At 47.9% G+C, this 285856-nt stretch overlaps 4 protein-coding genes, 1 long non-coding RNA gene, 1 other non-coding gene and 2 pseudogenes across 13 annotated transcripts; 5 read left to right on the top strand and 3 right to left on the bottom strand.

The window, feature by feature from the left end:
* Positions 1 to 4110: 4110 nt before the first annotated feature.
* On the top strand, positions 4111 to 61291 carry MOK (MOK protein kinase). 2 transcript variants are annotated; one of them, XM_068540388.1, is made up of 12 exons: positions 4111 to 4319; positions 28535 to 28649; positions 38766 to 38855; positions 40261 to 40331; positions 44217 to 44295; positions 44425 to 44473; positions 46440 to 46618; positions 48109 to 48210; positions 48988 to 49161; positions 49736 to 49859; positions 51309 to 51509; positions 51591 to 52106. In XM_068540388.1, the coding sequence occupies exons 1-12, from the start codon at positions 4310 to 4312 to the stop codon at positions 51669 to 51671; spliced, it is 1275 nt and encodes a 424-aa protein (XP_068396489.1). In that variant the 5' UTR covers positions 4111 to 4309; the 3' UTR covers positions 51672 to 52106. The 2 variants fall into 2 exon arrangements, 1 of the variants encoding a protein (XP_068396489.1); XR_011073547.1 differs by lacking the exons at positions 4111 to 4319; positions 28535 to 28649; positions 38766 to 38855; ... (3 more) ...; positions 46440 to 46618; positions 48109 to 48210 and adding exons at positions 52190 to 52344; positions 53769 to 53909; positions 54058 to 55404; positions 55504 to 61291 and having other exon boundaries at positions 48998 to 49161; positions 51591 to 51815.
* TRNAW-CCA (transfer RNA tryptophan (anticodon CCA)) lies at positions 18637 to 18709 on the bottom strand. Its single transcript has one exon. It is a non-coding gene; the product is annotated as a tRNA-Trp (tRNA).
* Positions 61292 to 63419: 2128 nt separating the features above from the next.
* Positions 63420 to 118183, bottom strand: WDR20 (WD repeat domain 20). 7 transcript variants are annotated; one of them, XM_068540369.1, is made up of 4 exons: positions 117920 to 118183; positions 79258 to 79440; positions 65962 to 67221; positions 63420 to 63485 (listed from the first exon to the last, which is right to left on the bottom strand). In XM_068540369.1, the coding sequence occupies exons 1-4, from the start codon at positions 118166 to 118168 to the stop codon at positions 63420 to 63422; spliced, it is 1758 nt and encodes a 585-aa protein (XP_068396470.1). In that variant the 5' UTR covers positions 118169 to 118183. The 7 variants fall into 7 exon arrangements, with proteins under 7 accessions (XP_068396470.1, XP_068396417.1, XP_068396427.1 ...); XM_068540316.1 differs by lacking the exon at positions 63420 to 63485 and adding an exon at positions 76528 to 76620 and having other exon boundaries at positions 65301 to 67221; XM_068540352.1 differs by lacking the exon at positions 63420 to 63485 and adding an exon at positions 76528 to 76620 and having other exon boundaries at positions 66813 to 66962.
* A 240-nt stretch (positions 118184 to 118423) lies between these two features.
* On the top strand, positions 118424 to 155167 carry LOC137767460 (uncharacterized). The gene is made up of 3 exons (XR_011074530.1): positions 118424 to 118843; positions 154389 to 154792; positions 155103 to 155167. It is a non-coding gene; the product is annotated as an uncharacterized lncRNA (long non-coding RNA).
* Positions 155168 to 162219: 7052 nt separating this feature from the next.
* HSP90AA1 (heat shock protein 90 alpha family class A member 1) lies at positions 162220 to 167790 on the top strand. Its single transcript, XM_068540399.1, has 11 exons — positions 162220 to 162373; positions 162833 to 162994; positions 163087 to 163453; positions 163776 to 163909; positions 164207 to 164527; positions 164748 to 164913; positions 165088 to 165278; positions 165388 to 165535; positions 165760 to 166028; positions 166344 to 166677; positions 166985 to 167790. Exons 2-11 carry the CDS (start codon positions 162833 to 162835, stop codon positions 167092 to 167094), a joined length of 2202 nt encoding a protein of 733 aa, XP_068396500.1. The 5' UTR covers positions 162220 to 162373; the 3' UTR covers positions 167095 to 167790.
* Positions 167791 to 178410: 10620 nt separating this feature from the next.
* LOC137767489 (uncharacterized) lies at positions 178411 to 191247 on the top strand (annotated as a pseudogene).
* Positions 191248 to 193368: 2121 nt separating this feature from the next.
* Positions 193369 to 260375, bottom strand: DYNC1H1 (dynein cytoplasmic 1 heavy chain 1). Its single transcript, XM_068540412.1, has 78 exons — positions 259983 to 260375; positions 252383 to 252470; positions 250233 to 250406; positions 249740 to 249995; positions 249014 to 249200; positions 247251 to 247522; positions 246932 to 247159; positions 242500 to 243576; positions 241601 to 241780; positions 240082 to 240231; positions 238274 to 238420; positions 235622 to 235762; positions 235095 to 235271; positions 234851 to 234961; positions 234648 to 234767; positions 233996 to 234235; positions 232202 to 232357; positions 231955 to 232068; positions 230581 to 230691; positions 230293 to 230502; positions 229978 to 230124; positions 229459 to 229625; positions 229183 to 229356; positions 228312 to 228477; positions 228041 to 228229; positions 227753 to 227947; positions 226779 to 227061; positions 226155 to 226255; positions 225406 to 225565; positions 224117 to 224360; positions 223757 to 223940; positions 223264 to 223476; positions 222269 to 222507; positions 221927 to 222083; positions 220061 to 220288; positions 219336 to 219566; positions 219047 to 219187; positions 218630 to 218863; positions 218337 to 218543; positions 218125 to 218246; positions 217514 to 217679; positions 216243 to 216406; positions 213648 to 213777; positions 212090 to 212223; positions 211526 to 211640; positions 211269 to 211430; positions 210974 to 211188; positions 210685 to 210889; positions 209186 to 209359; positions 208955 to 209074; positions 208554 to 208674; positions 207160 to 207355; positions 206562 to 206679; positions 206264 to 206479; positions 205314 to 205526; positions 205055 to 205182; positions 202780 to 202933; positions 201987 to 202133; positions 201741 to 201891; positions 201333 to 201586; positions 201122 to 201256; positions 200913 to 201007; positions 200564 to 200738; positions 200303 to 200378; positions 199445 to 199605; positions 199204 to 199315; positions 199041 to 199101; positions 198822 to 198945; positions 198581 to 198694; positions 197963 to 198133; positions 197632 to 197849; positions 197440 to 197543; positions 195818 to 196029; positions 195234 to 195387; positions 194547 to 194689; positions 194232 to 194400; positions 193896 to 194023; positions 193369 to 193727 (listed from the first exon to the last, which is right to left on the bottom strand). The coding sequence occupies exons 1-78, from the start codon at positions 260233 to 260235 to the stop codon at positions 193599 to 193601; spliced, it is 13938 nt and encodes a 4645-aa protein (XP_068396513.1). The 5' UTR covers positions 260236 to 260375; the 3' UTR covers positions 193369 to 193598.
* Positions 260376 to 270715: 10340 nt separating this feature from the next.
* On the top strand, positions 270716 to 270814 carry LOC137749821 (U6 spliceosomal RNA; annotated as a pseudogene).
* The last annotated feature ends 15042 nt before the right edge of the window (positions 270815 to 285856 follow it).

A 285856-nucleotide genomic window follows, 5' to 3' on the forward strand; every position in this document is an offset into this window, starting at 1 on the left:
GAACTTTTTTTTTCTTTTGGCTCCACCCCACAGCATGCAGAACTTCCCCTCCCAGGGATAGAACCTGCGCCCCAGCAGTGGAAGGGCGGAGTCTTAACCACTATACCACCAGGCAAGTCTGCATTTTAAGGACTTTTCTATTCTCCTTCTAGGAAAACTTTTCTTGCGTTAAAAAAAAAAAATCTATTGTTCCATGTGCCTTTTTGTAAGAAAAGTGCATAGACGTCTCTCTAGCCTGACATTGGACCTCTTTTGCGTCCACACTAGACCACAATCTCATTCATAGTATTTGGTTAACCACCATTCTTCGTGTTAATTTGAATGTCTAATGTTCTTCTTGCTCTTATTTCATATTCCTGCTCATGCTTAGTTTCCTCTGAGATACATTTATTATTACATTATTATTATTATTATTTTGGCTGTGCGGCATGGCTTGGGGGATCTCAGTTCCCCGACCAGGGATTGAACCCAGGCCTTATCAGTGAAAGCCCAGAATCCTAACCAGTAGGCCACGAGGGAACCCCCTATTATTTTCTAAAATGAACCTAATTTCTAATATCTGTAGGTAGATTTGCATTTTACCCACCTTACTAAGGTTAACATGTTTGAAATTTCTGTCCTTCCTAATTTTTCTTTCTAACTTCTGCCCATTTCCTGGTTTGAACGTTAATTAAGATGCTCAGCAGAAACAGATTGTCTGCTAAACATAGCCTAACGGCTGAATCTCTTGACATTGGAAATTAGGGAAAAGCTAATGCTAGGATACAGGATGGACTGTCTGAGGAACAGTTTTAGAATGAGTCAAAAGTGCAAGTGGCTATAATTAGGTAGTGTTCCGGCAGAGTTTTAAAAGCAGAGCTCCTAGGATGCAGGCTGGCTCCATTCACAAGCATCTTTTGAGCACGTAATATATGCCTGGCTGCTGGCACTGGGTGCGCTGGGCGGGCAAGGGACTCAGGGCGGGGCCCTCCCTGGAGGGGCTCACAGCCTGTTATTTCTCATCTGCCAATTCTTCTTTTGTCATTTAGGGCATGAGTGGTCTAAGGAAGCAGGTTAACCAGGCCACACAGCTGAAACCCGAGAAGGCTGACCCCTCTGTCTATAAACTATAGGGAGAGACCTTCCTCAGCAATTGCTTTTCGAAGTAGCATTTCCTAGTCTATTTAGAATTAAAGAAAGAATAAGGCTGGGAATTCCTTGGTGGTCCAGGGATTAGGACTCAGCGCTTTCACTGCCATGACCCAGGTTCAATCCCTGGTCAAGGAACTAAGATCCCGCAAGCCACTCAGTGCGGCAAAAAAAAAAAAAAGTGCAGCAGCAGCATTACCTGGGATTCTGTCAGAGACACGAAATTTCAAACCCCATCCCAGAATGACAGACTCAGAAACTTTGGGGGTGTGGCCCTGCAGAATCCAGAGTCACCTGAAGGCAGGTGATTTTGGTGCAGGCTAAAGATCGAAAACCACTGCTCTGGGCAAAATCTCACACCAATTCCCTTTTTGTCTTCCTGCTAAGGTCCCTGTTTGTATCCTTTGATCTTCCATTCCGGAGGCCCTTCCACGTTCCCTCTCCCAGGGCCTCCAGGTACGAAGTGCAGGTTGTGGACCAGGGTGCAGGCTGCGTGGCACTTGAGGGCTGAAGTTTACTAGCCCCTGCTCACCTGGGGAGGCACACCAATGCTGCGTCTACCTACAGGGGGCGCCTTGCTCTAACACCTCCTCAGGATCAGGACCCACCTGGTCTCCTTTAGGATTTCACTACTACTTGTCCACGGTGAAGGTGAACAGAAAATGCACATCGGAATCGATGAGGCAGGGGCTCACCTGCTAACTGCATTCGCCTGTTTAACAGGTATTCAATGAATATCCAGAAACTCACTCTGCCTCCAGAAGAGATGAAAGACAGGTGGGTGGGCTGCCCAAGGAGCTTAGAACCTACCTGGGTGGCAGAAAGGAACATGAAAGAGACAGTGAGAGAAAGATAAATGTGACTTAAAGACAAGTCCCCACATAAGGGGAAAGACCACAAGGAAAGAAGAGAGAAGTCAAATTCCAGTGATCTGGAGAGATTAGATGTGGCTTTTCAGAGCTAACAAAGACAGTACCATCAACAATAATAATACCAGCAATAACCACCCTTTGTTTTTTTCAATTGGTAAAATTCACATAACATACCATTCTAACTATTTGATATGTACAATTCAGCGGCTTTTAGTAGACTTACAAAGTTGTGCAACCATCACCAGTATCTAATTCCAGAACATTGTCAACACCACAAAAAGAACCCCCGTACCTGTTAGCATTCACACGCTTTCCCCCAGCCCCTGGCAGCCATTAATCTACTTTCTGTCTCTATGGATTTGTCTAGTCTGGGAATATCCTGTAAATGAAATCATACAATAGGGTGGCCTTTAGTGTCTGGCTTCTTTCACTTAGCATCATGTTTTTGAGACTGATTAATGGGTTTAGGGTTTCCTTTTGGGGTGATGAAAATGTTTTGGAGCTAGATAAAGGTGATGGTTTCACAACATTGTGGACATACTAAATGTCACACTTTAAAATGGTTGATTCTACATTATGTGAATTTTGACTCACATTTTTAAAGAGAAGTAAAAAAAAAAAAATCAAGGTAGATATGCTTTGACTCAGCAGCTCCACTTTAGGAATTTCTCCTATGGGTACACATAAACATATAGGAAATGATATATATTCAGGGCTGCTCACTGCAGCAGTGTTTGAAAGATCAGGCTATTAGAAACAGCCTAGGGCTTCTCTGGTGGCGCAGTGGTTAAGAATCCGCCTGCCAATGCAGGGAACACGGGTTTGAGCCCTGATCAGGGAGGATCCCACATGCTGTGGAGCAACTAAGCCAGCGAGCCACAACTACTGAGCCTGAACGCCACATCTACTGAAGCCAGCACGCCTAGAGCCCATGCTCCGCAACCAGAGAAACCACCGGAATGAGAAGCCCGTGCACCACAAGGAAGAGTAGCCCCCATTCTCCGCAACTAGAGAAAGCCCGCGCGCAGCAACAAAGACCCAACACAGCCAAAGATAAATAAAATTAAAATAAATAAATTTTTTATTTTTTTAAAATAAATTTATTTATTTATTTTTGACTGTGTTGGTTCTCCGTTTCTGTGCGAGGGCTTTCTCCAGTTGTGGCGAGCGGGAGCCACTCTTCATCGCGGTGCACGGGCCTCTCACTGTCACGGCCTCTCGTTGCGGAACACGGCTCTACTACGCGCAGGCTCAGTAGTTGAGGCGCAGGGGTTTAGTTGCTCCGCGGCATGTGGGATCTTCCCGGACCAGGGCTCTAACCTGTGTTCCCTGCATTGGCAGGCAGACTCTCAACCACTGCGCCACCAGGGAAGCCCTAAATAAATTTTTTTAACAAAGAAGTAATCTAGATGACCATCAGTAGAGGACAAGTTAAATAAGGGATGGTACAACCATGAACTAGTATAGCCATTAAATATAATAATAAAGCTCTTTGGGTACTGGTAGGGGAAAATCTCCGAGTTAAAGAGTCAAGTAAAAAATACAAAACACAGAGCAGAGTCTATACTATGCTACCGTTGGTGCAAGAAAAAGGGAATAAAAGAATAAAAGATCTCATATAACATGAGATCTTTGGGGAGATCTACCCTATGGGGAGAGGAACTGCGGACAGAGGGGTGGGAGGGAGGATTTCCACTTTGTTGGCTCTGTTTTTGTTATTTTTGAATCTTGAATCATGTTAATATATTATCTATTTTATATTAATATATTAATATTAATATATTAAAGTTAGTGGATGTTCAATTGTAAGATGACAACAATACCTGCAAAGAACAGGTATCAACTGACAATTATTTAGTGTGTCCCAGCCCAGTTAAAGCTCAAGGCTGTTGTCCAGGCATTAGGTCCCAAATCGCTAAATTCTCAGGACCGCTGGGGAGAGCGATCCCAGGGAAGGCCGCCTACACAATAATTTAGGCAGGGAACTGCCTGAGGCTGCCGGAGATTGCTTAGCAACTAGAGCGAGGAGGCGGGCCACAGTGCGCACGCGTACACGTAGGGCTGGCGGGCGCGCACAGGGCGTTTTGCGCAGGCGCGGGCTACGGCCTCGAGGCGTTCAGGGCCAGACGGTTGTTAGGGTGACAGGAATACAACATGGCGGCCGGATCCTAACGCTCTCCATCTAGGGACCAGCGTGGAGGTCCTAGTTCGGGACCCTGCCTCAAAGGAGTGGAAGCCAGGGGCCACTCTTTCTGTCCCTTTCTTCTCCTTCCACTATCGGCAAGGGGTTGTCGCCGGCTTCCGCATCCATGATGAAGAGTTGAGTGGGGCTGGGGAGGGGCGGGACGAGAGGGAGAGTGGCGGCGGGACGGGGGCCGGCTTCCGCAGCCGCTCAGAGGGCGGTGGGAGGCACCGAGGGTGGGGACCCCCAACCTCCCTGGGCTGTTCGAAACCCGGGCCTGCTGGGGTAGCCCGAGGGCTTCGGGGCTGCTCTGGGGGCCGTGAGGGGTCCCACAGCGCCGACCCGAGTCCAGATGAGGCTTATTTTGATGCGAGGTTATGTTAGAGTTTGGGGAGTTGACTGAAAAAAAATTTTTTTTTAATTTTTTAAAAGGCTGGATTGAACCTGAGATTCTTTTCTTGAACATTCGGCAGTAATGTAGTGAGCGGTTACTGTGTGGCTTCCTGCCTTTTATTGACATTGGTTTAGTGGACAATTGAGAGGAAAGCTGGGCTGTGTATTTTCTTTTATTATTATTTTTGGGTCAAGCAGTAGTGTTTTTATCAGAACTTCCTTATAGAAATTTTGAAACAACTTTTTAGTGAAAGAGTGTACTGGGAAGTTGTGAAATGAGGTAGGGGTAAGACATTTACCTGTGCTTCGATTTGTGGATTATGGACAATCCAAGTGTAACAACTAGAATGGTCTTCTTCTTCTTTTTTTTTTTTTTTACATTACTTTACAGATATAATTGTCATTTATGCTTGTGAGCCAGAAGTGCCGAAAAATTCCGACCTCTCTTGCTTAAAGAGAGGATTAGATTAAATTAATTATGAGATTAAATTATGTTAGGTGTAGTTCTAATGTTTAATTTGCATTGTATTCTAATTGTCAGTTGGTAGTTGGTATATGGCATATACCAACGTAAAGTGTGGACTTATATACACATATTTTACGTATAGTGTGGACTTATATACACATACGGTATTCCTTTTTTCCTTCCCAACTATTTATTTTGAAAAATTTCGAATCTACAGAAAAGTTGCAAGAAGAGTACCATGAATATTCATACACCCTTCACCTAGGTGCACCATTTTGCCTTATGTTTGTGTGCCGTCTCACTTGTGCTCTGGCATTTTCTCTCTCTCTCTCAATTATGTATTTATTTATTTTCACTGAACCTTTTGAGAGTAGTTGTAGACATCATTACATTTCACCACTAAGAATTCAGCAGGTATCTCCTAAGAAGAAGAACACTCTCCTACATAATCACAGTACAAATAAAATGTTGATACAATGCTGTTATGTAATATGCAGTCTATAGCTCACATTTTCCCAGTTATCCCAATAATATCCATTACAGGTGTTTTTATTTTTTCCAGGAGCCCAGTCAAAAATCACAAATTGCATTTTGTTGCCATATCTTTTTGGTGTCCTTTAGCTGGCACAGTGTCTTGCCTTTTGTGTCTTTGATGACAACATTTTTCCAGAATCCAGGCCATGTGTTTTGCAGAATGGCCCACAATTTGGATTTGTCTGATAGTTTCCTCATGATTAGCTTTATTTTTTTTTCTTTTTTCCTTTAACATCTTTATTGGAGTATAATTGCTTCACAGTGGTGTGTTAGTTTCTGCTTTATAACAAAGTGAATCAGCTATACATATACACGTATCCCATATCTCCTCCCTCTTGCGTCTCCCTCCCACCCTCCTTATCCCACCCTTCTAGGTGGTCACAAAGCACCGAGCTGATCTCCCTGTGCTATGCGGCTGCTTCCCACTAACTATCTATTTTACATTTGGTAGTGTATATATGTCCATGCCACTCTCTCACTTCGTCCCAGCTTACCCTTCCCCCTCCCCGTGTCCTCAAGTCCATTCTCTGGTAGGTCTGCATCTTTATTCCTGTCCTGCCCCTAGTGCCCCTAGGTTCTTCAGAACCATTTTTTTTTTTTTTTTTTTTTTAGATTCCATATGTATGTGTTAGCATACGGTATTTGTTTTTCTCTTTCTGACTTACTTCACTCTGTATAACAGACTCTAGGTCCATCCACCTCACTACAAATAACTCAATTTCGTTTCCTTTTATGGCTGAGTAATATTCCATTGTATATATGTGCCACATCTTCTTTATCCATTCATCTGTCGATGGACACTTACGTTGTTTCCATATCCTGGCTATTGTAAATAGTGCTGCAATGAACATTGTGGTACATGACTCTTTTTGAATTATGGTTTTCTCAGGGTATATGCCCAGTAGTGGGATTGCTGGGTCATATGGTAGTTCTATTTTTAGTTTTTTAAAGAACCTCCATACTGTTCTCCATAGTGGCTGTATCAATTTACATTCCCACCAACAGTGCAGGAGGGTTCCCTTTTCTCCACACCCTCTCCAGCATTTATTGTTTGTAGATTTTTTGATGATGGCCATTCTGACTGGTGTGAGGTGATACCTCATTGTAGTTTTGATTTGCATTTCTCTAATGATTAGTGATGTTGAGCATCTTTTCATGTGTTTGTTGGCAATCTGTATATCTTCTTTGGAGAAATGTCTATTTAAGTCTTCTGCCCATTTTTGGATTGGGTTGTTTGTTTGTTTGTTTTTATAAATTTATTTATTTATTTTTGGCTATGTTGGGTCTTTGTTTCTGTGCGAGGGCTTTCTCTAGTTGTGGCAAGCGGGGGCCATTCTTCATCGCAGTGCACGGGCCTCTCACTATCGCGGCCTCTCTTGTTGCCGAACACAGGCTCCAGACGTGCAGGCTCAGTAGTTGTGGCTCACGGGCCCAGTTGCTCCGCGGCATGTGGGATCTTCCTAGACTAGGGCTCGAACCCATGTCCCCTGCATTGGCAGGCAGATTCTCAACCACTGCGCCACCAGGGAAGCCCCTGTTTGTTTGTTTTTTGTTGTTTGTTTTTTTGATATTGACCTGCATGAGCTGCTTGATTTTGGAGATTAATCCTTTGTCAGTTGCTTCATCTGCAAATATTTTCTCCCATTCTGAGGTTGTCTTTTTGTCTTGTTTATGGTTTCCTTTGCTGTGCAAAAGCTTTTAAGTTTCATTAGGTCCCATTTGTTTGTTTTTATTTCCATTTCTCTAGGAGGTGGGTCAAAAAGGATCGTGCTGTGATTTATGTCATAGAGTGTGCTGCCTATGTTTTCCTCTAAGACTTTTATAGTGTCTGACCCTACATTTAGGTCTTTAATCCATTTTGAGTTTATTTTTGTGTATGGTGTTAGGAAGTGTTCTAATTTCATTCATTTACATGTAGCTGTCCAGTTTTCCCAGCACCACTTATTGAAGAGGCAGTCTTTCCTCCATTGTGTACTCTTGCCTCCTTTATCAAAGATAAGGTGACCATATGTGTGTGGGTTTATCTCTGGGCTTTCTTTCCTGTTCCACTGATCTATATTTCTGTTTTTGTGCCAGTACCATACTGTCTTGATTACTGTAGCTTTGTAGTGTAGTCTGAAGTCCAGGAACCTGAATCCTCCAGCTCCGTCTTTCTTTCTCAATATTGCTTTGGCTATTCGGGGTCTTTTGTGTTTCCATACAAATTGTGAAATTTTTTGTTCTAGTTCTGTGAAAAATGCCATTGGTAGTTTGATAGGGATTGTGTAGATTGCTTTGGGTAGTATAGTCATTTTCACCATGTTGATTCTTCCAATCCAAGAACATGGTATATCTCTCCATCTGTTTGTATCATCTTTAATTTCTTTCGTCAGTGTCTTACAGTTTTCTGCATACAGGTCTTTTATCTCCTTAGGTAGGTTTATTTCTCGGTATTTTATTCTTTTTGTTGCAGTGGTAAATGGGAGTGTTTCCTTAATTTCTCTTTCAGATTTTTCATCGTTAGTGTATAGGAATGCAAGAGATTTCTGTGCATTAATTTTGTATCCTGCTTCTCTAACAGATTCATTGATTAGCTCTAGTAGTTTTCTGGTAGCATCTTTAAGATTCTCTATGTATAGTATCATACCATTTGCAAACAGTGACAGTTTTACTTCTTTTCTGATTTGGATTCCTTTTATTCCTTTTTCTTCTCTGATTGCTGTGGCTAAAACTTCAAAAACTATGTTGAGTAATAGTGGTGAGAGTGAGCAACCTTGTCTTGTTCCTGATCTTAGAGGAAATGGTTTCAGTTTTTCACCATTGAGAACGATGTTGGTTGTGGGTTTGTCATATATGGCCTTTATTCTGTTGAAGTAGTTTCCCTATATGCCTACTTTCTGGAGAGTTTTTTTTTTTTAATACATTTATTTAGTTATTTATTTTTGGCTGCATTGAGTCTTCGTTGCTGTGCACGGGCTTTCTCTAGTTGTGGCAGGTGGGGGTGACTCTTCATTGCGGTGCACGGGCGTCTCACTGCAGTGGCTTCTCTTGTTGTGGAGCACAGGATCTAGGTGCACAGGCTTCAGTAGTTGTGGCACACAGGCTCAGTAGTTTAGCTCACGGGCTCTAGAGTGCAGGCTCAATAGTTGTGGCACACGGGCTTAGTTGCTCCGCGGCATTTGGGATCTTCCCGGACCAGGGCTCGAACCTGTGTCCCGTGTGTTGGCAGGCAGATTCTTAACCACTGTGCCACCAGGGAAGTCCCTGGAGAGTTTTTTTTTTTATCATAAATGGGTGTTGAATTTTGTCAAAAGCTTTCTCTGCATCTATTGAGATGATGATATGGTTTTTATCCTTCATTTTGTTAATATGGTGTATCACATTGATTGATTTGCGTATATTGAAGAATCCTTGCATTCCTGGGATAAACCCCACTTGATCATGGTGTATGATCCTTGTAATGTGCTGTTGGATTCTGTTTGCTAGTATTTTGTTGAGGATTTTTGCATCTGTGTTCATCAGAGATATTGGCCTGTAGTTTTCTTTTTTTGTGACATCTTTGTCTGGTTTTGGTATCAGGGTGATGGTGGGTATCAGGTTTGGTATCAGAATGAGTTTGGGAGTGTTCCTCCCTCTGCTATATTTTGGAAGAGTTTGAGAAGGATAGGTGTTAGCTCTTCTCTAAATGTTTGATAGAATTCGCCTGTGAAGCCATCTGGTCTTGGGCTTTTGTTTGTTGGAAGATTTTTTTTTTTTTTTAAAGTGAAAGCAAGCTCTTTTTTTTTAAAAAATTTATTTATTTATTTATGGTCATGTTGGGTCTTCGTTTCTGTGTGAGGGCCTTCTTCCAGCTGTGGCAAGCGGGGGCCACTCCCCATCGCGGTGCACGGGCCTCTGACTATCACAGCCTTTCCCGCTGCAGAGCACAGGCTCCAGACGCGCAGGCTCAGTAATTGTGGCTCACGGGCCCAGTTGCTCCGCGGCATGTGGGATCTTCGCAGACCAGGGCTTGAACCCGTGTCCCCTGCATTGGCAGGCAGATTCTCAACCACTGCGCCACCAGGGAAGCCCCTGTTGGAAGATTTTTAATCACATTTTCAATTTCAGTGCTTGTGATTGGTCTGTTTATATTTTCTATTTCTTCCTGGTTCAGTCTCAGAAGGTTGTACTTTTCTAAGAATTTGTCCATTTCTTCCAGGTTGTCCATTTTATTGGCATATAGTTGCTTGTAGTAATCTCTCATGATCCTTTGTATTTCTTCAGTGTCAGTTGTTACTTCTCCTTTTTCATTTCTAATTCTGTTGATTTGAGTCTTCTCCTTTTTTTTTCTTGATGAGTCTGGCTAATGGTTTATCAATTTTGTTTATCTTCTCAAAGAACCAGCTTTTTGTTTTATTGATCTTTGCTATTTTTCCTTCATTTCTTTTTCATTTATTTCTGATCTGATCTTTATGATTATGATTTCTTTCCTTTTGCTAACCTTGGGTATTTTTGGTCTTCTTTCTCTAATTGCTTTAGGTGTTCTAGGTGCTTTAGGTGTTGTTTATTTGAGATTTTTCTTGTTTCTTGAGGTAGGATTGTATTGCTATAAACTTCCCTCTTAGAACTGCTTTTGCTGCATCCCATAGGTTTTGGGTTGTTGCGGTTTCATTGTCATTTGTTTCTAGGTATTTTTTGATTTCCTCTTTGATTTCTTCAGTGACCTCTTGATTATTTAGTAACATACTGTTTAGCCTCCATGTGTTTGTATTTTTTACAGTTTTTTTCCTGTAAGTGATATCTAGTGTCATAGCGTTGTGGTCAGAAAAGATGCTTGATATGATTTCAATTTTCTTAAATTTACTAAGGCTTGCTTTGTGACCCAAAATATGGTCTATCCTGGAGAATGTTCCATGAGCACTTGAGAAGAAAGTGTACTCTGTTGTTTTTGGATGGATGTCCTATAAGTATCAATTAAGTCCATCTTGTTTAATGTATCATTTAAAGCTTGTGTTTCCTTATTTATTTTCATTTTGGATGATCTGTCCATTGGTGAAAGTGAGGTGTTAAAGTCCCCCACTATTATTTTGTTACTGTCAATTTCCTCTTTTATAGCTGTTAGCAGTTGCCTTATGTATTGAGGTGCTCCTATGTTGGGTGCATATATATTTATAATTGTTATATCTTCTTCTTGGATTGATCCCTTGATCATTATGTAGTATTCTTCTTTGTTTCTTGTAATAGTCTTTGTTTTAAAGTCTATTTTGTCTGATACGAGGCTTGCTACTCCAACTTTCTTTTGGTTTCCCTTTGCATGGAATATCTTTTTCCATCCCCTCACTTTCAGTCTGTATGTGTCCTAGGTCTGAAGTGAGTCTCTTGTAGACAGCATATGTACGGGTCTTGTTTTTGTATCCATTCAGCCAGTCTATGTCTTTTGGTTGGAGCATTTACATTTAAGGTAATTATCAATATGTATGTTCCTATTACCATTTTCTTAATTGTTTTGGGTTTGTTATTGTAGGTATTTTCCTTCTCTTGTGTTTCCTGCCTAGAGAAGTTCCTTTTGCATTTGTTGTAAACTGGTTTGGTGGTGCTAAATTCTCTTAACTTTTGCTTATCTGTAAAGGTTTTAATTTCTCCATCGAATCTGAATAAGATCCTTGCTGGGTAGAGTAATCTTGGTTGTAGGTTTTTCCCTTTCATCACTTTAAATATGTCCTGCCACTCCCTTCTGGCTTGCAGAGTTTCTGCTGAAAACTCAGCTGTTAACCTTATGGGGATTCCCTTGTATGTTATTTTTTGGTTTTCCCTTGCTGCTTTTAATATTTTTTCTTTGCATTTAATTTTTGATAGTTTTATTAATATGTGTCTCGGTGTGTTTTTCTTTGGGCTTATCCTGTATGGTACTCTCTGTGCATCCTGGACTTGATTGACTATTTCCTTTCCCATGTTAGGGAAGTTTTTGACTATAATCTCTTCAAATGTTTTCTCAGCCCCTTTCTTTTTCTGTTCTTCTTCTGGGACCCCTATAATTCGAATGTTGGTGTGTTTAATGTTGTCCCGGAGGTCTCTGAGATTGTCCTCAATTCTTTTCATTCTTTTTTCTTTATTCTGCTCTCTGGCAGTTATTTCCACCATTTTATCTTCCAACTCACTTATCCATTCTTCTGCCTCAGTTATTCTGCTATTCATTCCTTCTAGAGTATTTTTAATTTCAGTAATTGTGTTGTTCATCACTGTTTGTTTGCTCTTTAGTTCTTCTGGATCCTTGTTAAATCTTGTATTTTCTTCATTCTGTTTCTGAGATTTTGGATCATCTTTACTGTCAGTACTCTTAATTCTTTTTCAGGTAGGTTGCCTATTTCATTTTCATTTATTTGGTCTTGTAGGTTTTTACCTTTCTCCTTCATTTGTAACATATTTTTTTGTCATTTCATTTTTTTTTTCTTCTCTTTTTGTTGGGTGGTGCTCTCTTCCTGTCTTACTGGTTGTTTGCCCTGAGACGTCCAGCACTGGAGTTTGCAGGCAGTTGGTTAGAGCCAGGTCTTGGTGCTGAGATGAGGACCTCTGGGAGGCCTCACTCTGATTAATAGTCCCTGGGGTCTGAGGTTCTCTGTTAGTCCAGTGGTTTGGACTTGGAGGTCCCACCACAGGAGCTCAGGCCTGACCTCCGGCCTGGGAACCAAGATCTCACAAGCATATTAATAAGGCAGACATTTGAAGGTAGCAGCGACGGTCCTCGTGCCCTAGGAAGCAAACAGCTAGTGGTTATGACTCGTGCTAGGCTCGGAGGACAAGGTTTGCACGACAGCCATGGGCACTTCCGGTTTTATAAACCTCATGATTAGCTTTAGCTTAAATATTTTCCTCAGGAATACGTCAGAGATGAAGTCGTGTCCCTGTCACTGTGTCCCATCTAGAGTGTCTGATGTCAGCATGTCTTAGTTTTGTTGAAGCTACGTTTGACCATTTGATCGTTCCATTTATTCACCTTTGCCTCTTAGACCCTTCGTGCTTCTCTTCCTGGAGTCAACCACTCTTACCAGTTTCCTGTGCGTCTATATGTATGTATGTATGCGTAAATTATTGTGTATCTATCCTCTTTTAAAAATACTAACGTTAGCATTTATATATATACACACACGTATATATATGCATTGATATATATGTTAACATTTGCATTTTATGATTTATATCCTTAAAACTCCTGGGGTTTTAAAAGTATATATTAGGTATTATTTGATATGTTCTTTTAGATGGCCATTTTGGTAGTTTTAATTACTTGGTTTAGTGGTGCATCTTTATTCTCCCTTCCTTCTACCTTAAAATCCAGTCTGAGAACTGGTGTAACCTATTGTCCTTCAGTTTTAAGTCCTGATCATTAATTAAATGCTTAACAAATAGTTAACAGTGGAGAGAATATTCCAGAACAGGAAGTCACAGACACAGAGTCATGGAATTAGAATGAACAGGAAGAGTGTGTAATGGTGAAATTGGACTTGTAGCTTGAGGTCATTGAGTGGGGCTGGGAATGCTAGATTATCATGCTGGTCTTTATTTTATGGTTTTCTAGATGTATTTTCTTTTTTTTTATTTTAATTTTATTTATTTTTTTAGCTGTGTTGGGTCTTTGTTGCTGCGTGCGGGTTTTTCTCTAGTTGCGGAGAGCGGGGGCTACTCTTCGTTGTGTTGCGCGGGCTTCTCATTGCAGTGGCTTCTCTTGTTGTGGAGTGTGGGCTCTAGGCGCACGGGCTTCAGTAGTTGTGGCACATGGGCTCAGTAGTTGGGGCTCGCGGGCTCTAGAGCGCAGGCTCAGTAGTTGTGCTGCACGGGCTTAGTTGCCCCATGGCATGTGGGATCTTCCCAGACCAGGGCTCAAACCCGTGTCCCCTGCATTGGCAGGCGGATTCTTAACCACTGCGCCACCAGGGAAGCCCCTAGATGTATTTTCTTATTTGTTTTCCAGGCAATGCCCAAGGGCTTGGGGATATATTGATCATTCTGTGGATTATTCCTGATCACCTCCTTTTTGCTTTGCATCATTTGCAGTAGTAGGGAGCAAGGAGTAACACATCTTAGTTGCTAAGGGTGTGGGCTTTGGAGCCAGGCAGACAAGGTATCCTCTGGCAGGTTACCGACCTTTCTTTTCTTATGCTGGTTTTCTTCATCATTCTGGTTTTCTATTGCTGTATAACAAATTACCCCAACTTAGTGGCTTACAATAACAATCATTATTCTCTCCCATGGTTCTGTGAGTTGCCTGGACCCAACTAGGCAGGTTTCACTTGGAGTCTCTCATGTGGTTGCAGTTAGATGGTGGCTGAAGCTGGAGTCATCTCAAAAGTTTCCTCACACATGTGTCTGGTGGTTGATGCTGGCTATCAGCTGGGACCTCAGCATGGGCTGTCAGCCAGAACATAGCACTCAGAACCTCCATGTGTCTTGGGCCTCCTCAAATTATGGCAGCTGGGTTCTGAGAAGGAGCATCCCGAGAGTTTGGTGGAAGCAGCATTACATTCTCTGATCTAGCCTCAGAAATGGCATAATGTTACTTCTGCATCCCTCAGATTTGAGAAGAGAGAACATAGATCCCATCTCTTGATGGAGGAGTGACAAAGACACATAGTAAGATGAGCATGTGGGATGGGATATCTAGAGGCTGCCATCTTTGGAAAATAAAACCTTCCACACTCATCTTTAAACAGGCATAATAATACCTATTTTATAGGATTGTTTCAAAGTTAAATGAGATAATCTACATAAAACTTACAGCGTAGTGTCTGGTACATGGTAAAATGTGAATGAGTTATCATTTGCTATCCCAGTGGATGGAAGGCAAGGATGTAAAAGGGGAAAGAATGGCAAACATCAGTCAGATCCTTACTTTGAAAAAATTTACCCTTACCTAATCTAATGGGAGTATCAATTTTTTTTCCTGTCTGTACTTTTTAATGGATTATTCAAAACGTATCTATAAAAAGAGAAAAAACTACATGTTCTGAAGGCAGTAACAGTTTGCTATTATATCACAGAGAGAGTTTTAAAAATTATCTGTTGTAATTGCAGTGAGGTTTCAGCTTTCTGTCCCTCGTAATGTAACTGAGCAGGACCCTATGGAGCCTTCCCGGGACAGATCCCTCCCCCATGTCCCTCCCCCATGTACTCTGTAAACTCCTGAGTTTACAGGTGCTAGAACCACCACCAAATGGGAGAAATTAACTACTTGGTGACCATAAACAAATAGCTCCCAGACCTACTGGTACTTAAGGATTGATAATGTTAACCCCTGTGACGTCACCCTGTTACCTCACCATCAACCAATCAGAGAATTGTGCATGAGCTGATCACATACCCTGGGACGCCTCTCCCTCACTGGGCCTTTAAAAATGCTTTGCTGAGGGACTTCCCTGGTGGTCCAGTTGTTGTGACTCCATGCTCCCAATGCAGGGGGTTCGGGTTTGATCCCTGAAGGGAACTAGATCCCACATGCTGCAACTAAGAGCCTGCATGCCACAACTAAAAATACCACACATGGCAAGAAAGATCCCGCATGCTGCAACTAAGACCCGGTGCAGACAAATCAAAATAAATAAATAAAAATTTAAAAAAAAATTTTTTTTAAATGCTTTGCTGAAACCCATTGGAGAGTTTGGGTATTTTAAGCACTAGCTCTCCTGGACTCCTTATCTAGCGCCCTACAATAAATGCTGTGCTTTCCTTCACCACAACCTGGTGTCAGTAGACTGGCTTTACTGCGAAGTGGCGAGGGGACCCAAGTCTGGTTTGGTAACAATTTATGTCAGTATTTTTATAGAATCAGAGTTGCAAAGTACTTCACATAATGTTGTTCCATGCTCTCCTTCCTAGTGTGCATATCACCTTCTGTTTTATAAATAGATGCATCAACTAGCAACTTTTCCCCTTTAAATAAAACAAAATTCAGTAAAAATAATTGTAGCTTTGTGATAAATTCAAGCAGTGAAAGGTTTTAAATTAGTCTCAGGACCCTTCCCTAGTGGGCAGAGTCCGTCCTGGTTAACATTTTCTTAGATGTACGTCCATAAATTTTCTGTGCATATTGTGTGTGGGTGTGTGTGTGTATATGTATGTATTTGTTCTAAAATTATATGTGATTATATTAAATATGTTGTACTGTAGTCTGTTAGGATGATGCTTCAATGAAGATGTTTGAACGTAGATCTTTGAGTAATTCTTCATGTTTATCAGTGGCATACATTGTTTGAGTTAAAGGGTACAGTTTAAATTTTAAAGTCTAAGTGTTTTTTTTTTAAAGTATGATTGACCTACAACACTATGCTAGTTCCAGATGCACAGCATAGTGATTCAGTGTTTCTGCACATTACAAAATGATCACCATTTTTATGAGTTTATGAATACTTTTACGTCCTTTTGTGTTTTCACTATGTTTGGTAATTCAGGTCACAATTTTCCACACTACAGCAAGTCATTAATTGGGTACAGCCTTCTTTATTGAAGGTTCCTGATCTTGTTTTAGTGATTTGTTTTGAATTACTTAATCTCTCACGGAGAGTGGGAATTACAAGCTGAATCCTCTTCCTTTTAAGCTCTAGTTGAGGGTTATACTCACTAATTAGCCTCCCTCAATTCTTTTCACCCCTCCACTAGTGAAGCCCCATCATTCTGATGCTTATCACCTGCCTTGATTAAAATCTTTAGAAGCAGTGTTTGAATACAAATATTTGGATTTGGGTGTGGCGGGTTTAGAATTTCACAAAAAATGAATTTGAACTCCATTTTCACGCTTTAAATAAGGCTTAAATTCCACTTAAACAAGCCTTGGTTTGGTAAAAATGCATAGAATCTTAATTAATATGAATGGACTTATTTATCCTCCTTGTTCTATCTACCCTTTTTTAAAAAATATTAATTTTATTAAGTCTTCACCCTTGAGTTTGTCTTTTATTATTACTTTTTTAATATTTATTTGTTTGGCCACGCTGGGTCTTAGTTGCGGCATGCGGGATCTAGTTCCCTGACCAGGGATTGAACCTGGGCCCCTTGCATTGGGAGCATGGAGTCTTAACTGCTGGACCACCAGGGAAGTCCCTATCTACCCTTTTCATATAGCTATGTTATTTAAACTTTTCTTTGTCCTTGAGTCTGGGTGATATTTTGGTCGGTTTTTTTTTTAGTGATTGTTTACTCTCTCTATTCCCATTAATGTGGGGCAGGATTTTTTTTACTAGCATAGCTCTATATCCTTCATAGCTTTGTGTTGTGCTTTGTGTTCATCTTAATGTTTCTTATCTAACAGTAAAGGCCTGTGAAAATATGCCACATCCTGTTGGAGAGAATAGGAAGATACTTTTCCTAAGTAAGTGTTTTCTCATAGGGGTGTTTCTCTTTTTCTCTCCCCTGCCTTTCATCCTTGTTACACCCAGACCCTTTGTCTATTGGAAGAGCCATGGAGGAAACAAGTAATTCTTTATCCCTGCGGCCATCTCCAGGGCCATGGGTTCCATTTATTGCTGGCTGGTCATGATGGTCTGGAGCCAGCTTGGATTGCTGGCGCACACTTGGAGTTTGTACTTAAACTACTTTTTTTTTTTCTTTTTTTAATTTTTATTTATTTATTTATTTTTGGCTGGGTTGGATCTTCGTTGCTGCCCGCGGGCTTTCTCTAGTTGTGGCGAGCGGGGGCTACTCTTTGTTGCGGTGCGCGGGCTTCTCATTGCAGTGGCTTCTCTCGTTGCGGAGCATGGGCTCTAGGCGTGCGGGCTTCAGTAGTTGTGGCTCGTGGGCTCAGTAGTTGTGGCTCGCAGGCTCTAGAGTGCAGGCTCAGTAGTTGTGGCGCACATGCTGAGTTGCCCCGTGGCATGTGGGATCTTCCCGGACCAGGGCTTGAACCCGTGTCCCCTGCATTGGCAGGCGGATTCTTAACCACTGCGCCACCAGGGAAGCCCTAAACTACTTTAAAATGCAGAGTTGGGAATTCCCTGGTGGTCCAGTGGTCAGGACTTGGCACTTTCACTGCTGTGGCCTGGGTTCAATCCCTGTTCGGTGACTAAGATCCTGCAAGATGTGGGGCTTGGCCTAAATAAATAAATAAAGTGCAGAGCTGACTTTTTTTTTAAAGCAAGTCTGCATGTGTATGTATTCGTATGATCACTACCATCCTTTTTTCACTTAGTATTAAATTATGGCTGAACAGTTTCTTATATTGTTAAATGTTATTTGAAAGCGTCATTTTAAAAAAAAATTTATTTTATTGAAGTATAGTTGATTTACAATGTTGTGTTAATTTCTACTGTACAGCAAAGTGATTCAGTTATACATGTATATTGTTCTTCATATTCTTTTCCATTATGGTTTATCACAGGATATTGAATATAGTTCCCGGTGCTATACAGTAGGACCTTGTTGTTTATCCATTCTATATTTAATAGTTTGCATCTGCTAATCCCAAATTCCTCATCCATCTCTCCCCCACCCCCTCCCCTTGGTAACCCCAAGTCTGTTTCCTATGTCTGTGAGTCTGTTTTTTTTTTTTCATAGATAATTTCATTGTGTCATATTTTAGATTCCACATATAAGTGAAATCATATAGTATTTGTATTTCCCTTTCTGACTTACTTCACTCAGTATGACCATCTCTAGGTCCATCCATGTTGCTGCAAATGACATTGTTTCATTCTTTTTTATGGCTGAGTAGTATTCCATTGTTTATAGGTACCACGTCTTCTTTATCCATTCATCTGTCGATGGACATTTAGGTTGTTTCCATGTCTTGGCTATTGTGAATAGTGCTGCTATGAACATAGGGGTGCATGTATCTTTTCGAGTTAGCGTTTTCCCCAGATATATGCATGGGAGTGGGATTGCTGGATCATATGGTAACTCTATTTTTAGTCTTTTGAGGAACTTCCATACTGTTTTCCATAGTGGCTGCACCAATTTACATTCCCACCAGCAGTGTAGGAGGGTTCCCTTTTCTCCACACCCTGTCCATCATTTATTATTATTATTATTATTTTAAATATTTATTTATTTAGTTTATTTATTTGGCTGCTCCGAGTCTTAGTTGCGGCATGCGGGATCTTTTAGTTGCGGCAGGCAGCATCCCTGACCAGGGATCGAACCTGGGCCCCCTGCATTGGGAGCATGGAGTCTTAACCACTGGACCACCAGGGAATTCTCATTTACCAATTTTTAAGTGTATTGTGGAATAAGGCTCTAACTTGAATTTTTTAATGTGAAATCTCCCAGATTAATCAGCTTTATTGAGGTATAATTTGCACACAATAAAATTCACCTATTTTAAGAGTATAGTTTGATGAGTTTTGGCAAATATAGACAGTAGTGTCTCCACAGTCAAGATACAGAACCTTTGGGAATTCCCTGGCGGTCCAGCGGTTAAGGCTGTGTGCTTTCACTGCCGAGGGCCCAGGTTCAAATCCTGATCAGGGACCTGAGATCTAGCAAGCTGCATCATGTGGCCAAAAAAAAAAAAACCAGAATAAACAAAAACAAGATATAGAACCTTTCTGTCACCCCCAGAAGTTGTCTTGTGCTCCTTTGCAGTCAGTCCCCTCTCCCTACTCCTGACTCCAGAGATCACTATTCCACTCTCAACTGGAGCTGTGCTTTCACTGCTCCTCACACCGAAGAACGTGTCCCTATATCACTGGCAGTGGGGTTCCCAGATTCTGCTTTTGTCATGGACCTTGTCAGCTGAGCCAGTTACTTTGGAAAGGATCTGGTACCATGGTCACTGCTCTTCTGAGTACATGTGTGTGACTTTATCTGTGTCTCCTGGGCAGTGTTCTGCTCAGGGAAGACAGCAGTGGCAGCGTGCTTGGGAAATGCTTCTGGGGTCAGACTCCCTGTGTTTAAAGCCTGCTGCTTATGGATGTAACCTTGGGCAGGGTACCTAACCTCTCATTGCCTTAGTTCCGCATTTGTAAGATGGGTTAATGGGATACCTACTGCATGGGACTTTTGAGATGATTAAGTGAAAAATGGTGCCTGGCACCTAGTGTTCAGATCTTGGTGTTTAATAAATATCTTTTTCTGGTAGAAGGAGCCAGGGCTCCTTGGTGAAGTGGTTTATCCTAAGACTGAAGCAGGAAATGCATAAGATTTTGTAGTGCCAGAAAGTAAGAACGTACTGAAAAAGAAACAAACCCCTTATTGATGGGAACATGTCAAAGGGACAAAGGAGCCAACTGAAAGAGCTCCCTAAGGCCAAAGCTGGAACAATTTGAAGCAACAAGATAAAGTAGTATTAGATTATCCCGAAGTGTAAAATAAATATCCATGGATCCATACTAATATTAATGAAAACATATTCTAAAAGACAGTTTGGGGACTTCCCTGGTGGCGCAGTGGTTAAGAATCCGCCTGCCGGTGCAGGGGACACTGGTTCGAGCCCTGGTCCGGGAAGATCCCACATGCCGCGGAGCAACTAAGCCCGTGTGCCACAACTACTGAGCCTGCGCTCTAGAGCCCATGAGACACAACAACTGAAGCCCGTGCACCTAGAGCCCGTGCTCCGCAGCAAGAGAAGCCACCGCAATGAGAAGCCACGCACTGCAACGAAAGAGTAGCCCCCGCTCGCCGCAACTAGAGAAAAGCCCGCGTGCAGCAACGAAGACCCAACGCAGCCAAAAATAAATAAATAAATTTATGAAAGACAGTTTGATTGGAGGGCTAGGAAGTTAATTTAAATAGCACCCTTCCAGTCATTTTATTCTTCTTAGCCTTCTAATCTCACTGTTGCATTTACGCGGATGGTCTGACCTGGGAAAGGAGGTAGCCTAAGGGACAAGAGTTCTCTCTCACTGTGATCAGAAATACCCAATATTTAAAGACAGATGAATAAAAAAGTGTTGGTTGCCAATTAGTCAATAGTAATAATTTTGTGATTCAGTTGTCAGCAAAGTTCCCCCTGCAGTATATGTCCGGGGTATTATAGGAATATTAGATTATGGGGCATGTGACCTGACATTTCCTCTTTGATTCATTTGTTGAGTATGTACAGGGCACGAAAGAGAATAGATAGTAGACTTTGCCTTTAAGAGGCTTATGGCCCTATGGAGAGAAGGTGCAAAGTGGACCACGGGCAGGTCTGTGGCAGAGGACAGGGTACGTACAGAAGGTGGAAAAACATCTGCTCTAACACCTTCCTACCGGGTTGGTCCTGGGGGATTAGAATCTACAGCATCATGTACTCAATTTTGGACACCGTGTACTCACTAATTTGGCCCTTAATATTATCTAAACACGAGTGTGGCTCTCTCCCCCTGCCTCTCTTTTTAAGTAAAGGACCTAAAACTCGGGGCACAGAAACACACTCTAAGTCCTCAATGTGAGGGATTGTGTCTTACTGATCTTTGTCTTCAGTGCATGGCACAGTGCATAGCTGATGCTAATAAATCTTTATTGACACCCACAGTGATGTAGTCATAACACCAGGGATGTTTAATTCATTTAGGCTGAAGTACAGCATAAATTGCGTTGGGGGGGGGCGGGTCCCAAGACGACCCCTTGGTTCCATGACTTGCTCGGAGGACTCACAGGACTCAGGATATGCTCGTACTCGTGGCTGCGACGCACTCCAGTGAGAGGGTGCAGGGCGAGATGAGCAGAGAAAGGGACGTGGGGCAAAGTCTGGAGGAAACGAGACGCAAGCTCGCAAGCTCCCTCTCCCAGTGGAGTCACACAGGGCAGACGCGCTTAGTTCTTCCAACAGCAAACTGTGACAACACGTGTGGAATGTTTTCTATAAGGGAAGCTCATTAGAGCCCCAGTGCCCAGGATTTTTACTGGGCGCTGATAACGCAGGCACACTCTGCCCAGAACATAGCAAATCCCAGCTCCCAGGAGGAAAGCAGATTCAGCGTCAACCCCATTGCTCGCTCCAACAGTGTGGGCACCGTGAGTCACTCTTATTGTGCAGGGGCTGGTGGAAACCCTCCCCAAGGGCCGACCTTGCAAGCAGACCTTTCTAAGGAGAGCGGTCTTAGGCCTGCCATGTGAACTCTTTTCTGCACAGTAATAGACTGTGTCTCCTTTCAGAGAAATTTCTGGGCATTCCAGTCTAGTCCATCCAAGAGAAGGGAAAGGGTTGGTGTTGTTTTAGCAAGTAGCAGCTATTCCCTGGCTATTGCTTGACGAGTGAGAGTGGGGTTAGGCAGGTCAGGGTGGGTCTTTTTGAGGGCAGGAGGATGTATGACTCAGTAAAAGGGTCCGGCTGGTTGAATTTTCCCACAGAATTTCAAGTTTGAAGGCTCCTTGAGAAATTGGTCAAAGTTGTTTTATAAAGTTCCTAACTGGACAGATTAGTGGTAAGCCACAGGGCCTGTATTTTGGTCAGTTTGTTTTGAAGAAGCTTTTTGGGAGATTCACCCAAGAATCTTACATGTCTTGTTTCCAGGACTTACTGCGCAGGTTACCTGTTTTAGAGAGGCTCTGGGATTCAGTTTAAGCTGTGGTTGTCAAGCAAGTTACAGCTTCTGGGTTTTATCAGAAGGGATCTGACACTTCAGTCCTGAAGACTCCACCAGGGCTGAGCCCTGCCTTGCTCTAGCCAACTTCTCTTAGAGGGCGAGTGGGAAGGACTGTAAAACTGGCAGAAAAGCTTTGAAATCCTGCCTTGCTGGGAACTAGATCAGTTAATTTTTTATTCAGGGAAGACGTGGTTAAGAGGGATTCTGCTAGCTTAGTTTAAAGGTCTTCAGTTTGGGGTGTAGAGCAGCCCTGGGGTTGCTAACTTTGGCTTGCTTTTTTTCTTCCAATTTTTAAATATTGGAGTATAACATACATCCAGAAAACTGCACATGTAAATGGCCTTTTGTGCTTGGCTTCTTTTACTTAGCGTAACGTTTTCAGGGTTCATCCATGTTGCAGCACGTGTCTGTGGCTGAATAACAGTCCATTGTATGGATAGACCATATTTTGTTTATCCATTCATTAGCTGATGGACATTTGTGTTGTTTCCACCTTTGGCTATTATGAATAATGCTTCCATGAACATATGTGTACAGGTTATTGTTTGGACATATGTTTTCATTTTTCTTGAGTATATATCTAGGAGTGGAATTCTGAGTCATGTGGGACTCCGTTTAATATCTTGAGCTGCTAAACTGTTTTCCACAGTGGCTGCACCATTTTGCATTTCCACCAGCAATGTATGAGAGTTCTCACTTATCCACATCCTCAGCAATACTTGTTGTTATCTATCTTTTTGAGTCTAGCCATTCTAGTGGGTGTGAAGTGGTGTCTTATGTTTTTGTTATTTTTAATTTTCTTGTCAATTACTTATATTTCATAAATTGCCACTTTCTTTATGGTGATATTATATAAAAATAAATATACTTAGCTTTTAATCTCAAACGCCATTTTCCTTAAAGGAATCACAAAGAAAATCTCTCTCACCCCTTAAAAATGTTTTTAATTACTTTAAAAAATTAATACATATACAAAGTGTAACACAAAAAGCAGCACAGATGGATATATAGTGAAAAGAGAGTCTCTCTTCCGTTCCTGCCCTCCCACCCATCTAGACCCTCCCCCGCAAGGTAACCACTGTGGCACTTTCTTGTGTTCCTTCTGTGTATAGGTTAGCATAAATGTGTGAGTGTTGTGTGTATTCGTTTTTTATTGCTGCTGTAACAAATTGTCACAAACTCAGTGGCTTAAAACCACACAACGTAAACGAATCTCCCTGGACTAAGATCGAGTTGCTGGCAGGGTGGCATCCCTCCTGGAGGCTCCGGGGGACAATCTGTCTCCTGGTCTTGTCCAGCTTCCAGAGGCCACCTGTGCTCCTTGGCTTGTAGCCTCTCCTCCGTCTGCAAAGCGTCACATCTTCCCGTCTGTCTCTGATTCTGTTTCCTCTGCCTCCTTCTGCCACTGGTGAGCTCCCTGTGGCGGACGCACTGCGCCCACCCAGTAAATCCGAGATCACGCCCTTGTTTTAAGGCCGGCTCCTCAGCAGTCGTAGCCGTTAACTCCCTCCTGCTGTGCAGCCTGACATTCGCAGGCTCCAGGGATTAGAAGTGGACATTGTTGGGGGCCGTTATCCTGCCTGACACAGTGTGGAAACTTTTGTGAAGGCAATGTTAACACGGTTTACACACCGTTCTTTCGTGTGTCTTTTTCATTTTTTAAAAAAAATTATGTCTTTATTTATTTAAATATTTATTTATTTATTTATGGCTGCATTGGGTCTTCGTTGCTGCGCGCGGTCTTTCTCTAGTTGCGGCGAGCAGAGGCTACTCTTCGTTGCGGTGCGCGGGCTTCTCATTGCGGTGGTTTCTCTTGTTGCGAAGCACAGGCTCTAGGCGCGCGGGCTTCAGTAGTTGTGGCTCGTGGGCTCCAGAGCGCAGGCTCAGTAGCTGTGGCACACGGGCTTAGTTGCTCCGCAGCATGTGGGATCTTCCCGGACCAGGGATCGAACCCGTGTCCCCCCGCATTAGTGGGCGGATTCTTAACCCCTGTGCCACCAGGGAACTCCCTGTCTTTTTCATTTAATACTATATCTTGAAAGGATATTCCCTGTCAGAAGCTAAAGGGCTGCCTTACCCCTCTTTATCTGCCATATAATAGTCCTTTGTATGGCTTTTTCATAATTTATTTAACCATTTTTCGGGTGTTTCTTGAGGTGCTAGACTTTTTAATTTTGCGTAATCAAATAAATCAGCCTCTTCTGAGTGACTTCTTACCTTGTTATGCTTAGAAAATCTTTTTCCTTTAGTGAAAAAAATGAATGTTTTCCTTAGATTAAAAAAGATATGAGTTACATTCTATGTTAAATTTCTGGGGCTGCTGCAACAATTTGTCACAAATTTGGTGGCTTAATACAACAGAAATTTCTTCTCTCCAGTTCTGGAGGCAGAAGCCTGAAATCAAGGTGTGGGCAGGGCCGCGCTCCCTCCGAGGCCGCCAGGGCAGGACCCCTCCTCCTCCTCCCGCCTCTGGTGGCTCCGGGCGTCCCTTGGCTTGTGGCCGCGTCCCTCCAGTCTCTGCCCCTGTGTTCACACGGGCTCCTCTTCTATGTCTGTTATGTGTGTGTGTCTCTTATTCTGTTGTCGTAAGAATCACATAACATGAGATCTACCCTCTTAATAAATTTTTAAGTGTATAGTATTGTTAACTGTGTGCACATTGTTGTACTACAAATCTCTAGAACTTTTTTATCTTGCATGACTGAAACTCGGTACCCATTCAGCAACACCTCCCCATTTCCCCCTCCCACCAGCCTCTGGAACCACCATTCTACTTTCTCTGTGTGTCTCTTATAAGGACACTTGTCACTGGACTTAGGGCCCACCCAGGTAGGCCAGGACGTTCTCATTTCAAGCTCCTTAACTTAATCACACCTGCAAAGACCTTATTTCCAAATAAGGTCACATTCACAGGTTCCGGGGCTTAGGACGAGGACATGTCTTTTTGGGGACCACCATTCAACTCACTTCACATTCAGTGCTTTTATCTTCCTCCCTAGAAATCATCTTTGGAAAATAAATTTTTGTGAAAAGCTTTAAGAATTATTTTCTTCAAGCCTTCTCTTCAGGAGTTGTTGAGCATCTACCATATGCACAGCAGTTACAGGTTCTCCTTTCTTCCTGTGACAGTTACTACAGTCTGGTAGTGGTATACGGTATTTTGAATGGTAATAACATGGTTAGATGCTGTTTTGGGGGAAAAGTAGTTTTTCCAATTTCTACAAATATGTGATTACAAATAGGATTTTCTTATTTTGCATGGCCTGAAGCTAGTATATATGAAAATGTACACTGAAATTGTTATTTTTTAGTAAGATTAAAAAGCGGCATTAGGAACTTCCCTGGTGGCTCAGTGGTTAAGAATCCGCCTGCCAATGCAGGGGACACGGGTTCGAGCCCTGGTCCGGGAAGATCCCACATGCCACCGAGCAACTAAGCCCGTGCGCCACAACTACTGAGCCTGCGCTCTAGAGCCCGTGAGCCACAACTACTAAGCCTGCATGCTACACCTACTGAAGCCTGCGCACCTAGAGCCCATGCTCCGCAACAAGAGAAGCCACCGCAATGAGAAGCCCGTGCACTGCAACAAAGAGTAGCCCCCGCTCGCTGCAACTAGAGAAAGCCCGCGCGCAGCAACGAAGACCCAACACAGCCAAAAAAGAAAAAAGAAAAAAAGCATCATTAAAATCAATATTACCTATATATGAATTTTTATAAGTAAGAGTAATACCATACCAAGTACTCTGTATCAGCAAAACTGGTTAATGTACGTATTAAACTGTAATGAACCATTGGGAAAACAATTTGCCTCAGGCCCTGAGCTTCCCTGCATGTTCTTGCTGAGTGTGCCAGATGGCAAGGCTTATTCATCTTGTTTACTGCTTGTTGAAAAGTGCTGGGCCATTGGCCCTAGATTCCTCTCCTGTAAAGCAATCCACTGCATGTGCCGGTGCCACCTGGGCCCATCCTGTCACCCCTGTGGGTCTTCGGGGCAAGGGGAACCAATGCTAATATGCTGATGCTCATATGACTTGCTGTACCATGAGAAATGAAGTCCTTTGTCTCTGATCCAAGAGGCTGTGTCTTCTGCCAGCATCCATGAAACAGTGGCAGGCTAAGATAGTAACTTACAAGTGGGATAAAATCTCAGACAAATATAAACATGTGAAATCTTGCAAATACAAATTCTGAAAAGTCTATTCTATTTGTTTTTTTTTTTAAGCACATTTACATTTTTTTAATTTATTTTTAATTTATTTATTTTTGGCTGTGTTGGGTCTTCGTTTCTGTGCGAGGGCTTTCTCTAGTTGTGGCAAGCGGGGGCCACTCTTCATCGCGGTGCGTGGGCCTCGCATTATCGCGGCCTCTCTTGGTGCGGAGCACAGGCTCCAGACGCGCAGGCTCAGTAGTTGTGGCTCACGGGCCTAGCTGCTCCACGGCATGTGGGATCTTCCCAGACCAGGGCTCAAACCCGTGTCCCCTGCATTAGCAGGCAGATTCTCAACCACTGCGCCACCAGGGAAGCCCTCTATTTGTTTTATAAATTATGATATTTATTTATATATTAGTATGTTAAGATAATGCTTACTAGGTGCTGTAATGGTTAAACCCCCAATTCTCATGGCCTTTATACCAGAAAGGTATTTTTCTTGTTCGTGTAAATGTCCTACGTGGGTATTCCTGGTTGAGGGTCTTTCCGGGTGGCTTTTCCACCATCTTTATGTCATGGCTCCCAAGGTCTCCTGGAGGTCATTTCTGTTCTGGCTAGTCACAGGGGGGCATGGGCAGGGAGGATCCTAGAGGAGGTTTTGCCCTTTTGTTTTAACTTTTCATCATGGAAATTTTTAAGCATGCCAGAAGTAGAGAAATTAGTAGAGTGAATGCTCTTGTGTATCTGTGACCTAGTTTCAACAGTGATCAACATTTTGTCATTTTTACCCCCATCACTTTTTTTTCCTGGAGTCTTTATTTTTTTATTGTTGTTTTTTAAATAAAATAGTACTTTCCTTATGGGATATACCTGACTTAGAAGTGAAATACCTGCAACCTTATCCCTCAGAGCAGCCACAAACTGTGGCGCGTGTGTGTGTGTATGTGTATTGTCTTTAGGGACATTATTTTTAAGGATCTGTGTATCTGTGTCATTCTTTCAAATATATTCAATACATCCCATTGTATAGATAAACCACATTTAATTTATACCGTTTTCTGTTTGGGGGCGTTAGTTTTTCCCTATTAAGTAATGTTATGCTGTCATTCTCACCTCACATGTACTTGAGCAAGTATGCTTTGCAGGATAAGTTGTAGAACTGGAATTGCTGGGTCAAAGGATATACACATCTAAAATATTTAATAGATATTGTCAAATTGCCCTCCAACATGACTATACCAGTTTATACTTCCGGCAGAAGTGAATGGGAATGTATAGGCTTTTAAAGCAAATCTAAACATAGTATCATTTCATCCGGAAACAGTTTAGTACTTCTTGCTAACAGATAAGGACTTTTAAAATCTTTAAACATATCATTTCTAAAAAACATTATTCTAAAAAAAGTTGTGCCTTTTTTCTGTTGGTTTGTTCAAATCAGAATTCACACAAGGTGTTAAAATTGTGCTCTGTCTAGAAGAGGTGTTGAAGGGGAGGCCCTCCTTTGGAGCAGGGACAGTTTTAAAAGCCTGCTCTGTGTTGATGTCGGTTTGGGACCCAAAGGTGATGGGCTCCTTTTGGTCCAAGTTTGTTTAATAGGTTTCTGATCTGTTTGCTTCTGGTCAGTTCCACACTCAAGGTTCTTTTCTAAACATGCTTCTCAAGCCTGTCGTATTTCTTTGGGGCCTTGCTGTTTTGCTTCTCTGTCTCAATGTGCGGGAGCGTCTCTCCTCTCTGAGGCAAGCGCCTGGGTTGGGTGGGGAGTGGCTGCCTTCCCGTGACCTTGGTGCAAGGCTGACTAGCTTGTTTGTCTGTCAAGTCTCACAGCTGCTTTCTGTCAAGATTCTTTTGGTTTTATCCTCCTATTATTTGTGCTGTGGAAGCTTTTCCAACCCAAAGAGACTTTTGCTTTCTGGGCTTCTCTCATTGCTTCCATTTCTGCTTGGAAAGTAGCTGTTCTCTCCTGAGCTCACTTTTGTCCTGAGAGCTCTTGCCCAGGCAGTCAGTAGTGTTCAACGCACTGTCATCCTGACTCTTCCCGCCACTTTCCCTGGGCCGACAGGCTCAGTGGATGCTTGGTCTGCGAGCATCTCGTAGGCGAGCTGAGCCTTTCCTCGCTGGTCAGGATTCAGGTCATGTGGTTCCCCGCTGCACGAGGGGGAGCAGAGACTGCGTGTTGCCAACATACAACGCAGTTTCTCTTGAAATGAGGGGAACACTGAACCTTAGAAAACATAGGCGAAGTATCCTCAATATATTGCCGTTGGATTATTTTACAGATAAAGACGTCTGCTATCTGGAAGTGAGTACAAAACAGATGCATAAGTAAACTTTTATTTTTATAATTGTTTTCATTTATAGACTATAAAGCAATTGGCAAAATAGGAGAGGGAACGTTTTCTGAAGTCATGAAGATGCAGAACCTGAGAGATGGAAACTATTATGCATGTAAACAAATGAAACAGCACTTTGAAAGGTAAGCAACGTGAGACCTATTTGAGACTAAATACAGACACAGGTTTTTGTTTTCATTTTTTTTTGAATTTTTGAATTTTATTTCATTTATTTTTTTATACAGCACGTTCTTATTAGTTATCCATTTTATACATATTAGTGTATACGTGTCAATCCCAATCTCCCAGTTCATCCCACCACCACCACCACCCCCCGCCACTTTCCCCCCTTGGTGTCCATACGTTTGTTCTCTACATCTGCAGACACAGGTTTAAATCGATGAGAGCAACTTAATGGGAAAATTGTATTCATGTGATAACATGTCATAACAGAGTTCTTTGGGCAGTGAGGATTATAGGCTAATTTTATGTTATCGTAGTGGAGTTTATTCATGTCCAAGTTTACTACAATATCAATGATTGATGGTCACAAAGAATTTAAGTGGTAGAAGTATGCCTCACTTTAAACAGTCTATATGTTCCTAAGAGTTGTGTGTATGTTGGATTTTTATAATTGAAACCTTAGATTTAAGATATTGGAGGTCTGGGGACTTCCCTGGTAGCCCAGTGGTTAGGACTCTGCGCTTCCAATGCAGGGGGCGTGGGTTCGATCCGTGGTCGGGGAACTAGGATCCCACATGCCATGTGGTCAAAAAAAAAAAAAAAGTAAAAAGTTTAAAAAAAAAGATATTAGAGGTCCTTGTGATTTAATTAGTTGTAAATCAGTTACTATTGAATATATTGAAAAATGAGTTTCAGATAGGATTAGAGAAATATATTCCCTGGGAGTGATCAGTTGCAGTTTGTGGAGAGGGAACTCTGTCGGGTTCAGGGGTAGATGTACTTGCAGACAGCAGGACTTGCCAGGTGTTATTTTATTTTATTTTTTTTTTAAATTTTTTTCTGCCTTTATTTTTTTTATTTATTTTTTTATTTTTAAATTTATTTATTTATGGCTGTGTTGGGTCTTCATTTCTGTGCGAGGGCTTTCTCTAGTTGTGGCAAGTGGGGGCCACTCTTCATCGCGGTGCGCGGGCCTTTCACTGTCGTGGCCTCTCTTGTTGCGGAGCACAGGCTCCAGACGCACAGGCTCAGTAGTTGTGGCTCACGGGCCTAGTTGCTCCGCGGCATGTGGGATCTTCCCAGACCAGGGCTCAAACCCGTGTCTCCTGCATTAGCAGGCAGATTCTCAACCACTGCGCCACCAGAGAAGCCCTGCCAGGTGTTATTTCAGTGAAGAGATAAATACAAAAGTGGACTGGACAAACAGCCTGCAGACTTTAGGCGCTCCTGGGGTTGTTGCTGTGTCAGAACAATGCACAGTCGAGTTCGCTCTGTTGAGCCAGCCGTCAAGGAGAGGTCATACTAGGTCACCGATGTGCCTTCAGGAAGGTAGAGGGATCTGTAACATTTTAGAAATATTCCCATGAAAGAAGAGTAGAATGCTTTGAGGGCAGTCCCCTGGGGAGGCGGAAACACTCCGTTTATCTGGAAAAGTACCTTCGGGTAACCTCAGTCCCTGGGGAGAATGTGGAGTTACCCTGAGGGCCGTGGTTTCCTAGCAGTGAAGCGTGTCCTGGATCCATCAGGCCCCCGATGCTGGAAGTGCCTCGTTCCCCCGAGCCTTGGCTTCCTGTCGTGAGGCGCTGGAGGACTGACCAAGGCAGCGAGGAGACAGGAGCTGGCGACGCGGGGCGCGTGATAGACACTCACTAGATGGTGGCCTGCATTATAGGACGTGTGATTGTCACATTTCAGAAACAATTCATTGTCTTAACTTTAAAAGTGGTTGATTAGAACACATATTTTTCTTTTAAAATCCCATAATAAGTAAAGATATTTTAAAATAAAATACCACTGATGGAGGGGGGGAGTTATTGTCAGCCATTGTCACATATTTCCTTTACTTAAAAGGAAATGCACTTTGAGCTGGTGGTGTTTTGTGGCCCTTTGATGTCCAGAATCAGTGACAGAGTCTCCAGCTTAGTTCTGATAGGTGTCTGCTAGCCTGTGTAATCTGAACCCACGGGGAGTTGGATTTTGGGTTTTCTCTTGTGAGTTCTCATTTGCTCTTGATACATATGTCCAAAACTACAGGCGATTATAATCCAGTGCTATCATTATTTATTTGATAATTGTTCTGGCTAAAATTGAGCCCGCTCTGGCCGTGGGGAGCACTTTCAAGTTGGCTCCTATGTTCCTTTGAAATCACCCATCATTTTCTTTTTTTTTTTTTTTTTAACACTTCTTTACTTTTTGATACTACAAGATTCTCTAAGCTCATCTTGTATTTTCCCTGCCCCTAGAATCTTCCATTTATCAAAGGAGTTTTGGTCCCTTTTATTGGAGAAAGGTATTTAGAAAATAAGACCTTGGCATCAGGTGTGCTCATTACTCCTGGGATGTCAGCACGTCTGGGTCCTCTGAACAGACGGAGCTAGTGTGTATGTATACTAACCCATGTGTGCATGTCTCTCTCTCCCTCTTCATTCAAATAACCAAGTGTGCGTACTGATGTAAATAAATGGCCGAATGAATAAACAAATTGGGATGAGGGGAAAATTCTTCCTTATAGAAGAATTCTAATTCATAAATACAGAGGAATGAGGGAATGGAAAATCGTCATTAGAATACATAGTAATAATTTCTGCAGGCAAGATAAACTGATGAATGCTAAAATTAGTAAGGTGAAACTTTAAAGAGAACAGAATTTCTGGGACATCCCTGGTGGTCCAGTGGCTAAGACTCCGAGCTTCCACTGCAGGGGCCACGGGTTCGATCCCTGGTCAGGGAGCTGAGATCCTGCATGCCCTGTGGTGTGGCCAAAAAGAGTTTAAATAAATAAATGGAACAGAATTTCTGCACAGCCTCAAGTGATCGCCTCCCAAATATTTATTAATTACTGTGGTGGTTTTAACTTATATCCACAAATTGTTTGATATTCCTTCCTCCAGGAGGTGGGGCTTATTTTCCTTCCGTTTGACTGTGGGCTGGACTTGCTGACTTGCTGATAAAGAATAGAAAATAGAAAGGGAAAGATAGTAACTTTACAATGAGAAACCTGGTAGATACCAGCTTAACTAAATGATTAAGATTAACATCATCAGTAATAAGACATACTGATATCATGTACCTTCTGATAAAGTGGCATGGGAAGAGCATGTCACCTCCATGGTATTCTTTCCCAAAGATCTATAATCTCAGTTGAATTATGAGAATACATCAGAAGAGACCAAATTGAGGGGCATTCTACAAAATACATGCCCAGTACTCCTCAAAACTGTGAAGATAAGGAAAAACAAAGACAGACTGTGGAGCTGTCACAGAGTGGAGGTGACTGAGGGGACATGACATCTTAATTGCAGTGTGGTCTCCTGGATCCTGGAAGAGAAAAAGACATTAGTGGAAGAACCGGGAAATCCAAATAAAGTGTCTAGTGTAGTTAATAGATTTGTACCAATGTTAATTTTTAGTTTTGATAAATGTTATGTAAGATGTTAACATTAGGGGAAGCCAGGTGAAGGGGACTTCCTTTACTATCGTTGCAACTCTTCTGTTAGTCTAAAATAATTTCAGAATTAAAAGTAAAAAACAAATCAAAACAGGACTTCCCTGGTGGCACAGTGGTTAGGAATCCGCCTGCTAATTCAGGGGACACGGGTATGAGCCCTGGTCTGGGAAGATCCCACATGCCGTGGAGCAACTAAGCCCGTGCACCACAACTACTGAGCCTGCGCGCCTGGAGCCCGTGCTCTGCAACAAGAGAAGCCACCACAGTGACAAGCCCGCGCACCGCAACGAAGAGTAGCCCCTGCTCGCCACAACTAGAGAAAGCCCGTGCACAGCAACGAAGACCCAACGCAGCCAAAAATAAACAAACAAACAAACAAACAAACTTATATTAAAAAAAATCAAAACAAATAGAAGATGACCATAGAGGATCTGGAATGAGTCATACTGCACATAGCTTCTAACATGAATAGGGTATTGCTATTATTTCTGATTTACAGGAAGAAATGACTTTATAGTTTCTGGAAGAAAGTTCTAGAAGAAAGACAACTGCTTTTGGTGTCATTTCTAGGAATATTATTGCTAATAATTTATTGGATGGTCCAGTGTCACTGATCCTTGATCCACAAGTTTTATGCTGTTCTTTGGTTTTATTTTTGTTTTTCAACTGTGAAAATAATATCTCTAGCTTTTAGAGTTCCGGAATATCTATCATCATTATAAAACAGTTTAATCTTATTCACTTGAAGAATAATTTTAGGTTCCTTTAAAAATCCATTTCTGCTCTGCTTATCGTTGCCTAACGGAACCCTCACAGTCACCTCGCCCAGTTGTGTGGGTGATGTGAGAAACGAGAGTCAGTAACAGAGGAAAAGCACGCTGAGTCACACAGGCAGGAGGAGCTTGGTTTTGGGGCCTCTGACCCCACCTCCTCCCAGAAATTGATGGCTTTTGCAGTAATCTTTGCTCATAGGAAGTCCGGGTAAGGTATAATACACCAGTTCATTAGTACTGTGTCAGGAGGGGTGCTTTCGGCTCCCGAGGATCGTTTTCCTCAGTGGCTCAAAGTCTCAGTTTGGAGATAACGAAGTTAGTTACTTGTGTAAGGCCCGCAACATGACCAAGTTGTTTGTTTTTTAAATAAATTTCTTTTTTTCTTTATTTTTTGGCTGCGTTGGGTCTTCATTGCTATGTGCAGGCTTTCTCTAGTTGCGGTGAGCGGGGGCTACTCTTCGTTGGCGGTGTGTGGGCTTCTCATTGCGGTGGCTTCTCTTGTTGCGGAGCATGGGCTCTAGGCGCATGGGCTTCAGTAGTTGTGGCATGTGGGCTCAGTAGCTGTGGCTTGCGGGCTCTAGAGCACAGGCTTAGCAGTTGTGGCACACGGGCTTAGTTGCTCCGTGGCAGGTGGGGTCTTCCTGGACCAGGGACCGAACCTGTGTCCCCTGCATTGGCAGGCGGATTCTTAACCACTGCGCCACCAAGGAAGCCCCTGTGATTTTTATTTAATCTATACCTCCACCCAGTCTCCTTCCCCACTTGGTTATTATTATACAATTCTTTGTTTTTTAATATTTATTTATGTATTTGGTTGCACCGGGTCTTTGTTGCGGCACACGGGATCCTCATTGCAACATGCAGACTCTTAGTTGCTGCATGCATGCGGGATCTAGTTCCCTGACCAGGATCGAACCCAGGCCACTTGCATTGGGAGCGCGGGGTCTTACCCACTGTACCACCAGGGAAGTCCCTAGAAATTCATATTAAATGGAATCTCACAGTCTGTGCTCTTGTGTCCAGCTCCTTTAGCACAGCATAAAGTCCTTGAGGTTCATCCATACTGTCATACCAGTAGTTCATACCTTTTTGCTCCTGAGTAGTATTCTTTCCAATCTATGACTACAAAACAACTTGTTTATCTGGTCTCCTGTTGAGGAACTTTTGGGTTGTTGCTGGTTTTGGACGGCTCTGAATAAAACTGCTATAAAACTTTATACAAGACTTCTTGTGGTTATATGTTTTCATTTTTTTAAAATTAATTAATTAATTTTATTTATTTTTGGCTGCATTGGGTCTTTGTTGCTGCGCATGGGCTTTCTCTAGTTGTGGCAAGCGGGGGCTGCTCTTCATTGTGGTGCGCGGGCTTCTCATTGCGGTGGCTTCTCTCGTTGCGGAGCACGGGCTGTAGGCGCGTGGCTTCAGTAGTTGTGGCGCACAGGCTCTAGAGCGCAGGCTCAGTAGTTGTGGCGCACGGACTTAGTTGCTCCACGGCATGTGGGATCTTCCCGGACCAGGGCTCGAACCCGTGTCCCCTGCATTGACAGGTGGATTCCTAACCACTGCACCACCAGGGAAGCCCGAGTGTTTCTTTCTTAAATGTTTAAAATAATTCACCGGGCCTAGAAGTTTTCTTTGTGGGAAGCTTTCACTCCCATCCCCCTACAGTGTTTGTTACAGTAAGCTGGAAATAAAATGAAGTAGTGGAATGGGTGATAACATGGTACATTGCACCATGGAACAGTCAACAATCAAATAGAACACCACCAAATAATTTGGATTTTTGTAAGGTTTTTTAAAGCTTTATTGAGATATAATTTGCATATCATAAAATCCACCCATTGTGAATTTTAGGAAATTTGTGCAGTTGTGCAACTATCACCATAATACCATTTTCGAACACTTCTGTCACCTGTGCAGAGACTTTCAGTAACAAATTCAGCTTCTTTGATAAACATAGGGCTATTTTGATTTTCAATTTTATTTCATGTCAGATTTGGTAATTATGTTTTTCAAGGAATTTGTCCATTTAACCTAAATTGTCCTATTTATTGACATACAGTTCATAATACTCCCTTCTCTTTTCAATATCTATCTGTTGTGATATCCCCTCTTTCATTCCTGATATCAGTTGGTTGTATTGTGTTTTTTGTCTTTTTTTCCTCCATTGGTCTTGCTGGGAGTTTATCAGTTTTACTAATCTTTTCAAAGAACCAACTTTGGGCTTTGTCAATTTTCTCTATTGTTTGTTTTGTATTTCATTGATTTCTGCTCTTAATTATTGCTTTTCTTTTTTTTTAAATTAACTTATTTAATTTTGGCTGTGTTGGGTCTTCGTTGCTGCGCGTGGGCTTTCTCTAGTTGCGGCGAGCGGGGGCTGCTCTTCATTGTGGTGCCCGGGCTTCTCGTTGTGGTGGCTTCTCTTGTTGCGGAGCACGGGCTCTAGGCGCGTGGGCTTCAGTAGTTGTGGCACACAGGCTTTAGTAGTTGTGGCACGCAGGCTCAGTAGTTGTGGTTCACGAGCTCTAGAGCGCAGGCTCAGTAGTTGTGGCGCATGGGCTTAGTTGCTCTGCAGCATGTGGGATCTTCCTGGACCAGGGCTCCAACCCGTGTCCCCTGCGTTGGCAGGCAAATTCCCAACCACTGCGCTGCCAGGGAAGCCCTATTATTGCTTTTCTTGAACTTACTTTGGATTTAATTTGCTCTTCTTATTCTGCCTTCTTAAGGCAAAAATTTAGACCATTGATTTTAACCATTTCTTTCTTTCTAACATAAGCGTTTAAAGCCATAAGTATTCTTCTAAGCGTTGTTTTACCTGCCTCCTATACATTTTGAAAAGTGCTTTCTTTATTACTTGCTTGGAAATGTTTTCTAATTTCCCTTGTGATTTCTTCTTTACCAATGGGTTATTTACAAGTGTGTTATGTAATTTGCAAATATTTAGGAATTTTCTAGATTGCTTACTGTTCGTGATTTCTAATTTAATTCCACTGTGGTCAGAGAACCTGTTCCATAAGTCTTCAGCATTTTGAAATTTATTGAGATTTATCTTTTGGTCCAGCATCTTGTTCCTCTGAGTGAGTGTTCCATATATACTTGAAAAACATATTTTATCTGTAGGTGTTGAATATACTGTTATATAAATGTCAGTTAGGTCAAGGTGGTTAATAATGCTGTTAGGATCTTCTGTATCTTTACTGATTTTTTGAATGATTATTCTATCAGTTATGGTAGAGGGGTGTTGAAATCTCCAACTCTCTTACTTTAGTTCTGTCAGTTTTTACATCTTGTATATTGAACCTCTATTATTTAGAAATACACATTTATAATTGTCATGTCTTCCTGATGTACTGCCCTTTATACCATCATGAAATCATACCTGGTAACAATCCTTATTGTGAAATCTATTTTATCTAATAGGAATAAAACCACTTCTTTTCCCCCTTTACCTTGAGGACTTCCTTCCTACAGATTCGATTGGTTAGAAAAACTTACTTTCTAAGAATTCCCCAGTGGTCCAGTGGTTAGGACTCGGCGCTTTCATTGCTGTGGGCCCGGGTTCGATCCCTCGTCAGGGAACTAAGTCTCTGGTGGATGGAGTCATTCGACTGGGTATGACCCCATGGGCCCAGCCGTGGGGAAGGGGGTCTCTTGTAAGAGTCAGTCTGGAGGGTGGTGACAGCCAGCCTCAGGCCGTCAGCCTCTATTACTTGTATTGTAATTTGGGATGTGAACATGGTGGCAGGCAGAGCAGTCTTCATAAAGAAAAGCCCGCAGTAAGACACACCTGCCAAGAGAACACCTCTCCCCAGGTGAATGACATTGAAAAAATGTACAGCCTTCATTAAAGATAAGAAAGAAGGGCTTCCCTGGTGGCGCAGTGGTTGAGAGTCTGCCTGCCAATGCAGGGGACACGGGTTCGAGTCCTGGTCTGGGAAGATCCCACATGCCGCGGAGCAGCTGGGCCCATGAGCCACAACTACTGAGCCTGCGCGTCTGGAGCCTATGCTCCGCAACAAGAGAGGCCACGATAGTGAGAGGCCCGCGCACCGCGATGAAGAGTGGCCCCTGCTTGCCGCAACTAGAGAAAGCCCTAGCACAGAAACAAAGACCCAACATAGCAATCAATCAATCAATAAATAAATCTTTAAAAAAAAAAAAAAAAAGTTGTAAAGAGAAAAAAAAAAAGATAAGAAAGAAGACTGGGTCTGCCACCTCCTAGAGAAATGGAAATAAAAACAAAAATAAACAAATGGGACTTAATGAAACTTAAAAGCTTTTGCACAGCAAAGGAAACCATAAACAAGACGAAAAGACAACCCTCAGAATGGGAGAAAATATTTGCAAATGAAGCAACTGACAAAGGATTAATCTCCAAAGTATACAAGCAGCTCATGCAGCTCAATATCAAAAAAACAAACAACCCAGTACAAAAATGGGCATAAGACCTAAATATACATTTCTCCGAAGAAGATATACAGATCGCCAACAAACACATGAAAGGATGCTCAACATCACTAATCATTAGAGAATCGCAAATCAAAACTACAATGAGGTATCACCTCACACCAGTCAGAATGACCATCATCAGAAAATCTACAAACAATAAATGCTGGAGAGGGTGTGGTGAAAAGGGAACCCTTTTGCACTGTTGGTGGGAATGTAAATTGATACAGCCACTATGGAGAACAGTATGGAGGTTCCTCAAAAAACTAAAAATAGAACTACCATATCACCCAGCAATCCCACTACTGGACATATACCCTGAGAAAACCATAATTCAAAAAGAGTCATGTACCACAATGTTCATTGCAGCTCTATTTACAATAGCCAGGACATGGAAGCAACCTAAGTGTCCATCGACAGATGAATGGATAAAGACGATGTGGCACATATATACAATGGAATATTACTCAGCCATAAAAAGAAACGAAATTGAGTTATTTGTAGTGAGGTGGATGGACCTAGAGACTGTCATACAGAGTGAAGTAAGTCAGAAAGAGAAAAACAAATACCGTATGCTAACACATATATATGGAATCTAAAAAAAAAAAAAAAAAGGTTCTGAAGAACCTAGGGGCAGGACAGGAATAAAGACGCGGACCTACCAGAGAATGGACTTGAGGACACGGGGAGGGGGAAGGGTAAGCTGGGACGAAGTGAGAGAGCGGCATGGACATATATACACTACCAAATGTAAAATAGTTAGCTAGTGGGAAGCAGCCGCGTAGCACAGGGAGATCAGCTCGGTGCTTTGTGTCCACCTAGAGGGGTGGGATAGGGAGGGTGGCAGGGAGACACAAGAGGGAGGAGTTATGGGGATGTATGTATATGTATAGCTGATTCACTTTGTTATAAAGCAGAAACTAACACAACATTGTAAAGCAATTATACTCCAATAAAGATGTTAAAAAAATAATTTAAAAAAATATTGAATTAAAATATTTATCTCAAAAAAAAATAAAAGACTGGGTGTGAATGTGAAATTTTTATTTTCAGATGGTATTTACATTGCTCAGTTAGTTCCTATAAACTGATTAATAGGAAATTTTAGTATCTGTTTCTATATTTATTAATTGTAAGAGAAACTACCAAGGTATTCTTTCAGGAACTTAGATGGGAAAAGTTTGAATATATGTCCAAAGCTATAAGAACCTTGAGTTTTATAAGATAATGTAGAAACGAGGTATGCTTAAGATCAGTTGCTGATGGGAGAAATAAAATCTGATTAACTTGCTTGAAATATTTTTGAGTTTTTCAGTTGTGATTGTAGACAATAAATAATGATTTGATAACCCTGATTTTAAAGTTGACCTGAATTATAAATTAGTTATTTATTTTTACCTACTCAATAGTATTGAGCAAGTGAACAATCTACGAGAGATACAAGCACTGAGGCACCTGAATCCTCACCCAAACATTCTTACGTTGCATGAAGTGGTTTTGTAAGTATATTCGGGGCTTTAAACATTATCTAAATTTGATGATAATTATTAAATCTCTTTTTAAGAAAGAAAACCATGGTAGACATTTTAAATATTTGCTTTGTAGCTCAGAGAATAATAATTTTTGTTTTATCTTAAGTCACTTACTTATTTGGACCAGTGTCTGTATCTGAGTCCTAATGTGGAAAGGCCTTCATTTCAGTGTCTCCACCTCATAAAAGCAAACAACATTCAAACGGTTCCTCTCCTGTAGCAGCTGGGCTTCTGTGTAGACGGTGGTGGCCCTGGGCATCCGAGTGTGAGTTGTGACCTACTGGGAAAGCCCCTGTTGTCCTCTTTCAGGGACTGCACTTTATTGCTGCCACTTGCCATCTCTGTGTGGTCTCATGCAGCCTTTCTTACTACAGTTGACATAATTTCAGGGGATTTTTAATTTCTGTTCTAATTATAGAGTAGCTTCCGTAAGGTTTACCTGTTGATCAAGAAGGCAGAGCACAGCTTGTCTGGAGGGGCTTGTCTGCCAGGGGCTGGGGCTGGGGTCCTGGCCTGGAGCTCTGAGACTGCGCCCCTCAGCAGGAAGCCTGGCCTGTACAACCAGCCGAGAAACCGCAGCCTCTGACCGTTAAAGTGCAGGAGATTTTAATCAGGAGGCTGAACAGTTCTAAGCTCAAAATGCAATGTCTTGTCATGGCTGTGTGGTGTCCTGGCCCGCGTGCTCTGAGCCATTAGTTGGGGCCAGGTCCAGAGACCGCAGTCTGCGTGTGATGGTCACAGCCCTGCCTGTGCTGAGGGTGCTTTATGTGCACTCTGCAAAGCACTTCTGCGCACGGTTGCACATGGGCCTCCTGACAGTCCTGAGTGACAGCGGGGACCCGTTCCAGCCCCACCAGGGGCGCCTGGAGCAGGGCCCGGGGGTGACACTGCAGGGGCGTGATGTGACTCACCTTCCTCCCTTTTGTCTCGGCTGGATTTTGGGTTTTGCTCCCTGCACTGATGTATGCCAATCACATGGAAGTCATTTAGGTAAATTAAAACTAAACTTGCAGCCACAGAGCGTGAATCAAATCCTACTTTGTTTTGCTTCTGCAGCTCCTCAAACCTCATTTCTTCTTTCTGCTGATAGTTACTTTTCTATTTTCAAGACTCTTCTCTTTAAAAATTGTGGGGAGGGGGGCTTTTAGAATTTTTGCCTGAAGTAGGGTTTTACTATTATTTAAAATTACTTTTGCCTGAAACGTTGATTAAAAATCAAAACTTCTGCTGTTTCAATCATTACACTTTGGACTTTGTCTGATGTAGGAGTGCTTTGTGTTTATCAGAAGTGTTTACAAATGAATTAAATATTTGATTATTTTTTCTGATGAAGACAAGAAAAAAAAACATTTTAAAAACCTTTCTTCTTCAGTGACAGAAAATCTGGTTCTCTTGCACTAATATGTGAACTTATGGACATGAATATTTATGAACTAATACGAGGTACGTAGAATAATTTCAAAGCTAATCTAAGATCTTTTAAAGCTTGTAGTTCCCATATATTTGTTTTAGTTCTCAAAATCACTCATGCAGTAGTTTCATCTAGATACACAGTACTGGGCTGTAAACGTACAGTACTCATGGGAGGTGTTTTTCTGGCAGTCTTGTCTGCTCAGAACTCAGCTGCGAACGAGCAGAGCCACAAGGTGTTCAGGCCGGCTGGGTGACGCGGTGAGGAGGGCGCAGAGGGCGGCGGCAGCTCAGCCCTTCCTCAAACCTGTCCCCTTCTAGCACTGTTCCCGGCTGTGCTGCTGCTGGACATTCTACTCTATGTTTCAGAATGAGGCAGGGCTCGCTGCTCAGATAATCCCTCTGAGAGGGAACCTCCTCCTGTTTGCATTCTTATGAAGCCCCCTGTATTGCAGAATGCTCATTCATTTCCTTTCTTTTTTTTTTTTTTCCTTTCTTTTTTTAATAAATTTATTTTATTTATTTATTTTTGGCTGCGTTGGGTCTTCGTTGCTGCGCGCGGGCTTTCTCTAGTTGCGGCGAGCGGCGGCTACTCTTCGTTGCGGTGCGCGGGCTTCTCATTGCGGTGGCTTCTCTTGTTGTGGAGCACAAGCTCTAGGCGTGCGGGCTTCAGTAGTTGCAACGTGCAGGCTCAGTAGTTGTGGCACACAGGCTTAGTTGCTCCGCGGCATGTGGGATCTTCCTGGACCAGTGCTCTAACCCGTGTCCCCTGCCTTGGCAGGCGGATTCTTAACCGCTGCACCACCAGGGAAGCCCATCCTGTTACTTTTCATGCTGGTGCTTCTGGGAAGTGCCGTTCCAGTTTGGCTGTGTTGACGCAGCTTGGATGTCCCACGTCAACACACTGGGTAGAGCATGCCCAGTGCCGTGTGCATTTCATGATGGTAGGTCCTGGTTAGGCTCTTTGAGCCTTAGTCCTTGTCTAGAAAATGGGGATAATCATAGTGTCTGACTCTTAGGGTTGTTGTGAGGAGTAATAATATGTGTGAGGTGTTTGGATCAGTGCTGGCTTGCGTGGCCTTCAGTCGAGGTCAACTGCTGTCATCACCATCATCATCATTATTACTTTACAGTTTATAGTGTGCTTGCTCTGTGTTCCTGCATTTGCTCTTCCTGGTTCTGTGAGCTCAACTCCATTACAGAGGTGAGGCAGTTGAACTTCCAAGAAGTTAGAGCCCTTTCCTGAGATGAGCCAGCTTCAAAGAGCAGAGCTGGGAGGACCCCTCCTTGAATTGTGTCTTGTTGCAAGAGGGGTGCTGGCGATGGCTCCAGCTCCATGCTGAGTCTGACACCCCACCTGCTCCCCTGTTACTTCTCTCAGAACAGGGTGCCATCAGGCAAGGCTCTCCTTTGGAAAACACCGATGGCAGACACGTGCTCACACGGTGCCGCCGGGCATAGCCTCCGGGCCCAAGTGTAGACTGTGGGCATTTGGCTGTGCCACGGTGGACCCAGAATGCACCCCCAAGCCTGACCAGGAAAGCCAGGCGCAGGCCTGGGTACAGGGTCTCTTGTGGGAAGGCAGTGTGCTGGATATTCTATTACAATGCTGGCTACACAGGAGGCCCTTTTCCTTCTGTTAGTACAGACAGCCAATGCCATAGTTAATCATTGTGTTCACTTCAGATTTTTTACATTGCTGGTATTGTATATGACGTTTTTTAGTACCTTCTTAATGAGAATATTGGGTAAAAATTAACTTGGGAAAATTAATTTGGTCGGGAGAGCCAAAAGAGAGAAATACTGTTTGCAGTCTGCTGGCATTCAGTAAAGGGTCATACAAGGAACTTCAGAGTGGTTTATTAATTGTACTATATGTATTTGTTTCGAGATGTTTGTGAGCAAGAATCTGGTGGGAACCAGATGCAGTCTGGGGCCTGGCGAGTTAGGATCTTGTTTTGGGAAAATAGTGTGAAAGTGAGTGGTCAGTCCCCTCCTTGTCAAGGGTGTGGACTCCTGTTGTTCTGACCAGTGGCCCACGTGGTTCATGAGGGCACCTCTGTCCACTAGGAGCCCCCGTGTGCAGGCAGGACTCTCACGGAGGACAGGGGAGGGCGTCATGGCCTTGCCCCACTGCTGTGAATGGGTGGAGTGGGGGAGGCCCAGGAGGAAAGGAAGGGCAGGCATCCAAAGAGCCCTCCGCCACTGGGGACTGAAGGCAGCCGAAAATGCAGATTCCTGGCCCACCTGCCTGGATTTGTGGTTCACTGGGTCTAGGTTTGGGCCTTGGAATCTACTTTTTAAAAGATCCCTAGGTGCTTATGAAGACTGGATGGATTAGACTTTTCCTAAAAGAGTCCACCTTTTCTGAGTTCAAGTTCAGATGACTATAATGGCAGTTTTATGCTATAAGATGTGGACGTGTGGACATGGCTGGGAAGGGTGCATCTAGGAACAGAGCAGCATGAGTACAACATGCAGCAGGAGAGCTTTGGGGGCGCGTGCAGAAACGTCCCCAAGTGAATGTGGCTGGAGCCTTCGATAAACAAGTGGGATATGATGGGGCGCAGTTCCCAAGGTGAGGGACCAGGCCTGGCGGCCCATTCTGAGAACTTGCTGGAAAGGCAGCTTTTGGGGCCCCGCCGCAGACCTACTGAACCAGGAATGCTGGGGGTGAGGATGGGGAGCATTCTGTATCTTCACAAGCCCCCAGGGGACTCGGGTGCTCCTGGGTCCTGAGAGCCCTGTGCTGGGAGGGAGTCTGCCCAGGGGGGTCTGGAGAGCCGGGCTAGTCAGTGGGCAGCGAGACCCCCTGCCCGATGAGGGCCGAGCCTCACGAAGCTTCGTCCAGCCTCGCGTGTGACAGAGAATAGAAATTTTACTTTCTTTTCACCTTTATATAGATAATAATTTGATAAAATTCCTCAAGCTGGGGGAAGCTGACAAAGTCTTAGTTTTAATTCTTTCAATTTAAATTCTGGAAAACTGATGATAAATTATGTGAAACAGAATAAAAAGATTATAGTATGCCATGGAAAAAATTCATTGCACTTAGACATTTTGTAATTTAAATTACTTTCTATTATTAACATAAACAGTCTTGTTATGTGAGAAAAAGAATACATTAATTTTTCGACAGAAATTGCAAACTTAGGATGAAAAATGTCTAGTGGGATATGTGCTCACGGAGGGGAAAGTGGTTTTCTGAGTTGTTAGGTGAGAGTGGGTATTTTGCAGATTTAAAACCTAATGACTTAAAAACACATACCTCTGATATTAAAATCAAGTAAAATGTGACACCTTCGAGAGCAAGGGCAGCTCTGATGCTGGAGTGTAGTATTAAGAGTTTCGGAGCATCCTGAAAGCTGCAGGAGGGGAGAAGGTGTAGATTACAGGCTGCTGCAGGGCGCTGTCAGCCGGTGCCCAGTGACTGCTTCCTTCTGTGAGAGAGGAACGTGTAGCTGTGCAAGTGAGAGCAGCCATTGGTCTTCTTGGGTTAAGAAAACATGATCCATCCCCTTAAAGACGGAGATCTCCGTGTAGCCAGGAAGCCGAGGAAAACCCTAGATTTGAGCTCATAATCAGCGTGAAGGAGGGTGCCCTGGAGGCCCACCCGAGGCTGTGTTAGGACCTCCGGCCCGAGCTGCCCTTGCGGTGATCGCTCAGCACTGTTCTACTGCCATCAGAAGGCCTTGCGCTCTGTGATTTTAAATGAAATCATGCCAGTATGTACAGTTTTAAATGGCATATTTTGTAGATAGACTCCATATTTCCTAGAACTACTCCAGGTTATTTTTCACTGAGGAAGTTAGATTTTCACACATTGCTAAATAAAAATGGATTCCATCTTTTGTTTCAAAAACGGGGATATGGACCATTCATTGGTAACCATATTTGCCTATTTCCTTGATGGCACAGGGAGAAGACACCCATTATCAGAAAAAAAGATTATGCACTATATGTACCAGTTGTGTAAATCCCTTGATCACATGCACAGGTAGGCACTTGGAGATCTGGCAGCTTTCAAATTCATAAAATGTATTACCGTTCATTAAGAATATAGTATAAGAGAATTTGAATGAATGAGGTACAATTAATTCTATCCTTCCTTTTATATTGAATGCAGAAATGGAATATTTCACAGAGATGTAAAACCAGAAAATATATTAATAAAGGTAAGAACTTTTATATGAAAAATTGATATCAGAATAAAGGTAGAATATAAAAACTTTTCACTGGATATGTTTTCAATCCCAATGGATACCATGTTTGTTATAACATGTTTGTTTTTTTCCTTCCAGTTTGGAAAAAAGTGGTTAATTTAATAAATGCCATCAACATAACTGTACATCTGGAAAAAGGCACCCTTCTTATACTATATACAAAAAATAAACTCTATTTAAATTATCATTCTAAACACTCTAAATATAAAAGTGGAAGAGGCAGGATTTGAGCTCTGATATGTCTCACTTGAAAGCCCTTAAACTATACCTGTGTAAAAGTGTACAATTTGCTCAGTTTGGGCATATGTGTACACCCATGAAACCATCATCGCAATCAACTTCACAAACAAATCCAAACCCCCGAAAGCCTCCTCTTGCCCTTTGGTAGTCCTTGCTCCCTGTCCCTTGTCCCCAGGCAAAGACGAGCTAGAATGTTCTATAAATGGAATTACATAGCATGTACTCTTTTTTGGTCTGGCTTTCACTCAGTGTCGTTATTTTGAGGTTCATCCACATTGTAGTGTGTGTACCACGCCTTTCGAAATTGTCCCACAGTTCTTGGATGTTCGGTTTTGTTTCTGACGTTCTTCTATTGCTTTGCATTTCAGTTTGGGAAGTTTCTATTGGCATATCTTCAAGCTCACTGATTCTTTCCTTGGCTGTGTTGAGTCTATCAAAGTCTTTTAAAATTTTTGTTACAGTGCTTTTTGTTTGTTTGTTTGTTTGTTTTTTTATTTTTGGCTGCATTGGGTCTTTGTTGCTGCCTGCCGGCTTTTTCCAGTTGTGGTGAGCGGGGGCTACTCTTCGTGTGGTGCACGGGCTTCTCATTGCGGTGGCTTCTCTTGTTGCGGAGCCCGGGCTCTAGGTGCGCATGGGCTCAGTAGTTGTGGCTCACAGGCTCAGTAGTTGTGGCGCACGGGCTTAGTTGCTCCGCGGCATATGAGATCTTCCTGGACCAGGGCTTGAACCCATGTCCCCTGCGTTGGCAGGTGGATTCTTAACCGCTGTCCCACCAGGCAAGTCCCTGTTACTGTGTTTTTTATTTCTAGTGTTTCCTTTTGAGATTTTCTTAGGGTTTCCATCTCTCTGCTTACGTTTCCCATCTGAACTTGCATGCTGTCTTCTTTTTCCATTAGAGCCCTTAACAAATTAATCATAGTTATTTTAAATTTCCTGTCTGGGAATTCTAAAATTCTAAAACCCGCGCCATATCTGAGTCTGGTTTTGATGCATGCTTTGTCTCTTCAGACTATTTTTTCTTGCCTTTTAATATGCCTTGTAATTTTTGTTGAATGTACTGGGGAATGGGAACAGAGGTAAAAGGCTGTCAGCGTAGGTTTCTTGATAATCTGGCTAAGAGGACTGCTGTTTAATGTTTGCTCTAGCTGTTGGTGCCAGAGGCTTCAAATTTATTGACAGCATGAATTTTATTACTTGAATGTGAGAGGTAGAGAAGATGGAAGAAACACTTTGAAACCTGTTTCCCTGGGCTGTCTGACTTCCTTCAAGGATCCCATGTGGTGCAGGCCAGGCCCCCAGCCTCCCCCGAATGGGAACCAAGCTGCCAGAAGCGCTGGACGCGGTGGGGAGTTTGAGGCATAACAGGGCATGTGACCAGGGTGTATAGTTCATCTGTAGACTTACACTGCGACTTAAAAATTTCCAAAACCTGTAGACATTTTGAAATGTCTGTTAAACATAGCCAGAATATTCGTAAATGTGTTCCACTGAAGAGAAATACCGCTTCCTCACCTGCTAGAGGCAATTTCAGGTGCTTATAAAGCCAGCACTTTATGTTCTACAAGCTAGTTTAGGTGCTAGGAATTTTCCCGTTGGTGCATAAATATTTGAAATGGTTTGTATTACAATCGCTGCCTGACGAGATGTTATTTGTCCCTGCTTCTCTCCCCCCTTGCAGCAAGATGTCCTGAAATTAGGGGACTTTGGGTCCTGCCGGAGTATCTATTCTAAGCAGCCGTACACGGAATACATCTCCACCCGCTGGTACCGGGCCCCAGAGTGTCTCCTCACTGATGGCTTCTACACCTACAAGATGGACCTGTGGAGCGCAGGCTGCGTGCTCTACGAGATGGCCAGGTGGCACCAGAGTCGCAGCTGCTGCTGGGTTAGCGGGAGGGGGTGGGCGCTGTGTCAGGGTCCTGAGGCCGGTCCACGCGGGGCTTGGCTGTCCAGTGGCTTCGCGCCAGTCCCTCCCTCTACGGTGCAGAGTTTACAGTCCTTCTGGTGTCGTGGTGGTTTTTTAACTCGACAGGAAATGTGTCAAACGCTTTTCCTTGCTTTCTGGGTATGGAGGAAAGAACACCATCAGTTACTTCTTTCCCACTGGCCCGGCCCGGCCCTGGGTCGGTGGGCCTCTCCATTTGGCCTCACCAGCGATAGGACTGATGAAGCCAGATGAAGGAACAGAGTCGAGGCGTGCTTCCTGCCGCCCCGTGGGGCCTGCTGTGGGGGCGGCGTGCGAACGGTGCCCCCCGTCTACCCTCAGAGTGCAGTCCTTCGGGTGGGGTGCTCTGGCCCCGGGAGTGAGGGCAAGCTGGATGGAGGCCAGGAAGCCCCAGCCCTAACCGTCCTCCCCTCCCTCAGCCTTTGGGCTTCACCACTGGGCGCAGCAGGGCCAGGGCAGAGGCCCGGGAAGGGCGGAGGGCCTGTCCCGTCCACTGGCGGCGGGGGCACCGGGTGGAAGAAGCCCCGGGAGGAGGTGGGGCGGCACCTGCTGGTAGTGGGTCACGCAGGATGGGTGGGTGGATTTAACGTCGGGGTGACGCACATCAGGGTGGTACAGCCCAGTGCAGGCAGGACCCGGGTCGTCCAGTCCCGCCTGCTCAGCTGACCCCTTGATAAATACAGACGTTGGGCCCTTCGGGACATGCCTTCTGATTCTAGATCATTCGTATTGATAAGTGACTGCTATTTTTGGAAAGGAGAGTGGTGACTTCACTGAAGCTAAAGTACCAACAAATGATCTTTTCTCCCGTGCTAAAGTCCCTGAGTCAGTTTGGAGGGATGTCAGAGGCGCTGGTGCTGGCGGCATCCACTCAGGGCGTGGGGCAGCCCATGCTGAGCCTCGCTGACTGCACTCTGTGCCCGGCCTGCCCCACCTCAGAGCCGTCCAGCTCCCCTGCGTTTCCTCTTCTCCCCTGCGGCCTGAGCTCCTGCCGTTTTCCCTGAATAGAAGTCATCTTACCGTCACAGCTACGTTTTTAAACTCTTCTTTGTGGCCTGTAATGTGTTATGGGCCTAAAATCTTTTATCCACAATTCCCAAATCCGTGACTGCTCCAAAACCAAAACGCTCCTCGGACCTCATTTGTCTACACAACCCGACCTGACCCAGCCTGAATTTTTGTCAGCAAAACTCCCCGGGCCGTGAGGAGGCTCTGGGGGCTTTCATCTCTCAGCCGGCAGAGACACCTGCTGTGCAGATACGGGAGTGTGGCTCTGTCCCTTAGAAAGACACCGACCCGTGGGGACAGTAGGAGGAGAAAGGCCCAAGCATGAGCGGGGGGGGCTGGAGGTCCCTCTGCTGGGAGGCCGCCGCCCTGACCACAGCCCTGGCCGCCCGCCCAGCCTGCAGCCCCTCTTCCCCGGAGCCAATGAGCTGGACCAGATCTCGAGGATCCACGACGTCATTGGCACGCCTGCTGGGAAGACCCTCACCAAGTTCAAACGGTAAATGCAGCCCCCCAGGCCACCCCACCACCCTGCCTCTGTCGCCTCCAGGGGCCTCCTCACAGCCCCGCGAGCCCGGCAGTCGGGTTTTGTCCCCGGAATGTTCACTCCGGCCACAGAGGTCTTTGGGTGGGAAAGGCTCCCCAACACAGGCTGCACGCACGGACCGTGGGGAGCCGCCACCCGGCACCTTGGCCACGCTGACCCCTGGGGGGGGGATTCGGGGGGGTGGGCAGCACCCAGCAGCTCCCAGAACCCTAGGGAGGTAAGGAGATGACAACCATGCTGGATTCTTTTTCTTTTTTAAAACTTTATTTCATTCTTTTCTGGTGGGAATGTGGTATTAGTCTTCTCAAGAAAAAGTTTTCTTACACTTATAGCATAACAGATTTCACGACCTCCCACCCTTTTTAAAAAAAACAGACTTAATTTTTTTAGAGCAGTTTTAGGTTCACAGAAGAACTGAGCGGAAGGTACAAAGATTTCCCATCTACCGCCTGGCCCCACGCAGCGCACAGCCTCCCGGCCACCAGCACCGGCCCCGGGGTGGCACGTCTGCTATCATCGAACCTACACCGACACGTCATTCTCACCCAAAGTCCACGGTCTCCACGAGGATCTTGTATTCTATGGGCTTTATGCCCCCCTGCCCCCTGCCCTTTTTAGATTGTAAACTGTTAACCTTCAGTGCAGGTCCCTGTAGGGTCATGATGCTGGACCGGCCACGTGCTCTAAATGACGGCGTGATCGTTTATTACCATTGGGCTTTTAATACAGGTCGAGAGCTATGAGTTTTGATTTTACTTTTAAAAAGGGATCAGGAATACCTCTCCTGACAGCCAGTTTGTCCCCGCAATGCCTCTCCCTCCTGCACGCAATGGTGGCCTATGACCCCGATGAGAGAATCACCGCCCACCAGGCCCTGCAGCATCCCTACTTCCAAGAGCAGAGGTAGGCGCCCTGCCGGGTTCCCATCGGGCACGCGGATGGGTGGCTGGTCCCCAGGAACGGTGCCGGTCCCTCTGGGAACCCGCACCTCGCTCCTTCCTGGTATCCTCTCCCAGAAGGAGGCGATTAGTGGCTTCACGGCAGGGTGGAAGGAGGGTCTGTGGCTGCTTTGCGGTTGATGCCAAGGCTGTGGTGTTAAGCCCCGGAGGGTCACGTGGCGCACGGCAGGGGGAGCGGGCTGAGCTCGCTCGCTGTGAGGTTCCAGGGCGCGTGCGTTGGGCGACACCTGCCATTGGAAGTACCTGCCCTGAGGGCTTCGGACTCCACCCCTCTGTCCCCTCATGCGTGTGTGACATGGGTGACGTTTGACCCAAACCTCGAGTCACTGGGCAGGGGTGGGCCCACGGCTCCGGAGCCCAGAGGCTGTCAGGCTGAGACAGGAAAGGAAAAGCTCCTCGGGATATGGCTCATGTGGATGAGAGGAGGGGCGACAGGCACAAGCCCACGCTGGAGACAGAGGAGGCCTGTGGCGGCCGTGTTCTCAGCAGAGGCGCCCCTTGTCCCTTCTGTCCTGTAGGGCAGCTGAGAAGCAGGCTCCGGCCAGGGCCAGGAGGAAGGCCTCCGCTCTCTGCCCCAAGCGGCTGGTGGCACCGGAACTACTCAGTAACAACTGGCAGCCGGCACAGGAGGGCAGCAAGCAGGTACTGAGCGATCAGGCCGTCCGAGCTGGGACCGGACGCCCACAGGGGCCCGTGTCTCTCTGACACAGATGCCACCTGTGGAGGTGCCACGTCTGTCTGGAAAGGGCGCCCGTCAGCGACCTGCTGCCGCGCCAGATGGCACCTCTGCGCTCCTGGCCTTTCTGCGCCACCAGCTAAGGTCCACGGCGTCGCGGGCTGGGATCCTCCCAGCCGCAGGGCCAGGCCTGTGCCCAAGCACCGGGCAGACGTCACCGCGTTGTGCCCGCAGAGGACCGTAGCCGGGGCACCGGGAAGCCAGCACTGGCCCAGGTGACCGTCCCCACTCGGCCATGGAGCCCCTGCGAGAGCCGCAGGCCCCAGAGGAGCGCTCCGCCTGGCACAGAGGTGGTCTCGCACGCTTTTTGGTGTAGAAACCATAGCTGCATCCCGCGATAGCTTCGCCTTTCTCTCACGTGCCGCGGGGCCCCCCTTTGCTCGGCTCCTCCAATTCTACAGTTGTGGGCTGGCACCAAGCCCTGTGGTAGCCGTGGCCTTCCATCGTTTCCCACTCAGCCCAGCATCTGTTGAGTGTCACTCTGTGCTGGGAGCCGAGGACGCAGGTACACCTGCAGCTGGGCTGCTTTCCAGAAATCCGGACCCCCGTGTCCAGCCACCTGCTTGATGGCTCCAGCTGCATGTCCAAAAGGCAGACTTGTTCAAACCCGATCTCCTGTCTCCCCCCCCAGACCTGCCTCTCTCCCCATGCCTTCCCTCCAAGGGCGGATGAAGGCAGCTCCCTTTCAGCTGCTCAGGCCGCCAACCGGGGACGAAGCCCACCTGCGCCCCCCCGGCTGAGCCTCCCTCCCTTTGCCCCTAACTGCCCTCCCTGCCGGGCCTCCTCTCCCTCTTGGTCAGCTGTTGGGGTCTCTCCTGCTGGCACCCACTGCGGGCGCCCCTGTGGCAGAGCCGAGGCGCACGCTCTCTGCCAGGGCCCCCGAGTGAGGGTTCAGGCTGTGCCGGCCATCACGTCTGGCGCGACTGCCCCCTCTTCTGGCTGGTGGCACTGCGGACCATACGTAAACGAATGGTGGGGATGGATTTCAATAAAACTGTGGACCCTGAAACTGGAGTCTCATAATCACATGCCGTGAAATTTTCTCCAACTATTAGAAGATGTGAAATCCGTTCTTAGCGCACTGGCCACACAGAAGCAGGCTGCAGGCCGCTTTGGCCGACCTCAGGGAGTCCGAGCGGGAAGCGTCACCGTGGCCCCGGCCCCGGCCCAGGGAGCGGCCACCGCACTCCTGGGGGGCTGGGACGCGGTGCGTGTTGTCCAGTCACCACACTGTCACGCCTCACGGTCAAGGAATTGTATGAGGCAAAAGCAGTACAAAAGAGCCCCTTTTGCTTTTCCTGTTCCCACAAAGGGGAAAGCATCGTATGTTCATCTGACCTTTGCTTTGTTTCTAGAAACAGCCCCTAAAGCAAGAGGAGGACCATCGCAGGAGACACGGACCAGCCCGCGTGATGGAACTGCCCGAGCTCAAGCTGTCGGGAGTGACCAAGCTGTCCTCGTACTCCAGCCCAGCGCTGCAGCCCGTGTTTGCCCCCGGAGCGACCCGGAAGGTCCCGGTGCTGAGACCCCTGAAGTGTGTTGGCCCAAACCAGAAGGTGGGCGTCCCACTGGTTCCCCTGGCGCCGCGCTCGCGCCCATCCCGGCCTCTGCTGAGTGTCTGTCACTTTCTTTAACAGACAGACACACAGAAGGACGTCAAGCCTAGCCTGAAAGAGCACCGCCTGCCCACGGTAGCGCGGAGAGGAGGCGGCTGCTGAGCGGCGCTGCGGCTCCCCTGCTCGGGGCGGCTCCACCCGGCCGGGCACCAGCGGGCGGCCCGGCGGCCCGAGAGAGCTGCCCCCAGACCAGCACCAGCGCCTCGGCCTGCAGCCCGCCGGCCCGAGGCTGCTTGCATCCTAGAGGTGGCTGTACTGTATGTTCCGGTCTAATACCTTTGTGAAATCACCTCATTCTGGGGTTTCGTTTCATTTCCGTAACGTAAGAGTTTGGGGCAGGGAATATTTTGTCATTTTTTGTATGAATCAAAACAGAAATTATGCTTTGTTATGGATTATTTAGGCCTGGTTCCGCCGAGGGCTCTGCACACGGTGCCTTCTTTAGTCCATCCATCACCAGTAGTGTCGTAGCACGTTTGGCCTCCAGATTATACCACTGGAGACCCCTGATTTTTATTAAACAATGAGCTATCATTACAGTGTTGCATCTTAATATATTTTGAGTTAAACACGTGTCCTGATTATCCATTCCTTTATTTTGACTTTTGTGAGCGTATCAGGGGCATTGATTTTGTTGGGGAGACTTCGGTGCAGCTTCACTGTTTCACTTGACCGTCCGCTGAGGAACGACACAGGCTGGCGCTCAGCCCTCGGAGCCCCCGGGTGCGGGCCGCAGGCAGGTCGCCGGTCCAGCTCCCAAGGCCCAGCTTTCTCCGTGAGTAGAGGCCGCTGCTTCCCGATGGCCTGCGGGCGTGCCCAGCTTCGTTTCTGGGGTGCCAGCAATAAGCGGGCACAAGAAGAAACCTGTTTCCCGTGGGGGAGGGAGGGGAGGTGGCAGAGCAGCGGTGGCGCCGGAGGGGGCAGGGCAAGGGGCCAGGAGGGACGGGAAGCAGGGCTGGGGGAGGTGGACGTGGCCCCCGTGGTGGGGGGGGGACCAGGCCTTGGCCAGCATTTCCCGGTGCCCGGGGGAGGGGGAGCCATGGGCACGGGCGCGGGCGGGCCCAGGGCGGGCAGAGCCGGTGCACGTGGGGAGACCTGGGGGGCTTCGGGGACGCCACGGGTGGAAGTGGCGTCGGGGCGGGGCGGGCAGAGGGCTGGGGGCGCTGCGGGCTCGGCGGAGTCGGAAGAGGCCAGGGACGGCCCGCGCTCTGAGCCCGGCTCCGGGTGAGGGCACGTGCAAGGACAATTTAGGGAAATCGTCACCCCCTTTAAGTATATAAACGCGAAGGGCCTCTCTACAGTTCTTCGACGCTGTACCTTCTTGAGAAGGAACCCTCCTCCCTGCGGGCGCAGTGCCCTGGGCCCCGTGGGGCTCCGCCTCGGCTGCAGGGGGCGGGTCCGCTTTCCCCGGGGGCCCCTGCGTCCACCAGGGCTCTGTGCCCCGTGGGCCTGGCGACGGGCAGGCGCTGGCCAGGCTTTGGTGGCACAGGAGGCCGCCAGGCCCTGCTGCCGGAGCGCTGGTGGGTCTCCGTGCACCCCAAACCTGACCGGTTGTGAGGCCGGGCGGCTGGGCCATCTCAGCCTCCCCGGGGCCACTGGAGGGCCCGTCTCCGCAGACCCGAGCAAGGGAGCTCCCTCATCACCACCCCGACCAACTCCCTCGTCCACGTTTGAGACGCGGCTGGGGCCGAGGTTGGGGGCAGAGGCCGCGGGCGGACACGCCAGTCCAAGGAGCCCGGCCCTGCCGGCTGTCTAGGTAAACCTGCCCCCGAGGAGACAGAGCAGGGGCGACGCTGCCGAGGGATGAGAGCGCGCCAGGCGAGCAGTAAGGGCCGACGAAGCGTACCAGGTGCGCCGAGCCGACCCTCCGTGGCTTCCGAGAGGAGGGGTGGGGGCCGGCCTGGGGACCCTCTGCCCTGGGCCTGCGGCCGCGGGGCGCGTGCCGGCGGGGCCGGGTAGGAGGCCGGCCGATTTTGGAAGCCACCTTGGACCACTTGGCCGGGGGCCAGCCAAAAAAAAGAAAGATGCGTTCCCAGCACGGATGCATCTCGCAAACTGCAGCGCAGAGTCGGAAGGAGGGCGGTGGGCGGAGCTAGTAGGGCTGACCGCCCTGAGCGACGTCAGCCTCGGGGCGCTGAGAGCTGGGCCGCACCCTGGGCCCTCGGACTTTTCACACTGCTGTTGTCCTGGGGCCACCAGGTACCCACCCGTCACTTCCTACAAACACGCGGGAAGTTCACAGGAAAAGGAGTCGACCCAGGAGGACCGCAAGGCTCAGGATTCTGGACTCGAGTTCCGAGGCGGCCTTTTCTGATCTCCGGAAATACGCGCGGCTTCCTCGTAGGTCTCCTGTGTGACGGACAGTACTTAGAGACCAGTGCTTTGACTAAGATGACGAATACCAAACTATCTAAAATGTGCTGATGTTTTCATAGGAAGGGCATTCTGAATGTGTACAACATATAAATCCTGATTCTTTCACTTACAGCGAGAGGGTGTCCTGGTGTGCGGTGGTTTCCACCTTTCGCGAAGGCTCCCCTGCCGTGTGACGGAGGCTCGGCGGTGGCGGAGGTCCCCGTGGAGCAGCCCCCCCGGCCCGGCGGCCGGTGAAGAACTGGCTGCCTGACCCTCCTCCTCTCCTCTGAGAAGGAAGCCAAGACCCAGGCTGATGAGGAGTTTTCTGCAACAGTTAACGTTATCCTGTTGCTACGTTCACAGAAATGATGGAAATGGAGCGTGGACACATCTTTTCTAGCCTAAAATCACTTAGACGCGCCCCCAGTTTAATGGGATCACTTAAGAGAAATGTGTTTTAGGCACTTCATGGTTTAGAATCTGACCACATAAAAAGGCCTTCAAAGGGTTCAACTGTGTATGATTTTTTTCAATTGAGAAAAGTTCCTGTACTTGGCAGCTACACTGTAATGATTCTAGTTCCCTGTAGCGTCTACAAGTAGGCGTGGGCATGACCAAGCTGCTCACCAGCTGGCTTCAGCCAAATAAAAATCCCATGTAATTGTCATCAGCCTTTTCTCTGCATCCTTAACAAAGCACTTTCACACTCACCGTACAGAGTCGTGTGTGATCTTCCAACAACAGAAGGTGGACTCGTGGACTTGAAGCTGTAAGGAGAAAGCTGTTCCCTGAGACCGCAGTCTGCACGCATGGGCAGCTGCCCACAAAGGCCAAAGGTGGGGAGACGGCAAGAAGGGGCCAGAGAACCGAAGGGCTCTCCGGATGAGCCACGGTCTTGAAGAGCCTGCCTCACATCAGGGCTGCAAGGGACGTGGTGTAAACATTTAATTCAGCAAAAACAATACAGTAAAAGTTGAGCCAATTTAACAGAAGATAAACAAATGGTATATTCAAGAAAGTTTTAATATTAATTTTTTTGTGAATTAGAAATATCACTCTTAGAAGATGAAAAGCACTCCTGAAGCGACCATTTCCCCAATTGCAGAATGACATTATTTATACATATAATACAGAGCCGATTGCATTGGAACAAGAGTGTTAAGACGTTAACAGATTAAAAAGGGCATCTTCACACCACACCTTGGAGGCCCATTACACCCATACTCAAAGTTATTTTTTAACAGCATTAAACTATTTCAAGTGCAAACAATTTTTAAAAACCTATGTGCGCAGCATCCGTCCTCCTGAATTACATATTTAAGCCAGAAAGTAACAACTTTCTTGATGAGTGCCTTCCAGGTTGTCTTCTGACACCTAAGGTGTTAAAAAGAAAACCAGCGCAAAAACAGAGTGAAGTACTATTTTTAACAGTTGGATTTAAGGGGATTTCTTGTCCAAGAAACATTTTATTTCACACTATGTATGTATGTATATATTACATAAGTATATATAACATTTTTATTACGTTGAGTTTTAGAGTAAAAAGCAAGAAAATCTCATTTCTTATTTTTTACTGCAGCCCCAAGAGAACGATTTAAAAATGGAACCAGCTTCTTTGGGTGAGCGGCGCCGAGCCCCGTGTTCCTCTTCCGCGCTGCCCTCCACGCGGGCGACGCCTGCCTGCGGCCGGGGCCTGATGTCCGCGCGGCTCATGTGCGGCCCTGGGCTCCGTCGTCGCTCCCGCAAGACCCAGTCTGGGGTGAGAACCTCCGAGCGGGAGCGGGCTTGCTACACTACAGTCCCACCTGGAGAACTGGCCTGGTTGGGGGCTGACATTAAACCCTGCAAACAAAGCAGTTTACATTAATCCAGCAAAACACGGGGCCGCGAAGAAAGTCACAGTCACCCATCCTTTCCAGCGGTTTCACAGGAGCACAATTAGCTTTCTGTTGGTCTGGAAGCCAGGGTTTTAACAGCCCCTCCGTGTCCATCTACTTAATTCCTAACTCATCGGAATCCTGAGCCTGCCCCTCCCCCCCCGCCCCGCCTCGGGTGTCACGCTTTGGGCAGGGCCGGCCTGGGGGAGAGAATGGTCTCTCGGGGCCAGGGTTTGTTGGAGCGTCGCCGCCCAAAGGCGAGGGGCACCTCCCAGGGGGGCTGTTCACCGCCCTCCCCAAGGGCTGCAGCTCCGGGCCACAGACGGGTCCCCCCGGCTCTGAGGCCAGCTCGCCCAGTGAGGCCAGAGAGCCGCACGTCCAGTCCCCCAAGGGCCGGGGTGGCCGCCAAGGACAGAGTCTAGTGGCATTTTTTTTTTTTTTTTAAAGAAATTCACGTTCTTTTTTATTTATTTATTTATTTATTTATGACTGTGTTGAGTCTTCGTTCCTGTGCGAGGGCTTTCTCTAGTTGCGGCAAGTGGGGACCACTCTTCATCGCGGTGCGTGGGCCTCTCACCATCGCGGCCTCTCTTGTTGCGGAGCACAGGCTCCAGACGCGCAGGCTCAGTAATTGTGGCTCACGGGCCCAGTTGCTCCGTGGCATGTGGGATCTTCCCAGACCAGGGCTCGAACCCGTGTCCCCTGCATTGGCGGGCAGATTCTCAACTGCTGCGCCACCAGGGAAGCCCCTCTAGTGGCATTTTTGAAAAGGCGTTTCCTTTGCTCCCTCTGATGGGTGGCGTGATGGTGGTGCCCCTCTGGCATTAGCACCAGCCCACAGGGCCCAGCAGGTCGAGAAAGCAGGATCTAGTCGTGGGGGTGGGGAGGCTCAGGACCAAGGCTGCCACTTGGCTGCGGTGGGTCTGGGGACTCTCCGCACCAGTGAGGGGTGGTGTCTGTCCCTTCGGGCTGGCTCCTACGGAGAGGCAGGAGGCTGGCACGGATTTCTTGCAATACAGGCGTGAGCTTAGGTAACCCTGAAAGGGTTTACCTCTTGTACAGCAAAGAGCACTTACATTTCCCTGCATTTGCTGGGATGCCCGTAGTTCCAGCACAGTTTGGCATTCGTTTATTAAGAATAATTTTAAGGTTACAATATTGCAACACTGAAGCTACAAATTTTCAGTTCTGTGAACACAAAGATCCTTAAGCTGTCCCCCAGAATGCTGCACACAGGACACGCCTTTACGCAAACATGGCTGCGTTTTCACACCTGGCCTTGGGCTGACGCAGATGAGGGGTGACGATCTGAAACTGACCCTCAGCTTCGCCCACGCCCTGTTGGAGGGAAGCTGGGAAGCACGCGGTCCCGCTCCAAGTCACTTTATCTCCAGTTTCTCGCCTTAAACCTGAAATCCGTTCATCTAGGCAAGATCAGGAAGCAGGGGCGAATGGAACTTAGCAACTCACCCCTGCTCAGAATCTACAGGAGCGCTTTTCCTTGACCTCGGAGTTACTGCTGGAAAGGCACACAGCCCTGTCTGATCTCCACGGCGATGGGCAGCTTCTCACTCAAACCCCTCAAGACGGTGTGGATGGAGCCTGACAGAGGAGGTAAAGCTCTGGCCGGCCCGACGGGAGAGAGGAGCTCTTTTGGACACTGCCCATCCCGGCCCAGTCCACAGAGGGGAGGACGGTTGGTTTACCGCCTCGGTGATGAAGGGAACCTTTGGCCAAGTGAGGAGAAACGCTCCCCCCGAGTCTGAACTGAGCTGCAGTGAGGCCGCCGGGCCCGAATCCCTGTCCATCGTGGACAGTCTGGGGGGAAGAAGCCTGTGACATCACAGATGACCGCATCTGGTCTAAGGTGTCTGAAGCAAGGGGACTCTGACCTTCGCGGGTCAGCCACCGGCAAGGAGAGGGCGGCCCGGGACTAAGCTCCCCGGGGTGAGCAGAGCAAGCCCTCAGGATCTGCTCGGTGCCCAGCACGCAGGCCAGGAGCCTGTCGGGGGGGAGGCCTGACCCCTGTCCTCTTCCCAGAGATGGAATTGTTCTGCAGGACAGACACACCGTGGAGGCATCGGGGGAAACACCACTATTCAAAAGAAAATGTGAAAAGTAACCTTATTTCTGTAAGCCTGTGCTTTAGTTTAGAAGTTGCTGGGTGATGATGAGAAAGATGGAAGACACACTTGCGGGCCTCCATCGAAGACTCCAGAACACTCTTAGGGGGAAGCCTGGCTGGACGTGTTAAACTAAGGGCACAGTTTGGGGCAGGCTTTTCAGCGAGGAGGACCCGCCGCCCTCTGCCCCGCTCTGGCTGCTCGTGAGGGCAGCCTGCCCTCTGACTGCGTCCTCCCTGATGACTTTCTCGGGGAGGATCAAGCGCCTGGCCTCAGAGGCCCTGCTGGCTTCCAGCTGTCCGGGCAGCGTGGTAGCTGCTGGTCTCTCCACGTGATGCCGGACAGCTGGCAAACGAGGGCTTTACATACATCACTCAAGCAAAAGATTTCTCCAGACAAGAACCTGCTTAATGTCCTATTACCCACCCCCAGGAAGGAAGCCTATTACAGAAATAGTGGCAGCTCTTGAATCTAATATTTAATAGGTTGTTCTGTTCTCACCAGAGTTGCCATTTTATTCCTGCTAGAGATTTCATGTGAAAATTGATAAAATACCCCAGCTCTTAGTTTGGGTTTGATTATAATTTATAATACTAAGCTAACAGAATTAAACCTTGTTTCATAAAAACGTATATATAGAAAAAGTAATATTTCGGCTAAAAAACAATTTACAGCAAAGGAACATGTCTTTGTTCATGGATGCTGCCGAGATCAGAGACCCTGACGTCAAGAAAAGACCGTGAGGGTCTCAGAGGCCCTCGTCAGAGAACCGCCTCGTCCTGAAGTCCCGCTGGGCCCACGGCAGGCCTCCCCATCCGACCCCGGCTGCCATGGGCTCGTCTGTAAACGCGTGAGACTGCAGACCCTCGAGGGAGTGGTCGTGGGATGGGCATCCGGCGCTGTTCAAAGCCTGGCCAGTCGACTCTCAGGATCGCCCTCCTCACCCCAGACGAAAGTGACGTGCACGCTGGCCCCGGGACAGGCCTTGCTGCAGACTGGCAGCCTCTCGAGACGGCAGAGAAGTGCTACAGGAGGAGCTCAGCGCTGCTGCGGGGCCGAGGGCCGGACAGGTCAGCGGGGTCCGCCTCACCTGCAGGGGTGGCCCTGCGCCTGCCACAGAGCACTGAACCCTTGCGGCTCCGCTTCTAGGCAACCTGCCAGGAGCTCCCCCGGATTCTCTCACTTCCCTCGGAGACTAAGAGGTCAATATTGCGAAGTGAGGCCCTTTTAGAGATGGTACACCAACGATGAGTGCCGTCACCCGGCTAACTTCCTCAGGGCCGCTTCTAGCCGTGGATACATTCTCCTTACTTCATCCACAAGCATCCCGCCACCCACGCTGCCCAGGCCGCTGCGTAAAAGAACCACAGAAAAGCTGGACAGAGGAGCTCCCATTTCATTCCAAGGCGCGTGAGGCCCGGACTCAGCCAGGTTTAGGAAGTGGGTGCGGGCTGGGAGGGGCCCACTCCACCGGCGCGTCCTCTGGGCCCTTCTCTGAGCATCTGGACCCCTCCCTGCCCCAGACCCACTGTTCACCGTGGCCTGGGACCTTGGCTCCACTGGGCAGCTGCCCCTTTGCCAGCCCTGACCTGCCCAGTGACTGGCCACACTGGTGGTGACACATTTCCCCAAAGAGGCCACTCAACCTGGGAAAAGTCACCCAGGGAAAATGATCGTGGTGTTCTCAGACATCTGCGAAAAGGCTTTCCTAGGGCACAACCAGTCAAGGGCTCCTGCAAGAACCGTGCTGGGGAAGAGAGCCTCTCGCCCACGGCCTGCAGGCCCTCCCGCCCGGGTGACCCGCTGTGGCTCTGCCATCCTCTCTGCAGGAGGCCGGGACCTCGAGTGTCTCCTAGCTTGAGTCCCGTCACGGGGTATCCATGTGAAGGCTACCGACACCAGAGGGGGTGGGGCTGAGCACCCCTAGATGTTCTGTCCCTTTCAAGAGATCTGCTGGTCCAGAATCGACTGTTTCAAAAGGCAGCCACACGTGGGAGAATGGACTTATGTTTTCAAGGTGTACAAACTAGTTATCTTTAAAAGATCAAAATGCTGTGCATGTGTGCGTCTTTTTAGACTTCCTGTCAACCTACTAGCATTCAGGGCTTAAAATCCCCTCGAGCGCTAAGGAGGAAACGTGCAGCTTCCGTGGTAGTAAAGTCCAAGTAGGTCCCTCTGAGGGCGGAGTATCGGACCGTCTCTTCTGCTCTGGCAGCTTCGAGTCAAAGGCAAGAGCCCACACACCCTGCAGCACGGGCGGCTCAGGAGGATAGCACGGCCAGGAAGATTCTGGAGTCCACCGAGAAGGACAGGCGGCCAGGAGGGGCTTCCAGAGGCTTTGCCAGCCCCGAGCTCCAGGCCCAGGCGTCTCATGAAACAGCAGGGACGTGGCGGCTGAGTGGGAGCCCCGGGGCCTGACGAGGCCTCCGTCCCGGGCAGCTCGCCGCTGCCCCCATGAGCCCCGGGCAGAGCATGCGGGCCCAGGCCTGGAACTCTTGCCGTGAAGGTTCTTTCGGAGCCGGAGGCGCCCGGTGCTGCCGAGAGCGAGGGGCGGTCCAGAGCAGGACAGCGCACATCGCTCCTGCTTCCCGCCCCTGGAGGACCGGCTCCCACTGCCCCGCTCGCGGGGCTTGTTCTGCACCGGAGCCTTGGGGCCCGGGCGCGGGGCAGGACCACCTCCACGGCGATGACAACGCCTCCGGCAAACAGAAAATGACAAACCCTCCCCAGGAGAAAAGCTGCTACAGCGTCGCCTGCCCGCCACCTGGGAACTCAGCGCAGCCCCGGCCCGGCCACCGCAAAGTATCCGCGCGCGCTCCGCACAGAACCGGCACCAGTTCGGCTGCAAAGCCAACCCACGGTCCTTGCCCACATGGGACCTGGCTCAGAGGAAGGTCACAGAAAACAGTGAATACCTCCCATGCTCAGAACAAACATCTCACTTAGAAAGCTTCTAATTCGGAAAAACTCAGAATCAGTAATAAGAGGTAGCAAATTCCTGGGGCTATTTGTTCTATAAACATTAACAAGGCCCTTAATTTTACAGCACTTAGAAGCTTTTCTTTTTTGGTTCACTGAGATTTTTTTAAAGCTCAGATGTGAAAGTGACTACTGAAAATTTATCTACATTTACAATTCATTCACACGTTTATTTAATGTCATTATACAGAGGACGACCCCAAAGTTCTTCAGAATATCAAGTATGTAGTAAGTCTCTAGCTGTGACAGTGACAAGGGAACAGCTAAAAACCAAGGCAGTGAAACAGAAACACGATTTTCTTAAAATTATAAAGTAACAATACTGATATTAAAGCTTCATTAATTATTGCAACAGTTAAGAACTTAATTTACCAACATTTCATGTTAGGAAGGCTCTTTATGAAATTTATTCAAGTTTTCAAGAAATTAGATGAGAATGTAAAAAAGGAAACACATAGAGTTTTGATTTTCACTAAAGGTAAATATTCATACAATTTTATACAGTGTCACCTAATACAGTAACCTTTAATAAACTTAGGTATACAGAAATCAAAAATGCAGAAAAGTTTTCTTTTACATATTTAACTCGAGCGACAGCGATGTGACCATGACACAAAGTCCACGTAACAGACGCAGCAACGAATAAAAAGTCAGTACCAGTGGAACAGCTTCCCTCTCCCGGAGGGGCTTCTACATACAGGTTTGAACTTGGCTCTGAGTTTCAAAGGGAACAGCTGGATACAAGTGCCTTGCAAGCGGAGCCCTGGACTCCAGCCTCCCAGACCGCCCCTCTCACTGGCCAGCACTGGAGTGGTGGGGCTGAGCCCCCTGACTACCTGAACAGGTGACGGTCCCAAGCAGCCCAGCGCGACAGGTGTGCCAGGACAAGGAGGGGGCCTTTGCCGATTGTTCCCTGCTGTGGTGCCCGAGGCGGACATCTCCTCCGGGTCACTTATCAGGCCTACACGCGAATGCGGAGGAAGGAAACCCCAGGAGTGGACACGCCCGGCACAGCGGGACGACCCGCACAGGAGGCCAACTGCCCCCCCTCGTTCCCCTATGCGCGCGGGGGCCACGGCCGGTCACCCTGGGCCAAGCCCTCACGCACGGAACGGGACGCGGCGCGCCGTGCGTTTTTCCTGGGAAACCCATGGACGACCTCTGCTTCTAGTTCCTCCTCGGACAGACAGGTCCACAGATGTGGCCTTTGGGTTTTCAAAGGATTCCTTCCGCGGGGCTCCCCGACCCTTTGGCTCTCGCCTCACACTTTGGACTTCCTCAACCAAGAAATCAAAGCTCTCCCTCCCAAGCAGGAGGTAACGAGAACCTTGTACACGGGTGCGGACACCGATAAAGCTGCTTCACCAACTTCAGCGCAAGTTCAATACTGGACAATTTCTTAAAAATTCAGGATGTACCACAGGAAGTGGAGGAATCGGGGAGAAACGGCTGCCGGGCCACCTGCCAGCCTGGACTTGGCTGTGGAGCCCGGCGGTGGAAGAGAATACTGGGGGCACGCGTGTCACACGCCCGTAAAAACTGAGAAAGCTTCAGGGCCTTTTGTCCCTCATCGTTTCTGGATGTCTGAGACAATAATCACTGTCATAGCTTATCCCTGTATTTCCACTCCTCTATTTTTCTTTCATTAAGGCATTTATCCTTAGTCCCAAGTCAACGGCTCACAGGAGAACCCTTCAAAAATGTTAGAAGGTCCAGTCAGCACAAAAAACAAAATTAAGATTCTTTACCACTATTTAAATCAATTTAGAACCCAAAGCTACTGGTTATTTTTAAAGAGTCTGCCTACTCCCTCTTACACATTTGCCTTTAAAAGAAGGCCAGGTTTTCCAAAGGCTTCCCACCCCAGCTCTCCCAGCAGAGGAGAAACAGAGAAGGGCTGGGGCTGGGGCGGCCGGTGGGTTCAGCCTGCATCGCCCAGGTCACAACACAAACCCAGCTCTGGAATTCCCAGAAGCTTTAAGGGGCGAGCCAGGGCAGGGCAGGCAAGGAAGACCCCACAGCCTGGCTAGTGCCCTCCGAGGGGTCCTGTCGCCGCAGGCGGGCAGAGCCACCTCTTGTTGGGGGGGGAGCAGCTCGGCTCACGTGCTACCCTGAGCACTTTATTTCTCTGCTTTTCATCGACGCGTCTCAGTGCACGGTGGAAAAATCGTGCTGGGCGAGTAGGAATAACCTCTTCTGGCCAAAAGCTGTTTTATGCCAGAGGTTAGGTTAGAAAAGATATTCTCGCTCAGGATAATGTTTAAGCTAAAAAACTGAAAAGTTTCAATGAGGAAGCTCAAAATTTGGGGAGAAAACTACAAAAAAACACTCCCCAGATTTCCCTTAGTGGCCACGGTGCCTTATATACCTGCGACTGGAACCCCTCGAAGCAACCCCCCTCCTGACCCAGGTCTGCAGGAGCCGTGGCGCCCCGAAACAAATCCAAGGGAGGAGAGGAGGAGCCCGCCCGCCCCCCTCCCTCTCCTGTGCCCCCTCCCCTCAAGCTGCCGGCAACTTTAGTCCTGGTCTTGGTGAGCACCTCGCACTCTGTCCTCCTGACGGCAGGAGAAGGGCGCCGCTGGCTGTCACAGAAAGGCGGAGGCATCAGAGGGGCAGAGTGGGCGGAAGCAGCCAGGCCGAGCCAGGCCGAGCCGGGCCGGGCCAAGTGGCCCCTCCCCGGCACCTGACACCCAGCCAGGGGACCCCAGCCAGACATCAAGGATACACCAACCAGCAGAAGCTGGAAGACTGAGACTGTGACCAAGCCCCAAACCCCAAACTGCGCAGGGACCGCGGCTGTTCCATCGCGGGCGGGGCAGTGGAGGTGGGGCCCGGCTTCCATGAGCACCTTCAGAGCTTGCTTTTAAGGGGCCAGTAACGTCCTCCTCTCGCCTCTCCTGGCCCCGCTCCCATCCACAGACCGCCCCCTGGGTGAGCCGCCCCAGCAGACGCTGAAGGACAGAAGGGCCAGGAAGAGCCCCCGTCGCGCAAGCATCAGCCGCACGGCCCGCCCACGGCTCTTCTGCCCGCGCTGTGAGGAGCACGGCGCTCAGAACGGGAAGGTCACGGCGGCCCGCTGCCCCGTAAAGGGTGCTTACCTGGGATTCGGCCACTTGGGCCAAAGACAAAGTCCTGAATTTTGAAACTGCATACTCAATGCCTCAGAAGCATTTGAAACCGAATTTCTAAAACTATGCAGGTACATAAAATTGCACAGGGAGTGTCAGTTCCTGCTCTCCATCTGACAGCCTCCAAAGCGGAAACAGTCCACAAGGATGGCTGTTTTTGCCACCTCAGATCAGTTAACATTTAGGAACAAAGGACCACATCTTAAAGGCAGACAGGACATTAACATTCCCACGGGCCGTGATGCATGAACGGGGAAGGCCACCGAGGCTCTCACGTGGAGAACACTGCCACCACTGTCACAGGTCACAGAAACCAGCACACGAAGGAGCCCGGGGCACACAGAGTGAAAGGCTCCGGCCCTGACACGCGTGGAGCGCGGAGCCGGCGGGGCGCCGGCCTGGCCTTCCCGGGGGGGGGGGGGGGGGGGCGCTGTAAGAGCGCAGAGCTACTGTTGCATCAGCCAGAGGCTCGCGCGCCGCAGAGAAACTGAAGTCTTCAGGTCGGCACTTTGCTGAATCGCATTCACTACTCAAAGCAGTATAAATTATCAGTGTCTCTATATTTAATTACAAAGGCGTGCACAACAGAAAAACAAACCTAAGTGACCAAAGTAAGTTAACAGATGAGATCATTATCATCTTGACACGAAACATACGGGTCAAAGAGCCCTCTCATCCACTGTGAAAACTAGAATTTGAAAAGCAACTCCTCCCACAGCGGATAAGGATCTGAAGGAATTAAGAGTCGAGCACAGCAGCTTCCCCTGGAAGTGGAAGCAGCCATCTGGGCAGAGGGAGAGCCAGCCCTGCCCCCAGCAGCCACAGGCCCCCCGGGGCAGGCGCTGGGGTAGGGGGTGGGGTCCCTGAGACAGAGGCCGAGGGCAACCTGCACCTGCCCTTCCCCTCTGGTGGGAACACAAAACCCAAACGAGGGAAAAGTTTCAAGTTCTCTGAACCTTGGGGGCCTATCAGTCTTCTCAAAACAAAGCTGAGGAGTCTGCCTAGGGCCTACGGTCATGTGCCTTTTTAACCAAAACCCACACCAAAAAAAAAAAAAAAAGGAAAAGAAAAGAAAAGCTCCTTCCCCTTGTTGGATAAAACGTAAGCAAATCACATCCACCATAAAAGATCTCGGCTTGTGTGGCAAGAGGCACTTCTGACAACACTGCTGGCGCCCTCAGCCCGCAGTTCGCGGTAACTGTCCGGGCTCTGAGAAACGTGGGTATTTTATTTAGTGCACAGAGTCTCAATCAAAGTGCTACAAACTGCTTCTTTGAAAAAAGATGTTTATTAAACAATTTTAATTGTCATAAAATGACTAAAATGGGTTTTAAAAATTAAGGCTCTTCTCTTTCTGTGGATTGCCAGAACAATGTAAAAATAATATCAATCAACCCTGCTGAACGCTTTGTTCCTAAAGTTAAATTTCATAGATTCCTAAACATTTTATGATTAAGATAAAAAGTTGGACTATAAATGACAATTAATGGCCGTTCGTATTGAACACACACTCTGATCAGGTGTACAATGTTCTAATTGAGTAGTTAAGCAAAAATATTCCAGTTAAAGCAGAAATTTTAATTTTAGCATTTTAAAGTCATTGTTTCCCCACACTGTCATGATTTTCCTAAAATCGAAAGAGTCTAATACGGGAACGCTAACCTTGGGACTCTATATACTCCCAGGAGGGTGACTGACTTGGCTGGCAATTAGTTTGATTATATTTTTTAAACGTTCTAAGGTGAATTATCAAATGATTCAGAATTACATGGCATGCAGTATCCAAAATTATGGCTCTGATGCATTTAGATTTACATTAAGAATAAGAAGTGTCATTCACATTCATTGTACACCCCGCCCCTCCCGCAAGAAAACAATCACTACCTATTCAAGTTCTAGATCTGGCGCAGCATTAAGGATTAAAACTTACCACTTTACCAGGCCTTCCCCATGTGCAAATAAATCCCTCCTGACAAGCAGTGACGATACAGTCTTCAAGGAAAATCAATACAGTCAGCCTTTCATGCGCTATCTTTTTACAGATGAGCGGCTCTAACAAGGGAGCGTCTTCCATCCGAGGACACAGGGGCGTCCCCAAAGTTTTAGCTGGGTCCGTTTTGGTTTTAGTAACTAGGTTCAGTTTGTCACTGCTCTTGCTAGAGATGTGTCCCATGCTATGGTTTCGCTTGTGATCTTTCTCATGGTGCCTGTCCTTCCGGTCGTGTAGTGAGAGCGTCGCGAATTTGCTGACCCCGGAAGCGATGGCCCCGTCCGCGATGCTGCCCTTGCTGCCGGTGCTGGAGACGGCGGAGTGCGGGAGGCTGTTGGACCGCGGCAGGGGAGGGGGCGCCGAGTTGCCGGGGGTCGTGACGCTGTTGCCAGTGCTTCCGGCAGGAGGACTCGTGGCGTTCATGACGTTCGTGTGCGTCCTTGCTCTGGAGAGGGGCTGGTGGGGGAAAAGGATGTCTTCCGTGAGGTCCCATAAGCAGAGCTGCGTGTCCTGGCCCACGGAGCCGAACCGATACGTGACACTGACGGGGCGGCTCTCGGTCGAGTTCCGCTTGGACAGCCGGGACTGGGTACTGTTTGCTCGGTCTCTCCCAAAGTGAAGAAGGTCCTGGAAGTCCTCATCGCTGCCACTGAACTCCATAGGGTCGCTCTCTTCCACGCTAGTGGTGTAGGGGTCAAACGCCACCACGCTGACCCAGGATTTGTGCCCGTGGCCCCGCGCGATCACGCGGCAGTCTCCAAAGGACCAGACGGTCACAAGGTCGTCCTCTCCGCCCGTCACGATGTACTTGCCGTCCGGGCTCCAGCACACGCACAGCAAGCCTCCAAAGTAGCTTTTCATGGTGCCGTGCAGCTCCACCGAGTCAAAGTTGAACACCCGCAGGAAGCCGTCCTGGCTCACGCACGCCAAGAACTTGCCATCTGGGGAGAAAGCAAACTCGTTGAGGGCCCCCTCGCCCACCGTCCACTTGAGGAGAGGGTTCCTCGTGGATTTGCTCTTGCAAGTGTGCACGGCAAAGCTCTCTCCCTGCTTCAGAAGCTGGTAGTGGGGGCCTGTGGTGCCACAAGCGTGCTCCACATTATACAAGTACATGTTCCCACTTGAATGGGCTACTAGGAAAAGGCTTTCCGAACCAGGAACCCATTTGACACAGGTTACTCGTGACTTGTCTATTAGTCTCTGTGAAGACAAAGGAGAACAAGTTATCACAATGGAGAAGTTTTAAAGGTCGACTTTTCCAGCAAGAAACCTTGTCTGCTTCTCGGTGAGAAGGGACGCGTCCATCCAGGCACTCCACGCCCTATCCCGCGGTCAGGCCAGCGAAGGCATTTTGGCCCCTTGTGGAATTACCTTCTAGAACCGCACCTGGGTGTCAGGCCACTGGGTTTCACCGAGAGAGTCAATCATTCAGCAAACACTGTTGAGAGCCTAGTATGTGCCCGACAGATACTATACCAGGCGCCGGGACCCACCGGGGAGAGGGACAGCCCCGGGCACTTCGCACGTCTCACGCCAGGAGCGGCTGGGCCTGTGACTCCTGCACCTGCACAGGGTCCTCACTACGAGGCCCCCGGCAAAGTCTCGCAGTCCCCATGGCCGGGAGCCCTGGGCCCGCGGGGGCTCTCTGCACTGCATCGCCCCGCGCGCCCCGTGCTGACTACCGCTGCCTCTTCCGGCGGCTGAGGCAGGGTGGCGGGGGCGGGGGGGGGGGGGTAGTCCACGTGCAGCCGGCAGCACCCAGGGCAGCACCACCACCTCCCTGGGCTCTGCCTCGGCCCTGGTTCACTGCAACTTCCTCACTCACAGCCGCTGTCATGTGTGTATCTTTAAAAGCCATTCCTCCATCTTCTTTGGAACAAGGTGGTGTTTAAAAAAATAAACAGATGATTAACACTCAGGAGTATGTGCCTAATCACTGCCACTCTGCTCCACGCTTATTTTTGATCCACTGACCAACTGTTTCTTTAACAGGCACAGGTCAGGAGTCTTGCCTTTAACACCAAAAGAACATAAAGGCAAAAGTAGAAACCCCCAAAGGGACGACCACCCCCCGAGTACGCGTCCCTGCTTGCAGACCTTTCGTGGGGCTCACTGGCACAGCGGCTTCCACGAGGCTGCCTGGTCCCCAAATCACAGCACCAGAAACCATCTGGGAGTTCCCAAGACCCCTGAGTTCTCAGCAAGTCCTGCAGCCAGACGCTCTCCACTGCCAGCCCAGTAACCGGGTGCCTCGGGAGCCCGGCGGGCTTCGGGTGAGCTACACGCTCCCACTTCCCTCACGTACTTGGGATTCCCCGACTCGAGCCTCAGAGGGCCACGGGCCACAGGGACGGAAAGCCCACCGGGACACGGGGCCTCCTGCCTAGTCGGCCTTGCGCTGTGTGTCTGCTGTGTGTGCTGCATCTTTACAGAAAGTCACAGAAAATGAAAACACTTGGTTTCTTCAAAGAGACTAATGAACCATGCAAACTGCTGCAGAAAATTAGGCCCTGGAAGGGAGGTGGCCAACAATGGTCCCAGCCAGGGAGGAGTGGAGAGGCGTGACCCTGCCCGGCACGAGGGCCCAGGGCTAGCGGGCCGGGCAAGGGTTACTGAGCAGCAGGTGTCACTGCTGTCGCTCTGCAGTGTCACAGCCGCACTGTCACCCCCTGCCTCTTTCCTCTCCTGCCGGGTGACCCTCCTGTATAAGGCAGCTGACCTATGCTAACGCCAACAACCTGGAAGCCCAGCGCTGCTCTGTCAGGGTTTCCACGAGACCTTCACCATTTCTTCCACAGAGGTCAGAGGCACCTTACGAGGCCACGTCAGGGCTTTGGTCTTGGGGGAGCCTCCCCCCACCCACCAGACCTTGCTGTACCCACTGGGCTCAGGCTGCCCCGGCACTCCTGATCCCTTAACCGTGACTGGTCTGCTGGCCTAGTGTCCAAGGGTGGTGCCGGTTCACCGCCATCGGTGGCCTCGCTGGGCGGCTACAGAGCGACCTCAGGCTGAGGAGCCAGGCTGCGGGCCGTGCCCGGCACTGTGTGTGGCTCTCAACTCCTGCACCTCGCATTTCACCACAACCAAATCTAATCTCAATTTTCCCAACAGCTCTCCACTGTTACTCTATCACGTGTGGAAAATTTTAAGGATGGACATAAAAACTTCTAGCACTATGGTTAGGAGAAAAATTTTATTTTTGGCTTAAAAAGGCACAACGAAAATAATTCCATTAGAACTCAAAACTGGAATACTGTCAAGTAAAAACAGTATTTCCCTGCAACTGTGAGGAATGGAGATAAATAATCATAGCACCATTATTAAAATACATGTTACTGGGGTGACGAGACACATTTAAAGACTTCATGTTAAAAAGGTGCATTGAGATTGCTGTAAGTAGACACGTGGATGTAACTTATGGACAAAAACCTGAGCCCACCTTCTGTGCCCCTGCTGGGGCACCCACGTAGACATGTCACACCTCAGCACTTGGGAAGCAGGCACAGCAGCTTAAGCAACTGCAAACCAAAAAAATTAATGGACCACAGATCCAACTCTAATGTGGGAAGGGTTTCTCAGTTGTTCTACACCTTCAGTTTTCCCTACCAGATTGTGTGCTCAAGCGCAGGGAAAACGTCTGCTTCGTCTTGGGGTACGTGGCAGGCATATCAGGACACCCGTGCTAACTTCCAACCTGAGGATCTACTCTGCGGCCAGGCACTGAGCAGTGGCTCTGCACACACGCTGTTTCATCCTCAAAATAACCCCGCAACGTAAGCTTTTATTTTTTTAATAGGTAATACAGTCATAATTCATATATATTAATAAAAGTATCCAGTAGAAAGCCTCATTCACACCCCTTTCCTCCATCCCAGATCCCTTGCCCCCAGAATTACTGTCATTAGCTTCTTGTTTATCTCTGCGAGTGTCTTCCTGTGTGGACACGGCAAACACAGATACAAGTTTATCCACACTCCTTTTTTTCACTGTCTGCACCTCTGCTTTCTCATGCAGTCACACACGTGCGTCTCTCTGTACTGGTACGAAGACAGCTTCCTCATTCTTTTCTACAGCAGCAGAGTACTCAATTATATGGATATACTGTGGTTTATTTGAAAAGTCCCCCACTGAAGGACATTTGTATAGCAAAGAATAACCTGCACATATGGCAATTTTCACATGTATAAATATACCTGCAGGATAAATTCCCACTGGAATAGCTGGGTCAGGAGGTACATACATTTATAATTTTTTATAGATATTGCCAAATTACCTCCCATAGAGAATGTAACAATTTAAATTCCCACCAGCAGCGTAAGTATGACTGCCCATTTCCCCATAGGAAGGTAGGTGCTATTGCCGTGTTACCCACCGAGAAACAGGATCAGAGAGGTCCGCAAACTCGCCTGCGGTCCCTCCCGCTCACCACTCACTCACGTTTCATTCATTCCTTCTTCCATCCTTTACCGAATGTACACTATATGCCAGGCACTGACAGCACCAACAGACAGACCTCCCTTCCTGAGTGGAAGTGATGTTCAAGTGGGATGAAAAGACAGTGAAACTGACAGGATCTGATGGTAAGGAGCGCTGTGCTGTGAGCAAAAACCAACCAGGGAAAGAAGACAAAGGGCAGGAGGAGTAGAGGGATTCCAATCTCAAGCAGGAAGGCCTAGAAAGGCCTCTGTCTCTGGGATGAGGGCGCGCTGAGCAAAGAGGTAAAGGGGCAGCAAAAGAAGCGGGCTGGGCAGCGCGTCCTCACACACGGGACAACTGTGGGGGCGCTGATGGGGGAGCAAACCAAGCACTCTTCATCCTAGAGACACGGAAGGCGGTGGAGCAAGCGGGATGGACCGGGCAAGACGACACCCAGCACAGGCCCGTCAGCCCCAAAGTGGGGCTGGCACCTTCTGTGCCACCGACAAACGTCAATAAACCAGGGCGCCCCTCCCGCAGACCCCGGGCAGTGGGAGGCACGACTCCAGGGCTAGCTCGGAGTCACTGAAGTAAACTGCCCCGGGCTATCACTTGGTTTGGGTTTAGCAAAAAAGTTAGAGAACAGAAATTAAAAAACAAATACCCAGAACATCTTATTCAATAAATATAAAGAATGCAGCCCAATTTCTGCACCATAAGGGTATATTTTTGTTCCAGAAAATGTCTAATAAAAAAAGTAAGGAATCTTCGTCACTTCCCAGTGTTAACTAACAGGATTTCCCTGCTGGGCTTGAATTCTCCAGTTTCAGTGGGGCCTTGATCTGGATGAGCATACGTTTGAGTATGTTGAAAAAACACCCTTGGCCAAACCCCAGGTCCCCTGAGGAGCTCCTGAGTACAGGTGGGGCAGGGGCTGGGAGAGGCAGGGGCCTGTGCTTGGGGGCGGGCAGCCTAATCCAGGCTCAGCACACTGCAGGTGGGTCTGCGGATGTGCATGCCAACCGTTTTGGCTGGAGCACCTGAGCAGCGGCAGGAAATCAGGTCTGGAATCGTGAGCTGGGACTCGAGGACATGGAGCCCCAGGCTAAGGCGCCTGGGCTGTGACCCTGAATCCCTGTGTTGACCAATCCCACAGCCCCGAGCACTTGAAAGTGGCTGGTCCAAAGTGAGACATGCTGTGAGTGTAAATTACACACTAGATCCTGAAGACCTGAAAAATTATTGAAAGTATCTCATTCATAATTTTATATTGATTATACGTTGAAATAATGTTTGGATGTATTAGACAAAGTAATACTTTTTTTTTTTTTTTTTTGGCTGTGTTGGGTCTTCGTTGCTGTGCGCGGGCTCTGTCTAGTTGCGGCGAGCAGGGGCTGCTCTTCGTTGCTGTGCGCGGGCTTCTCATTGCAGTGGCTTCTCTTGCTGTGGAGCACAGGCTCTAGGCACGTGGGCTTCAGCAGTTACAGCGCATGGGCTCAGTAGTTGCGGCACGTGGGCTTCAGTAGCTGTGGCACGAGGGCTCAGTAGTTGTGGTGCACGGGCTTAGTTACTCCGCGGCATGTGGGATCTTCCTGGACCAGGGATTGAACCCGTGTCCCCTGCACTGGCAGGCGGATTCTTAACCACTGCGCCACCAGGGAAGTCCCAAGATAAAGTATCTTAACTTCGTCTATTTTTAAATTGATGTAATGTGGCTATTAGACATTTTAAATTGAATTTGTGGCTCACACTGTATTTCTACTGGCTGTACTGCTGCAGACAGTAGGGGCACCGAAGATTTCTGAAAAGGGAAGCGACAGAATGAAGTGAAGTCTCCCGTCAGTAGGTACAGAATGGTGCGGGTGAAGAGAGACTGGTTAGGAAGCTATGACAATTGTCCGTGGACAAACAGGTCTTAAACTTGACCAGCGGTGGTGTGGCAGGATGGACTGTTTAACAGTGGGCTAGGCTGGATGGAGTAGGAGGTGGGGTGGGGGTGAAGGAGGTGCGTGAACAGACTCCTAGGTTTTGAGCTTGAGTGACTGGGAAGGGGGGTGACAGAAAAGAGAGGAGGGGTGACTATGCTGGGGAGAAGTTCAAGGGTCCTCATCGAGTAGGCAGCTGATGCACATGACTGTGGAAGACGAGGAAATGGGCTGCGAACAGTAAGAGCCGGGTCTGTGACATCCTGAGCTCTCCAAGGCAGAAGGTGTACAAGGAAGAGAAGGAGAGTGTGAAACTCTGGAGAAAGACTACTTATAGGGAGCAGGACAAAAGTCAGGAAAGCAGAAGGAAAGCCGAGAAAACCAGCCAGAAGTCCCATGAGGAAGGAACTGACGCCGAGTGAATGTCCGACAGGCCAAGGGCTCTGCTCCCTGCATCACGCTTCCCTCCATCCCGTCACAGGGTCTCTGGGGGCGGCTCTGTGCTACAGGCCAAGAAGCGAGGCTGGAGGGGGAGCTGGGCGGGGGTCCAGGAGAAGAAAGCCCCCTGCTCCGAGGCTGAGGTGAGGCCGCCCCGGCAGGAAGGGCAAGGAGAGGAGAGCGGGGCGGGTCTCAGGGAAAGACCGGTGCTCAGGTCATCTGGCATGACCACTGAGCTTTCCATTAAAGAGGGAAATTCCACAACGCTCAAAGGCCTACTTTTAAAATCACTTCCATAAAAACCAAAACCAAAATCTGGGTATTACTATGCCAGGTCTGTACGTCAAGCCACCTACCCAGGAAGCGGGCTCCCACACCCACTTCTCTCCCTGGTAATCACCCATGGCTCCCACATTCCCCATTCTGAATGCAGAAGACACTGCCTCATTTCTAACATCAATCCAGTGAAAGTCCAACAAACACCAAAACTACCGTCCTTAATGGCATTCACAAACAAGATTTTCTAACTATACTAAACTAGTTTAGAGGAAGCAAGAATAAAAATAAATCTATAACCACATAAAGCACCACTGCTAAAATGAAGCTTTCCAAGCACATACTTTTTAATTTTCTTTTTTTCACTGCTATCAACATGATAAACAGGAAAAAATTCTTGGGGTGTTGCTGGGTATGCATTTTACAATGCAGATATTAATTTATAACAGAAGTACTAAAAACAAACAATTCCAAAACCACAGCAGCTGCTGGGAAAGCCATAATGTAGCCACAAGCAAAAACGGTGACTAAGGGCTTTGGTTCGGTAAAGGCATTTAAAGACAGCTGCTTCTTCCCTCAGGAGGTATTAGGAAAGGGTATTTCAAAGCCCTGTGAAAGAGGATCAGATGTCATTTTTATCAATGTCAAAACTTTAAGGAGTAGATCAGTAAGCGCTCATTTCCTTCCTTTGATTAAAAAAAAAGCAAAAACAAAAACAAAACTAACAAAATGCCCAGAACCACTCTCTTGTTAGAGGACTAGACAGAATATTGCCAAGCTGGGCCTCCTCTCCTCCCCACTCCTGGGGGCGCTGGGTGCAGAGGGAGCCTGCAGCCTGGGATGAAAGAGCAGACACAGCCTCAGGGAGCGGCAGGGCCAGGCGTCCACAGGGAGCCTACAACCCACCCAGCGCGCTGCCCGGGGCCGCACAACCTGCCAGAGAGGAGAAAGTCAAGAACAGGAGGTCTCATCACATGCCAGGGATCAAAGAAGCCGAAATGACACGTTCTTTCTAGATTTTACATCCACCCAATAACCAAACATACTTAAAAATCCTTTGAAGTTACTGTTCTATGGATACAACCCAGATATAATCAGAATTTTTACAAAGGCAAACAAGGCTGAGTTCATTACCACACAGAAACTGCCCCTTTATGACTCTTTGTCCCCAATACATCGTAACTGTTAGCAATGAAAAGTGGACTCCTCCCCCCTTCCGGGCGCTGACCAGGGCACCTCTCCTTCCCTGATGACCCTTACCATGAAGGTAGGCTCCACGGTCTGGGAGCTCATCAGATGTGCCATTAGATACCATCAAGGGCATAAAACATACAGAACACTACACACAGAAACCTGAAGTCTACTCTAAGGCTTGAGAGAAAGCAGTGTCTCAGGGGATCTAGGCTATTATTCCCCAAGGGAGGCTAGAAAGGACCAGCCTTCCTCCTGGGCTGAACTGGTACAGCGGCCAGGGTCTCAGCATGACTGGGACGGCCCGGGGAGCAGGGCTCGCCTCTGCTATCTGACATAACTGGATGGACTGAGGGCCAGACCAGGAGGTGAAGGTTGCCAGCAGCTCAAACGGAAGCTGCGAATCTGACAGTTCTGCCTCATTAAAAACATAAAAAATTACAAAGACAATAAAGTTAACAGCAATGGGATTTCTAGGTGATGTTTTCCCATCTTCTTTGTACTTCTCTATGTCCCAATTTTTTCTATAAACAAGTATTTTAAGTTTTTTAATCAATGGGGGAAAAAAAATCACCTTTTAAGATACACTCTATTCCCAGATAGAAAATTTCCACTCTATTCCCAGATAGAAATTTTCACCTATCTTTGGTCTAGTGTGGATTTCTGGAACTTATAAGTTCTTTTCCATTCAACCACCCACCTATACATCCATCCAAACATTTACTACACTTTCATGTACCAGACACTTCCAGAAAGGAGCAAAGGTCAGAGTAATCAATACTGGAGTGTGTGTACGCACGTGTGCATGTGTATAATGGGAGGCTGAGGAGCTCTCTGGTGAGTAAGACAGACAGACACCCAACAGTCATGAGAAACAGTCCCCATCGTCTGCCTTACTCGTGTTGCTTCTCTGTCTGGGTTGCCCTGCTCTTACCTTCTTGTCCTGGAAAATCACTTGTGCTTCTCCTTCAAAACTGCTGGTATCTCACCTCCCAAGAAGCCTTTCCTCCAACCCCTAGTGAAAGAAACCCTCTGAGTTTCCCCTCCACCTGGAACTTTTCTCCCCAGGGCTTGCTCTCCAGGCCCTCTGCTAACATCTCATCCTCACCACGCCTCCAGGTGGGGACCGCTCTTACCCACTTTCCGGCTGAGGAGAAGAGATGAAGTAAAGACCCACATCCTGCAGGCAGTAAGCGGCAGAGGGTGTCTGAGCTCTAGGCATTCGGGTTCAAGGGTCTATGTTCTTAGCCACTGGGCTGTGAGTCTGTAAATTTCATGGTAATACACTGACTGTTGTAAGTGCTCCTTTGCAGGCCATGAGCAGATGACCAGAATCTTGGAGTATAAACAGGGCTCGGCCCCAGACACGTCTAGGACTTAGCAAAGACTCGTCTTTGCTCTTACTGTGCCTTCTCCACAGACCTGCCATCTAATCTCAGGGACATGATTACTATTTATATGCTGACAACTCCCAAAATTCACCTCTAGTTTTGCGCTCCATATCCACGTATCCAACCACCTACGGGCCTCTCAAGCTTACCAAGTACAGAACGGAACTCTGATCTTTACCTCTGTTCCCAGCACCTGCTCCTTCCCCCCCTTACCCAGTGCAGTAAGTGAGCCAGAAACCCAAGATTTTTTCCCTCGCCTCTCCAATTTCGTCTCCAAGAAGCAGCCAGGGTTACTTTCAAAAACATCTATCTGACCACCTCTTCATCTTGTTCCCTTCTGTGAGATCCCACAGCTCAAAGAAGCAAAGCCGGGTCAGGCCCTGAGTGGCAGGGCCTCCAAACTCATGCCCTCTCACTTCACAACACCCTCCCAGGTCCACCGTCCTCTCTCAGGTCTCTTGGTCCCAAGCTCGTTCCTCCAGGGGCCTTCACCGGCTCTCCCTCTGCAGGGGCGCTCTATCTCCAGCTCCTTACCTGGGGGCCTCCTCAGTCGAGGCTCAGCTCAAAGCACTTCACTTCCTCCGAGAGACGGACGCTCCCCACGTCCCCGTAAAGCAGGCCTCCATGTCTGTCTCTCCTTCAGGCCCCCTATCTCCTCTGACATCACAACAAGTCACCACCATTTGCCGTAATTGTGTGTATGTGTGTGTGGTGCTGTTCACACTTCTCTCCCCTCTCTCTGGAGGGGAGGCACAGGGCGGCTGTTATCTGCCACTGCAGACCCAGTGCCGGGCACGTGGTAGGCTATCAAGGTCTGTCGAATGGATGAGAAAATGGCCACAACTCTAGTTCAAGTCCTCAGCTCTCACCTGGACAGGTACTAGAGCCTCCTCACTGGTCTTGCTACCTTCATTCTCTCTTTCTTCATTCCAATCCACCTTCCACAAGTGCTGACAAGAGTTCTAAAAAAACACATTTGATCCTGTCACTCCCTTGATTAAATAAAAGCCCAAAGGTCCCCCACAGCCTCCAGTGTCAGATCCAAATTTCCCAGCATGTCACCAAAGGGCTTTTACAATCTGGTTCCAGCTCATCTGTCCGGCTTTAACTTCTGCCACTCCAAGGCCCACGTGCTGTGGTTTGGCCACCTTTGGCCTCCACATGCTAAGCTGTTTTCTCCAGCTTTGAAGGCCTTTCTCATCCTCCTCCAACTCCTACGCATCTTTCAAACCCAGGTCAAATGTCACCTTCTGGAAGCTTTCTCGAACTGTCCCCACTGAACTTAACTTTTGTTTTTATCTTATGATATCTGATACATACTGAGGAATGCGATTAATACATTATCCCTTGGTACTTTGTTCATAACACTGGGATAAACACACGTTCCAGTACCCTTTCGGTCCATCTCACTAAACTGTGAGCTCCTGGGGAGACAAGAGCCCATCTGGCAACCACACATGGTGGGGCTTACAATCTATGACCAATAAGAGCTCGTGGAATTAATTTCTGAATCCAGCTCCATCATCAAATTGCTACCTGATGTGGACAATTCACTTACCTTCTCTTTGACTATTTCCTCATCTGCGCATGATGGAGACAGCAGCCCACCCTCCCAAGCCGAGGAAACAGACAAGACGCTCTGAAACCTCCACGTCTCATACCAATGCAAATCACAGCCTAATGACAGCTTCGACCACCATCCCTGGCACTCTCTGAGAAACACACCCCTGATGGCCCTTTCTCTTAGACATCCTGACCCAAATCTGACGAGAAGGTTACCCACACAAGCCGAAGAATGTCCTTACTGTGAAGGGCGACCAATTTCTGCCTCCAGCTGTCAGTGCCAAGTTGGCATTCAACCACAATCTTAGCACTCTGAACAGCCATTTTTCAAATAAAATGTAAAAGGAGTAGGAGGTAGCTCATGCGTCACTCATTAGGAGTGAGGAGGTGCTTTCCAGCCTGCGACCCCCAGCTGTCCTGAGTGAGGAATGGGTCTAGCTGACGCGTCCGAGCGCTCTCAGGGCCCTGTGGTCTCTGCCCCACCCTCCCCCAGCGATGACACACACACCCTCTTGTTCTCTAAGTGGCACTCTGTGCCATCCTCGGCCGAGCAGCCTCCCGACCTTGTGTACCAACAGCCCTTTACATGGCTCCACTCCCTTCCCCCTCAAAAACACGTCCCCTACCTAAACACAAATAAAACCCCACAATGACGACAAATTCACAATTTCTATTAAGAATGCAGAGAAGTCTAGTTTTGTGCCCTCACTCTCCCCACCACCACCCCCCAAAAAGATCATCCAGCTACTTAGAAATCACTCCCTCAAATGATGTTAATAAAATGTTTAGGTAAATAGAATAATTTTCTGCTTAAGATTTTTTTTTTTTAACAGAAAATGGGTTTAAATACTTTTGTCAATCCAGACGGCAAGTTTTGTTTCCAGTCAACCCAGATGAAACTAGAAGAGGAGATGGTGTGGCTCAAAAGATTTCACCAAATCCACTGGCAATGTCAACCAGGAGCGCCGCGGATGGACACTGGAAATGCATGGACAGCATATGCCATGGGGACTGCAAAAGGAGTCAGGATCTTAACTGCAATTTGTGGAGTGGAGTATTCTTCCCCAAACAAAATTATTTCTTAAAAATCAGAATTTATAATGCACTTCTGTTCCAAGTTAATGACTTTAAAACCATGCAACAATCAAAACCACTTGCCCTTCCTGAGAGGAATCCAAGTGACCTGGCCCTTGTCACACCAGGGTTGAGGTCACAAGCAGACTGCAACCCAGGGCTTCTAACTCAGCAAGACTGCCTCATCTTTTCCATTTACTAGGAAAGTCATACTGACACAGAGGAGGAAGTACGTCAAATATGTAATGGCAATACTTGGGGCTGAAAAGCCACTCCAATCGCTTATAAAAATATAATCTATTTGCCAACTTACATCTACTATGTTTAATGGTTGACATGTTCCTGAACGGACAGCTCAGATATCTCAGGCTCCTGCCAGAATGAAACTGAAGACACTAGAAACCCCAGCACATGCTACAACACTAGCAAAAGCTATGTCATAGGATCCAATTTTAAGTGCCAGGATTTCTAACCATGTCAAAGGTGATTTAATAGCAAACATTTACAAGAGCAAGAGAACAAATTCTCAGTCAAACGCCTGTCAAACATACACACCAAATTTTAGCTACAATTTAAGCAACCTAAGGAAATATTATCAAGTTCTTTGATCTGCATGAAATTTTCTGGTGATGTGAATAAAATAAATTCTTTATTTTCTTATTTAAATTATAAATATCAAGCTACAAGTCTCATCCCTATCTCCATTATAAAAAAATTTTTAAAGCACCTGCTATAGACACCTGAGCATCTCCATAAAAAATGCACAGAACAGTTAGCCCAAGGAAGAACAGGTAAAAGTCAACAAGTTAACGTACCACATTTAAACTTGGGTAATACTAGGTAGGACATCTGAGAATGGAAAATGGGCTTCGCTCACAGTGTAAAATAAGGCCCACTACCCTCGGTAAGAACGTATACATTCTTAAAGGGATTCTTAACAGCTAAGACAGGGTGCTACTTACTTCCTCATTAAATAGTTTGCTAGTTTCTTTTTTGATTGGGTCTATAAGCTGGACTTGGCCTGCAGAAAAGCCCACTAGGAGAGAGACACTTTCTGCTGTGGCTGTCAGGTGGCTGAAGTCATGACAAGTAGGCTGTGTTCCTTTGTATATCCTTTTATCTATCGGTTTACTCAGGTCAGCAGCCTGGAGGAGAAAGAGAGAAATACACACGGTAAACAGCACATTGAGATGAGAAATCTAAGTCACACTATTTTATACTCCATTATGATGTTCAATCTTAAAAAGTATTAAAATATTTTTGCGGTTTTTAGCATTTTATAAAAGCACTTTCACATACCTCAGCCAATCTGATATTGTTAGACTAGCCATAATATGTTTGTAACTGTTACTCTCGTAACTTATTCTTCTTCAAGTATATTTAACAAAGACTCCTGGACTTCAGCAGGAAAAATCCTTAAGATACCAAATTCAGTATTTGCAAAATGCATTCCAAGCACTTTCTAACAAAGTGAACTTTAACCACATAAAGCTCGGCTTTCAAATGCAGCCGCAGCACCTCAGTGCTCATCGGAGAGTTCACCTGCAGCCCAGTCATGCTCAAAGCGGGGTCCCCGGACCAGCGGCAGCAGCAGCGGCGGCACCTGGAAACTCAGAGGTGCAAATTCTCAAGGCCCACACCACACCAAATGAATCAAACTACAGGGGGCAGGCGGGGTGGGCCCAGCAAGCTGTAGTTAAAACGGTCTTCCAGGTGATTCTGACACCTGCTCAGGCTGAGAACCACTACTATGGCCAGTTATACACAGGCAGTGACTCCTGTACTGGGTCACACTCTCTCTTCTGCATTAGCTTCCAAGTAACTTTCACTTGTCGAGCCCACACTCCAAGTCTGGTACATGCATCATCTTTAATCTTTACAATGACCCTTCAAAATAGATAGTATTTTCCCCATTTTACAGATGAGAAGACAAGTTTAGGGAAGTTAAATAACTCAGCCAAGGTCACCATACCTACCTAGTAAGTGGAAGGGCTGGATTTGGAACCGAGGTCAGTTTTACCATAAAGGAGACAGGGAGAAAACACACCGCACACACTCCAAACCCTGACTCCTGACTTGGGCTAAATGTGACTTTTCAAAGTGCCTCACCCCTTTTAAAGCGGGATCTTCTCTTCATGAGAAGCCTTCTGTGTAATCCAAAATGCTGGGCTGTTACTGCTGAAATAAAGGAAACCCAACCCCTCCCACTGTCATTTGACAATCACAGGTGGAGACAACTGAACACATCCTTTAAAACACCCACTTTGGCCCTGTGTGCAGTTCCGGGGCTCACAGCTCTGGTTCTCTATGGACCATCCCCAGGGTTAGGTTCTGAAGATTTCTTTCTTCCAAAGAGGCCTGTGACACTGTACTGAGAATTCTAGATTTTTCAGATAACAAATACAGTGTAAAAAAAGAGGGCCTCAAAATGAGACGCTCAAAACCTGAGCATTTGGCAGTCTGGACCTGAGTGGCACAAGTGACCCCGGGAGCCCCAGGGCAAAGGAATGGAGATTCATGCCATGTGGACACTCTCCCTGCCTCATCTCAGTTAAAATGGGGATGAGAATCCGTTCTAGCAACCTCATGGCACTGTCTGGAGGATGAAATGAGAGAACATATACATGAAAGAGCCTTGAAAAGTGTAATATATAGTACGATGCAAAACAAAAGGAAGTCCTGACTCTGGAGCAAGGACAAAAGGGACAGTGGGCAAGGAAGCGGGTGCTCAGCAGAAGTTGGACGCCAGAGACAGGAGCCCCTTCACTGCGGACAGTCCGCCTGGAGGGAAGCAGCTCCTGGGCTGGGCCCTGAGGGCAGGGAAAGAGAAGTCTAGGCTAAGGGAACAACACAGCAAATGATCTCAGTGCAAGGAAACAGCAGCGAAAGTAAAAATGCTCAAAATATAAGACAGAGTCAAAAATCAAATTTGAAATATGAACAATTATTATATGATCTCTATATCGGCATATGTTAACTTGAGACTTTTTTTTTTTAAGTTTGCTTAAGCAACTACCCCGTGGACTCCCCTGGTGGTGCAGTGGTTAAGAATCTACCTGCCAATGCAGGGGACAGGGGTTCGAACCCTGGTTCCGGAAGATCCCACATGCGGCGGAGCAACTAAGCCCGTGCACCACAACTACTGAGCCCGTGTGCCACAACTTCTGAAGCCAGCGCGCCTAGAGCCCGTGCTCCACAACAAGAGAAGCCACCGCTATGAAAAGCCCGCGCACCGCAACAAAGAGCAGCCCCTGCTCGCCGCAACTAGAGAAAGACCGCACGCAGCAACGAAGACCCAACGCAGCCAAAAAATAAATAAATTTATATTAAAAAAAGAAACTACTCCGTGAAAGAATATACATAAAATTATGCACCAAAATATAAAAATCAATTCAAAGGCAAACCAAACATTAACAGAGAGAACAAATATAACTTAAATGAGCAAAAGAGATACGATTCTCAGAACAACAGAGAAAGTTTAAAGCACCGATTTTTCCAAGTATTGCTACTAGTTTTAAACTTATGGATCCCTTACAATAACAATGTTAGCCTCAGTTCTTGGTATATTTCTTTCACATTCCTGCCCCCTAATATGGAACTTTACTGAAAAGCGTCATTTGTCACAGATGTCACTAGATCACACAGGAACACACATCTAAAGTATTTTAAATGCCAACTGAAAGACAATTTTTACTCTCGAATCATGTATCTATTCCAAAAACATCCTGTTTACTAATTTGTTTAACAAAATGCCAACTGAAAGACAATTTTTACTCTCGAATCATGTATCTATTCCAAAAACGTCCTGTTACTAATTTGCTTAACAAAGTTTCTCCCTAGATCATTGCTCTCAAGGTGTACCAAACCATGAACAGTCTGCTAGCCTGCAGTCAAAATTAAGTACACAGATTGAGAATAAGCATTTAGAAACTTTTACGGCAATGTGACAGAGTGATTTTATACCTGTTGAATCTAATAATAAAAAATTCAAGTTTGCATTCTGCATGTCTTTTTCAGGTTTTCTAGTAATCCTTCTTTTATTTTACAGAAGTATCAGCCCAGATAGACTGGAAATTTTAAGAATTGGTCTTTCAGTACTGGTGGGAGAAGCACTGTCCTAGAAGGCGTAAAAGTAGACCTAGGCCCAAGGAACACAAAAATGTCTCTTATCGAAGGTCACTCCTTCCCCCGCAAACCCCCAATGGCCCTGATGGCACTAGAACAGCAGAACGTTAGCCAAGCAACGTGCCACTTACGCCCAGCAAGACCTACTGTGAGCCCTGTAGTGACTGCGAGGGGTGTACCCATAGGAAGTTATTCTTCCGAGGAGATTGGGGACTCCCCCAGCGGTGCCTGGGCTTTTTGGAGCCCGATCCCAGGTGCAGGGAAAGGTGGGTCCACCAGTGCCTGCCTTCCTTTCCAACAGCACCACCATCTCCAGCTCATCTCGTCCTCTTTCCTCTTACAGCCAATCACCGAGTTCTGTCTCTTTTTCCATTGCTGTGCTGCTGTCTTCTTTCCTCTTCCTCCTCCTCCTTTTTTCCTAGGAGGTGGGGTGGGGGTGTGCCAATGGGAATCCTGAACCCACCCCCCTTTCAGTAGCAGTAACAACTACCTGAGCTAGCCGCTCCTTCCCCATGGGGTCGTCAGCCCCTGACAGACGGCTTCCCAGGTCAAGGCAGTCTGGTAGAAGGAGAAAGAGCCCAGACTTTGGAACCAGGCAGGCCTGGGTTCAAACCTCGCCCTCCCTCTTGGTAGCTAGGTGGCCTTGGGCAAGGTGCTTGTCACCTCTCCCAGAGCCGCAGAGAACAAAGTCCCCTAGCTCCACTGCAGGGTCATGGAAAGGCCCGCAGGTAATGGATATAAAGCACAGAGCACATATCAGCACTCAAATGGTAGCTACCATTATTAATTTATCCTTGTCACATCCTACCTGGGGGCAAATGTCTCAGTGGCTTCCTAATTTCCATCACATCAGAATACGACAACTCCCAAGCAGTCCTGCCCTTCATGGTTGGGCCCCATCCATCTCCCCTAACAGCAAAAGCAACTTCTGTCCATTGAACACTTTCTATGCACCAGGACGTTCACACTTATCATCTCGTTTAATCTCAGAGTCCTCACCTCAGAGTCGGCACTAATACCATCCATGTTTTACGGCTGAGGACCCTGGGAAGGAATTAAGGGGTCGAGGGCCGTGTCCCACCACTCCACCTTGTTCTGCCGTCCCACCCGTCCTCGCCCCCCACCAGGTGTGCTGAGTCTGGTGCAGGCAGACATCCCCTCTTCCTGGCTTCATTAAGTCGCCCCCTTGGTTGGGATAGTCTCCTCTGCCCCTGTTCCCAGGAGTATTACCCATCGGTTCAAGTCCCGTCACCTCCAGCAAGCATTTTCCCAACTACCGTTTCCTGAGCTGGCTCCTTTATCACAATTCTCAAGTACTTAGTTCGTTCCACAAAATTTAGTATTTAATCACTTATGTGATCACAGTATTGTTTTATGTCTGTTATCATCAATTAGAATTACAACTAAAATTACAACAAAAACTTCCTTAAAAAGCAGAACTTCTAAAAAAAAAAAAAGCAGAACTTCTTTATTAAACAGTTACCATTGTATTATTCCATAAAATTACTTCTGTTTTTCAGCTTTCTGGTAAATCCTGCATAGACAGGCTACAGATACTTTGGTATTTTTTTTAGTGCTTTTGCATCCTAATTATTGCCAATTATCTAAATTCTTAACTGTGAATTTATAGCAGAACCAATTTATGTAAAAGTCTTACCAATTTTAAGAATTGACAAGAATTTTAAGAACTGGTAAGAATATTTGGTTATTCAGCCCCAACAGAGTATCCAGTTTGTCATAAATGCTCAATATCTGTTTAACAAATGAAATTGCGATTGTTCCAAATTTTTCAATTTTTCAATTAAATTTCATCATTATGCTCATTAGTTTCTGCATAAAGAGTTATGATTACAATTAATTTGTCAGTGTCTCATTCTCAACAGAAAAAATTTAAATGATGGTTTAAAAATTCCTACTACAGAAACAGAGCTGGTTAACCAAAATCCTCAGTCAATAAGTACAAACTTCAAAATGTCATGTTTCTTTTTTCCTTGGACTTTTGATCCTTAAAATCCCTGCAATTCTCTTCATGACGAATACTGTCAAGACGTGAAGTCAGCTGGGGGGGTTTAGCATGGAACTACGAACATTTATCACAAAGGCCTGCAGAAGAAACCAAGCTGCTGCAGCTCACACCTTCACCCCAGATCCCTGCCCAGTCCCAGGGAATGCTGGGGAGCTGACAGGAACGTGGAGGGGGGACTGAACCGGTAGGGAATGGGCTCCCACGGGCGCCCCGTCACAGCCATTCCAGGAGCTCAGAGAAGGTGCTCGGTGGGCCCGGGCCGAGCCCTTGTCATGGGAACCTGCTACTTGATACTCGAGTGCCCAGAAGCATTTGATGTGATATGGAAAATAATCTCAGAAAGACCTCTTCTGAAAAATGTATGCCAGATGATGGTATGTGGGAGGCATGTAGGTACTCAAGGTGGGCTTTATTTTCCCTAGATGTCACATTCTCCCTCCCCTTTAGAGAATGACCTCAGGGAGAACCCGTCTCACAGAACTTGCCAGAAGAGCCTCCTTTTACTGGCCTATCTAAAAGCTGCCAAATGCCCACCCAGACAAGAAGCTCACCCTGTCTACACCAGAAATCACTCTCTTCCCTCCTAAGCCCCTCTCCCGAGCTTTAAGCCTGTCGCCTCGGCTGGGTCCCCCGCCCGGCACCCCCATGCCAGCTCAGAGCCCTTCTAGCAGCCTGTCCTCCTCCAGGCCCCCTCCTAGCCTAGGGGCAGCTTACGGGCTTAGCAGCAGGCTCCTTCCACCCATTTCTACGCACCTCCCATTCTTCCCCCACACTTGCCAGATTAATCCTCGTGAAGACCTGGGTCGCTCTCCCACTCCCAACCTCCTCGGCTCTGCCCGGCCGTGCCAACGGCTAAACTCCTTAGCTGGCATCCACAGGCCTTCCTCTTACAGGCCTCACCATCCCCTGCCCCTTCACGCACACTACCCGCAAGGGCAGCACGTGTCCACACGCTGCCTGCGCTCTTTGCACCTTCCTGCCTTCCCTTACGTTTCTCCTTTCACTTACTATACTCCCCTCCCCCTCCCCCCTCCAGCACACAAATGCTGCTCACCGCAGCGCCAATGTCATTTCCTCCTGATCTCACCCCGGGAGGCAGGCTTTCACTGGGCCTCCACCGAGTGCCTATCCCCATGTGCCACATTTATTAGCGGTAATATGCGACCTGTACTCCACATATTGTGAAAGTCCTTTCAAAAACAACAAAAAAGTCAGGAGGCTGCTCAGTCACTGACAGCCTGAATGGATTAACCCAAAATAGCAGGAGCAGCTCCAGTGGCATCAAAGGTCTCCATTATGCCATTTGAAAATCAAAAGAGAACTGCTGTAGTGCTTTCTATTACCGTTCCTTTTGATCACATCTCAGACAACCAAAATAGGAGCCAAAAGTGGACAGGGGATTACTTCCCAGTGCCCCAGAAGATCACCGAGTTGGAAAGATGAGGAACAATTGGAGTCCTATCTCAAGACCTGGTATCCAAAATAAACCACATTATAAAGACTGTTCCACAGTTTTTCCTGGGGGAGACTTTTAACCTAGTCAGGCTTGGGGTTTCTAATGTCTGCGAGGGATTTGTCCACAGTCTGGGGCTGGACCACACCTAGCTGGTCATCCTGGGGAAACGCCTCCCGGTCACAAGAGTGAATGAAATGAGACTCAGACCACTCCGAGCTGTTATATTTGCTTTGTGAACAAAAATCAATGTACTATTTAATACAAATCTTCTTCAGCACGGTGGAAAATAACCTGGGGCTCTAATGACAAAAATACCAAACAGTGATTTTCAAATATCTTCACTGCCCAGGTGAGCAGTTTAACACTCAGGTAACAGTCAGTTGTAAGGTACTGCACAGATGCTGATTCCACAGTCCAAGCCACCTGCCCTTGAAGTAGACACAAAACCAGGCTAATCTTGTGAAATAGCCCCACAACTCATCTTTCTCATAGTTTCTTCAGTTCAATAGTTACATTCAAAATATCTGCATAATTGGCATTAATGGTATTTAGAGTCTAACACATTAAAAAAAGAGATATCAGGGGTATTAGGAAGTCAAGTTTGGGATACCTTATCCCAGTAGGAAAAAAAAAAAGGTCACTCAACTGTACCGTTCCAGCGTTTCAAAAAGGCCAGAAGCATGTCTGTCTTACTCGCCACTCTACCTCCAATGCCTAATAAAGCGGCTGGCACACAGAAGACGTTGTTAAGTATCTGCCGTAGAAATGAAACAATTCCGAAAATGGGAAAGAAAAGTAAAGTGATGGGAACCAGAAGAAACTCAGAGCCAGACATATATATAAAAGCAAATATATAATCTTTCTGCTGACCAAAAGCCTAACTAACAACCAATGCCTTCTTGGGCGCCCATCTATGAAAGAAAACAACCTCCATTGGCGAATACCGGAAAGTCACTTGACGGTTTACAGAGCACCCTCAAGAGGGTGCACCCTCAAGCATCAGTTCTTCTGACCGTCATTACGAACCCGTGCATAGAAGAACTACGGCCACTCCCATTTTATAAACAGAGAAACAGAATCAGCTGTCAAGCCACAGCAGGTGGTGGAGTTGAGGCCTTCTAAATTCCAGCCCCTGTGCTCCTTCTACTGCATCATGTTGCTATGACAGGAAGTTCACAAGATAATATCAGGGGTAGCACTTAGTCTAAAATTCTATTACTGTGACTCCATGCTCCTATGCTTGCTGAAGTGGCAATCAAATATTCCAGCCTTGCTCAGTTTGGCCCAGATTCCAGACCCACCTTCTCAACGCATTTGCCTTGCAGGGCTGTTTTCTTAAAATGGAGATAATCCCAAGCATAATACCTGACACTTAAAAGGCACTTTAGAAAAGTTAGTGAAAACTCATATTTCTCTTTTTGAATACATAAGGACTTGCTGCTTATCAGAGAGGCTTTGAAAATTCTCATCATTCGTTAACACTTTCAAAGAAATCTAAATAAGGAAAAACAGGGATATTTCTTTCTGCCCTAAATTTCCTGGAGAAAAACAGCAGAAGCCAAGTTTAGAGCATGTTTTCCTTCCAACATAATTTTCCAAAACAAGACAGTACCTTCCCTTCCTTAGTCTCCATTCCTCCTTCATTGTCAGACATGCTAGCACACGCCCACACTTGCACTGGCACACCAGACCCACTCCCTTTACTGAAAACAACTGTCACGTCGTCTGCAGCAGGCTTCTGCCAGTCCTGACCCCGGAATGAGCACCCAGCGCTCACATTCCAGAGCTCCTCTCCTGTGCACGACAGCAGCAGCGAGGCCATGAGAAGTGGGGCAGGGAACTCCATGGAAGGAGAGAGAAGGGAAGAACAATGCCATCCACCATCAGAATACAGGCAAATAACAAGATGTAAAATGCGAGGGGGCGCCACCTTTAGGTCATTCCAAAATGGGAAGAGATGCATAGTCACAAAATGCATAAAATGTGTTCAGTGAAATCTTCACAGCAACGACCTGTGGAATTGCATACGGTTCACCAAAGAAATACTTCTCACAGGAGCCAGAGAAGGCTCCTCCTTTGGAACTCTGCTTTGGGCGGGGTGGGAGCAGCCGCCCAGAGGAAGCAGGGCTGAGACTACGTGACGCGTCTTCGTCTCCCCTGGCCCAGCACTGTCAGTCAAGTGTCTGCTGAAATAATACACTTCTGTTGTTATCACATATGCCATTTTCTCCCAAGGCAGTCTGTCACTTAAAAACTGTTAGCTATGTAAACTCGACTCCTCTTCCCCCAGAGTGATTTTTCAAAAATGAACTTGATAAGCTACTAAACTGCAACATCTTCGCCATCTCTTCGTTCCCTTATGCTGCACTCCACGTTCAGGTCAAGTCTCTTATCACAATGCGAAACGCTACAAATGGTTGTCCTGGTGCTTCGTTTAGGCTAATGAAATACTGATTTCTTCATTAAAGAAAAACTACGAATAAACATTAGATAAAATCAATTTGCACACATTTCTAACACCAGATCTCACCCCCATTAAAATGCTGACATATTCAAATGACCTATTTTTATTAAACCCTTCTGTTAAATATGCAGACATATGCATTCCTATTCCCAAGGGAACACCAACATCTCAAGTGGAAGAAAAGGCAAGAGGCTTTCATTTCTGCAAAAGATACTCATTTCAAATTCTTAGAAAACAGGTATTTTTAAAGTTTCCCCTAAAAGGGGTGGGAGCAGGGAGAAATTCTGTGACCTTCTAAAAGTGCTGTGACAACACTGGTAAAGACCACTCCAAGGCAGTGAGTAGTTCCTGTCTGCTGCCTAGCTGCTGCCCCACCGCCTTCCTGGCATCTACATGCCCGTGAGCTTGTTACGTCTGGCCCGGCACACAGATGACTCTTCCGCTTTCTCCTTCACGGTGCTGAGCAGCACAAGCAGTGCCCTGCAGAGGGGAGCCCGTTCAAAGCGAGACGTGCCCTGAGTCTCCAGTTGTGGGGAGGCCCTGCAACTTTCTGACACTCATTTCCTTATCCTGCATTGAAACTGAGGCCCAGGGAGGGGTGGTGATCTGCCCAAGGCTGCACAGACCTTAGAACTGTGCTTTCAATCACATCACGTTGCTACCTTTTCAATCACCCAACTTCAGGTGGAACAATGAACTACTGAATCTGTAACATATGAAATTTCAAAAAATGGCACTGATGTGTACCAGTAATTTTACACCAAATGACAGTACTTTGGAGCCAGTACATTGCTGGGTTTTCAAATAGGAAGCAAGAGAGCCAGAGAGCACATTAAACTTATCTTACAATGAAAGGAGATCAGCCACTAAAATCGACGGCCAAAACACTGGATTTGGCCTCTGTACTTCAAATAGTTATTCTCTGATCCAGCCAAGCCTCAGGTGAAGAAAGCAGACTCAATTCAATGACAGTTACAGAGAGCCGACCGATTTCTAAATACTACTATGAAGAAAAGCTTTGCTCTCTCTCTCCTTCATCTAAAGTTTTATAGTATCACTGGAACTATCATTCACTTGGCACTTCTGCCGTTTGTCATTTTGTCATGTGTCTTATCTCCTCAACTAAGTCAAATTTTGGGGGGACATAACTGTCTTATAGGCTACCTCAATGACAGCCACTCAGACATTTCTGATGTTTTTTCCCCTACCAGATTAAAAACGCCTTTTTAGGTACCTGAAACGTACCGTGCGCTGGTACAGCACTAGTAACGCGATAGCAGCCAGTTTCAAAATGTGGACCAGTAAGACTAGCACAGACACGAACGTGGAGGGGCAGGCCTCGCCTAACTCTGACGGGAGTGTAAACTGGCCAGCCTTCGTGCAGAGCAATTTGGCAACATGGAGCAAAAGCCTCCTTTCCTTTAAACACAAATTCAACTCCTAGGAATCTGTCCTTAGAAAATATTTTCCAAGTGTGTAATCTATCTGTAATAGCCCAGAGCTGGCCCAACACAAATGCCCATCCACAGTAGGCTAGGTGAATAGCAGACTATACATGGAATACTACCCATGGAAGACATGCACTGAGAAAAAACATGGACAAACCTCAAAAAATAATCTTGAGTGAAAGAAGCCAGATATAAAAGAAGCACAGCATATACTAAATAATTCTATTTATATAAAGTTCAAAAATAAGGAAAACTCATGTGATGCTGGAAGTGAGGACAGTGGCTACCCCTTCAGGAGTGTGGGAAGGGGCCACAGGGAGGCTCCAGGTGGCTAGGAATGCTGTTTCTTAATCTGGGGTTGGTTCTACTTTGTGAAAAACTAATAGAACTTTACATTTATACATATTTCTGTTTGGATGCTATCCTTAAATTAAAAAATAATTTTAATGATCAAACACACAAAGACAGTCAACTCAGCTTTGTTTCTAACAAAACATTATTAACATCTTATGTGTTTGAAAAATGAAATGGGTAAATATATCATGCAGCCATTTAAAATGAAGACAGTTACTTACCAGCAAAGAAGGATGTTATATGGTATATCATTAAGTGAAAAATGCAACAATAAAAAAATAGGATTCAAAAGATTAAAAGAATTATAAAGAAATCTGAAAATTGTATTCATACTGTAATCGTATTGTTAGCAATAATAGTACATTGTTACTTTTTTTTTTTTTGGCCATGCCATGCGGCATGCGGGATCTCAGTTCCCTGCCCAGGGATCGAACCTGTGCCTGCTGCACTGGGAGCACAGAGTCTTAACCACTGCACCATCAGGTAAGTCCCAGTATATTGTCATTCTCAATGTCTTGTAGAATAAAACAAAAAATTAATTATGTGAATGTCATTAGGAATTCAGATTTTCCACATAAGACGTATTAAATGTATAGAAGCAATGACCAAATGGCAATAGAAAATCCTAGTGCCCAGACTGTGTCACAAATGCTATTTGTCACTCAAAGTCACCAAAGGCTCCTATATACTTGATACCAGGTATGGGGCAGGAAGTGCACAAGATGAATCTGGAACATCTTTCTGTACCGCTGAGCAAGAAAGCTATCAAAGACTACTGAAGTTGTGTCCAAAAGATTCAAGAGCTGGACTTCCCTGGCGGTGCAGTGGTTAAGGCTCTGCGCTTCTACTGCAGAGGGCGCGAGTTCGATCCCTGGTTAGGGAAGATCCCACATGCTGCACAGTGTGGCCAAAAAAAAAGACTCAGGGGGCAAAGCAGAGGGACTATCATTGGTCAATGATAGGACAATTTACACATAAAAACAATACTACAGAATTTTCATGGAATAAAATAAGAATCTGAGTTCACACTAATATCAATAAATGGGGAGAAAAAAAAAGCTTTCCCCTACAGTAGACTAACACCTAATAAATGCAGAAGGAAAAAATAATGGAGTTTGAAAATCACCATTTTATAACCATCACAGTAATACAGTAATAACCAATTCAGCCAAAAATCATCAATGGATGCTAAAACTAGTGGATAAAGGTCTGATGAGAAAAAGGGTATTTATGTAGTCCCAAAGTATCCTTTCACAAATTACATATCAATTACAAAGAGAAAAGTGGAACTTGACCATGGATTAATTTAGCAAACACAACCTTAGTCAATGTTCACATCACCACTGTGACCAGAACAAAGCAGCGTCCTGTGTCTCCTGACCTGCTGCTCCAAGAAAGACACGACAGTGGTTCTGTGGTGCCCCCCACCCCGCAACTGTAGACTATGAATCTAATCACAAAAATATCAGACAAATCTAAACTGAGAGATTCTACAAAATAACTGGTCTGAACTCTTCAAGACGTCAAGGTCGTGAAAACAAAGAAGCAGCTACGGAACACTGAATGAGACTAAAGAGCCTGCAGCTACCTGTAGTCTGTGAACCTGGACTGTTTCCCAAACCAGAGGAAAACGGCTCTTAAAGGACAGCATGGGGGTAACTAGTGAAATGTTAACGTGAACTGCAGATTAGATCAGTTATATTTAGATTCTGATAAATGTACAGTACTGGGGTTATGTAAGAGAAAATCTTGTTCTTGGGAAAGTGCAAATAGAAACTGAGGTTTATACGAATAGAAACTGAGGTTTATACGAATAAATGGACATGATGTCTACAAATTACTCTCAAATGATTTATATTATATATGTACATACATACACATGGAGGGAAGGGAGGAGGAATGGAGAAGAAGGGGGGAGGGAAAACACAAATGATAAAACAAATAGGCAAATTTTAAATAATTAGTCCATCTGAGGGTTCTTTGTACTATTACTGTCATTTTCTGTAAGTGAAATTACACCCAAATAATTTTTTATTAAAAAGAGATTTAGGAGGCATCGACACTAATCGCAATGTGTGGTCCTTGTTTGGAAACAAATTTAAATAAACCAATTACAAAATTAATTTGAATAAACTGATTATGAAACAACACTTATCTGTGGTAGTGGTTACATGAATCTACACGTGGGATAACACCACATGGAATACACACACACACACACACACACACACACACACACACACACACACGAACCTAGTGAAATCCAAATGCGCTCTGCAGACTTCACCAATGTCAATTTCCTGGTTTTGATATTATACTATAGTTATGCAAAATATTACCATTTGGGGGAAACTAGGTGAAGGGTACATGGGACCTCCTTGCACATTTTTTGCCAGTTCCCATGAATCTATATTTCAAATTAAAAAATAAATAAAATAATTAAAAGATCTTTATGTATCAAGAAACCAACTGTAAAAAATATTTATGAATCTGTCAAAGAACAGACTTTGATCAAATGTAAATTTTTTACATGTGAAAATATGGTTTTATTTCTCCAGTCTATGTATTGTAGAAAAAGTACAGAAGAAAACAGATGATGTTTGGGGTTTGCTTTAATATAATGCAGTAAGGGTGAGATAATAGATGAAATGAGACTAGTCATATGTAGACAACTGGCGGAGCCGGGAGACATTCTCTCTACTTCTGCGTAAGTTGTAAATTTTCTGTAATTAAAAAAGTTTCATTCTGTTTGAGATGTATATGTTTGCAAAGAGAACAATTTGAAAAGATATTCAGTAAAGTATTAAAAGTGGTTATTAAAGGGGGGGGGTAGTACTTAGATGACAATTTTTTGCCTATCTTTATTTCTAGCTTTTCCTCAATAATTATGTATTACTTGTGTAATTTTTTAAATAGAAAAAGAAGAAAACACAGGCCAAAAAACCAACTGAAACTATTTGAAAATTATTCTGGTAGTTTAAAAGCATGTCATGGCCTAGCAGAGAGTCACAGGAAAATATATGCCTTGTGAACAAACAGTAAAATTCACCATAAAAGGAAGCCTACGGTTACACGAAGTAAATGTATGAGCAGGGATGATATATCACCAAGAGGTGATGATATATTCTGAACTGGCCAAATCATAAGTTTCACACCAATTACGACTGCTGGTGTCTGTTATTAATATTTCTGTGGCACCAGTGATGTCACTCAATGAGATGAGACAGGACAGGAAAATTCTTTAAAGAAGCCAACCATTCAGGGGACAGATAAGGAGGCCGTGGCTGGTTCTATTGTTTCACTCTTCAAATAGTACTACAGTGTGAGAAGCATTCACTGTGTGCTCCTAATTTGCTACAGTGGCAAATACAGATAACTTTTCCCAGAGTCCTCTTTGGGAAATTCAATCTGTTCCAAGTTTACGTCCCAATTTTGCCTCTAATGTAGGTCTAAAATTGAATCCCCATCTTTCTCACAAGAACTGAACTGCGAATTTATCATCAATCCCATGCTTTTCTAGAGATTCTAGGCCCTAAATTATCCTCAATCCAGAAGAAATAGCTAAAAGGGTTACACAGTAGAATTTCTCCTTTGGTATTCGGCAATATTTTAACATTTAAAATCTGGAGGCCTGAAATAAAAATATTAGGCTCAAGAGGGACAGTATTGTATTTGTAGTCTCCATGGGGACAGTACTGCATTTTAAATGTAGGTTAGCAGGCCAACCAGCTGAATAAGCAGTTTCAAACTGAAGCCTGAAATCAACCATAATCCAAAAGGCAGCACTTGGCGACAATCGCACATTTGCTTCACTCTAAGCACTTATCATTCATCATCTCACATAATAAAACATATATAATTTAAAAATTGCAACTACTAGCTTAAAAAGTTAAATATGAAGCTATTCACAAAGAAGTGGACTGAAGAAGCAACTCATTTCCCAGCATGAATAATTCTGTAACATATCTCTATAGACAATGGTCTTCTGAGAACACAGGTAACCTAAGTCTCACATTCACAGAATCAGAAGACAGACAAACAGAGCTGGAGCGGAGCTTTAAAAAGTCACATTTGCTCTCAAGACGTTACAACTTAAGACCGAGGAAGCAAATTGTCAAAAATCACAAAATCAATTCATACCGCAGCTGAACTGGAGCTCTATACCCAGTAAACTCAGGAAAGGCACTAGAGTAGCCTAACCCAAAGCCCTCATTTCCGTCTCCTTTCCTTTCACCTGTGGTCTTCTTGCTTCTACATCAGACGTAACAACTAGCTGTCAGAACTTGAAATTATATTATTTATAACACAGAGTGAAGAAATACACAAGACTTCGCAAAACTCATTAAGCTTAGCATAAACCAAATGACGCTCATTTAGTTGGCACCAAGTTCCAACTGCTGCGAGCCTTCTCCAGGCTGAGAAGGGAGGAGGGAGAAAGGGAGCTGCTCGCCTCTTGATAAGTCAAAGCTCTGGAGCTGCTGTGTCCTGAACAACTAAGGCCGATACCCACTCCCACAGCTCTTTCCAAAGCCCCTGACTGTCTTCCAGAAAATCTTCCCTCTGCAGCCAAGCCAAATGCCCACTAATAAAATTCTGGCCAGCAGGGATGTACCCAAATTTTATATGCAAATACAAGAAGGATGGCAGAAATAGGCAGTGATTTTAAGCTAGGCTGCATAGACACTGAAAGCTAAGAAATGCAGGCCAGGAGCTCAGCTTGGTGGTACACATGGTTATGACAAAGGCTGAGGCTCCAAATACCAGCAGGTCCCATAAGCAGCATTTATAAGTTTATAAGTGGCCATAAACTAAAAGGCAGTCTTCAGGGGTGGTATGGAAAGATCTCATCTCTCCTCCATGTAGAGTACCGCCGCTAGATTTGTCTTTAAATTAGAAGAGACACACAATAACACAACATCCCCAAATTTTCTTGTTGTCCACAGCAAGTCTGAGTACTTGTGCTGTTCTCACAAACTTCTCAGACCTCAAGCACATACATGCTCGTCGGGCGGCGAGAAACCACGGCACACTCAAGACCCCAAAGGAGGGAGAGCATGGCAAAGCACAGAGAGCCAGCCAGGGCCTGTCCCGGTGCAGGACGAGGCTGAGAAAGGCACTGTGAGACTGTTTTCAAGCCTGGTCTTTCCCATTCCAGAAGGCCACCTGCCTTCATCACAGGTCTTCTGCCTGTGTCCCTAGCAAACACCTCAATTATTTGACATTTTTGAAGGGCCTAAATTATTTCTCTGTGGAAGCTCACATATCAATCCCATCCTCCACAAAGGTCCTAACGCAGGAAAACAAAAACACTGAATAGGGTACCATTTCAAAAATGTAAAGTGACATGTTACAGAGAAAGCTCTGGCTGAAAACCTACATTACACTTTGAGGAGTGATTAGGAGTGCAGACTGTGGAGCTAGGATGCCTGAGTTTGATTTGGGTTCTGCCATTCCTAGCGCTGTGAGCTTGGACAAGTTATTTAGCTTTCCACACTACTGTTTCCACAAAATGGGGAAATGGGGATAATACAATAGTTCCTACTATATACAATGTTTGAGGATTAGGGAGTTAAAATATGTAAAGCGACTGGAATAGTGCTCACTCAACAAGCTACCTAAGTATTAGCTATTATCATTATTAAGTAAATAATATCAATTCACATTTGATACATGCATTCAAACCAAGAAGTACAGTGAGTAAGCTTGGAAATAAGCACTTAATTCCTTGTAAAATAAATGTATTTTTCTATTTAATTGCCTGTCCAAAAATGTGTTTGGAGGGGTGGGGGTTTGGAAGTGAGGGAGCGAAGGTCAAAGAGGTGAGAGGAGCAAACAGAGCCTAAATAACAAGGCCTCTCCCCTCACCAGAGACGGCAGCTGTCCCCTGGGTCAAAGCGGCGCTCAATCTGCTAACACGTGTTCACTTCACTTTCGTAACACAGCTGGACTAAAGCAAAGCCAGCAAAATTACTTTTCCCAGCCAATTAAAAATTTTCTAAATTCAATGTAGCATATTTTTTTAAGTTGCAAAAATAATACAGGTGCACAGGCCAGAGTTGTGTCATATACCAATTTACACCTCAGCGAAAATACAAGTTGATTTCTGAGACAAAAATACTGAGTAGCACGTATAATGCAATGACTAAGTGTGTGAAAATACAGAGGCTGGGCTATGATCTCAAAGTCTCTTTTACCCCCAGTTCTCTGATACACTGTTAAGTAAATGAAGATTAAGAAAAGGAAATTAAACAGTCTGTGTTTCTATTAAAAAAAAAAAAAAAAGCTAGAAGGTTGTTGCTTAGTAGATGGGGTTAAGAATGTGAGGGGAGAAGTCCAGAAACACGGGCATTACAACCATTTGTTATATGACCACATGACAGCCACAAACTCACATGTACTCTCTGGGAACAAGGTTTTATATGAAAGGCAGTGTGATGTGCCAGAAAGGACACAGGCTTAGGAGTCTGACAGACCCACTGAAATCTCACGCTGCCACTTACCAGCTGTGTAGCCAGCCGCCTTGGCAAGTGAATTCATTCCTCAGAGCCTCCCCTTTCTCATCTATATATCAAGTGGGAAACACCACTCCCTATTTTGCAAAGTGTTTGTGAGGATGAGACAATGTATGGGAAAGCACCTAGTTTAGTGCCCAGCACCGAGTAGGTGTTCAATAAATGATAACCGTGATGATAAACAAATTAATCAATGGCTATTAATATAATCCACAAATTAAATGGCCAATAAGCTTTAACTGAGTGTTAAAGCTATGAGGAGAGCCCTGAATTAGATCCCAAAAGGCAGTGGTTCTCAAACTTTAGTGCATCAGGGACTTCCCTGGCGGTCCAGTGGTTAAGAATCTACCTTCCAATGCAGGGGACGCGGGTTCGATCCCAGGTCGGGGAACTAAGATCCCACATGCCCTGGGGCAACTAAGCCCACGCACCACAACTACTGAGCCTGCGCACCTCAACTAGAGAGGAGCCGCGCGCCACAACGAAGTTTCCGCATGCTGCAACTAAGACCCAATGCAGCCAAATTAATTAATTAATTATTACTATTATTATTTTTCTTCACACACACACACTGTATTTTAAAAAACACAAAAAACAATACTTTAGCACATCAGAATCACCTGCTAGAAACAGCGTGCTGGGCCCCACCCCTAGAGTTTCTGACTCAGCTGGTCAAGGCGGAGGGCAGAGATCTGCATTTCCACAAGCTCTCAGGAGATGCTGATGCTGCTAGTTGAGGGCCACGTGTAAGAGAATCTCTGCTGCAAGGGAAGCGAGAAGGGAAGCGAGAAGGGAAGCGAGAAGGGAAGCGAGGAGGGAAGCGAGGAGGGAAGCGAGAAGGGGGAAGCGAGAAGGGGGAAGCGAGAAGGGAAGCGAGAAGGGAAGCGAGAAGGGGGAAGCGAGAAGGGGGAAGCGAGAAGGGAAGCGAGAATGGAAGCGAGAAGGGGGAAGCGAGAAGGGGGAAGCGAGAAGGGAAGCGAGAAGGGACGCGAGAAGGGACAACGAGAAGGGAAGCGAGAAGGGACGCGAGAAGGGAAGCGAGAAGGGAAGCGAGAAGGGAAGCGAAAAGGGAAGAGAGAAGGGAAGAGAGAAGGGAAGAGAGAAGGGAAGCGAGAAGGGAAGAGAGAAGGGAAGAGAGAAGGGAAGCGAGAAGAGGAACCCTTCTGCTTTTGAAAATGTGACACGTCAAATATTTAGGCAAAGGTATAGTTGAGCAAAAAGGTGTGGGATGGCACTTGAGAAAAGACCAAGACAGACAGACAGACAAAACAAGTGTACAGGGGCAACAAGGTGTCAGCTTGGCCAGTTAAGTATCTCATTACGAGAACTGTCAGAAAGATTCTGAAGAGGCCATTGGTAGGCTAACTTTCTTACTAGGCTCAGCTTGGATTTTTGACAGTTTAGTAAAGTGAGCCATTACAAACCTTGAAAAAGTTAACCACATGGTGAAAATGGCAACTTCAAGCAGAGATGCAACAATAGGTAAGGCCAGGCAAGGTGGCACAGAAACAGGAAGAAAAGAGCAAAAGTAGTGAAGGACCACCACTGAGTCTATGCAGGTGATCCCAAAGCATCCTCCATCACTTACAGCCAGGACCTTCAGAGCCTTCAGTCTGCGAGATGATCACCCATAAAGGGAGCTTACTAGACATGAGAATCAAGCCCCAGTAAACCCTATTTATTAACGTGGCACAGCCATGCATTAATCAAGGGAGCTAAGAGACCTCAAACACGAGTCACTCAAATGAGGGGGTAAAATCTCTTATTTCTCTAGTTTTATATCATTTACTAAACATGTTCCTTTAGTGTAGTACATAATATTAATTAGCTATCATTATACCTATTATTACTAATCTTTTTTTTTAACACCTTTATTGGAGTATAACTGCTTTACAATGGTGTGTTAGTTTCTGCTGTATAACAAAGTGAATCAGCTATACATATACATATAGTCCCATATCTCCTCCCTCTTGCATCTCCATCCCACCCTCTAGGTGGACACAAAGCACAGAGCTGATCTCCCTGTGCTATGCGGTTGCTTCCCACTAGCTATCTATTTTACATTTGATAGTGTATATATGTCCAACTAATCTTAATCTTTATTTACCAACTGAAAGTCCTACACAATTTATCTCAAAACAATGCTCACCAATAGACTATACTTCAATCATTATTTTTAAGTCAACATTGGTAAGATAAAGATAACTATAACTTGGGAATTCCCTGGTGGTCCAGTGCTTAGGACTTGGTGCTTTCACTGCCGTGGCCCAGGTTCAATCCCTGGTTGGGGAACTAAGATCCTGCAAGCCACGCAGTGCCGCAAAAAAAAAAAAAAGATAACTACAACTTATAATGAAAAAATACACAGGACATCATGATCTACTCAGAGTTCAGCAGAAAACTGCTGACAGATTATTTTCCACATAAGACATAAGAAGTAAAAAAATGCTAAGATTGTTGTAAAAAAAAATAATAATAAGGGGGGGGGGGTTGAAACTCCATCTCACATCTTATTCCAGAATAAATCTCAGCAGTATCAAAGAGATGTCAAATGTAACTAATGAAACTTCAGAAGTACAAGAAGAAACCATGAGGATTTTAAAAAATAAAATTAGAAGGGCTAATAAGTATGACCCTAAACCCATAGCCAAAAGGGAAAAGACTAATACGTTTTCCTCTAAAAAATAAAATTTCTACCTAGGAAAAACCACCACAAGCAAAATCAGAAAACAAATGACAAATGGAACCAAATGTCTGCAACTCAGATCACAAATTAAGGGCTAATTTACATAAAGGAGAGCTCCTACAAGTTAAAAAAAAAAAAAAAGAAAGACCAAAATCCTAGTAGAAAAATGTGCACAGGATATTGACAACTCACAGAAAATATAAATGGCTCCTAAATATATGAAATGATGTTTATATCACTTTTCATTTATCAAACTGGCAAAGATCAAATAATAGCACACTGTGCCAGAAGTATAAATTGGTACAACCTGTGTTAAGATAATCTGTGCCTATCAAAAGTACAAATGCACATTCCTTTGACGCAGCAATTCCACTCACAGGAATTTATTCCTCAGATATACTAGCAACAGGTCAAAGTGATATATGTACAAGGTTCTTAACTGCAGCATAGCCTGTAACACCTAAAGACTGGAAACAACTTCAATGTTCATCAAAGAAGGAACTATCGTACAGTCATACAATGGGATATTGTGCAGCTATTCACAAAATAAAGAGCTCTTTACATACTGATAAAGAATAATCTCCAAAATATATTTCATAAAACAAAACAGAAATAAGGTACAAAACAGTACAGATGCTAAAACTTACCTTTTTTTTTTAAAGGAGGGAGGAATATATCTGTGATTTTATGTGTAGAACCATAGCCTGTCTCTGGAAATATACACATGAACATAACCCTGGTTACAGGGTGGCTAGGGGACAGGGTATGAGAGACGTTTCATTGCATGCCATTTGAACTTTGACCCACATGCATGTATTACCTATTTAAAAAATACAATATGCCTATGAGAAGTCAGAATATCTATGTTCTTTTTTAAATTTTTCCTTTATAGTGGAGTATAGTTGATTTACAATGTTGTGTTAGTTTCAGGTGTACAGCAAAGAGATTCAGTTTATATGTATATGCATATATCTACTCTTTTTCAGATTCTCTGCCCATTTAGGTTATTACAGAGTACTGAATAGAGTTCCCTGTGCCATACAGTAGGTCCTTGTTGATTATCTATTTTATATATAGTAGTGTGTATATGTTAACCCCCAACTCCTAATTTATCCACCCCCCCTCCCCCCTTGGTAAGCATAACTTTGTTTTCTAAGTCTGTGAGTCTGTTTCTGGTTTGTAAATAAGTTGATTTGTATCATTTTTTTAGATTCCACATATAAGTGATATCATAATATGATACTTGTCTTTCTCTTTCTGACTTACTTCACTTAGTACGATAATCTCTAGGTCCATCCATGTTGCTGTAAATGGCATTATTTCATTCTTTTTTATGGCTGAGTACTCTTCCATTGTATATATGTACCACATCTCCTTTACCCATTCATCTGTCGACGGACATCTAGGTTGCTTCCATGTCTTGGCTATTGTGAATAGTGTTGCTATGAACTTTGGGGTGATAATATCTATGTTCTAAATGAAGATTTCCTCACTAGGTTACCTGAGATAATAAGTTCCTTTCACTACGCACTCAATACTTACTGAGTTCTACGTGTGCCAAGCACTGTTGTAGGCACTGCATCCCAGCAGGGAAGACAGATAGAAACCCTCCTCTCGTGGACTTAGGAGGGATGCAGCCAGTAAACAAATAATCAAATGAGCATCAGAGTGGAAAGGGCTATGAAGAAAATTCAGTCAGGAAAAGGGAGTTGTGGGACTGAGGTGGAAGGGTGATTGTAGAGCCTTTCTGGGGAGAGGTATCGGAAAGCTTCTTTGAGAGGGACACACTTGGGCAGAAATATGAAGCAGTGAGGGAGCCAGCCTTGTTGGCTGCCCAGGGAAAGGATTCTTGTCAGAAGGAATGCATAATGCACGCAACAGCACGCATAATGGCTCTGAGGTTGGGACGTACTCCCCTTCAAGGAGGAGAACGGAGGGAGTGAGAGAGAGTGTGGCAGAAAATCTCATGGGGGGGGGAGGGGGGACGTACCAGATCATAATAAGGAATTTAGGTCTTATACTAAGTGATATGGAAAAGCATTAGAAATTTTTTAAACAATATTTATTTGGTTGCACCGGGTCTTAGTTGCAGCAGACGGACTCCTTCAGTTGCGGCACGTGGGCTCCTTAGTTGTGGCATGCAAACTCAGTTGTGGCATGCATGTGGGATCTAGCTCCCTGGCCAAGGACTGAACCCGTGTCCCCTGCATTGGGAGGGCGGAGTCTTAACCACTGTGCCACCAGGGAAGTCCCTAGAAATTTTTAAACAGTGGAGAAACGTGTTGTGACCTGTATTGTTTAAAAGATCCCTCTGGCTGCCATCAGGAGAAGAAACCGGAAGAGGCAAGGGTAGACGCAGGGAGCCCATGGAGCTCACTGTAACAATCCAAGTGAGAGACGGTGCTTCCTCAAACTAGCAAGGCGGTGGGGTGGAGGTGGGACGTGACCAGGTTCTGGATATAATTTAAGGCAGCGCCAACAGGCTTCACTGAATGGTTGCAAGTAGACTAAGAAAAAGAAAGAAGTCACAGGTGACTCCAAAGTATTTAGCCCAAGCAACTTTTTACAATGATCTAATAGGTTCATTTAAAAAAAAAAAGTCACACCTTCATACAAAGCTCAGCTACTCTAAAATGGGTTATAAATACCATCAACAGGGCTTCCCTGGTGGCGCAGTGGTTAAGAATCCGCCTGCCAATGCAGGGGACATGGGTTCGAGCCCTGGTCCGGGAAGATCCCACATGCCATGGAGCAACTAAGCCCGTGCGCCACAACTACTGAGCCTGCGCTCTGGAGCCCACGAGCCACAACTACTGAGCCCATGTGCCACAACTACTGAGCCTGAGCACCTAGAGGCGTGCTCTGCAATAAGAGAAGCCACTGCAATGAGAACCCTGCGCACCACAACAAAGAGTAGCCCCCGCTCACCGCAAGTAGAAAAGTCCATGCGCAGCAGCGAAGACCCAATGCAACTAAAAAAAATAATTAATTAATTAATTAATTTTAAAAAATTAAAAAAAAAAAGATCCCACGAGCCGCAATGAAGATCTCCCGTGCCTCAACTAAAGACCTGGCGCAGCCAAATAAATAAATAAATATTTTAAAAAATAATAATAACACGGCACAGGGACTTCCCTGGCTGTCCAGTGGTTAAGACTGCGCTCTTCCAATGCAGGGAGCACAGATTTGATCCCTGGTCGGGGAACTAAGATCCCACAAGCCACGCGGCCAAAAAATAAATAAATAGGACTTCCCTGGTGGCGCACTGGTTAAGAATCTGCCTGCCAATACAGGGAACACCGGTTCGAGCCCTGGCGCAGGAAGATTCCACATGCCACGGAGCAACTAAGCCCGTGCACCACAACTACTAAGCCTGCGTGCCACAACTACTGAGCCTGCGTGCCACAGCTACTGAAGCCCATGCGCCTAGAGCACGTGCTCTGCAACAAGAGAAGCCACCGCAATGAGAAGCCCGCGCACTCAGTGAAGAGTAGCCCCCTACTCGCAGCACCTAGAGAAAGCCCGCACTCAGCAACGAAGACCCAATGTGGCCAAAAATTAATTAATTAATTTAAATAAATAAATAAATGAAAGTGTGGCTCAATAAATAAATAAATAAATAATAAAAAAATTTTTTAAAAACACATGGAACATTTTAACTAGGTTACAAGGAAAAAGATCATTATGTTTCAAGTAACTGGTATCAAAAAAACATATTCTATGACCATACCATGTGAATAAGTTAATCAATAACAAAACTAAACACCATGAATAGAAACAAAAAAAATGCCTGTTCAAAAATTCAGGGTTAAAGAGGAAAATAAAATGGAAATTACAAAATATTTAGATCTTAATGACAATGATATTACCACATGTGTAACATACGGGTGACTGTTAAGGCAATACGTAAGAGGGATTTCTACAGCCTTGAGCACATCATTAAAAAGCAAGAAAGGCTAACAACCTATGTTTTCAATTCAGAAAGCTAGAAAAAGAATAGAGTAAATCTAAAGAAAACAAAGGAAGTAAAGATAACAGATATTACAAAACAGAAAACAAAGAAACAGCTGATTCTGTGAAACAAAATTTTAATTGACAAACTCTTACAAGTCTGCTCAAGAAAAAATTAAAATATGAATGAGGGGTGAAGCTCAAGCTGGTGACTGAGGCCAGTAGCTGCCTAAGAATGGCAGAAACCTGAGTGTCCCAGTGACTCCACAGCAGGTCCGTCTGCAGAGGGGGCCACAGTTCCAACCCAGAGATGGCCACATACATGATGGCAGACAGATGGTCCAGAAAGCAAAAGACAACAGGAGCAGAAGAAGGAACTGGCAAAAGTCACTATCAAGAAGGAAGCTCTAGAGCTGACAGTGACAGAGACGGAGCTTTGCTGGAGCGCATGCAGTGTGAGCTTTAATTGCCCTAACAAACAGATGTGTGCTTTCAGGGGAATACCCACTGGATTAATTTGTTGCAATAAATACTTTTTCCTTTGGGGCGGTGAGAAAAGGCACAAACAAACAATTTTAGGTACAAAAGATACAGATACAGAGGAGTATCTGTACTCCATATAATGGGAGTAAGAAAAGAAAAGGGAATAGGACTGAGCCACAGGGAAATCCAGTTAAAGACTAGGTAGCGCAGAAGGAACGGACGAAGGTGAAGTAGAGGGCGGCCAGAGGCACGTGGACCAGAGAGGGAGAAAGGACGTCAAGCTGAAAGTGTCAGGACAAGGAGGGTTTCAATAAAGAGAAGATGATCAGCTGTGTCAAATGCTGCTGAGAGGTCAAGGAAGCTGCGGGCTGCATGGTGTCCAATGGATCTGGCAGCCTGACGCTGAGCGACCTGTATCCTGAAGAAATTAGAGCAGTGGGAGCCAGGGACACACTGGAGTGGGGGGACAACTGCTGCCATCTGAATTAGTAATCGTGGAGCTGAAGCCGTTTCAGCTGATGACAAGACCCAGAGTGTCACTAGAGGAGAGAGCGCCAGAGGTGGACTACAGGAGGTCACTGGGGGTGGACATGGAAGACGAGAAATCGAGGTGCCAAGGTGTTTGATGGGTTATGCAGTGGATAGGAAACCACCCAGGATGGAGGCAGGAACTGGAGCAGAAAGGAAGGCTGTGAGGCAGGTACCAAGGTGTTCAATGAGCAGAGGCGGCTAGGAAGTCGGCTCATGGCCATGAGGAAGCAAGAGGAAGGCGGCATGAGTCTAAGGGCAGAGGCTGCACAGGGGCGCCAGGAGCGGTGGCAAATGGACCTACGCCTAGTCTAGTGCTGCTCACCGTGCAGCGCGGCAGTCAGGACTTGGCGGAGCCGTTCCAGCTCAGCCCGCACCCCACCCTCTGAGCTCTCTGGGACTGCAAACTGCGGCCACACCAAGGGAAGTTCTGAGCATAACAACCACCAATTTTTAACTAGCTGAGCTAATATCGCCCTCAGTCTTGCTAGCTACATATACACCTATTCCAAAATCCAGAGGGGGAAAAAAATGTAAGGAGTTGTACAATTCCTAGAATTAAGTGGGAAGTAAGAAGGGACTGGAAGGGAAAGTTTGAGCACTTTTTTCCAGGACACCAGGATAAGGAAGATGTCGCTTCTGAACAAAGCTGGCACCAGGCAATCAAGACACCAGACGAAGCTGCCTCCCGGGTTAGCCCAGAAGAACTCTAACAGCACAAGATTCGAGGCTGTGACTAATTTCTAAGAGCCTCTCAACCAATGAAAAGGGGCTGGCAAGCCTAGCTCTGTGAGCTTTAGTAACAAACGCTAACCATGTTTGTTTTGTGACAGGGATTTTGAGAGATTACTGAATTTACTCCAGTAAGTCCTTAGGGGACTCTAAGTTCAACCAACTCATTCATTTACAATCAAACACAATATGCCTACTATGTACAGGCACTGCAATGGATATAAGATGAATAAGATGATTTCTGCCCTCAAGATTCACTGTTTTGTGGAGGAGACAAAGATTCAAACAAAAAATTCCAGCACTGTGAAAAGGTGGGAGGACATTCATAATAGTCCAACAGCAAGAGCAAGGGAAAGAGAGGTTTCTAAAGCACGCAGAAGCACCATGCAGCCCAAGCTGTGCTCAGCGTGCAACTGCAGTGTGCTGTATTCCTTGCTTTACTGATTCATCTCACCATGAGCTCTCCTCTTGAGGAAAGAGCGGTGTCGACTATGTCTGGGTCCCCAATACCTAACGCAGTGTAAGACCTTCAGTGTAGTTTGCATCTCTTGGTTGCCCACCCAGTACTGATCTACAGATCTACTCTCCTGTCTGGTATCTACCCACACTGCAGCTCCAGCATGAGCTCCAGAGCAATCAGGATATCAGATAGTCCAATCCCCATGCTAAAGGTGTGGGTTAGTCAAGACTCCCGGTCAAACACTGCAAATTTCCTTGGCCACAAGAATGGGCTGGTAATCTAGTTTGGGGCAATGAGTCAAAGGAGGTTTGCTGGGGGCTTCTATGAAACAATCTTCTTTATTCTTCTGAGAAAGTGATTAGAAGAACTGTTCATTCTCATCCTGGGTACTGGCTCTCAACGTGGTCCACGTGGCACAGAAATGTGAAGCCTAGCACCCCAGCACTATTCTGCCATCGAAGACAGGTTGATACACAGTAGAAAGCAAAACCCGGAGACTCTCAGCAAAACAGAGCTGGTGTCCCAATCAATCCACATCTGAAGCCCACCTTACCTCCGGAATTTTCAATATCATAAGCCAACGCATCCCCTATAAAGTTTAAACTTGTTTGAGTTGGGTTTCCTGTTACTTGCAAACCAAAACATACCTAACATTATAATATATTCAAGGTATGCTAAATCCCCAAACCACTAGCGAATCGCTGTCCCCCAGCTGCTGTACAGCACATTCTAATGTTCTTCTCTTGCTTCCAGAAAAGTCTTTGTTAAGCCTAAATTTTAAAATGTAAATCTTTTCCCTCTTATTTAAACCTTGGAGAAGGGCAACTGGTTAACACCTAAATAATAAAACTGTGGCTCAAAATTATAAAAAAATTATAAAAGGAAATTTACAAATTTATAAACTTAACTATAAAAATATGAAACTTCTTCATAGCAAAAACAAGCAAGCACAAACACACATACACATGCACACCCCTAAGCAAAGTTACAAGACAGGGGACAAACTGAGAAGAAAAAAAATCTGTTAATTCATTACCACAAAGGACTCATCTCCCTAATGTATAAAGAGCTCCTTAAAAACAAAAAAAGCCACCCAAGATGTCCAAAAACCCAACAGAAAAATGGGTAAGGGATACGAAACGATTCATAGAAAAAGAAATACATTTCACTCTTAATATATAGAAAGATGCGTAACCTCACTTGGTACAGGGAAAAAACAAACTTATACTAATTTCTCACCTATCAGATCAAATGCAAAAGTTGGTGACACACTGTTGGTGAGGCGGTGGCTGTGATGCAACACAAATTAGTACAACCCCTCCCTGTGGAGGGCAGTTTGATGACATCTATTGAAAACATATATGCATTTACCCTTTGACTCAGCAGTATCTCCTCTGGAAATACGTACTACAGATATACCTGCCGCTGTGCAAAATAATATATACGCAAAGTTATTCACTGCAGCATTATTTGTAATTTAAAAAATATTAACAGTCGAGAGTCATCTGGTTAAATAAATTATGGTACATCCACAGCATGGAGTATAAAGCAATTATAAGAAAGAGGGAAGAAGCTCTCTATTTACTAATATGGAAAGATCTTCAGTATATACCATTAAGCAGAAGAAAACAAGATGCAAAATACCATACACAGTATGCTCCTTCAATTCCTTCAAATCTCTGCTCAAATATCATCTTATTTTTACAATAAGAGAAGGATGAGTCAGAAACAAATAAAATGACTATAGGGAGAGGAAGGGAACTGAGTGAGGGGTCGGACAGAAACGGAAACTAGAGGTCTCTGAATATTACCTTGTTTTATAGTTCCGATGTTAGAGCCACATAAATGTTTTACATAATTAAAACACACAAAAAATGCATTTTTGACAGCTTTATAAAGGTATAATGATATACAAAGAACTGCACATGTTAAATGTGTACGATGTGATGAGCCTGGACATATGCAAGCACCCATGACACCATGACCACAATCGAGGTAACAGACATACCTAACACCTCTCAAAGTTCCCTTGTGTCCCTTCATTTTTGTCTTTGTTTTTTGTAGTAAGAACACTTAATATGAGATCTACCCTCTTAACACATTTTGACGTACACATCCTGTACTGCCAACTACAGGCACTATAATATACCGCAGATCTCTAGAACTCATGCATCCAGTGTAACTGAAACTTACACAAAATTAAACTCTAAAAAGATCTCTCACGTACTAAAACTGGATTACAGTAACAGTTGCACGACTCGGTAAATTTACTAAAAAAAAAAAAAATGAATTGGACACTTACAATAGAGGGCAGGAAGGTACAATAATTTGACTGGATTAAGTCTGAAGAGGCGGTAAAAGAGAGAAAGCTGTAAAGACCACCGCCTCTCCAACTTTAGTGAGCACATGAGTCAGCTGGGGACCCTCCTAGAAGGTGGATTTGGATTCAGTAAGTCTGGAGTGGGGCCCAATTCTGAACTTCCAACAAGCTCCCAGGTGACGACGCTGATGGTGCTTGTCTGTGGACCACACTTCGAAGGGTCCAGACAACTAGAGGAGCTTTGCTCTAAGCAGCTGCTGAGAAATGGGGCAGTAGCTGCCCCAGGCAAAGGACCTGTAGGGAGTGGGTGGGGGCCAGAAAAGGGTTCTCCCCTTCTTTCTTAAGATGGAGGGAATAACAACATGATTGCTGTAAAATTTGATTCAGTCAGGGCTAGAACAGAGAGTGTGTGCAAAGGAAGTTAAAGCGATTAGCCACAGCATTTAAGACAGCAGTGTGCTGGAGAGAGCAGTGGGTGGCAGGAGAACTGAAGGAAAGTGATGAGGGTCCAATGACAGGTGGTGGTGACACAATCTGATAGCTTGAGTCCTGAAAGAGGATAATACACTAGGAATCTTGAAGGAGGATAATACACTAACATAGTACATCACCTCAGAAGTAGTACCAAAAGAAAGAAAATACATTAAAAAATATCTTTAAAAAAATCATACTGAAAGTTTTAGAAGCTAGGATATAGCCAACAGTTAAACGATCACCACTAAGGAAGATAATCTTATCCTCCCAAGACTTGCACAAGCTTCAACCCTCACAGAGCGGCTCATGACTTTCAGGAGGAGCCATCAAATGCCACAGCCTTAGGCCTTGGGCTTCTAGTTCCCTGGTTCAGAATCCTCTCCCCCTCAGTGCACCCACCCATAAGAATTCAGTTCAAATGTCACCTTGTTAAAACCTAAGTTCCCACTGCATTTGAGACAAACAAACATTACAATGTAATCAATCTTCTGAACCAAAAGGAACACAGAGTCAATCTGGTAGAGTAGTTCTTGTATTTCTCCCTCTATTTAGCACAGCAAGGGCAAAGAATGATGAGGAGGAAAACGAAAGGAAGCACATGGCACAACCAACTCAGAATTCTACATATTCAACTGCTTTGGAAAATATTACACCACCACAAGCACCACCAAGACCTCTCCACGGAGCTAAAAGTTTCACCTGACAGAAGGAACCAGCTACCCTCCTCGCATTCCATCACACACATGACACTAAAGAAGGTAAGCCAAAACATCTAATCAGGGTGCTGAAACTTTCTGTGCATGGACTCCTTCTCAAAATAATGTTTTTAAATACAAAAGATTACAAAGGAGATCAATTATATTAAAATACAGTTGTACTACATTAAACAAATTTAGGATTTTTTAAAGTTTATTTCACATTGAATAACAGGCTCTAGCAGCAGATCCACTAACTACTGTAATTTCAAAGCAGTGATGAGTACAAATGATATTTGATATGTCTGCAACAACCATAATGTGATATGCAAACATCTGTGATTTTCACTGGTAATAAAGTCACAGGTCTGTTACTACTGTGATTTGTTGCCTATATTCATAATTGAAGAACATGTTAAAATTCAGTTAGAAGTTCAGTTAAAAATAAGGATGTAAAATATTTCTTTCCATCTAGGTTGACATACCTCCTAAATTCCAATCAGATTAAGAAGTCCTAGGGAATTCCCTGGCGGTCCAGTGGTTAGGACTCGGTGCTCTCACTGTGGAGGGCCCGGGTTCAATCCCTGGTCAGGGAACTAAGATCCCACAAGCTGCATGGTGTGGCAAAAAAAAAAAGCCCTAAGAAGTGAATACTGTCTAAAATAGCAGACACCGTACATCTCACCACTATTTACTCATCCATCTTACCACTAGACTGTAGTCACCTTAGGCCAGGGACTGTCTTATTTGTCTTTGGGCCTATAGGTCCAATAAATGTTAGGTGGATGGACAAGCCATTTATTATTCTACTGGACTGTGAACTCCTTGATGGCAGAGATTCTGTCTCAACAACAATATAGAGCAGGCACTCGAATCTTGATAGAATAAATGAGTGTGTGGATATCTTGTCTCCTTGGTTAGAAGATAATCCTCTTAAGGTCAGGGATAATGTCTTATACTTCTTTGATTTCCCATAGTCTAGTATACTGCTTTTCACATAAAGCCACTCAAATATCTATTAAATGAAGCATTAAGACATGTCAGAGCCTCTGAAACAAAGCTCAAAGTAAGCAGAGAATGAGCACCTGTACCAGTTTTGCTGTAGCAGGAAAACAAAAAACACACACAGCCCAACAGTGAGCCGGCTGTGAACCAACCAAAGGAGAAACAGCTTAAGGTCACAGGGATAACCTACAATGTGGTTACTTGAAAATACATTAAAATATTCCTATTCTTACTTTAAAATACAAAAACCTTAAAAATTCCTTCCTCGTGAATGGTTCTTGCTTCTTTCTCATAAAATCTACAGTTTCAAGTACATTTTCCTACTGCTACAAAACAAGATAAAATGTAGCACAGACTGACTTGGCCTGTTTTTAGTACAATGTATCCTACTTTTAAAAATTCCATATTACAAAATAGAATTGACAATGCAAAACATTACTCAGTTTACAAATTACCAATTGGAAGAGAAGCTGTGAAGTTGAGAAAAATGCTAAAAGAGTGGGGGGGGGATAAATTGGAAGATTGGGACTGACATATACACACTACTATACATAAAATAGGACTTCCCTGGTGGTGCAGTGGTTAAGAATCCACCTGCCAATGCAGGGGACACGGGTTCAAGCCCTGGTCCAGGAAGATCCCACATGCTGTGGAGCAACTAAGCCCGTGTGCCACAACTACTTAGCCTGAGCTCTAGAGCCCGTGATCCACAACTACTGAGCCCACGCGCTGCAACTATTGAAGCCCGCGTGCCTAGAGCCCGTGCTGCGCAACAAGAGAGGCCACCGCAGTGAGAAGCCCGCACACCGCAACGAAGAGCAGCCCCCGCTCGCTGCAACTAGAGAAAGCCCGCGTGCAGCAACGAAGACCCAACACAGCCATAAATAAATAAATAAATAAATAAATAAATAAATAAATAAATAAATCTATATTAAAAAAAAAAAAGAAATACAAGGCTACCCATTTTGAAATTTACAAAAATGTGATCTGTACACAACATTTCGGGAAAAATCATCTATTTGAAATCCAACCCCAAATTCTTCCACTAGGCAGAGAAATACCTCTTCATTTCACCTTTACTCCTTAATTCCACCTGATGCCTATACTGCTTATGCCATGCACTGAGCACACACCTTCTACTTTACCTTACAATTATCAAGACAAAAATACAAGCTCCTTACAGACAGGGAGTGTCTTAATTTACCCTCACATCACCCATAGCAGACAGTAGTAGCTTGTATGTAACAATTCAGCAATAAACACTTGATGAATGAGGATTACTTTTTTCAAAGCAATATGCATCCTGCACTCTATTATGAAAAATAGATGCCAAATGTTCAGAGGATAACTTGTCATTGATATTCTGAATTATTAATGTCCTGAAAATTAAAACTGAGAATGTCTGCCAATTTATTTCTATTTTTGATATCTATTCCTAAATAAACAAATAGGACATTTCCTATTTCCGCACAAAGTAACCTAGCTGAAATATAAATAAAACTGTTCTCTAAGACATCAAATATCAGACTACAAAAATCTTTACATTTATTTTTATTAAAAAAATTTTTTTTAATTAATTTATTTTATTTATATATTTTTGGCCACACTGGGTCTTCGTTGCTGCTCACGGGCTTTCCCTAGTTGCAGCGAGTGGGGGCTACTCTTCATTGCAGTGCATGGGCTTCTCTTGTTGCGGAGCATGGGTTCTAGGCACGCGGGCTTCAGTAGTTGTGGCACACGGGCTCAGTAGTTGTGGCTCGTGGGCTCTAGAGCGCAGGCTCAGTAGCTGTGGCGCAAGGGCTTAGTTGCTCCGCAGCATGTGGGATCTTCCCGGACCAGGGCTTGAACCCGTGTCCCCTGCATTGGGAGGCAGATTCTCAACCACTGCACCACCAGGGAAGCCCTACATTTATTTTTAAAATAAGGTTCTTTAGGCATATAGCCAAACTAGTCAGTGACAAAATCCACTAACTATGTTTTGATTCTTGCTCAAGTTTTCTACCAGAGCACAATAAACAAATAAAGGCACCAGATGATTAACTCAATGTTAATAAATATAGGTGACAAGTCGCTTGAGGGCAAGACCTTGTCTATACCCAGCATCTAAAACATATCTAGTACCTCATATCTGGTAGGTGTGCCCCACAAATATTTGCTGAAAGAATGACACTCATGACTAGCTCATGGATCTCACTGACACACTCTGGAAGCTTCTTACCATTGCTTACATCCACCCATGGAGTCTCTCAAAATCTCATCACCGTCCTCCTCTTCAAGGTCAAGAGAACCAAGGTATCATATGAAAGTTTCTCAAGCCTGCTTTAAGGGATAAATTAACATGCTTTTCCCTCAGTATAGAAGATGCTATAGTCAAATAACTAAATCTTTATATCAATACTTCAGAAGTCATTAAGTGGCCTTTAATGGGGAAAAACAAAAACAAAACAAAAGAGATTCCCATCCAATTCCACAAATGCCCTACTAAATTAAGTACAAAATTTCTTAAAGTAAATTTGATATAAAAAATTCTAGACTTCTAAGCCTTTTTCTAAATAGTAAATGGAGAGCAAAGAGATGTGAAAATAACAAATGGGGAGAAGGGTGCGAACATGATCCTCTCTGGAGCAATCCAGTATCTAAAACTAGTCTGTGGATAAAAACCTTTAAAAGGCATCTAGTTCCCCCTCCCACACAAAGCGTGAATCCCTCAGTCACCAACAGGTAGTCCTGCAGTCTTTGATAAAGAGACAGAATACTTCCTATATGGAATGCTCATTCTCTCTCAAGTCAACCCATTACCCTCCTGGATAACTCCAGCTCTAAAAATATTCTAGCTGCTATTTCTTTTTTTAATTTTTATTTATTTACTTCTTGGCCGCATCTTGCGGCACGTGGGATCTTAGTTCCTGGACCAGGGATTGAACCCACACCCCCTGCAGTGGAAGCACGGAGTCTGCTTCCACTGGACCGCCAGGGAAGGCCCTTTAGCTGTTATTCTTAACTGAACTTCTGGCTCCAGCTTCATCTCAGCCTGGTGAGTACCCACGCTTTTTCTAGCATAAAGACCTAGAGTCACTATGTGTTCAACTTGCTTTCAAAACACACCTCACTCTTCCCAATTCCCATTCAGAGAAGCAGGCAAAGAATCCAAGACATGAAGACATCTCCCCAGTACAAAGATGAATTTTCATTTAAAAATTATTGAGCACAGAATTATACAACCTTAAGAGTTGAAAAGGCCTTGGACACCATCCAATTCTACCTTTCATCTATTGTAGGAATTGCTTCAATCTCTGGACATTTGTACAGAACATTTGTGGCCTAGAATGTTAAGATGGGGGGAAAAAAGTAAAAGCTCTTTGATTTGAATGTTAAGTAATTCTGAGTATAGCTTTAAAAAGTTGCTTGATTCAATTAAAAAAGGTGGGGTCATGGAGGGTTAAGTTAGGAGTTTGGGATTAGCAGATACAAACTACTATATATACAATAGATAAACAACAAGGTCCTACTGTATAGCACAAGGAACCATATTCAGTATCCTGTAATAAACCATAATGGGAAAGAATATGAAAAGGATATGTATATATACGTGTAACTGAATTACTTTGCTGTACACCAGAAACTAATGCATTATAAATCAACTATACTTCAATAAAACAATTTTTTTTAATTTGAAGAGTTGTTTGACAGTACATAGATCTGGTAGGTAACATGGTTTGATAGAAGCAGATCAAAAGTAATCCGCACCATTTGTCTACTTTCCACTACTTCACTGTCTCTTGCTACATAATTTCCCAGTTATAAGAAGCTAAATTTGTTACCAATAATTTTAAATATCTTTTGGGAATTCCCTGGCAGTCCAGTGGTTAGGACTTTGTGCTTTCACTGCCAGGGGCCTGGGTTCAATCCCTGGTTGGGGAACTAAGATCCCACAAGCCATGCAGCACAGCCAAAAAAAAAAAATATTTTTTTAAATTAAATAAAAATGTCTTTTAAAAGATGTGAGCTACTAAAAATACCTGTTACTTTTGGGCCCAAAATTGAACAGATTTTTAGCTCCTAAAGATCTTTTTAAAGTAAGACATTAAAAAAAAAAAAAAAAAAAAAAGTAAGACATAGATGGACAGAGACGCTTTATCCAGTCATTCACTCAACAAATTAACAGTAGGTAGGGGTCTACTCTATGCTGGATGCTGTGCTGGGCACTAGGAAGACAGAGAAAGCAGAAAAGACATCCTATTCTAAGGGAGCTTTGTTTACAGAAGAGACAGAGAATTACAAATTGAGAAAAGTGCTAGAAAGGCAAAGTACAGGATGCTATAAAAACGTGTAACAGGGAAAACTGATCTAGCCTGCGAATTCAAAGGACATGCTGAGGAAGTGATGTTTAAGCTTAGATCTGAATGGTGGCCATTTGCATTTATGTAAAAACAGATCTCCATAAAATGAAAGGGTTGGTACAATAAGCCCAGTACCTTTGGCATCTTTATCCTAAAACCACCTCTTTTTTAAAAAGAGGAAAGCAAAGTATGCTATAAAGAGATCTGAAAGCTAGTAGCTGAAAGTTCTTTGGGAGGCGGGGCAGTGTCTCACTCATCTTTGGTTACCCCACATCCCTTTGCCTAGTATAATTATTACCATAGTAGTCACTCAAATCTTTGCTGAAATGCTGAGTTCACCCTCCGTATTAAATCAATGTTCATATTATTTTTAGCTCAGCAAAACAAATTCACAAAACTAGATGTCCTCACACAAGAAACCCTACTCCGAACTTCAGTTTTGAAAAGAAGATGCGTGATGAATTGGGAGAGTGGGATTGACATATATACACTAATATGTATAAAATGGATAACTAATAAGAACCTGCTGTATAAAAAAATAAAATTCAAAAATTCAAAAAAAAAAAAAAAGAAAAAGAAAAAGAAAAGAAGATGCTTTCATCTACCTCACAGGATTGCAAGATTCAATGAGATAACACAGGGTAAAACGCTGGGGTAAATTCTGAAGTGCTTGGAGTATTCGGTTATCTGTGTAACCAAAAAGCTAGATCAGTCTCTTCTCACTAAGACAGTTCTTTAGATTCAGTTGTGCTTCTTTACCATTAATTCTTTACCATGAGAAAGAAACTGCATCACAGGTTTGCACATGCTCTCTAGCCTTGGCTTTCTCTGAAGGGTGGGACTCCATGAACTGAAGGTGCCTTCTAGCTCTAGAAACTGACCTGTAAGTGTTTTAAAGGGACGAAGATTACACTCCTTAGCTTAGATTTTAAACTACCTCCTAAATCTGGGATTAAGAGATACAAATGATTATGTATAAGACAGATAAGCAACAAGGATATATTGCATAAAATGGGGAATTACAGCCATTATCTTATACATTTAATGGAGTATAATCTGTAAAAATACTGAATCATCATGCTGTACACCTGAAACTAATATCATATTGTAAATCAACTATACTTTAATAAAGTAATAATAAGACCTAGTTTCCACTCATTTCACATGCAGATTTAAGTTGAATGTATTCATCCAATTTAAACCTTCTGAATGTTCTAAATAATCTGATTAATTGTTGTAAAACTTTATATGCCCCAAAGAAAAAAAATTTTTAAAGAGTCAAAACGACCAAATGTCAAAAACAGATTTATAACTCCTAACCCCAAAAAGTAAAATTTGGTTTTTCGATTAAGGAAAAGTATCTGCTCTGTTATAAAATCAGAAAAAAAGTCACAAAAACAATCACTTGTATTCAGAAATAACAAAAAATAAATGCAAACTCATTCATGGAAACCGAATTGTTTAAAAAATTACAGTGGCTAGGAGACAGTTGAAACGTCCACCATATAATGCAAATGTATCTACAAGATACTACCACATGAAAATGAAACTTTACAAAAAAGTTAATGTGCTCAAGTAAATTATGCAGCTGAAGGCAAATCTACATGTTTAAGATTTGTCTTGTTTAAAATAATTTTTTGCTGTAGCTTTGAAAAGCTCTCCTAGTTTATCCTTCATTCAATAGTATCCCACTAAAAGAGGACACTATTATGATACTTCCAGGCAAGAGACATGTTTTTATGATGCAAACCAGAGCTACCAGATCCAGATAAGGTTTGCCACTAGAATGCTTCAGAAATAATATACTTTAATAGGAAACTTGTTTAAAAAGGTAACATCTACACTAGTAATCGTTAATATATTTAGTTTTTATGCACTTTTAAATTTTTATGTAAATCCATTTAATAACTTAAAATTCTAAACTTGTTACCAGAGAAAAAGCTGATCCTTTCAGTCCTTGTATCAATGTCAAGATAGCAGCTCCTGTTTGACAGATGCTCTTAATGACTATTTTAACTATATTTTACATCTACTGAGTGTTTCGGGGCTTTAAAGTTCATTACAGTCATTATGCTATTAATCACAACGGGTGTACCACAATATTCTCTTTCTAAAGAGCTGCAGATAGAAGTTAAGTAACTCTTACAAGGTCACGGAACAAGTCAGTGACAAAGTTGGGGATAGGACTAAAACTTCAGCCCCTAGACTACTAACTAGTTCACACTTTTCCAATTCCGAAAAAGTAAAGTCAAGCGATTTACTTTCAGTAATTTATAACAAGATACCTCAAACACAGTAGCACACTTATCATAAACGCTAACAAAAAGACTCCCCTCGAACAAATGAGACAGCTTGTTACATTTAGATACCACCGTCACATCCCTAGTTCTTGTAACTAAGCAAAAACCTACTGCTTCTGGATATAGTAAATCCTGGAAAATGTCCACCCTTCAATATATACAATTTATTTTCACACTAACTGACTATTTATAAATTAATCTGTTATCACCTTCTCCCACGCCCAGGTACTGTGTAGGGCAGTAATTTCCTCACTCTTCCAAGAGTCAACTCTAAGACCACATATCTCAGAAGTAAGCAGTTCTCAATGAGAACAAAGTTACGTAGCCAATGAAAGAACAGCTCTAATAAGTTGCTTCTTTTTAAGAGATATTTTTAAAGGATGATTACATGCTTGACAGCATTACTGTTAAATCGCCCGCCAAGCATAATGGTTCTTGTGATGTAGCTTTTGAGGCATATCCCTCCCTGTTTCGGACACAGTCTGACTTGTTGGACAAGACTGATCTGGGCACGCTCACACACAACCCCTATGAACCAGCCCAGTCCACTGGAAACATCTTCTGGACCTCTTAACTGTAGTAGTACTCAGCCCTTCCCATACCTATAAGGGACAGGAGGACCCTCTTTAACAGTCTCTCAGGAGAAGGTTCCCTTCGAGGAGGCAGTGACAGCCGTCCTCCCTCGGATGTTTCTGGAAACAAAGTGTTAACACCAGAAGGAGAGGCTCCTAGGAAGTGTCAGTGTGGCAGCAGGTGGAGTAGCCCTTCGTGCCGAGCAGGTCCTTTCTGACCTAGTCTCAAGTCCTCCGCTTCCCAGCCCCGGTTCCGCCTTACAGATCTTCCCAAGCCGCCCCGCGTCCCTGGTCTCTAACCCAGAGCGAGACTCTCCACCCTCCTGGAAGGCGAGGCGGCCTCAGCAGACCAGACGGCCACCCCACCTCTTCCGGGGACTCGCAGGCCCGCTCCCGGGCCGTGTCAGAGCCTGACGGACCCGCAGGGGCGGCAGCCGGCCCTTTCTGGGGCCTCCCAGCCGGAGCCCCGCACCCCGCGGTCCCGTTCCACCGCCCCCCCCCCGAAACACCACCGCCACCATCCTCCTCACTCCCGAATCCCCCTTCCTCAGGAGCACTCCAGTAGAGTTACCGGCCCACTCAAAAGTAAGAGCGACGGCCAGCCCATCGGTCACCCTGGCCCCCGCTGTCACCGCCCTGCTCCTGGCCTCTGCCCACGCCGCTGGCGAGCCCCGGTGACGCCCGGGTCGGTACCTTGCGGACCCCCTTGTAGATATAGAAGTAGAGCTCCCGGCCCACATTGAAGCAGAGGCGGTCGCCGTTGCCAGACTGGTCGTTGAGGTTTACGAAGGAGACGCGGACAGGGTTGGATCCCTGCGAGTTGAAGGGCACCCGGTTGGGCCGGCTGTACTCCGAGTGCGGCAGCAGCTTGTACAGACCTTCCCGGGTGGTGAATTGGGTCTTAATCTCGTTCATCTCCTTCCCTCCTCCCTCCGTCGCCATCTTGGAAAGCAGCGTTCATCCTGCCCTAAGTGCCCGGATCACGCCCACCGCGCAGGCGCCGTCCTGGGCTCTCGCCCTCCCCCCGCCCCTTCCTCCTGGCCCCTCCCACCCGCGAGCCGGCCCCGAGGAGGCCGGCGAGGAGAAGGGGCGGGCTTGTTTACGGCCCGACTGCGCAGGCGTGCTCACCTGGCGCGCTCCACGCTGCAGGGCGTCCGCAGGCTCCTCCCGCGGGCGGGGCCTCCGGGCCACCCCTTTGTGGCGCAGGTGTTGCTGTCCGGGGTCCGAGGGCGGCCTAGCGGTGCCGCCTACCCCGCCGCCCCGGTGGGGCTGAGCCGGCAAGGGGAAGCCGCGGCGGTGCTGCGGTCGGCGCCGCTGAAGGGAGCTCGCGGCGGCCTCCTCGGCTGCCTCGGGCCCTGTCCTGAGAGGTCCCGGGACCCCGAGGAGCGGAGGAGAGAGCCGTCTCTGCCGCCGCAGATTCGGGGTCAGCACGTGGGGTGCCGTGAACCGAGCGCTCAATCCCCAGTCTTCCACCCGCAGGAGGGTGCGGGGGAGCCCCGAGTCCGGGAGAGGGCCGGTCCCCCTGCCCTGGGGTCTCCCCTCGGCCACCCCGCACAGTCGTCTGGATGCCCGGGTCAGGAAACCCCTGTGCACCTCCCCGAGTCAGTTTCCGAGAAGGTACTGAAGGACCTCAGTTTTCCGCTTCACCATGTTTTGTTTTGGTTTTTTTTTAAGGTGGGGTGGAGGGGAGAGGAGCGTATAGATACACAGCATCTGTGTTTGCAAGTCAAATATCTGAATACCTATCTGTAGTGAGCATTGGCTAATTTTAAGGAAAGCAGGTTGTGTTGGCGCTTCTGTTTCTTAAATTTGTCTCCACCAGGTGTTTAGAGAAGGGAGGGTCGGGTCAGGTCGGGAAATGGCTTTGGGAACCAGAGACTGAATCTAAGCATGATTCACTTCTCTTGCTCTCAACAGTTTATGAAGAGCTCTTAGTAAAGTTGGAGGCTGTTGTTTTTTTTTGTTTTTTGTTTTTTTAAGGCTCAAGTGGAATCTGCAGAATTGTTCACTAGGCATAGTTGTGTGGATATACTGTACTAGGTCTAGATTGTAAGGCAGAAAAACAAATTGTAAGGCCGGCACACGTGTTGCAGATTAAACAATCACCGTTTTGTAGCTGGGTTTCTTGGCATGTTGCAGTAGAATACGAAAGTTTCTAAAGTGACAGAAACATCCTGATAGAATTTCAGGTAGGGGTGGTGGGGAGCCAACATCTGATTTATCCCTTTAAGTACAAATCATAGCTGGAGTGTCACAAAAGAAGTAGAGGGCGGTAGGTTCTAAAGAGGAGTCTGAATCCTAAACATCTTACATACATAAGCAGGTAATGACAGTGGAAACTGTGCCAATGATGTAATAATGCATTTGACAGTAACATCCTGTATCCTTTGTACATGCTGGCAAAAAAGCACTGGAGTAAATCCTACTTAAAGAATAAATACCTATGGGCTTCCCTGGTGGCGCAGTTGTTAAGAATCCGTCTGCCAATGCAGGGGATACGAGTTCTGAGCCCTGCTCTGGGAAAATCCCACATGCCGCAGAGCAATTAAGCCCATGCACCACAACTACTGAGCCCACGTGCCACAACTACTGAGCCCGCGTGCCTAGAGCCCGTGCTCCGCAACAAGGAAACCACCACAATGACCAGCCTGCGCACCGCAACGAAGAGGAGCCCCGCCCGCAACTAGAGAAAGCCTGCGCGCATCAACGAAGACCCAACGCAGCCAAAATTAATACATAAATAAATTTTTAAAAAAGAATAGATACCTAAAACACCTAAAATTTTGTGTTACAATTGTTTTGATGTTATCTGTCTTCTGCTAAAGGTCAAAAAGATATCAGAAGCCTTTTAACATGGCCAGGATGTATTCTGCGGTCCCATGGATTTATTCCAATTTCCTATAACCATGTTATTTTACATTGAAAATGTGTATACTCTCCTCGAGGGATAGTGACATCCTGAATCATCTAAAAATAAGTCAGCTGTGTTCCCTAGTTATCAAGGGGAAAAAAGCGTAATACATTTTGGAGGAAAAAAAAAACTCAGCAAGCAAAAATTAAAACATAAAAATTATATTAGCAGCCCTCAAATTAGCTACCAATTTTCAATTACCCATAATACCTGTATACCTTAGTCTTCTATTAAGGTTTTATTCTACATAAATTTAACATTTTATTGAGATCACAGTAATAATAGGCTGTTCACTTTGTCCCATCCAAAGCCTTTGAATAATCTCTATTCTTAATACTTTTTCTCTTGTCATTTTCCCCCCCCACACTCATAGATTCAAAAAATAACACCAAATTTATATAACTGGGCCTGACCTAAAGTTATTTCTGATTTTCAGTTTCAAACCAGGCATTTCTACATGGATTCGTGCCTCAAATTCATCCGCCTCTAAACCTTTTCAGTTCCCTTTCCACATCTTCAAAGTTGAATCATTATAGCTTCATGAGTATTTCCTTAATTTCACTTTTTTCTCTCAACTTTCGTCCTATAAACAACTACCAAATTAATTTTCTTAAAACAATGCTTTAGACGTTACATTCTTTTTTCCAAACACTCTCAAAGACTTTGAATATCCATGTTATTTAAGTCATACACCAAGCAATTCTCAGCCTGTCCTTACATTTTGCATGAATCCTCCATTCCAGTCAGACTGTTCTGCCATCACCCTTAGCCCTTTCTCTTGCTTGGAAAGACCTTCCTCTTGTTTCCTCTTCATAGCCTATTCTTTAAGAACTAGTTTGAGTCCCATCTTCACCAAGCCTTTCCCAAGCCCTGGGTGATAAAACAATCCTTGAAACCAAGGATTCTCCATTCAGGATTCATAGCTGGCATCAGGGAGTGTTTGAACATCTTGTAATAGTATTCAAAATTTTGTGTACATGTTCATTATATCATCGGAGTCTATAGCTTTCATCAGATTTTCAAAGAGGTGTGACCACCTTCCCCCCAAATTTAAAAATTACCACTCTAAACTTCTTTGGCACTTCTCTGAGCTTTCATTTGTCCTGTGTACTATACTAAAAGGTTATCTTCTTTTGGTATTTATCAGCATATGCTAATTGTATTGATGTTTATCTTTTAGGATGCACTGCTGCCTTTCAGTAAGATTGTTAGGCACACTCCAACATATGAGAGACCTTGTTAAAACTCTTTGTCTCCTCGAATATGTATTTGAGCGCCCACATATGCCACTCTGTTGTAGCCTTTGGGATACATCAGAAAACATAAATCCCTCACTCATGGAGTTTATATTCTTGTAAGGAGAAGACAGAAGATAAACAATCAACATGAATAAGTAAATCATGCCATGATTGTGCTAGGAAAAAGAAGTAGAGCGAGATAAGGGGGGTTGGGAGTGTGCTGAGTAGCTCGCAGTTTAAAATGTGGTGGCCAAGATAAGTCTCCTTGAGAGGTGACATTTCAGCAAAGACTTGAAAGGGGTGACGGAGTGGACCATGGGAAGATCTGGGGAAAGAGCTGACCAAGCAGAGGAAAAAGCCCCCCAGGGCCCCCAAGGCAGGAGTGTGCATAGCATGTTAAGGAATAGTGAGACAGCCAGTGTGGCTGGAGCAGAGTGAGCGGGGAAGCCATTGCAGGGTTTAAGAATCCATTTGTGGACTTCCCTGGTGGCGCAGTGGTTAAGAATCCACCTGCCAATCCAGGGAATACGGGTTCGAGCCCTGATCCGGGAAGATCCCACATGCCGCGGAGCAACTAAGTCCGTGCGCCACAGCTACTGAGCCCGCGTGCCACAACTACTGAGGCCTGTGCACCTAGAACCCGTGCTCCACAGCAAGAGAAGCCACAGCAATGAGAAGCCCACGCACCGCAATGAAGAGTAGCCCCCGCTCGCCGCAACTAGAGAAAGCGCGCGCGCAGCAACGAAGACCCAACACAGCCAAAAATAAAAGAATTAAAAAAAAAAAAGAATCCATTTGTTTGCTGGCTTGAGTGTAGACTAAAGGAGACAAGAGTGGACGGGGAGTCCACTTCAGAGGTTAGCGGTGTTCATCCAGGCCAAGGGCAATGGAGGCTTGCTCAGGGAGTGGTAGCAGTTGAGGTTAAGAAAGTGTAAAGAAGGAATTCCCTGGCCGTCCAGTGGTTAGGACTCCAAGCTTCACTGCCGGGTTCGATCCCTGGTCGGGGAACTAAAATCCCACAAGCCACACAGTGCAGGCCCCCCGCCCCCAGAAAAAGGGCTAGAGAATCGTAGTTGTTTTCTGAAGGTAAAGCCAAAGCCAGTGGAATTTCCCAGCAGACCTCGTGGGAGAAATGGGGGAGTCAAGAATGACTCCGCAATACGCATAAGCAGCCGGAGGATGGAAGTGCCATGAACTGAGATGAAAAGGCTGGAGAAGAGCAGGTCTTGAAAGGAGGACCAGGAGTTCAGTTTTGAGCATGTTGGGTGTGGGGTGTCTATTAGGCATTTACAGGAAATGTCCGGGAGGCAGTTGAATAATCAGGTCTGGAGAGAAGTCTGGCCCACCAGCATGTATTTGGCAGTCCTTAACTGATGGTCTCTAAAGCCTGGATCCGGTCACCAAGGGAGCGAGTGGGAACAGTGGGACAATCCAGGAGGTGGAGGAGAAGAGGAGGAATATTTGTTAATGAAAAAATACCATTTTTTCACCAGCTTAGTACATATGGAATATTCACTTAGTACATACGGAATATTCATTTAGTACATATGGAATACCATCTTAGTACATATGGAATATTCACTTTAGACCAAACTTACTGTTTTTCTGATTCAGAGATTAATTCATTAAGATGCTGAAAAGCTTTTTTTGTTTTTAGCCTTGAAGAGAAATAATGTTTGCCACAGTGACCTTATAAAGAGAAATGGGCATAGATGGGTGTCTTTAGGAACCACATTCGACCTCTTTATTGACTCACTATGTACAGTAACCAATCTCCCAGATTTATCTTGTTGGATGAGTTTATTCTATTAGTACATCATGACTTGGTGCTTCCTTATAACACCGTTGTGAGACTTGAAAACAAATTTGGAAAACATTGCATAACATAGTGTCCTTAATAGAGCGCTCCAGCTTTCTGCTTCAGATTTGCAGAATGGTTAAACTGACACACCCCTGGGATTGTTCAGTTATGATATGTACAAATTGATCTTGTATAAAGCATCTTATTCTTTCTTAAATAATCATTATTAAGTGGATGCAATACTTAAATATTTCACACGTCTAGCAATAAAAGTGCTTTTTAAAGAGCTCTTTTAGGGTTTTCCGATACAACTCGTTTGGGGAGCGCCTACTATATGGGCATCATGCTGAGTGCTCACACAGCCTCTGGTCTTCATGCACAAGCTGGTGAAGGAGGTACCCTTATCTCCTGTCCACACGTGAGAAAAGAGAGCGATGAAGTGACTTGTCCAAGTTACTACCCTAGAGTTAGCTATTAGCAGAAACAAAATTCGAATTCAGGTCTCAAAAGAGAAACTTCTTGGAGTAAAGTAACAAAATATACTCTGTTTTTAAAAATTAATTAATTAATTAATTAATTTGGCTGCATTGGGTCTTCGTTGCTGTGCGCGGGCATTCTCTAGTTGCAGCGAGCGGGGGCTACTCTTTGTTGTGGTGCGCGGGCTTCTCACTGAGGTGGCTTCTCTTGTTGCAGAGCACGGGCTGTAGGCGTGAGGGCTTCAGTAGTTGTGGCGTGAGGTCTCAGTAATTGTGGCTCGTGGGCTCTAGAGCTCAGGCTCAGTAGTTGTGGTGCACGGGCTTAGTTGCTCCGCAGCATGTGGGATCTTCCCGGATCAGGGCTCAAACCTGTGTCCCCTGCATTGGCAGGCGGATTCTTAACCACTGTGCCACCAGGGAAGTCCCAATATGCTCATTTAAACTATACATTACTAAAAGGGGAAGAATAGCAATTCAGATGGAGCAAACATGTATTTTTAAATTAAAAAAAATTTTTTGAAGTATAGTTGATTTACAATGTGTTAATTTCTGCTGTACAGCAAAGTGATTCAGTTATACATCTATGTGCATTCTTTTTTATATTCTTTCCCATTATGGTTTATCACAGGATATTGAATACAGTTCCCTGTGCTATACAGTAGGACGTTGTTGTTTATCCCTTCTATATATAGTAGCTTACATCTGCTAACCCTAACCTCCCACTCCATCTCTCCCCCACCCCCCTCCCCCTTGGCAACCACAAGTCTGTTCTCTAGCAAACATTTTTTTTAATTCAAAGTTTTTTAAAAAAAATTCAAAACTAGAAAACACAACCCAGAGAATGGGAGAAAATGTTTGCAAATCATGTATCTGATAAGATACTTGTATGTAGAATGTATAGACAACTCCTACAACTTGAAAAACAACCTAGCTTTTAAACGGGCAAAGGTCTTGAGTAAACATTTCTCCAAGAAGATATACAAATGGCCAGTAAGCACATGAAAAGATGCCCAGCATCATTGTCATGAGAGAAATGCAAATCAAAGCCACAATGAGATCCCACTTCACACCCACTAGGATGGCTATAATCAAAAAGACAGATAATACCAAGTGATGAGTATGTGGGGAAATTCAAACCCTCATATCCTGCTGGTAGGAATGTAACACAGTGAAGCCACTTTGGAAAATAGTCTGGTATTCCTCAAAAGTTTAAACAGTTACCAATGACCTAGCAATTCCACTGTTAGGTATATTATACCCAAGAGAAGTAAAAACATGTCCACACAAAAACTTGTACATGAATGTTCATAGCAGCATTAGTCATAATAGCCAAAAAGTAGAAACAATCCAGATGTCCATTGACTGATAAATGAATAAACAAAATGTGGTCTATCCACAGAGTCGAATATTATTCACCCATAAAAAGGAATGAAGTACCAATGCATTCTATGACATGGATAAACCTTGAAAACATGCCGAGTGAAAGAAGGCTGACACCAAAGGCCGCATATCATGTGATTCCATTTATATGAAATGTCAGGAACAGGCAAATCTACAGAGACAGAAAATAGGTTAGTGGTTGCCTAGAGCTGGAAGGGTGAGGGGGAAGGAGGACTGACTGTTAATGGGTACGGGCTTTCTTTTTAAAGAGACAGAAATGTCTAACATTGATTGCAATCGTTGCACAATTCTTTTTTTTTTAATTTATTTGGCTGCATCGGGTCTTGGTTGCTGCACGTGGGATCTTCATTGCAGCACGTGGGCTCTCTAGTTGTGATACACGGGCTCATTAGTTATGGCGCATGGGCTTAGTTGCCCCAGGGCATGTGGGATCTTAGTTCCCCGACCAGGGATCAAACCTGCGTCCCCTGCATCGGAAGGTGGATTCTTAACCACAGGACCACCAGGGAAGTCCCATACAATTCTGAATATACTAAAAACCACTGACTTTTATACACTTCATTTATTTTATTTTTTTATTTTTGGCTGCGTTGGATCTTCATTGCTGTGCACGGGCTTTCTCTAGTTGCAGCGAGTGGGGGCTACTCTTCGCTGTGGTGTGCAGGCTTCTCATTGCGGTGGCTTCTCTTGTTGCAGAGCATGGGCTCTAGGTGTGCAGACTTCAGTAGTTGTGGCATGCAGGCTCAGTAGTTGTGGCTCACAGGCTTAGTTGTTCCGCGGCATGTGGGATCTTCCCGGACCAGGGCTCGAACCCGTGTCCCCTGCATTGGCAGGCAGATTCTTAACCACTGCACCACCAGGGAAGTCCCTATACACTTTAAATGAGTGAGTTGTATGTGCTATTAAATCAAAACTAGAGCAAACTACACAGGGCCCAGTTTATTTTTCAAACAGCCACTAAATTATTAGGAATAAATACGTATTGGGTTGTTTGGACTCACCTAATAAACAATAAACAGAACTGTTAGGTGTTCTTTTGGTCTAGGGGTGACGTGAAGAAATTACTGAGACGCTAAGGACTCTGAGAAACAAGAAAGTTTGGGACTCTGCCATGAGGCATGAACCTCCCTCAATTTCCAAGTTGTACCTGCATTTTTTTTTTTTTTTTTTTTTTTTGGCTGTATTGGGTCTTCGTTTCTGCGCGAGGGCTTTCTCTAGTTGTGGCGAGCGGGGGCCACTCTTCATCGTGGTGCGCGGGCCTCTCACTATCGCGGCCTCTGTTGTTGCGGAGCACAGGCTCCAGACGCGCAAGCTCAGTAGTTGTGGCTCACAGGCCCAGTTGCTCCGTGGCATGTGGGATCTTCCCAGACCAGGGCTCGAACCCGTGCCCCCTGCATTAGCAGGCAGATTCTCAACCACTGCGCCACCAGGGAAGCCCCCTGTACCTGCATTTTTATCTCTCTCTGAACCCATTCTTACTCTTTTCTTCCAGAATCAAAGGAAGAGGCATCTCTTCTTTTCAAAACAAATTTCCCCACCATGCTCTGGTAGTGAGTCCCACTTGTGCGCTCCAGGACAGCATGCTTCAGCGGTGATGTTCCCTGTCTCCTAGGCAAATTCCCACACTGCTGCTTGACTGCTTCCTTCCATGCAGTGCGAATGTGCTGAGCAAGGAATACTAGTCAACAGAAGTGCTCTTTTTCTCCACTTAAAAACAAAACACCTCTATCTATTGCCCAGTCTCTCCACTCCCAGCCTTAAAAGACTCACAGCTGTCTCACCCACCTCATATAAATACAATTCCATGTGTGCTGTTTTAATTGTCTTAGACTCTAGAGATAAGACAGAAATGTGGGCTCCAAACCATAGTAATGAAGGAAAAAATATAGGAAGAGAATGAGAGAATCAGTCATCACAAGGCTGTGACATTCTGTCTGTCACTCACAGGCACAGAACCAGTTGAATTATTTCTTAGAGTATTCTTAGAACTGCACCCAAATTAGGACATCGCTTTTCGTGGCTAGAACTTGTGCTAGCTTTGTTTTTCATTGTGAACCTCCTCCAGTTACAGATCCAATGACAGCCTGTCCAAGCAGCCCAGTGAACTTTGTGGGTTTTATCTCTTTAGAGATTAGAGCAAGGACCTTCAAGCTTAATAGCCTCAGTAACAATTTCTAACTTTCTGAGAACCTTAAACAGGAAAGAGAGAGAAGGAGGTTGAAGAAAAAAGAGTTGGTATGCTGTATGTAAAGAAAAAGTTTACATGCTGCTTATACATGATTAGACGAACTTCTCAGCTACTCTCTGGGGTAACATTACTGGGCTGTTGAGAAGCAGCCAGTAAAGTTGAGTGATTTCTAGCCATAGGCTTCTGTAGAGTAGTGGTTGGGGGCCTGTGATAGGAAGTAAGATGCATTTGTTAAGCTAAAAATCTGTTTCGGGGCTTACCCTGGTGGCGCAGTGGTTAAGAATCCGCCTGCCAATGCAAGGGACACCGGTTCGAGCCCTGGTCTGGGAAGATCCCACATGCTGCAGAGCAACTAAGCCAGTGCGCCACAACTACTGAGCCTGTTCTCTAGAGCCCACAAGCCACAGCTACTGAGCCCGCGTGCTACAACTACTGAGCCCACGTGCCACATCTACTGAAGCCCGCACGACTAGAGCCCGTGCTTTGCAACAAGAGAAGCCACCGCAATGAAAAGCCCGCGCACCACAACGAAGAGTAGCCCCCGCTCTCGCAACTAGAGAAAGCCCACGTGAAGCAACGCAGACCCAACGCAGCCAAAAAAAAAAAAAAAAAAGACATATAATAAAGTTGGCAGGGTTAATTTAATAAAAGGTGCTGGAACAACCAACTAGCCATTTATAATAAAATAAATATGGATTCCTAATTCCTTCCTCAATCCAAAATAAGCTCCAGATGGATCAAAGATTTAAATATAAAAATTAACCATGAGTCCGAAAAGAAACTACTTCAATAAATATATTGGTAATCTTGAAATAGGGAAGTCTTGTCTAAACATAACCCAAACCTCACAAGTCTTAGTCTATTTTTATTCTATATTTTGCATGGTGCAAAACACCACTTAAAAAGATAACAAACTTGGGAAAAATATTTGTAACACATATGGCAAGGGGATAATATCCCTAAGAATAAAAATGCTTCTTTAAGTCAATGAGAAAGGAAAAATAACACAGTTTAAAAAATAGGCAAAGGACATAAGTAAGCAGTTCACAAAAGTTGCATTTATCAGACTTTTTGTTTATGACTTCTGAGTTTCCTGTCATGCCTAGAAAGAACTTCCCTGTTCCAAGATGCTCAAGTTTTCTAATAATGAAAGAAATGCAAATTAAAACAAAAATTTTTTTACTGTCACATTGGAAAATGTAAATTATCAATAAAAACTTGATAATAGTGTTGCCACAGTTTTTTGTGTTGGCAAAAGTATTAAGAAACAGGCACTTTTAGTCCCCGTTGGTAGGAATGTAGATTGCTATTATTTGGAGGACAATTTGATAATCACTATCAAAATATCTGTTGTAGTTATGTGATTTGACTCGACAACTCCAATTTTAGGAATTTACCTGCACAAATGTACAAAGTTTATATTAGGATTTTCACTGAAGCATTGTTCTTAATAGTGAAAAATTGGAAATTCCCTAAATAGCCATCAGTAAGGAATTAGATAAATAAAATATGGGAATGCCATACATTGCAGCTGTTAAAAAACAAATATGTAGGACTTCCCTGGTGGCGCAGTGGTTAAGAATCCGCCTGCCAATTCAGGGGACACGGGTTTGAGCCCTGGTCCGGGAAGATCCCACGTGCTGCAGAGCAACTAAGCCCTTGCACCACAACTACTGAGCCCACGTGCCACAACTACTGAAGCCCGTGCGCCTAGAGCCTGTGCTCCGCAACAAGAGAAGCCACCACAATGAGAAGCCAGCGCACTGCAACAAAGAGTAGCCCCACTCGCCGCAACTAGAGGAAGCCCAACGCAGCCAAAAATAAATAAGATAAATAAATGTATTAAAAAAAAAGAGGAAAACATTTCGATGCTGTTATGGGTTGACTTGTGTCCCCCCTAAAGAGATGTTAAAGTTCTAGCCCTCGGTGCTTGTGGATGTGATCTTTCTTGGAAATACAGCCTTTCCAAATGTATTTAAATTAAGATGACACTGTTAGGGTGGGCCCAGATCCAAAATGACTGCTGTCCTCATGAGAAGAAGAGACAGAGACTCACGGGGGGGAGAACACCGCGTGAGACAGGCAGTGAGCAAAGTGCCACAGCTGCAATTCAAGGAACGCCAGGATTGCCAGCAAACCCCAAAAAGTTGGAAGAGGCAGGAAAGATTCTCCCCTGCAAGTTTCAGAGAGAGCATGGCCCTGCCTGTACCTTGATTTGAAACTTCTAGCTTCCACAACTGTGAGACAATAAATGGTTTAAGTCACCCAGTTTGTGGTACTTTGTTGCAGCAGCCCTAAGAGACGAATCAGGATATCTAAAAACAAGTGAATTTCAGATATGAAAAACTCACAAGTTAGGGAAAAAGGTAAAGTTATCATTATTTACAAATGATATTTGTTTGGAAAATGCAAGAAAATGAATGGAGAAACCATTACAGACAGTAAGCGATTTCAGTAAGGTAGCTAGGTACAAAATTACTGTACAGAAGTCATTATGTACACAAGCCATACCAGTTAGCAGAGATATAAACGGCTTTATTTACAATAGTTATGAATAAGATAAAACACCTAGAAATATACTTAATAAGAACTGCAAGATCTTTATGGTAGAAACTTTAAAACGCTACAAAGGACTCCAAAGCACAACTGAACAAGTGGAAAGGCACACAATGTTCTTGAACAGAAAGACTCGACATGATAAAGGTATTCGTTCTTCCTAAATTAATCTATAAACTTAATGTGATTCCAAAATTCCAAACTATATTTGGAAACTAGACAAGATGATTTCACCGTTCAAGTGGAAAAAGTAAAAAACCAAACAAGGAGACCCACGAAAGTTCTAAAAAGAAGACTAAATGGGGAATCATCCTTATCAAATATTAAAAGTTTGATAAAACTATAATAAAATAATGTAGCAAGGCACATGATCAATGGAACAGAACAAGAATTCCAGAGATAAACACAAATACACGAAAAAATTTTTTATTTTTTTAAAAAAATATTTAAAATCTGTAAGTAAAAGATGAATGTTTGATAAAGAGAATTAGGACAACTGGGTAGCCATCTGGGAGAAAAAAGTCCAAATGGATGAAAAATTAAAATATAAAAAAGAAAAAATAGGGACTTCCCTGGAGGTCCAGGGGTTAAGACTCCATGCTTCCAACGCAGGGGGTGCAGGTTCGATCCCTGGTTGGGGAACTAAGATCCCACATGCCGTGGGTGTGGCCAAAAGAAAGAAAAAATAATAGAAGCAATGAGGGGAGGCATTTTTAATAATCTCAGAAGTAGAAGATCTTTCTCAATATGACACAAGACTTGGAAGCCATAGAAGAAACTTGACCACATTAAAAAATGCTTTTCCCCCTCAATACAGTTGACCCTTAAGCAATTCAGGGGTTTGCTGACCCTCTGCACAGTCAAAAATTCAGTATAACTTTACAGTTGGCCCTCTGTATTGCCAGATCTGCATCCTTGGATTCAACCAACCACGGATTGTGTAGTACTGTAGTAGGTATTTATTGAAAAAAAATCTCATAAGTGGACCGGCCCAGTTCAGACCTGCGTTCTTTAAAGGTCATCTGTGGTGGACGCTGTCATCCCTACTGCTATTATGGCATTTTGGTCCCTTCCCAGCCCAGGAAGGGGACTTGCAGGGACCTTTCCCTCCAAAACAAAACAAACGAAAAAACAAAAAAACAAGGGAAGACATGATTCAGCACAGGCAGTTTTCTTCTGCTCACCCTGTATCTAACACCCCCAAACTCAGATGTGATAGATAGAGCTCAGGCTAGGCCCAAAGCCCCGCTAACTGGGCACCTAGGGAAGGGCAGGCACGGTGGAGGCTGAGGTTGCCCATCCAGTCGACCGCTCGCATCAGGGAAGGCAGAGGGCCCAGCAGGCGTGCCTGATCCCACGGCTGTGTCACGCAAGCTACGCTGGAAATTTCCCGCTCAGCTGCCCCTCTCCTGCCTTTATATGAATTCTCTGAATCACCTTTGCAGAGAAAAGAAAAGTGTTTGCTTTATTTTTTAAAAAAAAGTTTTCCTTTTGATAAACCACTGTAAGCAAAATCAACAAACAAGAAACTGGAAAAAGTAAAGACCTCCTAGAAATCAAAGAAAGGCTAACAATCCAGTGGGCAAAAGGATATGAGCAAACATTTAAGAGAAAACAAAATGGAAGTATGTCTCAAGCATGAAAAGATACTCAATCTCAGACTTAAGAAGAATGTAAATTAAAATAGCATAGATAAAATATTTTCCATCTGTTTTCAAAGTGAAAAAGTTTGCTGTTTACAAGGTCTGAAGAAACAGATACTCTCATATCTTGCTGGTCGTGGTGTAAATTGGTACAAGCTCAATAGAGAATAATTTGGCAATGACTAATACAAATCTAAAACGTATGTACTCTTCAATCCAGCAATCCCACTTCTTGGAGTTTATCCTGCATATACCCTTGCAAATCTAGATTCCCCATCCTAGCAGAAATCTGAAAGTTTATTCTCTGGAAAAGGCAAAACAAAGAGTTTCTGTACAGGGGATTCTAAGCCAAATTAAGGTCACATGTAGTGTCTTGAATATGAGGATTAAGTGCACATGTGACTACTGAACCCTCTTTCTCCCCACGAGGCTCCCAGGATATTGACAACCAAGCCTTTACTCTCAATACAGAAATTTTAGAAGATTCTTTTCTGGAGAATCTGGCAGTTCCCGAGATAACAGGCATAAAAGCTTCCCCCAAGAAATGGCCCATGCCGATTATCCTGCAGTGAACCCCAAACTCTGAAAGTCCTAAAGACCATGTGCTCAGATCTACCAAACAGCTTTTTAATCTCCGTCTCTTAATCATAAGCAGACCACCAAGGATTATCCATACAACCGAGAAAAGCCTCTAAACGTGAGTTTTAGAGATCAAAACAAATGAACAAAAAGAAGCATTGTTGGAGAAAACAGGTCATGCAAAGAGATGAAATTTTAAAACAAGTGCTAGTATTCTCAGGTAAATAGATACTGCATCCATGAATCAAAACCAGGATGACCGTTTTTGCAAGAAACTTCAGAAAATAAGGGACTTCCCTGGCGGTCCAGTGGTAAAGAATCTGCCTTGCAATGCAGGGCATGAGGGTTAGCTGCTTGGTCAGGGAACTAAGATCCCACATGCTGCGGGGCAACTAAGCCCGCGCGCCACAACTACTGAGCTCACACGCCTCAACTAGAGCCCGCGTGCCTCAAACTACAGAGCCCACGCACCCTGGAGCCTGTTCACCACAACTAGAGAAGAGAAAACCTGAACGCCACAACAGAGAGAAGCCCGTGCACCACACATGAAGATCCCGCGTGCCTCAGCAAAGATCCTGCGTGCCGCAACTAAGACCCGACGTGGCCAAATATAAATAAAATTAATTAATTAATTTAAAAAAATAGAAACTTCAGAAAATAAAAGAAGACCTTTGGAATATTAAAACCTTGATAGCAGAAATAGTAACGCTAGAAGGGTTGGAAATTAAAACTGAGAAAATCTCCCAGAAAGAGCAGCAAGACAAACGGGAATCCTCGGAGAGTAAGAGACAGGAAAGAGGGCCACCCTAAGAGGTCCCACCCTAAGAGGTCCAACGTCCAAACACCACAGGAGGAAACCATCCACAGAAGATCCAAGAAAAATGTCCAAAACTGAAGGACACGCATTTACGGAGTAAATGAGCCCAACAGCTACCCAGCAAAATGGATAAAAATAAATCCATACTAAGGCACATCATTGCGGAATTTTAGACCACTCGGAATAAAGAGAAAATCCTGCAAGCTTGCAGAGAGAGGAAAAGTCACAACCGAAGGGTCAGAAATCAGGATGGCTTCAGACTTCTCAGCAGCTACAGCAAAAGCCAGAACACAAGCTCCAATGTAAGCTCTTTGACTTGTCTCTGTGTATCTTAATCTCTGTTCACTGATGTATCCCAACGGCTCAGAGGCAGTGCCGGCTGTGTATTAGGTTCTCAATAAAAATGTGTTGGGGGCTCCCCTGGTGGTGCAGTGGTTAAGAATCCACCTGCCAATGCAGGGGATACGGGTTCGAGCCCTGGTCTGCGAAGATCCCACATGTCGTGGAGCAACTAAGCCCTTGCGCCACAACGACTGAGCCTGCGCTCTAGAGCCCGCAAGCCACAATTACTGAACCCTCGTGCCACAGCTACTAAAGCTCACGCGCCTAGAGCCCATGCTCCGCAACAAGAGAAGCCACCGTGATGAGAAGCCCACGCACCACAGCGAAGAGTAGCCCCTGCTTGCTGCAACTAGAGAAAGCCTTCAGTGAAGCCTGAAATGAAGACCCAACGCAGCCAAAAATAAAATAAGTAAATTTATTTTAAAAAATGTTTTGGTACTTCCCTGGTGGTCCAGTGGTTAAGACTCCACGCTCCCCAGGCAGGGGGCCTGGGTTCATCCCTGGTCGGGGAACTAGATCATGCATGCATGCCACAACTAAGAGTCCGCATGCCACAACTAAAAGATCCTGCATGCCGCAACTAAGACCCAGTGCAGCCTAAATAAATAAATAAATATTTGGGGAAATAAATGTGTTGAATGAAAGAGAACAGTGGAGAAATACTTTCAGAATTCTGAGGAAATACTTCTTCCAGCCTGTAACTAAACCCATGCCAAATATCAATCAAGTATGAGAGCAGAATAAAGACATTTTTGGACATGGGATTTACCCTCCCTGTGCCCTCTCTCAGGAAGCAATGAGAGGATATGTCCACCAAAAGAAGAGAGTAACCATAGACAGGCAAACAGTACAGGAAATAGGAGACCTAACGCTGGGGGAGAGACATGGGAACCCCCTAGGAAGACGTGAAAAGAGATCCCAGGATGAATAGTTCTGCATCAGATGTAAAGGACAACCAGTTCAGATGGGAGCAGCCTCCGAGATGCCCACCACCATTGTAGTACCTGAGAACAAAGTGCTCTGGTTATCTTGACCCAGATTCTTATCTGTACTTAGTTGCCTGGACCATGCACTGATGAAGTTCCCACCCTCCCTCCCATCCCCTGCCACCTGAATGAACTGAGAGCATTCATTTCACTCCATAGAAATACTCTTCTCGGAACTACTCCTGAGAGTTGGAGGTCGGCCAAGACGAACTAAGAAGCAGAAAATACAGCAAATCCCATTCATCTTGACATCAGTCCTGAGAGACATCCTGAACCTGACCCACCCTATAGTCCAGTCAGATGCTCCAACCTCGGTGACACTTAGGTTTCCCAGCATGCTTTCATCACCCTGCTGCGTCAGGTTCCCCAAGACCACCCCCACGTTTGGGGATTCACTAGGAGGACTCACAGGGCTCAGCATAGTGTCGTACTGGAGGCTGTGATTTGTTACAGCACAAGGATACAAAGCAGAGTCAGCAAAAGAAAAAAGGAATGGGCATAGTCTAGAGGAAGCCAGGCATGAGCTGAGAGCCCTCTCCAGGTGGAGTCACACAGGCTGCCTTCATTCCTGCAGCATCGAATTGTGACAGCGCGTGTGAAGCATGCCAACCATGGCAGCTCGTCAGAGACTTAGTACCCAGACTCTTGACGGGAGTCACCCTCCACCTGGCACACACCAAACTTCCGGAGTCCCAGAAGGAAAGCCGGTGTTCAACACAAGCCACATTGTTTGCATAAATAGTTTACGCACAAGGAACCACACGTATCACTCAGGGACTGGTGGAAGCCCTCCTGAAATCCAAGTTCCCAGATGCCAGCCAAGGGCCAACGTTGCAAGGGCCAACCTTTCTAAGGAAAGCAGTCTCAGGCCTGCTCTGTGACCTCTTTTCTGCATAATTGCCCACTGATCTTACCCAAAAGGGGCTCCTGTAAACAACTCCGGAAGCTGAAGCCAGGCTATGACCTAGAACCTCTCTTTAGTTTATATTTTCCTGGAAACCTTCCATCGGATCATAGTAACATTGTCCTTTCTTTACACAGCTAGGTGTCTTCTTGCCATTTAGTTTTCTCTTTGTTTTATTTACTGAAAGATATTGTTGCAAGGTATACCCCAAGGTGATAAAATCACAAAACCTATTCTCCCCTTCTCCCCTGGTAACAGAGTCGTGATTGGGCACAGGGCTGTCCAGAGGGACTGCATTTCTGAGGTGCTAAGTATGTGACTACGGTCTTGCTTATGGGGCCTAGTAGAAGTGACGTGCTGCTTCTGGGTCTGGGTCTAAGACTTTCGGGTGCCCCCCCATCTTTTTCTTTTTACCATTCCTGCCGGCTGGCACCTACAAGTGCCGGTGACAGCTTCAACCATACAGATGTTGAAATGCCCTAGTGACAGCGGAAAACAAAGATGTAAGGAATCAGGTTCCCAGAATGACCACATAGAATAAGAGCTGCCCCACCAACCTGAACTGTTCACATCGGACTGGCGTGGGAAAAACTTTTTTAAAAAAAGTATGTACTTATTTATTTCTTTAGGCTGCGCCAGGTCTTAGTTGCGGGATGCGGAATCTTCATTGCGACCTGCGGGATCTTTCTTTTTTTTTTTTTTTTTTTAGTTGCGGCTTACGTGCAGGATCTAGTTCCCCGACCAGGGATCGAACCTGGGCCCCCTGCATTGGGAGCACGGAGTCTTACCCACTGCACCACCCGGGAAGTCCCCAGAACTTCTTTATTTCTTAATGCAATGTTGAATATCTTTATTTCAGCACTTTATCCTCTCCATCCCCCAACTAATACAAAATGATAACACAAAAGACAAGGTGGTAGCTACCTCAGGGAGAGGCACACAGGGAGCTTCTAAGATCCAAAAATATTCGGTTTTTAACCTGAGTGATGGGTACAGTGGTATTGATTGGTTTTATTCTCATTCTTTTAAACACACACACACACTTTTGTACGTATATATGCATGTATGAATCATCCCACAGTTTTAAAAAGTTAAAAATAGAGTAATAATGAAATACCATTTGACCCGTTGCCATATTGGCAAACATGAAAAACTTTGACAATATCCAACATTGGAGAGTGTGTGGCAAAACTAGCGTCTCCATAAATTTCGATAGGAATGTAAATTGATCTCAACTTTTTGGAGTATAGTTTTACATTATCTATGAAAAATTTAAATCTACAGAGCAAATCAACAAGAGAAAGACAACTCAGTTTTTTAAATGAGCCAAAGACTTGAACAGACACTTCACAAAAGATAACATTCTAATGACCAATAATCATATGAAAAGGTGCTAAAAGTCATCAGTCATCAGGGAAATATGAAATAAAGGCACAGTAATACCCTTGCACTCGCAACAGAATGGCTAAAATTAAAAGGACTGAAAAACCAACTGTTGGTGAGGAAATGGAACAACTGAAAGTGTAAATTGGTTACAACCACTTTGGAAGATGGTTCTGCAACATCTACTAAACTAAGCGCAAACATGAGCTAAAACACATATGTCCTATGACCTAGCAATTCCTCTCCTGGGTTTAGACCTAATTGAGATGCATACTATGTTCATCAAAAAAATGTATGCAAACATTTTTAAAGTAGCTTTATTTATAATAGCCCAAACTGGAAATAACCCAAAGTCTATCAGCAGCAGAATGGTTAAACGGGTTGTGGTATATTCATATATTTCTGTGGAATACCACGCACAAATGAAAAAATAACTAGTGTTACACACACAACATGGGTGAATCCCACAGACATAATGTTGAGTGGAAGTACCCGACATAAGAGTACATACTACATAATTCCATTTATATGAAGTTCAAAAACAAACCAAACTCGGGACTTCCCTAGTGGCACAGTGGTTAAGAATCCGCCTTCCAATGCAGGGGATGCGGGTTCGATCCCTGGTCAGGGAACTGGATCCCACATGCATGCTGCAACTAAGAGTTCGCATGCCATAACTAAGGAGCACACGTGCCACAACTAAGGAGCGCACATGCCGTAACTAAAGGAGCCAGTGAGCCGCAACTAGGGAGCCTGCCTTCCGCAGCTAAGAGCCAGCGCAACCAAAACAAATAAGATAAAATTTAAAACAAACAAACAAACAAAACAGACAAAACTCATCAATGGTATCAGAATAGTGGTTATCTTTGAGGGAGATAATGATTGAGAGAGGATACAGGGACCCTTCTGGGGAGCTGGAAATTCTATGTTTTTATCTGGGTGTGTACATTTGAAAAACTTTATCAAGCTCTACACTTAGGATTTGAGCCCTTTATGTAAGTTTACTTTAATACAAAAAAGTAAAGAAATCCAATTGTCTAATAAAAATAAATAAAACATATTAAAGTCAGGACAAGACAAGAATGGCCATGGACTCTACTACCATTTACCATTGTACTAAAGGTATTAACCAAAGCAATCAGACAAGAGGAAGAAATTAGATGTATAAAAATTAGAAAAGAGGAAGTAAAACATTTACTCTTTGTTGATAATATGATCAAATACTTAGATAAACCCAAGAGAATCAGCTAAAAAACTGCTATTAAGTGAATTCAGTGAAGTGATAGGGTATACATTACCTACAGAAGTCAGAACACTTCATACGCACAAATACACCAAGGCATTACGGCGAGCATCCTCACGTGTATGCCCTTAGGGGCCCACGTGACCATTTCCCTTGGAGGAGTGCTCGGGAGCAAGATTGCTGGGTCACAGGGTTCACATATTCTTCCTTTGATTGACACCTCCAGATGGCTGTCCAGAACAGCTGCGCCAGCTGACACACCCACCAGCGTCCTCACTAGTGTTTGCCACGTCCCTGGAGAATGTGCTTCTGCAAAACTAGGGGCTAAACCAAGAAAGAGGAAGACACGGGATCTAGGAAGCAAGGATTCTAGCCCAGGAAAGTGGGGAAAGGAATTCCCAGAATGTGTGGCAGGGCTAGGTTGGAGCAGAAGGATAGGAGGTTGTGGGAAGGAGGATGCCAGGAAATTAATAGTTGACCCACTGCATTTAAGTGGTTTGAAAATATTATATTGATAGGTATTTGAAGGATCTGTTGGAGAACTTAGGAAAATTTTTTTTTAAAAAACCAAAACAGTGTAAATGTAAATACAAGGCAATCATTAGCAGAATAACTAGAAGTTATCAAAAAGGGGAGGGAGGGGACTTCCCTGGTGGTCCAGTGGTTAAGGCTCCACACTCTCAGTGCAGGGGGCACACGTTCAATTCCTGGTCGGGGACCAAGATCCTGCATGCTGCATGGCGTGGCCAAAAAAAATAAAGGTGGTGGGGGAGGGAGGCATGTAATGATACCCTTTTGGCTCACCATTGAACTATTTTTACATATCCTTAAAAATATAAACACTGATTATTGATTTAACCAAAATTTATCGTAAACTATAATGGGAAGATGGGGAAGCAGAAGCAAGGGTTAGTGGTAGTAAAAGAGCTAAATCTTCATCTATCATAACAGAAAGTCAGTAGTATCTATTGGTAATTTTTTAAATAGCTGCAATAGGCCTATTTGGAACCTGCTAAAAGAGTTGAAAATGGTTGCCTGTGTGTAGCAGGGTAGAGGAAAGAGGAGTGGTAGAACAGGGGGCTGCTCTTTTTCATTATGAGCTTTCTAGAACAATTTTACCTTATTTTAAAAAATATTTTAGTGTTATTGGAGTATTGTTGATTTACAATGTTGTGTTAGTTTCATGTGTACAGCAAAGTGATTCAGTTATACATATACATATATTCATTCTTTTTTAGATTCTTTTCTCATATAGGTTATCACAGAATATTGGGTAGAGTTCCCTGTGCTATGTAGTAGTTCCCCGGTGCTCATCTAGCTTATACATAGTAGTGTGCGTGTGTTCATTCCAAGCTCCTGATTTATCCCTCCCCCCGACGTTTCCCCTTTGGTAACCATAAGTTTGTTTTCAATATCTATAAATCTGCTTCTGTTTTGTAAATAAGTTCACAATTTTATATTTATTTATTTATTTGTTTGTTTTTGGCTGCATTGGGTCTTTGTTGCTGTGCGAGGGCTTTCTCTAGTTGCTACTCTTTGTTGCAGTGCGCAGGCTTCTCATTATGGTGGCTTCTCTTGTTGCAGAGCACGGGCTCTAGGTGCACAGGCTTCACTAGTTATGGTGCACGGGCTCAGTAGTTGTGGCTCACGGGCTCTAGAGCGCAGGCTCAGTAGTTGTGGTGCATGGGCTTAGTTGCTCCATGGCATGTGGGATCTTCCTGGACCAGGGCTCGAACCCATGTCCCCTGCATTGGCAGGCAGATTCTTAACCACTGCGCCACCAGGGACGTCCCCACAATTTTATTTTTAAACTATATATTACTTTGAAAAAATTAAAAATAATTTTAGGTTGTAATAAGAGCTATGAAAGCAGTAACAAGTTCTGAGAATTCTGCAATATTCTAATAACCCTATTCCATAAAGTTGGAAATCAAGGATTCAAGATAGGTGTTTGTGATCTGTGCAGGAGATCAGATTCAGGAACATCAGAAGATGAGAGCTTAGAGGTCTACATTTTCATACTGACAGTAGATCAAGCCTACCATCAACATCCTGAAACAAACATCAAGTTGTACCCGTTCAATAAGTACAGTATTCTCTACGTCAAACATACCTCAGTAATGTGATTTAAGTACACACACACACACACACACACACCCTCATTTTATTGAGCTTTGCTTTATTGTGCTTCACAGATACAGCATTTTTTTACAAATCGAAGGTTTGTGGCAACCCTGCATCCAGCAAGTCTATCCATGCCATTTTTCCAACAACATTTGCTCACTTTGTGTCTCTGTGTCACATTTTGCTAATCCTCACAATATTTCAAACTTTTTCATTATTATTTGTTATGGTGACCTGTGATCAGTGATCTTTGATGTGACTACCATGACTCCCTAAAGGCTCAGATGATGGTTAGCATTTTTTAGAAATAAAGTATTTTTAAATTAAGGTACGTACATTTCTTAGACATAATGCTATTTATTGCACACTTAATAGACTACAAGATAGTGTAAATATAACTTTTATATGCACTAGGAAATTTAAAAATTCGTGTGACTCACTTTATTGCAATAGTTGCTTTATTGCGGTGGTCTGGAACCAAACCCGCAATATCTCTGAGGTCTGCCTGTACATATATATTCCTGAAAGAGCTACTTAACAGCAAGACAGATTCACGGTATATATTCCACCAAGCATGTTAATCGGAGTTCAGTGAACCAAGAAGCATTCTCAATCTTTATATGACACTGGTAATAAAGAAGCATTAGATTTTGCCTTTGCACATTCAGAAAGCCATTTTAATCTGAATAATCTTCAGGACTCCCCCAGAAATCCTCAGTTATCCTTAAAGCCGAGAAAACCCTGCAAGTGAACACTAACAGTCTTACAGAAAGGCTGTGTAACCTGGAAGTATGAGCTGACTATGTATGGTTATGTCAAGTCTTATACTGACTTGATATGACTATTATTGGCAGTAGGTGAACTATTGGTCTTCTGGAGGAGGAGGAGTATACATCCAAACCCTCTGCCGTGACCTCAGGGTGGTCAAGTTTTTCTTTACCCCTTCATTTTGGATTTGGCCATGTGACCTAGCTTTGGTCAATGCTAGTGAACGTGATGTGAGCAAAGGCATGAAATGTGCTTGTGCATGGGCATTTGGGCTTGCTCTCTTACACTCTGGTATTCTGCCATGAAAAGAGCTTCCCTGTTATAATTTCAGCCCAGATCCCAGAATGAGACACGTGAAACAGAGCTGCCCTAGCTAACTCTCACATGTGTAGGCAAGAAATAAATGCTTGTTGTTTATACTGCCGAGCTTCTGTGGTTGTTTGTTACACAGCATTATTGTGTCAGTATCTGACTAATACATACTCCAAGTTAACCTTTCATGTGATCTTCCTAATACATGGCACACAGCTGAAAACTGAGACTGTATTTTGTCTCAAATAGTGTTACAGGTTGGGTTCTCCAAGAAGCAGATGCTAAGATGGAGTTAGGAGTACAGATTTACTGAAGAATAACACCTGTGAGGGGTTCTTCCCTGGTGGTGCAGTGGTTAAGACTCAGCTCCCAATGCAGGGCACTGGGGTTCAATCCCTGGTCAGGGACTAGATCCCACATGCATGCCGCAACTCAGAGTTCACATGCCACAACTAAGGAGCCGGCTGGCCTCAACTAAGACCTGGCACAACCAAATAAATAAATACATAAATAAAATATTTTTTAAGAAGAAAAAAAAGAATAACACATGTGAGGGGGGAGCCATCAGACAACAGGGCAGAAGTGCAGACCTGGCAAAATATCTGCTGGCCCAGCAGGGAGCTCCAGAGCAAAGACTGCTTCATAAAGAAGTCCTGCGCCAGGGGAAATGGCTAGGCCCTCGTGCTGCCCCCTGGCCCAGTCATTGACTAGGGACTGCCCAGGAAAGAGAGTGTCCTGGTCAGTCATTGGCTGGGAGATGCCCTGAAGAGAGCATGACCTCAGCTGGAAAGCTGAGATGGACCCTGAAGGAGAAAAAGCTGGAGCTGGTCAGCTAAGCACACTCCTTGCATCTGGGCAGCTAGTCCTTTCTTGAAGGGGGATCTGAGCTGCACATGGCCTTCCAGAGGTAGCTTTAAGACAGGAGGAGCATTGGACTTGCTTGGTGGTTCAGTGGTTAAGACTCCGTGCTTCCACTGCAGTGGGTACTTGTTCGATCCCTGGTCAGGGAACTAAAGATCCCGTGTGGCGTGACCCAAAAGGAAAAAGAAAAAAAAAAGACAGGAGGAGCATAAAAGATCATGAAAGCCACAGAAAGCTAGTGCGCTAGTTGACAACCTAGTAGTGGATGAATGACCTATAATTCAATAGTGCTACCTATTCCTTTTCCAGATGTCGAACAATACAGAACTCTTGATTTTACCCCTAAATTTACTCTTCCCCAGTCTTTGGTATCTCCATAAACAGCAGCACAACCACCCACAAAATGGCTCAGGTCAAAAACCTAGGTGGAATGAAAAGACAACCCTCAGAATGGGAGAAAATATTTGCAAACAAATCAGCAGAAAAAGGATTAATCTCCAAAATATATAAACAGCTCATGCAGCTCAATATTTAAAAAAGCCCAATCAAAAAATGGGCAGAAGACCTAAGTAGACATTACTCCAAAGAATGGTACAGATGAACCAGTTTGCAAGGCAGAAATAGAGACACAGATGTAGAGAACAAACGTATGGACATCAAGCGGGGAGAGCAGGGCAGGGGTGGTGGTGGGATGAATTGGGAGATTGGGATTGACATATATACACTAATATGTATAAAATAAATAGTAAGAACCTGCTGTATAAAAAATAATAAAATAAAATTTAAAAAAACACTAGGTGTAAAAAAAGAGCTTTTGAAAATTAAGAAGTATAATTGCCAAATTAAAAAGCATGGTTGCTCATTGTAATAGACCATAATGAAAGATTATGGTACTTATTGAAGTCAACAAATTCATCTAAAGAAAGCTGCTGCTGATCTTCAATCGAACGTACAAACGTTTTCTTTATTAGTCCATCTTCCTTCTGCTCTTTTATTTCCTATCTGGGAATGTCCTGATTCTCATAATCTTCCTCATCTCTACTGCTTTAAGGTTCATTATCTATTTTTCTTGGCTGTCATGATTCTTCTCCTTATCTTCATGATTTTGACCATAAGAAATTTTAGTTGTTATATAATGACACTTTTTAATGTTCCAAACTTTCTGTTCATCTTCTTTCATTTTGTGTTTCACGTCCACTAGTTTACCTCTTTCTCGTCATATCTGAATTTTGGTGTGATCAATAATTCAGAAAGAATATACAAAATTCATCTGACATTAACACATACGAATAACAGTTCAAATGGGCTTCCACTTCTGTGTTGTATGGCCCCCCATTGTCATAATCAAAGGTTCTTATACTTCATACGTTGACTTATTGATGAAAATGTGTGGGAGCCTTGTCACAGGGACACTTGTTTCTGTGCTGTGTTGCTGCTTCTGGTACAGTTTTGCATGCCAAACTTCACTAGGATAAGATACATCAGATACGCCAGTTTGCATTCCAATTGACTGGGATGTAGAAAACACATGACGTCACACGTGGGTGTAGTTGGCTATTTGAGGTATTGCTACTGGTTCTTGGAGAGGACACAGGATTTTGGATCAAGTCTATTTCATGTATTTCTTATCAAAACAGAAAAAAAAATGTGTGATGTGTTTATAATCGTGTCCACTGCATTCCAGAGTATATCCCTAATCAGTGCCTGGTCTGTTCTGACCAGGCACTGATGAGAACTGAATCCTCCTTTTACATCTCACACCTCTGGTAACTGGAAGAATTTTCACCAGCTAACTCCTGGCTTCATGTATTTCAAACCTTGCTTCTCTCCCACTTCGCACGCACTTCCGTTGCCAGGCACCGTAGGATACCTTCCCATCTCCTTGAAACTGCTGGTCCTGCACCCTTGACTTGCTGGGCAAGCTAGTGACAGCTGACTGCACAGAGAAGAGACCCAGTCATATCCGCCCCGCCCAGGAACCCAAACCAAGTGTAGCTCTCCAGCAGGGGGAGGAGGGTGTCAGTGGAAATGGAGCAGGAAGAGTGGTCTGAACCATTTGCGGTGAAGTAGCTTAATTTTTCAAGACTTACAAAAATGTGAGCACATTGCTAGGCCCGTCCAAGGGGGCCCGTGCAAGTGAGGGACCCTTTGTGGTAGGTCCACCTCCCCTGTTAATGGTAACTCTTCCCCAAAACACGCCAAACCCCCCATTCGACTCCCAATCAAGAACGCACTCCCACATCTAGACCAGGGGACTTCTCTTTCTTTTTTTTCTTTTCTAATTTATCTTATTTTATTTATTTTTAGCTTTGGCTGCGTTGGGACTTCGTTGCTGCGCGCGGGCTCTCTCTAGTTGCAGCAAGCGGGGGCTACTCCTGGCTGTGGTACGTGGGGCTTTTCATTGTGGTGGCCTCTCCTGTTGTGCAGCACAGGCTCGGTAGTTGTGACGTGTGGGCTCAGTAGTTGTGGCTCGCGGGTTCTAGAGTGCAGGCTCAGTAGTTGTGGCACACGGGCTTAGTTGCTCCGCGGCATGTGGGATCTTCCCGGACCAGGGCTCGAACCCGTGTCCCCTGCATTGGCAGGCGGATTCTTAACCACTGAGCCACCAGGGAAGCCCGGGACTTCTCTTTCGACTGCCTCCCCTTCTTTCCTCTCCGTTCCTTCTTCTTTCCCACAGGTACCGCTAGGTGCTTCCCCAGGCAGCCCTTGCTTCCCCAGGAGGGAGCCTCTGCGTCGCCCTGATCGGGCCTCCAGGATCCAAGCTGACCATGCAGCAGCAGCAGCGAAGGCTCTGAACATTTATCCTTTCATAATTTTTGTCACCATCACGTTATTTTGCTTCTCTTTAACTTCTGCTCGTCGTCCTGTCCTCCAGCTTCAGATGAGAGCCCTTCAAATAGTTCCCACCCGTCCCATCGGGCAGCCTGGGTTCAGCCATCCCGGCTTTGCCAGTGGTTGGTTACAGCGGTGCTGGTCAAGGTGCTGGTCTACGAGAAGAGCTTGCACCAGAATGCAAACCGTCTTCATTCCTGCGCACAGGGTTGAGTTCAGCTGACTTTCTTTTGTAGCCAGCTTTATCAAGGGAGCGGCGTGCTGAGTCCGTCCTGGGGCGAGCAGTCAGGGAAGAGCTTGTGGTCTGGTAGCCAGTCCACAGATCACACTTGGAGCAGCCCTGTCTTTTAGGGGGTGAGTTACAGTCTCAGGAGCTTTGTGAAGAACCTCTCACTTCCCTGCCTGAGTTCAGAACTACTTGAGAGACACAAGAGTTGGACAGGTGGTGATTAAGCTATTAGCTTTATTACTGAAAAGCTGATTAGAAAGAAGGGTTTTACATCTGTGGCCAAAGACACTTCCCTTTGAGTTCAAATTGCTTTTTAATTCATTTTACCCACCCTGCCCCAGTCTGGTGGGACCGTGGCAGACCCCTCCCTGGGGCATAGAGCCGGCCAGGATACGTGCGATCTGCAGATAGGTGATCATAAGAGGATTGATTTGAGAGTGTTCAGTTCTCCTCCAAAACATCACCAGTCATGTCCTCTAAGAGAAGAGGAAAAGGTGCAGGGTGGGGTGAGAGACCAGAAGTGTTAGGTGAGCAGTCAGGGGTCCTAAACCTGCAGGCCATGGCTTCTGAGGATCTGTGAAGTCCCTGAAATGGAACAGGGTGTGTGTGTGTGTGTGTGTGTGTGTGTGTGTGTGTGTGTGTGTGTGTGTGTGTGTGTGAGATATTTTTCTAGAGAGTCTATAGTAGGTGTTGTGGGTACTTTGACCGGATCCCTTTAACCCACAACCCAGGGCTGCTATAAGTATTGGCTGTTAGTCACAGCTTCCCCCTTCTTTGATGAATGTTCCTTGACCAAAAGGGAGCCCCAAGCCAGAGGGCCTATACCTGCCCCCACCAGGGGAAACTGACTGCCTTGGGGGATCAAAGGCCACCCCCTGGCCTCAAGGTGGGAACACCTGTGTAGTGCAGCTCATGCTCCAGGGCATCTCCTGAGGTCAGGCTGAGCTCATCTCCCGCTGAGACCACCTTCTGGCTTAGCCCTTCTCCCCTGCCCTAGCCTGCGTCCCTCACTCTCTTTCTCCTTGGAGCACTCCCTCCAAAAATCACTTGTACAAGAACCCCTGACTCAGGCCCTGCTTCCAGGAACCTGACCCAGTTCAGGGCTCATTAGCTCTCATCAGATTCTGACAGTGGCTTATGATCCTGAAGTGGGTTGTATAGTGACCCCCAAAAGATATTTGTCCACATCCTAATCCCTGAAACCTGTGAATGTCACCTCATTTGGAAAAAAGGTCTCTGTAGATTAATTAAGTTAAGGATTTTAAGATGAGATCATCTGGGATTATCCTAAATCCAATGACAAGTGTCCTTAAGGAGACACACAGAGGAGAGCCACTCAGACGCAGAGGAGAAGCCACTTGCAGTTGGAGGCAGAGATTGGAGTGATGCGGTCACAAGCCAAGGACACCTGGAGCCACCAAAGGCTGGAAGAGGCAGGGGGATCCTCCCCTAGAGTTTTGTTTTTTTTTTTTAGTTTATTATTATTATTATTATTTTTGGCTGTGTTTGGTCTTTGTTGCTGCGCACAGGCTTTCTGTAGTTGCGGCGAGCGGGGGCTACTCTTTGTCGCGGTGCGCGGACTTCTCATCGTGGTGGCTCCTCTTGTTGCGGAGCACGGGCTCTAGGCGCGAGGGCTTCAGTAGTTGTGGCACGCGGGCTCAGCAGTTGTGGCTCGCGGGCTCTAGAGCTCAGGTTCAGTAGTTGTGGCACACGGGCTTTGTTGCTCCGTGGCATGTGGGATCTTCCCGGACCAGAGCTCGAACCCATGTCCCCTGCATTGGCAGGAGGATTCTTAACCACTGCGCCACCAGGGAAGCCCCTCCCCTAGAGCTTCAGGAGGGAGTGAGGTCCTGCCAACACCTTGGTATCGGACTTCTGGCCTCTATAAATTTCTGTTCATGCCACCAAGTTGTGATCATTTGTGACAGCAGCCACAAACACCTCCCAAAGGTTAGGAATTCCTTATAGTTCTTGAAGCTGAAGTCCTTCCCCATGGAACTATGAGAACCTGAACTACTGTCCCCACCCCCGCCTGCAGCACTGGAGCTGCCAGAGTCCTCATCCCCAGGCCCTCTTAAAGGGCTGAGCTCATCAGGGGAAATGGCCTATGCTTTGCCGAAATCACTGCATAAGGCAGCAGCTTTTCTGTCCCTGAAGCTATTTCTGCCTTCTCTCAGCATCACTCTACTTGGTATCGTCCCCTCATCAGTGGATCTATCCCTTCTTTGTTCTTCTTGCTCTAAGAATAACCTTAAAGACCTTTTTGTTTTCCTCAGGGTTTCTGGCAAACCGCAGCACTTCCTGACACTGTTTCTGGGGATTGTGTCATTTCCCAGGATCCATCTCTGGTGATGCTCTCCTTCATTTGTATTTTGTCCGTCCTCTCAAAAAATGAGCTCAGCAGGGAGCTGGGGCTGGCGCGCTGATCTCCACTACTGCTTCCCTCTCCTCGCCTTCATCATGATTATTCATGATTTATAATCAGGATGTCTTTTTAAAGAAGCTCCCTACTTGATAGTAGGTGACAGAATAAAAGGTTCTTGATTAAATGGTGGCTCTTTTCTGCTCCCTGAAGGTCGAAAGCTAATGAAATACTTTGATCGAAATGAATTTTGCTATTCTTTGCTATAAAAATAGCAAAAATCTTCCAGGAGGGGTTGAACAGTTGTTCGGGTGGAGGCTTTTAGAGGTCAGGAATCATTGATCCGAGGGCTGCTTCTGAGCAAGGAACTGGAGAAGGCAGACTCGGCGCGGCCTGTGCACGGATGTGATGTAATGACTCGCATGCCAGGCGCCTAGTTCACGGAACTCTCCCTTCTCTGCTTGGACCCTTGTTACAGCTTTCTAATTGTCTCCGTGCGCCCAGGCTTGGGACCCTTGAATCCTAATCCCACCAAGCCGCCAAGAACACAAATCTCCAAATGGCCTGCTGTTTCCTGCAGGCTGGAGATCACTTCCCTCCGTTCAGCCCCGGGCCTTCCAGATCTGGGCCTGCCTCTTCCACGGGCCCTCCTCCCCACGTGGCTCCCTGCCTCCCAGCTGCTCTTGCCACACTGCTTCTCCCCTCACACCTTTGCACACGTGGTCCCCTCCACCTGGCGTGCCCTTCCTCCGCCCTAATCCCTCTCTTCCTTGTGACTCAGCTCAGGTGTCATTAGCCATCGGGAAGCCTCCTCTGGCCCTCACTGTGCTCCCATCACACCCTGAGCCTAGTTTTATCATTACACTTATGTCGGGGCGTACAATTACCTCTTCTCATGTCTGTCTCCCCAACAGTGAGTTCCCAAGACCAGGAAATGAGTCTTGTGGACCCTGGACTCTCCAGATCTAGATCAGTGTGTGTTGAATGAAGGTTGAATGAAATCTCTTGTCTCTTGGAAGGAACATCAGGCATTTAGCAATGCCTATTCTCTATTCATCTACCTTATAAATAAATTATTTTAAAATGTTTGAAATTCTTTCTTATCCAGAAAGAAAAAAAACTAGAAAATTTTATAATAGAAAATCCATTTAGCTTTTTCATTATTTTTATACTTCTGCCAACTGCCAAAAATTATTTGAGGCAACTTATAATGAAAGGGAAAATATCAAGCCATTAAACCACAGCCCTCCACCACCACCCTCACCAGTAACAGACTTCTGCTTACATCTTATTGGCTGGGACCGGGTCACATGACCCCTCTAACTGCTTAGGGGCAGGGAAAGCAAGTACAGCTTTCCAGCCTTCATAGTGAGAGCTGTCAAGGGAGAGGTGGTTGGAAATAACTGATTAGACAACCAAGAGTGTCTGCCAGTGAATGTAAGTAGCATTTAACAGTCATTAATTTAGGTTCTTATGTGACCCAGGAGTCCTGCTCATGAGCAAATATGTTTCCATCTCTTCAATTTGGAAGACACTCTGGGCTCTACCTAAGAAAGGAAATGCTCTCTTCTTCTGAGGTCTTCCTTCCTGAGAATGCTGGAAGATGCTTACGTGATGTACCAGTCAAACTCTTTGGGTGCAACTAACAGGATCCCGACTCTCAGTGGCCTAAATGAAAAAGCCGAACCATGGGAGGTGCAGGGGGTGGGGAGCTTGATTCCACGCCTGGATCTTGAAATCTTCTCACCATCCTGGTGACATTCACTCCCCATGATGCCAGACTTATGGCCTCAACATCCCAGACTCACATCCATCCGTATAACCTTGAATCTGAATGGAAAATAAGCTTCTTCCCAGCAATTCTAGTTAGAAAGGTCTGATTGGTCCGATTTTAATTGAATCCTGTCCTGAACCAATCAGTGTGTCCAGAGTCACAGGTTAGGATGGGATAGGAGCATGCCCCAAAGGAACAAAGGTACTGACACCAGAGGAAGGGGATGGAAAAAACACCCAGGGGACAGAAACAGCATCCACCATGCTGGTGGGTGACCATCTTCCAGGCTGCTGTGCCACTGGTCTCTAGTTCTAGCGCTGCTGCTGAGACATGATGACAAGTCAAAATCATCTCCCACTTCCTGAGCACTTACTATGTACCAGGCGTTTCCCATGGTTAATAATCTGCCTGCCAGTGCAGGGGACAGGGGTTCGAGCCTTGTCCGGGAAGATCCCACATTCCACTGAGCAACTAAGTCCGTGCTCCACAACTACTGAGCCTGCGCTCTAGAGCCAGCGAGCCACAACTACTGAGCCCGCGGGCCTAGAGCCTGTGCTCCGCAACAAGAGAAGCCACTGCAATGAGAAGCCCGCGCACCACAACGAAGAGTAGCCCCCGCTCGCCGCAACTAGAGAAAGCCCGCACGCAGCAACAAAGACCCAACACAGCCAAAAATAAATAAATTAATTTTTAAAAAATTATACAAAATAATCACAGGAAGTAGGTATTATCATTCCCATTTGGCTGATGAGGAGAAACCATCACAAGGCAAGTATGTGATAGAGCCTGAATGTGAACCCAGGTTTTTGGTTCCAGGGCCTGTCAATACAGAGGACAGAAGTTTGTGATTTACAGAAGTCATGTCATTCATGCATTTAGCTTACACACACACACACACAGCCATGTAACCAGTGCAGGAATCGTGCCCACCGCTGTGTCCATATGCCCTGGTCACCATTGCCTGTGCCCTCACATGGTTCCAGTGAGCAAACAGCCTTGTTTTTCATACAAATTGGCCCCTAAAATCAAATTAACCACCCCATCTGGTGCTCAAGGAAGAACCAACACCAGTTCCAGGCTGGAGGAAAACCCACTGCACACATCTACAAACAGACGCCCTCCCAGGGGGGTTTCCAGGGGGACTGTCCCCCGAGCCACCAACTGTGCAACCCAACCAGAGCTTCAGACGCTCCAGTTCAGCTCGCCTGCATTGTCGGAACGGTGCTGCTGGGTGGAGCCTGGAAAAATAAGCACAAAGTTCCGGTTTTGCTGCAGGCCCTCTAGCCTGTCCAGCACCAACGGCAGACGTGCCGCCTTCCTCAGGAACGGGAGTTGGGGATGAGGTGAACGTCCTCGAGGTCACCCAGCTCCCTTTCCTCTGACTCTGTCCACCTTTCTGGTCCCCAAGTTGGCTTTCGAAGCAGGACGAGAACATGCCGCATATGTCAATCCCCTTGACAGTGACAGGACAAGTCTAAGGAAGCCGGGCGTGTCCTACTGGGGCAGGTCCAAGTTCATCCTGTGCCCCCCTCAGGTCCTGGCAGGTAGCAGGTGCTCGGCACGTGTGTGTTCGAGGTATCTGTCCTCATTTGGGGGTTCCCTCCTGCAGAGCCTCTCTCACCGGCTTCGTTGCCCCCCCCACCCGTGTCGGGGTGACTTGCTGGCCGATCCCCGGGTCCGCTTCCAGGTGTTAGCGTTGCGGCTGCTGCTGTCGTGTTGGCTTGAACACTTCTCCTCCTGACACCTGGCAAAACCCTGGCTCCGCCCCCGCTGGGCTCTGCCTTTACCAGGAGCTGGCTGCTCTCGTCTCTGCCGTGTTTGGTTTGGAAGTCAGGAAGACGGTGTTCGTGCCGCCCGTGGGGTGCTTGTTCACTCGGACCCAAAAGAGGCCGAACTGCCCCCTGGGTGTCGGGCGTGTGTCTGGATCCGCTGCCCAGTCTGTCTGTCTCTGGGAGCACACCCCCGTCCCACTCTCTGGCTCACCAGGCTCCCGCGGGAGAGATCCCCACCTCAAGGGAGCCAGCCACGTGTACTGTTTGTATTGTTCAGGGTAAGGGGACTAAGGTTTAAAATTCCTGCCCTAAACACTTCCAGGTAGCTCACCAGCCATCCACGCCACCCTTGGTGAGGGGTGAGGGCCACAGAATGGAAAACGTTGTCGCTATCGTCGCTGTTCATTCCCTTGTCTGCCCATTCTCCCTTCGCTGCACTAGCGTCACCTCAGGGCCTGCTAGGGTCCAAGCGGTGCCCAAGAGGGTGCCAGGTCCCTGCCTGAGTGCACCTGACACGCAGTACAGGGCTAGAGTGCACATGAGAAAAGTACTGGGAAGGAGCAGAAAGGCATCCAATTCCCTGGGCTCCCAGAAGAGGTGGCTCTGGAGCACCTGCCCACGGAGGGAAAGCGCTGGGGAGTGGGGGGTGCGGGGAGGGGAGGTGGTTGGAGTGACGGATCCTGAGACGAGAGTGCTGCTGGCCGGAGGTGGGTGGCGGAATGAAGGCAGGGCCTGGCAGGCTGTGCCGAGGAGTTTGGACTTGACCCCGAGGTCAAAATGAGCCATGGAGCAGGGATTCAAATCCGTGGCCAGTAAAGACATGAAAAGATATGATTACTAATCTAGGAAATGCAAATTAAGATCACAGTGAGAGGCCACTGCACACCCACCAGGTTGGAAAACAATCTTTACTATGTCACAGCAAGTGTTACTGATGATGCAGAGCAACGGGGACTCTGCTGGAGTGTCGACTGACAACATTGTTTTGAAAACAATTTGGCTATATTGACTAAAACTGAAGAGTTCAATACCCAATGAAACATGGAAATGTTACTGGAATATCCACAGCAGCACTGCTTGTAATAGCAAAAATCTGGAAATAGCCCAAATGTTTACCAACAGAACAGATTTACAAACTGTAGTACAGTCGTGCGGTGGAATATTATACGACGGGAAAAACAAATAACTACGGTTATTCGAGTCAATATGAACAAGCAGTGTTGAGCAAAAAAAAAAGTCACAGAATACATGTGATAACCATTTATTTATGTTCAAACACATCCATCTTTTAAGGACACACACACACACACGCACACACACATGGTAAAACAGAGCACTTCAACATGATTGGTGGGGAATTCCCTGGTGGTCCAGTGGTTAGGACTTGGCGCTCTCACTGCCGAGGGTGTGTGTTCAATCCCCGGTCAGGGAACTAAGATCCCACAAGCTGCGTGGCACAGCCAAAAAAAAATTAAAAAATAAAGCTCATTAAAAAAAATTAAAAACATGATCGGTGATGTCGAATAACATTCAGCAGGGTGGCCCTACATGGCTGCTAATACTATACTCTCTCTAGCTAATATATATATATATCTACACGATAGATCAGCATCCTGAGAGAATTCACTGAGTTTAATGCCCCTCACTGCTGCCATCCTCCCTAAAAAAGGAAAAACTTTGGGAGGCTTGCCAACCCTTCTGGTTTTAAAGGGGGAATTTTTAAATTATAATTTTATTTATAGATTTTTTTTAAAAAAAGAGATTAGACGAGATAGCATTAATGACAGGAACACCAAGGCCTCTGAGAACACAGGGGCAGGTTGCTAATCCACGGCGGGGTGGTGGGCACAGCGGTGATCACGACCGGCCGGCTTCCCGCCCCTAAGAACACCCTGGGGTTTCTAGAGCACGAAATTCTTCACCAGCCCCTTCATACACTTGTCAGCTTTAATTCCCTAGTTATTTTAATTTGGATAATGAGATTGAACGTTGACTGAAATGTCGTGTTGGGTGGATTTACTTATCCTGTATTTTTAAATGAAATGCCAAGTTGTTGGAAGGGTTCGGAATTTACAGGCAGCATGTTGTCGGCGTGCTGCTCAGAATACTGCATTGTGACGTAGCTTAGAAATTAAAAGGTTCTTATTATACATCCAGTAGCAACTTGAACTGTGAACTCAGCACAGTATTTGTCATAACATATTCATTGGGACACAGTTGTTCAGTAACACATTTACACACGCTTGTCTGCCCTAACTTCAGAGAAGGTAGAGGGTGTTTGCAAAGTGTGGAATTTTCCAGTAGCTCATTCACTGCTCGGTTCTATGTAGTAACACACTTGTGCCCCAGTTGATCTGCTTTGAGTGAAAGAATTTAGAACCATATGAGGACAGATGGAACCTGCTCTAACTGTCCCATCTCTGCCCCCCTTTTCCAGATGAGGAAACTGAGACTTAAAGAGACTTGCCCCAAAGTCAGCACAGGAGGAAAAGGGGAGGGACAGAGAGGCAGACACCACCTCTCACTGGGCAGGGAAGAGGTAACGATGAGGAGTGGGCGTTTTCCAGGCAGGACTAGGAGAGAGAGGCAGGAGCAATGGCACAGGTGCAGAGGTGCAGAGGTGCGAACCGGCAGGAGTCTGGGGCGGGGAGGGGAACCCTTCATTGCAGGGTTTTGAGGTGAGTGGGGAGCAGAGGGGAGAAGCAACAGGATCACCTCGTTGTGGAGGGCCTGGTAGGGACCCCCTCATGGGGAGTCAGTGCCAAAAACGACGACCCCATTCATGGCCAGACCAAGCTGCCCACCACCTGGGCCACATGGGCAGAGTCCTAACTGACAGCCAGGTGACCCCGGGCTCAGTGCAGCTGGAAAGGAACTGTCAGCTCTTAGGCCAGCCAGGGACATCACACCTGCTCGTTCCCCCACCCCGTCTCAGCTTCTGACCCACCTCACCTCACCCCGGGGCGTCTGAAGATCATCAGCCCCTCTGGGCACCTGTCAGGGCAGCTGGGTCTGCTCTTCCACTGGCTGAACAAGAGGCTGCCCTTGGGTGGGTCTCAGCCTAAAGGCCTCTGCCCTTGTGTTAGCCGAGACGGAGAAGGGAACGGGGAGGGCAGAGCTGCCCCCACCGGCCCCGCTTTAGGGCCACCACCCGGGGATCCCAGGAGATGTCAGGGAGGCAGAGAAGCCCAGGGAGGGCTGGACACACCCCTAACTCCATCTTAAGACTCAGAAGATTCGATTTGAAGTTGGCATTTTTCTATCCTCCGGTCTTTCTTCATGTATGGGGTTTTAGTGGTGAAATACATATATATACAAATTATATATAATTTAATACAATATGCGTGTATATATATATATAATTTTTTTTAGTTTAAAAAAGTTGCCTCCTCTTTTCTCACAGTTAGTTTCATTCCTACTCAGTGGAAGACTGGAAGCTTTGCCACGAACTCTCCAGGGTGAGACATTAATGATGGTGATCTAGGGAATTCCCTGGTTGTCCAGTGGTTAGGACTCGGCACTTTCACTGCCGAGGGCCCGGGTTCAATCCCTGGTCGGGGAACTAAGATCCCGCAAGACGCGTGGCATGGCCAAAAAAAAAAAGAAATGATGGTGATCTAGACTGCAACTCACATAATTCTCTCTTTCCTAACTCTCCAGTTCATGAGAAATAAAGAAAAATGAAATTCCTAAACATCAAATCCATCTCCAGTTGGAGGCCCCAGACACAACCAATCACCTGGCCGGTAGATGGCACCAAAGGCTAATCTGCCTATGGACGGAGGGTTCCTACCCGGTTCCTTGCAACACTCAGTTACCCCTTCTGCACAAAGATGGTAGATGGCCACCTGCTCTGTGCCCGGTTGTGAGCTGGGTTTGGGGGATAAAGAGATGAGAAAGACAGAGTCTAATTTCAGTTCGTCCCCGTGGGCTCGAGCTGTGGAAGAGGCACCCAGACAGAAGGAGGGCTGGAGGAGGTGATTGCCGAGCTGCGCTGAGCTCCTACAAGTGTTGCCTGGAAGAGAGAAGGGTGTCCCGGAGGAGGAACTGCCCTGAGGTTCCAGGTGTGTCTGGGAAACAGCTGACAGTGGACAGCAGGGTCGGGGACAGTAGATCAGCGCCAGACCTTAAAGTCTGTGATAACCTCTGTCCAGAGAATGAACGAAAGGGTGACGGGCCCTGCCATCACCATCACCCACACCAGGGTGTGTTGGATCCCCTGCTCTGGGGTCATTCTGCTGCCCGGGAGGCTGGGAGGGGCCAGAGAAGGGAGGAGGGAGGCTGGAACAAAGCCAGAAACCACCACCACGCTTTCACGTTCTGTCCTTCCTCCCTCTGTATCTGACTCTCTTCCATATTCTTCTTAAATTCCAGCTCACCTGATCAGGGTTGGCGGTAGCGGTGCCCCAGCCTCCGACAGTCGGCGTGACGGGTGCGTGTCTGCAGCCAGCGTTCTGGGTCTCAGAGCTGAGAGCACCGAGATCAGGATGTGGGCTGACGTGACAGAGTGAGTGGCTGGAGGAGTGAGGGGCCCAGGAGTAGGATGAGCTGGGCAGCGGGGCCTGGGGTTTGAACACCTAGACAGGACTCTGGCTCAGTGTCTAGGGAGCCCAGGGACATTTCTGCACCGGGAGGTGGGCGGGTGAAACAGGAATGCAGACCAGATAAACCCAGGGAGAGGCAGCTGAAGGTGGCCAGGTGACGAGGAGGTGGGGAAGAGCTCCCACAGACTTGGCAGCTGTCAGAATGTGGGGCTGAGGGATGAGCCAACGATGACTCAGAAGGTTGGAAGGTGAATTCAAGGGAAGGTGGCAGTGCTTCCGGGAAGCAGTCTGCGTTCCTGCCCAGGACCGCTGGTTCCTTTAGGACCCGAGGACAGGCCTGAACTCGTACGCATGCCTATGGTCCATCTCCCCGCCCCCCACTAGAATGTAAGCTCCTGAAGGTGCGGCCCGGGATTCTCCAGCTCCGTGTGCCTTGCCCGGGGGCGCAGCACACACCTGTCCTCTGCCTGACTCGGGGCGGGGCAGGCTCGGGAGGGAGACCATGAGGGCTGGGCGTGGGACAGGGAGGGAGAGGCCCCCACCCCTCTCCCTCGGCCACACCCCTCTCCCTCGGCCACACCCCTCCCTCGGCCACACCCCACACCGCAGGCATGCGCACGCGCGCACACACACCTACACACCCCCGCAGGTGCAGCCCCTGACCCCAGACCCCTCTCTCACCCCCTCCCAGCTCCACGGCTGCACTGAGACTGGTCTTCAGGAAGTCCTGCTGCTGTCCACACACGTCCACTTCCGTTCCTGCCTGGCCGGCCCTTCCACCGTGTTCTTGCTCACATTCCCAGCGTCCCGTTTACTGGACGCCCATCCTCTTGGATGCCTCATAAATGTTTGCGCCCAACATGGTGACACTGAGCCGGTCACCTGCTGCCCCATGCTGACTGCAGCCCCCCCCCCCCCCCCCACACACACACAGGACGCCGCGGGGCTCCTTCACGTCACCCAGGCTGTCACCTCGCGCTCCTGGTCTCTCCCACGCCTGCCCCTTCTCCACCCACCAGGTCTGCAGGTGCAGGCCCTCCTTGGGGCTCACTGGTCCAGACCTTCACCTGCACCGTGGTCGGAGTGGACACAGGTCTGACCGGGCCCCTGGGAAGGCCTCTGATACCTGCCATGGTCCTCGGGCCACATTTCGAGTCCCCTGGCTCAGTGCACTGCACGATATGCCATCCCCTGCCTCACGCTGCTGTGTCCCCCTCCCCCCATCACACGGAAGGGCTCTTCCCACCTCCACTTGCTTTTCCGCCTTGCCCTCTCCCTCTTCCCCACTGACTCCTAGTAATCCTTCTAGATTTCGCTTTTGCAAGCACTGTTCCTTCTCCTTCTCCTGGGTGCCCCCCTAGCCCAGGGGCTAACGCCCGCCCTCCTCAGCTTTCAGGGAAGCCTCCGGTGGGGCCCGCACCGTGCCAGCCCGCGGCAGCTTATAAATCCACGGGTCAACGTGATGCTGGATGCACGCGTGCCTCCACCACGAGGGTAGCGACCCGACTCCCGCCCCGTGTGTCCCAGGGCCTGCACACGGGCTGTCAGTAAACAGGCATTAAATGAATGGTGCTCATTAAACAAGACACCATTTCCTCTATCGAAATTGGCAGTTTTTTCCGGCCACACTCAGTGCTGACAACGGTGGGACAGCAGGGGGAGGGAGTGTTCGCTGTCCCCTCTTCTGGTGACAGCATGTGGCGAGCTGATCAGGAAGCAACCTGCCCCCTCCCAGACTTCCAGGAGAGGCTGCCCAACGTGGGCTTTGAAGGATGGGTTAAAATTTGCCAGAAGAAATAAAATTTTGGTACCAAAGTATCCCCAATTTTATAGTCAACAGGAAAACCGGTTTGCTCTGTGGAAATCTACCTTAGAGCTGACTCTAAAACACATATGGCCAGAAACAGAGGGCTGGCCCCCTTCCCTTGCTCGCAGCATTCATCACCGCCTTTGGGGCTCTACTCTCAGCCCTCCCTTCCCTCTCAAGCTTGAGCCCAAGCCCAGCAGATAGTCACGAGCGCAGGACACCATCCTGGTGCTTCTGTGGCTGCCAGTACGGTCACCCTGTCTCCCTGCTCTCCGTCAAGGGAACAACAGTGCCCCAATCCTCTGAGCACTCACTGCGTGCCAGGCGCTAAGGTTTCCTGGGGATTAGCTCGGGGCATCCTCCCACATCCCTGTTGTAGAGATGAGACAACCTAAGCACAGAGAGGTTGCATAGCTTGCTCAAAGTCACACAGCCAACTGCAGACTGTGCTATAACAGACATCCTGCTCCCAGTCAACTGTACCTTCTTCCAAAGTATGGATTTTCCAATATAGTTATAATTTGATTGTAAACACTTCTCCAAGGTCATTGCTACACATCAATTTTTTAAAAAACAGCTTTATGAGATATAATTGACATGGAATAAAATGCACATGTTTAAAGTACAATTTGATATGTTTTGAGATAGGCAAACACCTGCGAAATCACTCCTGCAATCGAGATAGTGATCAGATTCATCACCTAAAGTTTCCTCATACCAAGGGACTTCCCCGGTGGTCCAGTTGCTAAGACTCTGCGCTCCGGATGCAGGGCACCTGGGTTCGATCCCTGGTCAGGGAACTAGATCCCACATGCCGCAACTAAAAGTTTCCTCGTGCCAAATCCCTCCCTCCTGCTCCTGTCGGCCCCATTCACCCAGGCAACAACTGATCCGCTGTCACTACAGTTTGCGTTTCCTAAAATTTTATGTAAACGACTGGCATCTTTCCCTCAGCATAATTATTTTGCGTAGAGAACATTTACCAAGATAGACCATAATCTGGGCCATAAACCAATAAATTAAAAGGATTCAAATCATGCAAACTATGTTCTCTGACCACAGTGGAATTAAATATTAGAAATCAATAACAAGGGCTTCCCTGGTGGCGCAGTGGTTAAGAATCCGCCTGCCAATGCAGGGGACACGGGTTCGAGCCCTGGTCTGGGAAGATCCCACATGCCGTGGAGCAACTAAACCCGTGCACCACGACTACTGAGCCTGCGCTCTAGAGCCCACGAGCCACAACTACTGAGCCCGCGTGCCTAGAGCCTGTGTGCCTAGAGCCCATGCTCCACAACAAGGGAAGCCACCACAATGAGCAGCCCTCGCAGCACAATGAAAAGTAGCCCCCGCTTGCCGCAATTAGAGAAAGCCCGTGTGCAGAAACAAAGACCCAACACAGCCAAAAAAAAAAAAAAAATAACAAAAAAGATATCTGGAAAACCTCCAAATATTTGGAAACTAACACATTTATAAATTATCCATGGGTCAAAGAAGAAATCAAAAGGAAAATCAGAAAATTTTACTTTAATAAACATGCATACAGCAGTTACTGTGTGCCAGGCCCTGTCTTGGGCCATTTCCAAAAACAGAATGTGCTAATTTAGGCCTCATAACAACCCTATGAGGAAGACACTTTCATACCCATTTTTCGGACGCTGAACCTAAGGCACAGAGGGAGTAGGTGACTTGCCTGTGTCACGCAGATAGGCAGTGGCAGAGCTGGGATTTGAATCTGGGACACCTGCATCCAGGGTCCGTGCCTTGTGTCCCACTTTATCAATGGAGAGACACTGAAAGGTTTCAAATGGTAGAGAAAAATGGTCAGATTCCTGACAGCAAGATCACTTTGGGATGAGTTCAACAAATATTTAGGAGCTACACCTGCAGGACTTGGAGATTCATTAGAAGAGCGTTGAGGAAGCAGGAGATGGCTGGGTGCAAAAGGAGAAGTGAGAGTGGAGGGCAGGGTTGGAGGGCTCAGCAGTGCCCACGCCTGGAGGGAAGGGGCCCCACACCTGAGGACCTATTTACATCAGGGGATGGGCGGGGCCTGGTAGAAAGGTGAGATGGGGGTGCGCAGGGGTCCCTAAGGAAATTCTTGCGGAAGGTCCACTAGAACACTGAGAGGCAACGGTGTTTCAGGTGGAAGGAAGGGTGTATGCACAGCCCTGTGGGGGCAGCTTGTGGAGTGAGGTTTAAAAGGAGAGCGATGGGGAGCACAGTGGGAACTGAGCACCGGTGGGCCGGCAGGGGCACCCTGCAAGGCCCGGCAGGCCTGGGTGAGGAGCTTTCTCTCTGGAGTGACGGGGTGTCAGCCAGTGTCTGGGGAGTGTGTGCAGGAGGGGACTGACGGGGCCGGATCTGGGCTCTCAGAGCTCGCCCCAGCTACAGAGCAGAGACACACCAGAGCGGAGGCAGCAAGCAGTCTGGTGGCTACAGAGGGCTTCCAGGTGAGCGGTGGAGACACACCAGAGCAGAGGCAGGAAGCAGTCTGGTGGCTACAGAGGGCTTCCAGGTGAGCGGCTTCCACGCACTGGGGGAGGGATGGGGGACGAGGATGGAGGAAAGTGGACGGACTCAAGAGCTATCTAGGAGATAGAAGTGGCAGGGACCACGCCAGGTCCCCTGCGGGGATGCCTGGGGTTCTAGAAGGTGGTGGGATAGTCATCTGGCTAGTGAGCCCTGGAAGAAAGCCAGGTAGGTCGGGGAAGTGAGGTCAGCACCCGGGTCTGGAGCTGGAAGAGGGCCAGCGAAAAGGCCAGGGGCAGGGGACGAGTCTGAAGAGGGGACAGAGGATCAGCGGGGGAGAGGGAAACCCCAGCGTGCTGCTGGTGTAACCAAGCAGAGGGGTCGGGAGGGCACCGGCGGTTGGTGTGGAACCGGTCCCAGGCGTCAGGAGGGACAAGACCAAAACGAGAGGTCGGCAGGCAGGCAGGCAGGCAGGGGAGAGCCGGAGCGCAAGAGGATTTGGAGGAAGGGTGTTAAGGCCGGAGCTTGCTGGGAAACCCTGGCTCCCCAAGCGGCCTCTGGAGGAGGGGAGAAAGCTCCAGAAACCGAGAATTTCACAGCCGGGGCTTTGAACGGCTCATCTACAAGAACGCTTACACCTCCCGGGCAGTGGCCCGAGTGGAGTGGAAAGAAGCCGGCCGGGCCTCCGAGTCAGGAGAACAGGACGGCGGCTGCCGGGCTTCAGGAGGGGAGCCCTTGCGCGGCTGCCAGTGGCAGTGGCGACAACGAAACTTCAGCGCTACCACCCCATCTCCCCTCCCCCGCTCCCTCTCCTCTTCCTCCCCCCCGCCCGCCCCCAGCCCAGGCCGCAGGGAAAACCCGGGCCGCCGGGAGCTTCCACACACAGCTGGGGCCAGAAACACGTTTTACAACGCACCCCAGCGAATGCTAACAACCCCCATCTACCCTCACCACGTGGCTGGTAGTTTCCAGTCTATTTTGCCTGTTTTAACGCTAGTCAGGACGCCCTGCGTCGATTTCAGTGCCTCCTGAAGGGTCTCCAGCCCCAGTGGAGAACCCTGTAGCTGGAAAAGCTGGGTTTCTCTAGAGACTAGGAAGTGGAGGGAGTTGTCAATCAAGTTTGCTTACAACCTAAGGAGCTTCCAGATTGTTCCGGGGGGGGGGGGCAATGGTGGGAGGAGCTAGAGACAAAGGAGTCGGGAGGAGGGGGATGGTTTATCGGGAGAGGCCTGGGCGGGGCAGGGGTGCGCCGCCGGGCGAGCCTCGGTTTCCTCAATGGTGAACAACCCCCCGCCCCCGCTTATTGACCTGGGTGAAGCCCAAAGACGCCACCCCGCCTCCAAAATTCTTCCAGCTGTGATCTGACACTATTCTAAACACGTTTGGAATTCCCATTTAGAAATTGGCTTTTAAAGCAAGTTGATCACCCAAACCATGAATTACATACTTCGTATGGAAACCTCAAACTACACAAAAGAGTAAGTAAAAGAGATGAGCTCCTCTGTCCCCTCTTCAAGATGCCTGTAGCTGGGTCAGCTTGCATGGTCACCACGTCCCGGAATTCTAGACTAGGGCCCGCAACGCGCTGAAGGATACGGTTTTAAAACAAACCCAAAGTAGGTACAAATCCCCAAGGGACTGAGCAAGAGCTGGGAGAATTCCATGTTTTGTGTCCGTTTCAACATTTCCTCCTGGGCACAGCAGGGCCTAAGGACAGGACCAGTCCCCAAATCCGAGCGGCGGCCTGCCTTGAGGTGGGGTCTATAGCGATGAGTGGGGAAGCCCTCGTTCCCCATCCCACCTCAGCTTCAGAAACAGCCGCACGGGAGCCCCACGAGGCCCATGGGTCCCCTTTGCTCCCCATGCACATACACGGGTCACCCCTCGCTCACACACCTCTGCACCCCACACCCAGGCCGGAGCCCCGGGCCTCTGCGTAACGAGGCTCTGGCAAGCACCTGTTGCCAGAATTCCTGTACCCTGAACCCATAATCGCTGCCCCCGGCAAAAAAGTGCGCCCCGTACCTCCCGACCCGGCCCTGGACGCCCAATCGCTGCCCCGGGCCCCCAAACCCCTAACCGTGGCTTTGAGCCTCTGATCAGTACGCCGGGCGTATACATGTGACACGGCACCGGACCCCTCACCCCTGCTTCGATTTCCTACATGCGGCCTCACGGCCCCAAACCTGGCCCCGGGCCCCCAGTCTCGGGCCCTGACGGTGGAGGACCCGAAGCTTCCACAACCTGGGGACACGTTTCAACCACCTAGAGTTTACTTTTCTGCACTTCACACAGCCGCGAGCACGCGCACTCAATCCCCGGTCGCACTCCCCGCGGCCTGGACAGGGGTGGCGGTTCACCAGGGCGGCCGTTGGGCCGACGCGCGCCGAGCAGGGGTCGTGGGGCCGGCCGACGGCGCGCAAAACGCAGCGGGCGCGGGGGCGGGGCTGGGGGGGGGTGGGTGACGGCCCCGGAAGGCGCGAGACCTTCCCGAGAGTTTCAGGCCGCGCAGGCGCGCAGGCGCGCAGGCGCCCTGCGGTCCGCGCGGGTGCGCGCAGCGCGGCCGTGGGGGGCGGGGCGCGAGGGCGCGGGGTCGTGCGGGCCCGGGGTAGGGGCGGTCGGCGTCCAGGGCGCAGGCGCAGGCGCGCGGCCGCGGCGGCGGTTGGGGAGGGTTCTTCCGGAAGGTTCGGGAGGCTTCTGGAAAAGGCGCCGCGCGCTGGGCGGGCACGCCTCTATATAAGGGAGGCGCGGGGACGGCGCGCCAGTTGCTTCTGCGTCCTGGTGCTGCGTCGCTGCGGAACGTTTGTGGTCCTTTAGCCGAGGTGAGGGGGCGGCGGGGCTCCGCCGGGATCCGGGGCCGGGCGGGGAAAGGCGGCGGGTGCACCCCCCTCCCCTCGGGGCCCGTCGGCCGGCGGCGCCGGGGCGGCCGTGGCGTCTCGCAGGCCTCGGGCCTGCAGCGGTCTCTCCTCCCCTCCCCCCCGCGGGAGCGGGCGGGCCTGGGGGCTCCGGGGAAGCGGGGGCGGGGGCCGCGGGGGCCTGGGTTCTGCGCCTCGGGAGGAGTACCCGGGCCCGGTTCCCGGCCGGGGGGGTGGGGGGCTTCATGGCAGAGGCGCGCGGGAGCGGCGCCCGTGCGGCCGGCGTGGGCTGCGGAGGCTCTGGGGCCCCGGAATGAGGTCATCCTTTTGTCAGCCGGCGCCTCGTGCGCGCACCGGCCTCCGAAGCGGGCGCGGGACGTGGCGGGACCCCGTCCGGCGGTCTCACTGGCTCCGTGTTCTCTCCAGATGCCCGAGGAAACCCAGACCCAAGACCAGCCGATGGAGGAGGAGGAGGTGGAGACGTTCGCCTTCCAGGCGGAAATTGCCCAGTTGATGTCGCTGATCATCAACACGTTCTACTCGAATAAAGAGATCTTTTTGAGGGAGCTTATTTCAAATTCGTCCGATGTAAGTCTTTCAGTGCAGAATTTGGATTTAGTTTCGGTATAAAATTCACCATTTAGGAGCCTTGTGCGTAATCTTCTGTGTTTTTATAATAGGCCCTGGACAAGATAAGGTATGAGAGCTTGACAGATCCCAGTAAACTAGATTCTGGGAAAGAGCTGCATATTAACCTCATTCCGAACAAGCATGATCGAACGCTCACTATTGTGGACACCGGGATTGGAATGACCAAGGCCGATTTGATCAACAATCTTGGAACCATCGCCAAGTCTGGGACCAAGGCGTTCATGGAGGCTTTACAGGCTGGTGCAGATATTTCTATGATTGGCCAGTTTGGTGTCGGGTTTTATTCGGCCTATTTGGTGGCCGAGAAGGTGACCGTTATCACCAAGCACAACGACGATGAGCAGTACGCCTGGGAGTCTTCTGCAGGAGGATCCTTCACAGTCAGGACTGACACGGGTAAGCATCTGACGGAACACCTTGCGGCGTCAGTCGTTTGTGGAGGGTGGGGTGCTGTAGGCAGTGGACCCCTGAAGGTGCTGTGAAGTTTGTGTTTAAAATAAACAAACTTGTGTTTCCCTGAAGTGTGATAGCCTGCCCTTGTGGTGGTTTATCTTGGCCGTTAACTGCTTTGGGAGTCTTTTCATTTGCAGTAAGGGTAAACCCCTGCTTCATAGGCTGTTAAAATAACTACTAGGAGAGCTAAATTGATAGTATATTTGTTAATCTTGATTAGGCCATTGAGATTGAAATTGAGCTCGTTTCTCCATTTCCTTTTCAGGGGAGCCTATGGGTCGTGGAACAAAAGTTATTCTGCATCTTAAAGAAGACCAAACTGAGTACTTAGAGGAACGGAGAATAAAAGAGATTGTGAAGAAGCACTCTCAGTTTATTGGCTACCCCATCACTCTTTTTGTGAGTTTCTGTATATTTTTCATGTAGGTAACCAAAGCGACTGAATTGAAATCTTTAGTTCTTAGAGTCCTTGATAAAAGAAGAGTTCTGAATTTACAGTATTTATTGGGCAGGTGGGTGGAGCTCTGTCTTACTCTGTCCAGGCACCCAGGGCTATTGAGATATATCAGAAACTGATGAGTAGCTTTCTGGCTACTTAATGTTTTCAGTTGGTTTTGGGTGTAAGTGCCTCAGTGCTGTTTAGCTTATTTTTTTATTTCTGGGATGGAGAGGTGACGTGATTTACGTCTTTTGAAGGTGGAGAAGGAACGTGATAAAGAAGTCAGTGACGATGAGGCAGAAGAAAAGGAAGACAAAGAAGAAGAAAAGGAAAAAGAAGAAAAGGAGTCTGAGGACAAACCTGAGATAGAAGACGTTGGCTCTGATGAAGAGGAAGAAGAAAAGAAGGATGGTGACAAGAAGAAAAAGAAAAAGATCAAGGAGAAATACATTGATCAAGAAGAACTGAACAAAACAAAGCCTATTTGGACCAGAAATCCTGATGACATTAGCAACGAAGAGTACGGAGAGTTCTACAAGAGCTTGACCAATGACTGGGAAGATCACTTGGCAGTGAAGGTGAGTGCTGAGAGCTTCAAATCTAGTGTCTCTCCAGGTGGTCTGCCTCAAACCGTTAAATTTGAGGGTGGTTTCTGGCAGCTTTCTCTTGCCCACTGCCCCATCTTTTTCCCAAAGTCTTCAACTTATGTAACTGCAAGTGTTTGGCTGTGGGGTTTAAGAGGTACCTGTTGGTGAAAGTTGATTGCACTATCTTGATCTTGGCTGTGTTTTATTACAGCATTTTTCAGTTGAAGGACAGTTGGAATTCAGAGCTCTTCTTTTTGTCCCAAGACGTGCTCCCTTTGACCTGTTCGAAAACAGAAAGAAAAAGAACAACATTAAGTTGTACGTTCGCAGAGTTTTCATCATGGATAACTGTGAGGAGCTCATCCCTGAGTATCTGAGTAAGTAGAGTTGGGTGTAAAGAACGGTCACTGTCACTGGTCAAAGAAATTCATCCTATTAATTCCCGATCTTTAAAGGGGAAAAAATCGTTCATCTGTGGTATTTCGGGTTTACGTTTCTCTCGGTTTTTGTCTTTGGAGTGACCGTGAGTGCATTTGGTCTGTTTTTTTCAGATTTCATTAGAGGTGTGGTGGACTCTGAGGATCTCCCTCTCAACATTTCCCGTGAGATGTTGCAACAAAGCAAAATTTTGAAAGTTATTAGGAAGAATTTGGTCAAAAAATGCTTAGAACTCTTCACTGAACTGGCGGAAGACAAAGAGAACTACAAGAAGTTTTATGAGCAGTTCTCTAAAAACATCAAGGTTAGTTATAAACACATTGGACCAATAGGACTAGGAATCAAACTGGCTTCTCATTTTAAATGATTTTTTAGTGCAGAGAAAGTTATCCTAAAGCTAACCTGTTTTTCAGCTTGGGATACATGAAGATTCTCAAAATCGAAAGAAACTTTCGGAGCTGTTGCGGTATTACACTTCTGCTTCTGGTGATGAGATGGTCTCTCTCAAGGACTATTGCACAAGGATGAAGGAAAACCAGAAACACATCTATTACATCACAGGTAATGGGCGGTAAATGTTAGTCGTATCTTTGTGCTTGTCATTCCATAGGAACCGTTGGGTGTGCTTTCTACCCATGTGGTGTTACATATAAATTAGTAGGGGTTGATCTAGGCAACATAGTGTGAGCTAGCTTTTGTTTGTGGTTAGATCAAACTACATAGGAAAAAACAAAAGGAAATGAAACTACTTCCTGTTAAGGATCTAAAACTTTTTCATGTATCAGGTGAGACTAAGGACCAGGTAGCTAACTCTGCCTTTGTGGAACGTCTGCGGAAGCATGGCTTGGAAGTGATCTACATGATCGAGCCTATTGATGAGTATTGTGTGCAACAGCTGAAGGAGTTTGAGGGGAAGACCTTAGTGTCAGTCACCAAAGAGGGCCTGGAACTTCCAGAGGACGAAGAAGAGAAAAAGAAGCAGGAAGAAAAAAAGACGAAGTTTGAGAACCTCTGCAAAATCATGAAGGACATCTTGGAGAAGAAAGTTGAAAAGGTGTGTGAATACAGTCTTCTCACCTACATTTAAAAGGAGTGTCAGGTGTTTTTCAAACTGAAGTTTTCTTAACTTACTAATAGAAAACTTTAGTATTTCCGTTTAGTGATGGATATAGATCTCAAGACCCTTAAAGACTTCAAGTGTAAGAGAACTCACAGGAAGAAAGCGTTAGGTATCTGAGCTTGCAAATAGTATTTCTGATTCGTCAGTGCTGAAGTTCCTTAAACGTTCATAATAAAGCTGACGACAAGTACTTACAAGTTAGAATATGAGATCTTCTTGGGCCTGGTTACCGCTGTGTTTTGATTACAGGTGGTCGTGTCTAACCGGTTGGTGACGTCCCCGTGCTGCATCGTCACAAGCACATACGGCTGGACCGCAAACATGGAAAGGATCATGAAGGCGCAGGCGCTGAGGGACAACTCCACAATGGGCTACATGGCCGCCAAGAAGCACCTGGAGATAAACCCTGACCATTCCATCATTGAGACCTTGAGGCAGAAGGCAGAGGCTGACAAGAATGACAAGTCTGTGAAGGACCTGGTCATCCTGCTGTACGAGACGGCTCTCCTGTCTTCTGGCTTCAGTCTGGAGGATCCCCAGACACATGCTAACAGGATCTATAGGATGATCAAACTTGGTCTCGGTAAGCCTTGTGCAAATACCACCTGTCAGTACTATTGGGGGAAAAGCTTAAACACATGACTGTTGAAAAGGGTAACGTAACTTTCAGCAATTTGAACAAAGTTGGGCTGTCCCATTCAGTTTGGGAAACCCTAAGTCACATGGGTTCAAGGGGTGTGAAACAGGCCTTTTGATTGTACAGGATAAAAAATGCAACAGGGTTATATACCCTGTAATTGCTCAGCCTTGGGGAGTGGGTATGAACCGGCAGTGTTGGGATAGTTAGGTGGCTTTAGGAAATCTCATCCACGGTGTTCATTTCCAAAAAGGTATTGACGAAGATGACCCCACTGCTGATGACAGCAGTGCCGCTGTAACCGAGGAGATGCCGCCCCTCGAAGGAGACGACGACACGTCCCGCATGGAAGAAGTAGACTGAGCTCTGCCTGAGGATTACGTGGCCGCGTGTACAACACTCTTGTCCTTCATTTCTTCTGATAATATGTTTTCAAGTATTTCTTTATTTTTGTTAACATTTAAAAACCTGTATGGCATGACAACTACTTAAGGGGAAGATAAGATTTCTTTCTACTAAGTGTGATACTGTGATACTTTAGGCACTAAAAGCAGAGCTAGTTTTTTTCTAGTTTGTTTCATGTTGGCTCATTTTAACAGACGGAAGTAGCGTTTGTTGTAAGGTGTATGTAACCTGCGGTAACTTCATGGTCTGAAGTGTTTAGCTATCAAGCGGATTCTTTAGTAGACCAGATCTTCTGTCACTGAAGTGTTTTGAAGTATATACCTTGATGTTTAAAAGAAAATATTTCTTAAAGCAACTTTCATCTTCTGGGATTTACTTTTCAAACCTTCCGCCGCCTGTACTGACTGCATGTGCCAGGCCCCTAGCAATTAGTGTATGTTCAACTGAACCAACTTGACGGGTGTCACTGTCCGTACAGAGGGCTTGTTTTCCAAAGAAAAGTGTTGTTGAGAGTAGCAAAATTACAAGCCTATCTAGGCATGTTGTAAAGCTGTTTGAGAAGTGACTCTGAGCAAGTTTTGTGAATGGAGACGTAGTGCTCAAGTCACATTCTGCTTTAAAAGTTGTAACAAATACAGATAAATTAAAAAGAAACTTATTTGAAAATGTCTTATTTTGGGGGGGTGGTATAAATGACGGGATGGTCCCAGAATGTAAAATGTTAGGTGTGTACGTCTTGCCTACGAGGAGTCAAGGAAGTAGATGATTGGTGTTGACTGCCAGAGTCTTACTACTGTGACCTGCCCAGCGTGCCCTCAGGTGGCAGGTGGGGGATGAGCATATGTTCTCGTGATGTGTCTTTTGGGGATTTTTGGTTTTGGTTTTTTTTTTTGGCTGTGCAGCATGCAGGATCTTAGGTGGTATCTTAGTTCCCTGACCAGGGATTGAACCCACGCCCCCTGCAGTGGAAGCATGGAGTCTTAACTACTGGACGACCAGGGAATTCCCAGAGCATATATCCTTAAAAGACACAGATGAGAACAGGTGAATCTGACACTGTGTGTTAAATTTCCTAATAACAGCCATTCTCCCGTAGGATTTTCATGTCCAAGCTGCGCTTTGACGGTATTTGTGAAACGTATCTGATGCTCTAAATATCGTCCCTGAACTACCTTGGCCTTATGCATGTTGGAAAGTTCTTTACCACACCTACGTAATGAGTGCTACCTGACACCACCTCTGCTCCTGGGTCTCTGATTCTTTACTGAGCGTCAGGCAAGGTGGGTGTAGAGAAGGTTGCTGGTAGCTGTGAGCAGCAAGTTAGAGAGGCGGTAAGCTTTGGGAAAGTTGGTGGTAGCAGGTCTATACAGGATTTGGATGCTAAGCCTAAGTCCACATAGAGAGTGACAGTGATTAATAGGGGGCAGGGAGAGGACTTGAGTCTTTATACTGTGGAAGGTCTGTCACCTAGTGGTTAGTGGGTACCAAGTGCCTGGTAAAGTAATCGCCTTTAATCCTTATAATCTTCAGCAGAAGTTCTTACCTCCCATTTGTCTAAGGAGAGAATTGAGGTGTCCACACTGTTCTGGAATTAGGAATTGGAAGGCCAGGGCAAAGGGGAAGTTTTCTTCCATGTTTCCCATGTCTAGTAGGAATATAGAGGATTCCACTTAAAAGGAGCATTTCAGGGAAACAAACCGAGAGCCTCTATAAATAGTCTCCCACTTAAATCTCCCACTGAGCATGTTTTCCGAGTTACTGGAAAGCATTTTTGGCAGATACGTGTACTTTGGAACTGTACTACCCCCAGAACTCGTACGCCAGTGACTGGACCATGGAGACCGTGGATGCCCAGCCCCGGGAGGTGGGGTGGTGGTGAGGAGTGGAGCTGAAGGACACACGAACACGACCTGGAGGTGACGCTCCTCAGGCTGGCGGGGTCTCGAGCCAGCTGCTGCCAAGTCCCAGGGTTAGGTCCCACCCTGCCTCGGAGAGTAGCGAGTGCTGAAAAGCAGAGATAAAGGTGTGGTGCGAGGTGGAAAAGCATTCCTTATTCACAGATGATGTGGCTGTGAGGACAGTCAGAAAGGGATCCTACAAAATTGGTACAAGAATAAATACAGCAAAATCCTAAGATATGAGATCAAATTGAAATTTTGTTAGCAACAAAGAATAGTTAGTCATTAATATTTTAAAATTCATAATACCATATAGGAATAAATTCTTTACAAGAAGTTTTGCAAGACCTGTATGCTGAGAACTGAGAAAACAAGAGACCTAGGTAAACAAAGTGGAAGAAGCCAGACAGAGCTACCTACTGTGATTGCATTTTCATAAAATTCTAGAAGAGGCACAACTATGACAACAAAAAGCAGCTCAGTGGGTTGCCTGGCGCCAGGAGTCCTAGTAGGAACATAACTGCAGAGGGACAAGATGCCAGGAGTCCTAGTAGGAACATAACTGCAGAGGGACAAGATTCCGTGCCCCAAAACTTGAGGCGATGGCTGCCCAGCTGTATATGTTTATTAAAATTCACACAAAATGGGTGAATTTTAACAGTGTGTTGTACCTGAGCGTGCATGATTAGCAAATGAAAAAAGCAACGCAAAGGTACAGAAAGCAGTCTACTGGGGTTCAAAAGTGACTGAGCCGGCCATGTCCCTGCACCTCATTACTTGTAAATTGGAGCCAATAATACCTTAAAAGCCTGTCCTGGCACTTACTAGGTAGTGGGCTTAGCAGGTGCCTGGTCAGGTAGGACCTTTCCTCCTGTTCTGTGAGTCCTGTGAGGTTGCCTTGCTTACTTGGGCTCAGGTCCACAAGTGCCAGCCCCCTCTAGCTTACTGTTCCCTCGCTGTCTCTCTAGGGCCTCAGAACTTTCAGTAGTTCCTACCAAGCACGGATTTGTCATGTTTTGATTGAATGCCACCGAAGGACCAGCCCTGCACACAGATGAGAGGTGCATCACTGGGGAAGGTGGCCACGGTGAAGGCCCTGGAGCCCCAGCTGAGGTGGAAGCCCAGAGCTAAGAGGGGTCAGCTGGTGGGGCACGGCTGGGGAGGGGGGGTGCTCCAGGAAGGGGGTGGCAGCTGATACAAAGCTGACCCCACTTCAACAAAGAAGTGGGGGGCTTCCCAGCATAATAAGCAAGGCTTGAGAGGCTGGATGTGTGAGATTTGGGGAACACATGGGCGTCTGAGGAGAGAAAGCTGCAGGGTGAAACTGATTAACTGTGTGTGCCTTGAGCGTGAACCATTAGCCTCGGGCCTGGATTGGAGACTGTCCAGCAACTTAGCCAATGGGAAGGCAGTTGCTATGGTCTACAATGGGGCTGCTTTTTTAGGATGGGGGGCCCCATGCCCACCCCTTGAGAAACGTCCTCAATACCAGGAATACTGAGGGGATTTGGTAAGTCAGCTCCACCAACTCTGAAGTTGTTTCATCTTCATGAGGTGCCCCTTATTCCATTTTATCCTGCAGGTGGGAAGAATCCCACTCATGGTACCAGGGCACAAGCACGCCAGCTCCCACTGGGTTCTCTATCCCGCAGCCCCCGAGCTAGGGTCTGACGACCTTGCCTCTAAAGATTGAGGTTTAGGAAGAGCCAACAGGACCAGTCCTGACTTCTAAGAATAGAGATGTTTGTTTTGTTCTCTTATGTATCCCAAATACTTAGTGTTTGGCACATGGCAGGCACTCAAATATTTGTTAACAAATTAGTGTAAGCACTTCACAGTTTACAGACACTTTAGTTTCTAATTGTTTTCTTAACTTTTATTTTGGAGATTTCCAAAACACATGCAAAAAGCAGAGAGGGACAAATAAGTGTTGACAAGGACGTGGAGAAATTGGAACCCTCAACACACTGCTGATGGGAATGGAAAATGGTGCCCTTTTGGAAAACAGCCTGGCAATTCCTGGAAAAGTGAAACAGAATTACCATATGATCTAGCAATTACACTCTTAGGTATCTACCCAGGAGAAATGGAAAACGTGTCCACAGAAACACATACAGTCCTCCCTGGGTATCTGTCCCTCAGGGGCTTGGTTCCGGGACCCCCGAGGATATCAAAATCTGAGGATGCTGAAGTCCCTTATATAAATGGCGTAGTCAGCCCTCCGTATCCTCAGGATATGTGTACACACATTTTCATAGCAGCGTTATTCATAAAAGCCAAAAGGTGGAAACAAACCAAATGTCCATCAATGGATGGATGAATGGATAAATAAATGTGGTATAACGGTGCATTGGAATATTGTTGCCGTAGAAAGAATGAACCTTGAAAACCATGCCAAGTGAAAGAAGCCAGTCACAAAAGGCCACGTATTTATTGTATGACCTTACTCATATGAAATGTCCAGAATAGGCAGATCCATAGAGACAGAACGTAGTAGCTGGATGGTTGGCCAGGGACTTTGGGGAAGAGCCATGGAGAGTGACCACTTAATGAGTATAGAGTTTCTTTTTGGGGTGATCATAGTGTTGAAAAATTGATTGTGATGGCTATGCAATACTGTGAATATAGTAAAAGTCACGGAACTGTGCACTTTAAAGTGGATGAATTATATAGTATATGAATATCTCAAACTGTTATTGAAAAAATGTAAAAGGAGTTTGGTGGTCCCTCAAAAAATGAACAATCACCATATGATCCAGCAATTCACTTCTGGGTGTATACTCAGAAAGCAGTGACTCAGAAAGGTACTTGTACACCCGTGTTCATAGCAGCGTCGTTCATATTAGCCAAAAGGCAGAAACAATCCAGAAACACGCATCAGTGAATCGATGGAGAAACAACATGTGGTGCAGACACACAACGAAATATTATTCAGCCTTAAAGAGGAAAGAGATTCTGGCACATGCTGTGACATGGATAAATCTTGAGGACAGTAAGCTACATGAAATAAGCCAGACACGGAAGGACAAATACTGTATTTACGATTCCACTTACTTAATTTTTTTTTTTTTTTTTTTTTTTTTTTGGCTCTGGGGCATGCAGGATCTTAGTTCCCTGACCAGGGATCAAACCTGTGCCCCCTGCAGTGGAAGCTTGGAGTCTTAACCATTGGACTGCCAGGGAAGTCCCCTGTATGATTCCACTTAATATGAGGTCCCTGGAGCAGTCAAATTCATAGAGACACCGTGGAATAGTGGTCGCCAGGGGCTGGAGGAGGGGGAGTTGGTATTTAATGGGGACAGAGTTCCAGTTGGAGATGATGAAAAAGTTCTGGAGATGGATGGTAGTGATGGTTGCACAACAATGTAATTGTATTTGATTCCACTGACCTGTACACTTAAAAAAGGTTAAAATGGTAAATTTTATGTTATGTATGTTTACACACACACACACACGCACAAAGTAGAGGGAACTGTTTTATGAGCCACTACATACCCATCAGCCAGCTTCAACAATTATCATTCTGGGTTCTCACTTGATTTTGGAATCTTCTAAGTATCATTAGTGATTCCTTTTGATAGATGAGGAAACTGCAGCTCCAAGTGGTCACAGGTAAGAGGTGAGGCCATGAATGGACTGTGTTCTCCACCACTCACTTCCGCAGTGGGCTGTCCACAGACCTCGGCTTTTTCCCACACCAGCTTTTCCATTCAAAGACCCACTCAAAGCGTGTGATTGATGGCGCCTGTCCTGGGCTGTGTCCTAGATGCCTGGTCTCTCAAGGCCTTCACACACCGCATCACAGCTCCTCCACCTGGGACGGTAAAATATACATAACCTAACATTTACCGTTGTAAGTGTACGGTTCAATGGCATTAACTATATTCAAAATGTGCAACCATCAACACTGTTTCCCAAACTTTTTCATACCCCAAACAGAAACTCTGTACCCATGAAGCAATATCTTACCTGGGATGGTCTTCGTGCCCGTCTGTCCCAGGCTAACTCCTCCCACTGCCTGGCCTCAGTTTGCCTGTGGCTACACTCCCTGCATCCTCTCCCTTTCTTGGTGGCATTTCTCACAATTGTCCTGCAATTAGTCTACAGTCCGTCTTGCTGCCTGTCAACCACGAAGGTAAGCACATATATAGTTTGTTAACTGCCAGCCCGGTGCACCTGATATATATTTGTGGATTGAATGAATACCTGGTACACACAACTGATATGTCCCCTCTTCCTGTGGGGATGGCAAATTGTTTATAAACAATTTTGTATAATTTGGGAAGATGTCCTTCCTTTTTCTAAGACTTCAAGATCTGCTCAAACCTTTGAAAGTATGATAAGAGATTACACTTCTATAGGAAGGAACGTCACTTTTCCTCCTAGGAGGAACATTCCAGGAAGCAGGGCTCTTCGTGAGTCATGGTGTATTAATAGCACCATCAAAATCTGAACAAAGATCCTGTGTTGCTGTTGCCTCTCCGAGGAGCTGAGCATATTATCTGCCAAGTGTATCTCTCTGCTCAGAACATACATCATCTTTTTTCTTTTTCATAATGTTTATTTATTTATTTTTGGCTGCGTCAGGTCTTAGTTGCTGTGCGCGGGCTCAGTAGCCCTGCGGCATGTGGGATCTTAGTTCCCCGACCAGGGATCAAACCTGCACCCCCTGCATTGGAAGGCAGATTCTTAACCACTGGACCACCAGGGAAGTCCCGAACATACATCATCTTCTCATGAAAGTACTGTGAAGTCCTCAACACTAGACCAATGAAAGTTCTAGAGCTTTAAATGTGGTCCAAAAAGCACTGTGTTTTTTTTTTTTAATTCCAAGTTAAAAAAAAAAAAATCAGAGTGAAAAAAATTGATAAATCAGCTACCCACTTTTCAAAAAGTTGAATGGATGAAGCCAATAAAATATTTAACATTTGAACTCTGTTCATTGTATGTGGAACCTCATGTGCTGTTGTTCCGATTCAGCCAGCTGGTCATGGCCAGTCAGGCCGATCCACACCCCATGCAACCTCCCTCCGTCCCCTCAGCTTTCTGAAGCAATTTCTGAATTTCATCGTATCAATTCATCTGCAAGTACTTCATCTTTTCCTTAACATATCTTTGTAACTCAAACAGACTGAAGGTACTTGGCACTACAATTAAATGCACAATTAAAAACAAGACAGGAGGGCTTCCCTGGTGGCGCGGTGGTTGAGAATCTGCCTGCCAATGCAGGGGACACGGGTTCGAGCCCTGGTCTGGGAAGATCCCACATGCCGTGGAGCAACTAGGCCCGTGAGCCACAATTACTGAGCCTGCGCGTCTGGAGCCTGTGCTCCACAACAAGAGAGGCCGCGATAGTGAGAGACCCGCGCACCACGATGAAGAGTGGCCCCCACTCGCCGCAACTGGAGAAAGCCCTCGCACAGAAACGAAGACCCAACACAGCCAAAAATAAATAAATAAGTAAATTAAAAAATTAAAACAAACAAACAAAAAAACAAGACAGAATGTTCGTTTTCACCACTTGAATTCAACACCATACTGGAGGTTCCAGCTAGGGCAGTTAGTCCCGATAAATAAAAGGCACCCTGATCGGACAGGAAGGAGTAAAAATTATCTCTACTTGTAGATGACATGATCTTGTATATAGAAAACTGTTAGGAAGGGACTTCCCTGGCGGTCCAGTGGTTAAGACTCCGAGCTGTCAATGCAGGGGGCACAGGTTCCATCCCTGGTTGGGGAACTAAGTTCCTGCATGCCACACGGCGTGGCCAAAACAAAAACAAAAAACAAACTGTAAGGAATACACACACACACACTTATTAGAACAACAAGTTCATCAAGGTTTCAGGATACAAGATCAATATACAAAAATCAGTGGTATTTTTACACACTAACAATGAACAATTAAAAATAAAATTAAGAAAACAGTTTTATTTACAATAGCAACAAAAAGAATAAAATACTTAAAAATTTTAACAACAAAAAAAATACAAGACTTGCATACTGAAAAAAACTACAAAACATTGTTGAAAAAAGTTAGAGGAGACCTAAGAAATGAAAAGACATCCCATGCTCACATATTGGAAGATGTAGTACTGTTAAGATGGCAGTATTATCCAAACTGATCTACAGACTCAACACAATCCCTCTCAAAATCCCAGCTGGCATTTTTGCAGAAATTGACAAGCCTATCCTAAAATTCATATGGAAATACAAGGGACTCAGAAGAGTCAAACAATTTTTTTTTAAATTAATTTTTATTATTTTTGGCTGTGTTGGGTCTTCGTTTCTGTGCGAGGGCTTTCTCTAGTTGCGGCGAGCAGGGGTCACTCTTCATCGTGGTGCGCGGGCCTCTCACTGTGGCGGCCTCTCTTGCTGCGGAGCACAAGCTCCAGACGCACAGGCTCAGTAGTTGTGGCTCACGGGCCTAGTTGCTCCGCGGCATGTGGGATCTTCCCAGACCAGGGCTCGAACCCGTGTCCCCTGCATTGGCAGGCAGATTCTCAACCACTGCGCCACCAGGGAAGGCCCCGAGTCAAACAATTTTGAAAAGGAAGGACAAAGTTGGGGGTCCACACTTCCTGACTTCAAAAATTACTAAGAAAATTAGTGCAAATCAAAACCACAATGAGGTATCACCTCACACCTGTCAAAATGGCTATCATCAAAAAGTCTACAAATAACAAATGCTGGAGAGAATGGTGTAGAGAAAAGGGAACCCTCCTACACTGTTGGTGGGAATGTAAATCAGTGCAGCCACCATGGAAAACAGTATGGAGTTTCCTTAAAAAAATAAAAATAGGGTTACCATATGATCCAGCAATCCCACTCCTGTGCATGTTATCTGGAAAAAACAAAAACACTAATTTGAAAAGATACATGCACCTCAATGCTCACAGCAGTGCTACTGACAATAGCCAAGATATGGAAGCAACCTAAGAGCCCATCAACAGACAACTGGGTTAAGAAGATGTGGTGTATACACACACACACCTACACACAGAAACACATACACACACACAATGGAATATTACTCAACCATAAAAAAGAGTGAAATACTGCCATTTGCAACAATGTGGAATATTATGCTTAATGAAGTAAGTCAGACAGACAAAGACAAATACTATATGATATCACGTGTGGAATCTAAAAAATAATACAAATGAACGTATATACAAAACAGAAACAGACTCACAGGCATAGAAAACAGACTAGCAGTTACCAAAGGGGAGAGGGAAGGGGGGAAAGACAAATTAGGGGTATAGGATTAACAAACAACTATGTATAAAATTAAGCAACAAGGATTTCCTGTATAGCACAGGTAACTATACCCATTATCTTGTAATAACTTACAATGGAACATAACCTGCAAAAATACTGAATCACTATATACCTGAAACTAACACAATATTGTAAATCACTATAATTCAATTTTAAAAAATTAGTGACTGTGCAGCTAATATGATTTGTGACATATTCATTTGGTAATTCCTTTCACCATTCATTGAAAAAAAATATTTTTGAGCCGTTATTGTGCTGTGCACATGAGGGAGTTTAGGATTGAAAGTTCCTTGGCTCACAGGGTGACAGTCTAGTGAGCCACATAGAAATCAACAGGCAGGGGCTTCCCTGGTGGTTCCAGTGGTTAAGACTGCGCTCCCAATGTAGGGGGCCCGGGTGGGTTCGATCCCTGGTTGGGGAACTAGATCCCGCATGCCTCAACTAAGAGTTTTCGCATGCCACAACTAAAGATCCTGCATGCCGAAACTAAGACCTGGTGCAGCCAAATAAATAAATAAATAAATAAATAAATAAATTTTAAAAAGAAATCAATAGGCAGCTTCTACACAGGCTGGTCTGGCCTGCTGTGGGAGTGCAGAGGAGCGGCTCTTAACCAAGACTTCGAGGTCAAGGAAGGCTTCCTGGAGGTGGTGCCAAACTAAGCCGCGGAGATTAAGAAAGTCGGGGTGGGGGCGGGGTGAGGGAAGCCTTTCCAGCAGAAGTCAGAGCTGTGGATGGTTGGGAGGGAGGGGGCTTGGTACCTTCTGGAATCGGGAAGGAGACGTGGGAGGGGCTGCAGCCCTGGGGCAGGCGCAGTGCTCCGGTCAGGATGCCGCCGGGGAGGAGCGCGGGGTTAAAGAGTTTGAAGGTCATCCCAGGGCACAGGGTAGTCACTCAAAGTTTTGTGGCAAAATTGTGTCCTTAAAAAGGCCTCTCTGGCCGCGAATGGAGCACGGACGGGGGGCCTAGCGCGGCGGAAAGGATCAGAGGAGTTTCGCGAAGGGGCAGCAGGGGTCCACCGCCTGAACGTTGGGGCGCGGCGGGCAGGGAGCCCCAAGATTCGTTGCCATGGAGATGCCTGTGACGTCACACAGGTCCGGACCGCAAGACCCTCCTTCTCGACTCGGTGATGGTGACTGTGGGAACAAAATGGACATGCCATTCAGAAGGTAAGTCTGCAGTGACCGTCCTGTGCCCTGCGCACCCGACGTTCGCATTCCCACCCCAGCTGCTCTGCGTTATCATCAACCCCGGCGCCAACTTCACCTGCCCAGGGGTCCCGCCAGCCCCGACTTGAGTAACAGCACGGCCCCCCGGAGTCGCCCTTAGGGGCCAGTTCCTTGCTACGTCTGGAGGCTGCAGGGGGCGCTGCGGGTCTCGGGCAGGTGGGCGCAGGTGCGCCCACCCCGCACGAGGTGCTGCCCCCCGGGGCGCCTTTCCCCGCAGCTGCTGCCGGGCGCGGCGGCGGTTAAAGCCGCGCGGGCGGACCAGGACGCGGGCGGGCCTCCTCCGGCGAGGAGTGGCCCCAGCGTCCGGGAGGGGCCCGAGGAGGCCGAGCCCACACCCTGAGGGGGTCCCCGCCCCGTGGGAGGAGGACCGCGCAGCCCCGTGGTGGCCTTGCAGGAGTGAAGACCGCGTTCCCCTCGTGGTGCGGGTCGCTGCCCCGCGGGACTGAGGACGTGGCCCCCAGCCCCGGGGGGGGTGGGTCACTCGTGGGAGGGAAGAGCCTCCACCGTGCGGGTGGGCCCTGCGGGAGCGAAGCACTCTGGGGCCCCTCTGACGTGAGGAGTGAGGCTGGGGCCCCACTCCCTGGGGCTGGGGCTCTTTCCCCCTTAAGGAGGAACACCTGTTGTCCCCTCCCCCCCGCTCCGGGAGGCGGGCCTGCAGGGTGGAGCGTCCCCCCCACGAGGTGAGGGCTGGCGGGGGAGAGAGGGATTGAGAAGCGGCCCCGCAGCTCCCCTCCGCGGGGCGCCCCGGGCCGGCTCTGACCGGGCTGAGGGCGGGGGGGGGGGGCGGCGCTCCGGCTGACCCCGCCCCCTCCTGGGCCGGCCCGCCGCCTGTTCCTGGGAAGTCCGGAAGCTCCCCGCCCCCAGGCCCACGGGAGAGTTCTAGGACGCCCCGGAATTTAGCTGGGGTCGATTAACGTCTGCACGCAAAGCTACACAGTATTTTTCCAAACTAAAATATTATTTTAACCTGTGGTTTCCTCTAGACAAACTGACGTAAAATAAGAAATAAAATCCCGGACGGTCTTGTTCTCTAGGTTTTCTGTGGGTTCCTTCAGCCTGAACGGGAATTCTTCTGTTTTCGTTGCAGAACTTTGTGATCTGATGGATTCTGAGGGGAGCCCAGGAGCTTTGGAGAGGCTGACCTACCACACAAGGTAAAATGAGACGTGGCCACCTCTGAAACGGCTTTTCCCTTTAAAGCTTGGTCAACATTGTCTTAAACTGTAGTTGTAAGGTTTTTTTAAAAAATTACTTATTTATTTTGGCTGTGCCGGGTGTAAGCTGCAGCATGCGGGATCTTTAGTTGTGTCATGTGGACTTCTTAGTTGTAGCATGCATGCGGGATCTAGTTCCCCGACCAGGGATTGAACCCAGGCCCCCTGCATTGGGAGCTCGGAGTCTTACCCAATGGACCACCAGGGAAGTCCCCAGGAGTTTTAACTTTTGACCTGATTTTCACATGGCATTAAGGGACAGGAGATTGCAAAATGGAAAAAAAATATCCGCTGTCATTCCTTTTTTTTTTTTTTTTTTTTAATTTATTTATTTTCCTTATTTTTTTGGCTGCGTCGGGTCTTAGTTGTGGCACGTGGGGTCTTCGTTGAGGCATGCAGGATCTTTAGTTATGGCGTGCAGGCTCTTCATTGCGGCACGTGGGCTTCTCTCTAGTTGTGGCGTGCAGGCTCCAGGGCACATGGGCTCTGTAGTTTGCGGCACGTGGGCTCTCTTGTTGAGGCGCATGGGCTCAGTCGTTGTGGTGCGCGGGCTAAGTTGCCCTGCGGCATGTGGGATCTTAGTTCCCTGACCAGGGATCAAACCCACATCTCCTGCATTGGAAGGCAGATTCTCTACCACTGGACCACCAGGGAAGTCCCTGTCATTCCTTTTTAATTTATATCTCAGAATAATTGTACCCAAAAGTGTCTGGTCAAAATAATAGCAAGTATGTATGAAGGTGTCCGTCTTAAAAATTAACGCTGGAGAAAAAAAAAGAAGAAAGAAATACCCCCTGTGATTTGTGCATGAAAATACAGACCTAATGTCCCCCGCCCTTCCCAAGAACCTGACCACATACCCGGCAGAACGTATTTATTTGGAGCGTCCATTCTTTTTTTTTTTTTTTGGCCAGTGATCGAACCCCGTGCCCCCTGCAGTGAAAGCGTGGAGTCCTAACCACTGGACCACCAGGGATGTCCTGGAGCGTTCCTTCTTGTTCTATGCGCAGTTAGGAAAGGGGGATAATGTTCAGTCTCCTGACTTCCCTTTAGACTATTTACACTTGAATAATATTTGCTGAGAACCTACCCTGGCGAGTTGAGCCGATGAAGGTGTCCTTGGAAGATGTTCACATCCAGGATTGTTTCTTGTTAGAGTGTGTGTTAGTGTGTGTGTGTGTGTGTGTGTGTGCACACAGGGGTTTATCTTTAGAAATTCGACCTTCAAAGACTTCTTACTCTTCAGGTTCCTGGTCCAGGAAAGGTGCTCAGATATTTGAAGCTTGGCCCAGATCTTAGTTTCACGTGGGTAGAAAAATAAAGACCTAGCATCCTGTGAAACGACAGGCTGTTTCCAGCCTGCCTATCTGCACTCGAATAAAGCTAATCGTCTTAGAAACCACTTTTGGGGAAGAGGAGTTTGAGAAATCTTTCAGGACAAATTTTATTGCAAGGAAAGGATGCCCATTTTGAACTGTTGGTTAGTTTTTGAATATTGTTAAGTGAGAACTTTTTGAGTGTGTTTTTCCTTTGAAGTGGAAATGCAAAATTGAGTTAAGCACTGGGGCCAACTTCGAGGTGCCCCGTTCGGCATCCTGAATCCCTTCGTCCCCAGCGTGCCTCTTCCATGTGGTCATATGGAGGGTGGGGGCCGGGAGGCTCACGATATTTTTTCTCCTTCTTTGCAGATCTTGAGAGTAGATTTGCTAAATTCCTCTTTGTCAAAAGACAATTTTGCATCTGCTCTGTTCTTTTCTCCAGACCAGCGTCTCTCTCCTCCAACTCCTCTGCTCTCAGAAGCTGGCTCTCCGGACTTCGCCTCCACCTTCTGTTTGCGGCCCCTGTTCCTGGTTGCTTCTGGACTCCAGGTAGGAACCTTCAGAAGTGGCTCCAGTTTGGGAGCTGGTGTGTCCCTCAGGGGTGTTCCTCCCGGGCGTGGCTCCAGCGGTGGGGTGACCTGGGCTGCAGAGCCTCTGGGGTTTTGGACTGTTTTGGGAAGGCCCATTATCTTTTCCCTCTTTCTGCCTTGTTAGCAGGCTTTTTTTTTTTTTTTGAAATTGGAGTATAGTTGATTTACAAACAATGTTGTGATAGTTTCAGGTGTACGGCAAAGTGATTCAGTTTTATGTATATATACATATATATTCTTTTTCAGATTCTTTTCCATTATAGGTTATTATAAGGTATTGAATATAGTTCCCTGTGCTGTACAGTAAGCCCTTGTTTATTTTATATTTAGTAGTTATATCTGTTAATCCCAAATTCCTAATTTATTCCTCCCCCGTCCTTTCCCCTTTGCTAACCATAAGTTTGTTTTCTATGTTTGTGAGTCTATTTCTGTTTTTTAAATGAGTTCATTTGTATCATTTTTTAGATTCCATGTATAAGTGATATCATGTGATATTTGTCTTTTTCTTACTTCACTTAGTATGATAATCTCTAGGTCCATCCATGTTGCTGCAAATGGCATTATTTCATTCTTTTTTTTTTTTTTTTTAATTTTATTTATTTATTTATTTATTAATTTAATTTATTTATGGCTGTGTTGGGTCTTCGTTTCTGTGCGAGGGCTTTCTCTAGTTGCGGCAAGCGGGGGCCACTCTTCATCGCGGTGCGCGGGCCTCTCACTGTCGCGGCCTCTCTTGTTGCGGAGCACAGGCTCCAGACGCGCAGGCTCAGTAGTTGTGGCTCACGGGCCTAGTTGCTCCGTGGCATGTGGGATCTTCCCAGACCAGGGCTCGAACCCGTGTCCCCTGCATTGGCAGGCAGATTCTCAACCACTGTGCCACCAGGGAAGCCCTATTTCATTCTTTTTTATGGATGAGGAGTATTCCATTGTATATGTTAGCAGGCATTTAATTTTTTTTTTTTTTGGCCATGTCTTGCAGCTTGAGGGATCTTAGTTCCCTGAGCAGGGATTGAACCCGTGCCCTCTGCAGTGAAAACGCAGAGTCCTAACCACTGGACCGCTAGGGAACTCCCAGCAGGCATTTAATTTTTATTATTAATTTTTTTTGCTATTATCCAGTATTTTACTAATGCATTAAAGCAGTCTATTTACAAAGTGAATTTTTTAAAGCTTCAGTAGGAAAATTTGCCAAGTGTTCAACCTGCAACAAATGTCTAATTACCACATTGACCCTTTGCCAGTTAGTACACGAAACCAGCAAAAGATGCCAGAAGAGGCTGAGAGACAAACGCACCCTCTTATTTTCCATTTCTGTCTTCTTGTTGGGCTTTTACTCCTCTGGTTTAATAACCACAATTGTGCAAAGTTGAGGGCCCGATGGGCAAGGGGATGGGGCTAGGACAGGTCAGGGGCAGACCAAGGACTGGCCAGCAGTTGGTTTGCTGGTCCCTAATTTTTCCATTTTAAAACCCCAGGTTAGGGACTTCCCTGGTGGTCCAGTGTTTAAGACTCCGTGCTTCCACTGCAGGGGGTGCAGGTTCGATTCCTGGTCAGGGAACTAAGATCCTGCATGCTGTGTGGTCTGGCCAAAAAAGAAAAAAACAAAAACCCAGGTTACCAGGTTATGACTTCTTGACGCCTGTGAAGTCAGTCTGTGAAAAAGACCTTTTCCCAGGTGGGCCCTGGGATTGTTTCTGGGGTTTTTTTGTTTTTTTTTTTTTTGTGGCCATGCTGCATGGCTTGCGGGATTGGGACTTGAACCCACATGCCGGGTATTTCTCCCCACGTATTGGGAATATCTCTTTAAATGATTGAAATTCTGGCAACCAAAGTCGAATTCAGGATGATTTCATGTCTAACCTGGTCTTTTGCCATCCTTGGTGCTTTCATGTTTGACTACAGATGCCTCCAGCCCAGGTTGGGGGCTGTCCCATCCCTCACAAACTAAACAGCGCCGTGATCTGCTCTTGTTCTTTTGAAGTTCAAGTGAAAAGAACAGAATTCTTTAAGATCATATGATTTTTCTCTGAGTACAACACTTGTACTAACAGGGCTTGTTAGTTTCCTGTGGCTGCCATAACAAATCACCACCAACCAGGTAGCCTGACAAAACAAGAGATTTATTCTCTCGCAGGCCTGGAGGCCAGAAATCTGAGATCCAGGTGATGGTTGGTTCCCCTGGAGACTCTGAGGGATACCCTGTTCTAGGCCTCTCTCCAGCTTCTGGAGAAGCTGGGAGAGGGTACCATTCATTCCACTCATTTCCACTCTCTCGGGGCCTCCTGAGAGAATTTTGGACAGCACCCTCCCATCAAAGAAGAAACACCATATGGCATGCAGACTTCCACCACCCGGTGGATGGGTGACACTCTGATTTAAAATGTACTTTGGGACTTCCTTTGTGGTCCAGTGGTTAAGGTGCGACTAGGGTTCAATCCCTAGTCGGGGAGCTAAGATCCCACATGCCTTGTGGCCAAAAAACCAAAACATAAAACAGAAGCTGTGTTGTAACAAATTCAAGAAAGACTTTAAAAAATAAATAAATAAAATAAAATGTACTTTTCCAGCGGCTGGGTGTCCTTTGAGCCTGATTCCCTTGGGTGGTGCTTTGCATGGAGTTGGATGTTTCAGTGACATGTTCATCTCGGAGCAGCCAGTGAAATAATAAACCAGCACAGAGAGCAGCGTGCTAACCCCTCTCACATCCACGATGGGCTCCTCAACGGCTCACCCATTTTACTGATAGGGAGACTGAGGCTGGAGAAGCTACTTTATTTTTTCAATTATTTATCTATTTATTTATATTGAAGTATAGTTAATTTTGAAGTATAGCTGATTTACAATGTTCTGTTAGTTTCAGGTGTACAGCAAAGTGATTCAGTTATATATACATATATATCTTGTAGGTTATTACAAAATATTGAGTATAGTTCCCTGTGTTATACAGGAGGTCCTTGTTTATCTATTTTATATATAGTAGTGTGTATCTGTTATATTCTAAACTCCTAATTTATCCCTCCCTGCTTCCCCTTTGGTAACCATAAGTTTGTTTTCTATGTCTGTGGGTCTGTTTCTGTTTTGTATGTAAGTCAGGAGAAGCTACTTTATTTATTTATTGGCCTCGCTGTGCGGCTTGTGAGATCTTAGTTCCCAGACCAGGGATTGAACCCGGGCCCCGGCAGTGAGAGCGCTGAGTCCTAACCACTGGACAGCCAGGGGATTTCCTGGAAAAGCTACTTTAGACGTCTGAAGTCGTGCAGCTGGGTTAGTAGCAGGCATGGGTTTTGGACCCAGGATGTCTGGTCCCAGGGCCATCAGCTATTCAGCCTCCAGGAGAATCTTTGTGGTTTCTGGCTTGGAGGTCTTACAGGATGGTGGAGCCGCTCTAGCCACAGTGAAAGGAGGGGTGTGTCATGGGGGGAGAGCATTTGGTTTGGCACATGCAGAGTGAGAGGTCTCTGTGGAGCACACGTGCGTGATTCATCCAGGAAGCATTCACTGAGCACCGCTGCCTGCTCCGCACCGGGCCAGGCCTGGGGGGCACAGCTGTGGATACAGCAGCAAAAAGCCCAGGCGACGGAGTGAGCTGGCTGAAGGGGCTGCGGATCCCGGGGACAGAGGAGGAGGATACAGAGAACGTTAGAGAGAGACGAGAACCAGGGAGAAAGCGCAGCCTGTGTGTGTGAGAGAGAGAGGAGTGGCAGCTGAGCGTGGGGGAGGTTAGCCCACGGGAGACACGGGGCCTCTAGGACGGCCTCACGCACACTCTGGTGTGTGTACCCGGCAGACGCTGGGCGGGCAGGGCACTCAGGGGTAGAGCTTAACGGACACGACTGGCAGGTAGCAATTTGGTGGCTCTCGGGACAGAGTGGTGACTTCTAAACACTTCCATAGGAGATGTGCAAACAAACAACAGATCTTCTAACATCTCCAGCTTCCACGCAGGAGCCTTTGTAGACACAAGTGCAGCCCACCTGGAATTGTCACCTGGGTTAGGCTGTGGCCTTGGCAGAGGGCTTCGAACTGCGGAGGGTGGTGGACGGGGAGAGAGCAGCGCAGCCCCGTGGGGTAAAGGAGCGGGGACTGGGCGCTGCAAAGAGGCCAGAGGAGAGAAGGTCAACCGGTCCAGAAGGAGAGGCCAGGAAGGATTACTGGGTTTGTGTAACCTGGTGGCTTTGATAATAATAGGCTTGGTTTCAAAGAATTCTCCAGTAAATCTGCATGATAATGGCTTTTAAAAGTAACCTGTGAGGGTGGAGAGTGTGGGTTGTCTGTTATGCGCTCTGCCTGAGAAGCTGCTGGGCCGGGTGGGCGGGGCTTTGAGGGGGGGGTCCTGAGACCTGGCACCTTGGGGCCCAGGACATCCCAGGGTGGCGTTGTGTGTGTCTGTGTGTGTCTCTGTGTGTGTCTGTGTGTGTCTCCGTGTGTGTGTCTGTGTGTCTCTGTGTGTGCGTGTGTGCGTCTCTGTCTCTGTGTATGTGTGTATGTGTGTGTGTGTCTCTGTGTGTGTGTCTTTGTGTCTGTGTGTTTGTCTCTGCCTGTGTGTGTGTCTTTGTGTGTATTTGTGTGTGTGTCTGCGTGTCTCCATGTGTGTGTCTGTTTGTGTGTCTGTGTGTGTGTGTGTGTGTGTGTGTAGGGGAACAGAGTGCAGTCACATGGCAGGAACTAGGACCGGCTTCTGGCCTTAGCTCTGTACCTCAGGGCGAATCAGATGTTCTTGGCCTCAGTTTCCCCAGCTGTAAACTGGTGGACACCCTCAGACCATCTGCAAGCTTCCATCTATTAACTGAATTCCTCCTGGCATCAAAGAAATGATACAAGACCTACGCAGAGGGACTTCACTTACTTAACTTCATTTACTTATTGTATACCGTGTAATGGTTTTTTTGTTTTTTTGGCCTCACTGCGGGGTATGAGGGATCTTAGTTCCCCCACCAGAGATCAAACCCACGCCCCCTGCAGTGGAAGTGCGGAGTCTTAACCACTGGATCAACAGGGAAGCCCTAATGGCTTTTTTTTTTTTTTTTTAAAGAGATTATGCATTCATCAAAGTAACAGTGCTACCTTTTAAATTTTTATTTATTTATTTATTTTATTTTTGGCTGTGTTGGGTCTTCGTTTCTGTGCTAGGGCTTTCTCTAGTTGCGGCAAGCGGGGGCCACTCCTCATCGCGGTGTGCGGGCCTCTCACTGTCACGGCCTCTCGTTGCGGAGCACAGGCTCCAGACGCGCAGGCTCAGTAGTTGTGGCTCATGGGCCTAGTTGCTCCACGGCATGTGGGATCTTCCCAGACCAGGGCTCGAACCCATGTCCCCTGCGTTGGCAGGCAGATTCTCAACCACTGCGCCACCAGGGAAGCCCCCTAATAGCTTTTTTTAACCATGTGTATGAAATGCCTTTTCATGAAAAGGTCTCTAAGAAATCCTTTACCCTGGTGCCCATCAGCCAGTCCCTGGCCTGCACCCCAGGCAGAGGGGCGGGGAATGGGGAGAAAGGGGGGTCAGCTTCCTCTACTTGTTATAATTTCACTTTTTGGCACTTTTATCTAACCTAGGCCTAGAGAGAGTACTAAGTAACTCCCAGGGTGTGTTCCTTTGGAAATCAAAATTAATTCGGTTTGGGCCTGTCAGAAGGACACGGGAGCCAACTGAACAAGTTCCAGCCAAAGTCGGAACGACATAAATGATGTAGTATTTATTATAACCCAGGTATAAAGTAAATGAGTCTGTACTGGTATGAGTGAATGACTGAATAAGTCAATAAATGGGAGAAGAATCACCAGGAATTTATGGAACTTCTCCCTCCGGGGGCCTCATCCTAACTCCCCACGCCTGAGTGGAGGCTGCGCAGAGAGGCTTCTTCCCAGAGAGGACGGGGTGGAGGGGGAGGCGAGGGAAGGTCACTGCACGGTGGAGAAGGCTGCGGGGCGTGGCCGCAGCCCGGCGACGGACACGTCGGGGTGACAGCACCTGCTGTGATGCCCTCGTGATGAGAAGGCGCCTCACCTCTGTCATCCTCCCCGCACCCGTCACCCAGTGCGTTCACGAGGAGAGCATCAGTAAGTCCCAACCGAGGGACAGCCTCGCAAAGCTGTCAAGGCCGTCAGAAGCAGGGGAGGTCTGAGACACAGCCAAGAGGAGCGTAAGGAGACGTGAACTAAATGCGACGTGGCGTCCTGGATGGGATCCTGGGACAGAAAAACGATTTGGGGGGAAAATTAGTGATATCTGAATATATGGATTTCAGTTGATACTAAAAAAAAAAGTAGATTTTTGGGTTTTGCTTTAGGGTCTGGTTTGTAGCATTTCCTGTTTCTGCCTCAGAACTGGTGTTCCAAGGAGCCCGGTTTGGGGAAGCCTGAGTCGACCATGTGTGGCGCACACACTGGCGGGTGGTGCGTGTTTGTAACAGACGTGTTTCCCACAGAGCCTAGGGCACCAACCCCTGGGATTCCGGAGGAAAGCAAGTGACATGAAACAGCAAGGAGGTGTGTAGTCTCTTTTTTCATGAATTTGCGTTGTGATCTGTCTTGTTTTGTTTTCAGTGGATGTTCTCTCTCTGCTCTTCTTGGGGTGCGTGGTTTTTAAAAAAAAAAATTGTCAAATGTTTTTAACGACCTTGTGCTTCTCAGGGAAAGTTCTCTGAGTTTGTCAACTTGGGCAAATCCGTCCCCAGTCTGGGCTTACATTTCTCATCTGCTGAAAAACAAACCAAAGCGGGAAGGACAGGTGAGCTGGATGAGTGGCCCCCCACTCTGCTCCAACGTTCTAGAACTTTCTGTGTCAATGAATGTGTGACTTTCCCCGTGAGCTTCTATAAGACCGGGCATCCGGGTGCGAAGGGGCTTTCCCCAAATCGAGGCACTGGTTGTGTGCTGCCTCCCCATGCCGCCAGCTGCTGGTGGGTTTCCTTTTAGTTAAAAACATTTTTTTAGAAAACGCCCTAGATTTGTCTTACTGAGCTATAACTCACAGAGCGAATAGCTCTGACTTTTGACAACCGTACCAGGGCACTGGAGACAGAACAGCCTCATGGCTCCAGGAAGCTCCCCCTGCCCTACTGTGGTCAGCCCTCCCCCACCCCTGGCAACCACTGACCTGTGCTTTGTCCCCGTGAGCTTGACGTTTTGCAGTTAAGTGAAAGGTCCATCACTGGCCCCCGAGCCATGGCTGGTCTGTGGAGCGGCCGACCCAGCTGCATCCAGGCAGCGTTCCGCGAGGCCAGCGCCAGGGCCGGATTCCAGAAGAGGCAGAGAAACACGCTCCGTCGCCTCAGGGTACTCCCTCCCCCCTTGGCGGGGTGGGGGGGACACAGTGGGGAGGGGTGGAGGCCCAGAGCAGACCCCGTGTCCTGGAGAGCAGGAACCCTTGCCCAGGACCCCACCCCTCCTTGGAATTAGTCTTCTCAGCGGTTCTTCTCAGCGGTGTCACCTTTTCAGGCCTTTTCATTCTTCCCCAACTAGAGATGTTCAACTTCCTGTCCTTTGAGAGTCTGTCTTTTGATTAAGAACAAGAGTTGCTTTTCCTGGCAGCCTGGTGTTAGAAGGGAAGGTTCTAGGATATCGGATGCGAGCCCTGGGTTCTTCCCAGGGACCCTGAGCAAGGCCTGGCCCCTGTGTGGGCCTCAGGTGCTGCATCTGTAAAGGAAGGGTTTGGGGTGGATGATCTAGAATCTTCCACCATCTTCTGGCTTTGGGTCCAGAACACGTGCCAGGTGCTGTGTAGAATGGGTGGGTCCTTCCTGGTCCTTCCTGGTGCGGTGGTGGGTGGTTGAATCCAGCTGCCGAGTCTGTCTCCTCTCTGCATTCCTGGTTCCAGTTTCCCCGCTTGCAGTGGCCCAGGTTTGCATTTTAGTCCCGCAAGCCGCACCTGCGAAGGGGTCCCCCGCCTGTGTGCAAGCTCCCGGGAGATGCCTCTCCTTGTCACCACCCACCCCGCAGGGCCACCGTCCACAAGTGTCCACATGGCAGGAACTGCTGGCCTGGGCGGTGGGCCCCTCGTTCCTTGCCTTTGAACATGAATTTGCTGTCTGCCCCCCTTCGTAGAAAGGATTGTTCAAACCTTTTATTTTTCCAGGCCAATCACAAGAGGAATCACCTGGACTTTGCTGAAGGTATCTGGAGAGAGGTATGTCGCCGAACGAGCCGGCAGCTGCTCCTGTCTTTAGGGAAAGTTGGGAACCCCCTGAAATCCAAGTTCCCAGAGGCCAGCCAAGGGCAACCTTGCAGGCAGACCTTTCTAAGGACAATGGTCTCGGGCCTGTGCTGTGAACTCATCTCTGGCCAGGGGTGTTGCTATATTTTAGAAAAAACTTCACTTGGATATTTAAGTTGATTGTTTTTTTCCCCTTTCCAATTTTTTTTAAGAGTAAAAAGACTCAAAGTAGTTTGCCTGAAGATTGACAAGAACAATAGGTTTGCAGTTAGTCAACCTCAAAATGAATCTCAGTCAAATTAAATTCACTCCCGCTAATCTCGCAGGTGCAGTTAACCCTGGCCTCGTGGTGGTTTAAGACACCAGGTGTCGCTGAAGAACAGGGCGGGCGTGCTGCTATGTCGTTCTACCCCAAAGCAGCGAGTAGAGGACCTGGCCAGGTGTTTCTCGGTTTGCGAGAACTGATGCTGTCAGTTTATTGCAGTGTGAGACACCCCCCCGCCCCCCCACCCTCCAGCAGCCAACATACACCCAATCTGGGCCCTGGGGCCTCGGGGCCTGGCGGGGACACTCACTGCTCTGCCGGGGGGTGCGTGTCACTAGAACGGGTGTCCACTACGTGAATTCCAACAATTCTGACCAGTGTCTTTTCTTTCTTTTCTTTTAAATTAATTTTTATTGGAGCATGGTTGCTTTACAATGTTATGTTCTGAGCAGTTTCTGAATCTGGAATGATTTCGGCTGCCTCTAGATTAAGGTGTTTGTATTCATTTTTGCCTTCTGGAATGAGTGACAGTGTCGGCTCTCCAAAGGGGAAATGAGCCCTCTTGGGAGTTTTCACTACCCAAGGGAAAGAACTCCACGGGGTCCCTGCTGACTCGGGCCTCGGGTCCCTCTGTGGGTGACTGAGGCCACGGGTCGGCGGGGAGGGAGGTGCGCACACGTCTGGCCGTGTGGATGGACCTGATTGTTTGCCGGTCCTCACGGCCGGGCCGTCTGGAAGGAGGCCTCAGCACCGCACGGGGTCGCCCACGGTGATGAGCCGTGGGCACTTGGGCCTGCTCTCTGCAGCCCTTTCCAGCCAGAGCCCCTCAGGCCAGAGCACTGGCACGGGAGGAAAAGAAAGAAGAGCAACAGGTGGGAAAGTCTGGTGCGAGGTGGCGGGTGAGGAGGGTCGGAAAGCTCCGAAGCCCCCTTGGCCGGCGGTGGTAGAGGTGGGGACATTTGGCTGCCCTGGGGGGGTCTCCTGCCCCTGCTGTTCAGACCCGCTGCGCACGCGGCCGGCCTTTGAGAACAACCTCGGACACCTTGCAAACAGTGAGTGTTTGGACTTAGAGACTCATTTCCGCCTCCTTCGGCCGCTCTGTGTGCCGGGGACCGAGGCTCCACGGCCCAGCCGCGGCCTGTTTGTGCAGGCCGGTCAGGGAGCTGGGGCGGCCTGAGTGTGGCCCCCACCAGGGTCATGGCGCCTGCTCTTTGGAGGAGCCGCTGGGGGGAAATGAGCTCAGACCCCTGCTGGTGGGCAGGGTGGAGCCAACGCTGGGATGAGGGCTTTAAATGATGGCGCTCAGGCTGAGCCCCCGGCAGTGGTGAACGCTTGGGCTTTCTGGGGGCTGTGGGGATACTTATCGAATGCATTAAAAAAATATATTTATTTATTTGGCTGCACCGGGTCTTAGTTGCGGCACGCGGGATGTTTAGTTGCGGCATGCGTGGGGGATCTAGTTCCCTGACCAGGGGTCGAACCCGGGCCCCCTGCACTGGGAGTGCAGAGTTTTAACTGCTGGACCACCAGGGAAGTCCCTATCGAACGTATTTTTAACGATTTATTTGCAGGGCAGATCATGCAAAATTTGCCAAGGTCAGTGATGGAAGAAATAATTTAGGCATGTTAAGGGGTGTGCTCTACTTGAGTCCACTGCTAGAAATTGCTAACTGGCTCAGAAATCCTTTTGTCATCGGTTTTTAGATCTTTATGATGCCGATTCAGAAGACATCCCCGGTCACTCCTCCTGTAGTTTCAACGACTGCTCTCTGGGCAGTGTGAACTGTGACGTGCCTTTGCACACGCTCAAGTCCACGAGTCCAGGGGAGGTGAGCTTAGAAGACCCCCTCTCGGCGAACATTCCAGTCCTGGTGCTGACGGCCGCCAGCTGGGCCCCCTGCATCCCCGGAGGCCAGTGGCCTGGAGGTGCAGGGGCGGACGGCCAGGCTCCCAGGACTCCTGGAGGACTTGGGGATGGCGGAGGAGGACTGGGGACCCCACGACGACGGCAGACACCAGGGCAGAGCCAGAGCATCACGGCCGCCACCTAGACTCGGGACCGAGAGGGACAGGGGGCCCAAGCTCTCACTCTCCAAGAGGAAAGTGGAACTTTTACTTGCAGAGCCTGAGAAAAACAAGAGAAAGAAGCAGTGTGTGGCCTAGACCAAGGTGAGCGGGGTGGGCGGGGTCACCTGGGAGCGGGTGTGATGCGTGACAGACCAGGGCCTCAGCGGTCAGAGCAACGCTGACTAACATAAAGAAAGAGGTTCCGTGAAACCTGTGGCCCCTTTATGTCTTTTTTTAAGGTTTAAACAATAGAAATGTATTGTCACAGTTTCGGGATCTAATAGTCCGAGAGGAAGGTGTTGGTTAGTAGTTTACATCCTAAATAATGTCTCTGGGCCCCACTACTTCGCCTACAAATGGGTTTCCAGTTCAGGAAAGGCCCCGCCTCCCCTGAATCCCAGAGAATTTCCTTACTTTTGCTGAACATTTATGTATTTTTTAAGCCTTGACTCGGGGCGGTAGGGGCCCACTGCTCTCTGGCTGACCTGTCTCCCGTTGGGCCCTTACGCCCCCAGAGCTCTTCACACGCAGCCGTCGCTGGGGGGCTTGGGCTTTCGGGATTGATGAGAGTTTCGTCAAGATAGTGAAAACAGATGGGCCGCTGCCCCTGGCCTGAGAAGACTCCCTCTGCCCTGTCCCGTCCTTTCTCTGTCCCGTCTCCTCTCCTGAGCAGGGTGTCCTGATGGGGTAACATCTGAAAGAACGGGTGGCGGAGGCTCTTTCCTTTTTCTGTCTCACTGAGCCTTTTTTTTTTCGGTTTGTTTTTATTATTATTTTGGCTGCATCGGGTCTTCGTTGCTGCGCGTGGGCTTTCTCTAGTTGCGGCGAGTGGGGGCTACTCTTCGTTGCGGTGCGCGGGTTTCTCATTGCAGTGGCTTCTCTTGTTGCAGAGCATGGGCTCTAGGTGCGTGGGCTTCAGTAGTTGTGGCTTGTGGGCTCAGTAGTTGTGGCTCGTAGGCTCAGGAGCTGTGGCTCGCGGGCTCTAGAGCACAGGCTCAGTAGTTGTGGCGCATGGGCTTAGTTGCTCTGCAGCATGTGGGATCTTCCCGGACCAGGGATGGACCCCGTGTCCCCTGCGTTGGCAGGCGGATTCTTAACCACTGCGCCACCAGGGAAGCCCCTGGTCCCCCTTTCTGCCGGCTCTGCCCACTGTCTAGCCTGAACCCCCAATGGCAGGTGAGGGGTGGTCTGATGTGGGGGTCCCTCCTTGGGCCCCACGGACGGAAGTTCCGCGGTGGTGAGGCTGGGGGGCAGGAAGTAGGGGCCCCGGGGAACCCCGATGGGGAGCCTCAGTCCTGGGCCTGCAGTGCCCTGCCCCCACCCCCCGGACACACGGGGACGAGGGTCTGGCAGTTGGAGGGGCTCCTGCTCCTGCCCTGCCCTGCGTTCCCCCCCTGCCAGGCCTTCAGGGTTTCTAGGATGGCATTCCTTCCCCTGTGCACTGGAATCCCGGCCCGGCACCACCCAGCACCTGTGCTCGAGACCCTTCCCCGTAAATGGGGTGGGGGTGGGGGGGTGCGTGGAAGGGTCAGGCGGGGCCAGGCACCCACGGTGGGCCTCCCGGGGCTCTCCCGGGCATTAGCGGCGCTCGGGCGAGAGCCTGCGGCACCGTTAAATACTCCCAGTGACTGAAGCAAAGCTAAAGAGCCTCACTTACTGGTTCAGAGAAAAACATGTAAAATGGGCCCCAGTCTTCAGTCCGATATTGCTCTGGACTCCCTCAGGCCACCCACGGACCCCAGAGGGCCTGTCCGGAGCCGGGTGGGAGGCGGCTCCGACTCTGAGGCTCCAGGCCGCTCCGCGGAGGCCGCTGGGGCTGGGAGGGTGTGGGCAGGGCCGGGGCGTCCAGTCGGGCCGAGCTTGGCTCACAGGCAGCCCGCGGCAGGACGGCCGGGGTCACGGCAGGGCCTGCGCCGGCGCCCCAGCGCCCCAGGAGCTCTCGCGAGGCCCCGCACAGGCCAGAAACCTGCTTTGCAGGACAGCACGCCTGTCCCTTCCAGCCGCCACCCCAGGGTCGTGGGAACGAAGGCGCCAGGGAGGAGGCGGGACGAGGGCGTCCACCTGGGCCACGGGGTCCCGGTGACGGGACACGGGACACGGCGCCAGCCCCACGCCCCGGGAGCGCCCGCGCTCTCCTAGGAACGGGGCTGCCTCTGCGTTGTGAAGGGTCCAGGGTGTCCACAGGAGCCGGAGCTGAGACAAGAGGCCGGAGCCGGCTCATGCTTAGTGTTTTATTTCATAAAACAAGCCACGCTTTGGCCCTCAAAACCACGTCCCTGTGTCCCTCCCGTTTCCGCCTCCCAGCCGTCTGGCTTCTTTCGGCTTCTTCCAGCCTCACACCAACAACTTTCCTTTGACAAGTCCGTACCTTGCACACATCCTAATAATGAATAAACGTTAAATATTAATTTTACTGTTACAGAAAGGGGCGCTAGAAAAGGCGAGTCTCACTCGGTGCAGAGAACGGCGACGCCGCGCTCGTAGAAGCTGCGCGGGTCCTCCTTGGTCGCGATCTCGAAGTCCACGGTGAAGATGAGGTCTGCTCGGGTGAAGTTCAGGTAGACGGGAAGGGTCACCTGCGAGGAAAGGGGGCTCTGGGTCAGGGGCTCCACGTGAGAGGGAAGGGACGGTTCCTCCTGCGAGGCAGGGACTCGCGGCCGGAAGAGGGCGGGGACGTCGCCCTGGCGCCCGGTGGGCGTCCTCAGAGTCTCCCTGACCACAGAGGACGGGAAGGAGCCACTCACCACGTTAGCCTTTTTCTCTGCGTTTGTCTGCTTGAGCCAGCGCAGCTGCGTCAGGGGGAGGACGGTGGAGATGGCGTTGGAGAGCGAGAGCTTGTTGTTGCTGCACATGGCCCCCTGGAGCTTCAACCCTGGGGTGGGAGGGATGGGCGGTCAGGACCCCCCGAGGGGAGCACGAGCTGCGCGGCCACGGGCCTGGGCTCTAACTTAACACGTTCGGGTGCGAACCACCAGCGGGCGGCCCGCGAGGGGGCGATGGCCGAGTGGCAGGCCTGGGGACGGGGGAGGGGAACCTGAGCGAGAAGAGAAGCCCGGCCAGCCGGAGCGGCCCCCACTCACCCGTGACCCCAAAGCTGCAGGCGTCCAGCGTGGTGCTCTGCGAGGTGGTGACGTTCACCTCCAGGCAGAGCTCCTCCAGGGACCAGCTGTTGGCCTGGGCCACGTACTGCCTGGTGGCAGTGATGTATGCCTCGGGTACGAACAGGCCGCCCAGGCACACGTGGATGTTCTGTGGGAAGCAGCAGCCCCAGCTGAGAGCCGGCCCCGCTGGGCCCCTGAGTGCCAGCACCCGGGCCAGCTCCCGACCCTCCCTGGGGACCCTCCCTGGGACCCTCCCCAGGGACCCTCCCCCGGCTCCTCAGGAGCGGCCGCCACCTTTAGCTCCTTGGCGCCACCAGAGGCCGCCGCCAGCGAGATGCCTTGCAGCTGTTTGATCCTCTCACTGAAGTCGGAGACCCACTGGATGACGCTCATGCCGGCGGGCACCGTGTAGTGGGACCAACTCCGGGGCAGAATTCCTGCAAGCGAGAGGCCCCGGCCTGGCGTCAGTGCCGGCAGTTCCCGCGGCGCGGGTGGGCGCACAGCTGAGCGCTGGCAGGTCTGCCCCCGCACGCAGGCTCTGCTGCGTCCCCTCCCTGGTGCACCTCACGCCCTGCTCGGGCCACCGTCCCCGCCGCGCCTGCCCCGCGCCCAGTCCGGGTGACCCACGGGACGCGTCTGGAGGAGCTCGACCGCCCCGAGGAACCACAGCTGCAAACCCCGCCGCGGGCGGCTCGGCGGTACTGCCAGTCGAGGCTCTCAGGGCCCATGGAAACCCTGGGGGGGGTCCCTGTGCCTTTGGACCCCAGCACCCCACCCTGCTTTCCCCCCGTCCTAGTCCTCCCTAAAGACTGCAGAAGTGAGTAAAGATTTTGTACAGTGTTCAGTGAACCAGCATAAAAGGAAAACAAATTCTCGGGCGTTTCTAAGTCTGCTCCCAGGTGCGGGCATTGAGCTGCCCTGAGGGAAGTCTGGGCGAGGCCCGGCCGGGAGCGCCTGCACCCGGCGGCACCGCAGGCGCACCTTTCACCAGCTCGTTGATGAGTGTGCGCAGGTAGTTGGTCTGCTTCTTCTTGCCCTCGCACACCTGCACGACGTCAGCAAGATCCTGGCGGACGTCCTGGAGTAGCTTAGCGCCCATCTTCACCTCTCTCTCAAAGAATCTGAACAGAGGATCCTAAGGGCGTTGGAAAAGAAGGCCAGAGTGAAGGAGGGGAGGGAGTCTGGGAAGAGGTCTTTTCTCCAGCAGAAAACAGAACCAGAAGTAACTCAGCCTCAGGGAGCCCCGGTTTCATAGCCCTCCCCGTGTTATTCACAGCGTCACCCCAGCTCGACCCTGCACTAGACCTCACGTGAAGCTGTGGGCCTGCCTGACGGATGGCAGCTCTGGACAATCCTGTGAAGAAGGAGAACGGCTGCCGCTGCTTCCTCGGGAGCCATTTACCTCCTCGCGGAAGACGGACCGCCTTCACCCTAGGGTGCTCCCTCCGGCCCGGCCCAGGCGCGCATGCGCTCCGAGGCGACACTGAGCTCGGCCCGACCCGCCCGGCCCCGCTTGCTGGGACCACCCCAAGCCCAGGGACGTGGCGGGGGGAAGGCCCGGCCACCTTGATGTTCTCCACCGTGCGCTTGAGGTGGCTCAGCGTCTGGGGGATGAGGTGCAGCCAGTTGGACGCGGTGGTGTGCAGCGTCCGCATCCAGGCTGGGCGCCCGTCGGACGTGGCATCCGGCCTCGTCTTCTTCTCCGTCTCCGCGTAGGCCAGGTCGTCCTCGTCCTCCAGCATCTGCATCTTCAGCATTTTGCTGATCATGTCCACGCCTGGGCCGCGGGGAGAGGGTGCACAGCAGGAGAGCAGAGGGAAAGGAACTTGAAGGTAAAGGCCGCACACTGCGTTTGTTTACACAGGTCTAACTGTGCGCCCTGCAAGGTACCACGCGGGCACCTGTCCTAAAGCGCGGAGGACGGCCTGGCCAGAAAGGTAAGGCGGCAGCGACAGAAGAAACAGCACCACCAGGTCAAGTCCCGACTGCTAGGGCTGCTCCAGTGGCCGAGTGCAAACACCAGAGGCCTCTCCCAGGCTCGCGCATCCACTGTCATCAGGGGGTGGGCTCGGGGGTGCGCCGGTGCCAGGCAGGGAGGCCACCTGGGCTGCTGACGCGCGACCACTTCCGGCTGGGACTGCGCTGAGCCATGTGGTGGCTTCCCGCGGGCTCTGGACTCTGCCTCTGCCTGCGGGTCCCTGACCCGAGTGGGGCGCTCCAGGTCCAGTTCCTGGGAGGCGCTATCCCCTGGAGGCTGGGCTGGAGGACAGGGCTCAGCTTCCCCAAGCCAGGCCCCTGTGGCTCACACCTCACGGCCTCCACGTGGGCCACACCACCTGGGGCCCCGTCAGCTCTGGCGTGACACGGGGCTCAGATAACAGTCACTACAGTGTTGAGGGTGACCCAGCGCCGGTCCCAGCAGGCAGCACCGGTGTTAACTTGCTAAGTGATCTCAGTACACGCTGCCGTACGAGACAAGGCCCAGCCCCCACCCCCGCCCGAGACCTGCCCAGCACCCAGGCCTCAAGCCCTCCTCTGCTTCCCTGCTGGCCAGCCCGGCCTCCCTCTTGGTCACCTGTGGGGCCTGCCACCCCCCGCCTCCCCCAGAGAGAGGCACACGTTCGGGGTCGTCATCAGTCAGGAAGCGGGCCCCATGGCTAGGGGTTCTCATTACAGAGCTGAACTGCGGGCCTGAGGTGAACCGTTGGGGTCTGTCCTATCAACCAGGGTGTGAGTTTGGGCAAATCACCCATCTTCTGGGCCTGTTTCCCATAAAGAGAAGCCTGGCTCGGATGAGCAGTTCTCAAACCTGAGTGTCTCGGCAACCGGGGGGCTCATCAGAACAGACGCCGCGCCCCAGCAAGCCCAGTTCTGATTCCCCGGCGTGGGGCCCGAGGACCTGCATGTCTAAGTTTGCAGGGGTGGCTGAAGTTGTTGGTCTGGGGACCACACTTTGAGAACCACTGGGTTAGATGATTTCTTGAATCGTCTTGAAGTTCTAAAGTGTATTCTAAAAAGAGACTAAAAGCAATTTCCCGACTCCATGTATGCAGCTATCGAGCCTTTTCCCTGGAACGGAGCCCGTACTGCAGGAAAGACACTGGCGGGAGCAGATGATTTTCCCTGCCTCCCCGGGAGTGGAGGAAGGGAGGTGTGGTCTGGGGGAGGAGGAGAGCTGGGTACCCACCCTGGGTGGTAAGGAGGACCTTCTCAGCGTTGTTGGGCAGGCCCAGCCAGGAGGGGGTCTGGGTGTCGGGGAGCAGCTCCACCCACTGCACGAACTCCTCTCGCCTGGAAAAGCAGCGCGCCGTTAGCACCGTTACACGCGGGCCGGACACGCCCGGTGCCTCCCCTGTGGGTCCCGGGGGCGGGCGCCCACCTGATGCCGTCTGGCATCTGGATGTCTTTGTGCCCATCAACCTTGCAGGCCAGCTTAAATTCACTGTCGAAGCTCCTGGTGGTGAACAGACGCTCCAGGAAAGTGTTGAGCAGCCGCTGGTCGAATTCGTTGTCCACCCGCCCGCCGTAGATGGACTGCGCCATCAGGGTCTTGAGCGCCGACCAGGGGATCTTGTCTGGCGAGATGTTCTGCCTTCCCTGGGGGGGTGGGAAGGGCTGGTCACCGGGGTGGAGGCTCCTCCTCCCTCTCGCTCACGGCAGGCAGCCGCCTGTACACAAGTCCCCCCTCTCACCGCACAGCCCACGCTTGCCTTGGCCGTGTCGTCTAGCCACGTGTCCACCGTGTCGCAGGCCGACCGCAGGTCAGACTCCCCGAATTCATACTTCTTCGACCACCCCAGGGGTGCGTATCGTAAGCGTTCTTGGATGATGGCGTGGAACCAGGCCAGCAGGAAGTACAAGCGAGCACGCTCGTTGGGAGACTAGGCGGGGAAGTTAGCAAGGAGAGGATCACCAGAACGCAGCCCCCTTTCTATCTAAGAAAATAGTGCCGATCCTGTCGGAATCAAAGTCTTAAAAAGAGCTTTCCACGTACTAACGTTGGAACCACTGTGCTCTTAGTAATTAACACGAATGTTGTTAGGAGAAAACTACGCCAATTTTTCTATTAATAAAGACGTACTCCCAACTATGCTGTTAAGATAAGCTATTTAGCCAACGGAAAATTACATAGGAGAGAACAAGTTTCTAAAAATGGTAGAAAAGGTGGATTAAGGCACAAAAGGAAACAGCACTTAAGAAACACAGAACCGACGCACCACTCCTGCCACAGTGCTCTCCTGCCCGCGAGCCGAGCCCCGGTCTCCCTCGGTGCCCGGACGTCTGCGCGGCCGCTACACCCCAGCTGGCCTCCGAGCCCCCGCGCTCACCTTGCATATCCGAGACACGGGGATGCTGCTGAACGTCCTCAGCATGTTGGCCTTCACGCCCGGCGGCGGCTCGAACACGAAGATGCGGCCCGCTCGGAGCAGGTTCACGGGCACCTGCGCAAGACACGGCACCCGTGACCGCGGCTTCCACGTGCGTTTCAGCTCACACACACGTGCACACGGACACAGAGGTGCCAAACCAGCGCCTCGCACACCGCCTCGCACCCTCCGTGCCGCCCACCTTGGGGTTGATCTCCATGGTGAGGAAGAGCCTGAAGCAGGCGTGCGGCTGCAGCGAGTGCAGCTTCTTCTCCAGCTGCATCAGCCAGCCCGGGGCCAGGTGCACGTTCTTCAGCATCACCCACCTGCAGGGCAGGGAGAAGGCCGCAGCCACACCTCACCTTTCCGGCCTCAATTCTTGGGCACTCGGGCCTTGTAAAGCAAAGCCAAACAAGCCTACCTGCCCGACTTCACGGCTGTATTTATTGCCTTATCTGCTTGGTTAAAGCCTTCTGCCGAGCCTGGTACCAGAAAGCTTAGTGTCAGCACGCGGACTTGGACTTCAACGCCCACCCACCTTGAAGTCTGGGGTGCCCCCTGTGGAACTGACCAAGCACCCTTACCGATGGCAATGGACGTGATCTGTGTGTTCTGCTCAGCCGCGAGGTCCTCCACGTGCCCGCTGGCATCGTAACCGGGCACAGAGCACATTAGGACAGGGGTGTTTGGCTTTACCTGCAGATCAGGAAGTCGGAATTGGGTGAGAGAGCATCCCACCCGACAGCGCACCTGTCGAGGGAGGAGAGCCCTGTGGAGGGGCTCGTGAAAACGGGCCGGTTCAGAGTCCGCGGGGCCAGAGCGTACCTCCGTGTCCACGATGTGGGTCAGGTCGAGCGGCTGCTCCATGATGGACATGAAGGAATCCCCGAGGTTTGTGGAGACAAACATGTGAGCCATGGCCAGCAGGCGGTCGGGGCGGAAGGCCTGAATCAAGAGCAGCCGGTGGATGGCTTGCCCGATGGGAGCTGAAACGAGGCCGTGAGAAGGGCTGGGGGCTGGCGACAGCACAGATTGGCGATGTTCTCCCGCCTGGATGCTCCTGCCACCAACTCTCGCTCTGCAAACACTCGGCGTCCGAGACTCAGCTCAGACACCCCAGACGCCACGACACCCGCTCTGTCCTCCCTGCCTGAGAACTGCCACCACCGCCACGCTGTCACTGAGCCCCCTGGGAAGAGCTGTGACAAGACCTGCGCCCGGGTCTGTGGGTGATGAACGGCTACTGATTCTAAATGCCTACATCGCACCCATCTGTGGAGAACCCTGAAGATTCTCAGGAACGTCTAAGATCACAGACACCCCACAGCCCACGACTGAGCTGCAGCCGCGCTGGACACCACCCTTTTCTTCCTCCCCATCGTGGGGCCTTTCTGGTCCAGAGCCTCGCACAGCACGCTCGAAACCAGCCGCTTTCCCCCCGATGCTGGGCAATGACCTTCTGATCTATTTCTCTTTTGGTCTTTAAGCATGAGTTGCAACAGGAATTGGGAGTTTTTCGCTTTCTTACGCCTAAGCCGTCTCCTAAGTTTTAACACCGAAATACTTAGCTCAGGAATCAATGGCTTTTTATCTTTGGGGAGCGTCCCTGCATTCGAGCAGCAAAGCCCAGTTTTACACTTCGGTCCAGAATGAAAACAACGGGGGAGGCCTCGTGGGGCTTACTTGCGGGGCTCTCCTCGCTCCAGAGGTATGGCACCGTCTGCTCTGGGGAGCTGCTGTCCAGCCAGATGCCAAATTGCTGTGGGGACAACAGTGGAAGTGTCGCCATGGAGCAGAGCCCACCTCTGGGCAGAGAGGTTGGGACCAACGTGTCAGATGTTTGACATGAGGAAACACCACACAACGTTCTGGGTTTTACACAACATGCGCGACTCCCTGGGAGTAAGGCCAGCTTCCCCCTGGGGACGTTCACAAGACACTTACCTCGTCTGCCTGGACCTTCGCAATCAGATCCTTAAACGCGGGCAGGCAGCTCAGCCTCACCACCGCCTCGGCCTGCTCCACCGTCAGACCCTGGATCTTGGGCGTTGAGCCAGCGTTCAGGACGATCTCCTTCCCCCTCAGGAAGTGCTGGAATTCGGCATCGTAGGTGGGCTCCCTGGGAAGGGGGCAACAGTCAGCTGGGGTCTCTCAGATTCACGTATACTGTCACTAAAAGAGCAACAATGGCTTAAAGAAGAAAAAAAAACTCATCCCATCAGAAAATGCTAGTAGGCAGGCTGCAAAATGACGACGTTCTCTGGTGGAAAGTGAGGCGGGGCAGCCGACTTACCCGATGGTGCCCTTCAGTTTGATTCTCGCCAGCAGCATGGCGAAGGTGATGTGGTCCTGGTGCAGCATGCCTCGAGCTACCCGGTTAAACGCCACCTGGAACCGAATGCAGGAAGCACTGCCGATCCTGGAGAACTACTCCCGAGCCCCCCACTACACGCACGCACGCACGCATGCACGCACCCCGGGACAGCCGGGCGCGCGCCGTACCTGGAAGAGGTCCTTGGTGATGATGGAGAGGCGCTGCGTGTGGTCGGTGACGCCCTTCAGGTTCGGGTTCTCGTACAGGACGTTGTGGTAGATGTCCAGGAAGAACTGCAGGGAGTACTGGTACAGGAAGTGTATCTGGAAGTGGCGGAGGCGGCTGTTAGCGCCCGTGCACGCGGGGCGGGAGCCCCCGGCCGGGCGCGGCGCCGCTCACCTGCTTCAGCGACTCCATGGTGAAGTAGATGCTGCTGCAGGCGGTGGACAGCGGCAGGTACTGCTGCGACACGGTCTCCACCTCCTGCATCACAATGTCCGTCTCCTCGACTTTCCTCGTCACCTCGGCGGCCTCTTTCTTGAGGTTCTCCAGGGTCGTTATGATCGTGTCGTCATCCAAAATGCGCCCTTTCACCTCATTCAGAGCTTGTAGCAGAGACTTTTCTAGCTGACGTAAGCGCAGCTGAAATTCCCCTTAAATGATGAGAACATCCAGAGTTCACTACAGGACTTAACGTTCTTTCCGAGGAGCGCTCTGCGATGCGTCCGACACAAGCCTGGCGCGCCCTCGTCCTCTGAAAGTTCAGGCCCCCGACCTGCACCGAGAACTATGGATCCAGAGACATACCTTGGAGTTTAAGAAGATCGGAACGTTTCTCATCCACGTCAGGTCTTTCTGCCTTGAGAACTTCATTGAGACACTGGCTCTGCAAACTGCTACGGGTGACGGTGAAGTTGACGAAAGTAACCCGGGAACAGAGATCAGGTGGGAACTCGACCTGCCAAAAGGGGCGACAGAGCAGGCAGCTGTGCTACACACCCGTGGCCTCGCCTAAGGCCGCCCCGTCTGCACGGAGGAGGCCCCGCCCCTTACCGTGGGGTCCCGGGTAGACAGGAAGATGACGAAGGACGGCGACAGGTCTATGTCCTGGTCGCCGAGGGTGATCAGCACTCTGCCCCCCGTTCGCCGGACTTCACGGTTCAAAACGGGATTCAGGACTGGGTCGTAGCTCTCCACGTCCTACGTGTGTGTATGTGAGGTGTTACGGACAGGGAGAGTTTTACAGTGTTTATTTTCACCCACATAACTGACTTCCTACTCCAGATAAATACATCTCCCCAGAAGCCACCCAGCTATTTAGACCCGCGCTGCCCAATACACGGCCACTAGGCACGTGTGGCTACTTAAACAAAATTAAAAGTTCAGTTCCTCGTCACGCTGGCCCATGAAGCGCTCCACAGGGGGGCCACCATGCAGTTCAGCACAGGCTAAAGAACTTTTCTGTCACTGTCCCAGTGGATGGTGACGATCTAGACCAACTAGAATTTTAAGTGCAAACACTGCTTCTGTTGGATTTTTTATAGATCTATCTCAGAGCTTTAGCCTTTTTTTTTTTTTTTTTGGCCACGCTGCTCGGCTTGTGAGATCTTAGTTCCCTGACCAGATGTTGAACCCGGACCCTCAGCAGTGAAAGTGCCGAGTCCTAACCACTGGACCGCCGGGTAATCCCCTAACCTTGCTTTCATATCAAATGACGTCTTGCAAAGTTCAAAAAGTAGCACGTTATTATGTGATTCACATCAACTGCATTTGCAAAAACCTAAATGCAGCCCTAAGGGCCTTCCCTCTGGGAAGCCGGGTCTGCAGAGCTGAGATGCACACGAACCTGGACCAGAAGGGGGTTGCCGAACCTCAGCGCGCTCTCCAGGTTCTTCCTGAAGGCGTCGTCCAGGAAGCTGGTCCGTGTGATCTTCCGGTCCTTATACTCATTCATGATGAACTCTGTGGCTTGTCCTGAGGGGTCGATGATCAGCGGATACCTGAGGACGGGCCCCAGAGAAGTAGGTTAGGGGTCCATAGGAAGCACGAGGACGTGGTAGGCAGAGCCTGACAAGGTGGCGGGAAGGCTGTCCCCCACTCAGCTGTGGGTTCCAGGTTATCAGCAGAGACCGACGTGACCTAAGGCTTAATGCTAAAATCATCTTTTTGAAGAACTTCTATGATGGGGAGGTAACTAAACCACAGACTCTGCTAAGAAGGGCCGCAGTAAGCTTCTTTTCTTTCTGGGACAGATGTTTCTCTAAGAAGTCCGAGCACGCTGCACTAGGATGACTGTCTTCTGTAGAATTCACTGCTGCCCCTCAGGGCCAGCTCCTGGAGGGCAGGGATCAACACCACCGCTGCTGCAGCCCCACGAGCTGACGGCTGTGAAGAGTTCACGCTGCCCAGGACCCTCTTCACTCAATGCTCACGATAACCCTACAAGGTAGGTGTTATCCTCACGTGCATTTCACAAAGGGGGAAAAAGGGGCACAGAGAGGCGAACATCCTTTGTCCAGGGTCACACAGCCGCTTAACAAAAAAATTTTAAAAACATAATACACACACATGACTGTACAAAATTCAGAAGCTACAAAAGGGCAAGTGGTGAGAACCGCCCCTCTCCCCTCCTCCCTGGTCACCGGTTTCTGGTCCATGTACACAAAGGAGGTTTACATGTTTACAGACGCACGTGTCCCCGGGGGAGCACACCACCCCACACTTGTCGCCTGCTGGAAGCACCCTCACACGTGGGCTCTGGACGAAGGGCCGGGTCTGCAAGGGCCCCCGGCCTCCCAACGGGGGGGACGCACGGTGGTGACCTGTTCACTGGCCCCCACGAGGGGCGTCAGAGGCACTTCCGGGCCTCTGGTAGGACACACTCTGTCCTGTGAATGCTCTGAGATGTGTCATTCTTCACGAGTGCCGGGCTTTGGGACACCCGGGAGCATGCATTTCCATGTAAGACAAATGCAGCCCCCACACAGAACCCTCGTAGGCGCCACAACGGATGGACATTCCCGCCAGCGCCCCCTGGCGAGACCCCGCGCCACTTGTGAGACCTGAGGGTTGGTTCCCCTTTGTGTGCTGGGGACAGTGGCGTACAGCAAGGGCTCAAAGGTTCCAAGACGCGCAGATACGGTTAAACAGGGCTCTGGGAATCAGTTCTTTGGAAGAGACAGAAAACCCAGGGTGGCTGGGTTTGGGAGCTGCCACAGAGGAGGGTCGGTCCTTGAGCTGCACCGTTAGCCCCCCTCGGCTGCAGGCCCGCTCCTCCTCCTCCTCCTCCTCCTCCTCCTCCTTCAACCAAAATCAGGGATTCCCTTAACTCTCTCTCTAGCTAAACTCTTCCAATTCTTGTAGTATTTCAAGAGACGGTCTGTTTCTTGTTTTTGTGTTTTGGCCGCACTGCACGGCTTCGGGGATCTTAGTTCCCCAACCAGGGACCGAACCCGCACCCCTGGCAGTGAAAGCACCGAGTCCCAACCACTGGACCGCCGGGGAATGCCCGAGAGGGTCTGTTTTGATTTTCGCCCAATACACAGCCATGCCCATCAATTTCAAAAGGTTACATGAGGCTTCCCTAGTGGTTAAGAATCCGCCTGCCAATGCAGGGGACACGGGTTCGAGCCCTGGTCCGGGAAGATCCCACATGCCACGGAGCAACTAGGCCCGTGCGCCACGACTACTGAGCCTGCGCTCTAGAGCCCGCGAGCCACAACTGCTGAGGCCCGTATGCCTAGAGCCTGTGCTCCGCAACAAGAGAAGCCACCTCAATGAGAAGCCCTCACGCCACAACAAAGAGTAGCCCCCGCTCGGCGCAACTAGAGAAAGCCCGCGGGCAGCAACGAACACCCCATGCAGCCAAATATAAATAAATAATAATTAATTTAAAAAAAAAAAAAAAAAGGTTACACGAGAACCACTCATTGTAGGGCAGTTTGGACAGTCACAACATAAGAAAAAGGGAACCGTGCACAGCCCACCATCAGAGGTGAGCGTGCGGACCCTCCCAACGCCCTCTTCACCTCTCCTAAAGGTGTGTTTTGAAAAGAAATGAGAAGGGGAGCACTGCACACGAAGACTTGTCGCCCGCGCCCTCGCTGCGCACAAGCGCGTACCTATTGAAGCGCTTCAGCATGATGGCGTTCTCCGTGCACAGGTCGTCTGCAGGTAGGGAGCTGGCCTGCCAGCGGAGACGCTCGTCAGCGTTGGACAGATACTCCGTCCTCGCGATATCTGTGCGGAACTGAGAGGGGCAGCAGTTACGGACCCTTTTCTTCAGGACGCAGACAGGCACGGCTTCCCAGTGGAGATGGTGACAGCTTACCGACCCTCAGTTTGGCTCCCACCTCTTTGAAATTCCCTGCGGACGGTTACCTGGATGTTGGCTTGCTGTAAGTGATGGGACCAGGTGGTAAACAAGTTCTGGCGCATCTGCTGGTCAAAGTAACCCGCGTAAGCAATAAACGCAGCCGACAGGAGACAGTCCCCAGCGATGGTGGACATCTGGTTCTTGAAAGTCTCACTTGTTTTTTCCCATCGTTCCCGTTCAGCTGACAAGCTCTTGAGAAGAGCGGTGCTCCGGTTCACCTAAAAAGAAAACCACACAGGCTTTATGCTGAGAACTGCAACTCTGTTCCTGCCCACTGTGGGCAGGGTCTGGGAGGGCAGGAGAGACAAGCACACTCATGGTTCAGATCCCGAAGGAGGCTGGGACCCAGATCACCCACAACTGAGGACGACACAAGCCTCACAACCTGAGGGCATACGATGAGTGTAGAGAATTAAGTGTCAGCCTTGAGACTTGTGTGTGAGCAGATATGCGGGCAGGAAGCAGGTGGAAGGAACCTCCAGGGGAGGGTTGACCTGGAGGGAAGAGGCGCCAGAGGCAGGAGGCTAAAGTGCCTATTTTGAGGACCCAGGAGGAGTGTGGGCGAGAGCGACGGGGACCACAGCAGAAGGGACAAGCAGAGGGACGGGAGACCCTGACAAGGAGGCCCTCGGTGATGCCACTTAGGAAGCCCAAGGCGGGAGAACAAACGGGTTCGGAGCTGGCCGCGGGTGAGAGGGATCCCCCGGCTTCAGACTGCCCGGCTGGTATCCACCTAACGCCACTCAGTAAACGCACAGCAAACAGTCACCAGGACCCCCGTGGACGTGAAAGAGCTGACTCCCCGGGATGACCGCGGTACGTGCGGACCGTGCTGTCGTCTGTTACTCTCAGCGCTTCCCCCGGCGAGGCCGGCGAGCACGGCACGGTGAAGGACACCGAACGGCAGCGTTTCAGGGGGGCGGCAGAAAGCACGCGCTCGTGACGACCACCTTACCTTGGCTTCGACGGCAGCCAGGTCGGCTTTGATGGCCTGGGCCTCGGAGATGAGGACGGCGTACTCCTCCTTGTAGCGGGCGATGCTGGCCTCCAGGTCGCGGATCATCTGCTCCACCTCGTTGGCTTTCTGCTGGTTGTCCTTGGCGTCGTCCTCCAGCTTCTGCAGCTCGTTGCGCAGCGGCTCCACTCGCTTTAACATGTCGGCGTAGTTAAGCTGCAGAGGGCAGATCGATTGTCTTTAAAAGGGACCGGACACAAGGCCCCCTCACACAGGGGTTCCCAGCCAGGCTGACTACCTGTGCGATGGCCCACTTAACCATAGGCCCGCAGGCCAGGGAGGCCCGATTGACGATTTCGTAATTGTAACTGGGATTGGACATGTAGTTCTTCTTCATCTTCTCCCTTATGGCGTCACTGCAAAAGAGGAATTATATTTCTAAGCATGTGCAGGGCAAAAAGTAAAGAAGAGTTTTTAGGAAATGGAAATGTAGAGACTAGAGCCAGCTCCCATCTGTCGCTCCAGTGACCACGGAGGAGGAGCCAGCCCGACCCTAGTTCTCCGGTGACGAGGACACTGCTGCCGAGAAGGACTCTCACCTTCCTGCCGCTTCCCTGTTCCCCGACAGGAGACAGGCTCAGGGCCAGCTCCGCGCTCGTGGCCACTCGTGGGGATGGAACAGTATCCGGCTCACAGAGCTGAAGGGGTCAGGGAACAACTGTCAGGAACGGGGGGAGGAAATCTGACTGGTCTGAGTGGACATGGCCTGGAAGGGTGTTTGTGCAACTGAGGAGCTGACATTACCTTCTGTGTGCGCTAAGCCAGGACACGAGGCCACAAGCAAACACGAGAACCTCACGCCACCAGAATGGTCTCCCCCAGCGGGCGCCACCCACCTGATCTCCTCGGCGGAGAAGTTCACGATGGTGGGGATGAAGTTCTCCCTCATGATGATGGAGCGAATCTGCTTCCAGTCTGTCGTGCTCTCCCCCAGCAACAGGCAGATGGACTCGAGCGCCAGCTTCACGGCGGCAGGGGGGTTGGCCATGGACCGCACCTCCACCAGGTGCTGCTTCTTTATGGACTTCACGGCTGGGCGTGGCGGGAGCATAAGAGGGTGGGGTGGAAAGGACGCGGTGAGGAGGGGACCAGAGCACAGCCAGGCACTTTGACTCTCACCAGGAAAGGGACAAGTGCGCAGAAGATCGAAGTGAATGTGGGATGTTCTGTCTTAAAACCCTCTGGAATAGCTGAAGTGGCCGAAATAATGACAGAGATCTTACTGTACTAAGCCTAAATCGCAACATTCTGTAAGAAGGACAGCATCTTTAAAAATGTCTCACAAATCCTCATTAATTCCTTTACCTCTATAAAGATTTAAGTATTAAAAAAAAAAGCAAAATGGTTCATTTATTTTACACCAATTGAACAAAGACCCTTTCAGTCTGCCACAATTCAGAAGTTGTCTTCACCGGCTGGGGTGAAGATGTGGAATGAACAGTTCTAAAAAAAATGACCAACGCTTTCCATAAACTGAAATGCACATTTTCCTAACCTGAACTTTTATTAAAACACTTTTTTAAAGTAATTCTTCGGCAGGTGAGAGCTAAATTAAATTCTCATCTAAGTACAACTCTCAATGAAAATCTATGGTGCATTTTAATTCCTCTTGTGGTGTAATGTGAAAACTACAAGCAATTGGGTTATTTGAAATAAGTTAAAGGCTGATGGGCAGGAAGGGGCCCAGGGTTAAGGCCACGCCTAGGTACCCGCCTAGGTACCGGGCAGACCGCAGACTAAGACGGGACGCCGGGTCACTGCGCTCCTCCTGCAGCGTTTCCCAGGTACATGGGGTGGAAAAGGAAGGACGGGGGACTGCTACCAATAATTAAGTTAGTCATCGCTGGCCACGACCAGGACGCTCTAATAATTATACATAAGACAGCAACACTGCCTACTTTACGCTATTTCTGGATGAAATTCAAGCCAGAGACTTGCAAATAGCATATTTATGAAATTATCGCCAGATTTTAAAAAATGTACTGACAAAAAGCTTATTTTGTCAATTTTCTCTTATGAAAAGGGTTTCCCTATGGTGAAAGCAGACTAGCTTTACGGAAACTCTGCTTTAAGAGATGAAGACAGTCTTAAGTATTTAGAAAAGGCTTCAGAGACTCATCAATGACAATTTTGGAAACGTACATCACCGGGACCTCTGGGGGAAGGCCACGCTGCCCCCTAACCTGTCCACCCTTCCCAGAGAGCCAGCCCTCTGACAGGGTGCACACACCATTCTGGGCCTCGATGACGGCCGGCTCCACCTTGTCGAGGTCTTCCTTGACGCTCATCTGCTTGTCTGCGATGACCTCCTGCTGCTTATGCAGCTGTTCCTGAATTTCCTGGCTCATGACCTGGAGAGGAAGGACGGCTCAGCTCCGGGGTTAGCACCGGTTCATCTGCTGAGTCCTAAAATGGCACTCCTCATGCCGCCCGGGACAGACAGACAGACAGACACACACACACACCCTGCCCCCACCACAGAGAGACACACACAGACACACACACACCCTGCCCCCACCACAGACCCGTTCAACCCTAAAACCCGTCTCAGACTAAACTCCCTACTGCCTCATGAGAGACGGAGAACGCCCGGCCCACATAGGCCACGGTTCCCAAAACACAAAGAAGCACCTTTTTCTTCTCAGCCTCTTGCTGGTCCTTCACCATCTTTTTCAGCTTGTCATTGGCCGCTGCATTCTTCACCTCCAGCTCTTGGCTCTTTATCCTGAGGTCCCGACGCAGCTCTTCTACCTGAGGAACAAAAACCACGTCAGGGAAATGGAAACCACACGGCGATTACCTTCAAATTAAGAGGCCCTCCCTAGCCCAGCCCCAGAAAATGCCGCCCAGGCCACGATGTACCTGGTCGACCGTCTCTTTGATTTTCCTGAGCCCGACGTTCAGGTGCATCTGCTGCTCCTCCAGCTCACTCCGCTTCTCGTGGAACAGGTCGGCGTAGTGGTTGATGAAGTCTAGGTAGTGGCGAGGCGTGATGGCCATGGTTCTGCCTCCTCGCTTCGCTAGCCGAGCATTAGCCTGTTGGAAAAAAGTCAAATCTCTTCGCTCTCCGGGACGTTCGTCCTCTGCGATTTAACCTCAGAAAATAACTGTTGTGCTGGTGCGGCACGACGGCACGGCCCCAGCCCCGGGAGTCCCATCACTCGAGATGGAGTCTAGCTCAGGCTCCCACGGGACTGCAAGGCGCCCTCACACCTCTGAGCTCCTCCGACCTCTAGGGCTAGGGCAGGGCCAGCAGGACACCCACAGGCTCACAGTGGTCTTCACAGAGCCTTCCAGAGGGGAGCAGACTGGACTCGCCTAACAAAAAGAGTCTAAAGGAGGGGCAGCAAACCACAGCCAGCAGGTCAAACCCTGCAGCGCAGCCTCTGCACGCGGAGTGTCAGCCCCACGGCCACGCTCGCTCATGGCAACACTGCTCTCGCGCCACAGCGGCAGAGCTGGGCAGCCGTGCAGGGGCCCAGCTGGCACCTGGCCCTTTGCAGAGACAGTGCGTGACCCCTGCTCTGGGGGAAGAACACAGGCCTGGCCAGAGAGGCAGCGAGAGAAGCAAATGGAATCAGTGTGGGCAGGGAAAGGGCCAGACGGCTCCGGAACACACAGCCGGGCGACAGGCGGGGTGAGACGTCATTGACAGAGGTAGGAAAACAGGTGAGAAACAGGCATCTCTTTTGTGGGTGATGGTGTCAAACTGACATTTGCAGTGTCAAATCCAAAGCACCTGGGGGTCTACTTTTACATCGGTTTAGCTTTACGTTAGTACGGCAGTTAGTTTTGTTTTTCTCATGATCTCAAAACTGAACCCACACTCAGCCGTAAAAAGAAACGAAACTGAGTCATTTGTAGTGAGGTGGATGGACCTAGAGTCTGTCATACAGAGTGAGGTAAGTCAGAAAGAGAAAGAAAAATACCGTATCCTAACACATATATATGGAATCTAAAAAAAAAATGGTTCTGATGAACCTAGGGGCAGGACAGGAATAAAGACACAGACGTAGAAAATGGACTTGAGGACACGGGGAGAGGGAGGGAGAAGGGTAAGCTGGGACGAAGTGAGAGAGTGGCATGGACATATATACACTAGCAAATGTAAAATAGATAGCTAGTGGGAAGCAGCCGCATAGCACAGCACAGGGAGATCAGCTCGGTGCTTTGTGACCACCTAGAGGGGTGGGATAGGGAGGGCGGGAGGGAGATGCAAGAGGGAGGGGATATGGGGATATATGTATACGTATAGCTGATTCACTTTGTTGTACAGCAGAAACTAACACACCGTTGTAAAGCAATTATACTCAAGATGTTAAAAAAACAAAAAACAAACCCCCCCAAAAAACTGAACCCACCTGGTGAAGAGTCTGATGAACGAACACACAGCTGTTTACGATGGCTTCCCGGTGCGACGGTGGCTGCGGCAGTTTGTCATACACGACTGGCATGTAATCAGGCACGATGTAATTCGGCTTCTCCAGGTCCATCTTACTCGTGAATTCTTTGCCAACCTGATACAGAGCTTCAGTGGACCAGTCCCCAAACCAGTTCAACACACACCTGAAAAAGATGCCCACATCTCGAAACAGCTCCTGAGAGCAGGGCCTGCCCCTCGGAAAGCAGAGCCGAGAGGGACCGGCGTACCTGTTGAACAGGGCGGGGGAGGTGGCTGCGCGGTCCTTGAGGCCCTCTGAGGACGGGTTCATGGTGAAGACGACGTGGAGGTTGCGGATGACCTGGCTGGTGAACCACTTGTAGAGCTCCTCGTGCGAGTCCAGCATCAGGCCCTCCTTCTGGGCCCCCTCCTTACACTGGGTCATCAGGGTGGCGTACTCATCTCCTTCGAAGAGGCCGGGAACCTAGGAAGTAAACGGCACCGTGGCTGGCCGGTCCTCAGAACCCAGTGCCATGTAACATAGTGTGGCGTGTCATCGATTACCTCTCCGTTGGCCAGAAGGGTGTTCATCCGCTCCAGGAATCCAGAATCTAACACGTTGGATTCGTCCATTATAAAAGCTATCTTTTCATTTTTACAGCCAGAACGTCTCAACACCGTGCGGAGGTCTTCATCGAAGTCCTCCCCCGTGTACTTCCTGTGGACCTACAGAAGCGGGGCAGGTCAGCTCCGCTCTTGCTCAAGGAGCTGCGTGCATGCACAGGGTGTGCTGTGGGCCGAGAGGCTGTGGCCAGACCCACCTTAATCTGGTACACGCTCAAACCGTTCATCCAGGCCACGAAACGGGACAGAGTGGTCTTGCCCGCTCCGCTGACCCCGATCAGAAGCAGGTGGCCTTGAGGCTGGCGGAATATTCTGAAACATTACCAGACATAAGAAAGAGTTAGGCTTTTATGCTCCATTCCCCTTTTGACACTCAAGTCCTAAACCTTCTCAGGATTAGTCTACAACATTTGGAACGTGTTTTAACTTGAATTGGTACACTAAACATTCGTACAGCAATTGTTATTTGCCAGGTCCGGTGAGGCGGCAAAGGTCAAAGAGACATGGCGCCGCCCCCGGACACCCTGATGACTCGAGGGAGACAGGCCGATGCTAGCAGGAGGGTGAAGGGCTGTTGTCGCAGCCGGTGGGAAGCTCGGCTCAGCAGAGCTGGACTAAGAAGCAGGAGTCGCTTGGCAGAGGAAGGCAGGGGCGTGGGAGGCCCGTCAAGAGGACAGCACGAGGCCTGGCCTGACCCCCGCCCCCCATCAAATCGAGAGCAGCTCGGGTGAGTGGTGACGCTGCAGCAACAAAAAGCCCACCGGTCAATCCTGAGCACGTGGTCCAACACCTCATTAAATAGGACCAGAGGAACATCGAGCTCTTCTTCGTAGAAGACTTTCAGCCTGGCTTTGACATAATCTCTTAACTCTTCTTGGTCTACTGGGATGTAATCCTGTAGGAAAAAAGGTAAGATCCAATTACGAAGAAGAAATCATTTTAGTTCTTACAGCAAAGTGGATTATATTTCCATATACCAAGAAACTGTCAAAAAATGAGACGAAAGCAGGTATTTATAACATAGGAACAAAAATATAAGTAAACTAAGATGAGATTAAAGACATGGAAAATCTTTACAGAGAAAACTGAACTTCACTGAAAGACATCACAGAACATCTAAATAAATGAAGAGATACACCATGATCATGGAGAGAAAAACACACAACTAAAAATGTCAGTTCCACCCAAATCACACACAGATTCAATGTAATCCCAGTCAAAATCTCAGTGGTGGATGGTGGACGTTGTTTTGGTGCAACTTGACAAGCCAATTCTAAATCTCGTTTGGAAGGGGAAGAGCCTGAGAATGGCAGGATGGCCCACCCCTTTAAGAACCAGGTGTTCTGGACAGGGACTGTCCTGTCAGTTGGGCTTGTAACTGTGGTCAGAACCACGTGGTTTCAGCACAGGAAGCAGCAAGCGGGCCAGTGGACAGGACAGAGCTCTGTACCAGACTCTCGCGCACGGGGAAGCCCACGTGACAGTGCGACACTGCAGAGTCCCAGTGGACATGCAAAATGGAAAATGAACCCACAGCTCACCCCATACACTAACTAATTCAGATGGATTAAGGGTTTAAACGATATTCCATTACGAATGTTTGTTCTTCAAAAGATGCTATAAAGAGAGTGAAAAGACAAGCCACTGGGAGAAGATGTTGCCCAGAAGTGAAACAGGATTAGTACCTAGAGTCTAGAAATAAATAGGAAATTCTAGAAACGCTGAGCAAACCTCTCTTGTTCTTCTTGCTTCTGTGCCTTTGCTTCTATCGGGCCCTGTGCCTGCCATGCCCTTGCTGACACTCAGATGAAGGCCTATGAACACTTGCCTAAGCCCCTATGTCAGGGTCAGCTCTCCCAAGATGGAGCCATCCACCCTATGAGACTGAGCTCCTAAAGGAAGGCTGTCCTCATTCCTAAATCAGCATCGCCTACCGAAGGAAATGCACATCAAGACTGTCACTTCCTACGATGTCGGCTCTCCTTTTCAGAGAAAATGGCAGCTCACAGCTATTCTGGAAATGTCACTCTGTTCAGCATCTTAGTATACGAAACATCTTCACACAAGTTATCCCTAACTGCCCTGATTTCACTGAAGCCCCGTCTCCTGCTGGCTGGATCCACAGCTCTTGGAGCGGCCACGGTCCTGGGATTCTCTGCCCTAAATTATCAGCGGCTGCAAATACGTGGCCCATCATGCCTATAGCTGTAGCTTCCTTCATAGTGCGCTTCAAGGCAAAGACGTTTCTGATGAGAAGGTAATGCTAACTAGAAGGACAGGAGCAAAGAAAGTGTTCCTAACGTGCTGTAGACGCGTTACCTTTGACAACCAGTTGCTGTACAGGACGGGCCGGCTCACTGCCTTCTCCTTGTCTATGTTGGGAAAATGCTTCAGAGCAACCAGATCGATATTTTCGTCGGTCCAGCGCCTCTCCTCGTCTTCTACAAGTCTGTCGGGAGAGAAGACAGAGGCCGTGGTGAGGAAACACCGGGTTTTGTGGGTGCTGTGGGCTCCTCCAAGGGCTGGCGTTAGTCTTCTACCAGAAATGTTCATTGTCTCTACAAATGGAAGAACCTAAGACTCTGAACTCGAGACGACTTAAGTAATCCGAAACCTAGATATTAAATATGAAAATCTTAAAAAAAAAACTCCTCTAAAAATGTTTAATTACATTGATTTACAAAATGAAAACTTCATTTTAGTTTCTAAGCTTTCTTAATATAAATGTTTTAAGTATTAAGGGGCATTATGGGAACAGAAATAGGGAACTACGAGGTGTACAGTTTTGGAATCACAAGGCTTACAGAGAAAACCAGAGCAAGCAGGTGAGACTCTAACTGTCCCTATAGGTGTGGGAGGTACATTTTGAGCAGCTGAATACATGATAACTTAGGCTACCAGGTGAAGGTCCAGTGAGCATGTCACGTACTTACTGTAGCCAACCAGAATTTGGAAGCACAACTGCTACTACGAAATTTCAGTCTAAACAAAATTATATCTCTGGTATGTTAAGAAATGTAAAAATGATTCTGTAGCCCAATTATTTTTTTAATTAAAGAAGGGAGAATGAAGGTAGCTCACATAACATAAAAAGGACCGCCTTTTAAAGTGGTAGAGCCCCAATACGAGAGAGAAAAGCTGGGCTGCCAGGGCTCGTGTGCCCCGCTCTGCCTTGGTCAGCTCATCTCTCTCCCTGGCTCTCTGCAGGGCAGCTCTGTGGGAAATGAGAACTCCATGGAGGCTGGCGTGGAACCGAGTCATCTACAACGCAATATTCCAAGACTCCTCGAAAGCATGGGTGAGAAAAGCTGCCTGAAGGCAAGAATAACTGGTCCAGACATGTAACTGCCAAAGGCTTAAGTATTTCTTAGTCTGGAGGGAACCATCTGCCTTGGGTTCTGCCAGGGGAGTAACTATTAACCAACTCCTATGACTACCCACAGCTGAGGCCACGAGTGGTCAGAGGAGCTTGTCCTGCTGGGACCGTGTCCTCTACAGGTGGGCCACCTAGGGCAACCTCACACTTACTCCGGGACCGAGGGGACCTGCCCTGCCATCAAGTTCCTGCCCTCCTGCTCCTACTCTGCAGCCCCTCTTGCTCTGTTCCGAGTAACCTGTTCACAGGCAGAACGTTTCCCCAAATAGTTTGCAACAGGAAATCGTGGTGCTGCACTAAATAGTAAATCAGTTAAGATTTGTTGTTTGTTAGAAGTTTAGAGTTAAAGCAACAAAAGTCTAACTTTTTCTCACTAATCAAAAATGAGCCTAAAAGGCTATGAAGGACTGCAGTGCTAAAATACATAAAATTAACAATACAAGAAAAATCAATAAAAATGACAGAGCAGGAACTAGGAAAACTAAGAATTTACTATAAAACAAAGATTACACAGAACTATAAGCAAAGAATACAAGAAAAAGATTCTGATTTAAAAATAAAAAGGTCAATAGGGACGTCCCTGGTGTCGCAGTGGTTAAGAATCCACCTGCCAATGCAGGGGACACGGGTTTGAGCCCTGGTCCAGGAAGATCCCACATGCCGCAGAGCAACAAAGCCCGTGCGCCACAACTACTGAGCCTGTGCTCTAGAGCCCGTGAGCCACAACTACTGAGGCCTCGTGCCACAACTGCTGAGCCCTCGTGCCTAGAGCCCGTGCTCCACAACAAGAGAAGCCACCACAATGAGAAGCCCGGGCACCGCAACGAAGAGCAGCCCCCGCTCGCCCAGACTAGAGAAAGCCCGCGAGGAGCAATGAAGACCCAATGCAGCAAAAAATAAATGGGGAAAAAAAAAAAAAAAAAAAAAAGGTCAATAATTTTCAAGATGCCTTGAGACAGAAAACGACTCAACTTTTTACTGAGACTTACGACGGTTCAAACCACAAAACCTTCCACGATCCAAGCTGACCACTACAGCCACTAACAAGTCTCTCCCTTCAGTACTGGTCACTTAACTAGAAAATGTCAAAACTTGCAAGACTTGAAATAAGTGGCCAACAGGTAAAAAGAGAAAACTAAAGTCCCAGAGATACAGCTGCAAATCCTCTGATGAGAGCAAAGACTGAGGGTGAGGAAGGGGTGGTGGTTACGGAACTGCACCCCAGGCTGCTGTTAGAAGGCACTGAAATTCACCTGTGACCTCTGTGCCCTGACCTTGTGTGGGGCCCACCCAACAGTGAAAGAGGTGAGTTAAAGTGCCTTGCCCGAGGTTACACGGTAACCAGCAGGGCCGCCGGGGTCTCGTACGTGGGGGCGGCCGTGATCAACTCCAGATGCAAGGCTGCCCTCGCCACCTCACTCCTGTCCCTCACCAGCTCAGCCTGCCTCAGGGCAGGCCAGCCTCATGCAGACCCTAACTCGGGGGGTCGGAAGGGTCAACGTAGGGGAGCATGGAGCTACCCGGAGCCTTGGCTTTACCTGTCCTGGAAGAGACGGAGGGCTTCATGTGCCCAAATCCGAATGAGGCCTTCCACTGGCAGAGTCTCCAGGGGTCTCAGTGCCTCGAAGATACCTCGCACCCACCGGGTCATTTCACGGGGTGAGTAGATATAGTGGGGCTGTGTGTCCTGAGTGAATCTCTCCTGCGGGAATCGAAAAGATGCAAGTTACATGTAAATGTCCTAAGACATGAAAAGTAGTTAAAAAGTCAAATGCAGTATAACATTTTTATATTAAGAATAAAGACTCTAGACCCTGGAATATTTGAGAATGAATTGGTAAATAATGTTGGGACTACTGTTCAGAACAAAGCAAGATCCAACTTGCTCACTTTATGTTGCAATTAATTATATTTAAAGATTTATATGTAAAAAAAAAAATAAAACTACAAAAAAAATTCTTCTAAAAATACTTAAAAAAATGTAATTCCTAAGTTGAGGGAAAGCTTTTCTAAGCATTATTTCAAAAGCAGAAACAATTAAAGAAAAAAGTCTACATTTAATAACATTTAAAATGCTGTAGGAAAAAAACTGCAATCCTACAAAATTTAAAACATTTGTGATACGTGACAAGCAAATGCTCAGAAAGGACTCTAAGTGAGACGGCTGTCTCAGTGGAAAGTCGGCAGTTCTCTCGCACGAGCCCTTGTCAAGAGGCTAACAAAGAAACGCAAACCAAAACCGTGAGAGCCACTTGTGCTCATCCAGCGGGCAGAGATCTTTTTTTTTTTTGGCACTGCCCCGCAGCATGTGGGATCTTAGCTCCCCAACCAGGGATCGAACCCGCACCCCCTGCATTGGAGGGGCGGAGTCTTAACCACCGGACTGCCAGGGGAAGTCCCAGTGGGCAAAGACCTTTTCAATAAATATTTTTTCAAGGCTGAAAGAGGCATTGTGGTGGAACTGTAACCGGTCCAGCCCCCTGACAGGTTTGGCCACGTGCAGTCACCACAAACGCTGCAGAAGAACAAGTACAGACAGGCACATGTTGGTGCTGTTAAAACAGAAGTGTCCACATCCTTTTAGAAATGGCACAGCACGGTCTCGGTTTCATAAGGGGAATGAATACATGTACATGTGCCAGACGAGGACGGCAAGAACAAGCTAGAGGATATTTGCGGTTGCAGCACCGGCTGGAAGCACGATCTGTTGAGACCCTGGAGCAAGTCTCCCGGCTCAGCCAGAGCTCCAAGTGAAGCTCCGTCTCTCAACAGAGCCCTTCGGTCACGACGGGGCAAAGACGCCGCGCACCTGGGACATGGTGTAGAATTCCACCATCGCCGCGGTGAGGGGCTCTGCGTATGTGCGCAGGGACGGGATGAGGCGCAGCATGGCCCGGTTGAAGGTGCCGTAGATCTGCGTCAGGGAGGCGGGTCCCGGGTAGTCCACATACACCACAGGCACGTGACGCAGGAACCTGCACAAAGACAGCCGGCTCAGCGTGCCTGAGAGGGCTGCTTCCCTGTCCCAGGCCGACCGGGGCCTTCCTGACCCGCCTGCATGGCTTCACGCCACAGCTGACTGAGGTCCCACACAAACTACTCGGGCCTGGGTCTGACAAATAACTGTAGATGCAAAAAACCGGAAAAGAACCGAGCAAAGGTGGGAAAATGACTCAGGCTTATTTCCGCCTCATCCTGGCCCTACTGGCAGGTCTGGGTCAGCTCACTACTGCCCAGCAAGTCGTCGCTTTCATTTTGAGTGTGTTCCCAGCACAGTGACATAACCCCGGAGGAACCCCATGACGAGCAGTATTTTGTTACCTTTTCATAATTAAAACCACGGTTTCGTCATGCTACATTTAAAGCAAACCCGGAACTGGTGAGTGTGAGATCAGGGAAGTGTGCGGGGCTGTGTGCTACCTGTGCGAGAGGGGCTTTCTCCCAGGATCAGTGGGCGGGTTACAAGCCCCGACAAACTGGATCCTCTCCAGCTTCACCCAGGTTTGATCTGAGCTTCGGTAAAAGCCTCCGTGCTCCACCATCTGAGGGAAGGGGGGGAGTGAGACACGTTAGGGGCAAATGTGAACACGACACGGTGTGGAGGAGAGGGCACCTCGTGGACATAAACACACCTGCCTGATGAAGGATATGACCCTCTGCGTCCCGTATTTATCCATGTCTGGCAGGTTGATTTCATCACAGAACAACACCAGCCACTTTCCAAGCTGAACAGGGGCCAGAACGACCCCGTTAGGTGTGCGTCTGTACTCGCAGTAGTGGTCAAAAGTCTTCAGCAGGAGCTCTGGAGTAGTAGCACTGGAGAAGTTAAGACCCACGACCTGGAGAAGGGGAGAAACGAGTGAGGTGCTGGAAGGCCGACCCCGTGCTTGAGCCCCGGGCCCGTTGCCCACTCCAGCCTCTTTACCTCCATGTCGGGCAGGGCCCGGAGGGCGCTGAAGAGCGTCATGGTCTTGCCAGACCCAGGAGGGCCGCACAAGACCAGTGGCTTGTGCTCGGCCAGCCAGGTGTACAAGAGGGCCTCGTGGCGGACGGTGTCCAGCGTTGGCACGACGACGTCAGGGGCGGCCACCTTGTGCGTCTCCACTTCAATCTGAGGCACCTTGGCCTGCCACGGCGACCATTCTCCGCTGATGGACACCTGCACACACGGGCGGGCGCTGGTCACCCCGGGACCCCCGTACCTGCTCACCTACAAGACTTGCTCACTTGCATGCAAGTCAGAACCTCCAAGTCAACCTGCATCCCTTGTGCCACAGAAAACTAAACGGACAAAACCTTCCTACGAAAGAAAAAACGCCGTCCAGTCGAGGCCCTCACTCACTTCGTAGTCGATGATGGGGATGTTGGGAGCAGAGGGCAGTGGCACCGTCGTGATCCTTCTGATGTATTCACCCAGCTCTGCTCTCATTTTCAGCCGACTATCTCCAGACAAGGACCAAAGGATGGCGTAAACCAGATAGCGCTATTGGAATAGGAAGTGGGTCCCGTTTTAAATGGAATTTCAACAATAAAGGAAAGACATTTACAACGATGTTACCCTGCAGCAGTGGTGCCCAGAGATGCTGCCGGCACTGCCCCCAGCCCCTGGCTGCAGCTGGAGCCCCCCTGACCTGGATGTAGCGCTCCAGCTGCTCGATCTGCATGGGGAAGTCGGGGTGGTTGGCGTTGTACTGGGCCACGTTGCGGCAGGCCTGGTGCAGCATGGAGAAGAGCGAGCCCAGGCAGCGCAGGCGCGTCAGGTCCATGATGTGCTCCAGCTTGAAGGCGTGCTCCAGGGCCTTGGTGACCAGGCCGTTGGACGTGAAGTACGGCTGCATGATCGTGGCTGCGTCCCTCTGGATCTACAGGAGGGAGTGAACGATGCTTAGCTACCATCTCAAAAAGCGGGGAGGTTTTCATCTGCTCTAACCTAGGCCCAGGAGAGGGTCACGCAACTGCGAAACATAGTTTTATGGGTTGAAAAAACGAGGAATGAAGCTTCAACGACCAACCCTTATTCCTTCATCTTGGTGGTTCTCAAAAAAAAATCACGCTTCCTAGGAACATTGGTCTTCACCATCGAAATGCACAAGGTCCACCTTTCACCAATTTGCAGAGAAAACCGAAAGAACTCTTTAAATTTTCCGTGCACGGCTATGCTTTTGCAGCTGCGACTGCACTGATTATGCAAACCTCCAGCGAGTGGCCGGCCTCAGCGGAGGCGCAGTGACCATCGTGAAAAGCACCCCGACGTCCAGATGCTCGGGGCGGGACGCCCGGCCTCGCTCTGCGCCGCGGCCCAGCACCCTCAGCTGCCCGCTGGCCGCACTCGGCGGAGCGGCGCCGGCCCGCGTACCTGCAGCATCGGGGAGGCGGCCTCCTCGCCCTCGTCCTCCTTGCCCTTGCGCCGGCGCTGGGCCTCGTCCTCGCCCTCGTCCAGGGGGATGCTGCGCAGCCTGGCCAGGAAGTTGTTGAAGATCATGTCCGTGCCGAGCACGTCCTCGCTGAACCAGACCATGCCGCAGCGTGACACCGTGGCCAGCGTGGCGTACTTCAGGTCCTGCACTTCAAACATGATGCGCACCTGGAGGGGAGAGAACACTGAGCACGCTTAATGAATGACACGGGTTTGGCAGAGACCCGGATGCTAAGATTATTGTACCTATATGCCCACTGAAAGAGCAACTTAAACCAATCCTGCTGCACTTGGTTTAGAAGTAAAGATGTCTACCGTTTGCATCATCACAACATCCACCAAGCTCTCCCCCTGAGAATCTGGGCAGGAAAAAACCTGTGTGTGGCGGGGAGGAGAGGAGAGGCGCTCTGGTGGGACGGAGCCAACGGCTCCCTGGGCGGCAGGGTCAGCAGCGAGGCGCTGTGGCCAGGTTCCTGGCCTCGAACCTGCCGGCAGGCCGGCCAGCAGGGCCTCCTTTCGCACGTGGGGTTGGCAGCCTCGCCAGGTCCCACTGCTAGTCGCCAGTGGGGCTGAGATTCAAACCGGACGGTCTGATCCCAGAGCCTTAACCTCACTGCTAACACGCCTCACAAGGAGATCAATCTTTCTGACAACATTTAGAATCTACTGGGTAATGAGCTGTAAGAAAAGAACCCGACAAGTCAAATCAAGATACGAGTCTGCATAAGCGCACGTTCCCAGACCCGCGGCTTGGTTTCCGAAGCGGTGATAACCACCGATGCCACCCAGTCGTCACGATAAAGGCTCCTGCTCACCAGCGGCTCCGGAGTGCTACTGGACTCCTTTCCCTCCCGCCCACCTCCAGCCCGTCAGCCGATCCCACTGGCGCAAGCTTGAACTCGCACCCACAGCTCAGCTACTTCTCAGCACCTCCACGGCTATGCCTGGGGTGCCGTGGCCTCCCAGCTCACCTAGCGGGCAAGCTCCAGTCCTCAGTGACCCCGGGCCTGACCTCATCTCGCCCGTTTCCCCTTGGGGCCTGCCCCAACTTCTCTCCGCATCAGCCAACCGCCCCACTCTCCTCGCACACACCGGGCACGGCCAGACGCTCCTGCCGCCACCCGCCCCTCCACCTGGAGCGCCCGGAAGCCACAGGAGCTGCTCCCTTGTGCCCTCAGCTTCCCCGGGGAGCCTCAGCGCCGCCCCTTCTGACAGTGCAAGCTCCACCCCTCGGCACCGGCGGCTGCTCCCCTCCAGTTTACTTTCTCTGTAGCCCCATCACCACTTATCCTGTCTGTCTCCCACCTCAGACTGTGAGCCCCAGGAGAGCAGGGGTTTTGTCTATGTTGTTTACAGCTACATTTTCAGCATCTAGAACCAGGCCCGGCACACGACGGAACTCCAGAAAAGTGTGGTCAAAGTATGAACGCGCACCCAGGCCAGGCCTGCCCATGTTTACCGCTCTATCAGGTGGTGTGGTCAGGACCTGGATCAAGTGCTCATTTCCAAGGGATGACCCTGAAAGCGTCCATATCTAAATCCCTCGTTCTGCCATTTCCCAGAAATCCTCACTATAACCCCACCTTACGGAGTTGTAGGAAAGGCCACCTGGGAATTGCGGAGTATGCTTCATTTTCAGCAAGCAGTGGAAAGTTATGAATGAACCCTTTGAAAACATTTCTCACTAGCCACAGGAATGGAAAGAACCCAGCGCAGAGAGGCTCCGGCACCGACTGCCGCCACAGAGGCTGAGCCGCTCTCCGGGCTGCGCGCCAGGCAGTCAGGGCAGAATACTTAGGCTCGTACGTTGGGCGGAAGGCTGAGGCGCTCTCCGTTGGGCAGAGTCAGCAGCTTGTTGTCATCCAGCACCGAGTTCAAGTTCTCCACCCACTCGGGATCCACATCGCCATCAAAGACGATCCACTGGCGCTTCTGCAGCTCACCCCTCACGTTGTCTATGATCCTGGTGTGGGAGGATTTTACAGCAGCGGGTGACTGAGGTTGAAAATGCTCAGCCTGTAACGGTTTCTAAAGTGACTTTAATTTGTCCAGAGCGTGGTAAGAAGAATCACGTACGCTGTTACCACGAGGACCGAGTGCCTAGGTTCCAATTCTCCGGAGGGCAGACACCCACCCAAGTGCACTTACTTTCTCAGAACGTGTGTGAACAGCCCATCTGTCCACTCCCTGGTGTTGGGGTCCAGGGTTCCGTACAGGTGGTCTTTGCTGATGGCCTTAGGGTCGATGATATGGGCCACGCCCTCCACACCCTCGAGCCTCTCCAGAGCCTTCAGAAGAACGCGCCAGGCCATGCTCTTCCCGCTGCCCGAGGGCCCCACCATCATCAGGCCGTGGTTGATCTGGGTGATCTGATAGAGCTGGAGAACCTGAGGGCCAAACCGACCAGCACCGTGACCACTCCAGAGAAAGAACGTGGGACGTTCCTCACCACTTCTCCCACCACCGAGCAAGAAAGGCGTGCTGTGACTCTTTCAAGGCAAGTACTGGGACTTTCTAACCAGAGAGACCTTCAACCGGCCACAAGCACAGCAAATACAGAGGGTTTTTACTGAACTGTGGAGCTGTTGGACTGAGTCAGGAGACGCTCACCGAGCTGCCTCAGAAGAGACCCCTGAGACGCCCTGCCGGGAGGACAGAGACCAGATAAACAAGCCGCCTGTCTAACCCAGGACCGCAGCTCAGGGTCAGCACACACAGCTTGTGCACGTGACACGCTTTTTCTTAAGTGAGTCCCACAGAGGAGAGAAAGGATAGAAGTCGATACAGAATGTAAACTCTATTGATTAGCACGTTTATGTTGTTAATCGTGGTACTGGAAAGTCTTGTAAGCAGATCTTTTACTGCCATAGACGTTTTTCATCATGATCCCCTTTTAGCCAGCATTTTCAGAGAACAAACTATACCACATAATTGAAAATTTCAGGTAAGTTTCCCTGTCACTACTCTCAAGTTAAGAAAAAATCCTAACAGGACTTGGGGCAAATCTTCACAAACCAGACGACGCGCCTCGTGGACAAAGCCTGATAAGACGTGGCTTCTCCCCCAAGTCCACGGCCGTCGTTACCGCTCGCGGCCGCCTGTGGGGTCTGTGAGGCGCCAGCCAACACCACGATCCCAGCTACCTTTTCAACCCACATCCCGCCGACTTCTTCTCCGTCTCCGTATGTCAGGTACATCTCCTGGCACACTTTCTTGAGCTCCTCCCTCAGCGCCGTCATCTCACCCCGGTGATACTGGACCCCGGGGAACACGTCTGACAAGAGGCTGAAAAGCAGCGGGATGTCTTCTGCCACCAGCTTTGGCACCATCGTCTCACAGACGCTCTGGATCAGGATCTGTGTGGGGAGAAGGGGATGAGCTCTTGGGGGGGAGGTGGGTGCCGGCTCCACGTTTACTGCCCTGTCCCTGGAGGACCCACGGCATAGCTGTCCTGTGAACAAGCAGTGAGGTCCAGCGCCCCACCCCCACCCCCAGGCTTCCTGTCAAATGCGGGTCCCCTCCGTTCACCCCGGGGCACGTGAGTCGCAATGAGAGCCCTCAAGGCACGACTTCAGGGTGGCAAAGGGAAACACAACCAGAGTCTGGGTCTGAGTGCTTAAAGGATGCCCCGCACACCTCTTGCTCAGGGAGATTTTCCGCAATTTCTCCTTCGTCGACCACCTCGCCGCGCTCCTCCTTCTCCCTCTTGATCTTCTGAATCCGCTCCCGCTTCACGTTTCCTGCACTCACCAGCACGCTCTTCAAGGCTCGGAGACCGAAGTCATAGTGGCTTTGAGAAGAGAGCTGCTCGTCACATAGTCTAAAAGAGAAAGGGTTTTCTTAAAAAACAGTACACTTTGAGCACCAGTAGCATCAAACGTCAAGAAATGAGAGACGGACACGCGGAAGGTAGTGTCGTAATTACACAGGCAAACTTTAAACGGCACACCTAACACATGCTAGAAACACGATTCGGAATAACTCTAAGTGACTCACTTGAAGAACGGGACGATCTTGTTGGCAAGGACCTCGGCGGTGCGGAAGCCCTGTGAGTACAGCATGACCTGGGCGATGAGCTGCCGGTCGGGCTTGGTCATGGCCAAGCTCCGGAACAGCTTCTTCAAGTTGTCTGGAAGGTTCGATCGGCCCGCGTAGCCGGGGTTCATGGTGATGAAGATGGCCATGTCTGGGCTCACCTTGACTTGTTTGTTCAGCAGCTCACAAGTAATGGGGGCAGAGGCTGAAAATCGGATGATGGTGTTAAGACTCGTGAGAGTCAAAAAACCACTCCAAAATCTCTCTAAAACTGCAGAGCAAGCACCCATCTCCCTGCCGGCCCAGGACTCCAGGGGAGCTGCCGTCCGGCCTTTCCGCAGGCTCTCACCAGACACAACACCCACCGGCCCAGGCAGGCCCATCTTCACCCACCTCACCCACACAAAAGCCGTCCGAATGTGTAACGGATCAAGTCACCAGAGGCAGGAAGCCCACTATTTGTGCATTACTGAGCGTCACAAGGTCAATGCAAGAATAGAAAGGCACCCCAACAATAGTTGCAGAAATAAAAACCAATCCATGTTGTGACAAAACTGACCAGCTGAGGTCACGAGAGTGACCCTCTCCTAGGGTCATCAAAGGAAAACACAAAATAAACAGCCCCCCCGCTCCCCATCCCTGGACTACTTAGGCATCAGACTTCCTCCATAGGAGAACATGGAACGTGGAGTACACAGGTACTGATTTCTTTGACACTCCTTTTGTTTTATTTAGGAGGTCTGGTAAGATGAGTTACCGTTATTACGGAAAAAAAGGGAACTTTAAAAGGTAAACTCGCCAAGGTGGATGTATTTATTTACGTCCTCCAGCTCACGCGCCCAGGCTGTGTGCGCAACAAGCCCCGGGGCCCTCTGAGCAGGCACTCCCACCGTGCTGAGGGCTGGTTCCCAACACTCTGGCCAGGAGGCCTGGCTCTGTGGGATGCAGGGAGGAGGAGGGGGACGCAGGGGGCCCAGAGCAGCTCAAACCTGTGCTGTGCGCAGGCGCCAGGGGAGGGAGCACAGGGACTGGTACAGGGGAAGGACTGACGGCTCCGCGGTGCCGCGGAGCTGCTCTGGGACGAGGGGTGCGGCGGTACCCTGGGCCCTACCGCCTGTCTTCCATCAGGACGCACTGCCCCGCCTGCAGCAAGCGCGTCCTGGAGCTACATTAAATTCTCGCTTATTTCTCATCAAAGAGGGGGCCCCCTCTGTGCCCTCCAGGTAACTGTAAGGAGAAGCCGGTCTCACTCTTATCGTAGCTGGGGCTGGAGTGCTCGCGCAGCGCCTCCTGGATGCACTGCACCTGCTGGGACACGGCCGACAGCATCCGCTCCTCCAGGCGGTTGAACTCGTCAAAGCAGCCCCACGCGCCCACCTGGCAAAGCCCCACAAAGATCCGTCCCATCGCCTGAAACGAGAAGAAGGGAAGGGAGCTAAGACCGCGGCCGCGGTGCTGGCTGTACGGGGCTCCGCTTCTGGCTTGGATGACTGGTCCCACCCTGGGCAGATCACGTCTTGAAACCCTTGTCTGCTCATCTTTGAAATGGGAACAATATCGCCTTCCTCCCGGGGTGGGGGGGTGGGAGGGGCTGTGAAGGTGGAATCAGCTTCACAGGTGAGGCAAGGAGCCCAGCCCCACACATCAAGTGCCTCATAAACAGTGGTACAGATGTAACGTGTCATTTTTCCTCCTGTGCCAATAAAATCCCAACGACAAAGTTAACACGTTGTTTAAAAAACCTTTCCCATAATATTTGTTTATTCCCAGACATAGACACCAGAAAGATATGTTACACTGAGGAGTTTGAAGAATCTGAAGACGTGAAGCTCAAGTCGGTGTCAAGCACGTGCTGGGAACCTCAAACAGCTCAAGTAACCCCATCCCCAAAGGACCATGCTGTGCTGTAAGGCTAACAGCTTTGAGGGGTGCCACCTGCTATTCCCCACCCAGCCCTCTCAGGCCCTTAACTCTAGGTGGTTCCCACAGAGCTTCTCACCTGGAAATCAAAGGTTTCATCACAGTTGAAAACTAAAACAAAGCGTCCAAGCTGATGGCCGAGAGCTTTGACAGACTCGGTCTTCCCAGTCCCAGCAGGCCCTATTATTTGAAGAAAAGGAATTGAGAACTCAAATAAGAACACACCTTTAGTTTTAAGAACTGTAAAAAGCAATTCATTTTAAAAAACCAAAGTACAATCATCCCTCGGTCTCCATGCGGACTGGTCCAGGACCCGTGTGTCTACCCAAATCCATGGACCCTCGAGTCCAATAGTTGGCCCTCCGTATCCACAGGCTCTGCATCCATGGATTCAACCAACCTCGGATGGAAACTTCAATCCATGGTTGGTTCAATCTGAGAATGTGAAACCGGTGAACATGAAGGGCCGACTGCCTATCTATTACGAAAACTCTGTGTCTAAGAGGACTCACACCGTTCAAACCAGTGTTGTTCGAGGGTCGACTATAAATGCGATCACTGCCAGCGGATTTCAAGTTTTAGAAGGTACCAGCCACGCAGTTAAGAAATACATGTAGATCGTTTGCTTAATCTTTGAAAAGTACGTTTCCTATCTGACTCCACCTGCCCAGGTGTCGGGGCGGGGGGGGGGGGGGGTACTCACCGAAGGGGGACCCGCCCAACCTGGCCTCCAAGGCCTGGGTCATTGTCAAGTAGCAGCGGTCGGTGAGGGGGGTCTGGACCAGCTTGTCCTGGACACCCAGGTACTCAAAGCCATAGTTAAACTTGGCATTTGCCATTTGAATCGACAATTGCTGCAACACGTCAGTTTGCTTAGGGTCAAAGTAAAATCGCATTTGGCTGAGCCACTCAAAAGATTTGGCGTTGTCGATCTTGCTCTTGATCAAGGACCTGGTGACACCTCTCTGGTGAACCAACTCTGTAATCTGAAGAAAGAGTCACTTTAAAGCGTTTATCAGAAAGTACATTTCATGAACTAAAGTATGTAAACTAAAGTACATAAGCGTATCCTCGGGGTGCGGGGGTTATTTAGTAGACTTTTAAATTGAGATTCTAGGTCCAGTTACAGTGTAAATATTCACTTTTAGAAACAACAGAACTGTTGTTCACTTTTAAAAACCATAAAACTGTTATTCACACAATGGAATTACACAGAATCAAGAGCTGCAACAAAAACAAAGAAACAACAAACAACAAACAAGAACTCGGCTAGTTGCAACTAGCATGAAACGTGACGGGAGCGCAGCTGTCTCTGCCCTAACAGTGCATCTGCTGCACACGGGGGCGCAAAGCCCAGCAGCAGCAAGCAGCTTGGGCTCAGAGACGCGCTGGGCTGGTCCGCCACAGGACACGTTCTTTGGGAAGGAGAGGACGAGTGTGAAAGACCCAGAGGGACGAGTGTCACCCCTTTGTGTCAGGAGGTCGTGTGTGTTAACTCCTGTCCCCCAAGACTGCCTTTCAACGGGACCAGCGAGCCAAGGACACACCCCAGCGTTTGTCAACAGGCCATCCACTTGTTTTTCTCCCTGACACCAGTTAGGATCTTTCTCAAGCGTGAGTTCTTTCGGCTGTCCGAGGCGAAGGCCCAGGAACCTGAGTGGGAGGAATGGGACTAACCAAGTGCTCCAGCTTGCGTCTCCGGAGCGGGGGCTGCTCCATGAGGACCGAGTCGGCCAGCACGTTAAGGGTGACCTCCACGTTGCTGAGCACGGAGTGCAGGGGGGCTGTGTCGCCGCCCCCGCCGATGCCGCTCAGCGCCGTCTCCACGTTCTCAGACCAGGCGATCTGGGCTGACAGGACCACGAGCTGGGCCTGCGAGGCACGGCACACAAGACCCAAAAGGATGGTTTTAAAGATCAGCCAGTGCCCTCACTTTCAGACTGTCCCCCTTCTACTGGACAGTACCTGGTATTTGTCAATCCAGGTGATGTAGGTATTTGGGTCAATTGAAGTTGCTTTACCAAAAATCTCAACTTCTGTAACAGACTCGGCAAGGAGTTTGGCCAGCGTGACTCTCATCTCCTTCTCTACTAGGGTGAGCCACTCGTTGATTTTGGGATGTTCAGTAATTGACACGGGAGTTTTAAACATAACCTGAAATAAAGAAAATCTAAGAATTAAAGTGCGCAAAGATGGGAGTGAAGTTTTCTAAGTTACAATCAATAAATGTAACTACCTCCTCTCCTTCACGGGACGAAATGCCCAGGACGACAGAGTTATCTTCATTCAGGATGATGCTGGAAACACCAGCAAACATTTTCTTGAAATGTTTCTGTAACTTGGCTACATTCTTACTGTTTCCAATGATTTCAAGCAAATCTTCATCACCCACAAAATAAAACCTAAAATTAAAATAGCATTTAAGTTGCTAAAACATTACATATACACAAATAAGGGGAATCAAGGCAAAACTTCAAATTGTATAGGAAAGGAAAGTGGATATGGATGGCGGTGGACTATCTCCAGCCTGAATTCAGATCACATCCAAATTTCTTCCAGCCCTCAGCAATAGATATACACTCACCTAACAAGATCCTGAAGAGAAATTCAATGGAGTTCATATAATTCACCTCACCTTATGAATTTTTTAAAAACCTGCTCTATTTATACTAAGTAAACTATTCAGAAAGAAAAGAATGCCACTTAGAAAATAAAATACAACTTCCCTGGTGGTCCAGTGGTTAAGACTCCCTGCTTCCACCACAGGGGGCACGGGTTCGATCCCTGGTCAGGGAAGTTCCGCACATCACACGGTGCGGCCAAAAAAAAAAAAGAATCACAGCTAAATTTTTAAGAGATGCTAGCTGCCTGGGAGGGTGAATAATAGTTTAAATGAAGCTTAGTAAATGAACCCACGGTAGAAAATTAAGGATTATTTGTTATAATTAGGAATCAATGGATGAAGGAGAAACGGTATTCACTAAATCGGTTATTGGTAACAAAACCCTTGACGTCAGAGTGACCAACACACAGGCCAGGAGGGAGGGGCGGGAAGGAGGCGCCGGAGCTGACCTTCCCTTCAGTCCCCGTAAAAACCACCCTCTCACCTGGGGAAAGATGAGCGCTCTCTTTCCAGGTACTCTCCCAGGGCTTTCTGGATCTTTCCTAGCAGGTCTGCTAATCTCTCCAGAGACCTCTGTACCCCCTGGATGTTCAGAACATCCATGACCAGGGGAGACTTGGATACTTTTTTCATGAGAGCCAAGAATTCCGTGCTGATACTACAAATCAAATTAAAAGCGAGGTTAACGTCAGCCTTCGTGCAAAGGGTGGTCACCAGCCAAGCCTACCCTTCAGCCCCCCGTCCCGGCTCGAGGCTGTACCTCTGGAACCGCTGGGTTTCCACCGGCAGCAGGTGTTTGATGTCCGCGCTGCCTGTGAAGATGCCCTCCAGGTAGACCCAGCGCCTCTGCACGTCGATCCACACGTCGAAGAGAGCCATGATCCGGTTCAGTTTGTCTTCCCAGCTCAGGGCATCCTCTTCAAACACCTAGCGGGTGGATGGACGGCAGAGCTCAACTGCTGAACTCTCCACTCTCAGATACACCAGAACTTGCCCCAACATGCAGATAAAGATCCTGTCCAGTTATGTGACTCACATTTTCTACCAGGCACCTGGTAACTGTGGGTCTGGCCATTTTAATTTTTTAATTATTTTTAAAAAATCTATTTATTTTGGCCTCACAGCATGCTGGATCTTAGTTCCCCTACAGGGATCGAACCCGTGCCCCCTGCAGTGGAAGCGCGGAGTCTTAATCACTGGACCGCCAGGGAAGGCCCTGACTCTAAGTCTGAAGGTAAAACAGTGGATGTGCGGGAGGGACATCTCCCCACAGCGGTACCTTATAATACGGAGAGAGCTTCATGGCGGACACACTGTTGATGTGCTCTTTGACCTTGTTGAAGAGGTCGTCCCAGCCTCGGATCAGGCGACACTTGTTCTGATAGTTAACCAAGTCTAATTCGTAAGTATTCCACACTTCTCGTATCTGAATTGAAACCGAAAGAGGCACGTCATCAATATGTGGGCGTTCGCCAGTCACACGAGTGACCGAGTGTAATGGAGACAAAAGGGACCACATATGAGGCTCAAATCTATGTCAGTCTATGTCACAGCCTGAAACATGATATGGAATGCCCATCAGCCTATTACTTACCTGCTTCAAAAATTCCTCCAAAGCCATCTCCCCCTGTGCTACAAGCAGCACATCCTTGACAACCGCTTCATTTTTCTGCAAGTCAACATCCCAGATCTGGCCAAGGGTCAGCTCAGAAACAACCCAGTTTACGTGAAGCCGTTTCATCAGCTGTTTCCAGTGGCGATCTTTAAGTGCTTCAGATTTCAGTTCAATCACCAGCATGTTTATCTGTGGAGAGAGTGAGCCATGTTACCCGTGCAGCGTGTTTCTAGCGGACATCTGTGACCGCAGCTCTGAGTCACCGACCTTGAGGTAACCTTTCAGAAGCCTCTGGACAAACTCATAGGACGCGTACTGCCGTAATCGTGCGGGGAAGTTTTTCAGCTGGTTCAAGAGGCCGTCTAAATTTTGCCGAAGCTGTCAAGAGAAACACAAGATGGTATTTAGTTTGCCAACATTCCTTTAAACGATGAAATATTTTAAAAATGGTTTTAGAAGAAATTTTACATTAATCTGGATGAATAATGTAAACGACCATTAAGTGACATTTTGTGAACTCACAATACAGCTCCTTGCTTGCCAGGTTTCTGAGTAAAGTCTACACCTGTCAATACGTGCAGGTGCACATAGCATCTATCTTTTTTTTTTTTTTTTTAAAGCAGGATTTTTTTTTTCTTTTCTATTTATGTATGTATGTATGTATGTATGTGTTGGGTCTTCGTTTCTGTGCGAGGGCTTTCTCTAGTTGTGGCAAGCGGGGGCCACTCTTCATCACGGTGCATGGGCCTCTCACTATCGCGGCCTCTCTTATTGCAGAGCACAGGCTCCAGACACGCAGGCTCAGTAGTTGTGGCTCACGGGCCCAGCTGCTCTGCAGCATGTGGGATCTTCCCAGACCAGGGCTCAAACCCGTGTCCCCTGCATTGGCAGGCAGATTCTCAACCACTGCGCCACCAGGGAAGCCCCCATAGCATCTATCTTTAACGACATCTACCTGTCAGTGCACGCAGGTGCACACAGCATCTGTCTTTAACAACATCCACCTGTCAGTGCGTGCGGGTGCACACAGCACCTGTCTTTAACGACATCTACCTGTCAGTACGTGCAGGTGCACACAGCACCTGTCTTTAACGACATCTACCTGTCAGTACGTGCAGGTGCACACAGCACCTGTCTTTAGCGACACTTCCCTGTCAGTACGTGCAGGTGCACACAGCACCTGTCTTTCACGACATCTACCTTTCAGTACGTGAAGGTGCACACAGCACCTGTCTTTAACGACATCTACCTGTCAGTGCGTGCAGGTGCACACAGCACCTGTCTTTAACGACATCTACCTGTCAGTGCGTGCAGGTGCACACAGCACCTGTCTTTAACGACACCTACCTGTCAGTGCGTGAAGGTGCACACAGCACCTGTCTTTCACGACACCTACCTGTCAGTACGTGAAGGTGCACACAGCACCTGTCTTTCACGACACCTACCTGTCAGTGCGTGCAGGTGCACACAGCACCTGTCTTTAACGACATCTACCTGTCAGTACGTGCAGGTGCACACCGCACCTGTCTTTAGCGACATCTACCTATCAGTACGTGCAGGTGCACACAGCATCTATCTTTCATGACATCTACCTGTCAGTACGTGCAGGTGCACACAGCACCTGTCTTTAGCGACACCTACCTTTCGAGGCTGCACGGAAACCCACGGCTGCTCCTTCATCTGATCAATCTGCTCCCAGACCTTAGAAAGCTCCGACCAAACGCCTTTGAGGTCCTGCAACTCCTCTAAGGCCACCTGCGATGAAGCGCAGTAAAGCAGTTGAACTTGGAAGCAGAACCACCCCAGGGCTCCTGAGACACTCCGGGCCAGAGGCAGCGTGAGCACGAGCAGCCCGGCCCCCACCCCCCGCCCGCTGGAGCCGCCGTACCTGGACGCGCTCTTCGCTGCCACTGAGGAGTCCCGTATCTGTCAATTCCAGAGCCTCCTTGGCCTTCGCACACTTCTCCCTGTCGTCCTTCAGCCTGCCGAACTTGCCTTCGTATATGGTGAGAGCCTGAAGCGCCTCCTCCGGGCGAAGATTGCCCTGAAGCAGTCAAGGCCAGAGAATCAGAGCCGGGGCTCAGGACAGACGAGCTCTGGCTCTGAGATGGTGGAGGGGGCCTGCTGGGCTTCTAGGATTTGTGATTCCTTGAACACGTCTACGCACGTAAACATTCAAAAGCTGTACCCTGGTGATGTGCGTCCATTACTGGATGAACTTTTGCTTCCAGACTTGACACAGGAAAGGTGGAGCACCTCCCGACTCAGCCATCCCCTCACTAAGTGCCGTGGGAGACGCAAGAGAAGAGTCAGGACAGACCTGGGCCTGGAGCAGGACACTCCTGACCGAGGGGACAGGGCGCTTGGGGCTGCCAGCCACGCCCTCCCTGAGGTGCACAGTCGTCGTATCAGTTACCGAGAGAAGAAGGAAAAGGAAAGCACTGTTCTCACTGGAGGAGACTCTACTTCAGCCTTAACACTGTTTACACACTTCCTCTCCATTCTGATAACCTTTGAGAATGACTACACAAAATATCAAAGTTTCCACTGTAACACATTCATTACTAGCAAGGTGAGGCAACAAAAGATATTCAAATTCAGGTGATCACACTCTTGTCTAGTGATCAGTACTCACTCCCCTGCACAGCCTGGAAGCACTGGCGTTAGCAAAAGCACAAGCCTGCTTAACACTGGGGCCCCTCAGCCAAAATGAAACACAAGGCAGGACCTTGGGCCCAGCAGCACAGACAGGGCTGCGGGCAGGACAGAGGCCAACCCAGTAGACGTGGGGCGGCCAAATCAGCCCCCAGGACTGGTGCGGAGAACCTACATCCTCACTACAAAACCAGACTGACGTTCAGAGCATTTCAAAACCCTTCCCCTTCTATGCGTACGTGTATGTCTAAGTTTGAATTCCACCCAGTGAGCCAGGCAGGCCGTGACCTACGTGCCTGAGCCCCACACTGGCCGTCCCCCTGCCTGGACGCCCCTTGGCCACGGCACGCTTGCCAGCCCCTCCCTCAGCCTCCACATGTCAACCCCCTGCAGAGCAGGAAAGCACCAACACCCCTTTCACGCGGCACGTATCACCATCTGACTTAAAACACATGTTCTTCTCATTCACTCTTTACCCTCCGTGACCCACTGGAGCGTAACTCCATGCAGGTAGGGCTCCTTTCTGGTCACCGCTGTATCTCTGCTGCCCAGAATGTAGTCAGTGCTCAATAAATACTTGAATTAACCCAGAGACCAGGGTGTGGCAGGTCCCGGTACAGAAAGCATTAACGACCGCGACAATGATGTCACAGCTCAGGGCTGCCCCCCACCGCACAGACCTAGCAGTGGCGGCAGCGGGATGCTTGGCCTGTGTCCACGAGAAAGGCAATTCTAACTTCTGACTATGCCTAAGTAAGAGGATAACTTACAAACAGAAAAACGTTAGTCTTTAAAACAATTCCCTGACTTAAGTGACTGTCACGAGGAGTTCCGGGTAAAAAGAGGTCTAAGTCGGCTTTCGTGTTTTCAAAGCCACTACCTGCAAGTACTGCTCCTTTTAATTACAAGGAAAAGTCTTCATCCTGGAAAGCTAAGCCATGGCAGGGCCTTTTAAGTCTGAAAGCGGGGACACCAGGTCACCTGCTGCCGGCTCGGGAGAAGCTGCGGCGCCGGGGGCGAGACTCACCGTGACAGGCTTGGTCTTCTCCCAGTCGGTCAGCAGGTCAGTGGTGCGGCTCTCCACGGCCCGGTCCTCCTGGACGATCTTCATCTGCAGGTTCGCCACCTGCTGCTGGATGGCAGAGTCCTTCCGCCGCATGATGTCGTTGAAGGCTCCCCACTCGCCCTCGATGTTGTCAATGTAAAGCCAGGAAGGCGGGAACTGGAACCTTTGCTTTTCCAGCAAGCGCTGGCCGTTACGGTAGAGCTTTGAGGGTTACAGAATACACTGAGCACTTTCCTTCACAAGGGCAGCAGAGACTGCTGTCAGATTCCCACGAACGGGAAGGCACCCCGCGGCTACGGAACACACATGCTCCCCTCCCGACGGCGCCGTGGCCAGGCCCGTGACTGCTCCTGGTGGCACCGGGTGGCCCTGAGCAGGGTCTAAGTGTGCTGGAGCTGGGTGTCCCACCCTCCTTCCAAATTATGACAAGGTAATTCAAGTTTGAGGACTTGAAGGTCCACAACTACAGCAAAAGACTTTAAAAGACAGGAGCCTGTGGTTCTCAAACCCTGAAGCGCCTAAGAATCACCTGTCCACCCTTACGAGCACGGCAGGGGCGTGACAGAGACGCCCCGTGGACCCCACCTGAGACACAGCAAGGGACAGGGCTCACCTCGACTTGCTTTTCAAACTGCTTGATCTTCCGCTTCAGAGACTGCACGTAGGTGATGAAGGTCACGGCGTCCGAGGTGCTGGCCGTGTCTACTGAGTGTTGTTCCAGCTCCTGGCGGGACTGTCCGGAGAAAGCACAGCGTTTAGCAGAGGGCCGAGGGGCGCCGGGGGGTCCACCACACCGGCAGGGTCCTGCCGCCTCACCTTGGAGATCTGGGAGTGGAACTCTGTCATGTTGGAGCCGAGCATCTGCCCGAATTTGCTAAGGACCTCCTTATGCCAAGAGTCGTACTTCAGGTTCACCTTAGATTGGACCTGCAGGGGACGGAGTGCGCGACAACGGATCAGCGAGTCTTTCACGCTGGAGCGTTTATGCTTCAGCTTCGTTTCAGTCGGACGTTGCCGTCCCAGCTCCCCGGACGCCTTTCAATGAGACAGCAGAGCTCACCTTGCCGTAGTCTATGACTACTGGTCCAAACTCTTTCTTGGTCTCTGCATTGTCAAAGGTTCCTCGGGCCTTCCTTATCTGCACCAAGAGCGCCTGCCACTTGTTGAGATCTTCCCCGAGTCTGTTATAGATGTTCTCAGCTTGCATGTCCCACAAACACTGATACTGAAGCCAAACCTGCAAGTGAAGAAGAACACAGTTAAATACTACAGTTTGACTCTGCATTTTGTAAAATATTAACATATATTTTCATATTCTGTTAAAAGGCTCATGTTCTCTCATCGCCGTTAGGAAAACTCTCACTTCAAATTCTCAGAATTTTCCTATCAAAAGAGAATAGTTTCCTGTTCTCCAAAATGATTAATATCCCACAAGGTTTGCCCTATTGTTCACTCCTTGTTTTAAGACAGCAAATATTACCTCATCATTCACATTACATATAGTCAAGACCTTTTAGCTCCATATTCATTAAATCTCATACTCCTAAGTGTATAAGACAACATATTTGAATGAAATTAGCTTCTCACCTTGACATACTGCTCGACTTCAGTTACGATGCCCATGACTGCAGAATAGGATTCCTCCAGGGCAACGGGGCCATCTGGCATCCGTGTTAGAGCATTCCGGTAGAATTTCTCTTCTTCGGTCAGTTCGTAGTGGACACCCACCTAACCAAACAAAGCCGGAAATGAACGCAGGTAGTGCGCACAAAAACGTGAATGCCAGAGTCACTTTCACTTAAAATAAACCGAAAGAAACTGTATTTAAGGGATAACATTCACTTATCCCAGTCACAGGTAACCAGAAGCCTACTTACAATATAACTCCTCAAACCAATGAAAGGAACATCAACCACAAGCCAGAAGATGAGGCGTCATGATTGGCACAAGGCAAAAACAGTTAGAGAGCAGGCGAGCCCTAGAAGCAGAGAGCACGGCGCCCCAGAGCGGGGCCCTGCAAGACCTGAGCCTCTCATCCAAGAAGGCAGGACTGAAGCTGGCGCCTAAGAGGGCGTGAGACGACCACGACCAAGTGTTAACACCAACGTGGATGCTGGAACCTGCGACACAGTCATTCGTTTGTTTCAACCATTTGTGGGCTGTCACGTGCCAGGCACTGTTGTAGGTACAACAAACAGACAAAAACCTCCGCTCACATAGATTTACATTCTGTGGGAGGAGAGAGACAACTAAGGGAAAAGCAAAGTACACAGCATGTCCCAGGGTGAGCAGTGCCATGAGGAAAGCAGGGAGGAGGGGGCGAGGGGATGCGGGTGCAGGGAGGAGGGGGCGAGGGGATGCGGGTGCAGGGAGGATGCCTTCTGAGCAGGGGAGTCAGGGAAGGCCTCACCAAGGAGGTAACGCGTGGGCAGAGGCCAGGAGGTGGAGGGAGGGAGCCTTGTGAGTATTTGCTCCCGGGGCTTCCGAGCAAGGGGATCAGCAAGCGCAAAGGCTCAGGGGCAAGAGTCCGCCCGGCGCACGTGAGGATGAGCAAGAGCCCAGCGCGGCTGCAGCAGAGCCGCGAGGGGAGAAGCAGATCAGGGAAGCGGTGTGCCACTTGGGGCCCAGCAAGGCACCGTGGTGGGTGAGACAGGAAGCCGTTAAGAGCCGTTTTCGGGGCTCCGAAAAGAGAAGCGTCAGGGCTAACACACAGTTTTAAGACGCACTCTGGCTGCTGTGTTGACAACAGATTGTAGGGGGCAAAAGCAGACACAGAGAGACCAGTCAGGAGGGGGCTTAAATAATCCGACGGAGGGATTATGGTACCTTGGACGGTGGTAGCGCTGGATGTGGTAAGAAACAGATTAGGGTTAATTTTTTTTTAATTTTTAAATTAATTAATTAACTTATTTATTTTTGGCTGCGTCGGGTCTTCGTTGCTGCACGCGGGCTTTCTCTAGTTGCAGCGAGCGGGGGCTGCTCTTTGTTGCGGTGCACGGGCTTCTCATTGCTGTGGCTTCTCTTGTTATGGAGCACGGGCTCTAGGCGCATAGGCTTCAGTAGTTGTGGCTCGCGGGCTCAGTAGTTGTGGCGCACGGGCTTAGTTGCTCCGTGGCACGTAGGATCTTCCCTGACCAGGGATCAAACCCGTGTCCCCTGCATTGGCAGTTGGATTCTTCACCACTGTGCCACCAGGGAAGTCCCCGATTAGGGTTAATTTTGAAGATAGTGACAGTGGGCGTCCAGGAGCAGGTTGGAGGATGGGAAAGAAAAGACTGGGGGAGGAGCAAATATGAGGGAGGAGACTGAGAGATAAGTCCAGTTTGACACATCCATCAGGTGGTCACATGGAGACAACAAGGAGGCAAAGGGACAGGCAGTCTGGAGTTCAGGAAAAGGCCTGGCTGGAGACAGGAACACGGAGTTGTGCGCACCCGGCTGGTATTTAAAGCCAACAGGCTGGATGAGACACACGAGAGAGTGGGGTGGAGACGGTGCTGAACGCATAGAGCCAGTGAAGCAGGTGGGCCAGGGAGGTCGAGGAAAGCCAGGAGAGCCCAGTAAAAAGAGTGTGGCAAGGAGGGGGCAGGAAAAAGAGAACTGAGCTTACGTTCACAGTTAAGAAAAGAGACACGCTTCCAGATAGGATCGCTGTTTTTTAGAAAAGTCGGTTACAGCAGAGGTTGTGGAATATGTTTATTTGAAAACCACTGGTCCTATTTAGAAGTAATATTGCCTAGAGACCAGGGACTAAATGCAACGGTCTCTTGAGTTTTCCTTTTGCTCTAGGAGTGTCCTAATAAGAGCGTACTATATCTGGGATTTGCTTTAAAATAATCTGCTGCTGGGGGGTGGGGAAGGGAATATAATGAAACAAAATTGGCCACATGTTGATAAATAAAGCGGAGTGGTGTGAGCTCATATGATTCCCTCTGCTTTTGTGTATGTTTGCAAATTCCCATAATAAAATGCAAGTGGGAGGGTGGGCAGGGAAAAGCAGGAATTAAAATTCCCAAAGAAGTTCACGGAGGGAATTTCTAAGACACCACTGACACCAGAGCTCCAAACCCAACTGTGTGGAAAAGTAACTACTGGGAAAAACGTCAGGTCACACAGAGCTTCCTCCAGCTTTCCCTCAGAGCGCCGAGCTGAGGTCTGGAGTTTGAAAGGACGCGTCAAGAGCTCTTTAAAGAGGCACGTGGAGGTGGAGCCCCAGAGCGAGGGGGGCGCGGAGCTCACCTGGTACCTCTGACTCTGGATTCTGGGGAGAGACAGCACCACCATCTTCCAGGCGAACATCTCCTGGTACAGCTTGTACCTGCACTCCTCGATTGGTGGGTTCAGATAGATGACCTGGTTGGTTATTCTCAGCTCATGCACGACATTCTATGAAGCAAAGATTTCATTTTTACTCAGCAGTCTATTTCAGTAAAATGGCTTTGATATAGAACATTTTCTCTCTCTAATTATTAAACTACTTCGGTCTGAACCACAAAGTCTGTTACTTTATTAACAGACCCGGTCTTCCCTGACTTCATGTTTGTGTCCTGTGCCCTCCCCAAAGGAAGAGGAGGTCAGAGGGCAGGCCCCGCTTGGGTCCTTCCTGGGTCCCCCAATGCCTGGGTGTCATACACACAACAGGTTCTCAGTGAAGCACCATCGGATCTGACGTGCGTGATGATATCTGGACACGAGGACCTCGCGACCTGAGAAACCAGTGACACGAGGCCGATTTTACTGATGTATGTTTACAAGTCGGGGTCAGTCTGTGCCACCTGCCAGTGCTTTAAGCTAATGGAGAATTCCAGCTCAGTCTCCACTAGATACTGTATCCACTCAGACACACTCACTGGCTTTTCTGCATCTCAGTTATTTAAAAAAGCACACTCTGGGGATGAATATCTGTAATATTCCAAAGTGAAAACATTTTTCAAGCATAAAAGCGGAAAAAAAAGAGAAAAGGTATAAAGTCTGCGTAGAAAAAAAAAAAAGCCAATTGTTTCTCCCAGATCAAAGTTTTTACTTGCCCAGTTCTTCCAGGCTTCTGTTTTGTGAGACCTTTTTATTGGTAAATATAACACACATACTGTAAACTACATAAAACTAACACATGGCTTAATGAATTAGTGTAAGGTGGACAGCTTTATAACTACCACCCACGACAGGAGACAGGGACCTACTTGCAGAGTCTGAACAGAACTTTCTGGAAAGCTTGCTAGGCCCCAGTTGACCACTCCTTCACACGAATGGGAAATAGCTGGCTTGGAGACAAAGACTGCTGTCCAGCATGCTGATCAGTGTGCTACTGCATTCCCCCACAAGAATTCGATTCAGATTTTTGTGAAAACAGTGACATTTTAGGGTCATAGTCCGAGCATCTGCTTGTAGCAGATTATCATATTCAGTTCTGGAAATGATTTCTTACATATCATATATGCTTGGAAAGCAGAGATTTTTTTCCCATTGTAAATTTATTTCTAAATATTATTTTCTATTAAAAAAAACTTCTGTTTCTGAAACTATTTTAGACTTATAGGAGAGTTCTAAGGCAAGTATGAAGAGTTTCCATACACCCTCACCCGCTTCCTCTAATGTGGTGAAATTTCCAAAACGAAGACACCAGCACTGATACGATACTAGGAACTGAAACACTGACTTCAGCCCGATTCCCCAGGATCTAATGAGGACACACATCACAGTTACTTGTCGCAGCTCCTCACTCCCTTCCAGTCTGTGACATTTTCTCAGTTTTTCCTGTCTCTCTCTCATGACCTTGGCATTCTGGTGTCCTGTAGGATGGCCCTCCACCTGGGTTTGCCTGACGTTTTCCTCATGGTTACTGGGGGGAAGACCATAGGGGTGAAGAGCCCTTCTCATCACACCACAGGTGACACCACACATCTCCCCTGGGATGCTGACTTGGGTCAGCTGGGCGTGGTGGCACCTGTCAGGTTTCTCCACTGTAAAGTGACCTCTTCCCTGGTAGTTTTTAAGGGGAGAACCTTGTTTAATTTACTATCGAATCGGCTGCCCTGGGAAATACTGACCTTGATCTTCGGCTCTCCTCCAGGTTTGTGACTAACTTGAGGTGCGTCCGTATCCATGTCAACCTCTGCTTTATCCTCAGCTTGTCCAAGGAGCACCTGGGTCCAAGCTCTCAGGCCAGCTTGCAGGCGGACGCCCAGTATTCTTTCAATCTACAGAGAAAACACGTCCAAGAACAGTGTTTCTTTCAAAAGTTAGCTCACAGAGCACGTTAACAGAAAGCCGATGTTTTAGGTCCAGGACGAACTGTTTCTCACTACAAGCCTTCACCCCTGCTTCTCAGCCTCATTTCCTCACCTTCCAGCCTCAGATCACCGTCTACTAGGCTGACTGTGCTTTCCACTTGCAAGATCCCCACTTATAAGTGATAAAGATACTAACACAAACGCAGCAGATGAGCGAAGGTCTTGATATTTGTTCAGTGTGATAGACAATTTACAAAACAAAAGCATTTTCCTGGTAGCCTCAGAGATAAAACTAGAAAACTATAATTTGGAGATTAAACAATTTTTTTTCTTTTCAAAATTGAGGCATAATTGACATGTAACATTATCATTACTTTTAGATATACAACATAATGATTCAATATTGGTATATATTGCAAAATGATCACCACAACAAGTCTAGTTAACATCCGTCACCAAACAGTGACCATTTTCTTTCAACAAGTAAAGAAGCCAGAATTCTCTTCTGATCTGTAACGAGACAAATAGATTTCCTATGACTAGGATGTCTGTATGTCTTGTTTAGCGTCTGGCCACACAACCATCCTGGGAATGCTGCGAGGGCGGCTTGAGATAAACTGGGACTTGCAGTCGATTCAAAAGAGGGGGGCCTGTGAACTTTCACTCTGTTTGGGTCCCACTGGTAGATACACTGCGACTTCTGTATCCATTTTAAAGGAGAAAATCTGTGACCCACACACAACAACTTCAGAACTGACCAACTACCATCTGTCCCGAGTGACCTCTGCCATAAAACATCCTCCTTCTAGACACTTCACAGCTGCACTCTGACATCCACCGACGAGAAAGCCACAGGGGGTGGTAAGTATGCTTCACACACACACACACCCCTCCCGCCCCCCACACACCCCTACACGGGTGAGCCAAGATCCTCTCCACCAGGAATAAGAGGTTCTTGGATGCTGGGTGGGATGGTGGAGGGGGACAAGGTGGTCAGAGAAGGGCGCCAGGGGAAGAGAGCCAGGAAGAACCACCTAAATTATCAGCAGAGCAGGGAAGGGCAAGTAGGAGGTTGTCAAATATCCAGAAAATAGAACTCTTTCTCCTCCCCCATAGCTCCCTGCTTCCAACTCACGAAGAAGGTGACTACGGCCAACACCACCGTTCAGCTCTGTCATTAGCTACACGGGGTTTCTGGAGAGAGCTGGACCGTCACTGGTAACGTCTAGGGAAACACGTGCTTCTCGGCGACAAACTCATCGGCTATGGAACAGGGCCCAGCCCACGCAGACAGCAGACAAGTGGGCAGCACTGTGTGTGACAGCCCCGTACCCACCTCCATGTCCAGCTTGTTGACCCAGATGGGCAGGTTGGAGTAGGAGTGCAGGTTGAGGTCGTCCACGGCCTTCTGCACTCTGTTCAGGATCTCGGAGAAAGTCTTATGATCATACATGCAAGTCTCCAGGGACCGGACTTCCAGGTCTATTTTTTCCTCAATAATCAGCAGATCATCCACCTAAGGAAGGTATATTTAGTATTTAAAACACCCACTCACTCTATTCCTTTATCTTACGTATATTCTTCTCAATTAATAAATGTCCGAGGCAGAGACGTTCTCCCACAAATAGCTAATCCTACGTGTTGGCGTGAGAACACACCTGTGTCTCTGTGGAGCAAGGGAAACGTATGGAAACGAGCAGCCTCCCCCCTTGCCCGCTCCTGCTCCCGGGAGGGGTGACCTCTGACCGTCAGTTTGGGAGCAGGACACCAACGCGCTCCGCTCAGCACTCTCCCTCGCTGGGAGCCGGCCGCGCACCAGACCAGTGGACTCTGTCCTGCCCGCAGTGGCAGGCGCAGGGCCAGGAGGTGGCAGCAGGGCAGCTGGGCGAGGGTCTGGGGAGGAAGTCCAGGTCTGGGGCAGACTGACCGCAAGCACCACGACTGCAGATCGAGAGGCCATTCTCCACGCAGCTCTACCAGTAATAAAGCTCTCGTGCCCTTCACCTCTCTACTGGTTTCCTACCTGAACTTGGGCTGTCACCTGACGGCTTCCCTAAAGCCGCGACAGCATCCAGCAGCCCGGAGAGCGAAAGGCTGCTTTCTCCCTCTCAGCGGACTCGGCCCTAAGCTGTAGGGATCACGCGTGCCCCCTGCGGGGGAGCTAATGCATTAACTGATCAGCCACCGCTGGGTTCAGCTCGTTCCCCGGACGTGGAGGATGAAAGCAGCACACACCTTTTCTTGGAAGTTGAAGACAGTCTCCGCTAAGCGCTGCACGTAGGGGTCGAGCTTGTAGGACTCCCACACCAAGGCGATGCCCTCCGCGATTAGAGCCTGCACCTCCTTTTTCAAGCCCGCGACCAGCAGGGAGATGGTGTTGCGCTCCTCCACCTTCTCGCACGTGCGTTCGTAGGTCCGAACGCTCTCGATCAGCGAGATGGCAAACGGGTAGAGCTGGTTTGCTTGGTGAGCCTTGTTCACAATCGCCAGCGGGACTCGGAAACCGAGCCACTTGAGGTTTCGAACTTCTTTGGAGAGCGTGATAATCTCGGGGAGGAAGTTAACCTTCAGCTTGAGGACGTTTCCGGACCGGCCCCGGACGCGCGTGCTCTCGATGGTGAAGATGCGGCCCGAGACGCCCAGGTTGCGCTGCTGCACCTTGCGGGCCCAGTCGTCAAAGATCTCCTGCGTGTTGAGCTTCATGCGGAAGCTGTCTCCGTCCTGCTTCAGCTTCTGCCCCTCCACGTGGTTCTCCCAGCCCTTGCCCAGCACGTCCTCCACGCGCTTCATGTAGGCCGTCAGCTGTCGGTCGATCTGCTTCGCCCAGATGATGGAGCCCGACACCGGTGGCAGGTCGCGCACGTGGCTCATCTTACACGCCTGGCTCTGCGGGTACTGGACCTTGAACTTGTCGTGCAGAGACTCGATGTCGTCCTTCACACGCTGGATCAGCTGGGTCTGGTACTCGCGGATGGCCCCACGGATGTGAGGCCTGACAAACAGCGCGTTGAACCTGGAGAAAATCCTGAACATCTCATTGGCGTTCTTGGCCGTGCCGAGCTGATCTCGAAGGCGAGCGGTGATCCGGGTCTCCACCCTGTCGATCCTCTCGTCGTATCTCTTCATCGCAGCCTCCCACGCCTCCGTGCCCTCTTTGGAGACGTCGAGCCCGTCCACTTCCTTGACGTTCTCGTAAGCGAGGTTGACCTCCTCTATGGCATTCGCGTCAGCAGCATCAAAGAGAACCTCGGCTACTTTCATGTCTTGGGGTTCGGGCACCTCTCCTTGGTTCTGCTGTGCAACTGCTGTGACCTGGAAGGAGAGGATTCGTAACAAAAAAGGTCTGCCAAATGAAGACTCATCCTGTCGCGCACAAGCAGCACACACCACACAAAGTGAACCGTCCACCACGTAGGTTCAACGTTTAGCCAAACATTTTACAACTACAACTCAACAAGACCACGTAAGACACTATGTGGTATGTTTTAACTCTGTGCTGGAAAGATCTTCTGACAATGTAGTTTCGTTGCTTAAGCTAAAAGAACATGTCTTAAAACCTGGGTTTGGGGTTCTTCCCTCTTCAATGTTTACACTATGATTAAAATTGCATTGGAAAGCTCAGGAATTCACAGGAGTGCTACGTACAAACTCAGTATCCAACATGCTTTTCCTTTTTTTTTTTTAAACTTTAAATTATAATCCATCGGTCCATGCCACAGCAGAGGGACAGATAAAGTGCTACAGTAACTGAGAAAAGTCCATTCAGTTCCCTTCATGCTACTGGAGAGACAGCAGAGTATACACAGGATCTTTGCCTCAGGAAATGTTAAGACTTCCAGGCATATCTCAGGTCCACACTCTCACAGAATTATAACGCTAGGCAGGGGTCTTGACCTGGGGTCCACAGATGCCTCGGATGAAACTCAGACAGTCTGTGAATTTGTCTGGGGAAAATCATTATTTTCACTAACTCCCTAATTAAATTTAGCATTTCCTTCAATTATGAATGTGGGCTACAGCCACAGCTGTTCACAGTTCCGACTCTGTCATCAATAAATCCTGCCTCATCACATTACAGTTGTACACATCCTAAGATCTTGTTTATGGTCACTACTTCAAAATTATGGTATTAGGCCTGTCACTAGGTCTTGTTCTTTTACGTGTTCATGGAGAAGCACACAGATTACTAGATCACAATTCAAAACTGTTGACAACTGTTTATTTGTAAACCTGTGCGTTCTAGTTTATATATTTAAAACCATTCTGAGGACTCCGGGTGATGACACTGTAGGAGCAAAAACTGGGCACAGTGATTAAGCAGCCATTTCAGGACAATGGAAAACAAGCCATGGCAGCCAGCACCTTGAGCTGTTTGTTTGTATCAGGTAAGTGCAGTGAGCTGACGGCCGTCCTGCCTGGAGGGGCTCCCATCTGCCAGCTCAGGCGGGAAAACCCGCAGCTTCGCAGGTGGGAGCACAACAGCAATAAGCATAAAGGGGAGATTCTGGAAAAGACAGCCTGACAAGGGCCGAGGTACTAAATTACACGGACACACAGGAGACCCTGGGGAGTCCTGCAAGAATGAAAAGTCTGGGCAGATTTACAACTTGCTGTCAACCAAGAATTCTATAACTGGTGAAACTATCCTTCAAATATGAGAGTGAAGTATTTTTCCCAATAAACAAGAAATGAGGGAAACTGTTGCCAGCAAACCTATGAAACAAGAAATACTAAAGGAAGTCCTTTAGGCTAAAGAGATAAGACAGCAGAGAGTAACTTAGGCCATAGGAAGGAATGAAGAGAACTGGAAAATATAAATCAGGGACAAACGTAAAAGATTGTATTATTATTTTTCTTCTCCTGATTTTTCTAAGATATATATGACTGTTTAAAACAAAACTTGTAACACTGTATTGCTGGGTTTACAATATATGTAATAGGTATGTAATATATATGTATGGGAAGAACAGTGTTATTTCCACTGTTATAAATATGACAAGCAGGAGGAGACAGCTATACTGGTTATGAGGTTCAGTCAGTATTGAGTATATCATGATAAATTAAAGATCTATAGTAATCCCTAGAGAAACCACTAAAAAAGAAAATTCAAAGAAATACGGCTACAAGTCTATAGAGGAATTAAAATGATATACTAGGGGCTTCCCTGGTCGCGCAGTGGTTGGGAATCTGCCTGCCAATGCAGGGGACACGGGTCCGAGCCCTAGTCTGGGAAGATCCCATATACCGCAGAGCAACTAGGCCCGTGAGCCACAACTACTGAGCCTGCGCGTCGGGAGCCTGTGCTCCGCAACAAGAGAGGCCGCGACGGTGAGAGGCCCGCGCACCGCGATGAAGAGTGGCCCCCGCTTGCCGCAGCTAGAGGGGGCCCTCGCATAGAAACGAAGACCCAACACAGCCAAAAAATAAAATAAATAATATACTGATGTAGTGTTATAGCTTAAAAAAAAAAAAATGATATACTAAAAATAACACAAAAGAAGGCAGTACAGGAACAGAGAAACAACAAAAATGAGACGAATGGAAAACAAATAGCAAATGGCAGGTCTAAATCCAACCATATCAATAATTATCTTAAATGTGAACAGACTAAGTCGTCCAAGACCGTTCTGAGAATGTATGCCTGCACACTTGAGTTTATTATACATTTTACAAATATAAAGGACGTACATATACCATATGGTTTACAAACAAAAAGAAAGCAGACAATGATCTTTTAAAAACAATGATATCTGAGAAGAGGGACGTGGCAAAAAAGGGTCGAGACACCCTAGGCCAGAACGAATCAGCCCCAGGCTCAAGTCTCTCATGGACACAATAAAGGGTTAACATTTAGACCAACACACGCACATGTGTACACGTAAATTAGTACCGCACTGAGTAAAAAGATGCCGAGGATGCATTATTAAGAATCTGCTCCACCCTGAATAGAAGGCACTCCTAATCGGAGAATGAACCTTTCTAGATGGCGTAATTTCTAGACTGGATCCCCCCCATCCCAACCAACAGCTTATTACAAAATTTTCAAACTACAGGAGGGTAGAAAGAATTCTAGACTGAATACCCATATACCGCCACCTAGAGCCTATAATTAACATCAACCAATTAACATTGGCTCTATATTGGCTTTATCCTGTATCTATCATCCATTTACCAACTCCTCTACCTATAAGTATTTCTGGACTGGGTTTTTTAAAGGGAGAAAAGCATTGGTGAAGAAGAGTGGTGAACTGAGAAGAGATAAAAAAGCACGAACAAAGAAAAGGAGTCATTTAATTCTTTTAATAAATCTGAGGCAAATGCAATTATTATCCACATTTTAGAGATAAGGGGTCTGGGGAAAAGGTTAAATAATGTGCCCCAGGCACAAGGCTAGTTCAATGGTGGGATTAGGATTTAATCCCCACGAAGTCTGGCTCTGGGGTCCATGCAATTTGGGGATGAGGATTAATCAATGGAGAATGTTAAAGATTTGAACTGAAACACTATGATTCAGAATCACTAGATCTTAAAGATTACAGTGACGGGTGAAAACGGAGCTAAAGAAGTATTTCACAGTATAAAACAGAAACAAGTAGTTAAATCTAAAAAAAAAAAGAGAGGGTCATTCAAACAATGCACGTACAAATTTTTAGAATGTGAATCACACCTGTGGCCTCAGGACCCTGACAATGACGGCTCTCAGCTGCTCGTGCTGGCGTCTAAACTTCCTCATCTGGTCAAGGCGAGCCTGAAGCTTCCTGTGAGCAGGGTTGATTCGCCACACCATCTTCAGGTTTTCTTCCCTTTTCCTTTTGACAATGTCTCTCAACAACACCTGGAGTTTCTCATATTCATCATCCCAAGTCTGAAAGACTTCAAAGCACGCGACCATAACCTGGTAAGTAATTTAAGAAAGGAAGTTTATTATTAAAGCATATTTTCATCTCAGTGCCCTCAGGTTGCTTTTCTGATATACTACGACTCACTTTTTCAAATTCTTCATAAGCAACATGCATCAGTTTTCTAGTGCCCAGCACTTTGAGTAATTGAGAACTCAAGTCTCTTGAAATCGCCTCCACCAAACGCAGTGCCCTCTGAATGGGGTATTTTGTGTTTCGGATCTTTCTCAGATGGGTGAAAATTGCAACAAGTGCCTGCCTTATCTTGTCCAGCTCAGTGGCAGACAGCAAGTCATTCAGAGGAAAATCTTTCATCAGAGGATTGTAGTCATTCACAGTTTCCAAAGCCTGTTTCAGACCTAGATTAACAGAGAAACAGTTAATGGTTTTCACATGAAGTGATACAACTATAATGTTGTTATATGTCAGTGATAGCACAATGAAAAAAAAAGCAGAAAGATATTTCTTTTAGGTTTAAATACTGGTTAAGTAAACTAAAGTGTATCCTCACAACAGAACATTTTGATGTTGCAAAAGATTTAGTGACACAGAAATTGTGCTATTTGAAAGAAAAGAATGTTATTAACAAGATAATCCCAGTGTGGTCTCATTTTTGCTTTTTTAAGAATATCAGTCAACTCATATGCACTCCAAAGGCTATGAGTGGTAGCCCCAAAGATTTCATCTTTTTTTGCTTTCTATATTATCTAAACATTCTAGTAATACCACTTTAGTTTATTTTTTTAACACCTTTATTGGAGTATAGTTGCTTTACAATGGTGTGTTGGTTTCTGCTGTATAACCAAGTGAATCAGCTATACACATACATATATCCCCATATCCCCTCCCTCTTGCATCTCCCACCACTTTAGTTTTAAAAAACTAGAATTTTATCATCCTTAAGAACAGTAAAATTTAAATTTTATACCCATGGCTCAAGTTAGGGGAATGTATTATGGACACGGAATCACAGAAAAACCTGGCTCCTGGTCTATTTTTTTTTTTTTTTTTCACTTCCTCTGGCATAAGATTTACAAAAGAAATGTATTAGGAAAGCAATAAAGGTTTCAGAGGTATTAAAAAATTCAAGGTATACATTTCAGTACTAGTGAGTGCCCATATCCTAGTGAATGTATGCAGTATGATCAAAGTACCTGGAAGGTTTCCACCCGGAATTCCCTCTAACATTTAAAATGTGGGCACCACAACCTTTTTTGGAGGGGAAGGAAAAGAACATGACAACTACTGCAGTCCTGATGACTTGTTCTAACACGTCTCTGGTGGGCAGAGAGTGGTAGAGCAACGTCCACCCATGGCCGGTCATTCCACATTTGTGTGCCTGGTACATGCTCATTCAACATCACTCCCCCTGCTGCCCGTTCAGAAAATAACTTTATCTTGACCACTTTTCAGAACAGGGAGGAGGGCAGAGAACAGAGGAAACGGGCAGGTAAATAGCGGAAGAGAAAGTACTGACCAGCTCTCCTTCCACAGACCTGTGGGCAAAGAACTTCTGCTTAACGTAAACCATGTTTCTGCTTGGATTGTCAAAAGCACACTTGACTTTACACTATAAAAGTACAGCCTACTCAAGGAACCAAGTAACTGAGAAACAGGAGGGAAGCTCCCAGGGTCCCCTGTACTCATGCCTAGAAACTGGCTTATGTTCTTAAAACCCCGGAAGGGAAAGGGAGGTATGTGGGAAAATCATTTTCATTACCTAGAGCTGGGGAAAAGATGACATAAGATGCAAAGGAGTAAATAGTCAGGAAAGATGGTACATCTATTAATTTTCATCACAAAACCCAGGTCAACAGCTTACTGATCAGACTATCAGCTCTAGTTTTTACCTGTGTCAGTGTCGAAGCTGACGGTGGCATGGAAACGCTTGCCGTGTTTCAAGATATCCAGAGTCAGGAGAACTTCTGGGCTCTCTCGTTTCTCCTGGATGCGGTATAATGCACGTTCCAAGTTTAGCCAAAAACTAATTTCCTGTAAGGCAGTTCCTGAGGCAGGATCTCGATCAAGTTTGGTCACCTTAAATATAAAATAACATTCAAGAGTATTCAGCATTTAAACAAAGGTAGAAAACGTACCGTTAACTAAAAACATGCATTATTATTTAGTTTTTATATTTCAAGTAGATTTTCTTCCTTGTATTATAAGCGGTTTAGTTTGAAGTCAAAGGTCTGGACTTCCCTGGAGGTCCAGTGGTTAAGACTCCACGTTCCCACTGCAGGGGGTGCGGGTTCGATCCCTGGTTGGGGAACTAAGATGCTACATGCCACAAAGTGCAACCAAAAAAAAAAAAAAGAAAAAAAAGAAATCAAAGGTCTGAGACAGCTGAGATTAGCGTTCTCTCAGGGATGGTATTTAAACCATGTCACACGGTACCCTGACCACTCCACTCCACCTGGACCGACATTAATCCTCCACTGAGCGTTCCCAGGACCAGTGGGAGGTACTGCTAACAGTCATCACAGAATTCACCTCATTGACAAGAACTCGGACCAGTTTTCTCACAGATATTAAAGAGTAAAGCATTTTACATGATATTTTCAATACTGTGCTCTTACTTTTTGAATTTCTCGGATCCAGCGGTTAACTCCAGATTGTAACTGATTGAGAAAAGTTGGGTCTTCAACCTTATCTCCAAAGTCTGTAACTTTTGGCTTTTCTCCACGCTCATAACACTGTTTAGCAACATTTGTAATAATTGGATGAATGGGCAGGCTGATCTCTGGAATTTCAATATTCTGCTGCAGGTGAAGGAGTCCCATTTCAAGTTCTGCAATTTTTTTTTCAACTGAAGGAGCCATTTTATCACCATCCCTAAAAAGACAGGAAATACCTCAAACTTTAGTGCGCTATTGGTCTCCAAAGAGATTCTATTATTTCAGGTCTGTCAAGTATTAATAATATACATTTTATTAATGCAACAGATTTACATCCTCTTGGTTTACTAGCTTTTCCCTCCCGATTTCTGAATTTTACATCATCTTCCACAGTGTGTTGTGAACATTAAGTAAAATACGGCATTCAAACTAACGAAGGAGAAATGGTTTTTACCTGTCTGCCTTGCCAGACTCTCTGATATAGGACTTAAAAAAAGGAGCGACCGCATTGCTAATGAAAGAGTGCAAGGTTTCATACGGCGAGTCTTCACTGAGTGTGAGGACTCGGAGCTGGGAAGACACTGGCTTGTCTGCATCAATCACTGGAGCTCGTTTAATGAATGCCAAGCTGAAAGAACGGAAAAGAAAAAATTAGAACAAAGAGTCTCATTCTTCATCAGTTTTAAAACTGCAGCCTTCTTTGTGTGGCATGCAAACTAAGAATTCATTTGAATGTTTTAATTTAAAAATCATATTAGGAATAGACTAAACTGTTGCTTTTCTAATAGTGAAATACATTGCTTCTCTTTCTTTACTCACCTATGTGAGAACTAGCAAATCAAGGTTAAGGTCATAACATGTTACCATGAAAGCAGGCCAAGTTAGTTTATCGCATATGGGGGTTGAGTTCATAACCTTGCCCTCAGGAAAACTAACCTCCCTAGCAATTGAAAGTTACGAGCCCCGATTAACTTAAATCCGATCTCATAATAATTTGTCCCATTCATTTATGGCATTGAATCACATGTCAACTTGACTAAACAAGAGTCACCTGCAGGTTGAAGTGACGAGAGAACATTCCGGGCCCCTACAGCCTGGCCTAAACCAACCCTTCCAGTTTCATCTCCTGCTACGCACCCCCTACCCAACCTGAGACACCCTTTAAACTACATGGTCCATTCTCTAAACTTCATGTGCTTTTGCGTAGTTGCTTAAGAAACCTATATTCATCTGCTGAAATTCCAAGTAACCCCCAAAACCCAACTCCAGCATCACTTCTCCCATGGGGCCATCCCTAAGCAGAAGCAATCTCCCCAGTCTTCATGTTTCATGGTATTCTACACCTCTAAGATTTTGCCAAGTATTACAGCTAGTTGTGTATGTGCCATCCTTTCTCCCAAAAGACCATAAACTTCTTGGGAAAAGGAACTATGTTTTATTCCTTTGCACACCTACTGCTGTATCTTACACATAACAGGTGCTCAAAGGTGGTTGAATTAACAGCTTCAACAGAAGCAATATTTGAATTTTCCAGTTCTCATACTATGTATATGTACTTTACACATAATACTTCACATTATTCTAAAAAGTCAGTGAAGCTTCCTGATGTGACACGCTGAGAAGGAACACAGCACAGTAGTATTCCTGCTGAAAATGTGCAACTTGACTGTGACCATGGAGAAACATCAGACAGATCCAATGGAGGGGCAGTCCATCAAACCACTGGCCTGCACTTATCAACAATGTCAATGTCATCAGAGACACAGAAAGAAAGACACAGAATTGGATTCTGGATCATGGGAGAAATACTGTAGGGGACATTATTGAGAAAATATGAATATGTACTATACCTAGAGTAATGCTGTACCAAAATTTCTGGAATTTGAAAATTGTACTGAGGCTATGAACACGAATGTTCTTGTTCTTAGGAAATGCTGCGAAGTATTTAGGGATAAAGAGGCAGGTTGTCTATAACCCTCAAATGGTTCAGGAAAAAAAATGATGATGCAAAACGTGGCAAATGTTAACTGACATCTGGGAGTTCTACACGCTATCCATGCAACTCTCGTAAGCTTGAAATTATTCAAAATAAAAAGTTTAAAAAAGCCAATGCAAAATAAACATTTACGCATTTGAATTTGAATATGTCTACTGGAGTATAAACTGGCACAACCTTTTTAAAAGGTGGGAAATCTGGTAACACACATTAAAGACTTCAACAATGCATCGCATCTGAACCAGTAATGCTATCTTTAGGGATTTATCCTAAAAAGAATCAGACCGGTACCTATGAATGTTTACTGCTTACTTATAATAATGAAAACTCAGGTATACTCTAAGAGCATTATTAGATATGCTAAGTACATTATGGCTCAGACCTAGAATGGATGATGCCATGATATGGCAATTAAAATAAAAATATTTTAGATTCTATACTGACTTGGAGATCCTCTTAATTTGAATAAATAAAATCAAAGATAAACTGAATTAAAGAGCAGAAATCTTTTGAGTGTTTTCTTAGTATCTTTGTCTGACTCGATTAGGATTTACATTTAATCCTCACAAGTTTATAGTCCAAAATAATGGTATATTCATACTACTCACCTATTGGACTTAACTCCATAATGAATGTCTATGTTGATGTTATAGGAAATAAACTCTTTTTCTTCTTCTCCTTCATCACCAACATCCTCTACAAATCATAATAAACATTCTATCAAATTCATGTCAGTATTCCAATTTTTAACTCATCAACTGTTCAGAGCACGATTAGCCTCACCCCAACCCCAGCCTCACGTTTAAACCCCTACGTGACTTGGCTCTACTTAATTCTCCCTTCCACCCATTTTTTCTGACTGCTGACCCAGGCACTTATTTGCTGTGTGATCTTGGGCAAGGTTCTTAACTTCTTGGCACCTCCGCTTCCTTGTTTTAAACCAGGTACACACTGGCATGCCTGGGTCGTTGAATGGCTGACTGAGCCGCTGCCTAGAGCGGGCCCTGGCCCCAGGGCGGCGGTGCTAGGTGGTGTCCGATAAGCCCAAGTTCTCCCCCACTGCATCCCAGCAGTCTCATCCCCTGTGCTCCAGTCAGAGGTCGCTTCCCACCCCCAGCCCCAGTGTATTCTGCTCAGGTGTCTACTCAGCACTTTCTACGCGACAGGCATTACTTCAGGCGCATCACACATCTACCCCTCACGGCAACACTATGGGGCTTGGCATGACTATTATTCTTATTTTCCAAGCAAGGAATGTAAGTAAATTGCCCTCAGACATGTGACTGGAAAGGGACAGAGTGAAAATTCAGAAGTCTGATTCCAAACCCCGGGTCCTCACCAGTACACAGCCTGCCCTCTTCCCTCTTTAAGGCCCCTACAGGGAAACCCCCATCAAGAAAACTGCTATCAAGAACCATCCCCAGGTCACCAAGGGGGCATTCACCTGGCTGTCCTCTCTGCTCTTACAGCGCTTTCAGAGCCTGCTCTGGGGTCAATTTATGAATACAGCAGTAATTTGAAAAAGCTTACTGGAATTTAATACTAAGATAACTCAAGATGCATGTGAATACAATTTCTAGATCGTTAAAAAAGAAAATTGAAAAATTAATATAAAAATCATAAAAATGGGAAGTAATACAAACCTCTAGATCTAGTAGTAATCAGCTAGATGCGTACACCCTCTAGCTGAATTATCTTTGGTACGACATACTCTATGGAATAACTGCATTAGCAAAAATTAATATCGAAGGATTAATCTAACTTGATATGTACGATTCGCCTTCACTTCTAAGTCATGGTGTAATAACAAAGGCAGTAGACTTAACTAAGTGATCTCAGGAAAGTCATTTTTCTTCCTCTCAGCTTCAAATTCGTAAAACGTAAAAGGAGCAACAGAGGAGGGGGGTGGGATATTAAATTAGGTGGCCTATAAGGTTTCTATAAATGCTAAAAACTATGAGCAAAAGCTATTTGCTTCTTTCATTTTAAGATGAGACAAATACAAAATTCACACTAAAAGAATATAAAATATTAGTATATTTATTTATATATATATAAATATATATTTATCAAGACAATAACTCTTCCAAAATGTTGTTTTTAGTGTAACTTTAGGAAGGAGAGGAGGAGTGAGTGGCAGAACATTTTCGCATGCCAGTGACTTCCTAGCTGTTTTTTAAAATTACTAACTACCTCAAAAAAAACCCCCAAACCAACCAACCGAGTTTTCTAACTACTGAAATGTGGACATACCACAAGATAAGATAAATCATACTGCCTGAAACCAACCAAACATATAATTGTAATCTGTAAAACACAAAGACAAAGAGTATAAGGAAATACCCCCAAACTAAAATAGTTGTCAGGGTGGTGGGATTATGAAATATTTTTTCCCTTGATTTTTGGAACTTTCAGTAATGCTGTTCTATGATTTATATAAAATATATGCCATTAATATAACACCCAAACAATAAATAGACAATAAAAGTAACATTCTATAATCACCAAAGGAAATTACTAAGTAAAAATATGTTGTAACTTTGAATCATCTCTTCCTCCCGGACACAGCAGAGCGGCATCCTCTATACAAATAAAATCATACAGAAAACATGCCGACTGGACACAACATCTAACCACATCCCCAGCACATCCTAATGCAAGCAGGGTTAAAGGAACCGGGCGGCAGGCCAGGCGATGAGTCACGGCTGTCTCCGGACCACTGTGAACGCCCAGCCCAGCCCGCACTAGGGATAACACTGCAATGCAGCAGGAGATGGCTGGGGCTCGGGAATGCACACACGATGACGTAATCCTCAGACATGGGTATGCAAAATAGGTGTCCTCTACTGCTCTGTAAAATTCTAACTTCCTTTGATGACAGTAATTTATGCAAGTCATTATTAATATCAGCCACAGACTACATTTTGGATTAATTTTTTAACGTTATTCCCCATAAATGCGAAGATCATATGAAGTCTGAGATGTCTGATTCCCATTATAAAGAACACATGACATTGTTTCATAAACTGCCAAACAATTTAAACTTTCCTGCCTCTTTATAAATTATTATATTTTCCAAATAACAATAATTCTATTTCTGCAGAAACTTTTTAAAAAAATTGTTTAAAGGAGAGAAAGACACTTAATAGTTGATTCCTAACAAAGAGGGTACCTGCTATATTAGAGGCTTATATACGAACACAATCTGCACGTTTATCAGGAAATACCACTTTGGGTAAAGTTTGAACCAGTTTCCTAATGATGCTAAAGTTACTGGTTAATACACAACAGACCGATACTGTGCTGCCTATTAACACACTCAGGGAACTAAAATACCAGCACAGAAAGTGCTGCGCCCGACTCTCGAGTTCCTGTGCTGCAAGCCATACTGATACACATTACAGCGCCCTGTGGACATTCCTTTGGTTAACTTCTGGGAGTTTATCAAATTTCTAGAGATGTTCAAAATGTCATTTAGCACTACTGCTGCGTATGCTTCTATTGAAAGATGAACGTATTTCAAAGAACGAGTGATTTGTATCATTGCATTGTGAATTAGGTGAGCAATATGCCTCATTTAATGAAATACAAACAGATGCACATTCAGTTACCTTAAGACTCATACCACCTCTCCTAGGTAGATGGGTATGTGTCCACAGACTGGTGAACAGGCAACTGCAAAAGGGCGAGGGGAGGCTGTCGGCTCCCCTGCCCTTGGTCATCCCCTCCTTCACTCTCCCCTCCCAACGTTCTCCAGCCACAGGGCAAGGCTCTTCTCTAGCAAATGAAGCCAGTCATTTTCTTTGGCCAGATTATGTGTTACATGTTCCTGGCTCTCTTTATCTTTCCTCTTCTTTTCCCTTTAAAATCCAAACAGACTTCTAATACCACATTATTTTGGCCGATCACTGTCATACACACCCTCCCCTTTTTTCTCCAGTGGTCGCTCTAGCTTTCCCCTTTCCCATCCCTGGTACTTTCTCCAGCCACCTCAACGCCCACCCACCCTTCTGTCCTCCCGCTGAGGCTGTGACTTCTTCGCAACCACTCCCTGCCCTGCACGAGGCTAAGGGCGTGGTGAGAGCCTTGAGTCTTCTCTTCCATCCATAACTTTGCTGGGAATTTGAAGGGAGGGTTGAACCCCATGTAATCCTTGTACACAAGGTAAAACTGGGGCTCCTTTTGACATTTCCAGAAAAAAAGAGAAGGAAGTGAAAAAAACTAAGTCAGTAATGCCTAAAGGATTTAAGACTTCATGCTTTTTAAGGCTAACACTAATTCAAAAGAAATAATTGCTATGAAGTAAATGAAAACAAACACTCCCATTTAATGGATACCAAGGAATTCAACAGAGAAATTAGTTCTTAGGTTTCAGAATCCTTCTTAAAACATCCTTTTCCTAACTGGGTCTTAAAATCCTGTGGTTTTGGTTTCCTCACTCGTGACAGAGGCGCTGGACTAAATCTCTCCCGCCGTTCCCAGCCTGATACTCCACAATGCTGAGAGACAAAATTTCCATCTGTCTTTACTTTTTAAAAGAAGTAATGACTGCTTTCCCTTTCCTGTACATGAATTTCACTCACTACGAAACACCTCACTTTGAAACGCATCTCGCTGCAGACTGCTTTGTCCTCCAGAGGGTGGAGGGCCCACCTACAGCGCGACAGCGCAGGACAGCAAGAACCCAGGCTGATGGACTCCTGGCCCAGTGCTCCAAGACAGTGCCGGGTCACAGTAAATGCTTCCTATTAATTTACTAATCATTTTATTAACCATTTTGGGGTCTAAGCCAGAAATGAATACTTTTTTTTTTTTCAGAAATGAATACTTTTTAATTATCAATCTACTACATTTCTTCTCTTTTTAGGGAAATTAAGTCCTCAGAAAAATAATGTTTAAAACTCCACAAAAACATTCCCCACACATCTCCCTATGCCACCACGTCTCTAGGAAGCCGAGTCCTGTAAGGAGCACCGGCTTTCTTCCAGTCAGGAGTCTTCCAACTCCAGTCATCTCGGCACTAATGAAGAGAGGGTAAAACCCCCTGAGCTATGTACGTCAGGAACAACTAAAAGCCCAAGCTTCGGGGGGAAGCACCGACTAAAGGCAGCCACTACTTCCCAGTCTTAAAGACAAAGCTCCAAGGGTAACACATCTGAGTGGAACAAAACCGAACCAAAACCCCACAGCACCCGTTCCCAGCCTGGTCCCAGACAAGCCCTGGAAACCACCACTCCAGCAGCTGCACACCGCAACATCCCTACCGGTCCCTACCTTCACCACCCAACCTTTCACGGGACGGAACACACCCCAAAATGCACTTCAGGTAAAAAGCGCTACAAAAGTGTCATTAACATCGCAATATGCCTATCACGTAGGGATCACCTACCTGGTCATACTTTTAGAAGTACGCTATGAGGAAAACAATTTTCCATAGGCCAGGAATTACAGGAAGGAGATTTCTCTTTTTAAAACGGGGAGCTACAATTTAATGTTCCCTTTCACCAACTCTTCACTATCAAAATTAACTGTTAGGGGGACTTCCCTGGTGATCCAGTGGTTAAGACTCTGCGCTTCCACTGCAGGGGGCATAGGTTAGATCCGATCACTGGATGGGGGACTAAGATCTCGCATGCCTCGCGGTGTGGCCAAAAAAAAAAAAAATCATAAACTGTTACAGTCACAACCTTTATTCTACACTTTAAAGAAGGCTCTACTTTAACAAAAGAAGTGTAAAGCTAGCTGGAGTACTTAAAAAAACATATAGAGATAGACCTTCATATAAAAAAAAGCTTCTATATTCAATTACATGTGTTTGGAAAATTCTTTCCATAAAAAAGGGGGGAAGTGGGGGGAAGATAAAGTAAAAGTAACTTCTCCTGTTCATTAAATAAATTATATGACTTCATTGGTGGTGGCGGTCTTTATTCAGTTTAAACCATTCAGATTTATTCTCCATATCATAATGCAAGCCTGCCTTTTCACTGTAAATAACTACTGGATGTTCGAATTTGATTAAATGTGCAAATGGCAATGCTAACTCGTAAAAACCAGCCCTCCTTCTAAGTGACCTGGGTTAACACTTATACCTAAATTATGCTAGTGTAGCCAGGATGTTAATAAGACTTGATGGGACCACATAGTTTTTCCTCAGATTTCTGTAAGTGAAAAATAAGTTAAGACAGGTTGAATTACTAGCAATACTTCCAGGACTTTTATAAATCCAGGAATGAGATAGGATTTCAACTGTAGACAGTCTCATTACCTAGTCAACATTCAAAAGTGCAAGTCATTATGGAGCCAAGATTTGGATGCATGGATACTCGCTTTGCTGAAGGGAGAAAACGTACCCATCAAGAAAACAGAGGTGATCTGCGCCAGAAAGCATTCAACAGAAATCGGGTCCCCCTCCAATAATTTTAGCAAAGTTCAATTCTAATGTGTTTGAGAAAAGCGAATCACTGAGGAGCGCTCTAGAAGCAAAGAACAAAACCTACAATTTTTTTCTGTAAAAAAGAAACTGAGACCTATAGAAATCACTGATTTCAAAACAAAAACCGTGCAATGAAAATATGATCAAGAATTAGCCAAGGTAAAGCTACTCAAAATACAATAACAATGCAGATTAAAATGTATTTTAATAAAATAATGTATATTCATTAAAAAACGACCAGAAAGACAGATACCAAAATGCTGACAGTGGTCATATCTAGGTCGAAGGATTCCAGGTGACTTTAATTTTATCTGTACACTTTAATTTTCTATCGTGACTATATATTTTTTTTGAAAGAAAATAGATGAGTTAAAAAAAAATTTTTTTTTAAACAGTAGTGGTTTCCATGCGGGAAAACAACCCCAAACATAAAAGAAAACCCTAAACAACTTTAATACTCTAAATATGCCTGGATGGCTTATTTGCTTTGAACATTCCTTGTGGATCTAAGAAAAATACTCTTTCACACCCGCTGACCCTCCTGCAGAGGCCAATGCTACAATGAAGCATCTCCTGAGTAGGAAAAACCTTTGAAAGAAACAAACTATCTGCAAGAAACGAAGTGTGTGTAGCGGTGAGAGGGGGGTGGTGAGGCAGATAGCTGAGATTCTCTTACTGACAGAACCATACAGCTTTTGAGATTGTAAGAAGCTTGTCTCCGAACACTTTCAGACAATGCCCAATCCTTGGTGCTAAGCTAGCATTTACCTGGACATCATCCTTGGCTTCCCGGATGGACGGTGCCACACCCATACATGTGCTGTCAAATAAGCTCGACACTGGCTACAAAATGGTCTTAAAGCATCAAGGGGAAACCCTCCCTGAAGGCAAGCTCCACTCTCAAGAGGAACCTAGGCTTGCTTTTGGGAGGTCACTATTTGAGGAGACTGCTGGAATATGCAAATCTTTTGTCCCGTCCCTCCACTAGGTGCCTAACCTAAGTCTCTCTCCTTTTAAGATCTGTAAAATAGATTCAAAGACCATGGGGTCATCATTAGGATCATCCAAGCATCACACAAATACAAGGCATGATGAAGGAAAACAAGCAATGGACTGCAAACTGAGATGTTGAGTCTAGCCTAGGGAGTAGGATTAGCCGGTGTGACCTTGGGGCAGTCACTTCGACTGAGCCTCAGTTTTCTCGCGTCTGAAGTGGGCAGATGCACCCTCTCAGCAGGGACAGCATGAAGTCCAAGAAGGAGACCTGCGTGCGCTATCCACCCAGAACAGTGATGCCCCGCTCGCAGCCGGGGCTGTCACTGTCACTCCTCGGGCCTCGGCATCTGGGTCCGCACAAGGCAGAGGCTGGGATGCCCTCCGGCCAGGGCTCCGCCAGCTCCGGCTCGCCAGGATCTCCCCCTACACCCGGACGACCGAAGGACCACGATCCAGGCTGCCCCCGGCGCCGCCCCTGACACATCCCTCCCGAGGCCGGCCTGGCCTGGACACAAATCGAAACCGAAAAGCCCATGTGACATTGGAGGCCGGGATGCGGCCTCCGCCCGCTCTCAGCCCGGGAGACGCTGTCTCCACCCAACTCGGCCATCTTGAGGCCGAGCAGACAAAGCGATCCCATCGTTGCGGGTGACGGCGAGGCTGGGCGCCCTCCTCCGTCCCCGCGACCCGGAAGGGGGCACCCTGGGGCCCCGGCGGCAAGGGGTGTGGCGGGAGCGAGGCGGGGCGCCGGGGGACCCACCGCAGCCCCGGCCCCGCACCTTTGAGCGTGGAGCGCTCCACCAGGACCGTGTGCACCTGCGGGTCCGAGAGGAACTTGCGCATCTGCTCCAGGGCGCTCTTCTCCTCCAGCGCCGCCTCGAGCGCGGCCGGGGCCTCGCCGCCATCCTCCAGCAGCAGCGGCACCAGCTTCCGCAGGTGCTTCTGCAGCACCGACACGTCAGCCACGTTCTGCACTGCCGACACCTCCAGGCCGGCCGAGCCGTCCTCGCCGCCGCCCCCGGGCTCCGACATGGCGCCGCGCTCGGGACCCGCAGGCAGCGCTGAGAAGGCGGCCGCGACTCGGCGCGAGAGCGAGCGGGCGGGCGCACGAGAGAAACGGGCAGCACAAGCCGACCGCCCGCTAGCCCGCTGCTGACTGAAGAGAGTGAGCGGCGGCTCCTCCCTAAAGGCCGCCGCCCGCCGGCCCCGCCCCGCCGCCGCCGCCGCCGCCCGCCGCCCGCCTCCCGCCGCCCGCGGCCGGCGCCCGCCGCAGCCACTGGGCCCCCTCACGCTACCGACGTCACGACGTCGCGCTCAGGCGGCCCGGGTGACTCCGCCGCGCAGCCTTCTGGGACTCGTAGTTCCAGTGCTGGGCGGGGCTCCGCAATACCCACACCTCAAGCCCTAAAGGTGGGAACCTGCGGGGGGCGGTGAGAGGTGGTCAGGGACTACGTCTGTCCTGTTCACTGCTGTGGACTTAGCGAACAGCACAGAGCCTGAGACACTGCACTAATACTGAATGAATGAATGGTGTTAACGAGCTAACGTGTTTTGAGCACTTAGCCTGTGCCTGACATTGTTCTAAGCACCTAACCCGTGTAGTTTCTTTGAACGAATGAATGACTACGATGTGTTGAGCTAGAATATAGTCATCTGTGTTACTAAATATACATAGGGAGACTGAGGATCTTTTTCAGAGGGGGAGGAGATGAGGGAAGTGTCACATTGCTAGGAAAGAGGGAGGCTGGGAGGGGACATTCCCAGAGCAGGAAGCAGCTTCTGCAAAAGCAGAGAGGCCTGACTGCAGGAGCGATGTACGGGAAAGCCAGGAGGTGACACCTGAACGGTGGGGTGAAGCCTGGCTGTTGTGGGTCCTGGTTGCTAATGGCAAATAATTCCCCCCAGAATGCCGTGAGGACCACGGGGGAGACCTACAAGCATCCACCCAGAATAGCAGCCGGGGCTGACGCTGTCATTCCGATGGCCTCAGCATCTGGGTCCACACAAGGCAGGGACTGCCGTGGCTGCCCAATAAGTTTCCCCCCAGCTCCCATTTGCCTGGACCTCCTCCAGTACACCGACATGACATAAGGGCCAGAATTCAGGCTGCCCACATTCTTGGTTTAGAAATGACAGTTATTATAAGGAGCATTAATTGGCTTTTGAAAGTTCAAACTCATCACTCGCTTCTTAAGTTGGGCGGAGGAAGGGAAGCCAAAGGTGCTATTTTTATATCAAAGTGCACAGTCAGAGAGCTGAATCCTGATTGGTAGAATGATGATGGGATGATCTGATTTCCCCAAATCATCTTTGGAAAACTGCAAAACATGCAGTATGCCTATTCTTGCTCAGTTACCCAGTGCCAAGCCCCAGAAACTGCTGGAACATGAAGACTAATCAGATGATTCTTGTCTTTAAGAAGCTCATGGCAGAGGGGACAGATTAATATCCCATCCTCCTCCTGCCTTCCATCAGTCCATTTTTTTTGTGTGTGTGGAATTTTTAAAATTGAAGTATAGTTAATGTACAATGTTGTGTTAGTTTCAAGTGTACAGCAAAGTGATATATATATATCCGTTTCAGACTCTTTTCCGTTATAGGTTATTATAAGATTTTTAAAAATTAATTTATTTATTTATTTTTAGTTGCATTGGGTCTTCGTTGCGGTGCGCAGGCTTCTCATTGCGGTGGCTTCTCTTGTTGCGGAGCAGGAACTCTAGGTGCGCAGGCTTCAGTAGTTGTGGCACATGGGCTCAGTAGTTGTGGCTTGCAGGCTCTAGAGTGCAGGCTCAGCAGTTGTGGCGCATGGGCTTAGTTGCTCTGCGGCATGTGGGATCTTCCCCGACCAGGGCTCAAACCTGTGTCTCCTGCATTGGCAGGCGGATTCTTAACCACCGCACCACCAGGGAAATCCCTATTATAAGATATTGAGTGTAGTTCCCTGTGCTATACGATAGGTCCTTGTTGTTTACCATTAATTTGTTTTCTGTCTGTGAGTCTATTTCTGTTTTGTAAATAGGTTCATTTGTATCATTTTTGAAGATTCCACATGTAAATGATATCATATGATATTTGTCTTTCTCTGTCTGACTTATTTCACACTAGTCCAGTCTTATATCATATGCCCGAGCAGATCTAAATAAACTTCCTGGAAAAATATAAAGCACTGCAATGAGTTTGTGCTATGATCATAATGGTAATGAATAATAGTAACGCCACCAACAACTAACACTGAGAGCTCACTCAATACCAGGCCCTCTGCTAAGGGCTGCCCCCTGCCCCATGTCCTTTGGGGTAGGAACAGGGATGGAAGAAAATCTATTAGGTGCAGGTTAATGAACTCTGAATTGACCACACACCATTGGAGCCCCAGAAACCCAGCAGCAAACTGGCAGATGGAGAGAGGCTGCTTGCAGCCTGCACCATGAGTCAGCACCACCCAGGAGACGCAGCCATTTGGGCATCCAAGGGACTCAAACATCTGCAATCTGGCTCCGAGCCAGGGCAGCAGAGCAGTGGGCTCCGGATGTGCAGCCCTACGTGTGTGATAGGCTCAGAATTAAAAGTGTCTGTTGTTTCTAAGGGAACGGAAATCGGAGGAACCTGAACAATCTGTCTACAAGGATCCATGCATTGATCAAATGTGCTTGCATTTCTGTTTTCTAAAGATGTTTGCTGTGCTGAATAAGTACATCGTAAGAAGAATGGTCAATGTTGATTGACTGCTTACAGAGAGTGCCCAGCACTCTAAATTCCTTATCCTGGGGGCTGGCTAGACTGTCCCTGGCTGACAGGGAAGGGGATATTTTTGTGAGATGCTCCCTTGGCCTCCTGGGGCAGGACTCTGCCCCAAGCTGACTCTGTGTGTGTTGGGAGGGGGGGCCCTCCACCCAAACCTGGCCTCTCCCACCGCAAACTCCGTTTGGCATCTCCGCTTTCTCATGTCCATAGGAGAGTCTGCTTTCCGTTGGCAGTAGGCAGGCGGTGCTGGCGAGAGAGAGTTCTTTCTAAGTTGATGGGGGATGGTAGTGGCTGCTGGGCCACATGTATTTTATCAGAAGTTGGTGCTGAACTGTCCCCACCCTTCTCCTTCAAGTACTGCACCGGATGGCTCCTCAAATCCAAGTTGGGGGCTCCTTCTCATCCCCATCTTCCCTCTCCCTCTCCCTCTCCCAACCCTGGGCCACACTGAGCCCTCAGCGGAAGTCCGGCTGGCCCAGCACCTTCAGGCCCCGCGTCTGGCATCCCCCTCTTCCCTCTCGAAATTCCACATTGGGCTCGCCCATTCATTCATTCATTCATTCCATGGGCTCATTCCCAGCACCAGCAGGGCCTGGCGCAACGTGGGTGCTTGGTTAATGGCTGTGAAAGCAACGCCTCACGCCCCGGGAGCGCGGTGCCGGGTGGCAGCGGCGGCCGGTCCACAGGGCATAGATGGGATTTTGACCTTCCCAGCTGCTCGAAACCAGGCAGCGTCATTCCGTCGCCAGCGCGGGACTCCACCCACCTATCGCTCACCGGGCTACAGGACACTTTCTGATGAAGCTCGTCCTGGCATCCCCCCCCTTTTCTGTCTCGGTTCCTTGTCTAATGAGCCTCTGGGTGAGTCTGGAACCACCCCGGGTTGCTGGCGACTCTGAGCCGGGCTGGACGCGGCTGGGGGGCGGGGCGGGGGGTGGGAAGCGCCCCTAAGGAACAGAGCGGTCGCTTGGCGCCCTCTAGTGGCGCAGCGGAGGACGCGCACCCCGGAATCTTTTCCTGTCGCTCCTGCGCCTCCTCCCAGCCTGCTGCCCCATCCGTCCCGGGGACGCCTCCAGGGTCACCTTCCCAAGGTCACCCGGATGACTCGTCCAGGGTCGCAAAGCGAGCAATGGCGGTGACCAGAGAGGAATGCCAGCCCGTGGTCCAGCCTGCATCCCACCGCCCATTGATAAAGTTAGAGGAGATTGCCTCTAACGCAGACAGTTCAGTCTCTCTCCTGCGCGCAAGCCCTCCGGGACGCCTGCCGCTGCCCTGGCCGCTCCTCTGGAGGTACCCAGCCTCTTCTCTTACCTGAGAACGGTCTGTGTCCCCAGCCAAGGCCACCGCTCCCTGGGGACGCTGGACCCCACCGCCTCTCATGGACGTCGTCTCTGAACTCCTCCCCTCGCCCTCAGACGTTCCCTTTCTCCCTCCTGGGTTCTTCCCGGCCGCGTCCAAGCTGCTCCAATCCATCCCTTCTTTCGAGAACCCCCTGCCACAGCTTCCTGCCAGCACTTCTCATGCTTTGCTGACTTTTTCAGGAAAACTCCTTGAAAATGAGCATAGGTGGGGACTGCCTCTCACCCAGCCCAACCCCACACTCCCCCGTCCCCCCACCCCCGCAAGTGCTGTTGTCAAGGTCACCAATGGCCTCCACGTGGCCAAATCCAGTGACCAGTTCTGGGCCCTTCTCTTGCTCGACCTTTGGACGCCATTGACACCGCGCGGCTTGTGTGTGCTGTCAACACTCCCTCCCAGCCCTGTGACACTCAGTACGTCTGCACATCGATGAGTCCCGACCTTAGAAGTCACATCTGCTGTTGTTGGGTGGAGTGTTCTAGAAAATGCCAATCAGGCCAACTTGGCTGAAAGTGTTAAGACCTATATCCGTGCTACTTGTTCTACCTATTGAAAGAGGTGTTGAACTTTTGGCTTATAGCTGTGCAATTGTCTCTCTCCACGCAGTTCAGTCTGTTTTTGCTTCCTGTATTTTGAAGCTCTATTATTAGATACATAAAGCATTGTTGTGTCCTTTTCATGAATCGACCCCTTGATCACCGTGAAACGCCCCACTTTATTCTTAGTAGCATTATTTGCTCTGAAATTTACTTCATCTGATATGAGCATGGTCTCTCTGGCTGGCTTTCTCTGGATCAGTGTTAGTGTGATGTCTTTTCCATCCTTCGCTTTTACCCCATCTGTGCCTTTATACTGGGTTGCCCAAAATGTTCGTTCGGTTTTTTCCGTAAGATGGCTCTAGTAGCACTTAGTTGTCTTTAACTTCATTCGCAACAATTTTGTTAGATTGTACGTGACAGCTGTCACATCAGCGTGCATTTAAAAAAAACTTATGAAAATTGGTGAATTTTTGTGCAGCCATTTTAATATGGAAGATGGAAGAAAAAAAGCAACATTTTCAGCATATCATGCTTTATTATTTCAGGAAAGGTAAAAACGCAACTGAAATGCAAAAAAAAAAGGTTTGCGCAGTGTATGGAGAAGTTGCTGTGACTGATCCAATGTGTCAAAAGTGGCTTTTGAAGGTTCGTGCTGGAGATTTCTCGCTGGACAATGCTCCACGGTCGGGTAGACCAGTTGAAGTTGACAGTGATCAAATGAAGACATTGAGAACAATGAATGTTATACCACGCGGGAGATAGCCACCATACTCAAAATATCCGAATCAAGCTATGAAAATCATTTGCACCAGCTTGGTTATGTTCATCGCTTTGACGTTTGGGTTCCACGTAAGTTAAGCGAAAAAAACCTTCTTGACCGTATTTCCCCATGCGATTCTCTACTGAAACGTAAGGAAAATGTCCCGTTTTTAAAACAAATTGTGACGGGCAATGAAAAGTGGATACTGTACAACAATGTGGAACGGAAGAGATCGTGGGGCAAGCGAAATGAACCACCACCAACCACACCAAAGGCCAGTCTTCATCCGAAGAAGGTGAGGTTCTGTATATGGTGGGATTGGAAGGGAGTCCTCTATTATGAGCTTCTTCCGGAAAACCAAACGATTAATTCCAACAAGTACTTCTCCCAGTTAGACCAACTGAAAGCGGCACTTGACGAGAAACGTCCAGAATTAGTCAACAGAGAACGCATAATCTTCCATCAGGATACCGCAAGACCGCATGTTTTTGATGACCAGGCAAAAACTGTTACAGCTTGGCTGGGAAGCTCTGATTCATCTGCCGTATTCACCAGACATTGCACCTTTGGATTTCCATTTATTTCGGTCTTTACAAAATTCTCTTAATGGAAAAAATTTCAATTCCCTGGAAGACTGTAAAAGGTACTCGGAACAGTACCTTTTATCAAAAAGATAAAAAGTTTGGGGAAGATGGAATTATGAAGTTGCCTGAAAAATGGCAGAAGGTAGTGGAACAAAAGTGTGACTACTTTGTTCAATAAAGTTCTTGGTGAAAATGAAAAATGTGTCTTTTATTTTTCCTTAAAAACCGAAGGCACTTTTTGGCCAACCCAATATTTAAAGTGGGTTTCTCATAGTTGGCTCTTGCTTTTAGAAAATCCTATCTGACAATCTCTGCCCTTTTTTGCGGGGTGGTGTGGGGTTAGAGATATGGCTGGGTGAAGTCACCATCTTGCCATTTGTTTTCGATTTGTCCCACCTGTTCGCTGTCCAGAAGTGAGCCCGTGATTCCCCTCCCCGACACCCCCCGAGCTCCCCGTCTCAGTAAACACTGCCTGCCTCAGCCAGGTGCTCGGGTGTTCCTTGGTGTCTCTGAAAACACTCCCAGCCCCTCACATCTCCATCTTGTCCAGCAGCAAAGCCTGCCACTCTCCCCGGACGCCTCCCAAATCGGACGTCTCTTCCCCACCTGCACTGCCAGCCCCAGCCTGAGGGTCTTCCCCTCTTTCTAAAATGCTCTTCCTAACAGAAAGACTCACAGACATAGAAAACAAACTTATGGTTACCAGGAGGGAAAGGGGGGTGGGGGGAGGGATAAGATAGGAGTTTGGGATTAACCGATACACACTACTTTATATAAGATAGATAAACAACAAGGTCTTACTGTATAACATGAGAAACTATATTCAGTATCTTGTAATAACCTATAATGGAAAAGAATCTGAAAAAATATATATATATATATGAATCACTTTGCTGTACACCTGAAACTAACACAACACTGTAAATCAGCTATATTTCAATAAAAAATTTTAAAAAATAAAAAATAAAAAGGATGCTCTTCCTCCAGGGTCCTAAAGAACTCGCTCCTTCTCTTCACCAGACCTCTGCTCAAGCGTGACCCCCTTTAGCGGGGCCCTCAAAACAACAACACCACTGCTCACCCCTTTATCTATTGCTTCATTTTCCTCCAGAGCATGTTTCCCTGCACGACACATACTTGTGCTTCTTGCTTAGGGTCTGAGCCCCCAACTAGAATGTGATTCCATGAGGTCCAGGGCTTGCTCTGGTTAACACTGAATCTTAGAGTGGGCCAGTGGCTGGAACTGCGTCTTGCTCACTGTGGGTGAGGAGGGAATCTTTGAGGCCTGAGGAAATAAACAGATAATTCTGTTCCCTCCAGGTGAATTACAGGGTGATTCTAAAAGAACAGAAGTTTAAAAAAAAAAAAAAAAAAGTGGGACTTCTCTGGCAGTCCAGGGGTTAAGACTCCACGCTTCCAATGCAGGGGGCACGGGTTCCATCCCTGGTCGGGGAACTAAGATCCTGCATGCCACGCGGTGCAGCCAAAAAAAAAACACACCAGTATTACTCAGCAAGTGTTAGCTACAAACACTTTTCCCATAGCGGGATTCTTTTCCCATATAGGTTATTACAGAATACTGAGTAGAGTTCCCTGTGCTATACAGTAGGTCCTGTTGTTGATTATCTATTTTATATATAGTAGTGTGTATGTGTTAATCCCAAACTCCTAATTTATCCCTCCTGCTACCCCCCTTTCCCCTCTGGTAACCGTAAGTTTGTTTCCTATGTCTGTGAGTCTGTTTCCATTTTGTAAATAAGTTCATTTGTATCAATTTTTAAATTCCACATTTAAGTGATATCATATGATATTTATCTTTCCCTGTCTGACTTACTTCACTTAATATGATATTCTCTAGGTCTATCCACGTTGCTGCAAATGGCATTATTTCATTCTTTTTTATGGCTGAGTAGTATCCCATCGTATATATGTACCACATCTTCTTTATCCATTCACCTGTCGATGGACATTTAGGTTGCTTCCATGTCTCGGCTCTTGTGAATAGTGTTGCTATGAACATAGGGGGTGCATGTATCTTTTCAAAGTATGGTTTTCTCTGGATATATGCCCAGGAGTGGGATTGCTGGATCATACGGTAGCTCTATTTTTAGGTTTTTTTTAGAGGACCCGGGGGAAGGTTTTTGAAGGGATCTCCGCACTTGTAGTCACAGAACCCAGTAGAGCAAACTCCAACACACAACCTCAGGGAAAGTAAGGGTAACTGTATCATATCAATCATGAGAGGCTGGGTTATACTGCAGGCACAAATGACAGTCAAATCTCAGTGGCTAGAACATTTCTTGCCCCAGGTACATGTCCATCCGGGGTTGGCTGTGACTTTGCCGCATCTGCTCTTATTCTGAGACCCGGGCTGATGGAACAGCTTCTATCTGGAGCACTGCCTGTTGCTTGGTCAGTTCTGGCTGCTATAACAGAATACCATCGACTGGGGGTACCTAAACAACAAACATTTATTCCTCACAGTTCTGGAGGCTGGGAGCCTGGGGTTGGGGGGGCAGCATGGTCCAGTTCTGGCAAAGACTCTCTTCCTGGTTTACAGATGGCTCCCTTCTTGCTGTGTCCTCGCATGGCAGAGAGAGAAATCACCTCTCTAGTGTTTCTTTTCATAAGGGCATGAATCCCATTCATGAGGAATTTACCCTCATGAACTAATTCCCTCCCAAAGGCCTCATCTCCAGATACCATCATATTGGGGACTGGGGCTTTAGCATGTGAATTTTGGGGGCAGGGGACACATTCAGGCCACAGCACCTGTTCTATGGCAGAAGGAAATGAGCTATGGAGAGAACTACATGCTGGCTCTTCGGTTTCTGCTCAGAAATGACACATGTCACATCCTCTCATATTCCACTGGTTGAAGCAAGTCACATGGCCAAGCGTGATGTCAATGGACCAGGATGTATAAACTCACAGGGAGGGGAAATGAAATGCTACAGTAAGTCAGTGAAATATGAGGGCAAAAGGAGTTGTTGTTTCTTTTCTTTTCTTTTTTCTTTGGCTACACCACATGGTATGTGGGATCTTAGTTCCCCAACCAGGCATCAAACCTGCGCTCCCTGCGTTGGAAGGCAGAGTCTTAACCAATGGACCACCAGGGAATCCCCAGAGCTGTTGTTTCTAAGAAAACTAAGTTGAATTCTTATCTGGGAAGACTGGATAAAGGCAAGTCCCTAAAAATACTGTTGAATTACATTCGAGTCAGACAGGTGAAGACACTGGGGAAATCATAAACATCTAGAAGGATTCTGTGTGTCAGCCGCTAACGTAGTGCCTTTCAGTCCTCACTCCACCTTAAAGAAACCAAGACTGGAAATTATACACAATCTATCACTGGTGTATGGATTGTGCATGAAAGATGGTGTGGCATTTGAATCGGTGGACTCTTCCCCAAACAAAAGGCTTTGGGCTTTACATGAAAGCCATTGTTGATTCATTCAGCGTTCAGGGCGGGAAACAAACCACTCCAGGTATTTCAAGTAGAAAGGGATTTCATAGATGGAGTTAAGTGCTTACAAAAAGGCACAGACATCAAGGGCTGCCCCAGACCTGTGCTTTATGTCCCTGTTGCCACAGCTGTCACCCAGAATTCAGGGGCTTGCTCCTGTCTGGTCACCCACACCACGAAGCAGGTGACCAGGCAGTGGGACGTGGGTCCAGCTACTGCCAACACACATGCCTGCCATAGCCTGCTTGCCACCCATTGTGCTAATCTCTTTGGAAAGATTACCTCTCAAGGCTTGCATGGGTGTGTTTAATTGGTAAAACCATATCTCCAACAGAATCCTAGCTGCAAGAGAGTCTGGGAAATATAGATTTTTTTTTTTTTTAAGTTTTCCTGCCTCTGCAATAGATAATGGGTTAAATATGGTTTGAAAGAAGCTGTGTATCCAGTAAAATTGGCAAATACAGGAATGTTCTTTTAAATATAAAGATATTTTGGGGGGACTTCCCTGGTGGCGCAGTGGATAAGACTCCACGATCCCAAGGCAGGGGGCCCGGGTTCGATCCCTGGTCAGGGAACTAGATCCCCCATGCATGCCACAACCAAGGAGCCTCAACAAAGTAGCCTGCCTGCTGAAACTAAGATCCGGTGCAACCAAATAAATAAATAAATATTTAAAAAATATATATATATACATATATATTTTCTTTTAGACAGTTTAAGTTAAAATAAGTTGTTTAGGGACTTCCCTGGGGGCACAGTGGTTAAGAATCCGCCTTCCAATGCAGGGGACACGGGTTCGAGCCCTGGTCCGGGAAGATCCCACAGGCCGTGGAGCAACTAAGCCCGTGAGCCACAACTACTGAGCCTGTGCTCTAGAGCCCAAGAGCCACAACTACTGAGCCCACGAGCCACAACTACTGAAGCCCGTGCGCCTAGAGCCCGTGCTCCGCAACAAGAGAAGCCACCGCAACGAGAAGCCCGCGCACCGCAACGAAGAGTAGCCCCCGCTCGCCGCAACTAGAGAAAGCCCACGTGCAGCAACGAAGACCCAATGCAGCCAAAAATAAATAAGTTTATTTTAAAAAACATTGGAAGGATACAGAGAAGGTGAGCACAATCCTGCACAAGGGGGACACAAATTCATGAAGCGTTCTGAATTTTTCCAACAGTGTGAGTGTACTTAATACCACAGAACCGTACACTTGGAAGTGGACGGGGTGGTAGATTTCACAGTATGTGTATTTAACCACAATTTTAAGAAAAAAACTTATCAGGAGTGGTTTGAACAGTGCTCGCCTTCTTCTCTTTGTATAACTTAGGAAATGGAATGAGCATCTTTTCTCTGCCGTGGTGAACCATCATCGTCTTTTCTAGGTCTGGGCCAGCCTCCAACGTGACCTTTGCACGCTCAGTGATTTGAAGCGTCTCTGAGTTCCTTTACCGCAAAGGTTTTTGCCGGCACCACTTCCTCGGCGTCTTCCTCCTTCTCGCCCCTCCCCAGGTCCCTCAGCCACACACCTCCAGCCCTGACGCAGCGGCAGAGCCGCACCCCCACCCTCCCCTGTCCTCCTTGCCTTCTAGGACTGTCACCCTTCACTCCAATTGCACTGCCAGCTCTATTAGTGTTTTTGGTACCTTTCCTGCACTTCCATCTTTTGGCCAATTCCCTGTGTCAGTGATGCATTTTTGTAACACATTAAGTGGGTTTATCACAGAAGGCAACACAACTACACACTTTGCTGGCTGCGTAGGAACTGAGTAGCAGGTGTGCGGTGACCAACGACTTTTTTTAAAATTTTTATTTATTTATTTTTAACATTTTTGGCCGTGTTGGGTCTTCATTGTTGTGTGCAGGCTTTCTGTAGTTGCGGCAAGCGGGGGCCTACTCTTCGTTGCAGTGCATGGGCTTCTCATTGCAGTGGTTTCTCTTGTTGCAGAGCACAGGCTCTAGGCTTGTGGGCTTCAGTAGTTGTGGCTCGCGGGCTCTAGAGCGCAGGCTCAGTAGTTGTGGCGCACGGGCTTAGTTGCTCTGCGGCATGTGGGATCTTCCCGGACCAGGGTCGAACCCGTGTCCCCTGCATTGGCAGGCGGATTCTTAACCACTGCACCACCAGGGAAGCCCTGACCAACGACTTTGAAAGCAGCACCATGATGGGTTGTGGGTCTGAGGCGCACCTGCTGGTGATTTGCAGACTGAATAGCTTGCAGCACAGTTTGTACTTGACGCAGTTACTCACGTTACACATCGAGGTAACTGATATTTGAACCGCGTTGGGGACTGGTGTTATTTAACTAGACCACAGTAATTAAAATCTGTGCACATCGGAACTGTGCAAAGCAGGGACCACCTACATTGCCACTTTCCCTCCGTCTTCCTGCTCCTTCTCCCCTTGCAAGCAGGAGCCGGCCTGGGTCCCTTGTCCTAGGGTTGAAAGCAGAAGGTGTCTGGGGGTCTTTCAGATTTTGGCTTTTCCCAGGAGTCCTAGCCCTTAGGAAAACAAGGATGTAAGGAAAAGGAAGGAAGAACTGGAGTCTCCCTTGTGGGCAAACTGTCCTGGAGAAGCAGCGGGCGATGAGGTATCCTGGGCCATGGGAAGATTCCCTGGGCTGTGGTGGGAAGGCAGGTGACAAGGTCCTGGGCCTGCTGCCCGCCAGCCCCCAGAGAGCAATGCAGGTTGTGCACCCAGGTGGTAGGACTCCAGGCAGGCTGGCCAAAGCGGCCCTCGAGGCTGGGGACAGCACTGTGGCATGGGACCCGGAGCCTGCAGTACCGGTGTGGATAAACGATGAGTGGCCAGCAGGTCCCCACTCTCCCCTCCCCGGGCCCTGTCCCTGTGGGAGTCCTGACTTAGGAAGGGGCAGAACTCTGGAACTGACTCCTGTGATGTGCCAGCCCGTGGAATCGTGGAATGGGAACTGGGGTCAGAAATTAGGCTGTTATAGAAAACGGAGCCAGTGGAACTTCCCGCACACACATTTGTGGCTGGAGAGTCATGCTTGTGATACTCATGGCTGTGCTACCGCCATGAGCTGGCCCGATCTAACGGCTTTATCCGACATCCACAATGTTAACGAGGTAGCTTATGATCAACGCAGTTTGAAGATGGGGTAATAGAGCCGAAGGCAGAAGTAACCTGCTTAAGGTCTCACAGGTAGCAAGAGGCAGAGGAGGAGTTCAGACTCAGAGACTGCCTGTGTCTAGAGGCTTCTAACCACCAGGAGGGTGTGGACTGTCTTTTTCCCAGTCTCCACCGTGGCACCAAGCACAGGGGGGCTGCCGGTGCTCCCTCTCTCTCCCAAACGTCCCCTGGCGCCCACCTCCACTTTCCGTCTGTAAAGCAGTGATCACTGGCCCAGAGCAACTGCACAGCCGCCCAAAACTCTGCTCACAGGGTTAAGCATCCGAGTGTTCACTCTGAAGAAAGAATCTCCTTTACTCCAAAGGATGGAAACGTTTGACAGGGGTGCTCCCACATTTCCAGTGGAATTCCCTGTCCGGTGAGGTGTAAAACACAGGGCACAGTGTCCTGCTAGGCTTGGACTTTGCTGAACCTCAGTGCAATGATCTCTTTTCACCGTGGGGGCAGAGGGGGGACACTTCCACGATTTCACTGACAAGACAAAACCCCCATTTTGCCCTGAAAGTGGTAGGATCTAAAGGGTTTCATCAGAAAACATGTACTATTTCCTTGATCCCAGTAGATGCTGGAATCCCCCTGCACTGCCAGCCAGCCTTCTTGTAAGTTTGACAACTGCTGTTTCTGTAACCTAAACAACTTCACATTGACTTTGTAAGTTGAGCCAGGAGGGGCCGTGGTTAAGCCATTTAACCTCTTTGCACGTCTGCGCCTCATCCACAAAGCGAAGACGTGAGACCCCTTGTTTACAAGCAGCACGTTTCCCAGTATCGCCCGGGCAGCTGAGCACGGCAACCTGGAGGCTGGGGGCTGGTCGTGCATTGAAAACGGGCCTCTGGGGTCAAATAAGGTTGGGAGTCACTACGTTAGACAAAGCTTAACGAGTTCCTTCTGGACAGGACTTTTCAGAGCCTCTAGAAGGCCTTGTGAATCTCTGCGGGGCAGGGGAGGTGTAGTTTCTTAAATTCCTTGGCTATGGAACTCTTTTGGTGCAACATCAAAATCCAGCCAGTGTGGGGCTGGAGATTTACAGGTGATACCTGGAGAACACTGCTGTAGAACAGACCCGTGTGTTTAATAACCACGGGCCACTACTGCAGCTTTCTGAAAAAGCAGGCAACCAGTGCTTCCCACCAATAGTTAGTCCTCACTTTGACCAGACAGAGGATTCCGCAGTCACCCACCAGCCTCACTTGCAGGCCTGCTGAGGGACACCTTTCTCCTGTTACTAAGCTGGCTTTGGAGGGGTTTGGAATGCTTGGCTGGCACGGCAGTGGGTGGTGAGAAAGTCCTGGTTCTGGTAGGAACCTGGCGCTGCCACTACCAGCTGTGTGACCTTGGGTGAGTCTCTTAACCTCTCTGTGCCAAGTTCCCCTTCTTTAAATGAGGCTAATGAGTGTAACTGCCCCTGGAGCTATGAGAGGCATACATGAGACAAAGTGGCCTGCACAGCTGGCCACTCACGGGCAGCTCTTTTTTAATGTTACTGTTATTAGTAATAGTGATGGCGGTGCTGGAGCCCGGTCTGCACTGAGCCCTCATCCCAGGTCTGTGGAGGAACCTTATTCTAGGAATGTAGGGCCTCCAAGGAACAGTTCTGTTTAGTTTTGAAATATATACCTATAGGTTTTCTTTACTGAAAAGCTAAGAATGGATATCTTGTTTAAATTGCATATTTATTTCTTCAGCTTTAAAAAAACTGTGGTAAAATAAACATAAAACTTAAGCATTTTAAAGTGTACAATCAGTGGTATTAAGTACATTTGTGTAACCATCACCACTATCCATGTCCAGAATGTTTTCATCACGCCAAACTGAAATTTTCTATCCTCCAAACGTAACTTCCCATCACCCCAACCCGAGGGGCCGCTCTGAGAAGGGTCGCTCTGGAGGGAAGCCCCTCCTCAGGGCTCTGCCCTTCCCCAAGACCCGGTGCCCCACTAGGCTGGCACCCGCCAGACACAACACCAAAACGCAGCCCCCAGCAGCAGCCTCTTCCCTAGCATTTTCTCAGACTTAAAGCCAAGAACAAGTTAAGCAATTACGTGCTTCTTTAACCTCCTCTCTCAATACTGCACCTTCAGAATGAGAAAGTGAGGTGGACAATTACATGTGACGCAGTATCCTTGATGGGATCCTGACACAGAAGAAACACACTGGGGAAAAACTAAGAAACTCTGAACAAACTATGGACTCTAGTTAATAATAATGTATCAATATCATCTCATCAAATGTAGCAAATGTACAACTAATGCAAGATGTTAACAATAAAGGAAATGGTGTGTGTGCCCGTATATGTGTGTATGTGGGGGGCTGTAATAAGGGCACTCCCAACTCTTAACTTTTCAGTAAATCTAAAACTGATTGATTGATTGCCATGTTGCGGGGCATGCGGGATCTTCGTTCCCCGACCAGGGATCGAACCCGTGCCCCTGCAGTGGAAGCTCAGAGTCTTAATCACTGGACTGCCAGGGAAGTCCCTTTTTTTTTTCTTAATATAGTCTAATAACAAAGAAAGTGAGGCAGGGTCCGTTGTGATGATCTCATGTGTCAGAGAGCCCCTCCTCTTGAGGGCCAGACATCCTAACGGGCGGTGGGTGCCTTTGGTTCTGGGGAAAAGGATCCCGACGTGGCCATGCCTAGACTGCTCAGGGGCAGACCCCATCCTGTACGGTGAAACTCGCAACTCTGGGCCGTGGTTCCAGCATCCTAATTATGCTCCTAGAACACCACGGGCCTGTAAAGGTTTTCCAGACACTGGGGCTGATGATGGAAACAGAGGGGACACGAGTGACAGGTGGGTCTCATGGACGAGGGCTGAGTCCCCTCTGGAGGCGCTGCACAGGCCCCCCTTGGGGTACAGGAGCCACCTGCTAGAAGGCCTGCGGGTTGAGCAGGTTGATGCCTGGGTCCAACCCTGGCTCCTTCACTCCAGGCTGTGCGGCCTCAGCAAAGTCTCCCCGTCTACGACAATGACCCCGCACCGCTGTTGGAAAGATCTAGTTAAGACAACAAAAGTCAAGTGGTTCGCACCTAGAGGGTGCAGGCCCGCCACATACCCACTGTCTACGACTGGTCCCTGAAGTCATTCGAGGACAGGGGGCGCTGCTCGGCACAACACGGGATCCACGGCCAGCTTTCTGGGCAGATGAACAGGGTGCCCGTTTCCCCGGGCCGCTGCGTCCCGCCAGGCCTTCGCCCCGCTTCTTACTTGGCAGGCATTCCACGCACCCCGCCTCACCTAGACCTGAGGCAACCCTGTTCTCCCGGCAACACTGTACCCATGTCACAGGCGAGGTAACTGAGGGCCGGATCACCTTTTAGGCGGGCTCTTTATTCAGCAAGTGTTCGAACTCGACTTGCCCACGGCCGTGTGCGGAGGCCGAGACCGGCCGGCAGCCCGCGAGCTTCTGAGTCTAGGTCTCTCCGGCCCTTCGCTGCTGTGCAAAGATACCATCACCGCCTCGGTCAAGTGCCCGGGAGTCGGCTCGGTCCAAAGCCCCATGGCCCGCTTAACCATGTGAGCCCTCGGACCAATCCCCAGGGCCAGGGCCGGGAGGCCTTGGGATTGGCCCATCCCGGCCGGGGGGCGGGACTCTTGCTCGGAGAGTAGAAGCCTTGCCTTCCCCTCCCCACCCAATCTCTGTCATCCGCGTGACTCTCGCTCGCTCGCGAGACCGATATCCGGTTGGTGCCTTAAAACACCCACAATGCACCGGCGGGGGCGGGGCAGTCGTATTTTGGCAAGGCGTCGCGCGCTGCTTGCGTCACCTTTCCGAGCCTGTCTGTAGATTAGGGTCCTTCTGGGCGCGGGAAGTTTGCCCGGCTCCCTGTTTCTGGAGACTAGGATAAGTTTCTTAAAATGGGTCCAAGGGCCTCCCATCGCCGTTCCTTCCGTGGCCCTAAGACCTTGTCCCCGCAACCGTCTCCGAAGCGCTGGGTTCCGCCCTCACTGCTGTCTTGGCGTGGCTCGCGCTCCAAGCACTCATTTGATTTTTCTCGTTCCACCTAGAGTAGGGATACTTAAGCTGTGGTCCTTGACTGGACTTCTGGGGGCTGTGATCCGCTTCAAGGTTTATGCAGAATAGGCTGTGTAGGAGCACCTGGGGATTGGTGGGGGCGGAGGGGCTTTCATCAGACTTAGGTGCTGAGAACCCTCACAGGACTAACAGGGCCCCACTTGGTCCGTCTGTGGGCTCTTTGTCAGCACGGGGCCTGGCACAGACGTCCTCAGATGCTTATTAGAGGGAAGAGAATATTCTAACTTTATTTCTCCCAATTACCCTCTGCACACTCCTCAGTCTACTTCACAGGAAGACTTGGTATTACCGCACACAGCTTTTGATTGCACACCTCCCTGGTGCGATCAGGCTCTTCCCTCTGCCGGATCGTTCATTCATTCATCCTTCCATCAAACCGTGATGGAGCCTATGAACTAGCGAGTGGAGGGGTGGAGCACAGCGCCAGACACTGGAGACACAGTGGTGAACAAGACCGGCCCAGGCGCTGTTCCCTCTGAGCTCATGGTCTCCAGGAGACACAGGGAGGTTGGAGCTGAGGGAAAAGCCGTGAGCGCCTCTGGATTGGTCACCAGGGAGATCTGAGACTGAAGGATAAATAGCTAATAACCGAGTCAGGGTGAGGGGGGAACGGCACGGGTAAGATTCCGGCCTGTCACAGGAGAAGAAGAGAGAAGAGAAGGTGCAGGGCCAGCGTTTTGACCCGTGGAGCGTTGCTAGGAAGGTGTGGACTGATGAGTTTTTTGGAAGATGCAAAACCAGGGCTGCTCTCACATGAAGAGCTGGCTGGCTGTTTATGTGAGGGATGCAAGAGCAGGAGGGAGCTGGGCAGACAGAGGCGGGAAAGGGAACGGCTGAGCAAGGGCTGGATGTAGAAATGCGACGTGTGCAGGAGCCTTCCTCGGCCTTAGTTTGCCCATCTGTAAAGTGTGAGGGCTGGACTCCACCTTTAAGGTCCTCCCACCTGTGATTCGAATTTAGCAACACTCCAGGGAGGTGAGGGTTTATAAGTGATTACAGCAGGGAGAGAGAAGGAAGGGAGGCGGGAGAGAGTGACACAAACACAAAAGGGACACTGGGAAGAGCAGGACCCAGGGGCCTTCCCAGGTCAGAGCCATCCTTAGACTCAGACCCTCAGTTGTCCTGCTGTGGGGCCTTGGGCAGTTCACTCCAGCTCCCAAGGGCTCAGGTTTTGTCTTTGTGATATGGGGATAGTTAGTAATAATAATGCTAGGTAACACTGTCTCTGGGTTTTCGGGGATACCGTAGCCAGGGAACTGCAACTCAGAAAAAAACAACTACAACGTTGATTTGCATACATATAAAATAATCTCTGGGAAAATAAACAAGTTTGCCTCCAGGGAGTGGAACTGGGTGAGTGGATGGTGGAGGGCAGAGAGGGCAGAGAGGAGAGGAAGGAAAGTTGTTTTTTTTTTTTTTTTTTTTTTACTGTTTTTCTTTTTGAATTTTGAACCACATGGCAAGTCAGAGAGCAATGCCAGGCCTTCGTGTTTCTGCACTGGTCACAGCCAGGCGCATACCAGACTTGAAGGCAGAGGGCACATTAGCAAGGGCACGTTCTGGGTATCTGGACACCTGAGTCCTGATTGAGGCCTTCCACCAACACACCCTGGATTTATTTTCCTCACTCATAAATTTGGAGACAAGTGGGGGCTTTATAGAGGGTAAAGCAAAATCTTAGGACCCTGCTGGCTTGCAGGGATTCGGATTCCACCAGTGACTAGCTGGTGAGCTTGGGTAAATCACTTAATCCCTCAGAATCTCAGTGTTCTCATCTGAAAAATGGGGATTAACGCCACCAACCTAATTGTTGTGAGAATTTGATAAGATGCTGTGTGCGGGGGGACAGTCCAGCATGTGGTAGGTGCTCAGAAAGAATTACTTCCGGGTGGGGGAGGGAGGGATGGACTGGGAGTTTGGGATTCGCAAATGCAAACTATTACATACAGAATGGAGAAACAACAAGGTCCTACTGTATGGCACAGGGAACTGTATTCAATATCCTGAGATAAACCATAATGGAAAAGAATATAAAAAAGAAGGTATGTATATGTATAACCGAATCCCTTTGCTGTAGAGCAGAAATGAACACAACATTGTAAATCAACTACACTTCAATCAAAAAAAAAAATTTACTTTCATTCTTTCTCCTATTCTAGCTTTGAAGAACCCATGACTGTTAGGCTGGAGAAACATAACCGAGTTAATGTTTGTTTTTAACATTTAAAGGCTTTCAGAATGTGTGATGCAGGGAGAACGCGTCAAGAGGCACAGAGTGTCCAGTTTACAGTACAATCTGACCAGCGATTATGTAAAAATACCTGAGCAAGAGGAGGCTCAAGGCAGGCATCCCATGTGCTGGGAGGCGGTGGCGCGACCCGGCGGGTGCTCCTGGCGGCCCTCTGGTGGTGAGGAGGGAGACTGCGTGTCAGCGGAACGGCCTGAGCGTCTCGCATCAGGACCTGGCTGATGGCAAGTGTTGCAACCTGGAACAGGAATGTACACTTGTAAAATGTAAAATGTACACTTGTAAAATTAGTGCACATATTCCAGAAATATATACGCTCTTGAAATATTTATTTTTTGCACATACTGACATTATATATAGTATATGATATATATATTCTGTTTGGGGATATTATATATGTGAATGCATATAATATGATTCTGTTAAGCAAACTGTTTTGGAACTTGCTTGTTTCATCTAAATATATGTTTTGAATAACGTTCCATGTAATAACATATAGTTTTAACACAGTCTCCATTTTTAAAAACTTTTATGGAACAGTTGAAAGCATAAAATATACTAATCTTAAGCCTGCAGCTCAATACATTTTTATATATGTATACACCCATAATGCATTCTTTTTTCCAACAGATGAAAAATGTTAATCTCCATAATAATAATAGTTAATACATTTAATGTGTTCCAGGCACTACTCTTAAGTGCTTCTCCACATAGAACCTTCTTTTTTTTTTTTTTTTTTTTTAATATTTATTTATTTATTTGGCTGCCCCGGGTCTTAGTTGCAGCACTTGGGATCTTCACTGATGCGTGCAGGATCTTTAGTGGCAGCATGCAGGATCTAGTTCCCGGGCCCCCTGCATTGGGAGCGCAGAGTCTTAACCACTGGACCACCAGGGAAGTCCCCACGTAGAACCTTCTTTAAAGTTTACATACTATTCCATTCTATGGATGGTCGAAGATAAATATAGCCGACATTAGTTAAAGTGGTGAAAATAGATATTATTCAGTCATTACAGACAGCAGTGGAAGAGCTGAGTTCTGTTCTGATTTGCGCAGAGGTGACCGGGGTTTAATATATAAGAGTATAGTTGATTTATGCCTATCTTTATTTAAAAATTTTTTTTATTGCATTTATTTTTTTTGGCCACGCTGCGTGGCTTACCGGATCTTAGTTCCCCGACCAGGGATCTAACCCGGGCCCCTGGCAGTGAGACCGCCACGTCCTAATCACAGGACCACCAGGGAAGTCCCTCAGAGGTGACTGGTGTTTTAAAGGGAGGATGAGGGAGTGGGGAGGGGTGTGGGCAGTGGCGCTCAAGTGAAAAATCACCAAGGGTGGGTCAGTGTAGATGAGACCGGGCTGGCTGTGTCTGCTAGCCGATAATTACCCGTCAGAATTCTACCCTCCGTAAAAGCCCTATCCTTCCTGATGAGTCCATTTCAAGGGAGTGGCTTTCAGGTCGTTGAGAAAGACACCCCTCTGCTGTGGAAGGTACACATACACCTCAAAGGGACCGAGGAAGGTTCATAATTGTAAGCCCTTCTTAGTAAATGCTCTGAGGAAGGCAGGTCAGGGCCTGTGGTCAGGGGTTGGCTGGAACAAATGGGAAATTCTCCTGGCAGCCTTGGGCTTTCTCAGGCAGGCATTTTAATGGGGGGCTGGGGTCATCCTAGGGACACAGTCTCCTGCTGCTAGAAACAGGCTAGAGTTTAGTCGTCTCAGTGCCGGGGTTTGGATGGAGCCATTATGTGCCAGGGGCTCTAAGTTCTCAGGATGCACCTGTATTTATTTAATACACTCTCTGTGGCTTCTACCACTTTTCACTATGGAGAATAAGGCTACCATGAACATTCTCAGGCTTACAGCCATCATTCTCTTGTGCGAGTGTTACTGGTGGCTAAATTCCTAGAAGCAGGTTTGCAGTGTCAAAGGCATGACATTTAAAATAGTTTTAATATTTAATATTTTAAACATTACCCAACTGCCCTTCCAAAGAGTTGTACAAGTTTGCATATCCATCACAATAAACATAAATGCTATTTCCTCCCAGCCTCCCCGCTGTGGTGTGAATTTCCTTCTCGGGTCCATGGTGACCAGCTCCTCCCACCAGCGTGGCTGACTTTTCCGTGGATGAGCCCCCGCTTCCCTCGCGGAGCCCTTGTTTTCTCACTGCGAAACGGGGCGAGGACACGTAACAGTTACAGCAGGGGCCGTCTGCTGCGCTTCCTCTGCCCACTTCAAATGATCATTTCTTTAATCCTCCCAAACACCTACAAGGACTGAATCATGATCTGCATTTCACAGATGAGAGCACGGAGGGGGATGGAGCTGGAATCGCAGCCCAGTGTGAAGGCTGCAAGTCGCCTTCCTCCCTGGAGCCCAGCTTCGGAGGGTGAGCTAGAAAGCTGCCATGAGTGGGTGGGGCCCTCTGGCATCTGTCCCAGCTGCCCCTCGGGGGGCATTACGGGGTAATCACCTGTTTGATGTCAATTCATTCTCTTCTGCACACGGGGAGGTGCTCGAGGATAGCGCCATCCTGCTCAGAATAAAACGAAGACGTGTGTGGAGGGAATGGGCCAAATGCGTGAGGTCGAATGGCATCACCATTCAGCGCCACCCAGCTGAGCTCGGGGTCGCCTCGCTGCTTCTCCTTCCTGTGTGCCTCCCGCGTCTGGCCGGGGTCTGGACGGGCAGGGGCGGGTGGAGGATGAGAGCGGTGTTAGGATCCCCGCCACCCGGGTGAGGGAGGCACCAGCTTCGCTCCTGCTAAGAACGGGGCGGGCCACGCACCCTCCGAGCCTCCGTCCCCGGGCTGTCCCCGGGCTGCCCCCTGGCTTGGCGCTGGGGTGGTGGGAGAGCGCGTGGACACCCCGTCCACCCTCTGTGCAAGGGGACCCTGCACAGCCTTCTCCGGCCACCAGCCTTCCTTCCCTTGCCATCGCGGCCCGACTCCTTGACACCCGGGCGTTGGGAACGCAGGGGCTTCACGCCTGGTCCCCACGGCCAGACGCCCCGAGTCCCAGCGGTAGCAGAGGCTTCGCACCCCGAGGCGGCTCTGGCTCCTCCCGGCCGGTCCTCGCTCTCCTGCACGGGGCCCCCCACTCTCCCCAGCTCATTCAATTTGAGGGGCTTAGGTGTCTCTTCCCCCCGCCGCCTATCGGCTAAGGTCCACATTCCGCAGCGAGCTGGCCCTTGCCGACGTCTGCAGCCTCACTCCTCAGCCACTTGCCCTGGTCCCTCTGGTGACGGTGTAGCCCCAGCAAAACTTCATGCCTCCCCCATCGCTGGGTCTTTGTACACATCCCTTTGCTTGGAACATTTTCCACCCTCACTGAGCGGAGCCCAATGAGACGTCCCCTGCAGCGCCCCGCCCTCTCCCTGTCGTGACCCTGACTTGTTGGGCATCTCTTCGTAGAAGCAGGATGTCTGTGAAGCTCCTCACCACCATTACTGTCTGGCACATCCCATAAAGCCCGGGATGGGATGAGCAGTGAGCAAGACTCCCTTCCCTACAGCCTGTCTCCTTCAGGGGCCCAGCCCCTCCCCGGCGGGCATCCCAGCATTTTGCACCTTCATTCGCCTGACAAAGTGAGCAGAGTCTGCACCAGGGGCAGAGCTGGGCACTGGGGACACACGATGAAAAAGCAGATGAGGTCCCTGTCTGATGGTGGAGGCACTTAACTAAGAAACAAATATAATTACAAATTGTATCAGGGCTCTGAAGGAAAGGGGGTGGGCTGAGGGTAATGGGGGTGTCCAACTCGATAGGGTGGTCAGAGAAGGACTCTTTCAGAGAAAACATTGCCGTTTAGACTGGCGGGATAAAAAGAAGTCAGCCAGGCCACTTTGGGGGATGGGATGGGCATGACAGCCTGTGCAAAGGCCCTGCGGTGGGAAAGAGGTCATCGGGTGAGACATGGAGGCCACTGATGGAACACATTGAACACGGGTTGCAGAGGTCAGCAGGAGTCAGATCAGAGATTCTTATCTCCATGGCAAGGAGTTCAGGCTTTATTTAAGTGCCATGTGAAGCCACTCAAGGGTTTTAAGCAAGAGGGTGACATGATCACCGTTTAAGACGCTCTGGAGAGAAAGCTGTCACACTGTCTAGGGGATGATGGAAGCTGGGGCAAGGCAGTTGGACAGAGATGCACCTGGGAGGCGCGGTCTCTGGGATTTAAGAATCCCTAGTCGGGGGAGAATCCAGGCTGTGTTCCGGGTTTGACCAGCAGTGGTGACAGCACCAATTCCTGGGATGAAGACGAGTGCAGGGTCGTGGCTGGGAGGTGGCAGGCGGGTGTGGCCCGTCCTGCCAGCACCGGCCCCTGTGTGTGTGGGTGTGTCAAGACTGTCCCAGGCACCCTGAGGGCCCAGCGCCCACACTAGCACAGACATCTGTTGATTGGAATTCTCTCCACTATCTTCACTTGGGTCAAGTCTTCACCCTAGGGGGCCTGTGTTTGATTTTAATTTTTTTATACTCAAGTTTTGCAAGATCAACGGGTGAAAAATATGGGTACCTTTTTTTTTTTTTTTTTTAAATAGAAAATGTGTGGTTATAAATGACTGAGCATTTCTGGTACATCCTGTACAATGCACGGATGATTCCAAAAAGCTTTCCTCAAATGTTCTGAGAAACTTGGATTTTAATATGGCATTTTTTTCTATTCAGGAAATACCTAAATTTTTACTTGTTAAAAACATTTCCATATGAAGCTTGTTGCCTATCTCAAGTAAATCTTTCATTTTCCTAGAGATATTTTAAAAATTCACAACCTAGAAAGAATGCAAGTGGCAGGCAACATAAAGGACGGCCCACAAGCACACAACTCTGAGATCCCATTAAATATGTACGATGGGCCGGGTGCCAGCATCCGCTAGTTCTGGGCTTTCCTGTCTCTGGGTCTATTTCACTTTCTGTAAAACAAGGGTTTTGAACTAGACCAGGGGTTCCCAGAATTCCAGATTCCACAGGTCAGGAGGCTGATCTGCCCTGTTGCCGTATTATTTTTTTCCGGGTGGTGGAGGGTGGCACACGGTATTGCCAACTGTTTTCAAGTAGGGAATTACTAAGAAACTGCTATTTATGTTTGCCATTTAAAATTTTTTTAAAATTTTTAAATAAATAAATAAATAAATTTTTTATATTTATTTTTGGCTGTGTGGGGGCTTCGTTCCTGCGCATGTGCTTTCTCTAGTTGCAGCGAGCGGCTGTGGCGGGGGGGGGGGGGCTGCTCTTTGTTGCGGTGCGCGGGCTTCTCATTGTGGTGGCTTCTCTTGTTGCAAAGCACAGGCTCTAGGGGCGCGGACTTCAGTAACTGTGGCTCACGGGCTCTAGAGCGCAGGCTCAGTAGCTGTGGCACACGGGCTTAGTTGCTCCGCGGCATGTGGGATCTTCCTGGACCAGGGATCGAACCCGTGTCCCCTGTGTTGGCAGGAGGATTCTTAACCACTGCGCCAGCAGGGAAGTCCTGTTTGCCATTTCCTGAAGGTTTAATGCCAAGAGTGGAGGAAAAGCATGTCAGTTAAAGGATAGATAGAGCTTTAATGGAAGGGAACCTGCTCGTTGCCCTTTCGTCTGGAGTACGGGGGAGCCCTTTATCATGCCCAGCACTGGTGTGTGCAGACTGGTGGTGGGAACCTGTGCACAGCCATCAGAGATACGACACGGTCCCAGCATCACCTTAGGTGGAGAAGATCTGGGGTCTCAAATCATGTCGGCACGAGGAAGGGGCCAGGAATTGGGAGACGTGGCTTTTACGCTCACTGAGCCTCCAGGGACCTGGGTCTCCTCACCCACGAAGCGACTTGCTATGGGATGAAGTCATGCCAGTCTCCAGGCTGGAGAAGAAAGCTCGTGAGGGATGTAGATGTAAGTTATGGTTACTGGATTGCTTCTTGGTTTGGGCAGTGGGCCTGTTCATTGTGTTATGAATGAGTTACGTGAAGTCAGGAAGTCTCTTTTGCCAGAGATTCCCACCCTGGAGACTTTGCCTGGGCCCTTACCTTGCCAGACTGATAACCGAGACGACTGGTTACCTAGACACCTCCCCTTCCGCTACTCACTACCAGCATGTCCTTTGCCAAATGGCCTATTCTAGATGCCTAGGGAGCAATGAACACATTTCCCCCACATTCAGACTCTGAGTTGAAGGGGAAAAAAATAAAGCAAGGCGTGGTTCCATATTTATTTGATGTTGGTATTAAATGCAAGTCATTCCTCAGCCATTTCAAGGTTTGGAGCTACTGCCTCTTAGGGCGATGGAGACCTGCCCCGACTCTTTAGGTTCTGTCCTTCCTCCGGGCAGCTGACGAATCTCGTCTCTGGAAGCGTCTACTTCTCACAGTTTAGCCGCAGCCCCTTCCTCTCCGTTTGCAAGTGGCTGTGCGGCGGGAAGAGCTTTGAGTCAGAGGCCGTGCACGCATGAGCCACCGGCCCCCTTCTCTCCCCGTGCTCGCCGTGGCCGGGCCAGTTAACGAACCTCTCTGTGCTTCCAGCTCCTCGATGGCCAGGCAGCTGTGCCCCGAAGGGCTCTCCTTGCCCAAACAGGGGTCTGCCCTGTGCTCCCGGCAGGTCACCTCTAAGCCCTGGGAAGGTCCTGCCTGATGATGGTGTCCGTGTTGGCCCGGGGGCCTTGGGCCTCGCTGGATAGTCTGTGCTAACAGTGGGATTTGGGCTGGGGGGCTCGGACCGCACGGAATCAGCTCCACCTTTGGAGGGGCTGGACGCTAGTCAGCCAGTCAATGTGACCGACCCCCGGACGCCAAGGCTGGGGCC

The sequence above is a fragment of the Eschrichtius robustus genome, chromosome 1 (assembly GCF_028021215.1).
Source record: "Eschrichtius robustus isolate mEscRob2 chromosome 1, mEscRob2.pri, whole genome shotgun sequence".
Lineage (NCBI taxonomy): Eukaryota > Metazoa > Chordata > Mammalia > Artiodactyla > Eschrichtiidae > Eschrichtius > Eschrichtius robustus.

Excerpts from the sequence above, each read along its gene's own strand:
- MOK (XM_068540388.1), top strand. Across the intron at positions 44,296-44,424 it reads TCCCTTGATCACATGCACAG|AAATGGAATATTTCACAGAG; the intron begins GTAGGCACTTGG and ends TATTGAATGCAG. Across the intron at positions 44,474-46,439 it reads CAGAAAATATATTAATAAAG|CAAGATGTCCTGAAATTAGG; the intron begins GTAAGAACTTTT and ends CCCCCCTTGCAG.
- WDR20 (XM_068540316.1), bottom strand. The coding sequence starts at position 118,168 with ATGGCGACGGAGGGAGGAGGGAAGGAGATGAACGAGATTAAGACCCAA. Across the intron at positions 79,441-117,919 it reads TCTACAAGGGGGTCCGCAAG|GCTGCTGACCTGAGTAAACC; the intron begins GTACCGACCCGG and ends TTTCTCCTCCAG. Across the intron at positions 76,621-79,257 it reads GCAAACTATTTAATGAGGAA|AACTCTTGTCAGCACTTGTG; the intron begins GTAAGTAGCACC and ends GTGTTTTTTTAG.
- HSP90AA1 (XM_068540399.1), top strand. The coding sequence starts at position 162,833 with ATGCCCGAGGAAACCCAGACCCAAGACCAGCCGATGGAGGAGGAGGAG. Across the intron at positions 164,528-164,747 it reads AAGATCACTTGGCAGTGAAG|CATTTTTCAGTTGAAGGACA; the intron begins GTGAGTGCTGAG and ends GTTTTATTACAG. Across the intron at positions 166,678-166,984 it reads GATGATCAAACTTGGTCTCG|GTATTGACGAAGATGACCCC; the intron begins GTAAGCCTTGTG and ends ATTTCCAAAAAG.
- DYNC1H1 (XM_068540412.1), bottom strand. The coding sequence starts at position 260,235 with ATGTCGGAGCCCGGGGGCGGCGGCGAGGACGGCTCGGCCGGCCTGGAG. Across the intron at positions 240,232-241,600 it reads TCAACAAGCTGGACATGGAG|ATTGAAAGAATACTGGGCGT; the intron begins GTGGGTACGGGG and ends TTTTCTCTGTAG. Across the intron at positions 222,508-223,263 it reads GCGGGATGTGGGTTGAAAAG|GTTCTCCAGCTCTATCAGAT; the intron begins GTAGCTGGGATC and ends TTTGGCCCTCAG.